This window comes from Triticum aestivum, chromosome 5A (assembly GCF_018294505.1).
Source record: "Triticum aestivum cultivar Chinese Spring chromosome 5A, IWGSC CS RefSeq v2.1, whole genome shotgun sequence".
NCBI classification, from domain to species: domain Eukaryota; kingdom Viridiplantae; phylum Streptophyta; class Magnoliopsida; order Poales; family Poaceae; genus Triticum; species Triticum aestivum.
The window spans coordinates 518,502,504-518,790,861 of NC_057806.1; positions in this window are offsets into that span (position 1 = coordinate 518,502,504).

Below are 288,358 nucleotides of genomic sequence, written 5' to 3' on the forward strand. Positions count from 1 at the left end.
CGACCACATCATCTATGTATGCCTCTATTGTTCTGCCGATCTGTTTCTCCAGACAAGTCTGGATCATGCGCTGATATATTGTGCCGACGTTTTTGAGCCCAAAAGGCATTGTGTTGAAATAGAAGGGGCCGTATGGTGTTATAAATGCTGTTGCGGCCTGGTCGGGCTCCGCCATCTTGATTTGGTGGTAGCCGGAGTATGCATCGAGGAAACACAATGACTCGTGTCCTACGGTAGCATCAATAATTTGATCAATGCGGGGGAGGGGGAAGGGATCCTTTGGGCAAGCCTTGTTGAGGTCCTTGAAATCGACGCATAGGTGCCAGGATTTGTCCTTCTTTGGTACCATCACCAGGTTTCCTAGCCAGTCCGGGTGTTTTATCTCTCTAATGAATCGGGCCTCCAATAACTTGGCTAGTTCCTCTCCCATGGCCTGTCTCTTAGTTTTAGAGAAACGCCGAAGAGCCTGCTTGACCAGCTTGAATCCCTTTAGGATATTGAGACTATGCTGGGCCAGCCTGCGTGGGATTCCTGGCATGTCTGAGGGGTGCCAAGCAAATATGTCCCAATTCTCACGCAGGAAATCTCGTAGTGCGGTGTCCGCGGCGGGGTTTAACCGTGCCCCGATGGAGGCTATTTTTGTAGGGTCTGTTGGGTGGACTTGGAATTTGAATATTTCATCCGCTGGTTTGAAAGAGGTGGACTTGGATCTCTTGTCGAGTATTACGTCGTCCCTGTCCACGGTGGAGCGTAGCGCCGTTAATTCCTCGGCCGAAAGGGCCTCGGATAATGCCTCAAGGGCCAATGCGGCTGTTTTGTTTTCGGCGCGGAGTGCTGTGTCCGGATCACTATCGAGGGTGATGATTCCGTTGGGCCCGGGCATTTTGAGCTTCATGTACCCATAATGGTGTATGGCCCGGAAGATCGTGAACGCCTCCGCCCTAAAAGGGCGTGATATCCACTACTGAAAAGGGCCACTTGGAATGTAATTTCTTCGGACGTATAGTTCTCTGGCGTGTCGAATACCACATCTAGTGTGATTTTCCCAGCACATAGTGCTTCCCGACTAGGGATGATTCCTCTGAAGGTTGTGCTGCTTTGCTCAACGCGGTTCCAGACTATTTCCATTTTTTGAAGAGTTTCCTCATAGATGAGGTTTAATCCACTCCGCCATCCGTGAGTACTTTGGTGAGTCGAAAGCCATCCACAATTGGACTGAGGACTAGTGCAGCTGGTGCTCGGGCAGTTTGGAATTTAGGTTCATCACCGGCATTGAAGGTAATAGCCGTGTCACTTCATGGATTCATTGCTGCCACGTGGCAGATTTTGGCGAGGACGCGGAGTGTTCGCTTGCGCCTATTGTTTGATGCGATGGTTTCGAAAACTGTTAATAGCGTATTTTTATCTACGGGATGGTGCTCTGTGGTATTCGGGATAAGAAGATCCTCACCACTTTTGGCCAACTGCCGGAGTATCCAACATGCTCTAAGGCTGTGTGTTGGAATGGTATCCACTGTACTATGAATTTTTTAGGGTCCGTTAAGCCATCCCTCCAGTACGGTTCCATGCCCTGTAGAGGGTTTTTGTTTCTTTGCAACTAGCTCGGGGTGCACCCTTTTACTTCGGACTGGGTGTATATTCGGAGCCGGATTATCCCAAAATTTCGTTTCGGTTTTCCAGGTGCTTTCCATCGCGCAGTACTTTCGTACTATGGACGCCAAGTCAGCGAAGCGTGATATGTCACGGCGACTTAAGGCGTTAAGGATTCCCTTGTACGTGCAATTATTGCAGAAAAGTGAGATTGCATCTTCCTCGCGACATTCCTTAACCTTGTTCATCACGAGGAATCTGTCCCAATAATGATGTACTGTTTCATGGGGCTCTTGCGTGATGTGGGAAAGATCGTTTATGTCTAGGTGGGTGGGTGGATTTGAGTCCGAACCCCTACCCGATCTGAGACCCAGGGGCCAAGGAGTTTCCAATCTTGGAAGTTCGGGTTCCGGAGTGCTGCCCGATAAGTCTGGCCCGATGCCTGATTCTAGATTTAGGGGTTGGGTGCTGTCCTCCCATAAGCGGGTATCCGGCTCGGAGAGCTCAGGAATCTGTACATAGTTAGTCCTAAAAATAGAGGAAGAATTACCGCATTGTTCCTCCACCACCACAACGTGATGGGTGACCGATGGAGAGTTAATCTCCCTTTGATCGGGTTTAAGCCCAATCCGATCATAGTCCGCAGCGACTCCCAAGGCGGCAATGCGATCCAAGAGTACATTTAGGGAAGAGAGCTCTATTGGATCCATCTGCTCGACGAATTCCAACCCAGAAGTCATCGTCGGTGCAGCGGCCGAACAGGCGGTCATGACGAAACTGCCTAGCCAAAGAGTTTGGCCGACAGCCAGAGCTCCCCTGGCGGTAATGTTGTTTTTAACAACAATATGAGGCATCCTTCCTTACGGTGACGTCACAGAGGAACTCTCAATGAAAGCACCAATGTCGGTGTCAAAACCGGCGGATCTCGGGTAGGGGGTCCCGAACTGTGCGTCTATGGCGGATGGTAATAGGAGGCAGGGGACACGATGTTTTACCCAGGTTCGGGCCCTCTTGATGGAGGTAAAACCCTACGTCCTGCTTGATTTATTCTTGATGATATGAGTATTACAAGAGTTGATCTACCATGAGATCGGAGAGGCTAAACCCTAGAAGCTAGCCTATGGTATGATTGTATGTTGTCCTACGGACTAAAACCCTCCGGTTTATATAGACACCGGAGGGGGCTAGGGTTACACAAGGTCGGTTACAAAGGAGGAGATATCCATATCGGTACTTCCTAGCTTGCCTTCCATGCCAAGTAGTGTCCCATCTGGACACGAGACGAAGTCTTGAATCTTGTATCTTCATAGTCCAACAGTCCGGCCAAAGGATATAGCCCGGCTGTCTGGAGGCCCCCTAATCCAGAACTCCCTCAAGCGGGCTACGAGCCAGAGCTTGATTGCACAGGTTTATCAGTGTTTCAGGGACGGACCCGAGCACAATCGTCGTGCCAGCATGAGTAGACCCGGTTGTGGGATGAGCGAGAGGCCGGTCAGCAACGCGGGGAGCCGCAAAGGGCGTCAGGCAGGTAGGTGATAACATAAATCATCTTATGGGAGAAGGTAAAGCTAGTCTATATAGATGTAAGAACGATACATGCCGCAGGGACAGACCCTACGCGGCCTGGGGATGATGCAGCCTACACAAATTATCAGCTACGGGATTGTCTGCTCCTTTTCTATCAGTAATATGTAAATCAAATACTTGTAGCAAGAGAAACCATCGAATAAGTCTTGATTGAGCATCTTTATTTTACATGAGGTATTTAATAGCAACATGATCAGTGTGAACTATTACTTTTAATCAACAATGTTAGATCTAAATTTATCACAAGCAGACATCACTGCTAGAAATTCTTTTCTAGTAGTAGCATAAATTCTTTGACCATTGTCTAGAGCTTTACTAGCATCATGATTAACATTTACTCACTACTGGAATCAGCAGATTTGCCGTCTGCCCACTCTTTGCCGTCTGCTAGCGGATGGGAAAGGTAGGCTTTCCCATCATCCACCAGAAAAGCGGACGACAAAGGTAGGCTTTGCTATCAGCCAACTCTTCGACGTATGCTAGCAGACGTCAAAGAAGCTTTGTCGTTTGCTAGCGGGCGGCAAAGAGGGGGTTTGGCCCACTGGTTGTCAAACCCTAACAGGCACCCTCTTTGCCGTCTGCTAGTAGATGGCAAAGTGTTCTTTGCACTACTAGAAAAAGGGCTGCTAGTGGCGCACATATTTTTGCTACTAATGGCGCACTACTGGTGCGCCACTAGCATCACGCCATTAGATTTTTTTCTAATGGCGCACCTGTGGTGCGCCATTAGAATCTGGTATTCTAATGGCGCTCCGCTGGTGCGCCATTGGTATGGCCCACGGTGCGCCATTAGTATCTGGTATACTAATGGCGCACCACATAGATGTGCGCCATTAGTAACAATATTTTTAAAAAAAAATCAGATTTTTTTTAATTTTTTTCAAAAAATTTCAATTTTTTTTCGTTTTTTTCTTAATCTCAGGTCATTATGTCTTAATCTCGAGTCAATATGCTTAATCTCAGGTCAAATCGCACTCCATGGTCAAACTTCCCAAAAGGTCACCCATCCTCACACTACTCCAGCCCAAGCACGCTTAACTTTAGAGTTCTATCCAACCCCCTATCCAACCCCAGCAATAGCTCACTTCACAAGCACTTGTTGATATATCTAGCATATCAATCCTATTATACCTTGTTGATGTCTAGGACTTTGTTCATGTTCATGACTATGATGAAATTTTGAAAAATATTTCAAACTTCCCGGTCATATTACGTATCATTTTTTGAAAAAAAAATAAAATAAAAATTCAAAACCTTTTTTTTGAATTTTTTTGCCTCTAGATCTTGAAAGCCCCGTAACTTTTTTTGTGTTAGGTTTTTGGGGATTTTGAAAATGTTTAACTTTTCGAGTAGAAGATTTTTCATATATAAAACTTTTTAATCCGAGTTCGTATGCAAAATTATGCCCATTTTACAAATTTCCAGAGAGATTTTGCAAATAAAGTCGAAATTTATATTTGTAAATTTTCCCAACAACTAGACCACATATCACATGGCAAACTTATTTTCTTTTATTTTTTGACATTTTTATCTTTTTTTATTTTTTTAAACTGAAAAGGCGGTCCACCGGGGGGGTGAATTCAGTGGAAGCCGGGCAAACTAGTAATGGCGCACCGTGGGGTGGTGCGCCATTAGTAGTTAAACTAATAATGGCGCACCACACCCATGGTGCGCCATTACTAGTTTTGAAAAAAAATATAAAAACATTTGAATTTTTTTTGAATTTCTTTTGAAAAAAACTTAGTAATGGCGCACCAGTGGACAGTGCGCCTTTACTAGTTAAAAACTAGTAATGGCGCACTGTCCACTGGTGCGCCATTACTAACAAAATTATTTTTTTTACTTTTTTTTACTTTTTTTTCAAAACTTCTAATGGCGCACCGTGGGTGTGGTGCGCCATTACTATGTCAACTAGTAATGGTGCACCACACCCACGGTGCGCCATTAGTAACAAATTTTGTTTTTAATTTTTTTTTTCAAAACTTCTAATGGCGTACCTGTATGTGGTGCGCCATTGCTATATTATAATGGCGCACCACACATGTGGTGTGCCATTAGTGTCCATTTCATCTATAGCCGTTTTCCTAGTGGTGTTGCCGTCCGCGAGCAGATGACAAAGGAGAGGTGGACGGCAAAGCTTCAAAATTGACTTAACGGGGTCACGCCCCCGCCGTCGCCCTCTTCAAAATTGTCATCGCCACGCCGTCATCGCCCCTCCCCGCCCCGTCGCTACCCCTCCCTGCCTCCCCACCCACCTCCCGAGCCTCCCCGCCACCACCACCCCGCCGCAGCCGTGGGTCGACCGCCCCCTCCCCGCCGCTTCGCCACCCCACCTCGCCATCGCCCCATCGCCGCCACTCACGGTGAGCCCCTACCACCCCTCTCCTATTTTTTTTGTGTTTGTCTTTTCTGTTTAGTTTAGGGTTTTTAGTTTAGTTAGCTTAGGTTTAATTAGTTTAGGTTATTTAGTTTAAATAGTTTAGGTTTTTTAGTTTAGTTTTAGGTTTAATTAGTTTAGGTTTTTTAGTTTAGGTTTTTAAGTTTAGGTTTAGGTTGAGGTTGAGGTTTAATTAGTTTAGAATGAATAGGTGGGATGAATTCATGATGGTCGTTACATGTGTTTCTTAGATTCCTTGGCTATTACATATGTTTCTTGCTATGGTGACAGATTACATATTTGTGGCATGCTAAGTCTAGACTTCTTTTTGAATGAGTCAGCTGATGCTTCTTAACTTTTCCGTAGTTTGTTAACTTTTCGTAGCTTCTTTAGAAATCGTATGGCATGACTTGTGGGTGTAAGACCTTTTTTCATTGAGAGAAATTATATGGAGTAATTTTGATAAGAATAGGGCTGATTTGGTATATTGTTTATTTCCATGTGATGCTAATCTAGCTAGGTTAAATTCACTAAAGAAATTAAACAGCTTGAGTTAAATCAGCATGTATGGATGTATGTATGCTTCTTGGCCATGGTAGGTGATTCTTTATTGGTCTTGTTCGATAATATTGGAAAATAAGAGATACCTACACCCTGCTTGATCTTTTAGTGAGTGAGACGTGTAGTTTGTTTTGCTGGATAAGTTGTGTGATGCTCGACCTATTCCAGTGTGTTATTACTTTAGCGCCAAAGTTGTATTTTTATTTATAATCTATCAAATGGTTTGTTAGGTCATGTTTACTTACTTTAGAGCAAATTCACAGTGCTTTAACTGGAGTTTGGTCTATCTAGCTTGAGTTTCTTCTGGTCTGGTCCTTGTTAAACTAATATAGTACAATCAGTATTCAAACTCAAGTATTTCTCGAAGCCAAACACGTCAAAGTATTTAAAACTAAGGTTTCTAAAAAACAATGGTATTCTCCTACAACTTCAAATATACTAAGCACCCAAATGCAACCTTAGTTTAGTTTAATTAGTTTTGGGTTTTTTCAGTTTTTTAATAATAAACAAGAAAGCTCAAAAAAGAAGTAAAAGAAGAAGAAGAAGATGATGATGATGATGATGAAAAAAGAGCAATAAGTAGAAGAAGAAGGAGAAGAAGAAAGAAGAAGAAAGAAGAAGAAGAAGATGAAAAAAAGTAGAAGAAGACGATAAAAAAAGAAGTAGAAAAAGTAGAAAAAGAGGGTCACCGCTTGTCGAGGGTCGCCCAGGGGTCGAGGGTTGCCGAGTGGTCAAGGGGTCGAGGATCGAGGGGAAAAGGAGTCGAGGGTCTAGGAGTCGAGGATTGATAACCCACAAGTATAGGGGATTGCAACAGTTTTCGAGTGTAGAGTATTCAACCCAAATTTATTGATTCGACACAAGGGGAGCCAAAGAACATTCTCAAGTATTAGCAGCTAAGTTGTCAATTCAACCACACCTGGAAACTGTTGCGATAGTAGTGGTAATGGTGGTAAAAGGTAACTGTAGCAAAAGTATTATTTTTGGTGTTTTGTAGTGATGATAACAATAGCAACGGAAAAGTAAATAAGCGAAGAACAATATATGGAAAGCTCGTAGGCAATGGATCGGTGATAGAGAATTATGCCGGATGCGGTTCATCATGTAACAGTCATAACCTAGGGTGACACAGAACTAGCTCCAGTTCATCAATGTAATGTAGGCATGTATTCCGAATATAGTCATATATCCTTATGGAAAAGAACTTGCATGACATCTTTTGTCCTACCCTCCTGTCGTGGAATTGTCACGGCAGATGTCATAGCGAAAGGACTTAGTCGTAGGGCCATCACAACTCGGAAGCTAAAAGGGGTTAATCGGGACAAAGGACACGAGAGGTTTATACTAGTTCGACCCCTTACGGTGAAGGTTAGGCCTAGTCCAGTTGATGTTGTATTGCTAGGTTTCGATGACCAAGGAGCGAATCCGCTAGCCTGGCTATCGATCTATTGTCTCTTCTCCTAAGCCGCCGCCGGGTCGTCCCCTTATATACACGGGTTGACGCCTGGCGGCCTACAGAGTCCCGACCGGCTCATAAGACGTGTCCGGCTCGGTGACTTCTTTTATATGCCTTTCTTTACAAGTCTTTCTTTACATATGGCGGTTTACAATATTGGGCCTTAAGCCGCCTGTGGGCTTAGGCCTTCTAGAATTCTTAATAAACTATCACCTTGAATATTGTTGTGCTTCTCTTAACAATCCACCATTAGGGTTGACCCGGCCCCTCCTGGGTGGGTCATACCTGAAAGTTATATTCCCGAAATTAGGCCCCAGGTTGATTTGAACCTTGTTCTTGTCAACCTTTAACATTTAGACGAAATCCATCTTACTTTGTGTGTGAAAGTTTTGTAATCCGCCATGACATCATCTTTCGAAAATATGAAAGCCTGCTACGACGTCATCTCCAACAGATCTTTATCCTTAAATGTCTTCCGAGAATCGAGACGTCCATTTAGCTGGGTAATCATTATTTGGGTGTTCCATGATTTTCGTGCCTGCCTGTTCGCTTATCCCTTATAAATAGGCACGAATAGGCCTTTCCTCACTCTTCCCTTTCTTCATCTTCTTCCTCTTGCAACCCTACTGCCGCTCGAGCTCCGCCGCCGTCGCAGAGCACCTCATCTTCCTCGACCTCGGCCGCTACATCAACCTTAATCGATCTAGAGAACGGCGGCGACCCTCCGCAGAAGATCCGTGGTTGTAAGTGTTCACCTTCCTGCTCCTCAGATCCGCATGACGGTTTCTAGGTTTCTGTGTGTTCTTCATAGTTCATCATAGTTTCTTCATAGTTCCTCCTCCACAGCCTCTTCTGATCCAAAAAGGAACATATAACTCGTGCGGTAGTTGTTTTGCGTCCATTTTTGATACTAGTAGATCCCTTTTTCCCATACAGAGGCCTCATTATATCTCACGAACTTACCTAAACTAGATTTTTAGGTCTAGAATATTTTCTTTTCGGAACGGCCATTTGATCCAAAATAATAGTGACAGCTTGGTAAACTTGTTTCAAGCATCCTCCGAATATCTTTAGTCATGGCGGCTTATCACGCCGGCTCACTTTTCCTTTATATGTCATCAGCCCTTATTTTAAGACGCCATTACTTATTTGTACCATCATCATTTAACTTCTAATTTCATCATTGAATTGAACCAGCACATCACATTCTTTTCAGTCTGTCCTTTCATCATGCCGTCCAAAGCGCCAATCGTCTGCAACTGGGTCCCTTCCATAGTTACTGAGGATACCTTGAAGGAATTTTTCACCATAGGATTTTTGCCAGAGAAAAACGTTATATCTTATCGTGCTCCTGACCCGGACGAAGAACGGCCTCAGCCCAAAGACGGTGAAGTTATCATTTTCACTGATCACATGAACCGGGGATTCTCACCACCCGGCTCAAAGTTCTTCCGAGACGTTCTGCATTTTTTCAAGCTTCGCCCGCAAGACATTGGACCCAACTCTATATCTAATATCTGCAATTTTCAAGTTCTTTGTGAGGTATATCTTCAATAAGAACCGACCGTGGAACTCTTCAGAGAATAATTTTATCTGAATCACCAGAACGAATGCACCAACGGCCTTAGTTTGGAGCTTCGTGGAATCTCAATTGAGCACCGACAGGACGCTGTCTTTCCCTTAATAGTCTTATTGAGCCATCCCAAAGATTGGAATCAGACCTGGTTCTACTACCAAGATACGTCACCAGCCAATGCAAAACCACTGTCGGGTTATCGCGTAGATCATCTAGATTCCATGTTTGTGCTCCCTGATAAGCTTACCGCTGCTGAACGCAAGAAGCTTATTCCATCTATTAAAATGATTCAAGCTTTATTGGGGAATGGATTAACTGGAGTTGACCTGATCCTTTGCTGGGTCGCATGGCGGGTCATCCCTCTAAGCCGCTGATCCAAGTTAATGTATGAGTATGGCGGAGGCCCAAATGACTCTCTGCATTATAGCTCTGTTCAATTGACTGAAGAAGACTTTGTTGCAATGTTAACCATCCTTGTGAGTGGCAAATATGAGGACTGCAGTAAGGTTGGGTTAAACCCCTTCTTCAAACTTAACCCGACACCAGAGGTGAAAACCCCTGACCTCTTTCTCTTTTTGTGTTTTCCTTAGTAGTTTAAATACTTGCATGACCTTTTAACCTGTTTATTTGTTTACAGGCCAAATCTGACTTCTGGAAAGCCAAGTATGATCATGAAGCTGCCAAGAAGGATAAAGCTGCTGCCATAGCCGCCAGGAGAACGACCCGGAAGCCTAAGAAGAAGAAGACTGCATCTGACATGTTCCATCTCGATGATGTTTCTGAGTCAGAGGTAGCCCTTGACTCCCTTGGCCAGTTTTTTAACTACCTTATTGACACTGACTATTGCCAGGATGACACGGGGGCCAGCCAGGCTGTGGAAGAGGAGGTAACTGTTTCCTCCGACTCAGCCCCTTTGCCAAGACAGAAACTTCGACCGTTAACCCAAAAAGTAAGGTTTTCGCACCCTTTGGCTTATCTGGACCCTCATTTTCTTTTGAAAAGCAGCAACATGAGAGCCGCCATCAGGCCCGGACTAATGACGACAATGAACCGCCTTCCGATTTAGAACAAACTCCTCGAAAACGCCAGAATGAGGTTTCTTTCATCTTTGTCTTTTGCTTCCATTAATGGATCTATTCCCTTGCCTCACTAACTTTATTTTACCTTTGCAGGAGGTTTCTCGCTTTTCTGGCGACTCGTCACAAACTCAATTTCCGGCTTTCAAGACTTCCCCCGGGTAAGGACAATCATCTTCCTTCTGCATCTTTAAAACTGCATCATTATACTACCTGTCTCATAAAAAATATTTCTTAGTGGTCAAGCGAAGTCCAAGAAAGCTAAGGTGATTAAGCTGGCAGAACACCCAAAAAATCTTGCACCTGAGCCGGCAACATCAACTCCTCCCGCTCAATATGAAGCGCCAGAAGATCTGGCTGTCCATGCTCAATTGGACCCTCCCGAGCCGTTAGCCGACGAAACCATTGGCGATCCATCCACCGTCAGACCATCCGGTTCAGCAAACCCGCCAGCGTCTTCTGACCATGACATTCTGATCACTGGCACTAGATTTATTACACCGGGTAATCCGACTGTACTGGCCAGGCATTCGGCCAAACAGGAGGCCTTGGAAAGGTAGAAAGTACAGTTTGATATCTCTCACTACGCTCACCTGAATGTTAGTAACGTGCTATCTGGCTATCTCAGTCATGTGCATTCCAGCCGTGACTCGGAAATTGAGATGGTTAAGCAATTGCAACTAAAATATGAGGTATGTACGCCGGTTTATATATACTCTGCCTGTCCCCAAGTATTCAGATTATGATGAACCTGGATGATCTGAAGGCTTATGATATAGGTTGATACCTTGCCTTTAGATATTTCCTAAGTCCTACATATTAGTATAAACTTTCACCTGTAGTCCCCAAGGGCCGGCTCAATTTATCAGAAATGGGCCGGTACTTAACTTCATAACTGTCTTAAATCAGTCCAAATAAGTAGTGTGATCCGGCTCAACTTGAAAACTTTCTGAATGTCATGCATTAGCCCCCAAGTGCCAAGCGTTGCTACTTTGTAAAACACTTGGGACTTGAAGCATAGAAGAATCATTTTGCATAAAAATTTCTTTGGCAGACATTAGCCCGCAAGTGCCAAGTGGTATTGCGTTTGCAAAGCACTTGGCACTTCAATCATTATAACTTTGAGTTAAATCTTGACACACCTGTGCATGCTTGTAGACCTCCCTAACTGAATTGGGCTCTCAATTGATGGATGCAATGTCCCGGCTGGCGGATCAGGAAGCAGAGATAAAGACTGCTAATTCCAAACTTCAATTGAGTCTCTCTGAGACTGAAAAATTGAAGACCAGTTTGACTAAGAAGAATAAATCCTGGGCCGATGAGAAGATCTTGCTAATACAACGTGCCGAGACAGTAGAGGCGACTCTTGAGGAGGTTACCACGGAGCTCACCGGCTTAAAGAACCGTGTGTCTCAAATGGTCTCCGCCATCTTCGGTAAGTCATTTGTATTAATCACCTATACTTTATTTTGACCAGGAATATAAGCCGCCTGCTGAGCCTTTGTTAAAAACACTCGGAGGTCCACGAAGTAAAACTCTGAGCCAAGACAATGTGACAAAACTGAAGGCGGTTTATACCTTGGTGGAGCAATTGTAGAATGGCACTCAACGAGCACTTGCTACTATCTCCCCTGCCAACCAAGGACCCAACCATTTGAGTGATGTCTTGAAGAAGTTATTGATCTTACCCGCTAGGTTTCAAGAGGTCGGGTCGATGCTCCGATGGAGTCCCGCGGACCAGTGGCGGAAAAGCCGGCGGCGCCATGACCACGATGCGTTCACCTCTTCCCCATCCGATACCGCGGACACCGGCTCGTCGCGATGTCACGGGCGACGACATCTGCATAGCATCGTCTGACCCATGGACCCATTGTGACCAGTGCCAAGTTCTTCGGGAACGAGCCCATGAAGACGCTCGAGCCACTATCGAGCGTTGGCGCGGAGCGCGCCACCAGTCAGACAGGCGAGCAGGGCCTGCTATGAACCACCCGGCCCCGGAGAGCCCTGGAGGCCTACCTTACAAGGTAGGCTGTCCGGCATTTACCCGTGAGCTGCGGCAGTTCCAGTGGCCCACACACTGCGCCTTCAAACCTGATGTTGGCGAAAAGTACACCGACAAGACTCACCCGTCTGAGTTCCTCAGCATCTACTCCATCGCGATGCAAGCCGCCGGAGCCCGCGAGGATTAGGTGCTTGCGAATTACTTTCCATTGGCTCTTAAACCCAACGCCATGTTGTGGTTGATGCACTTGCCGGTAGACTCTATTTCCTCCTGGTCGGATTTGTGCCATGAGTTTGTGGGCGCCTTTACTGGAGATCACCAAGCCCATAGCCAAGCAAGCGACATGCATGTCATTCCCAGAAGGGAGGCGAGAGTCTGCGCAAGTGTATACGGAGGTTCAGCTGGGTACAGTACTATATCCCTGATGTTCACCCTACCGCCATCATCAGCGTGTTCCATCAGAACATGCGTAACCGCAAGATGCGCGAAGAACTGGCAATGAACAAGGTGAAAGATGTGGCAGAACTCTATGTTCTTGCTGACAGATGTGCCCGAGCTGAAGAGGGAAGGAAGTACCCCGGCGAAGATGCCGGCGTGGAAACCGACTCCTCAGATGAGGATACTGCCGCCCCGGCGAAGAAAGGCCGGCGCCGCAATAGGAAGCGCAAAGGTAAAGATGTGCTTGCCATCGAGGGATCTGACGATGCTGGCTCTGCCAATAAAACCAAGGCAGATGACCCCGGCAAGGAAATTTCCGTATGTGTCGCCTGCCGGGCCTTGGCGGCTGCCGAGAAGCCAGGAAACTCTGACAAGCAATACTGCAAGATCCATCGCACCAAAGGCCATGATCTCCAGAACTGCCGACAGGTTGATCTCCTTGCTGAGAAGCAGAGGGCTGAATATGAGAGGAAAGATAGGGAGAAAGGCCAGGACGGTGCTGAGGGGTCCGACAAGAAGCGTGACGGCCAGGCGGGCCATCGCGGCAAAGATAAACAGCGGGAGAGGCCCGCCCGGGGCCATGACAAAAAGGCAGAAGACGATGATCATGAAGAGGACGATGAGTCTGGTGACCAAGAATTTTAGAAAGCTACAGAGGCCATGTGCGTCAATGGTGGCGCCTCGCTGCATACCTCTCACCGCCAGCTTAAACAGTAGGCGCGTGAGATTACAGCGGCGGAACCGTCGTTTGATGCCCAAAGGCCGCTGAAGTGGTCCAGCACACCTATCATTTTTGACACTGAGGATCACCCTGATCGCACTACTGCAGTCGGGTGCTTGCCATTGTTGCTTTCACCAACAATACGCAACCTCAAGTTGACAAAGATGCTAGTTGATGGCGGGGCTGGTCTAAACTTAATCTCGCCTGCCGTGATCGAGAAATTGCAGATTCTTGATGAAGACCTCGAAGAGACGGGCACGTTTCAGGGGGTCAACCCGGGAAGATGACAACCAAAGGGAAAGGTCACGTTGCACGTGACTTTTGGGAGTGATCTGAACTACAGGACAAAAAGGATTGTGTTCGATGATGCCAAGATCCCCTTGCCTTACAATGGGATCCTTGGCCGCCCAGCGCTGGCCAAGTTCATGGCGGCATCACATTACGCCTACAACACCATGAAGATGCCGGGGCCTGTGACGATCATCACCGTCCCATCAAACAAGAATGATGCGCTAATTTGCGCTGAACAACTCTACCAACAAGCAGTTGCGGCAGCCGCCACTGCTAAGGCGCTTGCTCCTGCCGCTGGAGCCCCGGGAAGGCAAAAGAAGAAGACCGGTGAGACCTCAGGCACCCACTCCAGCAAGCGAACCTCTTCGGAGTGTAGCGCTCTCATCGCGGACGTGCCAGAGAGCTCCGCTGACAGAAAAAGAAGTCCAGGGCCACACCGCCGGGAACGAAGAAGGTTTCTGTCAAGGAGGAAGACACGGGAGGATCTTTTACCATAAGCTCCACCCTTAATGACAAATAGGAAGACGCGCTCATCACCTTCCTGCGGGCGAATGTCGATATGTTTGCATGGCAAGCATCCGACATCCCCGGCGTTCCCAGGGAGGTGATTGAGCACCACCTTGTTGTCTGTCCTCATGTGCGGCCCGTCAAGCAGAAGGTCAGAAAGCAAGCTTTGGAACGACAAGAGTTCATCACAGACGAGAACAGGGAACTGGAAGCAGCGGGTTTGGTAAGAGGAGTGCTCCATCCAACGTGGCTGGCCAATCCGGTGGTAGTGCGCAAGGCAAATGGGAAGTGGAGGATGTGTATTGATTACACAGATATTAATAAGGCTTGTCCCAAAGACCCCTTCCCATTGTCGCGCATCGACCAGATTGTGGACTCCACAGCTGGGTGTGATCTGTTGTCATTCCTCGATGCCTACTCCGGCTACCACCAGATCTTCATGACAAGGGAAGATGAAGAGAAAACGGCATTCATCAACGCATGTGGTATGTATTGCTTTATACGGATGCCTTCGGGTTGAAGAGCTCTGGTTCAACGTTTGCAAGGGCGGTCTAGATTGGTTTTGAACCCCAGCTCCATAGAAATATGGAAGCTTATATGGATGATATAGTGGTCAAAACCAAGAACAGGGCAACCCTCATATCAGATTTACAAGAAACATTTGCAAACCTACACAAGATCAATCTCAAGCTGAACCCTGAGAAGTGCGTCTTCGGCATCTTGTCTGGCAAGCTTCTCGGGTTCTTTGTGTGACAACGTGGGATAGAGGCCAATCCGGACAAGATCAAAGCTATAGAGCAGATTGAAGCGCCCAAGCGAGTCAAGGATGTGTGTCGGCTTGCTGGTTGCGTTGCCGCCATGAGCAGGTTCATTTCCAAGTCCGCCGAGCGCGCCCTTCCCTTTTTCATAATTTTGAAAAAGGCGGGCCCGATGGAGTGGACGCCAGAAGCCGAAGGAGCATTGCAAGATTTGAAGAGGTGCCTCTCCTCCGCGCCAATACTAGTTGCACCTAGGCCACAGGAACCGTTGCTGCTGTACCTGGCGGCAACGAACCAGGTGGTCAGCGCCGCACTAGTGGCGCAAAGAGAAATTGATGATGAGGTAATAGCAGGGACGGAGCCCGATGCCACTGATGCCGTGACGATGCAGCCAATTGAAGTGCCGGCGAAGAAGAAAATGATGTAGCACCGGGTCTACTTTGTTAGTTCCCTCCTGCAGGGGGCTAGATCGAGGTACTCCGGTGTGCAGACACTACTCTTCGGCCTTCTGATGGCCTCGAGGAAGCTACATCACTACTTCCAGGCGCATGAAATCACTATCGTCACTCGCCTCCCTCTGTAATGGATATTGCACAATCCAGACACAACGGGAAGGATCATAGAGTGGGCACTGGAACTGTCCAGCTTTGGCCTCAAGTTTGAGAGTACCTCGACGATTCAAAGCCGAGTCCTGGCGGAGATCGTTGCAGAATGGACCGCGATGCCTGACGAAGAAACCCAAGAGACTGCTCTCCCCGGCAAGGAGGCAAGTTGCGCCTGGATCATGTACTTTGATGGAGCTTTCTCCTTACAGGGCGCCGGGTCTGGCGTACTGCTTGTTGCGCCCATCGGAGAGCACCTCAAGTACGTAATCCAGATGCACTTCCCCAGGGAGGTGTCAACAAACAATACGGCTGAGTACGAAGGGCTGCTTGCCGGTCTTAGGATCACGGCGGACCTCGGAATCAAGAAACTCGTCGTCAGAGGCGACTCACAACTTGTCGTCAAGCAAGTCAACAAGGATTACCAGAGCCCGTTGATGAAGGCCTATGTCGATGAAGTGAGAAAGCTGGAAGAGCATTTCGACGGTATACAGGCAGAATACGTTCCCCGAGCGGAGAATGATATCGCCGATTACCTGTCAAAACGCGCTGCCCTCAAGCTACCTGTGGAACCAGGTACCTTTGTGCTTCCGCTAACTCAGCCATCCGTTGATCCATCAATAGAGTAGAACAAGAGGAGAAAATCAGGGCCCGGCAAGTACTTTCCCACCGAGCTCCCCGAAGCCGCCGGCAAGGATGTTGCCGGATACACTGAGCCCACCACGGGACGACTGGCTCTGACAAAGCATCAAGCTCTTTCCATGGAGACAGCCGCTCCTATAGCGGAGGAAATGCCTTTGGTCCTCACTGTCGAGCCCCAGACTCCAGCGTGGGCACAGCATACCGTCCGATTCCTCCAAACAGGGGAACTTCCTGAGGAGTAGGAAGAAGCGGAAAAAGTAGCCCGTCGCTCTACTATGTACCAGTTCGTCGATGACGTCCTGTATAGAAAGAGGCCGAATGGCGTGAAATTGAAGTGTATTCCTCGAGAGGAAGGACTGGGGCTGTTGGCGGAGATACATCGAGGCATATGTGGATCCCACATCGGGTCAAGGGCGCTTGCCGGCAAAGCGTTTTGGCAAGGTTTCTTCTGGCCCACCGCCCTCCAGGATGCGACAACACTAGTCACCAGGTGTGAAGCGTGTCAGTTCTATTCAAATAAGCTTCATCAGCCAGCTCAAGCCCTTCAAACCATTCCTCTTTCCTGGCCTTTCTCGGTCTGGAGGCTCAACATACTGGACCCTTTCCCCCGCGCTGTTGGGGGCTTTGAGTACTTGTACGTTGCGATCGAAAAGTTCACAAAGTGGCCAGAAGTGGAAGCAGTGAGGAAGGTCACAGCACAGTCAGCCGTCAAGTTCTTCAAAGGACTGGTGTGCCATTTTGGTGTACCCAATAGGGTTATCACCGACAACTGCACACAATTCACAAGCCACACCTTCATGCAATATATTCAAGACCTCGGCAGCAAGGTCTGTTTCGCTTCCGTTGCTCACCCACGAAGCAATGGTCAAGCTGAGAGGGAAAATGTTGAAGTACTACGAGGCCTAAGGACAAAAACCTTTGACAGACTGCACAAGAGTGGAAGGCGCTGGATTGATGAATTGCCGACGGTTCTTTGGTCAATCAGAACGACACCAAATCGAGCCACTGGCCAGACACCCGTTGCCCTGGTATACGGGGCAGAAGCAGTTCTCCCCACGGAACTCATATATGGGTCACCTCGAGTACTCGCTTATGACGAGCTTGAGCAAGAGCAATTGCGGCAAGATGATAAAATGCTCCTTGAGGAAGATCGTCTTCAGGCGGCTGTGAGAGCAGCGCGCTACCAGCAAGCCTTGCGCCGCTACCATAGCCGCAATGTTCATGCCCGAAGCTTTGAGGAAGGCGACCTTGTTCTTCGGCGCGTTCAATCGGCCAAGAATTCCAACGAGTTGACGCCAAAGTGGGAAGGCCCTTATTGGGTAATACGAGTCACCAGGCCCGGCGCAGTCCGCCTGGAGACCGAAGATGCCGTTCCGCTCAGTAACTCATGGAACATTGAGCATCTTCGCAAGGTTTACCCGTGTGGCGCGACTTGCCGGTCCCCCGGCAAGCCACCTTTTGTACGAGCCTTGCCGATGACGCATATAACCCTTTGTACAAAGCCATGCGCAGACCCTAAGCATAAATAAATGAAGGGCTGGCGCCCTAAGTTATAGCATGCATGCTAGGTTGAGTCTCATCCTTAGTTAGGGTTGATAGTGCTTAGCGGCGACTAACCCCTAGCTTAGAGGTCGAGTGTGCGTCTCTTTGTCTTTCTTTTGTCTTCTTTGGTTCGCAGGACACATAGATATCCGTGCCGAACCACTTGGCGAGAAAAAAAAGAGGAACAGACCAGCATCTAGCCCCTGGCAAGCCAGTATTGCCGGGGGCTGCAAGAGCAAAGATTCACCCACGGCGAACCAGGGTTGCCGGGGACTGAAGCTTCAGATAAGTTCTTCATCCCTTATCATGCATTCCATTATGGACTGAGGTATGTGAAACCTCGTTTTCCCCTAAGCTACCGTGTTCCCCTAACTCTAGGCCCTAGGGCTCGTTCCTGGGGCCAAGTTTGGTCGTAGTCGCGGCAGCGAAAGGATGAAACAAGGAGCCTGAACCCGCCGCATCCCTGCCTCCGCCAAAGGCGTGAGGAAGGTCGAGCGAACTGGGGAGACGGCAAGGCCTGTTCCCGGGCGAGGAAATGTTTATCTTGAAGATATCAAGGATTTACTCCTTGTCGTGGGTTCCACCTGCAAACAAATGACCCGGCAAGCATCCCTTTTTCATTAAAAAAACATTCCACTCAGGTACAGTCCATAGGGAATGAAAAACATGAATGATGGGATTACAAGTTTTAAATTCAACAAAGGCCGGAAGGCTTACAAACAAAAAAGAGATAAGGTGCCCGTAATCCCTTTCTTGTCCCTCTCCTCAGGAGGCAGGTCAAGGAGGCGAAAAGCACAAAAGGAGCGCCTAGGCGAGCTACGGGTGGCAGAAGACACCAAGAGAACATCTTGGTGGCCGTCCAAAGGCTGGATGGTGATGGCGGCGCCGGAAGTAGAGCTCGAAGACGAGGTGGCAGGACGTCAGCACGCGTCGAAGGCATCGGTGCCCGCGCACTCCGACTTGACGGCCTTGCCGCCCGCCCTCTTCCTCTTCCGCAGCCTCCCAACGCTAGCCGCCCAAGGAGATGACCCCGAGAAGTTCAGGGAGCCGGTGACACGGATGATGGGGTCGCCGGTGCCGCACGGAGCGGCACGCGACACCTAGTAGGACCCATCATCCTGCCGCCTACTACCCTCGTCGTCGCTGCCGCTGTCCTCCTCGTCACTCCCGCCCGAGGAGGAGTCTTCACTATCAGAAGAGCTCTCCACGCAGCACCTTGCAAGGGTCCCAAAGAGCCCGAAGACCTTGATGGAGAGAAGGCCACCCTCCATCAGCTTAAAATGGAGAGTGAGCCCCTCTGTCAAGCGGTGGATATGAGCAAACGTCTTCCATCCCCGACGAAGATACATCACGTGAGGGCCGGCGTAGCCTGACGAAGAACTCACAAGGGTCATCCCCAACATGGCCATCCATTGGAGGAGGAGCTGCTGGCGGAGGCGAGGCCGGCGCGCCGCCCCGTCCTCCCCTTCCCCGAGCGCCCCGGCCTCGCCCATGGCCTCGCCCCCTGCCCCTTCCCCTCGCAGCTGGCTCTGCCACCGCAGGTGTAGGAGAAGGAGGGACGCATTGTCGAGCGGCGACCCTCGCCGCCACTGTTGAAGGACCGAGATTCCCTCTCTCCATGACGGATAAAAGGGAGGAGCAGAAGCTGAAGGAAGAAGAAGATGAAAGAATGCGATACGCCATCCCCCCTCCCGCTCTTTATAAAGGATCGGGGTTGGGGCTCAGCCGCCCCGCTCGGCCAATCAAGACACGTAAGGCGCAGGGAGCCAGGACCGACCCGCCGCCCCAACCAGCGACGGCCCGGTTTCCCGCCTCCACCGTTTGCCACCCCAGGAGCATGGGAGACACGTGGCGGACGTGCAGAACCGAGGGGACGGGTGAGACGACCACTCCCCAGCCCGTGATCATGGGGAGTGGACGCCTTGAAGACCGAGCCTCCACCCCATTCAGTAAATGGGTCGCGCCTCCACGCCTCCCTCCGTTTATGGGGAAGGCGCGAACCGCCCCTTTACTATGATGTGATGCATGCCTGCGGGAACCAACCCTACGCATGCCGCCCACGTCACACGCGCCTCCTCACGCCGCGCCACGCGTGAGAATCGTGGGAAGCGCAGTACGCGAAGAATCTTACCGCGGTAAAAACCGCCCCGCCTGCCCGCGCACCGTTTTGGGGCCTAGCCCAACAACGCGTTGCGCTTATGTGTGGCCCAGGCCCGGGGGCTCTTGTCGGTGTACAAAAAGAGGGGTACACTTTTTGTACCCCTATAACTGTGCACGGGCAGTCTGAACCGCGGATACCACCACATCAAGCAAGGCAAGGGAGGTGAGCTAGGGTAAGACCAAAGCTCAAGAGAACTAGAACGATGCCAAGGCCAAGACCACGAAGAGCAAAGGGGACGAAGCGGACTCCCACAGCAAGATCCTTGTCGAGAGAGAATTTTAGCAGCCCCGGCAAGACCCTTGCCGCGGCGACTCGTCCCGCGCCTACGGAGCAAATCACCCTTGAGTCCACTACCCCCAAAGGGCAAGGATTCGGGAGACATCCTCGTGGCGGCATGCAGATCTTTGTGAAGACATTCAAGATCACATACGCACTAAGGGGACGACAACCCTTGGTGGGATCCCAGCCGAGGAAGACCACAAGGCCCCCGGCAAGCGCCTTGCCGGGGATGACAGCAGGTGCCTCGGCAAGGCCCTTGCCGGGGCTCCGGCAAGGCCCTTGCCGAGGACACCCGCAGGGCCACCATCAGGACCACGCCGACTAAACCTCCACCACTGCATGCATGCAGATGCCGACCCAACCAGCTGGGCAGGCACCCGCGTGGCGGCATGCAGATCTTCGTGAAAACCCACAATTGTGCCACCTCAGCTGCCTGCCTACATACATGGCATCGCAGGCATCGCTGGCCAGGGCGCGTGTCGACACAAGAAGGAGCGGCGACGGACAAGACAGGTTCCTCCCCCATCCCCGATAAAGCAAGGACACCTAAGCAAGACGCATTAAATGCGCCTTGTCATGTGATGCAAAGGATAACCTCGCAGCACTGTACCCTTTCCACCTCCTGTGTGCCACTGTGGAAACCCCTTTTTTCTATAAAAGGAGGCCCGAGGCGACCAGAGGAAGGATTTGGCCTTTTGGAGCTCCTCACGCCCCATAGCTAGCTCAAGAACACATATATACAATCCACCAAAGCAGGAGTAGGGTTTTACGCATCCTCGCGGCCCGAACCTGGATAAACGAATCGTGTTCTATCTGTTTGATCCGCTCTTCTCACGACCCCACGCCCCGCTAACCACAGTAGGGATTCTTGTGATCCCGTAGGTGTCGTTCCCGCCGACATCATGCAAGTTAGAGTCCAAAACAAGGGCAAAAGTGTTTGTAAAGTAGATACGACAGAGACGTATCTACTCCCCCAAGCTTAAACCTTTCCTTGTCCTCAAGCAATTCAGTTGATAAATTGAATGTGATAAAGAAAAACTTTTACAAACTTTGTTTGCTCTTGTTGTTGTAAATATGCAAAGTCAGCATTCAAGTTTTCAGCAAAGATTATGAACTAACCATATTCACAATAACATTTAGGTCTCATGTTTACTCATATCAATGACATAATCAACTAGCGAGCAATAATAATAAATCTAGGATGACAACACTTTCTCAAAACAATCATGATATGATATAACAAGATGGTATCTCTCTAGCCCTTTCTGAGACCGCAAAACATAAATGCAGAGCACCTTTAAACATCAAGGACTGACTAGACATTGTAATTCATGGTAAAAGAGATGTAGTCAAGTCATACTCAATGCAAATGACAGCGGTGCTCTCCAACTGGTGCTTTTTAATAAGAGGCTGATGGCTCAACATAAAAGTAAATGGATAGGCCCTTCGCAGAGGGAAGCAGGGATTTGTAGAGCCGCCAGAGCTCGGTTTTGAAATAGATATGAATAATATTTTGAGCGGTATACTTTCATTGTCAACATAACAACCAAGAGATGGTTATATCTTCCATGCTACACACAATATAGGCGGTTCCCAAACAGAATGGTAAAGTTTATACTCCCCCTCCACCAACAAGCATCAATTCTTGGCTTGCTCGAAACAATGAGTCCCTCCAACTAACAACAGTCCCGGGGGAGTTTTGTTTGCAATTATTCTGATTTGATTTGCATAAAGCATGGACTGGGCATCCCAGTGACCAGCCATTTTCTCGTGAGTGAGGAGCGGAGTCCACTCCTCTTGAGAATAACCCACCTAACATGGAAGATACGGACAACCCTAGTTGATACATGAGCTATTCGAGCATGCAAAACAAAATGTTTATTTGATGGTTTAGAGTTTGGCACATACAAATTTACTTGGAACGGCAGGTAGATATCGTATATAGGTAGGTATGGTGGACTCATATGGAATAACTTTGGGGTTTATGGAATTGGATTCACAAGCAGTATTCCCGCTTAGTACAAGTGAAGGCTACCAAAAGACTGGGAAGCGGCCAGCTAGAGAGCGACAACAGTCATGAACATGCACTAAAATTAATCAACACCGAATGCAAGCATGAGTAGGATATAATGCACCATGAACATAAATATCGTAGAGGCTTTGTTGATTTTGTTTCAACTACATGCGTGAACATGTGCCAAGTCAAGCCACTCGACTCATTCAAAAGACGATACCACCCTATCATACCACATCATAACCATTCTAATAGCATGTTGGCACGCAAGGTAAACCATTATAAGATTTTCAGGACCCCGATTCCAAGTCACATCAACCTAGCCGGTAACACCTCATATTACTTTGCGGCCTCACGCACAGTAATCCCATGGGTGTCGCCTTACCATGGCCCGAAACCGTTTGCGCCTTTTGGCTCACGTATATGATTGTGTCGCTAGCATCCATATGACAGAGAACCCAGGCCGACATGGCTATTCGTGAACCCAAAGCGGCACTAACCTATGGGGATAGGCATACATGAATCACATCGAGCACGTCTATCCTTAGTGAGTGAATCCGGGCTGTAGCACTGGGCTAACAGGACTCCGGGGAACCCGGGCTGTAGCAGGCTACGCAGGACTGCGGATGTCACCGCGTGACATTTCCCCGAAGGGACAGACATAGGAATGAAGTGAAACACATGCCGGCCAGTCAAGTGTCCTGAGCAGTAGTGCTGGGCTAGCAGGACTCCGGTGAACCTGGGCTGTAGCGGACTACTATGGCTCAAGGGGCACTAGACTACATTTCCCCATAAGAGAGGCTGTCAAGGATAAACAACTGGATTGCCGGATCCCACACATACCAAGCATTTCAATCATATATACAATATGCTCGATATGTGCAAATAGAACATGGCATCACAACATAACTCTACGACTCAAGTATTTATTCATTAGGCTCCGAGGAGCAAGATATCACAAGCATGGTTCTCATGACTCCACAATCATAGCATACAAATCAAAGCACAAGCGGAAGCTTAACATGTCTAAGTACAGACATCGACAAATGAAAAAGGCTAAGAAGCCTGACTATCTACCAGATCCTGCCGAGGGCACAAGATCGTAGCTGAGGTATCAAGCTAAACGTCGAAGTCCACACGGAACTACTAGCAAGACTTACGTCTCTCTGCAAAACATAAATTAAGTAAACGTGAGTACAGAAGTACTGAGCAAGACGTACATCAGAACTAGCTACATATGCATCAGTATCAACAAAGGGGGTGGTGGAGTTTAACTGCTGCAAGCCAGCTTTGACTCAGTGGCTAACCTAAACTATGACTGCAAGTAACTCTTTCGAGGTGGCGCACACGAGTCCACATATTCACCATATCAATACACCACTATGGATCCGCTCCCGTCTCCCTACGAGAACGCCATCCATAGCACTCACGCTTATCTTGCGAGTTTTAGAGTATCCATTTTCGCTTCTCTATGAACTATGCAAGGGGTCCAAGTTTCCATATCCGAGGAATCCGGCTATTCGAATAGGTAATGATGACCCTGGAGGGGTGTACTTCTTCACACACGCTCCCACCACTTACCGTCGTTTACACGACTTGTACTCGGCAACCTTCAAGCGGAAGCCCAACGAGGGTGTCGGCCACGGCCTACCTAAACACTCAAGTCTCTAGTCCAGGTTTATCACCTATCCAGGTTCCATCCGCAGGGAGTCCGGCCGAGGTTTCCACATATGGCCTGGAACGATGTGTACAGGGTTCTGAGACACCAAACAGGCGCCCGGCATGCCCGGCCATAGTGTATCTACCGCAACATAGCCCACCCCTGGGGTCAGCGCTACGCACGGCCGCCAACACATATCCTACAAACACCAGAAACTAGTTGCAACTCCTGGACAGAGGACTAGGGTGATTAAGAAGCCGAGAGGGTCAATTAAGGATCCTAATGAGTGGTAGTAGCTGTTCATGGATCATAGACACAGAACTCAGTTCCTAAGAACGGTTTCAATGAGACAACCCAGCATGTACTCCTACATGGCCTCTCACCGCTACCTTTACCAAATCGTGTTCACACACTTAGCTCAAACAGTAGGACATGTTCACACACCTCCGAATCATTCCCGATGAATCAGACCTGACACAACTCTATGCAATAGCAGGCATGACAAACAAACATGAATGAGTAGGCACATCAGGGCTCGAACAACTCCTACTCATGCTAGTGGGTTTCATCTATTTACTGTGGCAATGACATGTCATGCAGAGGAAAGGGGTTCAGCTACCGGATCATGTAACAGTTGAATGGTTGTTGTCCTAATGCAGTAAAAGAGAGCAGGAGCGAGAGAGTGGGATTGTATCGGAATGAAGAAGGGGGTTTTGCTTGCCTGACACTTCTGAAGATATTATAGCTCTTCATCGATGTCATCGAACTCATCGTCGGAAGCACGTCTATCGAGAGGGGACGAATACCGGCAATAGAGAGGGAGAGCACAATCAATGCTATGCAACAATATGATGCATGATCATGACATGGCAATATGTTGTGATTTGGGCTAATGCAACAGAAAGTCATTTTAATTGAAGGGGAATTCAAAACTATATCAATTCCAACTCCAAACATATTATGAAATTTGCCCAAATCATGTTTCATCCTAAACAGTGAGGTTAACTTGCTCAAACAAGCATGGAAATGGTACAGATGGATTCCTTGAATTTTTCTGATAATTTTTTATATATAATTTATTTCATTTGGTGTTACGGTTGAATTTCTATGATTTTTAGAAGTTTTGGGCATTTTCTGGAATTTCTGAATTATTTTAAATCCAGAAAATGATTAACTGCGTCAACATTGCGTCATGCTGGCGTCAGCAGGTCAACAGGGTTGTCTAGGTCAAACCTAACGGCTGGGCCCCACTAGTCAGTCTCACAGTAAACTATTTGGGTTAACTAGACTAACTAAACAACACTAGGCCCATTGGTCAGTGACTAACTAAACTAACTTAATTAAGTTTAGCTCTAACTAACTGGGTTAGCCGGGCGAGGCCCACATGTCAGTGACTCAAGGCTCAAATAGAGGTCAACCTCGGGTCAAACCCGACGCTAATTGGGCTTTGACCCACTGCGGGGCCCGCTGTCAGTGATTAGCCCAACTATTTTAGTTAGTCCTAATCCTAACTTAATTAGCAGGCGGGTCCCATTTGTCATCGACCTAGAGGGGTCAAACTGGGCCCACCCGGGGTCAACTCGGTTAGCAGGGTCAACCCACCTGCGTTAAGCCGCCGGCGAGGTCAGCGGCCGCCGCGGGCTTCGGAAAAAACTCCATAGAGCTTGGTTTTGGACGCGGTTTGCGGCTACGAAAAGCTGAAAGTCTCGCGCATCTAAAGGAGGCAACGGCTCGCGCCGGAGTGGACTAAATCGACGGCGGCGGCAGCTTTTGTGGCGACCGGAGTTCGGACGTGGAAGGGGTCGACGCTACGATGCACTAGAGGGGAAACCGAAGGGTGCTGCGGGCTCCTGGGAGTGCGGCGAACACGGTGACGTGCTCATGCGCAAGCTGGGGTGGCCCTAGCCATGGCGGTGAGGAACTACGGCGGTGATGAGCTCTCGGGTCCGGTGGTTAGTGCAGCTACGGCACACAAACGAGGAAGAGAGGAGAGGGGAAACGACGAGGTGCTCACGGCGAGGCCGTCGGGGTGCTCAGCAGGCTCTAGGGGAAGTCCGGTGCAGGCGGAACGGCGGTGACGATCTCGGCGGACCAATCTTGAAGAAGACGGCATGGTCGGTGTTTGAGGGCGTTCGGGCTTGCGCTTGTTGAGGGGGAAGCTTCACGGCGTCGAGGCAGACAGCGGGGATAGCACGGAGAGGCGTGGGGACGGCTGTGGCTGCAGTGGCTATCGATGGCGGCGATGGCGCGCTCGGCCGTGAGAGAGAGGGAAATCCAGGGGAAGGGATGGGGACGAGAGAGAGTGAGAGAGAGCCGGAGAGGGTCGCATGGCGCTCGTCCAGACGCGTCGGGGAGGGGCAGGCAGGCAAGCAGGAGGTGGAGGCTCGGGCACGGGCGCGTCGACACGCCTCTGCCAGTAGGCAGAGGTTGAAGACGGCTCTACCCCTGTTGGGCTGGCCGGTGCTGCTGGGCCGACTACAGGTAAGGCCAGGTAGGTTTTCTCCTATGTTTTAATCTTTGCTTTTGTTTTCCTTTTTTCTGCAATTGTTTTGTCTTTATTAAAAATGCCAGAGCATTTCCAAAAATCATGAAAATATTTGTGGGCCGGTACTGTTGAAATTATTCCCCACAGCCCTCAACTAGTTTCAGAATTATTAGAGCATTTACAATATTTATAGGATTCAAATGCCCCAATTCAAGTACAATATGAGTTAATCCAAAAATCCAGAAATGACCTAGAAATATGTCTATCATTTTTGGCAGAGGTTTTCACCTTTATCAAAAATAAAGAACTTTTCTAAAGGGCATTCTGGGTTCATTGAAAATATTTTTATTTTGATCCTAATTGCATTTCATTTAGTGCTAGGGCTTGTCATCCCCATTTCAAATTTCAAACAAATATAGACATGATGCATGGATTCTTATGATACTAATTGCAATCAAATTCTAGGGATGTGACAACTCACACCCACTAGTCAAGAATCTCGTCCTGAGATTCAAGAAGTGAAGTAAGAAGACAGCGGGGGCACAAAACTATCACAATCTTCATGATCCAGATTGCACTTCATAGGAACGTTGACACGATCACCATCTTTGTCTCGATGTCTTGCTCTGACAACTCCATCCAACACGATAACGGAAAGAAAAGAAACTCTCGAAGAATCGATCTTCTCGAAGACCGAGCAACCGACGATCAACTCTAAGAATGAGACATAGCGACATCTGTCGAGATGAGACATGATACACACATCTAGAATGATGGAAACGAACATAGGACAAGGTTTCAATAAGTAGCGGAATTCCCACACCTAGGAGGGATGGAGTGAAATGGATGGCTAAGGTTCACTAGGTAGGCAACAATTCCATACTCGAATAATATGGAGCATGAATTTCAAAGTAGCAAGAAGATATTTGCCATGATTTCGTAACGTGATACCTCGGGGAAAGTGACTCGTAGAATTATTCCCTTAAGTGGCAAAAAGAATTACTTTTGATTCAGAGATCATTGAAACTCTTTATACCAGCCTAAGGCAATCACAATCGATCATTTGAAGGAGTTCAAAAAAATGACATACTTGGACTAGAAAGGATGATGTGGACTCCCTTGTTGAAGACAACACAATGGATGATTTTTCTTATCATCGGAAATGGATGGGACCCATGGTAAGTCCACTTTTGAAGATGATCCTGAACAACAACTACTAAGGTGCAAGCTGGGAACAAAATGCAAATGTTGGGAATGATTCTGGTAACTGGGGAAGAACTCAACAGTCGAGAGTGAGTCCACTGTTTGAAAAGGTTATAACATAACCGAGGAAACTGGAAGCAAATCCCAGTTAACGCCAACAATAAAACCTAGTGCTTGCGCATGCTCTTAAGAACTTGAGCATTTTCATATTCATCAAGGTTCTACCAACATCCAAGTCGAGGATCCTGGGAACACATCTTACTACCTTGACGAATAGTGATGGACAATGCAGATGCATAGAAAGACAACCCTTTCTCAGATTTCACCTTAGCGAGGCCAAGGGAATGAAATCTGGATGATCGACCGAGAGACATTTAGCACTCCGCTTCTAATGTTCTCCTTGATGTACTGGTTACCACTGTCATGCTTTAAAGCATCAACATAGCCATCAAGTAGTGGCCGGACTTCGAAATACAATAGATCCATAAGGAACAACTTCTGTAGTAAATCCTATGAAATCCTTATGGGGCGGTGGCCAACTTCCTCAATCAAGATACTACAATAATAGGTCTTCCGGCTGGGTGTGTTGGCCACGACATCCACTTTACCGATTATAGGGAGACCAATATTATAGTTCTTGGAGTGTGTTCCAACCATCATATCTGCCTAAAATTCAGATCTGGTTGGTGTCAGGATATTCCAGACTCATCAAGTCTAGAAAGAAAAATGAAGTTTTGCAACACAAATCGACGAGATGACGTTGCGAGATTCTCGGGGAATGAACTACGATAGTAAGCTCCAAAACATGAGCTGGTTCTGCTACAAGCATGTGAACACGTTGTCCTAGACAAGCATGGCCACCGGGTAGTCTTATAACGAAACACTATCGAGTTCAGGAGGGAACCATCAACGAGGATATCGAAGTCCTTGCGTAAGTCTAGCTCCTAAGAAGAAACTTCTTCTCCTTGAACAAACCAATTAGTGGCTTGGTGTGCTAGGAACACATATGGAGTGGAGGTAATTAATCTACCAAACCATAGAATACTTCGCACATATGCATGACTGATTTGTGATGATGCCAAGGAAACAAAACAAACCTTTCTCAAATTCATGGCAGCAACTTACACCTAGTGCACGTGAACTTAGAGAAAGTCACTTCTTTTATCCAAGCATAAGCTTCATGAACGGAACACGAAGGCATTTCTTACAAGATTTTCAACACTAGGTTGATATTCAACATGAATCATGGGGAGACAAAATGCTGCTGACGGGCTCAACAATAACTCATCGGAATTTCCATATCACTGGACTTCCACCATCATGTGAACACGGTGATAGCATTGGTCAGACCAAAAGATGTAATGGTGTATTCTCGAGGGATCAACCACGAGTAAGACAACACTATGAACATCGTTGGTTCTGATTTGACTTGACGATAGCCCATAATCAAGTCAAAGTTTTGACAAGACAATAGATCCAACAACTGATCACGAGGACCAATTGGTTAAGATATCATCTTTCTTCAACACACACACAACACAAAGATATCCCTTCAGAAAGAACCAAATTCGGCAAAGCCTTTTATCTTCCAACTCTCCAAGTTGTTGTTTGGATTAACCATCTAGCTCAGGGGTATCCAACACAGATTCTTAGAGAAGGGTTGGTTTAGAGAAAAGCCAACATGATCACGAACTCAACATAGCGATCAGGGAACAACCTGGTAATACTTCCGAGAAGATATTCGGAAAATCACGAACCACCGATATGTTATTAAGCTCGAGAACAATCTTGCTTTTTAGGGCAAGATGATATGATCAAGGAGCAAGGGATTGTCACAATCCTAACTCATTGGTCGATGAGTGCACCCGGAGATATGGACTAGGTAGCATGATCAATCTTATTATGGTAGCTCAAAAACCAACACGCTAGAAATAAGAATATTGTCCATTTACTACAAAGCAACGAGTTGCTCGGAGTATTGATTTCACACATCACAATTCACTTGTTGGCATTCCGGTTACAACAACACGGAACCGAGGAATGAATAATGATGGCAAGAAGTATCACTGTATCAAGAGTTCATAGGAGGTTGTGCAATTCCTATGATATTCCAGACATAAAGAGGGTAATACTTAAGGGTTGAACGGAATAAAAAGCTGGATTGTCACTTTGATTTGCGGAATACAACTGCTTTGACCCAATCCTGGATATGAATGAGCTACTAGAGTTTGTTTCTCCTAGTCATTCCGGAATGGAATGGCTTGACGGATCACATGAATAATAGGCATTGATAACACCAATGCACAACTACTATTGACCAACAATTGATGGACGAGGTTCATAATACAACTAAAGAGGAACGACTCAAAGGAACATACAATTTTTGTGAGTTATGGATGCATGGATTAGCATGTTATTTCTTCCGGATAACCCATGCAGAAAGGTAGGACTAGCAGATTCACAATGCAGAATGGAGAACTCATCAAGAGCACTCTAGTTGTGATCTTTTGATCCAACAAACTTCTGCCATAAGTGGTTCATAGTATTTGGAAGGAGGAAATACCACAGACCTCGAGGACTATCACAAAGGTTACTAATATCCTAAAGTAACTAGCAACACTATCAACATGAGATAAATAGGGGGAATCTCGGGTTCAAGAACCCGTGAATAGAATACCTACCACTACATGGCATCATGGGATGCTTTCGAGAATGGTGGCCAGAATTATCACACCGGGAACACAAAACATGGCTAGATTACCAGGTGACTCCCTAAAACACCTAGGGTCATAATAATAGCTCCAACATATATGTTGAGGCAATAGGGTACCTCAACTGGCCGATTAGTGTGGATAAACTGGCCCAAAGGAATGTCGGTAACAGAAGAAGGAATTTGCAAATGCATCAGACTAGTTAGAAACCTGGGATGACTCGGACAGCATAACGGCTATAAATGCTCAAAGTGATTTGAGACATCCTGCAAAATGGTGGCATAACCACTCAACATCATAATATCAAGGTTCCGAGACCAATTATGAACACACGAAAGTACTGGAAACTGAACTGCGGCATGAATCCATCAATCCTATAAGTCAATGGGTTAGTAACACGTCATCCTGATAGATAGATGAGAAGGCCTAGTTTCTTAACCCCGTAGAAAAGAAGAGGTTGACCAAGATCAGAAGGGCATAAGGTAAAGGAGTAAAAGAGCCTTACGTTCCCTTCCACAATCAATTCCCTTATACAACTAAAGCAGTTCTAGACTCAACTTCGACCAGTTTGGCTTGGTAATCCTACAGGCAGTCAGGCTCTGATACCAACACTGTCAGAACCCCGATTCCAAGTCACATCGACCTAGCCGGTAACCCTCATATCACTTTGCGGCCTCACGCACGGTAATCCCACGGGTGTCGCCTTACCATGGCCCGGAACCGTTTGCGCCTTTTAGCTCACATATATGATAGTGTCGCTAGCACCCATATGACAGAGAACCCGGGCCGACATGGCTAGTCGTGAACCCAAAGCGGCACTAACCTATGGGGACAGGCATACATGAATCACATCCAGCATGTCGGTCATCAGCGAGTGAATCCGGGCTGTAGGACTGGGCTAACAGGACTCCGGGGAACCCGGGCTGTAGCAGGCTAGGCAGTACTCCGGATGTCACCGCGTGACATTTCCCCGAAGGGACCGACATAGGAACAAAGTGAAACACATGCCGGCGAGTCAAGTGTCCTGAGCAGTAGTGCTGGGCTAGCAGGACTCCGGTGAACCCGGGCTGTAGCGGACTACTATGGCTCAAGGGGCACTAGACTACATTTCCCTATAAGAGAGGCTGTCAAGGATAAACAACTAGATTGCCGGATCCCACACATACCGACATTTCAATCATACATACAATATGCTTGATATGTGCAAATACAACATGGCATCACAACATAACTCTACGACTCAAGTATTTATTCATTAGGCTCCAAGGAGCAAGATATTACAAGCATGGGTCTCATGACCCCACAATCATAGCATACAAATCAAAGCACAAGCGGAAGCTTAACATGTCTGAGTATAGACATCTACAAATGAAAAAGGCTAAGAAGCCTGACTATCTACCAGATCCTGCCGAGGGCACAAGATCGTAGCTGAGCTATCAAGCTAAACGTCGAAGTACACACGGAACTACTAGCAAGACTAACATCTCTCTACAAAACATAAATTAAGCAAACATGAGTACACAAGTACTCAGCAAGACTTACATCAGAACTAGCTACATATGCATCAGTATCAACGAAGGGGGTGGTGGAGTTTAACTGCAGCAAGCCAGCTTTGACTCAATGGCTAACCTAAACTATGACTGCAAGTAACTCTTTCGAGGTGGCGCACATGAGTCCACATATTCACCATATCAATACACCACTACGGATCCGCTCCCTTCTCCCTACGAGAACGCCATCCATAGCATTCATGCTTATCTTGCGAGTTTTAGAGTATCCACTTTCGCTTGTCTATGAACTATGCAAGGGGTCCAAGTTTCCATATCCGAGGAATCCGGCTATTCGAATAGGTAATGATAACCCTGCAGGGTTGTACTTCTTCACACACGCTCCCACCACTTACCGTCGTTTACACGACATGTACTCGGCAACCTTCAAGCGGAAGCCCAACGAGGGTGTCGGCCACGGCCTACCTAAACACTCAAGGCTCTAGTCCAGGTTTATCGCCTATCCAGGTTCCATCCGCAAGGAGTCTGGCCGAGGTTTCCACATACGGCCCCGAACGATGTATACAGGGTTCTGAGACACCAAACGGGCGCCCAGCTTGCCCGGCCACGGTGTATCTACCGAAACATAGCCCACCCCTGGGATCAGCGCTACGCACGGCCGCCAACACATATCCTACAAACACCAGAAACTAGTTGCAACTCCTGGACAGAGGACTAGGGTGATTAAGAAGCGGAGAGGGTCAATTAAGGATCCAAACTAGTGGTAGTAGCTGTTCTTGGATCACAGACACAGAACTCAGTTCCTAAGAACGGTTTTAATGAGACAACCCACCATGTACTCCTACATGGCCTCTCACCGCTACCTTTACCAAATCGTGTTCACACATTAGCTCACACAGTAGGACATGTTCACACACCTCTGACTCATTCCTGATGAATCAGACCTGACACAACTCTATGCAATAGCAGGCATGACAAAAAAACATGAATGAGTAGGCACATCAGGGCTCGAACAACTCCTACTCATGCTAGTGGGTTTCATCTATTTACTATGGCAATGATAGGTCATGAAGAGGAAAGGGGTTCAACTACCGCATCATGTAACAGTTGAATCGTTGTTGTCCTAATGCAGTAAAAGAGAGCAGGAGCGAGAGAGTGGGATTGTATCGTAATGAACAAGGGGGTTTTGCTTGCCTGACACTTCTGAAGATAGTATAGCTCTTCATCGATGTCATCGAACTCATCGTTGGAAGCACGTCTATCGAGAGGGGATGAATACCGGCAACAGAGAGGGAGAGCACAATCAATGCTATGCAACAATATGATGCATGATCATGACATGGCAATATGCTGTGATTTGGGCTAATGCAACAGAAAGTCATTTTAATTGAAGGGGAATTCAAAACTATATCAATTCCAACTCCGAACCTATTATGAAATTTGCCCTAATCATGTTTCAGCCTAAACAGTGAGGTTAACTTGCTCAAACATGCATGGAAATTGTGCAGATGGATTCCTTGAATTTTGTTGATAATTTTTCATATATAATTTATTTCATTTGGAGTTACGGTTGAATTTCTATGATTTTTAGAAGTTTTGGGCATTTTCTGGAATTTCTTAATTATTTTAAATCCAGAAAATGATTAACTGGGTCAGCATTGCGTCATGCTGGAGTCAGCAGGTCAACAGGGCTGTCCAGGTCAAACCTGACGGCTGGGCCCCACTAGTCAGTCTCACAGGGAACTATTTGGGTTAACTAGACTAACTAAACAACACTGGGCCCACTAGTAAGTGACTAACTAAACTAACTTAATTAAGTTTAGCTCTAACTAACTGGGTTAGCCAGGCAAGGCCCGCATTTCAGTGAGTCAAGGGTCAAACAGAGGTCAACCTCGGGTCAAACCCGACGCTAACTGGGCTTTGACCCACTGTGGGGCCCGCTGTCAGTGATTAGCCCAACTAATTTAGTTTGTCCTAATCCTAATTTATTTAGCAGGCGGGTCCCATTTGTCATTGACCTAGAGGGGTCAAACTGGGCCCACCCGGGGTCAACTCGGTTAGCGGGGTCAACCCACCGGCGTTAAGCGGCCGGCGAGGTCAGCGGCGGCCGCGGGCTTCGGAAAAAACTCCACAGAGCCCGGTTTTGGACGCGGTTTGCGGCTACGGAAAGCTGAAAGTCTCGTGCATCTAAAGGAGGCAACGACTCGCGCCGGAGTGGACTAAATCGACGGCAGCTTTTGTGGTGGCCGGAGTTCGGACGTGGAAGGGGTCGACGCTACGTTGCACTAGAGGGGAAACCGAAGGGTGCTGCGGGCTCCCGGGAGTGCGGCGAACACGGTGACGCGCTCAGGTGCAAGCTGGGGTGGCCCTGGCCATGGCGGTGAGGAACTACGGCGGTGATGAGCTCTCGGGTCCGGTGGTTAGTGCGGCTACGGCACGCAAACGAGGAAGAGAGGAGAGGGGAAACGACGAGGTGCTCACGGCGAGGCCGTCGGGGTGCTCAGCAGGATCGGGGGGAGGTCCTTTGCAGGCAGAACGGCGGTGACGATCTCGGCGGACCGAGGTTGAAGAAGACGGCGTGGTCGGTGTTTGAGGCCGTTTGGGCTTGCGCTTGTTGAGGGGGAAGCTTCACGGCGTCGAGGCAGACAGTGGGGATAGCACGGAGAGGCGTGGGGACGACTGTGGCCGCGGTGGCTGTTCACGGCGGCGACGGCGCGCTCGGCCGTGAGAGAGAGGGAAATCCAGGGGAAGGGATGGGGACAAGAGAGAGTGAGAGAGAGCCGGGGAGGGTCGCGTGGCGCTCGTCCAGACGCGTCAGGGAGGGGCAGGCAGGCAAGCAGGAGGTGGAGGCTCGGGCACGGGCAGGTCGACACGGCTCTACCAATAGGCAGAGGTTGAAGACGACTCTGCCCCTGGTGGGCTGGGCCACCAGGTGGGCTGGCCGGTGCAGCTGGGCCGACTACAGGTAAGGCCAGGTAGGTTTTCACCTCTGTTTTAATCTTTGGTTCTGTTTTCCTTTTTCTGCAATTGTTTTGTCTTTATTAAAAATGCCAGCGCATTTCCAAAAATCATGAAAATATTTGTGGGCACTGTTGAAATTATTCCCCACAGCCCTCAACTAGTTTCAGAATTATTAGAGCATTTAAAATATTTATAGGATTCAAATGCCCCAATTCAAGTACAATATGAGTTAATCCAAAAATCCAGAAATGACCTAGAAATATGTTTATCATTTTTGGCAGAGGTTTTCACCTTTATCAAAAATAATGAACTTTTCTAAAGGGCATTTTGGCTTCATTGAAAATATTTTTATGTTGATCCTAATTGCATTTCATTTAGTGCTAGGGCTTGTCATCCCCATTTCAAATTTCAAACAAATATAGACATGATGCATGGATGCTTATGATACTAATTGCAATCAAATTCTAGGGCTGTGACAAAGATCCTAACTAATTAAGTATGGCATAAGCAACTACAATCTCTAATTGTCATTGCGAATCATGTTTATTCATAATAGGTTGAATCAGTAACGATGAATGAATCATATTTACAAAAAAAAGAGATCGAGTTCATACCAGCTTTCTTCATCTCAATAAGTTCATCATATAATCATTATTATTGCTTTTCACTTGCACGACCGAATAGTGTGGATATTAATAATAGTGCACGTGCATTGGACTAAGATGGAATATGCAGGCATTCAATTCAAGAGAGAAGACAAGTTAATATGGGCTCTTTGTCAGATCAGCGATAATGCATATAGGAGCCACTTTAAAATTTTAATCATGGTCTTCTCCTCTCGACCCCCAAAGGAAAGAAAAGAAATAAGACTATTTACACGGGAAAGCTCCCAACAAGCAAAAGAAGAACGAGAAATCTTTTTGGGTTTTATTTTTAATTACTACTACAAGAATGGAAATTAAACTAATTAAAAGCTACAACTAAATTTTTTTCTTAAGGTTTATCAAACAAACAAGAAGAAGCATAAAAAGGAAAATAAACTAGCATGGATGATATAATGAAAAAGTATGAGCACCGACAACTAGCAATGAGTGTGTGAACATGAATGAAATGTCGGTGAGAAATACATACTCCCCCATTGAGGGAGTCCTGGATTAGGGGATCTCCGGACAGCCGGACTATATCCTTTCGCCGGACTGTTGGACTATGAAGATACAAGATTGAAGACTTCGTCTCGTGTCCTGATGGGACTCTACTTGGCGTGGAAGGCAAGCTAGGCAATACGGATATGGATATCTCCTCCTTTGTAACCGACCTTGTGTAACCCTAACCCTCTCCGGTGTCTATATAAACCGAAGGGTTTTAGTCCGTAGGACAACAACCACAACATACAATCATACCATAGGCTAGCTTCTAGGGTTTAGCCTCTCTGATCTCGTGGTAGATCTACTCTTGTACTACCCATATCATCAATATAAATCAAGCAGGACGTAGGGTTTTACCTCCTTTAAGACGGCCCGAACCTGGGTAAAACATTATGTCCCCTACCTCCTATTACCATCCAGCCTAGATGCACAGTTCGGGACCCCTTACCCGAGATCCGTCGGTTTTGACACCGACACCCATGCTTAGGCTTTCGGCCTAAGTTAGTCTATGGCCACGGCTGGCCTGGCGGATATCCAAAGTTGTTGCAGGGGTCGTACTGTGATGCAGCAGCTATCGCCTCATGAGCTGCCTCTTGGAGACGGGTCGTCTCCGTCCTCCTCTTATACTCGTCCGCCTCCTCCCTGGTTATAACATATCTCCCTTTTTCCTAAGAGTCAAAGAAAGAAGGAGCAGGGAGAGCGACGTGATAGGTGTGTCGTCTGTCAAAGATTAGTCAGTACTGGAGGGACTGATCGCTCCCCTCAACAAACTGATGACGAACCATGGCCTCATAATATAAATAAACAGGAGGCAACTCAATACCATACCCACGTATGGGTATATCAAGAAAATTAGTTAGACGGGTTGCATAAATTCCACCAAAGAAATCTCCATTAAATCTATTATTATGCAACCTACATGCAACAATGGCTCCCAAATTATAATGTTCATCTCCTAATACAGCACTCCTGAGAACATTGAGGTTAGGGACACACATGTGACATGCTTAATCCTTACCATTAATGCATCTACCTATGAAGAGAGCAAAATAATGTATAGCAGGAATATGGATGTTCCCTATGGTACCTTGTGTTATATCTCTAGATTCCCCCACAGTTATACTAGCAAGAAAATCTCTAAACTCAGATTTGCGAGGCTCACTAGTGCTTCCCCATTGTGGAAGTTTGCAAGAAGTATTAAAATCCTCTAAGTCCATAGTATAAGAATTTTCATAATGATCAAACAGGACAGTTTGAGAATTGCGTGATGATGAAAATTCAAACCGCCTCACAAAGGAATCAGTGAGATAGTGGTACTGGTGGCACTTATCTTCCTCGAAGCTCTCAAGATCGGCATTACGCACATACACGTTAAATTCTTGCTTGATTCATGCTCGATCCATAAAGTCCTCTGAAGGCCATTCACAAGCCCGCACTTGAGCTTCCCTCGGTGGTTCATCGTCGGCATCACGTATTGCGAGCATGGGTCCTTGCTTCCTTGAAGGACCACCTTGGTACATTTTCCTAAACATATTTCTTCCTCTGAAAAATTTCTGAAATTTTAGTAACTTCAAAATAAAAGTGAACTACTCCCACGAGTGCCTAGAGACAATATCATGCATCAAAACTACTTTTGACCATATAAATTTGACATGAAAGCTCAAGAACATGGTCACCTAAGCAGCAAAAATATGCAATGAATAACGCACTAGAACAAAAACTAATTGGACCATTGGAGGAGTCACATGCCAAGGAACAATCCCCCAAAGCAGTTTTTTGAATGGAGCTTTGAGCAAGGAGATCGAAAATGATAGCAAAATGAGCTTGGACTCGGGTTTGAGCTGGTTAGTGATGTTTGTGGGAGGAAGAAGGAGTGTGTGGTAGCTAGAATGAGTGGAGGGGAGCCATCTTGGGCCCACAAGGTAGGGGGGCGCGCCCAGGGGGTAGGGCGTTCCTTCCACCCTCGTGGCCAGGTGCTTGCTCCCCCTGCTGTGTTCTCAATGCCAGATATTCTAAATATTCCAGAAAAAATCATATTTAATTTTCAGGGCATTTGGAGAGCTTTTATTTTCAGGGTATTTTTTATTGCATTGATAATTCAGAAAACAGACAGAAATTACTATTTTTGCTTTATTTAATATAAATAACAGAAAGTAAAAAGAGGGTACAGAGAGTTGTGTTTTCTAAATTCATCCATCTCATCCTCATCAAAAGGAATCCACTAACACGGTTGATCAGGTCTTGTTAACAAACTCATTCCGAATAACATGGAACCAGAGAATTTTCGAATAACACTAGGTTACCTCAACGGGGATATGCATGTCCCCAACAATAAGAATATCATATTTCTTCTTGACAGTAGGAAGAGGAAATTCAAAACCTCCAAAAATAATTGATGGAATTTTTCAATACAGTTTATAATATGAACTTGAGGTTGTTTCCTCGGAAAGTGTACCGTATGCTCATTGCCATTAACATGAAAAGTGACATTGCCTTTGGTGCAATCAATAACAGGCCATGTAGTATTCAAAAAGGGTCTTCCAAGAATAATAGACATACTATCGTCCTCGGGAATATCAAGGATAACAAAGTCCGTTAAAATAGTAACGTTTGCAACCACAACAGGCACATCCTCACAAATACCGACAGGTATAGTAGTTGATTTATCAGCCATTTGCTCATATATTTCAGTAGGTGTCAACTTATTCAAATCAAGTCTATGATATAAATAGAGAGGCATAACACTAACACCGGCTCCTAGATCACATAAAGCAGTTTTAAGATTGTTTCTTTTAGAGCATGGTATAGTTGGTACTCCGGGATCTCCAAGTTTCTTTGGTATTCCACCCTTAAAAGTATAATTAGCAAGCATGGTGGAAATTTCATCTTCCGGTATCTTTCTTTTATTTGTAACAATTTCTTTCATATACTTAGCATAAGGATTCATTTTGATCATATCAGTCAAACGCATACGCAAAAAGATATGTCTAATCATCTCAGCAAATCGCTCAAAAACCTCATCATCCTTTTTCTTGGATGGTTTAAGAGGGAAAGGCATGGGTTTCTGAACCCATGGTTCTCTTTCTTTACTGTGCTTCCTAGCAACAAAGTCTCTCTTATCATATCGTTGATTCTTTGATTGTGGGTTATCAAGATCAACAACAGGTTCAATCTCTAAATCATTATCATTGCTAGGTTGAGCATCAACATGATCATCATCATTAACATTATTACTGGGTTCATGTTCATTACCAAATTGAGTTTCAGCATCAAAAATAGAGATATAATTGGGATTCTCAGGTGTGTCAATAACAGGTTCACTAGAAGCATGCAAAGTCCTATCATTTTTCTTTTTCTTCCTCTTAGAAGGACTAGGTGCAACAATATGATTTCTCTGACAATCTTGCTCAATTCTCTTAGGATGGCCCTCAGGATACAAGGGTTCCTGAGTCATTTTACCACCTCTAGTCATAACTCTAACAGCATTATCATTTTTCTTACTATTTAATTCATTGAGCAAATCATCCTAAGCTTTAAGTACTTGTTCTACTTGAGTGGTAACCATAGAAGCATGTTTACTAATAAGTTTAAGTTCACCTTTAACATTAGCCGTATAATCACCCAAGTGTTCAAGAATATCAACATTGTGTTTTAATTATCTACCAAAATAAGCATTGAAGTCTTCTTGCTTAACCATGAAGTTATCAAACTCATCCAAACATGGGCTAGAAAACTTAGTAAATGGGATTTCAACTTTATCATATCTATAGAGAGAATTAACCTTTACAACATGTGTCGGGTTATCAAGACCATGTATTTCTTCAATAGGTAATGAATTAAGACCGTGTATTTCTTCAACAAGAGGTAATTCTTAACATCTTCAGCTTTAATACCTTTTTCCTTCATAGATTTTGTTGCCTCTTGCATATCTTCAAGATTGAGAAATAGAGCACCCCTTTTCTTCGGAGTTTGCTTAGGAGTTGGTTCAGGAATTAGATCAGGGATTGGATCAGGAAGTGTCCAATTATTTCCATTGGTCAACATATTATTCAATAAAATTTCAGCTTCATCTGTTGTTCTTTGCCTGAAAACACAACCAGCACAACTATCCAAGTGGTCTCTGAAAGCATCGGTTAGTCCATTATAAGATATATCAAGTATTTCATTTTTCTTAAGAGGATGATCAGGCAAAGAATTAAGTAATTGGAGAAGCCCCCCCCCCCCCCCAAAAGCTTGTGGAAGACTATCTTCTTCAATTTGCATAAAATTATATATTTCCCTTAAAGCAGCCTGTTTCTTATGAGCGGGGAAATATTTAGCAGAGAAGTAATAAATCATATCCTGGGGACTACACACACAACCAGGATTGAGAGAATTAAACCATGTCTTAGCATCACCCTTCAATGAGAACGGAAATAATTTAAGGATATAATAATAGTGAGTTTTCTCATCATTAGTGAACAGAGTAGCTATATCATTTAATTTAGTAAGATGCGCCACAACAGTTTCAGATTCATAACCATAAAAAGGATCAGATTCAATAGAGAAATCATAATCCTTATCAGTAACAAAGATAGGTGAAGTAGCATAAGTATGATCATATTTTATTCTAGCATTCAATGTTTTTGTCTGAACTTAGCTAATAATTTCTTAAGATCACTCCTATCATTGCAAGCAAGAAAATCTCTAGCAGTTTCTTCATCCATAACATAGCCCTCGAGCACAACAGGTAATTCATATCTAGGGGGAGAATCTTCATCATCACTTTCATCAATATTATCAGTTTAAACAATTTCATTCTCTCTAGCCCTAGAAAGTTGTTCATCAAGAAATTTACCAAGTGGCACAGTAGTATCAAGCATAGAAGTAGTTTCATCATAAGTATCATGCATAGTAGAAGTGGCATCATCAATAACATGCGACATATTTGTATTAATAGCAGAAGCAGGTTTAGGTGTCACAAGCTTACTCAAAACAGAAGGTGAATCAAGTGAGAGCTAGATGGCAGTTCCTTACCTCCCCTCGCAGTTGAGGGATAAATCTTAGTTCTTGGATCTTTCAAGTTCTTCATAATGATAAGTAAATATAAATCCCAAGTGAATCAAAGAATAGAGCTATGCTCCCCGGCAATGGCGCCAGAAAATAGTCTTGATAACCCACAAGTATAGCGGATCGCAACAGTTTTCGAGGGTAGAGTATTCAACCCAAATTTATTGATTCGACACAAGGGGAGCCAAAGAATATTCTCAAGTATTTGCAGCTAAGTTGTCAATTCAACCACACTTGGAAACTTAATATCTGCAGCAAAGTGTTTAGTAGCAAAGTAATATGATAGTAGTGGTAATGGTGGTAAAAGGTAATGGTAGAAAAAGTAATATTTTTGGTGTGTTGTAGTGATGATAACAATAGCAACGAAACAGTAAATAAGTGAAAAACAATATATGGACAGCTCATAGGCTCGGTGATAGAGAATTATGCCGGATGTGGTTCATCATGTAACAGTCATAACCTAGGGTGACACAGAACTACCTCCAGTTCATCAATGTAATGTAGGCATGTATTCCGAATTTAGTCATATGTGCATATGGAAAAGAACTTGCATGACATATTTTGTCCTACCCTCCCGTGGCAGCGGGGTCCTATTGGAAACTAAGGCATATTGAGGCCTCATTTTAATAGAGTACCGGACCAAAGCATTAACACATAGTGAATACATGAACTCCTCAGACTACGGTCATCACCGGGAGTGGTCCCGATTATTGTCACTTCGGGGTTGCCGTATCATAACACATAATAGGTGACTATAGACTTGCAAGATAGGATCAAGAACTCTCATATATTGATGAAAACATAATAAGTTCAGATCTGAAATCATGGCACTCGGGGCCTTGTGACAAGCACTAAGCATAGCAAAGTCATAGCAACATCAATCTCAGACACATAGTGGATACTAGGGATCAAACCATAACAAAACTAACTCGATTACATGATAAATCTCATCCAACCCATCACCGTCCAGCAAGCCTATGATGGAATTACTCACACTCAGCCATGAGCATCATGAAATTGGTGATGGAGGATGGTTGATGATGACGATGGCGACGGATTCCCCTCTTCGGAGCCCCGAACGGACTCCAGATCAGCCCTCCCGAGATAGTTTAGGGCTTGGCGGTGGCTCGGTATCGTAAAATGCGATGAATCCTTCTCCCTGTTTTTTTCTCCCCGAAAGTGAATATATGGAGTCAGGGTTCAGGTGAGTAGAGCGTCAGGGGGCCCACGAGGCAGGGGGGAGTGCCCCCCACCCTCGTGGATAGGTGGAGCCCCCTTGACATGGATCTTCCTTCCAGTATTTTTTATATATTCCAAAATAATTCTTCGTTGATTTTTAGGTCATTCCGAGAACTTTTATTTCTGCACAAAAATAACACCATGGCAATTCTACTGAAAACAGTGTCAATCCGGGTTAGTTCCATTCAAATCATGCAAGTTAGAGTCCAAAACAAGGGCAAAAGTGTTTGGAAAAGTAGATACGATGGAGACGTATCAAGGATCGAGGTGTCAAGTTGTCGAGGGGTCGAGGGGTCAAGGATTGAGGGGGAAATGAGTCGAGGGTCTAGGGGCCGAGGATCGCTGTGCCGAGGGGTCGACGGTCGTGGGGAAAAGGGGTCGAGGGGTCAAGGATTTGCCATCCCGACCCCGACACCCTGACCGCGCCTACCCCCAGGCACGCCCTCCACCCTCATGGGCCCCCTGTTGCTCCACCGACATACTTCTTCCTCCTATATATACCTACGTACCCCCAAACGATCAAAAACGGAGCCAAAACCCTAATTCCATCGTCTAACTTTCTGTATCCACGAGATCCCATCTTGGGGCCTGTTCGGGAGCTCCGCCGGAGGGGGAATCGATCACGGAGGGCTTCTACATCAACACCATAGCCCTTCCGATGAAGTGTGAGTAGTTTACCTCAGACCTACGGGTCGATAGTTATTAGCTAGATTGCTTATTCTCTCTTTTTGGATCTCAATACAAAGTTCTCCCCCTCTCTTGTGGAGATCTATTCGATGCAATCTTCTTTTGCGGTGTGTTTGTTGAGATGAATGAATTGTGGGTTTATGATCAAGTTTATGTATGAACAATATTTGAATCTTCTCTGAATTCTTTTATGTATGATTGGTTATCTTTGCAAGTCTCTTCGAATTATTAGTTTGGTTTGGCCTACTAGATTGATCTTTATTGCAATGGGAGAAGTGCTTAGCTTTGGGTTCAATCTTGCGGTGTCCTTTCTCAGTGCTAGTAAGGGCAGCAAGGCACGTATTGTATTGTTGCCATCGAGGATAACAATATGGGGTTTTCATCATATCGCATGAGTTTATCTCTCTACATCATGTCATCTTTCTTAAGGCGTTACTCCGTTCTTATGAACTTAATACTCAAGATGCATGCTGGATAGCGGTCGATGTGTGGAGTAATAGTAGTAGATGCAGGTAGGAGTCGGTCTACTTCTCTCGGACGTGATGCCTATATACATGATCATACCTAGATATTCTCATAAGTATGCTCAATTCTGTCAATTGCTCAACAGTAATTTGTTCACCCGCCGTAAAATACATGTGGTCTTGAGAGAAGCCACTAGTGAAACCTATGGCCCCTAGGTCTATCTTCATCATATTAATCTTCCAACACTTAGTTATTTTCATTGCCTTTTAATTTACTTTGCATCTTTATCCTAAAAATACCAAAAATATTATCTTATCATATCTATCAGATCTCACTCTCGTAAGTGACTGTGTAGGGATTGACAACCCCTTATTGCATTGGTTGCGAGGATTTATTTGTTTTGTGAAGGTGTGAGGGACTCGCGCGTAGCCTCCTACTATATTGATACATTGGTTCTCAAAAACTGAGGGAAATACTTACGCTACTTTGCTGCATCACCCTTTCCTCTTCAAGGGAAAACCAACGCAGTGCTCAAGAGGTAGCAGACATCTTTTCTGACGATAATTATAGCGAGGGCGAGCTGGTTGAGGGGGCAAGAAGGTCTACCTGCATGGTGGTATGAAGCTCCCGGTCGTTCCAGCCACCCGCGATCAGAGGTGGTTGATTGAGCCTAACGGGGAGAAGTAAGTGCATTTACTCTTTTTTAACCTTTGTCCTTCATGTTTATTCAATAATATCTAATGTGTTGGCCTTGTCATACTGCAGAGGTAGGAAATATGACGATGGTGTCCGCAGGCCCAACTAGGTCGTTGGTGTGCTTTGCGAGCGCCACTTCTCGTTGTGGGTCACATTACCCAGAGAGGGTCAGGTTCCACAACTAGCACTGAGCTGGTAGCTGTATGTGGCTGCCCTGGCCCTGTCGGAGGAGAGTGTCGATGGTGTCTTCTGCGAGACGGTGGCCGACAATGTGAGGCAACAGTTTTGGGTTATTTATCCTTTATAGAATAAAAATCAATAGTACCTAGTGATTGTACTAATCAGTGTTGTCTTGTTCGATTGCAGACCTTCTACAGGTGTCTTGAGGAACACGAAGCGGAGGCGGCTAGGGTTCTCGAAGCCGAGTGCATGTGCCTACTTCAAAACTACGACACGAGGCTAGGGTGCAGGCTGTTCGATACTACTATGCCTCGACTAACATTAGGAATGCCAAGAAGAAGTGTGTCGTCAAGTATCTGAGTAAGGAGAAGTACTGAAGCTAATTACCTATTCTTAAGGCCTTGTATTTAGTTTCCTTGATTTCATTCGTAGGCGTAGCGCTGAAATTTCTCTTTGCCTAACTTAGGTGCCCCCGAGATGGTGTGTGGATAGGATGGACTATTGGGAGGCATTGGTGGATGAGCGGTGCTCTCCCCAATGGCTTGCCATCCACAACAAGGCCGGGATAAGCATGCCCAAATGCAAGGTGTGCCACACCATCAAAGGAGCTCCAACCTGTTTGAGTACGTGGATCACAGGGTATGTGGTTTGAGCCCTTAATGATTCATGCAATTTCATTCTTCATGCTAGCTTGAGCCCTTAACTAATATGTTGTTCCTCTCTTTTAGGCGAAACACACAGGAAGGATGTGCCACCGTTGTATGACCTCTATGCGATGGCCCATACTGCCCCATACAAGAAGCCCAAGGCATTCTCTGAGGATGACCTCGATCATCCAGAGAGCTTCACCAACATCTATCCTCCCATGAAAAGCTCATGAGGTACAAAGACATTGGGAAGACGAGGAAAGGGGAGGACTTCAACCCAAGCCAGAGTCCTTTTCATCCAGAGATCGTGATGCTATCTGGTGACGGGAGGTACCATGGCTCGGTAGACAATTGGGATGGACTCATACGTTGTCCTAGAACTCTTCGGAAGATCAAGAAGCGCCAGACAAGCTCCAATCCTGATATACCACCTCGTCCACGGCCAATGCAGCTCGCCATCGAGGCTAGGGCCCAGGAGATTCTGGCGGAGGCAAATAGGCAGGCTAAGTAGAGGGAGAGGGAGTTGGAGGAGAGGACGGCTAGTAGGCGAAGAGGAACCGGAACGACACGTCTCACTGGGCCGTATACGAGCTCCTCGTGGTAAGTTTCTCCTGCATATTAGCCAAATCATGCATGTAATGTTCGTTTCATTACCAACTAATATCACTGACTCGTGAAAACAAAATGTGCACTCCGTGTGCGAGAAAAATGGTCAGACCCCTCCACTGATGCCCCAGATTGGTATAGCGGACATGGTGAGTTTCATTTGAATTGTCATTAGTTACTAGTATTCACATTTCAATCGCATCATGCTAACGAGACATTGGAAATGATCTTTGCAGCAGCATGCCTCCCGACACGCATCGACTGATCCTTCTCCGTCTCGCACTGCCCAACCCCGACCCCGATCGGTCCTTCTCCGTCTGGCACTAGCGCAAACCCGACCGGACCTTCATCTCCATGATGATGGTAAGTTTGCCCAAGTATTTTGCATAACAAATGCATATTTAGCTTAAGAAATGACTTACTTAGCTCCAAAGTGACATATTTTACCAAGGATAGCTATAAAATGACCTATACTTAGCATTTTTTCCTCTAAAATGACAAAATATGCTTAGTTAGATAGAAAATGCCACAACTACCTAGGATAGCTCAATAATGATGTATAGCTAGCTTAGCTAGTTCATTTATGACATAATTAGCTCACTTGGGTAAAAAAATGGCATAACTACCTAGGATAGCTCAATAATGATCTATAATTAGCTTAGCTAGTTCATTTATGACATAATTAGCTCCAGTAGGTATAAAAAGGCATAATAACCTTGGTTTAGCTCCAAAATGACCTATACTTAGCTTATTTTCCTCGAAAATGACATAATAACCTTACTTAGCTCCAAATTGACATACTTTACCTAGGATATCTATAAAATGACCTATACGAAGCATTTTTACTCCTAAATGACTTAATATGCTTATTAAGCTAAAAATGGCATAACTACCTAGGATAGCTCAATAATGATCTATACTTAGCTTACCTAGTTCATTTATGACATAATTAGGTTACTTAGGTAAAAATGGCATAATAACCTTGGTTTAGCTGCAAACTATCATATAATTAGTTTATTTTCCTCCAAAATGACAAAATAACCTTACCTACCTCCAAAATGACCGATTTTAACTAGGATAGCTCTAAAATGACCTACACTTACCATTTTCTCCTCCAAAATTAATAAATATGGTTAGTTAGCTAAAAATGGCATAACTACCTAGGTTAGCTCCAAAATGACCTATTTACCTAGCTTAGCTCTAAAATGACCTACACACTTAGCATTTTAACCTAGATTAGCTAAAAATGGCATATTTACCTACCTTAGTTGGAAGAATAAGAAGATAAAGAAGAGGATTGTTGAAAAAGAAAGAGAACATAAATTCTTCTTCTTCTTCTTCATCTTGCTAGTCTTCTTCTTCTAACTTTCATCTTTCCTAATTTCCAGATTTGCTTCAGATTAGGAAGCATGCATTGGTGGATGATACGTCTCCAATGTATCTATAATTTTTGATTGCTCCCTGCTATATTATCTACTATTTTGGACATTATTGGGCTTTGTTATCCACTTTTATATTATTTTTGGGACTAACCTATTAACCGGAGGCCCAGCCCAGAATTGCTGTTTTTTTTGCCTATTTTAGGGTTTCGAAGAAAAGGAATATCAAACGGATTCCAAATAGAATGAAACCTTCAGGAACGTGATTTTCTCACCGAACATGATCCAGGAGACTTGGACCCTACGTCAAGAAACAAAGGAGGAGGCCGCGAGGTAGGGGGCACGCCTACCCCCCTAGGCGCACCCTCCACCCTCATGGGCCCCCTGTTGCTCCATCGACGTACTCCTTCCTCCTACATATACCTACGAACCCCCAAAGGATCAGATACAGTTCCGGAACCCTAATTCCACCGCCGCAACAATCCGCTGGAGGGGGTATCCATCACAGAGGGCTTCTACATCATCACCATAGCCCCTCCAATGAAGTCTGAGTAGTTTACCTCAGACCTATGGGTCCATAGTTGTTAGCTAGATGGCTTCTTCTCTCTTTTTGGATATCAATAGAATGTTCTCCCCCTCTCTTATGGAGATATATTCGATGTAATCTTCTTTTTGCGGCATGTTTGTTGAGATCGATGAATCGTGGGTTTGTGATCAAGTATATCTATGAACAATATTTGAATCTTCTCTGAATTCTTTTATGTATGATTGGTTATCTTTGCAAGTCTCTTCGAATTATCAGTTTGGTTTGGCCCACTAGATTGATCTTTCTTGCAATGGGAGAAGTGCTTAGCTTTGGGTTCAATCTTGCGGTGTCCTTTCCCAGTGACTGTGGGGGCAGCAAGGCACGTATTGTATTGTTGCCAACGAGGATAACAAGATGGGGTTTTCATCATATTGCATGAGTTTACCCCTCTACATCATGTCATCTTGCTTGAGGCGTTACCCTATTTTCATGAATTAGTACTCTAGATGCATGCTGCATAGCGGTCGATGAGTGGAGTAATATTAGTAGATGCAGGCAGGAGTCGGTCTACTTGTCTTGGACGTGATGCCTATATAGATGATCATACCTAGATATTCTCATAACTATGCTCAATTCTGTCAATTGCTCAATAGTAATTCGTTCACCCACCATAAAATACTGATGCTCTTGAGAGAAGCCACTAATGAAACCTATGGCCCACGGTTCTATCTTCATCATATTAATCTACCAATACTTAGTAATATCCTTTTCTTTTTTACTTTGCTTTTACTTTACATTGCATCTTTATTGTAAAATACCAAAAATATTCTCTTATCATATCTATTAGATCTTACTCTCGTAAGTGGCCGTGTAGGGATTGACAACCCCTTATCGCGTTGGTTGCGAGGATTTATTTGTTTTTTCCAGCTGCGAGGGACTCGCACGTAGCCTCCTTGAGGGAGTCCTGGATTAGGGGGTCTCCGGACAGCCGGACTATATTCTTTTGCCGGACTGTTAGACTATGAAGATACAAGATTGAAGACTTCGTCTTGTGTCCAGATGGGACTCTAGTTGGCGTGGAAGGCAAGTTAGGCAATACGATATGCATATCTCCTCCTTAGTAACCGACCTTGTGTAACCCTAGCCCTCTCCGGTGTCTATATAAACCGGAGGGTTTTAGTCCGTAGGACAACACACAATCATACCATAGGCTAGCTTCTAGGGTTTAGCCTCTCTGATCTCGTGGTAGATCTACTCTTGTACTACCCATATCATCAATATTAATCAAGCATGACGTAGGGTTTTACCTCCATCAAGAGGTCCCGGACCTGGGTAAAACTTTGTGTCCCCTGCCTCCTGTTACCATCCGCCTAGACGCACAGTTCGGGACCGCCTACCCGAGATCCGCCGGTTTTGACACCGACATTGGTGCTTTCATTGAGAGTTCCTCTGTGTCATCGCCGATTAGGCTTGATGGCTCCTATGATCATCGATAGCAATGCAGTCCAGGGTGAGACTTTTTTCCCCGGACAGATTTTTGTATTCGGTGGCTTTGCACTGCGGGCCAATTCACTTGGCCATCTGGAGCAGATTGAAAGCTACGCCCCTGGCCATCAGGTCAGGTTTGGAAGCTTAAACTACACGGCCGATATCCGCGGAGAATTGATCTTCGACGGATTCGAGCCCCTGGCTTATGCGTCACGCGGTGATGATGAGTATGATTTAACTCTACCATCAGATGGTGTTCAAGAGATCGCACCGGCAGCCGCTCCGACCCTCAATTCGGAGCCAGTTACGCCGTCCATGGACGGGTGGATGGACCCCACCACGGAGGCCTTACCTTCATCGGCGATCGAGACGAACATCGACCTTACTCCACACGAGAGCCGTGTTGACAAACTACCGGATCTCTCTCCAACCACGGACTCCGAACCGCCTGCGCCCGTTCCTAGCGAATCCGATTGGGTTCCGATCATGGAGTTTACCTGCGGATATTTTTTAGCACTCTCCCTTTGGAGACATACTGAACTCATTAAGGTTTCTCTCCTTGTTAGGAGGATCCTGGCCGAACTATGTCCGACAGGATTGGGATGCGGACGACGAAGAAATTCGCGGCCCGCCCACCACCCACTTAATAGCCACTGTCAATGACTTAACCAACATGCTCGACTTTGACTCCAAAGACATCGACGGTATGGATGACGATGCGGGAGACAAAGATGAACCAGTGCCCACAGGGCACTGGACAACCACCTCATCATACGATATATACATGGTGGATACACCCAAATAAATCAATGGCGACGAGACAGCGGAGGATGACCCCTCCAAGAAGCAACCCAAGCGCCGATGTCAGCGGCGCCGCTCTAAGTCCTGCCAAAGAAAAAGTGGTGATACTGTCACAGGAGATAATAACACTCCAGATAGTGCCGAAGACAACAACAATCCCCTCCAACAAGATTTAGAGCAGGAGGATGGAGGAGCCAGCCCTCGTGAGAGAGCGGCAGATGGAGAAGCGGAGGATGATAATTACATGCCCCCTCCGAAGATGAGGCAAGCCTCGGCGATGACGAATTCGCCGTGCCAGAGGATCCCGTCGAACAAGAGCGCTTCAAGTGCCGGCTTATAGCCACAACAAATAGCCTTAAGAAAAAGTAGCAGCAGCTTCAAGCTGATCAAGATCTGCTGGCTGATAGATGGACTGAAGTCCTCGCGGCCGAAGAATATAAACCCGAGCGCCCCTCCAAGAGTTACCGAAAATGCAGGTTGCTACCCCGACTGGAAGAAGAAGCGTATGACGTGGCTGATCGGCCAACTCGTGGCCGCGATAGAGGGGCATTCTAGCCAAAAACTAGGCCTGCACCCCAACGCCATTCAAATAAAAAGGCATGGGGAAATATGCCAGACCTGCGAGACGTATTGGAGGACAAAGGAAAACATGCAAGATCGATGTACGGATCATGAGGGCGCGCCACTATGCGAGACGATAAACGTCATGCCGGATACAGTAAAAGTTAATCCGGCCAGGCCGAACACAGCGGGCAAGACCCATTCGAACTGCTTCGCGATATAGCCCAATACAGAGGCGCCGCACACCCCCTATGCTTCACAGACTAAGTAATGGATCATCAAATCCCAGAGGGTTTCAAACCCGTAAATATTGAATCATACGACGGCACAACAGATCTTGCGGTATGGATCGAGGATTTCCTCCTCCACATCCACATGGCCCACGACGATGACTTACACGCCACCAAATACCTCCAACTAAAGCTCAAAGGACCAGCACGGCATTGGCTTAACAGCTTGCCAGCAGAGTCCATTAGCTGTTGGGAAGATCTGGAAGCCGCATTCCTCGACAACTTTCAGGGCACTTATGTGCGACCACCAGACGCCGATGACTGGAGCCACATAATTCAGCAGCCAAAAGAATCGGCCAGACAATTCTGGACACGGTTCCTAACAAAGAAAAATCAAATCGTCGACTGTCCGGATGTAGAGGCCCTAGCAGCTTTCAAGCATAACATCCGCGACGAGTGGCTTGCCCGGCACCTTGGACAGGAAAAGCCGAAATCTATGGCAGCCCTCACGACACTCATGACCCGCTTTTGTGCGGGAGAAGACAGCTGGCTGGCTCGCAGTAATAACATATCAAAAAACCATGGTACTTCGGATACTAAGGACGGCAATAGCAGGTCACATCGCAACAAACATAAGCGCCGCATTAACAGCAATAATACGGAGGATACGACAGTCAATGCCAGATTCAAGGGATCTAGACCCGGTTAGCGGAAAAGCCATTTAAAAGAAGCACTCCGAGCCCGTCCAGTTTGGACCACATATTCGATCGCTCGTGTCAAATACACGGTACCCCTGACAAGCCAGCCAACCACACCAACAGGGAATGCTGGGTGTTCAAGCAGGCCAGCAAGTTAATTGCCGAAGACAAAGATAAGGGGTCACACAGCGATGACGAAGAGGAGCCCCGGCAGCCGAACACGGGAGGACAGAAGAGGTTCCCCCCACAAGTGCGGACGATGAACATGATATACGCAACCCACATCCCCAAGAGGGAGCGGAAGCGTGTGCTCAGGGACGAATATGCATTGGAGCCAGTTGCCCCAAAGTTCAACCCATGGTCCTCCTGCCCGATCACCTTCGATCGCAGGGATCACCCCACCAGTATCCGTCATGGAGGATTCGCCGCATTGGTCTTAGACCCAATCATTGACGGATTTCACCTCAATCGAGTCCTTATGGATGGCGGCAGTAGCCTGAACCTGCTTTACCAGGACACAGTGTGCAAAATGGGTATAGACCCCTCAAGGATCAAACCCACAAAAACGACCTTTAAAGGCGTCATTCCAGGTGTAGAAGCCCATTGCACAGGCTCAATTACACTGGAAGTGGTCTTCGGATCCCCGGATAACTTTCGAAGCAAAGAATTAATCTTCGATATAGTCCCGTTCCGCATTGGCTATCATGCACTGCTCGGGGGAACCCCATTTGCGAGATACAATGCGGTACCGCATTATGAACCCCATTTGGTCATCACAGTTAACGGAAACACAGAGCGCTCTCTCCGCACGGAGGAGCACACTGCGGCCCTCGCAGCAGAAGCATAAAGCATCCTCTTAAGGCAATCCACCAATTCGGCGTTTCAAGACCCGGACACCTTCAAACGCACTCAGAGTAATCGGCAACTAGACCGCCTGGCACGGTCTGAGCTCGCATAGCAATGCGGCCCCCACCCCGGCCGAAGCCAAACGGCGAAATTCGTGCCATGTGTACATAATTACGCATTAAAAAGACCATGGGCACATGTGGGGAGGGGGGCACAACTATGGCACGCTCCAAGACGCGGCCTAAACCGCACTAGGGGCTTCCCGCTTTGTTATTTTTCTCTTTCAGGACTTTAATCTCTGGAAATCTTGTCTGGCAGCATAATTGCCAAACACATGATACAGCAACCAAGAGAGGCAGAAAGCTACGTCACACCACGGAACTCCCAGGTGGATTACGATAACGAGTGAAATATTTTCTTCAATACTATTCCTCAGCTTGTCCTTGGAAGGGACATAGTCCTACTTTTTGCTTATCACACTATCTGTATCATTCTGCTTTAACGCACCTCTTTGAATAAACAACGCATAACATTACGACTATTATTGCATTCTTGTTTTATATATATGTGTTCATTAATGACGCCTTGCAACCATACACTTTGGTACGGCCAACACACCAGGGGCTTAAGTAACCCACAGTATGGTGTGAGAAGTTCGAACACTTTCACAAGTGCGGCACCCCGAACTTATAGCATTATATGAATCAGCTCTGATTCATGTCTTTAGTCAAATGTTGGGTTTGCCCAGCTCCTATGTTTTGGTACCTTACGTTCTGCTCTATCGGCTAAGGTAGCGCTAGGAGAACTACTGCGATTGTGCCCCGGTTCTGCTGGGCTAAGCACCTCAGTAGAGAAAGCTAAAACTGACTATCATGATAAGGCGAGAGACTGGTCGCTGTTCGGCGAGGTTTCGAGTCCCTAAAGACTTATGCCGCTTAGAGCGAGGAGCCGGTCCTGTCCGGCTTAACGGCGTGTATCGCGCCCCAAATTCAGCCTTGCCGAAATTTAAAATTATAGAATTCTGTGGCTAAGTGAGAGTGATAAAGCATTATTAGTCCGGTTGCCTTGTTCGCTGTGCTGAGCACCTCCCTCGAACGACCCAAAATGGGAATAAGAGTGCTCATGTTTATCCCGAACACCCCAGCACTCGCGGCATGGGGGCAGAAGCCGAGGACTAGACATCTCTCAGATTGGATAAACAGCCAAACATAAGGTAATATTTTAAATTCAAACAAGCGTTGCATAGCGCATATGAAACAAGTTTTCATCATACGGGATCACACGAGCAAGTTTACTCAAATATTACATCCTTTGAACATTCGTCCGCTACAAGACGGGCACCCTTCAGGACACCCTCATAATAAATTTCGGGGGTGCGATGCTCCTTGCCCTGCAGCGGTCCCTCCTTGATCAGCTTCACGGCATATAGCTTGGCCCATTGCACCTTCACGTGGGCGAAATCACGGCGTGCACCTTTGATGCAGACATACCGCTTGATGACCTCCAGCCGTGGGCAGGCGTCCACAAGCCGCCTCACCAGGCCGAAGTAGCTGTTCCGAAGGGAGCCGTCAGGCCACAGCCGGACTATAAATCCCTTCATGGCCTGTTCGGCGGCTTTGTGTAGCTCGACCAGTTGCTTCAGCTGGTCGCTCATAGGCACCGGGTGTTCGGTCCCAGTATACTGAGACCAGAACAGCTTCTCTATTGAGCTTCCCTCCACGGCCTGGTAAAACTGTGCGGCATCCGACACGCTGCGGGGCAAATCTGCGAATGCTCCTGGAGATCTCCGGATTCGGGTAAGTAATAGGTAATTTACTTTCATATGCTTGCTCTGCATATAGAATGCCTTACCCGCCGCTATTTTCTTCATCGCGTCAATCTCCTGGAGGGCCTTTTGGGCTTCGGCCTTGGCACATTTCGCACGCTTGAGGGCCGTGGCAAGCTCAGACTCTCGCGTGTTCGAGTCAAGCTCCAACGCCTTGTGCTTCGTCACGAGAGCCTAGAGCTCTTGATGCACCTCGCCCACCCGAGCCTCTTGCCTTTCCCGCTTGGTGCGCTCCTTGGCCGCTTTATCTTCAGCCTCGGACAGTGCTTGCCTTAGGGTCGCCACTTCGGTCATGGCCCCTGGCAAATTCATGATCCTGTCATTTTGCAATCACATTCTTTTTATACATATCCGTAAACTAGGTATTACTTACCTTTGTTCTCCTTGAGCTGCCTCTTGGCAAGGACGAGCTTGTCCTTGGACACTTTAAGGTCCTGCTTCAGTGCGGCGACCTCCGCAGTCAGTGCGTCACATGCCAGTAGCGAAGCCTGCATATGCATATTGACATACTTATATTAGACTCCTGCGATGTTGTTTGATCCTTTGTTCGGCTTTTCTTTGTGAACACCGAACAGAGCATCAGGGGCTACTGTCTATGCGGTAATATTTTTTATATTTTAAACACTTACCTCAAAGCCTGTTAGAAGGCTGGCACAGGCTTCAGTCAATCTGCTCTTGGCGGACTGAACCTTCTGGACCACCGCACTCATAATAGTAAGGTGCTCCTTGTCGATGGAAGCGCTGCGAAGAGCTCCCAGCAGATTGTCCGGCGCCTCTGGATGGACAGAGGTCACCGGCACAGGCATCTCACCCCTCTTGGAAGGAGGCCGCCTGCCCGAGTCCGGAACCACTAGAGGTTTCGGCGCGGTGTTCGGCTGAGGGCCGAACTCGGAGCCCTCAAGGGCCTTGTCCCCTCTGCTCCCGGAGTCCGGAAGGTCGCCCTGAGGCGCCTTCAGGGCTGTCTCCCCTTGACCCGGTGCCTCTTGAGACAATACCTCGGCGTCGTCCGCAGGGCAAGGGGAGGTGGTGGTCGGAAGTGGACCGCTATCCATATCCGACGAGCCCAGGGATCCATCCGATGATACATCGATACAGGCTCGTGGCGGCCTGCATAATCATATTCGGCGTTAGGGAAAGTAGTGCGACAAAGGAATGCTATGAGTTACTCTGGTATCTGAATACTTACGACCTCCCCAGGGGCTTGGCCCTGGGCAACCACTCGTCTTCGCCTTCGGCGGCAGCGGTGGAACTGTCCGGAAGGAGAGTCCTTCCCTTCTTGGACCCTTCGGCCCTCCCAGTTGGGCGGCCTTCCTTTTCTTGTCTTCCCTGCCTAGAGGGGGAGCCTCTTCTTCTTCCTCCTCGTCTTTGGGGGAGGAGTGTGCCGCAGAGTCATTGGATGGTGAGTCCAATGACGCCTGGCGTCGGGAACTCTTTCGGGTTCCCTTGGCCTTCTTGGTCTTCTCCAGCACCATGTAAGGAGCCGGAGTCAGCATCTTCGCGAGGAGAACGTCTGCTGGGCCTTCGGCCAAAGGAGCCGGACAGTCGATCTATCCGGCCGTCTCCTACCAGTCATGTCAAAGGTACGGGAGCTTAGATCCCGCATAGAGTCAAACTATGGAAAACAAGTATCATGTGAGAGGTAAAACAGCTTACCACGCTGGCTTGACACTTCGCGCAGAATCCGCGGTCCTCGGTAGTGGGAGGGGGAATCTCGGTACTCTTGAATAGCAACTTCCAGGCTTCTTCGTGAGTTGTGTCGAAGAGCCTGTTCAGAGTTTGGTGCTGGGCTGGGTCGAACTCCCACAAGTTGAAAGCCCGTTGTTGGCACGGGAGGATCCGGCGGATGAGCATGACCTGGACTACGTTGACGAGTTTGAGCTTCTTGTTCACCATGTTTTGAATACATGTTTGGAGTCCGGTCAGCTCTCCTGAACTACCCAAGGACATGCCCTTCTCTTGCCAGGAGGTGAGCCGCGTGGGGAAGCCAAAGATGGCAATACCTAGATCTATCATTTCTTTTAGGCCTAGTTAGGGGCGTTAAACGATAGCGCTAGTTGGGAGGCAACCCAATTTTGTTTTTATTCCTGTTTAGTAATAAATAATTTATCTAGCCTCTGTTTAGGTTGTTTTTTTGTGCTTAATTAGTGTTTGTGCCAAGTAGAACCGGTGGGAAGACTTGGGGGAACTCTTGATATCTTGCTGAAAAAAACAGAAAATTTAGCGCTCACGAGAACTGCTGCCATTTTTATTTGGAAAGTGATATTTAGTTAATTATTTTTTCAGATGATTAATAGATAAATTCCTCACGTGCATAACTTTATTTTATAATTTTTGGGTATCCAGATCTTGCGCTAGCTACAGATTACTACAGACTGTTCTGTTTTCGACAGATTCTGTTTTTCGTGTGTTGTTTGCTTATTTTGATGAATCTATGGCTAGTAAAATAGTTTATAAACCATAGAGAAGTTGGAATACAGTAGATTTAACACCAATATAAATAAATAATGAGTTCATTATAGTACCTTGAAGTGGTCTTTTGTGTTCTTTCGCTAACGGAGCTCACGAGATTTTCTACTTTAAGTTTTGTGTTGTGAAGTTTTCAAGTTTTGGGTAAAGATTTGATGGACTATGAAACAAGGAGTGGCAAGAGCCTAAGCTTTTGGATGCCCATGGCACCCCCAAGATAATCTAAGGACACCTAAAAGCCAAGTTTGGGGATGCCCCGGAAGGCATCCCCTCTTTTCGTCTACTTCTATCGGTAACTTTACTTGGATCTATATTTTTATTCACCACATGATATGTGTTTTGCTTGGAGCGTCTTGTATGATTTGAGTCTTTGCTTTTTAGTTTACCACAATCATCCTTTCTGTACACACCTTTTGAGAGATCCATACAATATTTGGAATTTGTTAGAATACTCTTTGTGCTTCACTTATATCTTTTTGAGTTATATAGTTTTGCTCTAGTACTTCACTTATATCTTTTAGAGCACGGTGGTGGATTTGTTTTATAGAAACTATTGATCTATCATGCTTCACTTAGATTATTTTGAGAGTCTTAAATAGCATGGCAATTTTCTCAAATAATCCAAATATTCTAGGTATTCAAGATTAGTAAAAAAATTCTTATGAGTGTTTTGAATACTAAGAGAAGTTTGATGCTTGATGATTGTTTTGAGAGATGGAGGTAATAATATCAAAGTCGTGCTAGTTGAGTAGTTGTGAATTTTAGAAATGCTTGTGTTCAAGTTTGCAAGTCCCATAGCATGCACGTATGCTAAACGTTATGTAACAAATTTGAAACATGAGGTGTTATTTCATTGTCTTCCTTATGAGTGGCGGTCGGGGACTATGATGGTCTTTTCCTACCAATCTATCCCCCTAGGAGCATGTGCGTAGTGCTTGGTTTTTGATGACTTGTAGATTTTTGCAATAAGTATGTGAGTTCTTTATGACTAATGTTGAGTCCATGGATTATACGCACTCTCACCCTTCTATCATTGCTAGCCTCTTCAGTACCATGCATTGCCCTTCCTCACATTGAGAGTTCATGCAAACTTCGCTGGTGCATCCAAACCCCGTGATATGATACGCTCTTTCACACATAAACCTCCTTATATCTTCCTCAAAACAGCCACCATACCTACCTATTATGGCATTTCCATAGCCATTTCGAGATATATTGCCATGCAACTTTCCACCATTCCGTTTATCATGACACATTCATCATTGTCATATTGCTTAGCCTCATCATGTAGTTGACATAGTATTTGTGGCAAAGCCACCGTTCATAATTCTTTCATACATGTCACTATTGGATTATTGCATATCCCAGTACACCGCCGGAGGCATTCATATAGAGTCATACCTTGTTCTAAGTATTGAGTTGTAATTCTTGAGTTGTAAGTAAATAGAAGTGTGATGACCATCATTCATAGAGCATTGTCCTAAAAAAGAGAGAAAGGCCAAAAAAAGAAAGGCCAAATAAAAAATATAAAGGAGGACAATGCTACTATCGTCCTTTGCCACACTTGTGCTTCAAAGTAGCACCATAATCTTCATGATAGAGTCTTTTGTTTTGTCACTTCCATATACTAGTGGGAAATTTCATTATAGAACTTGGCTTGTATATTCCAACAATGGGCCTCCTCAAGTGCCGTAGGTCTTTGTGAGCAAGCAATTTGGATGCACACCCACTTAGTTTCTTTTGTTGAGCTTTCATACATTTATAGCTCTAGTGCATCCGTTGCATGGCAATCCCTACTCCCTGCATTAACAACAATCGATGGGCATCTCCATAGCCTATTGATTAGCCTCGTTGATGTGAGACTTTCTCCTTTTTTTCTCCACATAAACCCCATCATCATATTCTATTCCACCCATCGTGCTATATACATGGCTTGCGCTCATATATTGCGTGAAAGTTTATAGGTTTGAGATTACTAAAGTATGAAACAATTGCTTGGCTTGTCATCGGGGTTGTGCATGATGAGAGAATTATTGTGTGACGAAAATCGAGCATGACTAAACTATATGATTTTGTAGGGATGAACTTCCTTTGGCCATGTTATTTTGAGAGGACATAATTCCTTAGTTAGCATGCTTGAAGTATTATTATTTTTATGTCAATATGAACTTTTATCTTGAATCTTTCGGATCTGATTATTCATACCAAAATTAAGAAGAATTACATTAAAATTATGCCAAGTAGCACTCCGCATCAAAAATTCTGTTTTTTTATCATTTACCCACTTGAGGACGAGCAGGAATTAAGCTTGGGGATGCTTGATACGTCTCCAACGTATCTATAATTTTTGATTGCTCCATGCTATATTATCTACTGTTTTGGAGATTATTGGGCTTTATTATCCACTTTTATATTATTTTTGGGACTAACCTATTGACCGGAGTCCCAGCCCATAATTGATGTTTTTGCCTATTTTAGGGTTTCGAAGAAAAGGAATATCAAACAGAGTCCAAACAGAATGAAACCTTCGGGAACGTGATTTTCTCACCGAACATGATCCAGGATACTTGGACCTATGTCAAGAAACAAAGGAGGAGGCCACGAGGAAGGGGCGCGCCTACTCCCCCCCCCAGGCGCGCCCTCTACCCTTGTGGGCCCCCTATTGCTCCACTGACGTACTTCTTCCTCGTATATATACCTACATACCCCCAAACGATCAGATATGGAGCCAAAACCCTAATTCCACCGCCTGTTCCAGAGCTCCACCGGAGGGGGTATCCATCACGGAGGGCTTCTACATCATCACCATAGCCCCTCCGATGAAGTGTGAGTAGTTTACCTCAGACCTACGGGTCCATAGTTATTAGCTAGATGGCTTCTTCTCTCTTTTTGGATCTCAATACAATGTTCTCCCCCTCTCTTGTGGAGATCTATTCTATGTAATCTTCTTTTTGCGGTGTGTTTGTTGAGACCGATGAATCGTGGGTTTATGATCAAGTCTATCTATGAACAATATTTGAATCTTCTCTGAATTCTTTTATGTATGATTGGTTATCTTTGCAAGTCTCTTCGGATTATCAGTTTGGTTCAGCCTACTAGATTGATCTTTCTTGCAATGGGAGAAGTGCTTAGCTTTAGGTTCAATCTTGCGGTGTCCTTTCCAAGTGACAGTAGGGGCAGCAAGGCACGTATTGTATTGTTGCCATCGAGGATGACAAGATGGTGTTTTCATCATATTGCATGAGTTTATCCCTCTACATCATGTCATCTTGCTTAAGGCGTTACTCTATTTTCATGAACTTAATACTCTAGATGCATGCTGGATAGCGGTCGATGAGTGGAGTAATAGTAGTAGATGCAGGCAGGAGTCGTCTACTTGTCTTGGACGTGATTCCTATATACATGATCATACCTAGATATTCTCATAACTATGCTCAATTCTGTCAATTGCTCAACAGTAATTCGTTCACCCACCGTAAAATACTTATGCTCTTGAGAGAAGCCACTAGTGAAACCTATGGCCCCGGGGTCTATCTTCATCATATTAATCATCCAATACTTAGTAGTTTCCTTTGCTTTTTACTTTGCTTTTATTTTACTTTGCATCTTTATCGTAGAAATACCAAAAATATTATCTTATCATATCTATCAGATCTCACTCTCGTAAGTAGCCGTGTAGGGATTGACAACCCCTTATCGCGTTGGTTGCCAGGATTTATTTGTTTTGTGCAAGTGCGAGAGACTCGCGCGTAGCCTCCTACTGGATTGATACCTTGGTTCTCAAAAACTGAGGGAAATACTTACGCTACTTTACTACATCATCCCTTCCTCTTCGGGGAAAACCAAAGCAGTTCTCAGGAGGTAGCAGTGGAGTATACTCTTCTCCTTGTGCATCCTTCTGGATATGTTGATATGTTGGATATGTTGTTGGAAATTTGTTTTGGATACGTATGTATGGATATGTTATTGGAAACCATTGTATATGTTGGATATGTTGTTGGAAACTTGTATGTTGGATATGTTGAGTGCAAACTTATTATTGGTATGCTTTTTGAAATTATTTTCAAATGTGTATATATGTCTGTCAAATTCTGTCAAATTGAATGAATTTAAGAAAAAACAGAAAAAATAGGAGCTATACAGGCACTTTGCCATCTACTGGCTGACGGCAAAGGTCTTTGTCATCCTCCAGCAGACGGCAAAGCTGCCACGTGGCAGCTACCTATGCAACCTGGGGTGCACTGGGTTGGCCTATTTGGCAGCTTTGCTGTCTACTGGCACACGGCAAAGATCTTTGCATCTTTGCTGTCATCCGGTAGACGGCATAGCATGCCACGCGGCAGCTACCTGGCCATGCCTACATGGGCACTTTGCCATCTGCTGGCAGACGGCAAGGATGCAAAGGTCTTTGCCATAACGGAGATAAACTGCCACGTGTGCTGTCCAGGCTCTTTGTCGTCTGCCAGCAAACGGCCAAGAGGCCTTTGCCATAGCTTATTCTGCCAGACCTGTTGCCGTCTGCTCGCTGACGACAAAGGCCTTTGCCGTCAGCCATGGTGGACGACAAACTGCCTGATTCCTGTAGTGAGTTTCTTATCAACTCTTTATCCTAGAACAACACTAACAACATAATCACTAGCGTCACACATAATTTCAAAAGGCAAGTTCCAAACAGGTGGTTGAACAACAGTTGCAGAAATTAAGGCTTTCTTGACTGTTTCAACGGCTTCTAAACAACCATCATAAAAACCAAAAGGAACATCCTTTTGCAAAAGATTTGTAAGAGGCCTAGAAATTTATAAAAGTATTTGATAAGTCTCCTATAGAAACCAGCATGACCTAAGAAACTACGAATACCTTTGATATCTTTAGGACATGGCAATTTCTCAATTGCACCAACCTTAGCTTTGTCCACTTCAATACCTCTTTCAGAAATCTTATGACCCAAGAAAATACCTTCATTAACCATAAAGTGGCACTTCTCCCAATTCAAGACAAGATTTGTTTGTTCACATCTCTGCAAAACTTGATCAAGATTGCTTAAACAATCATCAAAAGACTTCCCACAAATAGAGAAATTCAACCATGAAAACCTCAACAATATTTTCACAAAAGTCACAGAATATAGCAGGCATACATCTTTGAAAGGTCGCAGATGCATTGCATAAACCAAAAGGCATACGTCTATAAGCATAAGTTCCAAAGGGACAGGTAAAAGTGGTATTTTCTTGATCAGGTTGGGAAAAAAGTATTTGTGAAAAATCAGAGTATCCATCAAGCAAAAAATGTGTGTGCTTAGATAATCTTTCTAGCATTTGATCAATAAAAGTCAGAGGGTAATGATCTTTTCTAGTTGCGTTGTTTAAATTTCTAAAATCAAGTACTATTCTATAGCCTGTAACAATTCTTTGTGGAATAAGTTCATTCTTATCATTAGGAATAATTGTAATACCTTGTTTCTTAGGGACACAATGAATAGGACTTACCCATGTACTATCAGTTATAGGATAGATTATACCTTCTTGCAGAAGTTTTAATATTTCCGTTCTTACCACTTCTTTCATCTTCGGATTTAACCGATGTTGGTGATCAACAACGGGTTTAGCATCAGGTTCCATATTAATCTAATGCCCTTCAAATCATCGAGCATATATCCAATAGCAGCTCAGTGCTTCCTTAGAACTTTCAATAGTCTTTCTACTTCATGTTCTAAAAGTTTAGCACTAATAATAATTCCTTTTCATCAAGATAAGCATAATAAAAAGTATTTGGAAATTGTTTTAATTCAAACAAAGGATCACCCTTAGGTGGAGGAGAACCTTCTAAAGTTTCAATAGGAAAATTTTATTTAAGCAGAGGATGTTGTTCAAAGAAAATCTTATCTATTTCATTCCTTTCATGCATATGTAAATCATTTTCATTGTCTAGAAATTATTGTTCTAAAGGATCAGTAGGAGGTATGACAGTAGAAGGAAGACCAATTATTTCATCCTTACTACGCAATTATTTTTCATGAATCTTTCTACTAAACTTGGAAAAATTAAACTCATGAGACTCATCACCAATGCTAACACCGACAGTTTGTTTCACACAATTAATTTTAGCATTAACGATGTTCAAGAAAGGACTACCAAAGATAATGGGACAAAATTCATCTTGTGGGGAACCAAGAAGAACAAAATTAGTAGGGTACTTTATTTTCCCACACAGGACTTCAACATCTCTAACAATCCTAATTGGTGATATAGTATCTCTATTAGCAAGTTTAATGGTAACATCAATGTTTTCTATCTCTGTGGGTGCTATGTCATTCATAATTTCTTGATATAAGGTATAGGGAATAGCACTCATGCTAGCACCTATGTCACATAAACCATGATAACAGTGATCTCCTATTTTAACTAAGACAACGATCATGCCAACAACAGGTTTATGATTATCCGTTCTATCGGGTTTGACAATTCTAGTAGTTTCATTACAGAAGTAAATAACATGCACATCTACATTTGCTTCCGAGAGATCCTTAACCATAGCAACACTAGATTCTACTTTTCTTTGTTCATCAGGTTTAGGTGTTCTAATATAACTTTTCTTAAACACAGTTGAAACTTTAGCATGTTCATTTATCCTAACAGGGAAAGGTGGTTTCTCAATGTAAGAAGTAGAAACAACTGGATCAACATTATAAAGTATAGTTTCATCTTTAGCTAGTTCCAGTTCTTTAATTGCTTCTTTAATAGGTGGGTGATATTTAAACCACTTGTCCTTAGGGAGATAAACATGAGTAGAAAATGATTCACAAAAGGAGGCTACTATCTTAGACTCAAGTCCATATATAGTGGTAAACTTTTGAATAGCATCAGTATTCATAAAAGATTTAACACGATCATACTAAAGCTTAATACCCGACTCCTTACCTTCATTGAGTTCCCAATGTTCAGAGTTGCATTTAATTCTTTCCCAAAGATCCCACCGAAATTCAATAGTCTTCTTCATAAAAGAACAAGTACAAGAAGTATCGAGCATGGATTGATCATCACGAGAAAGCCAAGCATAAAAATTCTAAATCATAATTTTTCTTGAGAGCTCATGATTGGGGCATGAATATAAAATTTACTTAAGACTCCCCTAAGCTAGAGTGATACTTTCTCCTTCACGAGGCCAAAAATTATATGTGTAATTCTGATCAGGATGGACTAGATGCATAGGATAATTTTTTTATGGAACTCCAATTCCAAGATCCAATATTATCGCATAGCCTATACCATGCCAATGCTTTTACCTTCAAGGATAAATGGAAAACCTTCTTTTTAACTTCATCTCTGGGTAAACCTACAAGCTTAAACTATCCACAAATTTGTTCCACATATATCAAGTGCATATCAGGATGTTTGGTTCTATCTCTTGCATAAGGATTAGCTAGAAGTTGTTCTATTTATACCAATGGAATTTCATATTCAATATTTTCAGTAGGTGGAGTAGGTTGAGGGGTAGCTAATTGTGGTTCCAGTCGAGGTGAAGATACCCCGAACAAACCCCTCAAAGGATTGTTTTCCATAGTAACAAGTGACAGTAAATTTCAACTAGGGGCTTCTGTCACTCTCGCAACCCATCATCTAATAACTACTCCACAATGCATTCCCTTAGACCCAAATATGGTGAGGTTTCATGTAGTCGATGTTCACATGACACCACTAAGGGAGTCACAACATACATACTATCAAAATATCGAACACATATCAAGTTCACATGATTACTTGCAACATGATTTCTCCCGTGACCTCAAGAACTAAAGTAATTACTCACAAGTTATAAACATGCTCAAGATTAGAGGGGTATTAAATAGCATAATGGATTTGAACATATAATCTTCCACCAAATAAACCATATAGTAATCAACTACAAGATGTAATCAACACTACTAGTCACCCACAAGCACCAATATAGTTCTGGTACAAAGATTGAACACAAGAGATGAACTAGGGTTTTAGATGAGATGGTGTTGTTGAATATGTTGATAGAGATAGCCCTCCCCAAGATGGGAGAGTTGTTGGTGATGATGATGACGATGATTTCCCCCTCCGGGAGGGAAGTTCCCCTGGCGGAATCGCTTCGCTAGAGGGAAAAAGTGCTCCTGCCCAAGTTCCGCCTCGAGACCGCGGCAATCCGTCCTGAAAGTCAACCCCTTCTTTTTTCTAGGTCAAAATGACTTATATATATATTAGAAGATGGGCACCGGAGGTGGGCCTGGGTTAGCACAACCCACCAGGGCACGCATGGGCTCCCTAGCACGCCCAGGTGTGTTGTGCCCACCTGGTAGGCCCCCTCTGGTACTTATTGGCTCCAATATTCCTCATATATTCCATAAAAAATCTCCATAAAGTTTCGTCTTGTTTGGAGTTGTGCAGAATAGGTAGCCTGACGTAGCTTTTCCAGGTCCATATTTCCAGCTATCGGAATTCTCCCTCTTTGTGTGTACCTTGCATATTATGAGAGAAAAGGCATTAGAATTACTCCAAAAAGCATTATTATGCATCAAAAGATCATAAATATCCGTAAGAAAACATGATGCAAAATGGACGTATCACACGGCACCCCCAACCCCGACACCCGACCGCCGACACCTCTTCGGCCTCCTATTGATTGAAAAGGTGGTCTTCGTCCTTCCAGAGGCCGACGGGGTCATATATTTGTGAATTATGAGTTATTTTGTTATAAAAACATCATATTTGTGTTGCTCTGGTGGTTTTAAATGTGCAGTTGTTACATCGTAAATAGAACTTAATAATGCATGTCTGGTACATGTACTCAACACATGACTTGCTGGCGTATGCGCTATTCGTTGGTTGGTGCGTGCATGGAAGGTTCACGTGACCCTCATGCAAGGCAACTCTTGAGTTTCATTAGCTTCAGGCCGGTCGCATGATTTCTTGCTTCGACTTGCATAGACAGTTTGGATCCTCGCCATAAATTCAGGAAAGACAAGAAGAACTTCATCAAAGGTAGAGTTGTCAAAAACCCTGCACCACCTGCGTTAACAGGCCAACAGACCCTGGATTAGTTAAACGCTCTCGAGACAGATCTTGAGCGTTCTAGGTATTTCAAGGGGTATAATTCAAAAATGCCTGGACACACAATACATGCTTGTGGGATCTAGCTGACTTCAAAGACCTCCTTTGCCCACAGAACATTGACGTGATGCACACTGAAAACAATATCGCCGAGGCACTTTTTGGTACATTGTTCAGCATAGAGGGAAGTCAACGGATAATACTAAGGCTAGAGTCGATCAGGAGGCGCTATGTGATAGACCATTACAAATCAGGCAAGAACCGAAAGGAAAGAAGAACTGAACAACGCCAAATGCATGGTTCAATCTTGGAAGGCCAGCTATGAGGGAAATTATCTTGTGGGTGAAAATGCAGTGATGTTCCCTGATGGGTATGCAGCAAATCTAAAGAGGGGAGCAAATCTTGAAAAATTGAAAATATTTGGTCTCAAGAGTCATTATTGGCACATATGCATTGAGCGAGTAATGCCGGTGATGTTGTGTGGCTTCATCCCTGAGGATGAATGGCTAGGACTGGAAGAGCTGAGCTATTTCTTCCGTATTCTTTGTGCGAAAGAACTATCGCCTGGCCTACTAGAAGAAATGGAAGAGTTGGCGTCGAAGTTGATCTGCCAGTTAGAGAAGATCTTTCCATTGGGCTTCTTTAATCCAATGCAGCACTTGATTTTGCATCTCCCAACTGAGGCAAGATTGGGGGCGTGCAAAATCGTTGGTGCTACTCAACTGAGAGGATGTAGAAGACGCTTTGAGAAAAATGTAAAAATAAACATAGAATTCAAGCATCGATAGTCGAGGCATTCATTACTAAGGAGGCGGCAAACTTCGTGACAGCACACTACGAAGCTAAAAATTGTCATTTGCATAATCCGAAGCCTCGGTACAATGCTGGCGAGCCTAAAAGGGTGGATCCAACCTCATCGTTTTCAAATGGAATCTTGCAGAAGTCAGTGCTTCTAATTCCTTATCGTTGGATGTCGAAGAATGGCAGACCATTTCATTGTATATCTTCAACAACCTAACAGAAGTGCAGCCGTACATCGAGTAAGTTCTCGATATATTGTTTTGCAAATTCTAATTCCTTTGAATTTCTCTTATTCCCAGATATTTTATACAGTCAATACGTCGCCAAATTCTCGTATGGAGCGGTGATCCAAAAGTTTTCCGTCGAAGAGTATCAGCTTCTGGCAAAGCCTGGAGGCGGCTATCCCGGTTTCATCTCTTGGTTCAAACAAACGGTAATTTCCATTAGAACATTTCATTTTTATTTTTCTAATTTGCTCCTAATGCAATGATACTTTAGTTTTAAACTTATAGCCTAATTCAGAGTGGATGGACGCCGAATTGAGACAAGTCGCTAATGGTTTTGACTTTAAGGTCTATTCATTTGACAAACACGACATCAATGGGTATCGCTTTCATACATATGGCAAAGAGCTATCTATGGCCGACCGAAAGTCTAGAAATTGTTGTGTCTCTGCTATCGGCGAAGTAGATACCGAGTATTATGGAAGAGTTGAAGCAATTTATTGACATCAATTCTATGGTGTAAACCCACCAAACGCCATAGTCTTCAAATGTTATTGGCTCCAGCCGAAGGAGACTAGAAGGACTCATGAACATATACGGATAGTCGAAATCAAACAAAGCACTCATTTGGATGTTCCCGGTGTCTATATTATGGCTCAACAGGCAACCCAAGTTTTCTATCTACCATTGGCATGTCAAAGTGATCCAAATCTTAATGGTTGGGATGTCGTTTATGAAGTGCCTCCACATGTTAGACCACCTCCCCCAATGAAGAGGATTATGAACCTCACATTAACCCAGACACATATGAAGGAGAATTCTTCCAAGAAACACGTGTTTCCAAAAAATGTTTCAAGAACCACTCTACTTCACTCCAGAACATTGAAGTAGACAGCGACAGTCAATCCGACTTCACCCCTAAGCCGGAACAAGAAGAGGTTACTGTTGCGGATGATAGGTAAATGCTTGACCTATTACGTAAAGGAGGCCTTCCACATGTTGATGCATTTATTGATGATGATGATCACGTCATTTCTCATAGTGATGATGATGATGCATTAATTGATCCCAGAGCATATATAAATGATGAAGAGTAACATTAGTAAGGTCAGGTATTAAATTATTATTATGTACATATATATATATATTAATTAGTTCATGTTATTAGGTATTAATTTTTTTATTATGTTCATGATGATGACACACTTAAATTATATACATATTATTCATGTCAGATATTCAAATTTTTTTATGTTGTACTAATTTCGTTTATTCTTTGTCATTGCAGGTGTTGATAGATGGTGGGCGCGGGTCGAGAGCGCACCGAGCCTCCTTCCTCGGCACCTGCTGGGAGGGGTGCTTCCATTCCACCCCAGCACCTCCGGAGAGCGCAGCTAGACAGTATGCAGACACCACTGGGAGAGGTTGGGTGAGGACGAAGAGGAATGCTAGAGGTGGACGTGGCGGTGAGAGAGGTAGAAGGCTGCTACACCATCCTCGCCGCCACCCCCAGCTGATTCACCCAACCACAGGACTGATCTGTGTGAGGTGAACCCGTCTGACGTGGACACATCTCGAACTCTAGTCCATGAGCCTGGGCCCGACGAGCCTCGAGTCACTGAGCCTTCGCCCCATGAGACTCCATTCCCAGAATCTCTGTCCCACGAGACTCCGGTCCTATACAGTGTTCGTCCCACGAGACTCCGGAGGCTAGTGTCCATGCTGATGGTGGCGCGGACAGCTTTTCTAATGATAGCTATAGCGAGGGTAAGTTGGTTGAGGGGGGCAAGGTCTACCAGGGTGGTGTTACAAAGCTCCCACCCGTGCCGACAACCCACGAGCAGAGGTGGTTGATTGTGCCTAATGGGGAGAAGTAAGTGCATTTACTCTTTTTATCCTTTTCCTTCACATTTTTTCAAATTAATATTAATGTGTTGGCCTTGTCATTTTGCAGGGGTGGGCAACACGCACGTGGTGTTCGCGGGCCCAACTAGGTCTTTGGTGTGCTTTGCCAACAGAACTTCCCGGGGTGGGTCACATTGCTCGGTGAGGGTTAGGTTTCACAGCTAGTGCTGAGCTGGGAGTTGTACTTGGCTACCACGGTGCCACCGGAGGGGAGGGTCGACGATGTCTTGTGCGAGACGGTGGCCGACATTGTGATTCGGACGTTTTGGGTAATTTCTCCTTTACAAAATTAAAAATCAATAGTACCAAGTGATTGTACTAATCAGTGTTGACTTGTTTGATTGCAGACCTTCTACAGGTGTCCTAGGAACAGTGGGAGGCTAAGGCTATGGTTGTCGAAGCCGAGTGCAAGCGCCTCGACTGGTATTAAGACGTACAAGACGAAGTACCGCGGCAAGTTTCTGAGTAAGGAGAAGTACATGAAGGTAATTACCTATTCTTAAGGCTTTGAACTTATTTTCCTTGATTTGATTCATAGGTGTAGTGCTGAAACTCTCTTGACTAACTTAGCTGCCCCTGAGATGGTGTGCAGATAGGATGGATTGTTGGGAGGCGTTGGTGTATGAGTGGTGCTCTCCCCAATGGCTAGCCATCCACAACAAGGCCAAGGATAAGCGTGCCCAAATGCTTGGTGTGCCACACCATCAAGGGAGCTCCAACATGTTTGAGTACGGGGATAACTGGGTATGTGGTTTGCTTCATGATTCATGCAATTTCATTCTTCATGCTAGCTTGAGCCCTTAACTAATATTTTATTCCTCTATTTTAGGCGTAACACAACAAGAAGGAGGTGCCAGGGGTGTTCGACCTCTATGCCATGGCCCATATTGCCCCGTACAAGTAGGCCAAGGCGAGGAAAGGGGAGGACTTTAACCCGGGCTTGAGTCCTTTTTGATCTAGAGCTGGTGATGATATCTAGTGGCAGGTGGTCGCATGGCTCAATAGCCTTTGGGATGGACTCATACGTTGTCCTAGCACTCTCCCGGAGCTCCGATCCTGAGATCCGATCCTGAGATTAGGCCTCGTCTAGGGCCAATGGAGCTCGCCATCGAGGCTAGGGCCCAGGAGCTTCTGGCGGAGGCAAACAGGCAGCCGCCCGAGAGGGAGAGGGACATGGAGGAGAGGACGACTAGGATGTTGGAGGAGGAGAGGAACCAGAATGACGCGTCTCACCGGGCCATATACGAGCTCCTCGTGGTAAGTTTCTCCTGCATATTAGCCAAATCATGCATGTAATGTTCGCTTCATTACTAACTAATATGACTGACTCGTGCAAACCAAATGTGCAGTCCCTGTGCCAAATCAACGGTCAGACCCCTCCGCCGATGCACAGATTGCTCCGGCGACCATGGTGAGTTTCATTTGATTGGTCATTACTTACTAGTATTCATGTTTGAGTTGCATCATGCTATGACATTGCAAATGATCTTTGTTGCAGCATGCCTCCCAACAAGCATCGACCAATCCTTCTCCGTCTGCCACTACCATGACCGGTCCTTCACCTCCGTGGTGATGGTAAGTTTTCCCAAGTGTTTTGCTTCACCAATGCATACTTAGCTTAAGAAATGTCCCATTTAGCTCCAAAATGACCTATACTTAGCTTATTACCTCGAAATGACATAATAACCTTAGTTAGCTCCAAAATGACCTATTTTACCTAGGATAAGCTATAAAATGACATGTACTTAGCATTTCTTCCTCCAAAATGACTTAATATGCTTAGTTAGCTAAAAATGGCATAACTACCTAGGATAGCTCAATAATGACCTATACTTAGCTTAGCTAGTTCATTTATGACATAATTAACTTACTTAGGTAAAAAATGGCATAATAACCTAGATTTAGCTCCAAACTATCATATACTTCGCTTATTTTCCTCGAAAATGACATAATAACCTTACTTAGCTCCAAAATGATCAATTTTAACTAGGATAACTATAAAATGACCTACACCTACCATTTTTCCTGGAAAATGACTTAATATGCATAGTTAGCTCAAAAATGGCCAATTACCTATGTTAGCTCAATAATGACGTATAATTAGCTCATTTAGTTCCTTTATGACATACTTAGCATACTCAAGTCAAAAAAAGCGTATTGGTTACCTCCAAAATGACATATACTTGTCCAAAATGATCTATTTGCCTAGGTTAGCTCTAAAATGACCTACACTTAGCATTTTTCCTCCAAAATGACTTAATATGCTTAGTAAGCTCAAAATGGCATCATTACCTAGGTTACCTTAGTTAGAAGAAGAAGATAAAGAAGAGGAGAAAATTAAAGAGAAGAAAAATTCTTCTTCGTCTTCTTCATCTTCTTCTTATTTTTCTTCTTCTTCTTCTAGTCTTCTTCTTGTAGTCTTCTTCTTCTAACTTTCTTCTTTCCCAATTTCCATATTTGCTTTAAATCACGAAAGCGTGCGTTGATGGAGTCTACTCTTCGCCCTGTCCTTCCTTTTTGTTTTGATTTTGTAGGATGAACAATGTGAAACTTACTACCTATATATGTATGTATGGATGAAACCATTGTATGTTTGTTGTTGGATATTTTGTCTTAATTGTTGGATATGTTGGCTATAAATATGTTGGATATGGACTTTTGATTTGGTATGTATATGTGTTGGATGATCATATCCATATGGCAGGGATATGTATGCTTGTTGAAAGTATTTTAAAATGAATATATATATATATATATATATATATATATATATATATCTGTGAAATTTATTGAATTTAAGAAAAAACATAATTAGCAGGGCAATACATGTACTTTGTCGTCTGCCAGCTGGCGGTAAAGAGGTTTGCCATCCGTTGGGAGACGGCAAAGCTGCCACGTGGCAGCTACCTATGCAACCTGGGGGCACTGGGCTGGCCTATTTGGACACTTTGTCGTCTGCTAGCAGAAGACATAGCAAGCCACATCGTAGCTACCTGGGGGGCAACTGGCTGGCCTATTTGGACACTTTGACATCTACTGGCAGACACCAAAGACCTTTGAACCTTTGCTGTCTCCCAGCAGATGGCAAAGCATGCCGTTAACACCCTAACGGACCTAACCCTACCCCTCTGACGTCCATGTCCTTTGCCGTCTGCTAGCCCTTGGATGGGTGGCGACAAACTTCTTTGGCATCCGCTTTATTAAAGCAAACATCAACGCTGCCCTTTGTCGTAGTTCGTTCAGTCGGACATGGGGCCATCTGCTGGCTAGTAACAAAGGACTATGCTGTCTGCCAGGCATGCCTTTGCTGCCAGTCATGGCAGACGGCAAAGTGCCTAAATCTTGTAGTGACACATCTTGTTAAATTGAATTGTTTCTGTTCTCTTGGCTCAACGCAAACAGTTCATCCAAGTGAACTGTATGCCATATATCGCACACACATTGAATTGGCTGACTGTTTCTTTTGTGTTGCCTAATCATAAACAGTTCATCCAAGTGAACTGTATGTTGTATATCACACACACCTTCATCTAGCTGCCCGTTTATGTTCTTCTGCCTCATCGCAAACAGTTCATTGAACAGAACCGTATGCCCCTCATTGCACACGCAACTAAAATTTGAACCGTGTTTGATGCATTCGTCATCACAAACGTTTTGCGTCTTTTTTACGGGTTTTTTACATCACCGTTTGTGATTATTGCATCACACACAGTTTCGTCGAAGGGTCTCTGACCATAGTGTTGCATTAGCAGCATCCTGAAGTGGTGCTTGTTGTAAGCTAGTATTTTTGGATGAGGAAATAGTATCCATTTCTCTAAAGCGTCTTTGAAAACCTAAATGATTCCATACTGGTTATGACAACCATAATGAAAACCCAGCCATGTTTGGCTATTAAAGATTTGAATAATGTAACCCGGTTTGAAAACTGGCTCCTGTAACATAAACCAGTATATCCATGCATATATGATGCCTGCTATGATGTATGATGCAATGTATGATGATGTATGTGTATGATAATAGAGTATAAAAGACCAGCTTTTGAGGCCTGAGCCTTGTTTCAATGAAGCTTGTCATGATAGCCTTGGTTTATCCTTACTTCTTGTAAGTCGACTCTCACATGACTTGAGCCGCCGTTTTAACCTTGACTATTCAGGGTCATAAAGATTGACTGCCAAGAGTATGGCGGGTCTAATTTTCGGAGTAGCATCAAGCAAACATGTAGGTTTGTCCTTGCTTTCTGTAAATCGTCTCTCGCATGACTTAAGCCATCATTTTAACCTTGACTAGTTCAGGGTCATAAAGATTGACTGTCAAGAGTACGACGGGTCACCTTTTAGGAGTAGCATCTAGCAGAGAGGTAGGTTTAACCAAAATTGTGGCATTTATTTGCCGGGTCAAGACAGTGAGTGTACACCCTCGATGCGACTATATCTCCCACGTGTAGAGGCACGACTTAGAGGCATAATCGCATTGAAGGCATATGTCGCAAGTTAGGCAATCTTCACAACATCCCATGTAATATAGATAATAAAAGTGGGAGATAACATAGTTGGCTTACAGTTGCCACGTCAATCAAGTACATAAATAGCATTACAACATTCAAACACTCATGGCCCGACTACGACAACAAAATAAAAGATAACCCAACATGCGACACGGTCCCGATCACCCCAACTGGGCACCACTACAGATCATCAAGAAAAGAAACATAGTATCGTTGAGAGTCCTCGTCAAACTCCCACTTGAGCTCAAGCACGCCATCTAGAGCGGAATCATCAGGCCCTGCATCTGGTGTAATAGTAATCTGTGAGCCACAGGGACTCAGCAATCTCGCACCCTCGCGATCAAGACTATTTAAGCTTAATAGGTAAGGCAAGGTAAATATGTGGAGCTGCAGCAAGCGACTAGCATATATGGTGGCTAGCCTGTTCGCAAAAGAGAGCGAGAAGAGAAGGCAAAGCGCGAACGCATAACTAAAGAGGGCAATCCTGTGGCAAGCATTACTCCAACATCGTGTCCACTTCCCGGACTCCGCCGAGAAGAGGCCATCACGGTAACTCACACTGTTGATTCATTTTAGTTAAGTTAATGTTCAAGTTATCTACAACCAGACATTAACAAATTCCCATCTACCCATAACCGCGGGCACAACTTTCGAAAGTTCAAATCCCTGCAGGGGAGTCCCAACTTAGCCCATGACAAGCTCTCAGGGTCAACGAAGGAATAGACCTCCTCCCGAGACGTTCCGATCAGACTCGGTACCTCGGTTCTTCAAGACACTTTGACAGGTTGAAGCTAATCCAGCAACACCGCCCGAATGTGCCGACAAATCCCGATAGGAGCTGCACATATCTCCTTCTCAGGGCACACTCAGATGAACACTACGTACAACTAAAACCAACCCTCGAGTTGCCCCGAGGTGGCGCTGCAAGTGGCTTTGTTTGGACCAACACTTAGAGGAGCACTGGCCCGGGGGGGGGGTTTAAACAAGATGACCCTCGGGCTCTAGAAACCCAAGGGAAAAAGAGGCTAGGTGGAAAATGGTAAAACCAAGGTTGGGCATTGCTGGAAAAGCTTTAATCAAGGCGAACTATCAAGGGGTTCCCATTATAACCCAACCGTGTAAGGAACGCAAAATCGGGGAACATAACACCGATATGACGGAAACTAGGGCGGCAAGAGTGGAGCAAAACACTAGGCGAGAGGCCGAGCCTTCCACCCTTTACCAAGTATATAGATGCATTAAGATAACATGGCAATATAATGATATCCCAATAAGTAAATAATGTTCCAACAAGGAACGGTCTGCAATCTTCACCTGCAACTAGCAACGCTATAAGAGGGGCTGAGCAAAGCGGTAACACAGCCAATCAACGGTTTGCTAGGACATGGTGGGTTAGAGGGTTGACATGGCAATTTGGGAGGCTTGAAAGCAAGTGGTAGGCATCGTAGCATTGGCATGGCAAAAGAGCGAGCATCTAGCAAAGCAAAGATAATAGTGATTTCGAGGGTATGATCATCTTGCCTGCAAAGTTGTTAGAGTTGACTGGATCCTCGAAAGCAAACTCAACGGGCTCCTCATTAGCGAACTCATCTCCCGGCTCTACCCAAACAAGACAAACAAGCAACAAGGACACAATCAACCACGTGCAAACTCAAACAGCATGATGCAAAGATGGTATGTTATGCGGGATGCGATATGTGATGCATATGCAAGATTTGACAAGGAAAGCATGACCCTGGCCTCAACTTGGAAAACCAAGTGTGCCACTGCAAAGATGAGATGAAATCACTTGAAAACGATATAAAGATCACCGGAATCAGAGTTACGGTTTGGAAATGGCAAGCGATTCAAATATGACACCGGTCTGCGATTTACAGCAAGTAGCCATTTAATGCAACAAGATGAACATGCTACAGCACCCAAACATGGCATGAAAATACATGGCAGGGATGCATTCAAGATGCTTAACAAAAGTATAGCACTGAGCTACGGCCAATTCATCCATTACCAGGTTCAAACAAGCATGGCAAAAATGCATATGGTAAACAGATTTCAGACTTAAGTGAAATTAACACTTGTCTGGAATATCAGATCAGATAGCACTCTTTGGACCAACAAAACCACATGCTACAGGACCTGAACATGACAAAGTAAAGCATGTTATGGAGCTACTCAAAGAGCTTAACAAAAGTCCCTTAGTGACCTTGAGCCAAAAGGGATCATAAAACACATTCGCAAGCATGTGAACATAGCAAAAGCATGAAAACTGGCACATGTTGAAAACAGATATCAAGTAGGCATGTTTACGAGCTCGATGCACTCACTACGGAGCATGTCATGATAATCTAAGCATACACCCATCAAGAATACACAAAATTCAAGCTAGACATGGAAAGAACAATAACATAGCATGCCCGGATCAACTACAATATCCTCGGCAAAATCGCTAACAAGTAGACAATCTCCCCAGAGTCACGAAGTAGCAAAAGTAGAGCTCGATTGACTCAAGCTAGGTTGCTCCAAAATTGCAAACAAAGACATGGATGGATAGATCACTACAAGATTAACAAAACATCCTTACTGATCATCCTCAAAAGAGGACGGATCACTAGGAAACAAGATGAACATATGGCCATATGAGATAAATAGATCAAGGACTTAGTGGAATTGCTAAGTCCCTGAAATCAGCATTACCAAGTGCCTCACTTTGCAAGCTTGTTCTAGTCACCACACACATCACAAAAATACATGGGTTGCACCTCTGGAAAGATGGCAAAACCCTTAACAGAACATATGTAGAGCTCATGGGCATATCATGCACACAATAATCATGGCAAAAATGACAAATCTCTAAATGGAGTAGCAGATCTGACAATTATCTCAAGTAGCACTCTTCTAACAGCATTTCGGGCATCAAGATGAACTCAAATGAAAATGATGCAATGGAATGAAATGATGTACTCTCTGAGACGAACATTCTGATATGCTATATACTCAAAACGGAGCTATGAATGCAAAGTTATAGCACGATGAACTGGGCAACATGAACTAGGGTTAGGGCAAAAGAGGTTAATCGGATCCGATCCAGATCTGGATCCGGGGCATTGTAGCAATCGACACGCGAACCGAGGTCGGCGGCGCGGGCTCGCCGGAGAAGGGGTTGCGGCCGGAGGACTTGCCGGAGTTGGGGAGGAGCGGCCGGAGCGGTGCTTCATGGTGATGGGCGGGGCGGCTGGTGAGCTTGCGTCGGCGCGGCGACGACCCGCGGCACTGGCCGGCGAGGAGGTTGGCACTAGCGGGGAGCCTGTAGCGGCGGAGCGGCGATGATCGCGGCGGCGTCAGGCGGCGGACGCGGGGAAGGAGGCGACGGGGCGGACGTGCGCGGGCGGCGGTGGTTTCGGGCTTGCGGGGGCCCGACGTGGGCCTGGCGGGCCGGGGGCGCGAGGTGGCGGCGTCTGCCACGTGGCTCACTACGAGTGGCGGCGGCGCTCTGTCCGGCGGACTTCGGACATGTCCGGCGGCACGCGAGGGGTGGATCTAGGGTTTCGGAGGAAGAAGAATGGGAATTTCGGAGGGGGTCTTTATATAGGCATAGGAGGAGCTAGGAGAGTCCAAATGAGGTGCGGTTTTCGGCCACACGATCGTGATCAAACGCTCTAGATGATGGAGAAGGTTTTGGTGGGTTTTGGGCCAAATTGGAGGGGTGTTGGGCTACAACACACACGAGGCCTTTTCGGTCCCTCGGTTAACCGTTGGAGCATCAAACGAAGTCCAAATGGTAGCAAACTTGACAGGCGGATCTACCGGTAGTAAACCAAGGCCGCTTGGCAAGTCTCGGTCCAATCTGGAAATGTTTAATCCCCACACACAAAAGAAAGGTAGAAATGACCACCGGAGGAGAACGAAACACCGGAATGCAAAACGGACAACGGGGAAAATGCTCGAATGCATGAGATGAACATGTATGTAAATGCAATGCACATGATGACATGATATGAGATGCATGACAACGATAACAACACACGGAGACAAAGACCCGAACCCGAGAAAATAAAATAACTTAAGGCCGGAAACAGCAAGAGTTGGATTACATATTGGGTAAATCATATCCGGGGTGTTACAGTGAGATAGCTAAACTCAGTGAGTTGGAAGCACTCAAGCAACCTTATGATCAATTGATAAAAGACTCATTCTTAATATATGAGATGAAACAATAGAAGACCCGAGTTTCGGGGAAGCCGGCTTATTGTGTTGATCATAATATGATAAGCCAATAAGGCAGGATACCCATGTTTGAACCACGTTGTCGGTGTCAAAACCGGCGGATCTCAGGTAGGGGGTCCCAAACTATGCATCTAGGCCGGATGGTAACAGGAGGCAGGGGACACAATGTTTTACCCAGGTTCGAGCCCTCTTGATGGAGGTAAAACCCTACGTCCTGCTTGATTGATATTGATGATATGGGTAGTACAACACTAGTAGAAAAAGGGCCTGTTGTCCCGGTTCGTAAGGGCCTTTTGTCCCGGTTCCTGAACCGGGACTAAAGGGTCGGTACTAATGCCCTGTCCCTTTAGTCCCGGTTCAATCCAGAACCGGGACAGATGGGCCTCCACGTGGCCTATGCATGGAGCCCAGGCAGGAGACGAAGGAATCAGAAGATCGTCAGGAACATATATGCATACAGAGAGAAGTGATATCGACCACCTCTCCTTCTTCGAGAGATTGGTCGAACAACAAGTTCTCGTACATCTATCCGACACTACCGGCTACATATATACAATAATTATCTCTTACGAATATAATCTCCTAACATACGGACTCATGGTCCACATAGTATTCTCCATCTTCAATGATCACGTGGTCAAGAAAGAATGCCGCCAATTCCTCTTGAATTGCTCGCATGCGAGCTGGTGCTAGGAATTCATCCCACTTCCGAAACATCTAATTTGAAGAAGGGGTTCAATACATATATATATATATATATATATATATATATATATATATGAATGAATGAAACTCAACACAAATGATGGTAATAAAATAAAATTGTGAATGTTGTTATTTACGCACTTCATATTGTTCATCAGAGTAGCCCCGCTCACAGGTCGTGTGGCGGATGGACTCGCAAACGTAGTATCCATAGAAATCATTCCCTTGTTCATGCCACAACCACTTTGCAAGAAATAGAGGTCAATCATACTGATAAGCAAGAATGCGAAATGGTATTGATGAAACTAGCGCTTGAATCAATAGGAGATGCGCGTAACATGCTACTATAGTACTTACTTTCGGGTGTCTAAATTGCAGCTTCTTCGGGAGTCCCGGAGCTTTTTTGGTGAATTTTTTCCACACCCTACCAGACAAAGAAAACAATTACTTGATATATCAGGAAATGAACAAAGTTGCTGATATGGTGGATAATGATCGATTTAACTTACTTCTCGAGCATTTGAGTCATGTCCACATAGTCCTGGGATCTTTTCGTCTTGAGTCTAAGACGGTTACTAGTCCCTGCTCAAGCTTAATATCTAGGAGAATATAGTGGAAACTGCACACGCATGCATAACTCATCAATTAAATTACTATAAACTTGACTAATATATAAGGGAAACCGAATACGCACAAGACAGTAACACTCACTTGAAGTTGTAAGGAAAGAGTATTATATCTTTGTTTTCATTTATTACCAACGATCGTAGCAAGTTGGCCTCGGTATCTGCGGCATGAAATTTAACCTGAGTTGCATCTATGATATTTGTGTTAATGAACACAATATCACCAATTTGTCGTTTCTTCAATTTGACAATCTTCAATCTGCATAATATAGTGAGGATAATTATAAATACATGCAATGAAAGAGCTGAGCTATATAGAGAGACTTAATGACCGAAGTAGTACTACTTATAGACAGTAGCAGGTGACCGTTGCTTTATCGAGGGCCAATTGATTGAAAAATTGATAGAACTCCTCAAATGGAATAGGCAACAGATCAATTCCAATGAGTTCATGCTCCTTTTTAACTCTCACATACAAAGTACTCCTCCCCCCAGACTCTCTACAGATTTTCAAGTACCAATCATGCAATCTTCGCATCATCGTTGATAGAGATCTTTCATCTTTGATGAGAGGCTTCCCGTACTCGTATCTTTGTATCTGCACCTCCATGAAATCATAATGTACATCGTCGGGCAGGTAATCTCCAAGATTGCTATAACCGGGCAACATCCTCAGATCATTAGCGACGATGTCGCTAGCCACCTTGAGTGGGGGGCATGATTGCTTCGCTTGTTCGCCGAGCTGTGCAATTTGTTTCCCAGCTCGTCTTTCTTTCAGCCTTTGATCACTGATACTACTTCCCGACCGCTCCGCTTCGGCAAATTCCTTTCCAATAATGCGCTCATAGTTTCCTTTCAGCGGAGACTTGGGTGGTTTTGTTAGGGCAGCCAGAGTGCGCTTCGCTTTCACCGGATCTACCTTCTCCTCCGGAGGTGGATGTTTCTTTGCTTTCACCCCTTCAAAGAAGTTCCTCGCTTCTTCTCGCATGATCTCGGCATTCTCCTCCGGGGACCTCTCGTATGGTAACTTCTCTGGAGTCTTCAGAGAAGGACTGAATATGTATGTCCTCCCGCCTCTGGCTGTACTGCTAGACGTCGGCAGAGCAGACGGAGCGGTTGTCTTCTTATTTGCTTACGAGGCGGAGGAGAAGGACTACAACGTGCCGGAGCAGCCGGAGCGGCGGCAGGTCTCTTCCGCCCTTGCTGACGAGGCGGAGAAGGAGGAGGCTGGCTGCTCGGGCGCGCCGGCGCAGGCGGAGAAGGAGGCGGAGTGCCGCCACGCGCCGGAGAAGGAGCCAGCCGAGTGCCGTGATCGTCACTCGCCGAAGGAGGAGGCGGTGGAGGAGGCGGAGTGCCCTAACTCGCCGGAGGCGGAGTGCCCTAACTCGCCGGAGGAGGAGGCAGAGGCGTCCAGTTCGGAAGGTTGATGAGCTCCTTCCGCCATAGGCATGGAGTCTTCAGAGCAGAACCCAGCCGAGTCTCCCCTTCACCGGTAGGGTGGTCAAGCTGGAGGTCCTCAAATCCCTCTATTATTTCATCCACCATCACCCTAGCATATCCTTCTGGAATCGGCCGACAGTGAAAAGTTGCGCCGGTTTCAGTAGGAAAAATAGAGCCAACAGCCGCCTTGACCTTCATATTAATCCATTGCGTCATAAGGTGGCAATCTTGAGACTTCGTGATAGCATCCACGGGATAGCTGGCAGGAGCCGTCAAGACATACTCCGGTTGAAGCAGCTCGGTGGAAGCCACGCTGCTTCTCCGCTGAGATGGCGGGGTAGCTTCGGGGGAAGCCTCGGCAGTTCGTTTGCTGTGATTTGCTTCTCGTTCCTCTATCGCTTGTACCCTTGCTTGCAGCGCCTGCATTTGGGTCTGCTGCACTTTTTTCCTCCTCTCCTGGCATTTGTAACCGCATGCGTCCGGAAACCCAACCTTCCACGGAATGGAGCCTGGCGTGCCTCGTGTCCGTCCAGGGTGCTCAGGATTCCCGAGGGCCATTGTGAGCTCGTCATTCTCTCTGTCTGGAACGAACGTCCCTTGTTGCGCTGCTTTGATATACTGCTGAAGCTTCTTGATTGGTAAGTCCATTTGATCGTTCGTCCAAATTCACTTCCCTGATACAGGGTCCAAGGTTCCGCCGGCCCCGAAGAACCAAGTCTGGCAATGGTCAGGCCAGTTAATTGTCTCTGGTTCGATCCCTTTATCAGCCAGATCATTCTCAGTCTTGGCCCACTTAGGCCGGGCTACGAGGAAGCCACCTGACCCCGTGCGATGGTGATGCTTCTTCTTCACAGCATTTTGCTTGTTTGTCGCCAACATCTTCTTACTCTTTTCCGATGTATTGTGGGCCACAAATGCGGGCCAGTGATCTCTCATCTTCTCATATCTGCCCTTGAATTCTGGTGTCTCTTTATTTTTGACAAACTTATTCAGCTCTTTCTTCCACCTCCTGAATAGTTCTGCCATCCTCTTAAGAGCAAAAGACTTGATTAATTGCTCTTTAACTGGCTTCTCCGGATCATCCTCTTGCGGTAGGGTGAAATTTGACTTCAGCTCAGTCCAAAGATCATTTTTCTGCATATCATTGACATAAGACACCTCAGGGTCTTCTGTAGCCGGCTTTAACCATTGCTGGATGTTGATCGGGATCTTGTCCCTAACCAAAACCCCGCACTGAGCAACAAATGCGCTCTTTGTCCGGAGGGGTTCAATCGGTTGGCCGTCGGGCGCGATTGCTATGATCTCAAACTTTTCATCCGAGCTCAACTTTTTCTTCGGGCCTTGTCTCTTTACCCAAGTTGTGCTCGATCCGGAGGGCTAGAAAAAAGAACAAAGACTTAATTAATATGTGTACATACCAAAACAATGAATGCATCAATTAGCTAGTCAGCAGAAGCTTAACTAATATATATACCTGGCCGGACTCGGTTCGGTCACCGAAGACGTCATCACCGTCTCCTTCTTGCACCAGCATTGGGTCACCGGAGCCGTCCTCACGGTCAACTTCTTGCACCGGCATTAGGTCACCGGAGCCATCATAATCATAGCCAGCTGCTTCCAGACCATCGGTGTCGTTGAGAAACAACGAGCAGACGGCATCACTTCCTCGTGCGATTATGTCCCCCAACAACTCTTCTTGTACTTCGTCTCGGGCGGTGTCCATAGTTTCTACAAATATTTACAACATGGCAATTATTATTCAAACATGACAGATGGATATATGAGTGACAAACGGAGAACTAATATTAATTAGTGGCCTCGATGCTGCTTCTCTAGGGTTTGGGTGGCCTCGACGCTGCTTCTCTAGGGTTTGGGGTGGCCTCGACAATGCTTCAAGGATAAAAAAACAAGAGGAAGAAGAAGAAAAAAAGAGGAGAAGAAAGAATAGAGGGTCGTCGAGGGTCACCGAGCGGTAGAGGAAACCCTAAATAGCAAGTATCGTGGGTGTGAGATACATGTGGCCGTCGGTGTCGGACACTACATCCACGTCCCGCAAGTGACGTGGGTGTCGAAGCCCGCGTCACTTGTGGGACGTGGATGTAGTGTCCGACACCGACGGCCACATGTATCTCACATCGATGATACTTGCTATTTAGGGTTTCCTCTACCACTCGGCGACCCTGACCCTCGATGACCCTCGTTCCCGATAAAATAAAGAGGATGAACAAGAAAAAAAAAAGAGAAGAAGAAATCTTTCTTCTCCTCTTTTTTTTCTTCTTCTTCCTCTTTTTTTTATCGGAAACGAGGGTCGTCGAGGGTCGCCTTACGGTAGAGGAAACCCTAAATAGCAAGTATCGTCGGTGTCGGACACTACATCCACGTCCCACAAGTGACGTGGGCTTCGACGCCCACGTCACTTGTGGGACGTGGGTGTAGTGTCCGACACCGACGACCACATGTATCTCACACCGATGATACTTGCTATTTAGGGTTTCCTCTACCGCTCGGCGACCCTCGACGACCCTCGTTCCCGATAAAAAAAAGAGGAAGAAGAAGAAAAAAAGAGGAGAAGAAAGAATAGAGGAGAAAAACTGCTCTATTCTTTCTTCTCCTCTTTTTTTTCTTCTTCCTCTTTTTTTATCCTCTTCTTCCTCTCATGTTCGACGACCCTAGACCCCCTCTCGACCCTCGACCCCTCGGCGACCGTCGACCCCCTCTCGACCATCGACCCCTCGGCGACCCTTGACGACCCTCATTCCCGATAAAAAACAGAGGAAGAAGAAGAAAAAAAGAGGAGAAGAAAGAATAGAGGAGAAGAACTCCTCTATTCTTTCTTGTCCTCTTTTTCTTCTTTTTCCGCTTCTTTTTTTATCCTCTTCTTCCTCTCATGTTCGGCGGCCCTCGACGACCGTCGTTCCTGATAAAAAAAAGAAGAAGAAGAAAAAAAAGAGGAGAAGAAAGAATAGAGGAGAAGATCTCCTCTTTTTTTTCTTCTTCCTCTTCTTTTTTTATCCTTTTCTTCCTCTCATGTTCGACGACCCCTCTCGACCCTCATATATAAAACATTTTCTTCCTTCTTCTCCCTTCTATTCCTTCTTCCTAAATATATAAAACTTTTTTTAAAATTATACTAACCTAAAATGCAGTAAATCAGAGAACATATATAGATAAAACTTTTCTAATAAAAAAATCTAACTTTTGCATATATGTATTTTTAAAACATCATTACAATTGAAAAAATACATACATATATACCTATATGAACATACATAAAAAAATATATGAACATACATACAAAATAATATATCTAAAAGATACATACATACATATATATATGAAAATCTAAAAACATGTAAAAAATCATGTATAATTAAAAAAATGCACGGCGGGGGCGGGGGCGGCAGATGCGTGGTGCTCACAGAGGTGGCGACGCGTCGGGGCAGGGGACGGCCGGTGAGGGCGCGGGCGACGAGGGCGTGGGCGAGTGCGCAGGCGACGACGACGACGGGCGCGGGCCAGGGCGCGGGTGACGGCGACGACGGGCGCGGGCGACGACCGGTGAGGGTGCAGGCGACGGCGACGGGCGGCACGGGCAACAGCGACGGTGGGGGCGGGGTGCGGCGTCGGGGCAGCCTGGCGATGTCGAGGAGGTCTTGGTTATATACCAAAGGCATTGGTCACGGTTCGTGGCACAAACCGTGATCAATGCCCCCCTTTAGTCCCAGTTGGTGCCACCAACCGGGACCAAAGGCCTCTTTTTAGCAGCCCAAAGGGCGGGAAGCAGCGGCCTTTGGTCCCGGTTGGTAGCACCAACCGGGACTAAAGGGGGTCATTGGTCACTGTTTGTGCCATGAACCGTGACCAATACCCCCTTTAGTCCCGGTTGCTGGCACCACCCGGGACCAAAGGCCTTGTGTTGCCCCGCGCCAAAACTTTAGTCCAACCTCCTTAGCTGAGATAGCTCGAGAGTGGTTTATAAGCGCTACTGCGCCTTCCCTCTCGAGCTCCTCTCAAATGCAGGCTTTCGGGCCTGAATCCTGGCCCATGGTAGGGTTTCTAGTCGTATTCAAGCCGTGGGGGCCTAGTAGGTGGCACTTTTTTTTCTTTGTTGCTTTATTTATTTTATTTTGTTTCTACTTACAAAAATATACTTATTTTTGCTATTTTTTCCAGTTTTTTTGTTTTGTTTTCTGCATTATTTATTTTCTTTTGTTTTTTGCTTTATATTTTAATTCTTTTTTGCTTTTAGTTTTAGAAAAATTATAAACTTTCTGTTAGTGCCTTTAGTTTTCAAATTTGAAAACACTTTTTTAGTTTTTTTGTTTTCTTTGTTGCTTTATTTTTTTTTCTATTTACAAAAAAATACTTATTGTTGCTATTTTTTGTTTTCCAGATTTTTTGTTTTGTTTTCTACATTATTTATTTTCTTTTGTTTTTTGCTTTATTTTTTATTTCTTTTTGCTTTTAGGTTAGCAAAATTATAAACTTTCTGTTAGTGCCATTAGTTTTAGAAAAATTATAAACTTTCTGTTAGTGCCATTAGTTTTCAAATTTGAATAGTTAAAATTTGAATTCTTTGAAATTTGTGTGAATCACAAGTTTGTGATTAAGTTTACTAAAAGAATGAACATAGATGCACCTATAGAGAAAATTCGGCCTAAATTCATAGTTTTCAAATGAACTCTGAAAAAGTTGGCATAGCTTACTCGTGTGTTACAAAGTTGGCATGGTATCATCATAATAGTTGCGGGAGAAAGTCTTCACTTTTTCTTTGCTTGTGTCAGTTGCTTATTGCGCCGTAACCATGGATAATCTTCATCGTTTATCAGGATGCTTGGGTCAGCCTTGACATTGAATGGAGGAATTTCATGAAACTTTTCATAATCTTCAGACATGTCTGTCTTGCCGTCCACTCCGAGGATGTCCCTTTTTCCTGAAAGAACTATGTGGCGCTTTGGCTCATCGTATGATGTATTCGCTTCCTTATCTTTTCTTTTTCTCGGTTTGGTAGACATGTCCTTCACATAGATAACCTGTGCCACATCACTGGCTAGGACGAACGGTTCGTCAGTGTACCCAAGATTTTTGAGCTCCACTATTGTCATTCCATACTGTGGGTCTACCTATACCCCGCCGCCTGACAGAATGACCCATTTGAACTTAAACAAAGGGACCTTAAAATCATGTTCGTAGTCAACTTCCCATATGTCCACTATGTAACCATAGTATGTGTCCTTTCCGCTCTCGGTTGCTGCATCAAAGCGGACACTGCTGTTTTGGTTGGTGCTCTTTTAATCGAGGGCGATCGTGTAAAATGTATTCCCATTTATCTCATATCCTTTGTAAGTCAATACAGTCAAAGAAGGTACCCTGGACAACAAGTACAACTCATCACAAACAGTGTTGTCACCTCTGAGACGTGTTTCCAACCAACTGCTGAAAGTCCTGATGTGTTCACATGTAATCCAGTCGTCACACTACTCTGGGTGTTTGGAGCGCAGACTATTCTTGTGTTCATCGACATACGGGGTCACCAAGGTAGAGTTCTGTAGAACTGTGTAGTGTGCTTGAGACCAAGAATATCCGTCCCTGCATATTATTGAGTCACTTTCAAGAGTGCCTTTTCCAGCCAGTCTCCCCTCATACCGTGATTTAGCGAGACCTATCTTCTTAAGCCCAGGAATGAAGTCAACACAAAACCCGATACATCCTCTGTTTGATGGCCCAAGGAGATGCTTCCTTCTGGCCTAGCACGGTTACGGACATATTTCTTTAGGACTCCCATGAACCTCTCAAAGGGGAACATATTGTGTAGAAATACGGGCCCCAGGATGACAATCTCGTCGACTAGATGAACTAGGATGTGCGTCATGATATTGAATAAGGATGGTGGGAACACCAGCTCGAAACTGACAAGACATTGCGCCACATCACTCCTTAGCCTTGGTACGATCACCTTCTGAGAGATTGCATTGAGGAATGCACATAGCTTCACAATGGATAATCGGACGTTTTCCGGTAGAAGCCCCCTCAATGCAACCGGAAGCAGTTGCGTCATAATCACATGGCAGTCATGAGACTTTAGGTTCTGAAACTTTTTCTCTAGCATATTTATTATTCCCTTTATATTCGACGAGAAGCCAGTCGTGACCTTCATACTGAGCAGGCATTCAAAGTAGATTTCTTTCTCTTCTTTCGTAAGAGCGTAGCTGGCAGGACCTTTATACTGCTTCAGAGGCATGCTGTCTTTTTCGTTCAAACGTTGCAGGTCCTCCCGTGCCTCAGGTGTATCTTTTGTCTTCCCATATAGGCCCAAGAAGCCTAGCAGATTCACGCAAAGCTTCTTCGTCACGTGCATCACGTTGATTGAAGAGCGGACCTCTAGGTCTTTCCAGTAGCGTAGGTCCCAAAATATAGATTTCTTCTTCCACATGGGTGCGTGTCCCTGAGCGTCATTCAGAACAGCTAGTCCGCCGGGACCCTTTCCAAAGATTACATGTAAATCATTGACCATAGCAAGTACGTGATCACCGGTACGCATGGTGGACTTCTTCCGGTGATCTGCCTCGCCTTTGAAATGCTTGCCTTTCTTTCGACATTGATGGTTGGTTGGAAAAATCAACGATGGCCCAGGTACACATTCTTCCTGCATTTGTCCAGGTATATACTTTCAGTGTCATCTAAACAGTGCGTGCATGCGTGGTATCCTTTGTTTGTCTATCCTGAAAGGTTACTGAGAGCGGGCCAATCATTGATGGTCACGAACAGCAATGCCTTTAGGTTAAATTCCTCCTGTCTGTGCTCATCCCACGTACGTACACCGTTTCCATTACACAACTATAAAAGTTCTTCAACTAATGGCCTTAGGTACACATCAATGTCGTTGCCGGGTTGCATAGGGCCTTGGATGAGAACTGGCATCATAATGAACTTCCACTTCACGAACATCCAAGGAGGAAGGTTATACATACATAGGGCCTTAGGTGTTGCCGGGTTGCTTAGGGCCTTAGGTGTTGTGATTGCTGCTCTGCTCCCCGAAAGGATTAATGCCATCCGCGCTTAAAGCAAACCATACATTCCTTGGGTCCTTTGCAAACTCATCCCAGTACTTTGTCTTGATTTTTCTCCATTGCGACCCGTCAGGGGGTGCTCTCAACTGCCCATCTTTCTTTCGGTTCTCACTGCGCCATCGCATCAACTTGGCATGCTCTTCGTTTCTGAACAGACGTTTAAACCATGGTATTATAGGAGCATACCACATCACCTTCGCAGGAACCCTCTTCCTGGGGGGCTCGCCGTCAACATCACCAGGGTCATCTCGTCTGATCTTATCCTGCAATGCACCGCATACCGGGCATGCATTCAGATCCTTGTATGCACCGCGGTAGAGGATGCAGTCATTAGGCATGCATGTATCTTCTCCACCTCCAATCCTAGAGGGCATACGACCTTCTTTTCTGCGTATGTACTGTCGGGCAATTCGTTATCCTTTGGAAGCTTCTTCTTCAATATTTTCAGTAGCTTCTCAAATCCTTTGTCAGCCACAGCATTCTCTGCCTTCCACTGCAGCAATTCCAGTATGGTACCGAGCTTTGTGTTGCCATCTTCGCAATTGGGGTACAACCCTTTTTTGTGATCCTCTAACATGCGATCGAACTTCAGCTTCTCCTTTTGACTTTCGCATTGCGTCCTTGCATCGACAATGACCCGGCGGAGATCATCATCATCGGGCACATCGTCTGGTTCCTCTTGATCTTCAGCAGCTCACCCGTTGCAGCATCATTGGGCACATCATCTAGTTCCTCTTGATCTTCACCAGCTCCCCCCGTTGCAGCATCACCGTATTCAGGAGGCACATAGTTGTCATCGTACTCTTCTTCTTCGCCATCTTCCATCATAAACCCTTTTTCTCCGTGCCTCGTCCAAACATTATAGTGTGGCATGAAACCCTTGTAAAGCAGGTGGGAGTGAAGGATTTTCCGGTTAGAGTAAGACCTCGTATTGCCACATTCAGTGCATGGACAACACATAAAACCATTATGCTTGTTTGCCTCAGCCGCATCGAGAAACTCATGCACGCCCTTAATGTACTCGGAGGTGTGTCTGTCACCGTACATCCATTGCCGGTTCATCTGCGTGCATTATATATAATTAAGTGTCCAAATTAATAGAAGTTCATCATCACATTAAAACCAAAGTGCATACATAGTTCTCATCTAACAACATATAGCTCTCCAGAGCATCTAATTAACTAAACCATACATTGAAACTATGTAAAACATTTCAATGCGAAAACAAATGCGATCATAATCGCAACCAAGGTAACAATTGTTCCAACGTCATAATGATACCAAGCCTCGGTATGAATGGAATATTTTCTAATATTTCTAATCTTCAAGCGCATTGCATCCATCTTGATCTTGTGATCATCGACGACATCCGCAACATGCAACTCCAATATCATCTTCTCCTCCTCAATTTTTTTTATTTTTTGCTTCAAAAAATTGTTTTCTTCTTCAACTAAATTTAACCTCTCGACAATAGGGTCGGTTGGCATTTCCAATTCACATACATCCTACATAAATAAAATATATGTCACGTTGGTCGGCATAAGTTTCATAAACAATAAATTAACCAATAGTTATAAAGATAATATATATACCACATCCGAATCATAGACAGGACGAGGGCTGACGGGGGCGGATACCAAAACCATCGCACTATATAAGATGCAATAATAAAAGTAAGAAAATAATACAAGTATCTATGTAAACATACAAGTAAGAATATTTTTCCTTTCAGAAGGAAGATAAGAACATGAGGCTCACCACGGCGATGAGCTCGGCGCGGGTGATCGATGATGGTGAAGATGGGGACGGGGCGTGACGGACCGCTAAATCTAGACAAATATTGAGGAAAATGGAGCTTGCCGGTCGAGCTTGGAGTGGAGAAAGCTTAAGTAGTGTGGCTCGGGCATTCCATCGAACACCTTGTGTGCATAGGAGGTGAGCTAGAGCACCACCAAGCCCTCTCCCCCTCAGCTAGAAAAAAACAGAGCAGTGTGCTTTGCTCTTACGCGAGGGGGTATATATAGGCACCTCATTGGTCCCGGTTGGTGGCAGGAACCGGGACTAAAGGGGAGCCTTTGGTCCCGGTTCAAGCCACCAACCGGGACCAATGGTGGTGAGCCAGGAGCGAGACCCATTGGTCCCGGTTCGTCCCACCAATGGTGGTGGGCTCACGAACCGGGTCCAATGCCCCCATTGGTCCCGGTTCTGGACTGAACCGGGACTAATGGGCTGACCCGGCCTGGACAAAAGCCCTGTTTTCTACTAGTGCAAGAGTAGATCTACCACGAGATCAGAGAGGCTAAACCCTAGAAGCTAGCCTATGGTATGATTGTATGTTGTGGTTGTTGTCCTACGGACTAAAACCCTTCGGTTTATATAGACACCGGAGAGGGTTAGGGTTACACAAGGTTGGTTACAAAGGAGGAGATATACATATCGGTATCGCCTAGCTTTCCTTCCACGCCAAGTAGAGTCCCATCCGGACATGAGACGAAGTCTTCAATCGTGTATCTTCATAGTCTAATAGTCCGGCCGAAGGATATAGTCTGGCTGACCGGAGACCCCCTAATCCAGGACTCCCTTAGTAGCCCCCTAACCAGGCTTCAATGACGATGAATCCGGCGTGCAGTATTGTCTTCGGCATTGCAGGGCGGGTTCCTCTCCAAATTCTGTGTACCTGTCGAAATAGTGTCCGGCCTCTTATGAAGGTTGCACTCCTTGGCTTCCATGCCCAATAATGGCCACTTTCCACGTGTCGAGCGAATGTGAAGAGCCGGGGTGTTTTTACATTTACCCCCCTAGCTGTGTGAATGAGCTGCCTATTAAAAAGACGAGGATTCGGATCCAAATCACACCATCCTCCCTTGGCGAGCCTTCGTCGGAGCGCATTCCACGGAGATCCATTCCATCATGGCCAGTCGACGTAGCTCCTCCTCTCGCTCCCCTAGCCCCAAGCTTGGAGATTGGGAGAGATGCTCCGTCCTGCACAGCAAATTAGTGATGCTTCGGACCAAGGGATTTCTTCCCCCAGCGTACATGGTCCCGGTTCAAGCCGGGATTGCCACCTATAATGGCGGAGAGCAAGCGGAGAGCCTTCCCAATCCCTCCAAGGGAGAGCGGGTATGCCTTGTCCCTTATTTGGTAAGAAAGCTTGGATTTCCAATTCATCCGTTTCTCCGAGGCTCCTGGAGTTCTACGGCCTCCAGTTGCACAACCTTACGCCTGCCTCCATGCTGCATATCGCGGGATTTGTAGCCCTTTGTGAGTTGCTTTTGGGCTGTGAGGCTCATTTCGCTCAGTGGAAGAAGCTGTTCTGCCTTGTGCCCCGTTCTCAGAAGGGGTCAATATATCAAGTGGGCGGAGCCGAAGTGTTGCGTATTGCCGGGACTGGATACCTGTCTGGAACCCCAAAGAAGACGTCCGAAGACTGGCCTTCAGAATGGTTTTATATATAAGATGTCCCCCTCACGGATCCTATTAGAATCGGCCTTCTTGAGTTCGACAACGCCCCTTTGAAGAAGCGCCAGAGCTGGCGTCCATGGAGCTCCCTGGAGGAAGATGACAGGGACGTTCTTTACCTGATGAGCCGGATAAGTTTTTTAGCTCGATCCGGATTGACCATGATCGAGGTCATGGCCATATGTATTATGCGGGGGTGCAGCCGCTTCAATATAGAGGCCACCCCATGGGGGATTTCAACGGGGAGGATGACGCCACCCGCCACGGCCGCAAAGGGCCGGGATCGGTTGCTGATCTAATAAAGATCATATCCACTTTGTACAAGGGATAAGAGGAGGAATTCCTTCGTGTCAACCCGCAGGGCGGATTTTCTATGTACAATCCTTCGAGCTGGGTAAGCGGAGACTTTTTCTTGCCCATCCATTTCGTATTCCCGTAGTTAAGTATTCAATCTAGCGATTTCATCGCAGGAGCTGCGACAGGCTGTAAAGGAGATAAACAGCCCCCCTCCACAACCCAAAGACCCTGGACGGTCCCTTGACCCGGCCTCCCAGGAGGTTCCGAACATATCTGTGGAGTTGATCGATGGGGTATTTTACCAATCGAGTAATGACAATGCTTTGGTGGCCATTATAGCCGATTACCCTGGGCTACTTCCAGCCTCACAGGTGACTGAGACCGAAGTCCCAGCACTTTGAAAAGGGATCCGTCCTTCCGTGTTTTTGATTGCCGTATAACAGTCATGTTTTGCAGGGGAGGTCCTCGAGGCGGAAGGCCGAGCCTGCGGTGGGTAGCCAACAAGGGGCCGCAAGGCCAGGCAGGCTGAAAAGATCCGCAGTCCGGATTGAGATACCGGCACAGCGGTACGGCGCGCCGTCTTTATTGCAAGACATTATTCTCAGAGGCATATTAACGCCCATGCCTTCTTTTCAGGAAAAAGAGCGCTCGCCGGACTATACCCGTAGAGGCTACTAATCGCGCCTCCACCAGCCAGGCTGCAAGGACGGATTTGGAGGCGGGAATGAGGGGCGCGCAGGGCGCTCCTCCGACAGAGGATGCGGATAAACTGTCCGCCACCAATTTCGAGGTGGAAAGTGCCATGAACCACAGGCGTCGCCGGACTGTTCTTCGTGAGGCTTGTTTCTCCCAAGAGGCACTGGATGCCTTCAACTCAGGAGATGCGTACCTCCATGCCGCTCAAAATGGTCTAGCCAGAGCCACGAAGAAGTATGTAAAAGACATACGGGTGAGAAAATTTGGTGATTATATATATCAGTAGCCCCTGAGACTTGAAACAGTTAGAATAACTGATTTAAGGATCATTTGTTATGCATGTTCTTACCGAAAAGAATACTCAACTATCCCAGGAGCTGGAAGAGTGTAGAGCCCAACTTCAGGCCTTACTGGCCGCGGCGGGGGAGCCCAAAGAGACCCCCTCTGGTAATATATCCTTCGAATGATAAGTGTCATATAGGATGCGGCGTATATGCAGAAATGATGATAAAATTGCTAATGACGCTTGAGTAAATCCGGATAAGCTACAGCTCCTACGCCAGCTGAAGTCCGGTGAGAACGTGCTTACGATGGTGAGGCAGGAGAAGAATGATCTCCTAGATTCCAACACCAAGCTGGGCGTGGAACTAAAATATGTTCGTGCCCAACTATCAGACTCTATTAAGGAGAATCGGCGGCTTCGACGCAGCATATTTAGTAAGTGCTTGAACGAACTTTGAAAAAGAGTTCGGCGAGGAAGCTGGCTGACAGAGTTATGTCTGTAGGTATGCTAACAGGTCGTCCTGCCAAGGAAATGCCCGGTTCAATGGGTGACCTTCTTCCCGAGCTCTCACAGCTGCACGGACGAGTTTGGCAGGTGATGCAAGGCGTCGCCCAGGCCTTGTGGCCATCCGTCTCCATACCCGAAGGCCTTGGAGAGCTTGCAGAAAAGCTGAAGGGAGCGCGGTGGCACTTCCGATTATGGAAGATATCGGCATGCCGTCAGGGCGCCAGGGAAGCCTGGGCAATGGTGAAGAGACGGTACCCGAAGGCTGACCCGAACCACATGGCCGAAGTCGGACCTGTGGGGCCCGATGGGAAGAAGATCCCTATGAGCTTAGTGTACCGCCAAGTAGAATTGGCCGCAAAGTATTCCCAACAGGACTGTAGACTAGACAGCCTATTGGATGGTATTGAAGAGGAATTCAACCAGTCAAATTGACTATGTAATTTAAAGTGACATGTATAATGCCTTCTAGCCGGATTGTAGATCGTTTGTCGTGGCGGACCTTTTCGCTTCAACCTCGGGACCTGACGGTCCGGAGTGTATCCGAATACCCTCTCAGTTATGTAAGAACCGGGGCATGCATGGAGACCAGGCGTAGGGGTCATTAGTGCTTTATCAGACAAGTGCCCAACTAGTTATGTTATATTACATGGGTAGTAAGAAACATCTTCCAGGGAGAATAGTTCCGTTAAGGGTTCCTTTCCCTAGGAAGCATGCCCTAAAGTGCATGTCCGGACTGCGATAAGAAGCGCAAAAAAAGCATCTGGGGGCAGATATCAATAATAAATAAAAGTCATCTTTTGTTCACCGACCGAATATTCCCTTAAGAACGCTAGCTTTCGGCTTCACCCAGTCTGAGGTACACATCCGGCTGACCCGGTGGTAACAATCGTAGAGGTGCTCCCCTTATGCCCTAGCCGAATTAACGGGAATGTAGGGCATAAATACAAGAGCCAGGCAACCCAGCTTGGCCAAAACTTAAGTCATATCGATGCATATAATGGTGAAAAAAGGTACATGCGGAAGTATAACACATGTGTTGGGCGTGAGGCCCAGGTAAATATCTGTGAAAGAAGCCCCCAGGTATGGAGAGTGCGGCTAGGGCATCTGTAATGTACAAGTGAGGCACAAGGTGACCCTTGAAGGACTAGAGAAATAATAAGAAAAACAAAGAAAGGGAAACAAGACAGATGATGCATATGCAGAAAATGGACAAAGGGAGGGGACTAACATAGAGTCCGGTGCTAGGCGTAGAATCATGGAAGCCTGGCTGTGTTCCATGGGTTCGGCTCGAGTCGACTAGTCGATGCATCCCGCAGTCGGTACGCTCCACCGGCCAGAACTTGGTCGATAATGAAGGGACCTTCCCATTTGGGCTCGAGCTTGTTCTTTTTCTTATCTGGCAGTCATAGAACTAGTTCACCAACGTTATATGTTTTGGCCCATACTTCTCTGCTTTGGTATCTGCGAGCCTGTTGCTGGTAAAATGCGGAACGGGTTTTGGCTACGTCGCGCTCTTCCTCCAAGGTGTACAGACTATCCTGCCGATCGAGCTCGGCTTCTCTTTCTTTGTACATGCGCACTCGAGGTGAGTCATGAATTATGTCACAGGGCAAGACTGCCTCTGCGCCGTACACCATAAAAAACGGTGTATATCTGGTACTACGATTCGGCGTGGTCCGCAGCCCCAGAGTACGGAGTCGAGCTCCTCTACCTAGTGCGTGTCAGACTCCGTTAAGGAACGCACTAATATGGGTTTAATGCCGCTCATTATAAGACCGTTTGCTCATTCGACTTGACCGTTGGTTTGTGGGTGATAGACTGAAGCATAATCGAGCTTGATGCCCATTTTGCTGCACCAGAGTTTTACCTCGTCGTCCGTGAAGTTCGTGCCGTTATCAGTTATGATGCTGTGGGGGATGCTGTAACGGTGTACAACCCCGGATATGAAATCTATCACCGGTCCGGATTCGGCTGTTTTAACCGGTTTAGCCTCTATACATTTGGTGAATTTATCCACCATGACCAATAAGTATTTTTTCTTGTGGGTTCCCCTTTTAAGGGGTCCAACCATGTCAAGCCCCCAGACCACGAAGGGCCATGTAATGGGGATTGTTTGGAGGGCGGTGGGTGGCATGTGGCTTTGATTTGCAAAGAGCTGGCAACCGGCGCAACGTTGGACCAAGTCATGTGCATCTGCTCGGGCCGTTGGCCAATAGAATCCTGTACAGAAGGCCTTGCTTACAAGAGCCCGGGCTGCGGCGTGATGACCGCTGAGTCCGGCGTGAATTTCTGCCAAAAGCTTCCGCCCTTCCTCTTCGGAGATGCACCCTTGAAGGACTCCTGTAGTGCTTTCCTTGTACAATTCTCCCTCATGGACCCTGTAGGCCTTGGATCACCGTACTATGCAGCGTGCCTCATTTTGGTCTTCCGGAAGTTCCTGTCTAGTTAGGTAGGCCAGGAATGGTTCTGTCCATGGGGCAATAATGGCCATTATTTCGTGGGATGAATGTGTTATTTCGGTGGCGGAGCCTCCGATTGTTTTAGAGAGTTCGGTATCGGGTATTTTGGCCGGGTCCGGACTGTTGTTACCGGTGTCCCCTTCCCATGACATGGATGGCTTGAAGAGCCTTTCCAGAAATATATTGGGAGGGACCGCGTTGCGTTTTGCACCGAAGCGGGCGAGGATATCCGCCGCCTGAATGTTTTCCTGAGCCACATGGTGAAATTCGAGCCCCTCAAACCGAGTTGACATTTTTAGGACGGCATTGCGATAAGCTGCCATTTTCGGATCCTTGGCTTCAAAGTCTCCATTTATTAGGGATATCGCAAGGTTCGAATCCCCGCGCACCTCTAGGCGTTGAATGCCCATGGATACTGCCATCCGGAGACCATGTAGAAGGGCCTCATATTCGGCTGCGTTGTTGGAGTCCGTATACATTATCTGTAGTATGTATTGAACCGTATCTCCTGTTGGGGACGTTAAAATGACGCCAGCCCGCAGACCAGCCAACATTTTGGAGCCGTCAAAGTGCATGATCCAGTTTGAATATGTGCCGTACTCCTTAGGGAGTTCGGCTTCCGTCCACTCGGCGATGAAGTCAGCCAAAACTTGCGACTTAATAGCTCGGTGTGTCTTGTAAGTTATATCGAATGGGAGGAGCTCAATGGCCCATTTGGCAATCTGGCCCGTCGCGTCGTGGTTGTTTATAATATTGTTAAGTGGTACTTCCGAGGCTACCGTTATCGAACACTCTTGAAAGTAGTGTCGCAGCTTCCGGGATGCCATAAATACTGCGTACCCTATCTTTTGATAATGCGGGTACTGTGATTTGCATGTAGTAAGGACAGTGGACACAAAGTAAACCGGCTTTCGAAAGGGGAATTTGTGTCCGTCCACTTCTCGCTCGACGACAAGCACTGCGCTTACTACTTGATGAGTTGCCGCAATGTATAGTAGCATTGGTTCGCCAATGTTTGGCGCAGCCAGGACTGGGTTTGTTGCCAATATGGCTTTTATTTCGTTGAGTCCGGCCGTGGCGGCATCCGTCCACTCGAAGTGTTCGGTGCGCCGAAGGAGGCGATAAAGGGGTAATGTCTTTTCTCCGAAGCGGGAGATAAAGCGACTTAGAGCCGCCACGCATCCGGTCAATTTTTGTATTTGTTTGAGGTCTGTTGTGGGAGCCAACTATGACAACGCTCGGATTTTGGCCGGATTAGCTTCAATACCTCTACTGGAGACAATGAATCCTAGGAATTTTCCGGCTGGTACGCCAAAAACGTATTTTTCCGGATTGAGCTTGATGTCATATGTTCGGAGGTTATCAAATGTGAGCCTCAAGTCGTCTACTAGAGATTCGACATGCTTGGTTTTGACGACCACGCCATCTACGTATGCCTCCACCGTTTTGCCGATCTAGTTTGCCAAACATGTTTGAATCATGCGCTAATATGTTGCGCCGGCGTTTTTGAGCCCGAAGGGCATTGTGTTGAAGCAGAATGGGCCGTATGGTGTGACGAATGCTGTTGCGGCTTGGTCTGGCTCTTCCATTTTAATTTGATGGTAGCTGGAGTATGCGTCGAGGAAACACAATAAATCGTGTCCTGCGGTAGCGTCGATGATTTGATCGATGCGGGGGAGGGGGAAGGGATCCTTTGGGAAGGCCTTGTTAAGGTCCTTAAAATCGATGCACAAGTGCCAGGATTTGTCCTTCTTTGGTACCATCACCAGGTTTGCTAGCCAGTCCAGATTTTTTATGTCTCTGATGAATCCGGCCTCCAATAGCTTGGCTAGTTCCTCTCCCATGGCTTGTCTCTTAGGTTCAGAGAAATGCCGAAGAGCCTGCTTGACTGGCTTGAATCCTTTTAGGATATTTAGGCTGTGCTCGGCCAGCCTGCGTGGGATTCCTGGCATGTCTGAAGGGTGCCAGGCGAAAATGTCCCAGTTCTTGCGTAGGAACACTACAAGAAATATGTCAACTAGTGACCTTCTTCCAATTGGTCAAAAGCTTTTCGGGGGGCTCCAAACCCTAAACTACAACGACCATTTTGGTCAGAAAGGTCGTAATTTCCTTACACGAAATGGTCATAAAGCAGATAGCACTGGTCTGCTGCCTTATTTCTAACTGATCATGACCAATATAGATGGTCATAACCTTGTAAATTGTGGTGGGTTGCTATGACTAGGCGCCACCTCATCAGTTTTGCCTATGTGTCATGTCCATGTGGCAGTTTTTGCCCTAGGTTGTGAAACAACCTATATTTCTGTCATTCCCAAAATTCCCAAAAAAATCTCATAAATTCTTTCGGTCATATATCCGTCAAATATGTAAAAAACCTTCCTTGCCTAGTTCAAAAATAATTCAAAAATATTCATTTTCCTATTCTGTTCAGAACAACAGTTTGTGAAGGAAGTACCACTTTGGCATGTCCAAATAGTATCCATTTTCTACAGTGCTTTCCTATGCCCAAATAACCATCCTCCACCAAATGCCAGCTCAATCCATTCATTATTTTGGGCCCAGCTTCAACATTCGTATTTATGTCTAGTGTGGTACTTTGCAAAGCAAGTACCACCTAGGCTCCTCCTTTTGAGCTGAAAATTTGTGAAGACGATCTTCTTAGTAACTCATCATCCTCAAAACACATGCCCATTAGCCATGTACATTTCCCGTACCGCTAATCAAACACTTGGCTGCTAATTCATGTTTGAGCATCAATCGGTCTCCTCGTGAGAATCATATGTTGTAATTTTCTTCCTAGCACCTACCTGGGGAGTTCCCAACCCACTAGACATGCCTAGGGCACCCAGAACACATGGCAACGCCATGGTCACGCGGTGACCATGCGACGGGCATGCGAGCTTACGCGCTCTAGAGTTGGGGCCCTCGGCCACTGCCCGAACCTCGACGTATCGCCACCAAACCATGTATTTCTGATTAAATAGGAACTTATGTAACTAGAAATGATTTTTGGAAAAAATAAATATCAAACTATGAGGCAGCTGCAGTTCATATTTAACCCGCTTTCAACTCAATCGGCGGAAATTTGTCTTTTTCACGAGAGGTGAATTAAAACTTTTTACACCCAACCATTTTGTCAATTGTACATTAAATATATCCTAGTATTTTAGAAAACTTATTTGGTCCAATTTTGAAACAATTATTTTGGAGGTCCTTCACAAAAAAATCTCCTTTTGGGCACTCGAAAAATGGAAAATGGTTTTTTCGTCCAAGGAAAATGAAAACTTCCTTAGGCAACATTGTTTGCCATTCCAATATGCACCCTTCTGCACAATATGAGATCATTTGAACAAACTATGCCATTAATGTGGCCATAAGATTGATCATTTGGCTTGAAATCCATTGATCTCCACACATGATAGCTCGTTTCTGAGAAACCTTTTTAAAAATAATTGCCGTATTACAAGTTTGTTATTTTTCCTGGGAGCTTGGCCACATATGATGACACAATGCGAAGGTTTCCCAATTTTTTGATTTTTTTAATTTTTTATGCCCGTTTCAAAATGCGGTCAAAACGGCGGGAATGACCGTTCCTAGCTAGTGGTTGAATCTTGGATTTTTTTTGTGTTTCTCTCATTAAATAGATACTTATGTACCTAGAAATGATTTTTGAAAAAAATAAAGAGCAAACTATGAGGCAGCTGCATTTCAAATTTGACCCACTTCCAACTGAATCGGCGGAAATTTGTCTTTTTCACCACTAGTGGATAAAATCTTTTTACACCCAACATTTGGTCAATTGTGCATTAAATATGTCCTAGATTTTTATAAAAAAGATTTGGTCCAATTTTGCAATAATTATTTGGTAGGTCCTTCACAAAAAAAACTCATTTTGGGCACTCGAAAAAAATGGAAAATGAATTTTTCGTGCAAAGAAAATGAAAAGTTCCTTAGGAAACATTGTTTGTCATTCCAATATGCACCCTTGTGCAGGATATGAGGTCATTTAAACAAACTATGCCATGAATGTGGCCATAAGATTGATCATTTGGCTTGATAGCCATGAATCTTCACGCATGATACCTCATTTCTGAGAACACTTTTTTAAAAGAATTGTCGTATTACAAGTTTATTATTTTTCCTGGAAACTTGGTCACATATAATGACACAACGCGAAGGTTTTCCAATTTTTTGACTTTTTTTGAATTTTTTATGCCCGTTTGAAAATGCGGTCAAAACGGTGGGCTTGACCGTTCCTAGCTAGTGGTTGAATCTTGGAAAACTTTTGATGTTTCTATGATTAAATAGATACTTATGTACCTAGAAATTATTTTTGGAAAAAATAAAGAGCAAACTATGAGGCGGCTACAGTTCAAATTTGACCCGCTTCCACCTGAATCGGCGGAAATTTGTCTTTTTCACCAGAGGTGGATAAAAACTTTTTACACCCAACCATTTGGTAAATTGTGCATTAAATATGGCCTAGTACTTTATAAAAATGATTTGGTCCAATTTTGCAATAACTATTTGGTAGGTCCTTCACAAAAAAACTCATTTTCGGCACTCGAAAAAATGGAAAATAGCTCTTTTGTGTAATGAAAGTGAAAACTCCCTTAGGCAACATTGTTTGGAATTCCAAGATGCTCCATTGTGAACAATATGAGATCATTTAAACAAAATATGACATGAATGTGGCCAATTTATTGGTCATTTGGCTTGAAACCCATGCAACTTCACATATGGTATCTTATTTCTAAAAGACTTTTTAAGGTATTTACAGTATTGCGAGTTAGTTATTTTTCCTGGACACTAGGTCACATATAGTGGCACAATGCAAAGGCTTTCCATTTTTTTGATTTTTTTAAATTCTTTATGCCAATTTCGAAAAACGGTCAAAACCGCGGGCATCATCGTTCGTACCTACGGATGGAATCTTACTAAACTCATAGTATTTCTCTAATGAAATATATACATGTGTACCCAAAAATTATTTTTGGAAAAAATAATTAGCAAATTATGAAGTAGATGTAGTTCGAATTTGACCCGATTCATCCTAATTTGGTACAAGTTGGTTTAAATGGCTAAAAAAGCTAGAAAGGTCGAAAATGCATACATGGTGGTTATCATCCATAAAATGTGGTATAACTTGAGTGAAAACTTTTGTGGTGCGACTTTGCAAAATATTATTGGTAGTTGCTTCATAAACCCCTTTGTTTTTAGCACTTAGGGACTATTTTAAACGATACATGTCTCCAACCAATCAGGACGTCTCTCCCGGATCAACCTCCTGTAGGCGATCTGAGCCGTCCACACCGTCCTGATCCAACGTCTCCTCACCTGTCCAGCTATCCTACCTCCCTCGACCCCCTTCCCTCCCGTACACCCCGTCTCCTCCCTCGATCCCCTTCCCTCCCAAGAACGCCGCCGGCTCCCCTCGATCCCCTTCCCTCCCGAGAACGACGCCGTCGCCTCTCACACCTCGTCGACCCCCTCCTCCGCTAGCCCCTACCGTCGCCCCCTCCTCCCCCTCCTCTAGCCCCTGCCACCCTCCCGTATGCCACCCGCTCCTGTCCTACAACAGATCTAGGGTTAGTGGTGGCTTTGCCCCACGCTGGCCATGGCACTCCGGCAACCAGGACGGCGACGGCGTCGACGGGATCCGACGGGAGCGTCCTCCTGCGGCCACTAGCGAACCTACCCGCCCTCTAGGGTTTGAGCCACCGCGTCGCCGGCGTGGCTCCGGCATTTTTCCGGTGATCCGGTGACTCAGGTGATTCCCTCCACTCCTCCACGTCGCATCTCTCCCTATCTGCCTCACCTTGTTCCCTCTCCCTCTCAGATCCGTCGTCGCTCACCGGGATGCCATGGACGGGATGGCCATTTCCCCCTGCTCCGACGCCATGGAGGTCGCCTTCTCCTAATCAAACCCGAGCATTCATCCCCTGCCGCAGCGGTGCCGCCAATGGATCCCGCCGAGGCTCCCTAAGGCTGAGGGTAAGATCCCGCCCATGCTCCGTGATTCCCCTCTTTCATTCTGCACATTGCACCACTTACTCTATACATATGTGCTGGTTGCATGAATCAAGGGTGGTTTTCCATGTCTGCAACATTTTAGGTTTTGTAGTGGGAGCAGGTTGGCTAATGTTTGCTGGATTCCTTCAACCTGACGGCTCCTTGGATTGGGCCAGCCCTAGTCCTTGTGTGCAGTGCAGCTTTGGTGCACATTGCCTCTGCCTGAGGCTATAGGGCGTGTGAGGCTGCACAATTTTAATGTGGACATAAAGATGAATGACATATCACCACTTTCAAGCTAATTATTTCACACTATGATTTTTGATGATCTTTCACTGTAGTTATCTCAAGATAATTTGCAACCAGCTGTTTACTTTCTGTACCAAGTTTCATGTTTGAGTTCTAGCATCTTAACCTCGGTACTATGGTGATTTTTGCAGGAGTTGAGTGAGTGCACAAGGATTTGGTGAGGGATCTCATCATGTAGAACTCAAAAACCAGGTAGCTTCCACGTGTTTCTTCCTTGCTTCCTTCCTTTTGTGCATGTGTTTGTTTGCCAAGCACATCTATAGTCCTTCCTACACATGCGTGTGCGTCTCTGAGCCAGTGTCTACCACCTCGGTGGACAGCAGTACCCAAATGATGGCATATCATAGTATGTAATAAATAGGTCTAACGTACTGGGACTAGTGCAGGACAAATAGCCATTTACTTCTGCATAGTGAAATAATATTTACAGATCCTGTGTTGATTAGGCCTTTTCTTTCTTTATTATCTTTGTCAAGCCAATAAGATAGTTGTATGATTTGTATCTATTGGTGGTAGCATATTAGCATCACTGTAAATAACTAAATATACTACCTGTTTTCTATTGCAAGTGAATGATGTCAATTTGGTTTGAAATGAATAACCAAACTGGAACGCAAAGCTGCTGAGCATATATACTAATTAATAGTATGCTCTATTCATCTTTTTATACAAATATACTAGCATTAGATATGTATTTTACACTATGTTTCTTGTCGTTCTGTGTTTAGTAGGAATGTCGTTCTGTGTTCAGTAGGAATTTGATCCAGCACAATATCTTACTTAATTTCTTTACACTACCTTGTTGTTTGACCGCTATTTCTGATCCCTTTTTTTGTTGTACCACAGCGGAGAAGCTGGGGCTTCCCTTCGTGCCTACGTACCTGGAGCAGAGCATGCGCATGGGCGCCGACGGTGTTGGCCTCAAGAGAAGGGAGCTGGCGGGGAGGCCCTGGACGTGGGGCGGGCTCTGGGCAGAGTACTATCTACTAGTCTGTTAATCTGTGAGCGATGGATAGTTTAATCATGAGGGGCTTTGTTAATCCGTGAGTAGTCAACCAGATTATTGAGATATTTGGTTAGAGAATCTAAGTTAACCATCACTGTCCTGTGAGACATGTGCTTGAGGAAATATGTAGGTTTGGACTTGTAATGAGTGGCGATTTTAGTACAAGCGTGCTCTTGCACGGGTGAGTACTGTCCAAAACTAATGGCTGAGAGCCCCTCAAGGCCAAATTGGGCCTTCTTTAGGCCATGTGGTGTGGGTGCATGGTGGTTTTAATTCCTAGATTCAGCTATAAATCTATCTATGAGAACCTGAGAACAATTGCTTATGAGAACCAACTGGACTTCAGATATATCCAAGTAAAGATGTATTGTTACTATGGCAGTGCATTTTATCTATGTGAGATTAGAATTTGAGTGCCATCATTCATCTCATGGTATCTTCTTCTCTGTGATAACTGTTGACATGCAAGATACAATGTTGATTTACTATATATGCCCGCACAGCTTGTTGCATGCCCGCAAGATACAATGTTATGTTCTTCTTTTCAGCCTTGCCTGTGTACAATTTCTTCTTGATATGCTTCAGTTTTAAACTATACAGTACATGGTAAAATGGAATTGGGATGGTTATATCCTGGTTGTCATGAGAATATGTTACTGCTGCTTTTGTTATTTATCGCCTTCCCTGTGTACACTTTATCCCTGGTATGCTTCCCTGTTACTACTATATCATCATGGCAAGGCTAACATCTCATTGTGCTCTTTTTCATTTCAGAAGTCAGCCTCCGGCCATGGCGGATCTGCAGACGCCGCTGGTGCAACCAAAGAGGAAGAAGGTTCTGGTGGACTACCTGCTACGGTTTGCTTCAGCTCGTGCGTATAGGAGGTGGATGCCCACACGGATCCAGCGTCTCCGACCTTGGCATCCACAAGGAGGAGCGGCGACAATTACATACCCAACCATGGGGCAGCAGCAATTCATGGTTGAGCCTCCCTCTACCTCTCTCATGTTCCCTGATTTTGCTGCTGCTCTAAATTCACTTTCACTTGACTGAATCTAGTGCTACTGCTATCAGTCCCTAGTCCCTAGTGCTACTAGTACCTAGTACTACTGCTCTAAATTCACTTGCATGTTTGACTAAATTCACTTGGTATTGCACTGCTTGCCAAATTGAGTTGCTTTCTCGCTGCCAGAAAAAGTCAGTACTCCCTAGTGTTGAATCAGTATTTACATGCTTGCAAATATTGGTCTGAATCTGCGATGCTCCCTAAAGTTGACTAAATCTCATGGAGTAGATTTCATTTTACCAATTGGTCTGAATCTATTTATATGCTTTACTGAATTTTGCTTGGTGCTGTCGCCGTCGGACTCTCATGCTGAATCAGGTGGACAATGCATTCTTTGCCAGTTCATTTTACCAATTCATGTTGAATTGTTGTTTAGTTGTAATTCCTTTTACTGTCCCATGCACAAGTGATATTCATGTCCAGCCAAATGATATCTTGTGCTTTCCAAAGTGATATATACCCAACTGCTTATATACGTATTTTGTTCTTAACTGTAGATTTCCTCTCATAGTAGCTCCATGCAAAAGAAGGTTGAAAGGAGAAGGAGAAGGACTGAAGGAGGTCCATGTTGAAGAAGGTTGACAGAAGCAGTAGAGCTTGTAATACTGTCATTACCATTGTATTTGTGTTGTATGATGTATCCGCGTTTACCGACAAAAAATATATTCACGTTGTAATACTATGATTGCCATTCTGGCTACTGTTTCAAGCAGTGTATTTTGCCAGTGCTGATTTAGATATTTATTACTTATTTACTATGAAATGAAATCTAAAGAACTTGACCCTGACAACTGGGTCCTATTACTAGAAACTGACAATTGGGACCAATCTTCTGAGAAAAAGAAAAACTAAAACTCTTGGGACAAATGTAAAACAGTGGAAAATAAAATGGCAAACAATAAAATATCATACGCTGTAAAAGGCCGCATATAGAAATAAAAAGGCCGAATTGCTGGGCCATCCCATGTAGCTAGCAAAAATTAATAGGAAAAATACATATGAAAAAGGTCGAATTAATGGGCTCGGCCCATATAAACACCGAATTGGACCGGGCTGAATCTTGTGCCACATCAGATTGCCACGCTGGATGCCTACGTGGCCTGGGGAGGTTGCTAGTGACCAAAACGCCATAGTAGACGTATTTTGGTCATAAACGTCTACGACCATTCCAGAAGAAAGGTCGCTATAGTTAGTTTACGACCGCCAGCTTTTGACCTTATGTGTTTGGTCACAAAAAGGTCACAAATTGAAAACAGTGACCATTCGGTGACCAATAGTGCTGGTCACAAGTTGACATATTTCTTGTAGTGGAACTCTCGCAGTGCGGCGTCGACATCAGGGTTTAATTGTGCCACGATGGAAGCTGTTTTTGTAGGGTCCGTTGGATGGACTTGGAATTTGACTATTTCGTCCGCCGGTTTAAAGGAGGTGGACTTGGATCTTTTATCGAGTATCACGTCGTCCCTGTTCATCATGGAGCGCAGCGCAGTTAGTTTCTCGGCCGCTAGAGCTTCGAACAGTGCCTCGAGGGCCAGTGCGGCTGTCTTATTTTCGGCGCGGAGTGCTATGTCTGGATCACTAGCAAGAGTGATGATTCTGTTGGGCCCGGGCATTTTGAGCTTCATGTACCCATAATGGGGTATGGCTTGGAAGATTGTAAACGCCTCCCGCCCTAACAGAGCGTGGTATCCGCTGCTGAATGGGCCCACTTGGAATGTAATTTCTTCGGACCTGCAATTATCCGGCGTGCCGAATACCACATCTAGTGTGATTTTCCCACCACATCGTGTTTCTCGACTAGGGATGATTCCTCTAAAGGTTGTGCTACTTTGCTCAATGCGGCTCCAGTCTATTTCCATCTTTTGAAGAGTTTCCTCACATATGATGTTTAATCCGCTGCCGCCATCCATGAGTACCTTGCTGAGTCGAAAGCCGTCCACGATTGGACTGAGGACCAGTGCAGCTGGTGATCGGGCTGTTCGGAATTTAGGTTCGTCACTGGCATTGAAGGTAATAGCCGTGTCACTCCAGGGAATTATTTCTGCTATGTGGCAGATTTCGGCCATGTTGCGGAGTGTTCGCCTGCATCTATTATTTGACGCGAAGGTCTCAAAGACCGTTAACACCATATTGTTGTCCACGGGATGGTGCTCTGTGGTATTTGGGAGGAGTAGATCCTCACCACTTTTGGCCACCTGCCGGAGTATCCAACATGCTCTAAGGCTGTGCGTTGGTATTGCATCCGCTGTACTTTGAATTTTGCAGGGTCCGTTGAGCCATCCCTCCAGTACGGTTCCTTGCCCTGTAGAGAGCTTTTTCTTTTTGGTAGTTAACCCAGGTGTATTGTGATAATGCACCCTTTTATTTCGGACTGGGTTTGTATTCAGGGCCGGATTATCCCAAAATTTTATTTTGGTTTTCCAGGCGCTTTCCATCGCACAATACTTTTGTACTATGGACACCAAGTCGTAAAGCGTGTAATTTCGCGGTAACTTATGTCGTTGAGGATTCCCTTGTCCGTGCAATTATTGCAGAAGAATGAAATTGCGTCTTCCTCGCGGCAGTCCTTTATCCTGTTCATGACCAGGAGGAATCTGGTCCAGTAATGGTGTACTGTTTCTTCGGGCTCTTGCCTAATTTGGGATAGATCGCTTATGTTTGGGTGGGTGGGTGTAATTGAACCCGAATCCTCACCCAATCTGAGACTCAGGGGCCAAGGAGTTTCTGAACTCGGAGGTTTGGATTCTTGGAGGTTTTCCAATAAATCTAGCCCGCTGCCTGACTCTAGGTTCAGGTCTTGAGTGACGTCCTCCCCTCCGCAGGTATCCGGCTTGGAGGGATCGGGAATCCAGACATAGCTAGTCCTTAAGATAGATAAAGGGTTGCCGCATTGTTCCTCCACCACTGTAATGTGATGGGTGACCTGGGGAGAGTTGATCTCTCTCAGATCGGGTTTAGGCCCAATCTGATCGTAGTCTGTAGCGACTCCCAGGGCGGCGATGCGATCCAAGAGCTCGTTCAGGGAAGAGAGTTCCATTGGATCTAACTGTTCGGCGAGTTACGAGTTGACATGAAGATTACTTTTGATGACCCGAGAAATCATCGTCGGCGCGGCGACCGAATAGGCGGTCATAAGAAAACCACCTAGCCAGAGAGTTTGGCCGATAGCCAAAGCTCCCTCAGCAACAGTGCCATCTTGAAAGACGGGATGAGGCATTCTTCCTGATGGCGACGGCACAGCAGAACTCTCAATGGAAGCACCAATGTCGGTGTCAAAACCGGCGGATCTCGGGTAGGGGGTCCCGAACTGTGCGTCTAGGCCGGATGGTAACAGGAGGTAGGGGACACAATGTTTTACCCAGGTTCGGGCCCTCTTGATGGAGGTAAAACCCTACGTCATGCTTGATTGATATTGATGATATGGGTAGTACAAGAGTAGATCTACCACGAGATCAGAGAGGCTAAACCCTAGAAGCTAGCCTATGGTATGATTGCATGTTGTGGTTGTTGTCCTACGGACTAAAACCTTTAGGTTTATATAGACACCGGAGAGGGTTAGGGTTACACAAGGTCGGTTACAAAGGAGGAGATATACATATCCGTATCCCCTAGCTTGCCTTCCTCACCAAGTAGAGTCCCATACAGACACGAGACGAAGTCTTCAATCTTGTATCTTCATAGTCTAACAGTCCGGCCGAAGGATATAGTCCGGCTGTCCGGAGACCCCCTAATCCAGGACTCCCTCACACACATCTTACCAGCTAGTCGTCTTTGGCAACTTTTAACTTTTCCGCCAATCTGGCATGATACCCATATTTCAATTGCGCATCATGGCAGCAAGTTCTCTTTGGCAACCTTTAATTTTTGGCAGATATAGGAGGATGGCCATGTTTGAACTGCGCATCATGGCAGCAAGTTCTCTTTGACAACCCTTAATTTTTCGCTGATATGGCAGGATACCTAGGTCCGGGTTGTCATCCCTGCAACGACCCGGGGTTCTTGAATTTGTGAAAGCGGCCAAATTTGCCGAGTCTTGTCTGTGTAGCTCCCGAGTCTTAAATCAACTTGAGGAGTCGACTTGAAATTCTTCATACTTTGTCGAGGCATAACCAATGTATAATTGTCAGCTGATAACTGGAATATATTTGAAGCTGGAAGCAATGTGGATAGTTGATGAATTTTGCGATGCTCGTCATATGTCCTTCCGTTCCTTGTGATTCTTACTTGGTTTGGCTCTCGTGGCTTCTCTAGGACCTTTTTTGTTTTCGCGGGCACAAATACTCTATTGCCGATGTTTAAATCGCCGAGTCCTCTAGTTCTTCCAGGGTTGATTTCTCTGGTTCCTGCAGGGTTGTTTTCTTTATATGCTAGCACTTTCCTGGTAGATTCTCGTGATTCTCCATGGTTGGTTCTTCTGGCTCCCCATGTTATGGCCCACACTGACTAAACCACGAGGGTGACAGGCCATATGTATGTCCACCAGGCAACGGCAGGTGTAGATGCTATTATGGCCTCCGATGTATCGTTGTGGACCGTACCACTGGATGATGAGCAACATGTTTGCCAGATAGTGTGATGTATGTTGGCCTCCAGTAGGTTAATATAGAGTGGACCGCCAAGATGATTGGTTGGACGATAGTCTGTTGCGAGGCGCTGTACAGACATATGCCAGCATGGCCTCTATGTGTCGTTGTAGATGAATGGACCGCAGATTTCGTGGCTCGCACACCTGCTGATTGGTAGTGTTGACGTTGATCATTGGATGATGCAAATGGGGAACTCTGTACCCATAGCTTGATGGTCTCTTTTGTATTGAAGAATTATTCTACATCAAAGATATGGCAAGCAAGAGTATCTTTTCTCGAAAGAAATAAAAATGTATTAATAAAAATTTGACAGGATGGATTTCACCTGACATGTTTTATCGGAAATTATCAGTCGCGGGGTTGATGATGACTGTGGTGGAGTTAAAGTAAACCGCGAGTGATTTGAAGATACTCATAATAATTGCTCTGTGTACTCCAATAAATTTTGAGCTGACCGCACCTTTTTTGGTGTCGCTTGCCTTCAATGGTGGCTTTGCACTGGCTGTGTGAGGCATGTAAACCTCTCCAGTGAAAAACATGTGGGTCAAATAACTGAGGTAGTTTGACATTCATATCACCGGCTATATCTTTCTTTTGTAATCAAGCCGTCCATTACTTCTTGAGGTATTTTGTTTTTTAATTTGCTAGCTCAACATACTAACCTTGATCTGTTTGTTTTTTCATCCCGAACTATAGTCCCAAGTCCCCTGTCTTCCCAAGGACCTATATATTGCAGGAGAATTCCAAGTCATCCATTCCCTCTGTCTCAAACTCGAAGGCCCTTCTTCAGCCATTGTCAAGCTCGGAGGAATGTTTTTCCATCCTTATGCGCCTGAAGCCTTCAACGAAGTTGAGACGATATAACACTTGTACATGTATCTGATGTTCAGTGCCATACCCTAGTCTATACACAAGATGCATATACTTGATTCGTGCCATGTCCACCTTTTGTGTACAACTTCTTCTCCTCATCAGTCACCCCACTCTCCGGGTCAGCAACTGCATCCAGCACATGAGTAGAAGCCACACTTGTCCTAGGGACACCGACCATGGTATGGGACGGTTGGATGGGATCAGTGGTTTCAACTGGAAACACCTTGGCCTTGCCCTGTGCAACTGATCTGTTTGCCTTGACAACGGGGACCGCTCGCAGGCGGCTCAGAGATGGCGGCTCGAGGTCGAGTGAGGGGAGGTGTGGCGTGGTGCGGACGGTGGCCTGAGGCGCGGCCACAGCTGCGGCGTGCGGAGACGGTGACTGCGAGTGAGGCCGTCGAGGGCGGCATGAAGCAGTGGCTCAAGGCCACAACCTGATTTAGAGCCGCAATGGTGGTGGAGGGCCGCAACGGCTGCATAGGGGCGGCTCGTACACGGATCGATGAGGTGGAGGTAGGCCGCAACGGCGGCTGAGGCCCCCGGAGAGGCGGGTTGGGGCGGCATCAGGTGACTTGGCCCAAGGCCGTGGGAACGATGCGAGGCGAAAGGCGGACATGGCTGCTCAAGTCCGACGCAGCTTGGCTGTGGCTGCTCGCTGCAACCGAGGCAGAGGCAGCTTAAAGCGGTGGTTGCGGCTGAGGAAAGGGCCAAGGCAAGGCCGGCGAGGTGATGACGGTGACCCGGTGAAGGCAGCTTGGCAGCCGTGGTGGCGACAGTGGTGGAAGCAAGCGGAGGCGAGGCTGTGCCATAGCGGCTTGGAGGCGGCATGCAGAGACGTATAGCGAGGGTGACTCGAAGACAAACTCACTCGGGGACGACTCAGAGCGGAGGCGACTTGACGAAGCGGCCACGGAAGAAGGGGTCTGAGCGGCTCACCTGTGGTGGCATCTCACAGTGGTGGCTCGAAATCAGACATGAGTCCTGGACGGTTGTTCAAACGGCAAGGCGGAGGCAGCAAGGCGCCTTGGCGGCATGACCGGGCCAAGGAGGTGACAGAGGAGGGGCCATGGCGGAAGCTCGGAAACAAGGCTTCTCCGGCGATGTCCTCGAGTTGATGCAAGGGCGACTTAGAGGCAGAGCAGAGGCACCTGAGCGACTGCAGCTTCGACGCGGTAGGTGGACCCGTGGGGTGGCTTGGAGTCAGCTGACAGGGGTGGCTTGGAGGTGGTCGAGGCTGTATGGGCAGAGGCAAGCGGCTGAAGAGGTCCCTGACACGACGGGTTACCGCGGCAAGCATTGATTTGACGCGAGGGCATGGACTTGATATGTCTCAAAGGTATCAATAATTTATGAAGTATTCATGACATTATACAATAATTTTATATGGTTTTGATATGATTTGGATGGAATTAACCCCGACTGACGCTATTTTCAGTAGAATTACCGTGTTCTTGTTTTTTGAGTAGAAATAAAAGTTCTCCAAATGCAGCGAAATTTTTTGATGATTTTTTTGAATTAAAGAGGCACTAGAAGCTTTGTGGGAGGACTAGAAGATCCACGAGGTGGGCACAACCCACCAGGGCACGCCAGCCCCCACAGGCACGTCCTGGTGTCTTGTGGCCCACTCGAGGCAAATTTTTGCGTGAAACCGACGCCAAAAAATCCTATAAATAGATAAACCATCAGAAATAACCCTATATCAAAAGTTCCATCGCCGCAGGCCTCTCTAGCCATGAAAAACTAAGCTGGACCATGTTTCGACACCCTGCCGGAGGGGGTAATAATTACCGAAGGCCATCTTCATCATCCCAGCGGCCACCATGATGAGGAGGGATTAGTCCACCCTCAGGGCTGGGGGTTTGTATCAGTAGCTATGTGTTTCATATCTCTCTTGTGTTCTTGAGATGGCATGATCTGAATGTATCGCGGGCTTTGTTAATATAGTTGGATCATATGCTGTTTAACCCTCTCTATCTTGTTGTGATGAATTGAGTGTTCCCTTTGAGATTTCGTTCTTATAGGATTGAACACTTTTATGGATTTGAGAACACTTGATGTATGTCTTGCTATGAATACCCGTGGTGACAATGAGGTATCATATTGATTCACTTGATATGTGTTTCGACACTCAACTCGCGAATTTTCGAGGTGACATTGGGGTAATCTATGCATAGGGGTTGTTGCACTTCTCATCTTTGTTTCTTTGGTAGAAATCTTGGGGCACTCTTTGAGTTATTTGTGTTGGATTGAGTATTATGAATCTGAATTTGTTGTGGTGTTATTTTAGTATGAACGCTTGATAGATTGATCGCAAAGAATAACTTGGTGTTATTTTTGTACGAGCTCTTGATAGATCGATCGAAAAGAATAACTTGGTGTTATTTTAGTACGAGCTCTTGGATGGATCGATCAGAAAGAATAGCTACAAACAATTTCTTGTTATGTTCTCAGCTAGATAAGAATTTTGGAGTGATTCTTCGTCACACGTTGAGGGATAGTTATATGATCCAATTATATTAGCATTGTTGAGAGATTGCACTAGCGAAAGTACGGACCCTGGGCTGCATTTTCAAGCATTCAAATACCGTTTATTCTCACTTTTGTTACTTATTACCTTACTGTTATTTAGTGTTACTATTGCGAAAATCAGTATCTACTATCATTACTACACTTTTATCAACATCTCTTCGCCGAACTAGTGCACATATACAATTTGCCATTGTATTGAGTGTGTTGGGGACACAAGAGACTCTTTGTTATTTTGTTGCAGGGTTGTTTGAGAGAGACCATCTTCATCCTACGCTTCCCACAGATTGATAAACCTTAGGACATCCACTTGGGGGAAAATTGCTACTGTCCTACAAAACTCTGTGCTTGGAGGCCCAACACGAGTCTACAAAAATAAAGTTGCATAGTAGATATCATGAGTCAGCGAGATCTCAGTCTATGTCGAAATCTGTTTCTCGGTCGCGGTCTTCTTCCTTTTTTTCCTTTGTTCCAACTCTTACTAGCCCTTGACAACTTTGCTGTATTCAAATACTACTTGATGTCCACTTCGTTTTGACTTGGTCTTGGTTGATCAGTGTTGCATGTTCCAATCGGAACATAAGCCGTTGGGTATGTGTTGAACCCGCGGAGAAAATTCTTGTTGCCTTCGCGACAGAAAGCGATCGGAAGAATTGCCTGTGACTGCTGCTGTTTGACTAGTGCATCCGTAATAGAGACCTGCTAGATTAGTGTTGATGATGACGAAAAAACTGTCAGCCTTGGCGATTTGCGCGATTGTGGTGTTGGAATTGACCGAAACCGTACTTTCTCTTGAAATCTAAACCTCAAAGATTGTAAATCTAAACTGATAAACTCAAAGCTGGTGCAGATCCTTCCAAGCCGGCTCCTCTTCATCCGAAGAATTGTGAACTTAGCAATCATTGGGAGAGATCTCTCCAAGAAGTCAACACCATGGTGTGTGGCCCTATGGTGGGCGCCAACTGTCATGGTTTTGTCATGGCAGATGTCCTAGTGTGAGGACTTAGTCGTGAGTCCATCACAACTAGGTAGCAGCTTGAACGGGGTTGATTGGAATCGAGAAGGCGCAAGTTTTTACCTAGGTTCGGCCCCTCACGGTCAAGGTAAAAGCCTACATCCTACTTGATTTATATTGATCATCATGGTCTCGATTACAAGGGCACTATTTTGCTGCCTCTATCTCGAGAGCCCTTAAAACATTTTGTCTCGTGACCTACTGAAAAATCTGTCTCGAGACTGGTCTGTCTAGGACCTATCTATTTTCCCCGGTCCCTCTTGGGGTGCCTTGCCCCTCCTTATATAAGTTGAAGGGGAAACTTACATGTAGAGTCCTAGTAGGATTAGCGTTTAGCCTATTTCTGGCTTCTTATCACGCGCTTCTTAACCCTGAGCTTCTCACCGTGGGCTTCTTATCTCCAGGCGGCTTATATTCAGGGCTCATATCTGAGACTCATCTCCGGGACTCAATGTAGGTGCCAGGTTACAACTTCCGGGTTATCATGCCGGCTTATGATGTCGGGTTACGACTCTAGAGATGACTTAATAGGGCTACTTAAGTCCAGAAATGACTTAACGTCGGGACGACTTAGGCCTAGAAATAACTTAATGTCAGGGCGACTTAATCCCAGAGATGACTTAACATAAGGAGTCGGGTTTAGCCGTGGGTAATTTCCCCGATAGGGTCTCCCTGCTGTAACCCTCGTCGATGATCAATTATGGCGCCCAGTGGACCATACAGGAGGCAGGACGACGAAGATGTCGAGAGCAGGAGTGCAACCCAGTCACGACAACGCGGCAGGAAGCCCAGTTTTTGGAGCAACTCGAATATATATTCCTAGGAGACACTGTCAAGTGCCTTAGCAATAACCAACTTCAGGAGGACTCCTGGAGTCTTGCAGCGATGCAGGGATCTGGCATCATTTTGCATGTGTAGGAAATTGTCATGGATTCACTTTGATCACTGAAACGCAGATTACGCAGGGGAGATGAGCGTGTTGATGACTGAGGCAAGTCTCATTGACAGAACCTTGGCGATCGGTTTTGCTATGGAATGGATGAGGCTGATTGGCCAGAAATCAGCCATGCTTCTTCCTAGCAAGGCGGTCATGGCCGAGTTGAGGTCAGGGAAATTGCCTCTAGCTAAGTTGTATAAGTGTTCGAAGACCGCCATGACATCCTGCTTAATGATGCACCAGCATGATCTGAAGAAGGAACTAGAGAAGTCATCCGGCCCCAGTGCCTTGTCCGCGAAGGAGGCCAGGATCACTGTCCAGACTTCTGGTTCAGTTAAGGGGTTGTCGAGGCCAACATTCCAAACCGATGGCAGTTGGATGGATTCCTAGTTTATGGAGCAGCCACGGGCTTGCCTCGTGCCCAATAGATGTACAAAGTGGATGTGCGCAATAGCGGCCTTATCATCTTGCGTAGTGGCTGTTCCGGCATCCGATTGCAGCCAGTAGATGAAGTTCCTTTGCCTTATGGAATTAATCTTTGCTTGGAAGAAGGCCATCCCGGCGTCGCCAGTGCGAAGCCTTGTGACCCTAGAGGCCTGACATTTGCGCGCGCGCTCGTCACACACAGCTCCACAATCATCTGCTTGAGCTGCTTGCGGAGACTGAAATCTGCGGGCATGAGCAGACGCTTCTCCTGGGTGATGTCCATCCTAAGCACAACCTCAGCAGCCAGATGGAGCTGGACTTTTGCATTTCTAAATAGGAACCATGCCCAAATCTTCAGATCAAAAGCATTCCTCTTCGTTTTGAGCTTGAGCCTTGTGCTATTGCTTGAGCTTGCGTTGGGTTTTCCCTTGAAGAGTAAAGGGTGATACAGCAAAGTAGAGATAAGTATTTCCCTCAGTTAGAGAAACAAGGTATCAATCCAGTAGGAGGGTACAAGCAAGTCCCCAATCTATGCACCTGCACAAACAATCAAACACTTGCACCCAATGTGATAAAGGGGTTGTCAACCCCTTCACTGTCAATTGCAAAGGTGAGATCTTATAGAGATAGATAAAACTAAACAAAAGATAAAATATTTTTGGGTTTTTAGTTTATAGATCTGAAAATAAAAGATTGCAAAATAGTAGATCAGAAACAAATATGATGGAAAATAGACCCAGAGCCCATAGGTTTCATAGATGCTTCTCTCATGAAGGCAAATAATGCGGTGGGTGAACAAATTACTGTCAGAAAAGCGCAAAGTTATGACGATATCCAAGGCAATGATTATGCATATAGGCATCATATCCGTGTCAAGTAGACCGACTCTTGCCTGCATCTACTACTATTACTCCACACATCGACAGACTCCTGCCTGCATCTAGAGTATCAAGTTTAAGAGCACAGAGTAACACATTAAGTAAGATGACATGATGTAGAGGGATAAACTTAAGCAATATGATGGAAACCCCATCTTTTTATCCTTGATGGCAACAATACAAATGTGTACCTCGCTACCCCTACTTTGTCACTGCGTGAGGACACCGCAAGATTGAACCCAAAACTAAGCACCTCTCCCATTGCAAGAAAAACCAATCTAGTTGGCCAAAACAAACCAACAATTTGAAGAGAAATTCAAACATATCAATTCATGCATATAAGAATTCAGAGAAGAGTGAAATAATATTCATAGATAATCTGATCATAAATCCACAATTCATCGGATCTCGGCAAACACACTGGCAAAGAAGATTACATTGGAAAGATCTCCAAGAACATCGAGGACAACATGGTATTGAGAATCAAAGAGAGAGAGAGAAGAAGCCATCTAGCTACTAGCTATGGACTTGTAGGTCTGAGGTAAACTACTCACGCTTCATCGGAAGGGCAACAGGGTTGATGTAGATGCCCTCCGTGATCGAATTGAAGGAAATATGCTCTAGAGGCAATAATAAAGTTGTTATTTATATTTCCTTATATCATGATAAATATTTATTATTCATGCTAGAATTGTATTAACCGGAAACTTGGTACATGTGTGAATACATAGACAAAATAGAGTGTCCCTAGTACGCCACTACTTGACTAGCTCATTAATCGTTAGCCATAGACATGTGTTGTCATTTGGTGAACATGATCACATCATTAGCGAATGATGTGATGGACAAGACCCATCCATTAGCTTAGCATAATGATCGTTAAGTTTTATTGCTATTGCTTTCTTCATAAGTTATACATATTCCTCTGACTATGAGATTATGAAACTACCGAATACCGAAGGAACACCTTGTGTGCTATCAAACATCACAACATCAATGGGTGATTATAAAGATGCTCTATAGGTGTCTCCGAAGGTGTTTGTTGAGTTGGCATAGATCAAGATTAGGATTTGTCACTAAGTGTATTGGAGAGGTATGTCTGGGCCCTCTCGGTAATGCTCATCACTATAAGCCTTGCAAGCAGTGTGACTAATGAGTTCGTTGTGGGATGATGCATTACATAACGAGTAAAGAGACTTGCCAGTAACGAGATTGAACTAGGTATGATGATACCGATGATTGAATCTCGGGCAAGTAACATACCGATGACAAAGGGAATAACGTATGTTGTTATGCGGTTTGACCAACAAATATCTTCATAGAATATGAAGGAGCCAATATGAGCATCCAGGTTCCACTATTGGTTATTGATCGGAGATGTGTCTCGTTCGTGTCTACATAGTTCTCGAACCCATAGGGTCCGCACGCTTAACATTCGATGACGATTTGTATTATGAGTTACTGACGATTTGTATTATGAGTTACCGACGATTTGTACTACGGTGACCGAAGTTTGTTAGGAGTCCTGGATGAGATCACGGACATGATGATGAGTCTCAAAATGGTGGAGACGTAAAGATTGATATATTGGAAGGTAGTATTCGGACACCGGAAGGGTTCTAGAGTGTATCGGGTACATACCGTAGTACCGGAGGGGTTACCGGAACCCCCCCGGGAAATATATGGGCCATATGGGCCATAAGAGGGAGGCTCACCAGCCCACCAGGGGCTGGCACACCCCCCACAAGGGAGGAGGCCGAATTGCATTAGGGAGGGAGCGGCGCCCCCCTTTCCTTCTCCTAATCCCTCTCCTTTCCCCCTTTCCCCCTCCGGAAAAAGGAAAAAGGGAAGGGGCCGAATCCTACTAGGACTGGAGTCCTAGTAGGACTCCCATCTCCTTGGTGCGTCCCTTATGGCCATCCTCCTCCTCCCCTCCTTTATATACGAGGGCAGAGGGCACCCCGTAGTACAACAGTTGTTTCTTAGCCGTGCCCGGTGCCCCCTCCACAGTTTACTACCTCGGTCATATTGTCGTAGTGCTTAGGCGAAGCCCTGCGCACATTCACCAACACTGTCCCCATGCCATCGTGCTGATGGAACTCTCCCTCGACCCTCTACTAGATCAAGAGCTCGAGGGACGTCATCGTGCTGAACGTGTGCTGAACACGAACGTGCCATACGTTCGGTACTTGGATCGGTTGGATCGTGAAGACGTTCAACTACCTCAACCCCGTTGCATAACACTTCCGCTTTCGGTCTACGTGGTAAGTGGAGACACTCTCCCGTCTCGTTGCGATGCATCTCCTAGATAGATCTTGCATGATCATACTAAATTTTTGAATTACTACGTTCCCCAACAGTGGCATCTAAGCCAGGTCTATGCGTAGATGATATGCATGAGTAGAACACAAAGAGTTGTGGGCGATAATAGTCAAACTACTTACCACCAACGTCTTACTTTGATTCAGCGGTATTTTTGGATGAAGCGGCCCGGACCGACATTACATGACCGCGTTCATGAGACTGGTTCTACCGACGTGCTTCGCACACAGGTGGCTAGCGGGTGTCTATTTCTCCAACTTTAGTTGAATCAAGTTTGACTACGGCCGGTCCTTGTTGAAGGTTAAAACATCACACTTGACGAAAAATTGATGTGGTTTTGATGCATAGGTAAGAACGGTTCTTGCTAGAAGCCCGTAGCAGCCACGTAAAACTTGAAACAACAAAGTAGAGGACGTCTAACTTGTTTTTGCAGGGCATATTGTGATGTGATATGGTTGTCGGTGTCAAAACCGGCGGATCTCAGGTAGGGGGTCCCGAACTGTGCGTCTAGGATTGATGGTAACAGGAGACGAGGGACACAATGTTTTACCCAGGTTCGGGCCCTCCCTATGGAGGTAATACCCTACGTCCTCCTTGATTGATCTTGATGAATATGAGTATTGCAAGAGTTGATCTACCACGAGGTCGTAATGACTACCCTCTAAAAGTCTAGTCTGGCTATGATTATGATTGTCCTCCCTCCGGACTAAGTCCTCTAGTTTATATAGACACCGGGGGGATCTAGGGTTACATAAGGTTGGTTACAAAGAAAGGAATCTACTTATTTGATTGCCAAGCTTTCCTTCCACGCTAAGGAGAGTCCCATCCGGACACAGGTGCAGTCTTCAGTCTTCGTATCTTCACATCCCATCAGTCCGGCCCATGGCTAACAGGCCGGACGCCCGAGGACCCCTTAGTCCAGGACTCCCTTAGTAGCCCCCGAACGAGTCTTAAATGACGAGGTGTTCGGCGCATAGATTGTCTTTGGCATTGCAAGGCGGGTTCCTCCACTGATGACTTCCAAGTAGTGTGTTCGGCCTTCCATTTAATGTTGTACCCCTCGGCTTCTGCGCATCGATAACTTCAGTTTCCACGTGTCGAGTGAATGCGAGAGGTCGGGGTATTTTTACATATACCACCCTGACCATACCAGAAAGGTGCCTATTTAAAGAGAATAGATCTCAGATCCCCTCCAAATCTCAGGGAAGAAACCCTCAGAGCTTGTGGAGCAGAACCATCCCAACATGGCTAGCGCTCCCAGCTCTTCCTCTCATCCCGACAACTCCGAAAAGGGGGATTGGAAGATATGTTTAGTTTCCCACAGTCAGCTGGTGAAGCTGCAAACACAGGGCTTTCTTCCCCCGCGGATTTGGTCCTCGTACGAGCAGGGATGACATCCTTCAAGGGCGGGCCTCAAGCGGAGAACTTCCCCAATCCGTCCAAGGGAGAACGAGTATGCTTCGTCTCCTTCTTGTTAACAGGTGTCGGATTTACGATCCATCCCTTCCTCCGAGGTCTGCTGGAGTATTACGGCCTCCAACTGCACAGTCTCACCCCCTCCTCTATCCTTCATATTGCGGGTTATGTCGCTCTATGCGAGCTATTCCTGGTGTGGCACCCCGGCTCAGAGAAAACCGGAACGCCCGTTATTCCAGCCCAGAGCTCAAGGTGAAGTCTTCTGGAATACGACACTGCTTAGCATAGAACAAACCAGCTCTCTATTACAACATGAATAGGATTACAAGGTCTCCGATATTATAATGAATAACATCGGCACGGCGATACTATGCCATCCACAGTTGCTCTATGCAAGCAGCAGAACAACTCGAAGCAACGGAATATCTCTAGCAGCGGAACAACGACGAAGGTGGAGGACTCCAATCCGCAGGGACTCTGGCTGGAATGCTTATCCTAGCTCGCGAACACCAAAACAACACCAAACAAGCAAGTAATCCAGGAACGACCTGTAAGCTGGCATGACATGCTAGGTTAGTACATTGAATGTACTAGCAAGCTCACAATTAACCAGAAGCATTCAAGACAAACAACAGCATGGCGATTACAGGTTAAGCAGGAAATAACATGAGATCCTCATAACAGCATGCCAAGACCAACATGACATCCAAAGTAATACTACAAATTAATACCAAATACCATCATGAAAATAATCATAATAGCCACTAAGAATCCAATGGCATATATGAACCTAATACAGCTAGAACAATATGAGCATGGCATGAAACTAGCATGCAACATGATGACACTATATGCACCAATTATTCTTCTTGGGTTATCTCGTAACCATCACACGCATCACTTACCAACCTCGGACATTACACGATCATCTCAGGATCAAATCAAGCTTGGTATAAACAATACCGTAGTAATCATTAAATGACGACAAGGAGCTTGATCTTTACCCATGATTCTCGCACAACATCACGAATATCCAACAACTCGGTATCCTCGATACCATGGTGATTCCGGCAACCACAACCAAAGTAACTCATGATCCTTACGGCGATCATCACCAAGTAACTCGTGATCCTTACGGCGATCATCACCAAAGTAACTCATGATCCTTACAGCAATCACCACCAACTTATTTCATCACCGAACCGGGGTTGTCATTAATCAAGTTATTATCAATACTATTGACTCATGTTGGGACCGACACGAAGTGGGCCCTTATCCGCAGACGCGGCTATCGATAGATTTAATATACACTCTGCAGAGGTAGCACACTGTACCCATACCACGGAACCCATGGCCTCGCACTCCCATTTGTTAGGACCAACGGCGTTCTGACAAAACCGATCTACTGTCGTGACACTCTCCCGGCCACTCCGACCCACTCCCAACTGGGCTAGCCCTGGGTGGCCCCGTGTCTACCAAAGAAACCCCGACCATCGTCGTGGTCAAAACTCCCTCACGGGGACCGGATCCATAAAACTAAAAACAACGGGCACACAAGATTATGTCCGCCTACCTGATCAGGGTAAGCACGCCCATAACCTTCCCTCGTGGGAGGCACCGGCGAGATGCACGACAATAGACCCAGTTAGGACCTTACCCATACGGTAAGTGTGGTTGCACTGGTCATTTTCGATCTGGCGGCACCATGACTCAGCCAACAATTGTTCAAGTTCAATTAAATTTGGTTAAACTTGAATGCAAAATGTTGAGCCATGATAAAAGTAACATGATGCAACTACAATGCATGAACATGATATTAACATAATCACGGGATGCGACATAACCATCCATCATATCAACTATGAAATAATCTCCAACTAAACATGGCATAATGACGAGCATAAATATTACAAGTGCAACACTACTCATAGTATAACATAACAAGACCATTATCATCAACCATAAATAACGTGCAAGAACTCATCAATAATATTACCGAGTAACACTTAACCAACTAACAGCAATGGAACAACGCATACTAACAGTACTCGATAACCAACGTTAATCATTCACCGAAGAACTTGACCAACCCAACATGTACTACTATCAAGCATGGCAATATGAAAGTAATACTAGCAACTAGCAGGGCATGATAAATATGTGCATAACAACATAGCAAACAAGTAAGCACAATCCTAGAAGCATTTCCGAAACACCGATAACCATATTTTAAACAAGCTATCATGTAATAAATATTCAAGTTGAAAACCATGGCTACTGCATGACTATCATGCAAGTGGGTATTGTGGTTTGCCCGGGGGTGAAGAAGCACCGGGAAGAAGTGCGGTGATGCCGTGAAAAGATTTGCCAGAAACAGTTCTCTCTCGGAGGGGCTATTTACATGCAAGGGCAAAAAGGTCATTTTCATACTGTCAAACCAAAGTGAAAATGAAACCAACAGAACGGGCTCGACGAGATGAAGACGTGGGCTTTGGAATCACCTCATTTGGGATTGTGGTTAAAAAGATATGAAGTGTTTTCTGCCAGGGACCCATCTGTAATGAAAATATTTAGAGAGTGGGCCAAAAAAGAAAAGCTGAAAGCGCATTCCAGGAACTACGTTTTCGGGACAGTGAAGGCATATTTTTGGCCGAAGCCACAGCTGTTTACGTTTTCACTGAAACGAAAGCGTATCCATGAGATTATGCTTCCACTTAACTAACGTGGCAACGCGGGGCCGGGCTTCAGGCGCTGATTGGTGGGGTTCACGGGGAGGGGCCCGTCGACCTGACTGTCTTCAACCTCCCACTCGGGGAGCTCCTGGCCGAGGGGAGAGGAACGCCCCGACGGTGATTGCCGGTGCTACGGGGCATCTCCGGCGAGTCTCCGGCTATGGATGGACTCAGCGCTCAACGGCGCTTCAAAATATCCTATCCACGGCTGGTGGGAGGACCCAAGACGACGACGAGCTTGGCGCCGGCGGATAGGGGCTTCGGCAATTGGAGAACTCCTAGCAAGAGGCCACCGTAGGAGGACTGGAGTGCTGGGTGGATCTAGGGTGTGGATGGGGGCCTCTAGAGGTGGAAGGAGAGGGGGAGCGGCTCGCCACTGCCGAAATCATGGAGGACAGAGACGGTAGCCATGGCGGCCATTGGGGGGCTCGGGAGCTCTTGGAGCCCAAGGGAGGGGTCGGGGAGGACTGAGAGAGTGAGGCGAGGTTGTTGGTGAAGAGAAACGAGCTCGGGGCGGCCTATATATAGCCGGGGCAAGAGGGATGGGCTCTGGTGCCGCCGGGCACGTCCAGCCGAGGCTCTGGCGACGGCGAGCGATCACGGGGAGGCGCGGGATCGTGACAAAGGGGGAGCGGACGAGCTACAGAAGTGCACAGGGACGAGGAGAGCTCGGGGACAAGAGGGGAAACAGCCACGGCGCCATAAATGCCTCGGACGGCCATAGTGCATCGGTGGGCGCGCGTCGACGAGAGCTGCCGAAGGGGAAGAAGGCTCCAGGATAACGGCGACAACGCGGGCTAGCTGCTGGACATGCCCGTGCTCGCTGAGACGCCGAGCAGAGAAGGGGCCCGAGCAAGAAGCCATTCTGGGCGCGGCCATTGCATGCCAAAACGATGGTCACCGCGTGCACTGGTGCTAATAGTGCCACGAGCTAAGCCAAACGTTGTCTGGGGTGGAGTTCTTCCTGGGTGGTTTCAACTGCGGTGGTAGATTGGTTAAAAGTGACACGGTTAAGTGGTAAACCACCTCTGAAGTTTACTGCAGTAAACTTGATCAAGCACTACTGATCCATAGAGACTTTATTGAGGTCAATGGAGTTGTCTGGTATGTTCAGGGTAAGAAGGACTTACATCCTGGTAATTATGAGAAGAATTGGACCACTAATTAATATAGTTGTTTTGCAACTGCCAAAGATGGTCCAGAATCAAGATTAGGATGATGCACTCACATGGAGTGTCAAATTGAGCTCAAATTTGTCAAGGCTTCATTATTTGGTCATAGTAAGATGCTGTAAAAATTTCATACTAAATGGATAAGCCAAAGTGGTACTTGCTTCACAAACACCTTCACTGACCAGAAACTTGCAAAAATTCTAGAGGACAAATTTCCTGATGAAACATGCAGAAAATGGGTGGTGGTGGGTTATATGGATAATAGAAGCCCTAGAAAAATTGGCAACCATAATGGAGCAAGATAGAATATACTTTCTTCACAATCTGAAATTTTGGACATAATCAAATAATTGAAGGTGAGCTCATATGGAGGCCTGACATAAGCTCTACTTTGGTGGAGAGTGATGATATGATGGTATGAGGGATCATGCAAAATGGCAACTCATTTGGTTATGCCTAGCTTGTACTTCCTTCACAACTACTTCCCTCAAACAGGAACTTTGGAAAATCATAATTAAATAATTACTAGGCAAATGAGGTTGCACTTTGGCATGTGGCAATGATATGGACAGGAAAGGGTGTCCAAGTAGTTTGAGGTCAATTGGGAAAAGATAAATGGCACTTGCTTCACATTCTTTGATTTAGGACAGAATAAGAAATGAATTAATTAAGCATGATGATAAACATGCCAAATGAAATATTTTTCCATATTTAATAAAGATATGACCCAAAAAATTTATGAGAATTATTTGGCAATTTTAGGAGTGATGGAAATAAAGGTTGCTTCACAACCTAGGGAAAATTGGGTTATTCCTTTAATAGAAAAGGAATATTCCCAATAAAAATATTGGGATTTGGACTGGGATGATAATGACAGGGTCTAGGGAAGGATTTGGGAATGACAAGCCACTCTGGAAACAAAGCAGAGGGCATCTTCTTTAGTTTCCAGACCACAAAGCCACGGGAAAGGAAAACTCAAGCAAAAACCTCACAAAAACAAAAGAAAAAGAAAGGGCCAAAAGTCAGGCTGTAACAAACCTTACCCCCTTAAAGAAATCTCGTCCTCGAGATTTGGTTGCTCAGGGAACAAGTATGAAAATACTGACTTAAGGAAACCGTTTCCAACTCGGGTGTCCTTTTTCTTATTTTTGTTCCGACTAAATTTTTATCTGACTAGCCCTAGGGTGGTTTGCTTTAATATATCCATATTCTGACAGATCTTACCTTGCTTGTTCATGCTTATACAGACTCCAGTTTCTTTTTAGATATGCTGACTTAACCGACTGTGATGCATTCTCACGACTGAAATATATGTCGGGCTCACAAATCCAAGAGTGATTTCCGCTGGGTGTGTCACCCGGCACTGACAATCTTTCATGAAGTGGTGATCAGATTTTCCTAGTGGACACCCAAGTTTTAACTCCTTGCATTGGGTTTCTCCACTAAATGTAGGTCCTTCGGGTTCCAAACAGTGAATTGAGTCATAACCGCTTTCCTGAGAGATTCTGGCTTATCGCGGAAGTGTCAAGATCATCTTAACTGGTTCCACTGCCTTGAGTATCGAATCCATACCAAATATTTGATTGTTCCCTATCGTGGCTAACATAAGAGTTTGACCTGTAGGATAATATCTGCAGACTTGACTGGCGGCGGCTCTGCACCACGCGGGTCTTGCAACAATTTTCATACCCACATTACTGGTCTTTCTCCTTCATTATTGTTTTCTTGGTCTAGATCCTTGGTTGAAAGAGCTGGCTCATATTGCTTCTTTGTGTTACCATAGGTACGGTTGGTACAATTTTTCGGCAACCATAGCCTATCCTCATTTTTCTGACAAGGTACACCATTTAATTGTAGGTTTAACACCCCTCAAGTTCTGACTGATTCATGCTTCTGACCAAAATGTTGCAGATCTGATTCTTGGGATTTACTACCATATGCTATCAATTTACAGCATACTACCTTGTACCAATGTCTTACTGAGGAAGATTGGCTGGCTTCTGCTTGAAACTTTCATCGAACGGCTTGCCGAAGAAGACTGGGTATCGTGCTTCAGAAGCTTACCCCTTTAAAGACTTTGCTGGGGAAAGACTCAGTACCTTATGCCGGAAGCTTTTCTGGTTACCTACTGAAGAAGATAGAGTACCTTGTGCGGGAAATCATCCATGTATCATACTGAGGAAGATAGATGAATCCTGCCTTGGAAGCTTTTCAGGTATCTTGCGAGGGAAAATTGGGTTGCTTACACCAGAAGATTCTTACTGTGATGTGCGGACCGATTTCCACATATATAACCATCTTACAATTTTTGTTATTGATTTCTTGTATGAAACGGGGTTTTGTAGGACTATCCTCCTTTCTGAGGACATGCCATATTTTTGCTTGCTTCCAGGTACGTCGGGTTCCAAAATCAACCTCAACGAAAAATTAAACTTGTATCTGAGCCATACCTTTGATAATATTCTGTCAACCTTGCACACAATTTATCTTCTTGTTGATTTGATCATTTTTCTTCTATGAGGAGTGCACACTGAGGGAGACTTGACACTCAGTAACATGATCAGATATTCCCCAATCTGAATGCAGTAGGCTAAGAACTCCATATTGTGGTGAGGAGTGCATGTTAATGCAAACTTATACTCACATTCTATCTAGGATTTCTTTTGTATTCAGACGAGCTATTTCCAATTTCACTACAGTCTGCTGATAATTCCATTCTGTTTAGCTGAGTTTCCAAATATGTGCATTTCTTGCTGACTCTTCGGGTCCGGTGTCGGCTGCCGAGCAACTTTAATAGGGGAAAAATTTGTAACACCAAAGGCCCAAAGAAACAAAAGAGATGACTAAAACAAACACACACAACATACTACTAATATAATTAAACAATCATCACATATTACTGCTACCCACACAATAATATGCATGCACACCTAAGCACACAAGTCTCGCAGAAACTCTAGTATTACGGTCTAATATGCTGTGAAAGGTGTGCACGAAAATTATATCCATGTGTGGACGGAGTTGGCGTAACCAAAGCTACATGAAGCACTGGCTGAATAGTGGCTGGATCTGGATAGATACACAGGTGAGAACGGACTTGACGACCAAGTAGTGAGACACAAAAGTCACGACCACCTCTACATCAAGCGTACGAAGGGAATCGAACCCGTCCAAAGAATGAAATGACATGGCAAGATAATAGTGGAAGACTGGGTTTATTGGTATTGCACTTTTCTTGATAACCAAGATCAGTAAGGGTTGCCAAGGCAACGAGATGGATGACAATGGATGATGATGTGATCACATCACACCGAGGAGCAGGCATGCTAAGAAAGATGGTGCAGGCGGTGGACCAAAAACGATGCCACCTACACTCACAATACTAACCGTTAGCGACAAAATAACAATCTATATGCATGCTATGCGTCAAACAAATGCAACAATCAAGTGCAACAAACCAACTGGGGTCTAGACTACCATTTTCTAACGTTCGCGCGGCTAGGGCATCCTACAACCAGACCTGCTCTGATACCAAGCGATGTGGCACCCCATCTCAGAGAAAATCGGAACGCCCCGTATTCCAGCCTAGAGATCAAGGTGAAGTCTTCTGGAATACGGTACTGCTTAGCATAGAACAAACCAGCTCTCTATTACAACACGAATAGGATTACAAGGTCTCCGATATTACAATGAATAACATCGGCACGGTGATACTACGCCATCCTCAGTTGCTCTATGCAAGCAGCAGAACAACTCGAAGCAGCGGAATATCTCTAGAAGCGGAAAAAACTATTGGCAGCGGAACAACGACGAAGGTGGAGGACTCCAATCCGCAGGGACTCTGGCTGGAACGCTTATCCTAGCTTGCGAACACCGGAACAACACCAAACAAGCAAGCAATCCAAGCACGACCTCCAAGCTGGCATGACACGCCAGGTCAGTACATTGAATGTACTTGCAAGCTCACAATTAACCAGAAGGATTCAAGACAAACAACAAGATGGCAATTACAGGTTAACTAGGAATTAAGATAAGATCCTCATAAGAACATGACATGAGCAACATGACATCCAAAGTAATACTCGGAATTAATACCAGATACCATCATGAAAATAATCATAATAGCCACTAAGAATTCAAAGAAATATGAACCTGATACAGCTAGAACAATATGAGCATGGCATGAACATATAAATCTGACGATACTAGCATGCATCATGATGACACTACATGCACCAATTATTCTGCTCGGGTTATCTCATAACCATCACACGCATCACTTACCCACCTCGGACATTACACGATCATCTCAGGATCAAATCAATCTTGGTATAAACAATACTGTAGTACTCATTAAATGACCACAAGGAGCTTCATCTTTACTCATGATTCTCGCACAACATCACGAATATCCAACAAGTTGGTATCCTCGATACCAAGGTGATCATTCCGGCGATCACAACCAAAGTAACTCATGATCCTTACGGCGATTGAGGAAGTCCTGGATTAGGGGGTGTCCGGATAGCCGGACTATACCTTCGGCCGGACTCTTGGACTTTGAAGATACAAGATTGAAGACTTTGTCCCGTGTCCGGAAGGGATTTTCCTTGGCGTGGAAGGCAAGCTTGGCGATACGGATATGTAGATCTCCTACCATTGTAACCAACTCTGTGTAACCCTAGCCCTCTCCGGTGTCTATATAAACCGGAGGGTTTTAGTCCGTAGGACGAAGGACAATCATACCATAGGCTAGCTTCTGGGGTTTAGCCTCCTTGATCTTGGTGTAGATCTACTCTTGTACTACCCATATCATCAATATTAATCAAGCAGGAGTAGGGTTTTACCTCCATCGAGAGGGCCCGAACCTGGGTAAAAACATCGTGTGCCTTGTCTCCTGTTACCATCCGCCTATTCGCACAGTTCGGGACCCCCTACTCGACATCCGCCGGTTTTGACGCCGACATTGGTGCTTTCATTGAGAGTTCCTCTGTGTCGTCACTTTTAGGCCCGATGGCTTCTCCGATCATCAACAGCGATGCGATCCAGGGTGACACCTTTCTCCTCGGACAGATCTTCGTATTCGGCAGCTTTGCACTGCGGGCCAATTCGCTTGGCCATCTGGAGCAAATCGAAAGCTACGCCCCTGGCCATCAGGTCAGATTTGGAAGTTTGAGCTACACGGCAGACCTCTGGGGAGACTTGATCTTCGACGGATTCGAGCTGCAGCCGAGCGCGCTGCACTGTCACGATGGGCATGATCTAGCTCTGCCGTCGAACAGTGCCCTGGAGGCCGCACCCGCATCAGCTCCGACCCTTAATTCGGAGCCAACTGCGCCAATCGAGGATGGGTGGTTGGACATCGCCTCGGGGGGCGGCAATCTCTACGGCGATCGAGCCGAACACCAGCCCTATTCTCCGCAAAGCCTGTGACTCCAAGGAGCCGGACTCCTCTCCAGATTCCTAGCACTCCGCGCCCCTACCGATCGAACCCGATTGGGCGCCGATCATGGAGTTCACCGTCGCGGACATCTTTCAGCACTCGCCCTTCGGCGATATTCTGAATTCACTAAAGTCTCTCTCTTTATGAGGAGTGCCCTGGTCGGACTATGGTCAGCAAGGTTGGGATGCGGATGATGAAGAAATTCAAAGCCCACTAACCACCCACTTCGTAGCCACTGTCGACGATTTAACCGACATGCTCGACTTCGACTCCGAAGACATCGACGGTATGGACGCCGATGCAGGAGACGATCAGGAACCAGCGCCTATAGGGCACTGGAAAGCCACCTCGTCGTATGATATATACATGGTGGACACCCCAAAAGAAGGCAATGGCGATGGAACAGAGGAGGATGACCCCTCCAAGAAGCAGCCTAAGCGCTGGCGTCAGCGGCGCCACTCTAAATCCCGCCAAAGCAAAAACGGTGATTCTGGCACGGGAGATAATAACACCTCGGACAGTGCTGAAGACAACCACCTCCAGCAAGATTCAGCACAGGAGGATGGAGAAGCCAACCCTCATGAGAGAGCGGCAGACAGAGAGGCCGAGGATGATAATTATATGCCTCCCTCTGAAGACAAGGCAAGCCTCGACGACGACGAATTTGTCGTGCTGGAGGATCCCGTCGAACAATTGCATTTCAAACGCAGGCTTATGGCCACGGCGAGCAGCCTCAAGAAAAAACAGCAACAGCTTAGAGCTGATCAAGATTTGCTAGCCGACAGATGAACTGAAGATCTTGCGGCCGAAGAGTATGAACTCGAACGCCCCTCCAAGAGCTACCCAAAGCGCAGGTTGCTACCTCCATTAGAGGAGGAAGCACCTAAACCTACATCACCAGTGCATGATGTGGCCGGTCGGCCACCCCGTGGCCGCGATAGAGAGGCCCCTAGGCCCTCCACTCAAGCCGCACCCCGGCGCCGCTCAAAAAATACCAAGTCACGGGAAAATGCGCCAGACCTGGGAGATATATTGGAGGACAAGTCAAGGCAAACAAGATCGATCAACGGATCGCGTGGGCGCCCCACAGTACGAGACAGTAATCGTCACTCCGGATACAGTCAATCCGGCTGGGCCGAACACAGTAGACAAAGCTCGTTTGAGTTGCGTCGTGATATAGCCCAATACAGAGGCGCCGCACACCCACTATGCTTCACAGATGAAGTAATGGATCATCAAATCCCTGAGGGTTTCAAACCCGTGAACATCGAATCATACGATGGCACAACAGATCCTGCGGTATGGATCGAGGACTATCTCCTTCATATCCACATGGCCCGCGGTGATGACCTACACACCATCAAATACCTCTCACTCAAGCTTAAAGGACCAGATCGGCATTCGCTTAACAGCTTGCCAGCAGAATCAATTGGTTGTTGGGACGACCTGGAAGCCGCATTCCTCGACAATTTCCAGGGCTCTTATGTGCGACCACCAGACGCCGATAACCTAAGCCACAAAATTCAGCAGCCAGAGGAATCGGCCAGACAATTCTGGACACAGTTCCTAACAAAGAAAAATCAAATCGTCGACTGTCCGAACGCAGAGGCCCTAGCAGCCTTCAAGCATAACATCCGCGACGAGTGGCTTGCATGGCACCTAGGACAGGAAAAGCCAAAATCTATGGCAGCCCTCACGACACTTATGACCCGCTTTTGCGCGGGAGAAGACAGCTGGCTAGCTTGCAGAAATAACATGACCAGGAGCCCTGGTAATTCGGATGCCAAGGACAGCAGTGGCAGGTCGCGTCGCAACAAGCAAAAGCGCCGCATTAACAGTGACAATGTTGAGGATACGGCAGTTAATGCTGGATTCAGAGGCTCTAATCCCGGTCAGCGGAAAAAGCCATTCAAAAGAAATACTCCGGGCCCGTCCAGTTTGGACCGAATACTCGACCGCTCATGCCAGATACATGGCACCCCCGAAAAACCAGCCAATCACACCAACAGGGATTGTTGGGTGTTCAAGCAGGCAGGCAAGTTAAATGCCGAAAGCAGAGACAAGGGGCTGCATAGCGATGACGAGGAGGAGCCCCGGCCGCCGAACAACAGTGGACAGAAAGGTTTTCCCCCACAAGTTACGGTGAACATGATATACGCAACCGACGTCCCCAAGAGGGAGCGGAAGCGTGTGCTAAGGGACGCATACGCGATGGAGCCAGTCGCCCCAAAGTTCAACCCATGGTCTTCCTGCCCGATCACTTTTGATCGAAGGGACCACCCCACTAGCATCCGTCATGGCGGATTCGCCGCATTGGTTCTAGACCCAATTATTGACGGATTTCACCTCACTAGAGTCCTTATGGATGGCAGCAGCAGCCTGAACCTGCTTTACCAGGATACAGTGCGGAAAATGGGCATCGATCCCTCGAGGATTAAACCCACTAAAATGACCTTTAAAGGCGTCATACCAGGTGTAGAGGCCAACTGTACAGGCTCAGTTACACTTGAAGTGGTCTTCGGATCTCCGAATAATTTCCGAAGCGAGGAGTTAATCTTCGACATAGTCCCGTTCCGTAGTGGCTATCACACACTGCTCGGGCGAACCGCATTTGCCAAGTTCAATGCGGTGCCGCACAACGCATACCTCAAGCTCAAGATGCCAGGCCCTCGAGGAGTCATCACGGTCAATGGAAACACCGAACGCTCTCTCCGTAGGGAGGAACATACGGTGGCTATCACAGCGGAAGTACAAAGCAGCCTCTCAAGGCAGTTCTCCAGTCTGGCCATTAAACGTCTGGACACCGTCAAGCGCGCCCGGAGTAACCTTCAACAAGACTGCCTGGCACATTCCGAGCAAGCGTAGCAATGCGGCCCTAACCCCAGCCCTCGCGAACTTGTGAAACCAGTGTTGCGCGTAAATAACTACGCTCTAGAAATACCATGGGCCAATGGGGAGGGGCACCGTCACGGCACGCCCGAAACACGGCTTAAACCGCACTAGGGGCTGCCGACTTCTTCATTTTCTCTTACTTTCAGGACTCTACTCTTCGGAAGGCCTGTCCGGCAGTACAATTGCTGCACAAACGATACAACAACCAGGGGAGCAGAAAGCAACGTTGCACTATGGAACTCTAAGGTGGTCTCCATAACGAGCAGTAGACCTGTTTCACATACCATTCCGCAGCCCGCCCCTGGAAAGGACATGTTAAATAGTCCCATCTTTTGCTTATTGCACTATTTGTATCGTTCTGCTTTGATCGCAGCTTTTTTAAATAAACAATGCATAGCTTCCATCTATTATTGCATTACTATTTTTTACGAATATATGTTCATTAATGACATGTTGCACCCGTACACTTTGGTACGGCCAATACGCTAGGGGCTTAAGTACCCCACAATACGGTGTGAGAAGTCCGAACACTTTCACAAGTGCGGCACCCCAAACTTATAGCATTATATGCATCGGCTCTGAATCATGTCTTGGGTCAATAGTTGGGTTTGCCCGGCTAAGGTAGCACTAGGAGAACTACAGCGATTGTGCCCCAGTTGAGCTGGGCTAAGCACCTCAGTAGAGAAAGCTAAAACTGACCGTCATGATGAGGCGAGAGCTGCTCGCTGTTCCAGAGGTTTTTGAGTCCCTAAAGAGTTATGCTGCTTAGAGCGAGGAGTCGGCTTTGTCTGGCCTAGGCATGGATAGCGCCCCAAACTCGGTCTTCCGAACACTAGGGGCTTCGCCGAAATTTAAACTTATAGAATTCTATGGCTAAGTGAGAGTGTTCAAGCATTATAGTCTGATTGCCTTGTTCGTTGTGTTGAGCGCCTCCCTCGAAGGACCCAAGAATGGGAAAAAGAGCGCTCATGTGTATCCCAAACACCCCAGCACTCGTGGCATGGGGGCAGAAGCCGATGACTTGCCATCCCTCAAATTTGATAAACGGCCGCACAGAAGGTAATATTTTAAATTCAAAAGTGTTGCTTAGCGCATATGAACTGGTTTTCAGCGTAGAGGATCACAAATGCGAGTTTACTCAAAAATTACATCTTTGGAGCATTCATATGCTATAAGGCGGGCACCGTTTAGGACACCCTCATAATACGCTTTCGGGACGCGATGCTCCTTGCCCGGCGGCGGCCCATCCTTCACCAGCTTCTCCGCATCCATCTTGCCCCAGTGCACTTTAGCACGGGCAAGCGCCCTACGGGCACCTTCGATGCAGACGGAGCACTTGATTACTACAAGCCATGGACAGACATCCACCAGCCGCCTCACTAGCCCGAAGTAGCTACCTGGCAGAGCCTCTCCAGGCCAAAGCCGAACTATGAGGCCCTTTATGGCCTGTTCGGCCACCTTGTGGAGCTCGACCATTTGCTTCAGCTGGTCGCTCAAAGGCACCACGTGTCCGGCCTCAGCATACTGAGACCAGAAAACCTTCTCCGTCGAGCTCCCCTCCTCGGATCGGTAGTAGGCGGCGGCGTCAGACGCACTGCGGGGCAAATCTGCGAATGCTCCTAGAGAGCTCCGGACTCGGGTAAGTACCAAGTAATTGACTTTCACATTCTTGCTTTGCATAATGAATGCCTTACCCGCTGCTATCTTCTTCATCGCTTCAATTTCTTGGAGGGCTTTCTGGGCTTCGGCCTTGGCAGGCTTTGCGCTTTCGAGGGCTGCCGCAAGCTCGGACGCTTGCGTCTTTGAGTCAAGCTCCAAACTCTCGTGTTTTTCCACGAGAGCATGGAGCTCTTTCTGCACCTCCTCCACCCGCGCCTCCTACTTCCCTTTCTCTGTGCGCTCCGTGGCCGCTCCATTTTCAGCCTCGGACAACGCTTTCTTAAGGGTTGCCACCTAGGACGTGGCCCCTATAATAGCACGTTGATCCTGTCATTTTTTGCAACCACATCTTCTCTATATACTTGCGCAAGGTATTACTTACCTTCCTTCTCCTCGAGTTGCCTCTTGGCATGGCCGAGCCCGTTCTCGGACCGCGTGAGGTTTTGCTTCAACATATCCACCTCCGCAATCAGTACGGCGTAGGCCAGCAGCGAAGCCTGCATACGCATATTGACTTGATTATGTTAGACTCCTGCGAATGTTATTAGATCCTCTATTCGGCTTTTCTTTCCGAACACCGAACAGAGCATCAGGGGCTACTGTCTATGCGGTAATATTTTTACATATTCTTTACTTACCTCAAAGCCTGTTAGAAGGCTGGCACATGCTTCAGTCAGTTCGCTCTTGGCGGACTGAACCTTCTGGATCACCGCACTCATAATAGTGTGGTGCTCCTCATTGATGGAGGCGACGTTAAGCACCTCCAGCAGATTGTCCGGTGCCTCCGGTTGGACGAAGGTCATCGGTTCGGTAGGCTTGCTCCTCTTGGAAGGAGGCTGCCTACCGGAGTCCGGAACCGTTGAAGGTTCCGGCGCGGTGTCCGGCTCAAGGCCGGACTTGGAGCCCTTGGGGGTTCTATCCCCTTTACGCCTGAAGTCCGGGAGGTCGCCTTGCGGCTCCTCCAGGGCCACCTCCTCCTGGCTTGGAACCTGTTGGGACGCCACCTCGGCGTCGTCCGTAGTATGGGGGGAGGTAGCCGTCGAAAGCGAATTCACATCCGACGAATCCAGGGAACCGCTCGATGACACGTCGAGTTGGTCTTTGGGTGGACTTCATAAACATGTTCCACGTAAGGAAAAGCTGTGCAATGGGGGAATACTATGAATCACTCTGGTATCCGGATACTTACGTTCTCTCCAGGGGCTTGGCCCTGTGCGACCACTCCTCTTCACCGTCGTCGGCGTTGGTGGAGTAGTCCAGAGGAGGGGTCTTCCCCTTCTTGGACCCTTCGGCCTCCCCAGCTGGGGCGGCCTTCCTTTTCTTCCCTCCCCCCGCTGGAGGGGGAGAGGTCGCTTCTTCCTCCTCCTCGTCTTCACGGGAGGAGTGCGTCTTGGAGTCGTCGGATGATGAATCCAACACCTCCAGGTGCCGGGCACTCTTTCGAGACCCCGTGGCCTTCTTCTCCGGCACCACATAGGGTGCCGGAACCAGCAGCTTCGCCAAACGAGCATCCACTGGGCCTTCGGGCAAAGGATCCGGATAGTTGATCTGTCCGGACGTCTCCTGCCAATCCTGTCAAAGGTAAGGGAGCTTAGATCCCGCATGGAGTCAAACTATGAAAAACTACACTAGTAGAAAAAGGGCCTTTAGTCCCGGTTCATAAGGGCCTTTAGTCCCGGTTCTGGAACCGGGACTAAAGGGTCGGTACTAAAGCCCCCCCCTTTAGTCCCAGTTCTAACTGGAACCGGGATTAAAGGCCCTCCACATGGCCGCTGCCTGGAGGTCCACCTTTAGCCCCGGTTGGTAACACCAACCGGTACTAAAGGAAATTTTATGATTTTTTTTTTAAATTTTTTCTTGATTTTTTTTTTGAATTTCAAATTTCTAAATTATTTTAACCTCTAATCTCTAATCACCCCTCATCACTGCTCAATTTAACCTTTAATCTCTAATCACCACTCATCATTCCAAATCATCTAACTTCCCGAACGGTCACCCATCCTCTCACAACTCCAGCCTGAGCACGCTTAATTTCTGAGTTCTATTCTCCCTCGTTTCCAAGTCTGCACTTGTTGTTTTCCTGACAATAGTAAGATGTCAATCCTATTAACCCTCAGGAATTTAGCTTGAGCATGAAGTCACACATTTCATTGTTTGAGTTTGAAACTATTATTCTAAAAATCAATAATTATTTAGTAACACTAATATTTCTTGAATAAGTAGTTTGACCACAGTTTGACCATAGTTGACCAAAATTCAAAAAAACTAAAATAATTATTCAGTAACACTAATATTCTTGAATAATTATTTAGTAATACTAATACTTCTTGAATAAGTAGTTTGACCATAGTTTGACCAGATTTAACAAAAATTTAAAAAAACTGAAATTTGAGCGTAACTTTTTTTCCTTTTAGAATTTGAGGATTCTAAAAATTTGCAAACAGGCCATAGGCCGTCTCCATCGGATGCGGATTTTCGTTCCGAACATTTTGATATATTATACGTTTTTTCCGACATCGTATGCAAAAGTTATAGCCGTTTTACATTTTCCCTACACTTTTTGCAAAACATGTCCAAATTTAAGTTTGAAAATTTTCCTAACTAGTAGATGTAGTAACATAACTACATCTCGAAGGATTTTAAATTTTGAGGTTTCTATCATTTTCTTTTGCTTTTTACAAAACTAAAAAGGCGATGCACCAGGGGGTAGGATTTGAAAGTTGCACCATTAGTACCAGTTCGTGGCACGAACCGGTACTAAAGGTCTCAGCCCCATTAGTACCGGTTCGTGGCACGAACCGGTACTAAAGGTCTAACCTTTAGTACCGGTTCGTGCCACGAACCGGTATTAATGCGCATCGCAATCTTTAGTACCGGTTCGTGCCACGAACCGGGACTAAAGGTCCTATTTGAACCGGGAGTAATGCCTGTATGGTACCCTCGCCGCTTGAACTGGGACTACTGCTCACATTAGTCCCAGTTCGTAATGCAACCAGGATTAATGCTCTTTTCTGGCTGGACCAAAGCCCCTTTTTCTACTAGTGCTAATACCCTATAAAGGTAAAAACATCTTACCGCACTAGCGTGACGCTACGAGCTGAATCCACGATCCTCGGTAGCGGATGCGGGGGCCTCGGTGCCCTTGAAAAGCACCTTCCAGGCATCTTCGTACGTCGTGTCGAAGAGCTTGCTCAAAGTTCGGTGCTGCGCCGGGTCGAACTGCCACAGGTTGAAAGCCCGTTGTTGACACGGGAGGATTCGGCGAATGAGCATAACCTGGACTATGTTGACAAGTTTGAGCTTCTTGTCCACCAGGGTTTGGACGCATGTTTGGAGTCCGGTCAGCTCTCCTTTTTTACGCCACGACAGGCCCGTCTCTTTCTAGGAGGTGAGCCGCGCAGGGGGGCCAGATCGGAACTCGGGGATTGCGACCCATTCAGGGTCGCGCGGCTCGGTGATGTAAAACCACCCCGATTGCCACCACTTTAGGGACTCCACGAAGGAGCCCTCGAGCCATAGGACGTTGGGCATCTTGCCCACCATGGCGCCTCCGCACTCCGCCTGGGTGTCGCGCACCACCTTCGGCTTGACATTGAAAGTCTTGAGCCATAGGTCGAAATGGGGGCGGATGCAGAGGAAAGCCTCGCACACGACGATAAACGCCGAGATGTTGTGGACAAACTTCGGGGGCAGATCGTGGAAATCCAGGCCATAGTAGAACATGAGCCCCTGGACAAATGGGTGGAGAGGGAAGCCCAGTCCACGGAGGAAATGGGGGAGGAACACCACCCTCTCATGGGGCCTAGGGGTGGGGATGAGCTGCCCTCTTCGAGAAACCGGTGCGCAATGTCGTTAGACAAGTATCTGGCCTTCCTCAGTTTTTTGATGTGTCCCTCCGTGATGGAGGAGACCATCCACTTGCCTCCCGCTCCGGACATGGCTGGAGAAGGTTGAGGTGGGGTGTGCGCGGAAATGGATAGGCAAAGGAGGAAGAAGACGTGGATGAAAAGGTGGATCCTTATCCCCTTATATGGGTGGACGCGACTATGCGTCCCCACCAGCCTGGTAAAACTCACTTATCTCCCAAGCGTCGTAATCAATGGCGCGGTTGGGTTACCCACACCCGTATTAATGATAATCCCGGAATAAGGGGACACGATCTCTGCTTTGACAAGACGTGCCAAGGAAACCACCTCGCTAAACGCGCTAAGGTGGGACAGTAAAACGATTCGAATAAAGACTTGGCTGTGGTGTGATGTCACGCTACGGAATACGTCAGCAGATTAGATTTGTGTAAATATTATTCTCTCTATGGCAATATGTGGAAACTTATTTTGCAGAGCCGAACACTACCTTTGTGTTCAAAATCTTCTATGAAGTACTTGGAGGAGGAACCCGCCTTGCAATGCCGAAAACAATCTGCACGCCGGACTCGTCGTCATTGAAGCCTGGTTCAGGGGCTACTAAGGGAGTCCTGGATTAGGGGGTGTCCGGATAGCCGGACTATACCTTCGGCCGGACTCATGGACTATGAAGATACAAGATTGAAGACTTCGTCCCGTGTCCGGAAGGGACTTTCCTTGGCGTGGAAGGCAAGCTTGGTGGTACGGATATGTAGATCTCCTACCATTGTAACCGACTCTGTGTAACCCTAGCCCTCTCCGGTGTCTATATAAACCGGAGGGTTTTAGTCCATAGGATGAAGGACAATCATACCATAGGCTAGCTTCTAGGGTTTAGCCTCCTTGATCTCGTGGTAGATCTACTCTTGTACTACCCATATCATCAATATTAATCAAGCAGGAGTAGGGTTTTACCTCCATCGAGAGGGCCCGGACCTGGTAAAAAGATCGTGTCCCTTGTCTCCTGTTACCATCCGCCTAGACGCACAGTTCAGGACACCCTACCCGAGATCCGCCAGTTTTGACACCGACAGCGATCGTCACCAAAGTAACTCATGATCCTTACGACGATCATCACCAAAGTAACTCGTGATCCTTACGGCGATCGCCACCAACTTATTTCATCACCGAACCGGGGTTGTCATTAATCAAGTTATTATTAATATTATTGACTCACGGTGGGACTGACACGAACTGGGCCCTTATCCGCAGGCGCGGCTATCGATAGATTTAATATACACTCTGCAGATGTAGCACAATGTACCCACACCACCGAACCCATGGCCTCGCACTCCCGTTCGGGTGGACCAATGGCGTTCCGACAAAACCGATCTACTACCGTGACGATCTCCCGGCCACTCCGACCCACTCCCAACTGGGCTAGTCCTGGGTGGCCCCGTGTCTACCAAAGACACCCCGACCACCGTCGTGGTCAAAACTCCCTCACGGGGACCGGATCCATAAAACTAAAAACAACGGGCACACAAGATTATGTCCGCCTACCTGATCAGGGTAAGCACGCCCATAACCTTCCCTGGTGGGAGGCACCGGCGAGATGCACTACAATTGACCCAGTTAGGACTTTACCCATATAGTAAGTGCGGTTGCACTGGTCAGTTTCAATCTGGCGGCACCATGACTCAGTCAACAGTTGTTCAAGTTCAATTAAATACGGTTAAACTTGAATGGAAAATGTTGAGCCGTGATAAAAGTAACATGATGCAACTATAATGCATGAACATGATATTAACATAATCATGGGATGCAACATAACTATCCATCATATCAACTATGAAATAATCTCCAACTGAACATGGCATAATGACGAGCATAAATATTACAAGTGCAACACTACTTATAGTATAAAATAACATGACCATTATCATCAACCATAAATAACATGCAAGAACTCATCAATAATATTACCGAGTAACACTTAACCAACAAACAGCAAAGCAACAACACAAATTAACAGTACTCGATAACCAATGTTAATCATGCACCAAAGAACATGACCAACCCAACATGTAGTACTATCAAGCATGGAAATTTGAAAGTAATACTAGCAACTAGCAGGGCATGATAACTAGGTGCATAACAACATAGCAATCAAGTAAGCACAATCCCAGAAGCATTTCCGAAACAACGATAACCATATTTTAAACAAGCAATCATTTAATAAATATTCAAGTTGAAAACCATGGCTACTAAATGACTATCAAGCAAGTGGGTATTGTGGCTTGCCTGGGGGTGAAGAAGGCACCGGGAAGAAGTGCAGTGAAGTCGCGAAAAGATTTGCTGGAAACAGTTTTCTCTCGGAGGGGCTGTTTACGTGCAAGAGCAAAAAGGTCATTTTCACAGTGTCAAACCAAAGTGAAAATGAAACCAACAGAACAGGCTCGACGAGACAAAGACGTGGGCTTTGGAATCACCTCATTTGGAATTGTGGTTAAAAAGATATGAAGTGTTTTCTGCCAGGGACCCATCTGTAATGAAAATATTTACAGACTGGGCCAAAACAGAAAAGCTGAAAGCGCATTCCAGGAACTACGCTTTCGGGACAGTGAAGACATATTTTTGGCAGAAGCCGCAGCTGTTTACGCTTTCACTGAAACAAAAGTGTATCCACGGCATTACGCTTCCACTTAACTGACATGGCAACGAGGGGCCGGTCTTGAGGCGCTGACAGGTGGTGTCCGCGGGGAGGGGCCCGTCGACCTGACTGTATTCAACCACCCACTCGGGGATCTCCTGGCCGAGGGAGGGGCACGCCACGATCATGATTGCCGGCGCTACGGGGCATCTCCGACGAGGCTCCGGCTATGGATGGACTCAGCACTCAACGACGCATCCAAAGATCCTATCCATGGCCGGTGGGAGGACCCGAGACGACGACGATCTTGGCGCCGGCGGACAGGGGCTTCGGCCATCGGAGAACTCCTGGCAAGAGGCCACCGGAGGAGGACTGGTGGTGCTAGGGTGGATCTAGGGTGTGGATGGGGACCTCTAGAGGTGGATGGAGAGGGGGAGCGGCTCGCCACTGCCAAAATCATGGAGGACAGAGTCGGCGGCCATGGCAGCCATTGGGGGCTCGGGAGCTCTTGGAGCCCAAGGGAGGGGTCGGGGAGGACTGAGAGAGTGAGACGAGGCTGCTGGTGAAGAGAAACGCGCTCGGGGCGGCCTATATATAGCCAGGGCAAGAGGGATGGGCTCAGGTGCCACCGGGCATGTCCGGCCGAGGCTTTGGCGATGGCGAGCGATCACGGGGAGGCGTGGGATCGCGACGAAGGGGGAGCGGACGAGCTACAGAAGTGCACAGGGACGAGCAGAGCTCGGGGACAAGAGGGGAAACGGCCACGACGCCATAAATGCTTCGGTCGGCCACAGCGCGTCCGTGGGCACGCGGCGACGAGAGCTGACGGAAGAGCTGACGGGGGGGGGGGGGGGGGCGAGGGGGAAGAAGGCTCTAGGAGAACGGGGACAACGCGGGCTAGCTGCTGGACATGCCCGTGTTCGCTGAGACACCAAGCAGAGAAGGGGCCCGAGCAAGAAGCCATTCTAGGCACGGCCATTGCATGCCAAAACAGTGGTCACCGCGTGCACTGGTTCTCACAGTGCCACGAGCTAAGCCAAACGATGTCTGGGGTGGAGTTCTTCCTTGGGAGGTTGCAACTGCGGTGGTAGATTGGTTAAAAGTGACACGGTTAAGTGGTAAACCACCTCTGAAGTTTACTTCAGTAAAGTTGATCGAGCACTTCTGATCCATAGAGACTTTATTGAGGTCAATGGAGTTGTCTGGTAATTTTGAGAATAATTGGACCACTAATTAATATAGTTGCTTTGCAACTGGCAAAGATGGTCCAGAGTCAGGATTAGGATGATGCACTCACATGGAGTGTCAAATTGAGCTCAAATTTGTCAAGGCTAAATTATTTGGTCATAGTAAGATGTTGTTTTCATACCAAATGGATAAGCTAAAGTGGTACTTGCTTCACAAACACCTTCACTAACCAGAAACTTGCAAAAATTCTAGAGGACAAATGGCTTGATGAAACATGCCAAAAATATGTGGAGGTAGGTTATATGGAAAATAGAAGTCCCAGAAAACTTGGAAGCCATAATGGAGCAAGATATAATATACTTGCTTCACAATCTGAATTTTTTTACAGAATCAAAGAATTGAAGGTGAGCTCATATGGAGGCATGACATGAGCTCTACTTTGGTGGAGAGTGATGATATGATGATATGAGGGATCATGCAAAATGGCAACTCATTTGGATATGCCTAGCTTGTACTTCCTTCACAACCACTTTCCTCAGACAGGAACTTTGGAAAATCTTAATTAAATAATTACTAGGCAAATTAGGTTGCACTTTGGCATGTGGCAATGATATGGACATGAAAATGTGTCCAGGGAGTTTGAGGTCAATTGGGAAAAGATAAATGGCACTTGCTTCAGGACAGAATAGGAAATGAATTAATTGAGCATGAGGATAAACATGACAAATGAAATATTTTGCCATATTTGAGAAAGATATGACCCAAAAAAATTATGAGAATTATTTGGGAATTTTAGGAGTGATGGAAATAAAGGTTGCTTCACAACCTAGGGCAAATTGGGTTATTCCTTTAATAGAAAAGGAATATTCCCAATAAAAAAATATTGGGATTTGGGCTGGGATCAAAATGACAGGGTCTAGGGAAGGATTTGGGAATGACAAGCCACTCTGGAAGCAAAGAAGAGGGCATCTTCTTCAGTTTCCAGACCACAGAGCCACGGGAAAGGAAAACTCAAGCAAAAACCTCAGAAAACAAAAGAAAAAGAAAGGGCCAAAAATCAGGCTGTCCCACCTAAGCTGCGAGGCCCATTTCGATTTATGGAGAAGATTGTTCTTCCTTGTCCCTCATAATCAAGCTGGGTCAATTTTTTAAGTGGGAGGAGCTGAAGTGTGGCGCATCGCCGGGACCGGATACCTGTCCGACACGCCGAAGAAAGCTTCCGAAGAGTGGTGTTCCGAACGGTTCTACATCGAAGACGTCGCTCTACCCGACCCCGTCTGTATGGGCCTCCCCGAGTTTTCAAGTGCTCCCTTGAAGAAATGCCATAGCTGGCATCCTCGGAGCCTCGAGGAAGAGGATAGTACAGAGATCAGCCTGCTGCTTGGCAAGATTAAGATGCTTGCCCAGTCACTCCAATATAGAGGGCTGCCCATGTGGCATTATAATGGGGAAGACGACGCCTCACGCTAAGGGTCCAAAGAACCCCGCCGCCCTGGCCAAAATATTGGCCGAACTGTAGAAAGGGGAGAAGGAGGAATTCGCACGTCTCCAATATCGAGACAGATTTTCCATGTATAATCCTCCCAGCTGGGTAAGCTTTAACTCCACTATTTTACTATTGTCCCTGAATCATTCTTGACAGGCAGTATCTTATCCGCTTATAACAGGACTGGCGAAAGGCTGTTGAGGGGATCCATGACCCTACCCCTCAGCCGGAGAATCGCAACCGGGATCTTGACCCCGAATATGAGTAAGACCCGGAAATATTTGTGGAGCTCGAGGATGGAATATTCAATCAGATGAGATATGACGGTACGGATGTTCCCATCATCGCCGATTACCCCGGTCTCCTTCCCTCTTCTCATGTAAGTCATCCGGAGATACCTTGTCCAAGAGAATTTTCTCATTCTTCCTCACCCACAGCACTGTCCTGTGCTCAAAAGGGGAGGCGTTCTCCACACCAGCCTTCGGAGAGGAAGGCAAACGAAGATAAGGCCGAGCCCTCATCAAAGAGGTATGGATTTGCACATATGCACCTTGGTAGTCACATCCAAATGTGACCTTTCTGTTTATCCTGTATCAGGAAAAAGGTGTGTCGGGCTATATCCGGTGGTCCGGCCGGTCATACTTCCCACGGCCAGGATCCAGATCCTGCCGTAAAGACGGGGGCTGGTGCGGGGGTAATGCCGGACTATCCTCCAGCCGAGGATTCAGATGATGTATCCGTCACTAACTCGGAAGTGGAGAGCGCCATGAATCATCGGTGCTGCAGGGCCATTTTACAAGACCCTAGCTTTTCAAAAGTGGCATTTAACACATTCAGCTGAGCTGATGCATACATCCGAGCTGCTCGAGATGGGCTTAACAGAGCCACAAAGCAGCATCTAAAAGATGTGTGGGTAAGTTTACTTTGTCTGAATATGATAACCATATGAAAGTAGCCCCCGAGACGTGAAGCAGTTGGTACAACTGATTTAAGTATCATTGTAGAACCAGGTTCTTACGGAGTAGAATAACCTACTAGCTCATGAGCTTGAAAAGTGTCAGATGCAGCTAACTGCTGCCCGTGCCAAACTGGAGAAATCCAAGAAGGCGTCTCCTGGTAATGTTTCCCTCCTTCAAGAAAAAATGATTATATGCCAGCTGTGCTGATACTGTTGCTTGTCTCATAACATGGTCGTCGGACCAACTGGAAGAGAAACTGAAGGCCGCTCAAACGGGCGAGAAAGAGGCGAAAGGACTACATGCTACCGGCGAGTGCGTTCTGACCTGAGTCAGAGAGGAGAAAAACAAACTCCAGGATTCCAACATCTTGTTGGGCGAGGAACTGAAAGATGTGCGGGCCCAACTGGCCGACTCCGTGAAGGAGAATAAAAGGCTGTGAGGCGGCATATTCATTATGTGACCAAACTTACCTTATAATAGTTCGGAGATGAAAGGTACTGACAAAGTTTTGTTTGCAGGTATGCTGACAGGCCGTCCCAAAGAGGAGATATCCGGATGGTCGGATGATCTGCTGCAGGGGCTGTCGCAAATGCACGAGCAAGCTCGGCAGGCAATGTGGAGTGTTGCTAAGGCCTTATGGCCATCCGCCTCCCCTCCAAGAAGTATGGAGGAGCTTGTAGAGCTATTTAAGGGAGCGCAGCGACGTATCCGATTATGGAAAATATCGGCCTGCCGGGAGGGTGTGCGAGAGGCCTGGGTCATGGTGAAAACACGGTATACCAAGCTTGATCCGAATCACATGACTCGGGTCGGACCTTTAGGGCCAGATGGGAAAGAAGTTCCCGTTAATTTGGTATATGACCAAGTAGCAGTAGCTGCCAAATATTCCCAACAGGATTGTAAGTTAGATAGCCTGTTGGATGGTATAGAGGAGGAAATTTATGAATCTAAGTGACTATGTACTTTCCTTGACATATGTAAATTCTAGCTGAATTGTAAAACGATTGTCATGGCAGACCTTTTCGCTTCAACCTCGGGACCCGAAGGTGCGGAGTGTTTCCGAATACCCGTGCGGCCGAATAGACCGGGGAATGCATGGAAACCAGGTGTAGGGGTCATAGTTTCTTGAAAAAACAAGTTGTATTCGACTAGTTATGTTATATTACATTAAAGTTATAAGAAACATCTTCCAGAGGGAATAGTTCCGTTAAGGGTTCCTTTCCCTGGGTGTGCATGTGTTATAGTGCATGTCCGAACTGTGATTGGAAAAATTGCAGTATATATATATATATATATATATATATATATATACATATATATATATATATATCTTCTGGGGGTTCACAATGGAGCGAATGAAAGAAACATCTTTAATCCACCGAGCGAATATTCCCTATAGAACCCTAGCTTTCAGCTTCACCCAGTCTGAGGCACATGTCCGGATGACCCGACAGTAACAATTGCAGAGGTGCTCCCTTTATGCCCTAGCTGAACTAACGGAACATAGAGCATAAGCACAGGAGCCAGGCAACCCAGCTTAGCCAAAACTTAAGTCATATCGATGCATATAATGGCGAAGAAAAGGTACATATGGAAAAAACGCATGTAATGGACGTACATCTTTGCAAGCTTCTGTACAAGAAGCCCCCAAGTATAATGGACGTACATCTTTTAAAGCATATGTGTGCATCAGGGGTGCGCGGTCTAACCGCACGAAAGCTTTAAGGCTAAAGAGAAAAACGAAAAGAGAGAGAAAGACTAAAAAAATGTATTATGGAAACAGCAGGGAGAAGGAGACGAACAAAGAGTTCGGCGTTTAGGCATAGAATCTTCGGAGTCTGGCCGCGTTCCATGGGCTCGGCTCGAGGCGATTATCTGATGCATCACGCAGGCGGTATGCTCCTCCAGTGAGAACTTCGTTAATGATGAAGGGACCCTCCCATTGGGCTTGAGTTTGTCCTTTTTCTTCTCCGGCAAGCGTAGCACAAGTTCACCAACGCTATAAGTCTTGGCCCGTACTTCTCTGCTTTGATATTTGCGGGCCTATTGTTGATAAAATGCGGAACGGGCTTTTGCAACATCACGCTCCTCCTCCACGGCATCTAGGATGTCCTGCCGATTGAGCTCGGCCTCTCTCTCTTCGTACATGCGCACCCGAGGTGAGTCATGTATAGTGTCGCATGCTAGCATAGCCTCTACGCCGTACACCATGAAAAAAGGTGTGTATCCGGTAGTGCGATTGGGCGTGGTCCGCATCCCCCAGAGTACGGAGTCAAGCTCCTCAACCCAGTGTGTGTCTGATTCCTTCAAAGACTGCACTAGTCTAGGCTTGGTGCCGCTCATAATAAGACCATTAGCTCGTTCGACTTCACCATTTGTCTGTGGATGATAGAAAGAGGCATAATCAATCTTGATGCCCAGATTAGCGCACCAGGTTTTCACTTTGTCGGCTGTGAAGTTGGAGCCGTTATCAGTCATGATGCTGTGTGGAACACCATAACGGTGTACGACACCGTATATGAATTCTATCACTGGCCCGGACTCGGCCATTTTAACTAGTTTGGCCTCTATCCACTTAGTGAATTTACCCACCATGACCAGCAGATACTTTTTCTTATGGCTTCATCCTTTAAGGGGTCCAACCATATACATTCCCTAGACCACGAAAGGCCAAGTGATCGGGACTGTTTGCAGGGCAGTGGGGGCATATGGCTTTGGTTGGCGAAGAGTTGGCATTCGACGCAATGTTGGACAACGTCCTGTGCATCTGCTCGGGTCGTCGGCCAATAAAACCCTGTACGGAAGGCCTTGGTAACAAGAGCCCGAGCTGTCGCGTGGTGCCCGTCGAGACCGGCATGAATCTCAGCTAGGAGCTACCGCCCTCCTCCTCGGAGATACACCTTTGAAGGACTCCGGTAGCGCTTTTCTTATAGAGCTCTCCGTCGTGAACCTCGTAGGCCTTCAAACGCCGGACAATGCGGTCGGCCTCATTCTGATCCTCAGGACGTTCTTTCCTATTAAGGTAGGCCAAGAAGGGTTCGGTCCATGGGGCAATGAGTGCCATAATGAGATGGGCCGACGATGTTATTTCGATGGCTGAGCCTCCGATGATATCGGTGGGTTCAAAATCTGGGGTTGTGTTCGGATCTGGACTAGTATTGCCGCTTCCCCCTGCCACACCACGGATGGCTTAAAAAGACTTTATAGAAAGATATTAGGTGGTACGGGGTCGCGCTTGGCGCCGATACGAGCAAGAACGTCCACCGCTTGACTACTTTATCGGGCCACGTGATGGAACTTGAGCCCCTCGAACTGAGCCGACAATTTTAGGACGACATTACAATAAGCTGCCATCTTTGGATATTTGGCATCGAAGTCTCCATTTATTTGAGATATTGCAAGTTTGAGTCCCCGCGCACTTCCAGGCGCTGTATGCCCATGGAGACAGCCATCCGGAGACCATGCAACAAGGCCTCATATTCGGCTGCGTTCTTGGAGTATGTGTACAGTATTTGTAGTATGTACTAAACGATGTCTCCAGTGGGGGATGTTAAAACGACGCCCGCTCCAAGCCCTGCCAGCGTTTTGGAGCCATCGAAATACATGATCCAATTGGAATATGTGCCGTACTCTTTAGGGAGTTCGGCCTCTGTCCATTCGGCAACGAAGTTGGCTAGTACTTGGGATTTAATAGCTCGACTTGATTTGTATGTAATATCGACTAGAAGGAGCTCAATGGCCCACTTGGCAATCGAGCCCGTGGCATCGCGGTTTTTTATTATGTCATTGAGTGGTACCTCGGAGGCTACCATGATCGAACACTCCTCCAAGTAGTGCCTTAGCTTTCGGGATGCCATGAAGACTGCGTATGCTATCTTTTGATAATGGGGGTACCGGGATTTGCATGGTGTAAGGATAGTGGATACATTGTATACTGGCTTCTGAAGCGGGTATTTGTGTCCGTCCTGTTTTCGTTCAACGACGAGTACGGCGCTCACCACTTGATGTGTTGCCGATATGTATAGCAACATGGGTTCGCCGATGTTTGGCGCGGCCAAGATTGGGTTGCCGCTAGAAGTGTTTTTATTTCTTCCAGGCCGGCTATTGCAGCGTTCGTCCACTCGAAGTGATCGGTTTGCCATAGAAGGCGATAGAGTGGCAGTGCCTTTTCTCCCAATCTGGAGATAAAGCAACTTAGATCTACCACACAACCCGCGAGTTTTTGGACTTGTTTAAGGTCTGTCGACGTAGCCAATTGTGACAGAGCTCGGATTTTGGCTGGATTTGCTTCAATTCCTCTATTGGAGACGATGAAGCATAGCACCTTTCCTGCGGGGACGCCAAAAGCACACTTTTCCGGAATGAGCTTACTGTCATATGCGCGGAGGTTGTCAAATGTGAGACATAGGTCGACTATTAGTGTTTCGACATGCCTTGTCTTGATTACGTCGTCGTCACATAGGCTTCAACTCTCTTTCGAATCTGTTTCTCCAGGCATGTTTGGATCCTCCGTTGCTAGGTGGCGCTGGCGTTCTTGAGCCCGAAGGGCATGGTGTTCAAGTAGAATGGCCCATATGGGGTGATGAATGCTATTGCAACTTGATCGGACTCCTTCATTTTGATTTGATGGTATCCGGAATATGCATCAAGGAAACACAGTGAGTCGTGTCCCGCGGTAGCGTCAATGATTTGATTAATGTGGGTGTGGGAGTCCTGGATTAGGGGGTGTCCGGACAGCCGGATTATATCCTTTGGCCACACAGTTAGACTATGAAGATACAAGATTGAAGACTTCGTCTCGTGTCCGGATAGGACTCTACTTGACGTGGAAGGCAAGCTAGGCAATACGGATATGGATATATCCTCCTTTGTAACCGACCTTGTGTAACCCTAACCCTCTCTAGTGTCTATATAAACCGGAGGGTTTTCGTCCGTAGGACAACGCACAATCATACCATAGGCTAGCTTCTAGGGTTTAGCCTCTTTGATCCCGTGGTAGATCCACTCTTGTACTACCCATATCATCAATATTAATCAAGTAGGACGTAGGGATTTACCTCCATCAAGGGAGCCCGAACCTGGTTAAAACATTGTGTCCCCTGTCTCCTGTTACGATCCAGCCTAGACGCACAGTTCGGGACTCCCTACCCGAGATCTGTCGGTTTTGACACCGACATTGGTGCTTTCACTGAGAGTTCCTCTGTGTCATCGCCATTTGGCTTGATGGATCCTACTATCATTGATAGCGATGCGGTCCAGGGTGAGACTTTTCTCCCCGGACAGATCTTCGTGCTCGGCGGCTTTGCACTACGGGCCAATTTGCTTGGCCATCTGGAGCAGATGGAAAGTTACGCCCCTGGCCACCAGGTCAGTTTTGGAAGCTTAAACTACCCGGCCGATATCAGTGGAGATTTGATCTTTGACGGATTCGAGCCTCTGCCTTGTGCGCCACACAGTCACGATGAGCATGAGTTAGCTCTCCCATCGGACAGTGTTAAGAAGATCGCACCGACAGCCGCTCCGACCCTCAATTCGGAGCCAGTTGCGCCTTCTATGGACGGGTGGATGGACCCCGCCACGGAGGCCTTAACCTCAGCGGCGATCGAGCCGAACATCGACCTTGCCTTGCACGAGAGTCGTGTTGTTAAACTGTCGGATCCTTCTCCGGCCACGGACTCCGAACCGCCTGCGCCCGTTCCTATCGAATCCGATTGGGCGCCGATCATGGGGTTTACCTCCGCGGATATTTTTCAGCACTTGCCCTTTGGCGAAATACAGAACTCATTAAGGTCTCCCTCCTTGTCAGGAGAATCCTGGCCGAACTATGTCCGGCAAGACTGGGATGCGGACGACGAAGAAATTCGAGGCCCACCCACCACCGACTTGGTAGCTACTGTCGATGACTCAACCGACATGCCCGACTTCGACTCCGAAGACATCGACGGTATGGACGACGATGCGGGAGGGGAAGAGGAACCACCGCCCACAGGGCGCTGGACGTCCACCTCATCATATGACGTATACATGGTGGACACACCTAAAGAAGACGACGACGAGGAACGGAAGGACGCAACGAAGGCTTGTCCCCTCAAGAAGGAGTCAAAGCGGCAGCGTAAGTGCCGCCCCAAATCCCGCCTCGGCAGAAATAACGATCATACAGACCCAGCGTTGGAGCAGGGCGAACCACCGCCGGACCACGGCAATACGGAGAATCAAACCATACAAACCAATTCTGTCAAAGATAATAGTTCGGATGACATAACACCGGACAGGCACCCGGAGTAGCAGAATGCCCGTCAGAGGCTTGTTGCCACCGCGAGGAGTCTGAAAAAGCATAAGCAAAGGCTCAAGGCTGCGCAGGACACACTCCAAATCAGATGGAGTAAAGTACTCAACACAGCAGCGAAGTAAGGTGGTAATCGCCCCACCAAGAGCTACCCGAAGCGGAAGTTGCTACCTGAATTCGATGAGGAGGCCCTAGATCAAAACGGCCACCTAGCCAGATAGACGACCTCACGGCCAACATGGAGAGACAAACAACGCCACTCACAAGCCAATACGCGATCCACACGAGGGCTCGCACCAAAAGGACGGCGCAACCAGATCCATCTATGGACCACGCAAGCGCGCCCTAGCATATGATGTAACACAACAAACATCAGAACAACGCGGTACACCCAGATACAAGGGTGCCGCACACCACCTATGTTTCACCGATGAGGTGCTGGACCATGAGGGATTCAAACCCGTAAACATAGAGGCATACGACGGAACAACAGACCCTGGGGTCTGGATTGAGGACTATATCCTCCATATCCATATGGCTCGAGGATATGTGTCGGGACCCCGATTCTAAGTCACACCGATCTAGCATGTAACACCTCATATCACCTTGCGGCCTCACGCACGGTATTCCCACGGGTGTCGCCCTACCACGGCCCGGGACCGTTTGCGCCTTTTGGCTCACATATATGATAGTATCGCTAGCATCCATATGACAGAGAACCCGGGCCGACATGACTAGTCGTGAACCCTAAGCGGCACTAACCCATGGGGATAGGCAGACATGAATCAGGAACAAAGTGAAACACATGCCGGCCAATCAAGTGACCTGAACAGTAGTGCTGGGCTAGCAGGACTCCGGTGAACCGGGCTGTAGCGGACTACTATGGCTCAAGGAGACACTAGACTACATTTCCCCATAAGAGAGGCTGACAAGGATAAACAACTAGATTGTCCGATCCCACACATAGCAATACACGTTACACGTACGCATAACATGCAAGTATGTGTTGTATAACATGGCATCACAACATAACGCAAACTCATATAGATAAAGGCCCAGAAGAGCCACATAACATATATACAAACAGGGGTCACATGACCCATCATTCAGAGCATACAAGCAACAAGCGGAAGCATTACATGTCTGAGTACAGACAACTACAAAAGAAAAGGCTGTGAGCCTGACTATCTACAACGTCCGATCAAGATCGTAGCTGAGGTACAAGCTACTTGTCGAAGTCCACGTAAACTAGTAAGACCCAAGTCTCCGCTGCAAAAACATAAATAAAGCAACGTGAGTACAAAGGTACTCAGCAAGACTTACATCAGATCCTATCGTACATGCATTTGTATCAAGAAGGTAATGTGGGGTTTAGTTGCAGCAAGCCAGCTTTGACTCAGTGGCTATCCTGTACTACGACTTCTGGTAACTCTTCTGAGGTAGCGCACACGAGTCCACTAATCACCACATCAATACACCACTATGGATTCATTCCCGTCTTACTACGAGAAGGCCATCCATAGCACTCACACTTATCTTGAGCATTTTAGGGTATCCACTTTAAGTTGTCTATGTACCACATAAGCATCCAAGAAGTCCATAACCGAGGACACGACTATTCGAATAGATCATGATAACCCTGCAGGGGTGTACTTCTTCACACACGCTCTCACCACTTATCACCATGTACACGTCATGTATCTCGGCAACCTTCAAGAGGAAGCCTGGCGAGGGTGTCGGCCATGACCTGACTAACCACACAAGACTCTAGTCCAGGTTTATCGCCTATTCGGGTTCCATCCGCAAGGAGATCCAGCCGGGGTTTCGCTCACGGCCCCAAACGATGTGTACAGGGTTCCCGAGCCCACCATCCGGGTGCCACTCGGCACACCGGGCCACGTGTGCCTAGTCTGTCCCAAGCCCACCTGGCCGGGTGCCACTTGGTAGACTACTAACACTACCTACAAACACCAGAAACTATTTGCAACTCCTGGACAGAGATCAAGTTGGTTAATAAGTCGAGAGAGCTTGGAGTGCCTGGAGCCCAATGTGTGGTAGTAGCTAGTCATTGGACAACATACACAGAACTCAGTTCTTAAGGACGGTTCCAGTGAGACAACCCACCATGTACTCCTACATGGCCTCTCACCGCTACCTTTACCAAAACGTGTTCACACGTTCACTCTCAGCACCAGAACATATCGTAACACTCCAATTCATTCCCAATGAATCAGACCTGACACAACTTTAAGCAATAGCAGGCATGGCATGGTAGGAACACAACATGGCTGAATCAACTCCTACACATGCTAGTGGGTTTCAACTATTTACTGTGGCAATGACAGGTCATGCAGACGAATGGGTTCAACTACCGCAGCATAAAGTAGAAGTTGAATCGTTGTTTTCCTAATGCAATAAAAGAGAGCAGGAGCGAGAGAGTGGGATTGTATCGGAATGAACAATGGGTTTTCTTGCCTGGTAGATCAACAGAGGGGGCACTGCTCCATAGATAGATACTCTGGAACACTCTCCAAAGCAGAACCTATCGAGAAGGAACGGTGTCGACAATCAAACACAAGCATATGCAACAATATGATGCATGAATATGGCATGAACATGTGATGTGTTTTGAGCTAATTTATTTAGCATTCAACTGGTTGAAGTCCATTTGAACCAAAGGTTCAAATGCAACTCCAAAATAAGCTCTTATAAATAACATTCATGTGTTTTCACCTATACAGCAGGTATAACTTGGTTTTTCATGCATGAAACTGATACAGATGGATAGATTGAATTTTTCTGATAATTTTTCATATATAAATTATTTCAATCTGAGCTACGGTTGAATTTCTGTGATTTTTTGAAGTTTAGAACATTTTCTAAAATTTCCTGTTTTAAAATAATTCTAGAAAAAGGATAACTGCGTCAGCATGACGTCATGTCTGCATCAGCAGGCCAGCGGCGCTGACTGGGTCAAACCTGATGTGTGGGGTCCACATGTCAGTGTCACAGTTAGTTAACAGGGGGGTTATTTCCAATCTAACTTAGATTAGTGGCGCTAGGGCCCACTGTCAGTGTCTCAAGGTTAACTAAGTGGTGATTTGCTTAAGCTAATCACCTGGCAGGTCGGGCCCACACGTCAGGCCGGCGAGCATAACGCCGACGAACTCTGGACGCGGCGGCATCCGCGTTACAGGCCACGGGGGCGGCAACTAAGGGCACCGGGGCGTAGCCTGGGCTCTCGCGTAGCCAGCGGAGCAGGTAGGGGAAGCTGGGGTGGCCGGAGCTCGCCGGAGTGGAGCTCGCGGTGGCGGCCGGAGCTCGGCTCGAGCGGCGGAGGGGCTAGAGGCGCAGGGAAGCAGAGGAGTAGGAGGGAAACAACGCGGGGCTCACAACGGACTTGCAGGGCTGCTCGTTGTGGCCGGGGACGCCCTGGAGACGACGGAGCGGCGATGGCGATCTACGGTGGCCGGAGGTGAAGACGATGGAAATGGCGGCGCTCCAGGGCTTCCCGCGTCACGTGGCTCGACGGAGAGGTGGACGGCGACATGGCGGAGCTTCTGAGCTGGTCGGAGAAGCGAGGGGGAGGCGGTGGCTACTGAAACGGCGAACGGCGGCGACGGCAGTGATCGGGCGGTCGCGCGGGAGAGAACCAGGGGAGGACGGAGAGCGATGGAGAGGGAGAGAGGTGCGGTGCGTCGTGGCGATGTCCAGGGAGGCCAGAGCGACGAGGAGGGGAAGTAGGATGTGGCGGGGAGACGTGGTCACGGCCGGCTGTGGCGCAGGGCCAGGCCAGGCCAGTTGGGCTGGGCCGGCCTGCTGGCAGTTGGGCTCCTGGCAGTTGGGCTGGGCCGGCCTGCTGGGCCGCAGGGCCAGTCCAGGCTGCACAGGTGAGTTGGCCCAGGTAAGTATTTCCCTTACTTTTGTTTTTCCATTTTCTATTTTCTGACATTTGTTTTGATTTAGTAAAAATACTAAATCATTTTATTTACTTCTGTCAATTTTTGTAGGGACCTAAGGGATTATTCCAAAGCCCCTCACCAAAATTCAGAATTTTTTGGACATATATAAAATATATAACATATATATCCAATGCAAATAAATATTGGATTAATTCCAAATGTCCAAAATAAATACTTATGAGATCCTAAAAATATTGGTTTGATTTTTATCTCTGTCCAATATTTTCAGAGAGCAACATGAACATTTTCTTGGACCTTTTTGGAGGAATTTTTAACTGGGTTATTTTCAGAAATGATTCTGAGGGTTTCACAAATCCCCATTTCAAATTTAAATGGAATTTAACATGATGCACACATGAGTAGCTAGCCTTGAGCATACCTGAACTAGGGATGTGACAACTCGCCCCCACTTGAAAGAATCTCGTCCCGAGATTCAGGGGTCGATGGAAAGAAGGTGGGGTACTCCAGTCGAAGACGATATTCTCGCTCCCAGGTAGCTTCTCTCTTGTAATGATGAGACCACTGAACTTTGAGAAACATGATGTTCTGACGTCGAGTAACACGCTCTGCTTGATCAAGAATGCGAACAGGATACTCTCGGTATGTGAGGTTATCTTGGAGATCAAGCGTTTCGTGGTCCACTCCACGGATGGGATCCGAAAAGCAACGCCTGAGTTGAGAGACGTGGAAGACATCATGAACTCGAGGAAGGTGTGGGGTAGTTCCAACTGGTAGGCAACCTCTCCTCATTTAGCGAGAATGTGAAAAGGACCAATGTAACGAGGAGCCAACTTGCCCTTGATACCGAAACGATGGGTACCCTTAAAAGGGGTAACCCGAAGGTAAGCCTTGTCGCCAACTTCATAAGCCACTTCCTTATGACGACGGTCATACCGGCTCTTTTGACGAGATTGGGTTGTTTTCAAATTCTCACGAATGATGCGAACTTGCTCTTCTGCCTCCTGGATCATGTCCGGTCCAAAGAATTGTCTTTCACCTGTTTTTGACCAGTTCAAAGGTGTTCGACATCTTCGTCCATACAGAATCTCAAAAGGAGCTTTCTTGAGACTGGATTGGTAGCTATTGTTATAAGCAAACTCGGCGAAAGGAAGGCACTTCTCCCAGTCCATACCGAATGAGATAACACAAGCTCTAAGCATCTCTTCGAGAATTTGATTGACCCGTTCCACCTGACCACTCGACTGAGGGTGGAAAGCGGTACTGAAGGAAAGGTGGGTGCCCATGGCAGTTTGGAAACTCTCCCAGAAATGAGAAGTGAAAAGACTACAACGGTCTGAATTGATCTCTAGTGGAACACCATGAAGTGACACTATTCGAGAAATGTAGAAGTCAGCAAGCTGACTAGCAGTGATATTCTCTCGAGCAGGTAGGAAGTGAGCCACTTTGGAAAGACGATCAATGACTACAAATATAGCATTATTCCCTCTCTTGGTCCTGGGAAAACCGGTGATGAAGTCCATACCAAACTTATCCCATTTCCACTCAGGAATAGCTAAAGGCTGAAGGGTGCCAGCAGGCCTTTGATGCTCTGCCTTAACGCGACGACAAACATCACAATTAGCAATGAACTAAGCGATTTGTCTCTTCATCCTAGTCCACCAGAACCTCTTGCGTAGGTCCTGATACATCTTAGTACTACCGGGATGAATTGTGAGAGGAGATTCATGAGCCTCCTTAAGGATCAGTTGTCGTAGATGTTGATTCTTGGGAACCACCAAGCGATTCTCAAAGAAAACAACACCTCGATCACCTATAGAGAAACTACCACCAACTCCCTTGTTAATGTTTCTCTTGATCCGGGAAATTCCCGTATCCTGCTTCTGACCAGAGATGATTTGATCCACAAGAGTAGGTTTCGCCACCAAGGTAGAAAGGAATCTGTGAGGAGCAATGTGAAGATTAAGCTTACAGAATTCCTCATGGAGAAGTGGTTGGCCCTACTACAACATAAGATTGTTGCAATAGGACTTACGACTTAGCGCATCAGCCATGACATTTCCCTTGCCTGGGGTGTAGGTAATCCCTAAGTCGTAATCTGAGATCAACTTCAACCAACGTCTTCGCCTAAGGTTCAAATCTGGTTGGGTGAAGACATACTTGAGACTCTGGTGGTCAGTGTAAATCTCGCAATGTTTACCGAGAAGGTAATGTCGCCATGTCTTAAGTGCATAGACTACGGCTGCAAGCTCTAGATCATGTGTAGGATAATTCTCCTCATGTGGATGCAACTGTCGAGATGCATAGGCAATCACATGACGATCATGCATAAGAATGCAACCTAGTCCCTGTCGTGTGGCGTCGCAGTAGATAACAAAATCTTTAGTGAAATCCGGTGGCACAAGTATGGGAGCAGAAGTCAGGCGTCTTTTCAGTTCCTGAAAATTGTACTCACATTGTGGGGACCACTCAAACTTTTTATCTTTCTTGAGAAGTTCCTTGAGAGGTTTGGCCACTTTGGAGAAGTTCTCAACGAAGCGGCGACAATAACTGGCTAGACCAAGGAAACTCCTAACTTGTTTAACTGTTTCAGGTGGAGTCCAATCAAGAACGGCTTGAACTCTCTCGGGATTGACAGCAATGCCCTTACCAGAGATCACGTGGCCTAGGTAGGTCACTTCTGGCAACCAAAATTCGCACTTGGAGAACTTGGCATAAAGGCGATGCTCTCTGAGTTTTTCTAACACGAGTCTAAGATGTTCGGCATGCTCTTCCTCGTTCTTCGAGTAAATAAGGATATCATCGAGGTAAACCACGACGAACTTATCTAAGTACTCCATGAAGATCGAGTTCATCAAACGGGAGAAGGTAGATGGAGCATTGGTTAGACCAAAGGACATGACGGTGTACTCGTACTGTCCATAACGAGTGACGAAAGCTGTCTTAGGAATGTCCCCATTTCTAATCTTGATTTGGTGGTAGCCTAACCTCAAATCCATCTTGGAAAAGACTGAGGATCCAGCAAGATGATCATACAGGTCGTTGATCCTGGGGAGCAGATACTTGTTCTTTATCGTGACAAAATTAACGGGACGATAATCTACAACCATCCTGTCCGTACCATCCTTCTTCTTGACGAAGAGGACGGGGCAAGCCCAGGGAGAAGAACTAGGATGGATGAAACCCTTTTGCAAGGATTCATCGAGTTGTTTCTTAAGCTCGGCTAGCTCTAAGGGTGCCATCTTGTAAGGTCTCCTAGAAATTGGGGCGGTTCCTGGGATAAGATCTATGACGAACTCTACATCCATGTCAGGTGGAATACCTGGCAGTTCTTTTGGAAAGACATCCGGAAAGTCACGGACTACCGGGATATCCTCAAGGTCTGGAAGAGGGCTGGCATTAAGAGAATAAAGCTGACGCTTTGCAATTCTGGTGGAGACAGTGACTATCTTGCCAGAGGGGTGTGTAAGCTGAACAGACCTAGTGTAACAATCAATCTTGGCATAATGAGCTTTCATCCAGTCCATACCCAAGATGATGTTAATATCTGTAGACTTGAGGGCTATGAGTGACGCAAGGAACACGAATCTGTCGACAAGGATTTCATTACCATGGCTTATTCTGGTAGTTTGCCATCTAGACCCCGGAGTTTGGATTTCAAGTGGAGTTGGCATATCACAAAATGACATGTCGTGCAAACGAGCATAGCCTTCAGAGATGAAGGAGTGAGATGCTCCGGTATCGAATAGAACCGAAGCTGGATGACAGTTGACAAGGAGTGTACCAAGAACAACATCCGGATCATCATGAGCGTCTTTAGCTGAGACGTGATGCACACATCCACGTTCAGTGGGAGCTGACTTGACACTGATCATCTTGCGTGATGGCTTATCACAGCCAACAAACTTCTCGGGCGGGGGTGGAGCATAGCTGGCTTGAGAGCAGTCATGTGCATAGTGTCCTGGCTCTCCGCATGTGAAGCAAGTCCCTGAAGTAGGACGTGGACCCGCATTGACAAGCGGTCTACCAATAATCCTGGGTGGAGCATACTGCTGAACTGGGTGAGGTGCCACACAAGAAGGCCTCAGTGTATAACCGGGTGGAAGAGCGGAGTTCGGAACCCAAATCCGGTGCTTCTGAGAACTAGAACCGGAGGAAGAAACCAAATCACAGGTGTGCTTACGAGACTCCTTGTAGGTGAGCTGAGCTGTCTCCGCATTAATGGCCTTGTTCACAAGAGCCTGGAATGTATTGCAATGGTGCAAGTGGAGATCACGACGCAACTTGGGGTTGAGACGCTTCCGGAACCTAGCCTACTTCTTGGCGTCCGTGGACACTTCTTCTGCAGCATAGCAGGCGAGGTTGTCAAACTCTCTACTGTAAGCATCAACAGCCACCTTACACTGTGTGCAACTACAGAACTCTTCTCTCTTGCGATCGATGAGGGCTTCAGGAATGTGATGCTCGTGAAAAGCCTCAGTGAAATCTCTCCAGGTAGGAATCTGGCCAGTTGGGAGCATACCCTCATAGTTCTGCCACCAAAGACTAGCAGGACCTTCTAGGTGATATGCAGCATAGATGACCTTGTCACCTTCAGCTACGTTCGCAGAACACAGCTTGTGAGTGATACTACGAAGACAGTCGTCTGCATCGAGTGGCTCAATGGAATGATGGAAGGTGGGTGCTTTCAGACCAATGAAATCATGGATGGTCGCTGACTCTTTGCACCGATGTGCGGTGTTCTCCTTGATACGTGCCAACAAGCGGTTAGACTCACGCTTGTTCCTCTCCATCTCTAACATGAACTCTGCCAATGAAGGTTGGTCGGGAGGATCCTCCTCATCCCTACCACCTCCGTGGTTCAGGCAACAAGCAACAGAACTTCGGTTAACTGACGACATCCTGAGAAGCGGAACCAAGGACGATGTCAACAACAACTATAGGATGTAACATGTAGCACAAGGAAATTTAGTATCTCTCAAACTCCTAGGACAATTCCTGCAGCATAACGGCAGTAAAATGCTCAGAATGAGACATTCTGTAAAAGATGGGCTAGCACCATACTCAACATCATCACTCAAGGTTCTGAGATATTACTAAACAGGCTACACCGGAGGTACTCAAACTGGGATATGACTCTGATCAACCAATCCTAAGAGACTACGAAGTAGTAACACGTGATCCTGATAGACAGAAGAGGAAGCCTAGTTCCCTAACCCCGTAGGAAAGATAGGATGACTCAGATCAGAAGGGCATGAGGTAAAAGGAGTAGAAAGAGCCTTATGTTCCCTTCCACAATCAATTCCCTTACATAACTAAAGAATTTCTAGACTCATCTTCGACCAGGTTGGCTTGGAAATCATATAGGCAGTCAGGCTCTGATACCAAAGCTGTCGGGACCCCAATTCTAAGTCACACCGATCTAGCATGTAACACCTCATATCACCTTGCGGCCTCACGCACGGTATTCCCACGGGTGTCGCCCTACCATGGCCCGGGACCGTTTGCGCCTTTTGGCTCACGTATATGATAGTATCGCTAGCATCCATATGACAGAGAACCCAGGCTGACATGACTAGTCGTGAACCCTAAGCGGCACTAACCCATGGGGACAGGCATACATGAATCAACTTCGAGCATGTCGGTCAGCAGCATGTGAATCCGGGCTGTAGCACTAGGCTAACAGGACTCCGGTAACCCGGGCTCTAGCAGGCTAGGCAGGACTCCGGATGTCACCGCGTGACATTTCCCCGAAGGGACAGACACAGGAACAAAGTGAAACACATGCCGGCCAGTCAAGTGTCCTGAACAGTAGTGCTGGGCTAGCAGGACTCTGGTGAACCGGGCTGTAGCGGACTACTATGGCTCAAGGAGACACTAGACTACATTTCCTCATAAGAGAGGCTGACAAGGATAAACAACTAGATTGTCGGATCCCACACATAGCAATACACGTTACACGCACGCATAACATGCAAGTATGTGCTGTACAACATGGCATCACAACATAATGCAAACTCATATAGATAAAGGCCCAGAAGAGCCACATAACATATATACAAACAGGGGTCACATATATACAAGCAACAAGCGGAAGCATTACATGTCTGAGTACAGACAACTACAAAAGAAAAGGCTGTGAGCCTGACTATCAACAACGTACGATCAAGATCGTAGCTGAGGTACAAGCTACTTGTCGAAGTCCACGTAAACTAGTAAGACCCAAGTCTCCACTGCAAAACCATAAATAAAGCAATGTGAGTACAAAGGTACTCAGCAAGACTTACATCAGATCCGATCATACATGCATTTGTATCAAGAAGGTAATGTGGGGTTTAGTTGCAGCAAGCCAGCTTTGACTCAGTGGCTATCCTGTACTACGACTTCTGGTAACTCTTCTGAGGTGGCGCACACGAGTCCACTAATCAGCACATCAACACACCACTATGGATTCATTCCCATCTCACTACGAGAAGGCCATCCATAGCACTCACACTTATCTTGAGCATTTTAGGGTATCCACTTTAAGTTGTCTATGTACCACATAAGCATCCAAGAAGTCCATAACCGAGGACACGGCTATTCGAATAGATCATGATAACCCTGCAGGGGTGTACTTCATCACACACGCTCTCACCACTTATCACCATGTACATGTCATGTATCTCGGCAACCTTCAAGCGGAAGCCTGGCGAGGGTGTCAGCCACGACCTGACTAACCACACAAGACTCTAGTCCAGGTTTATCGCCTATTCGGGTTCCATCCGCAAGGAGATCCGGCCGGGGTTTCGCTCACGGCCCCAAACGATGTGTACAGGGTTCCCGAGCCCACCATCCGGGTGCCACTCGGTACACCAGGCCACGTGTGCCTAGTCTGTCCCAAGCCCACCTGGCCGGGTGCCACTTGGTAGACTACTAACACTACCTACAAACACTAGAAACTATTTGCAACTCCTGGACAGAGATCAAGTTGGTTAATAAGTCGAGAGAGCTTGGAGTGCCCGGAGCCCAATGTGTGGTAGTAGCTAGTCATTGGACAACATACACAGAACTCAGTGCTTAAGGACGGTTCTAGTGAGACAACCCACCATGTACTCCTACATGGCCTCTCACCGCTACCTTTACCAAAATGTGTTCACACGTTCACTCTCAGCACCAGAACATATCGTAACACTCCAATTCATTCCCAATGAATCAGACCTGACACTATTCAAAGGCAGCGATTGTGGTCGTGGCCATGGCCAAGAGCCGGTGTTAAGCATGTGCGTGCACAGACGGGTTGTGCCTATGCCGGCTTGTACAAATTAGTTTAAGGTCCAATTAGTGCTAATTAGTATACTAGTTAAATTAGTTGCTACTCTAAGACATGTGTCCCCCGCCTCCTTTAATTAGGACTAGGGGTTGGGGCGCCACCCGGTGGCGCCTCTTGAGCCGGAGTTGGGCGGTGCCAGGTAGGGTGCGCCCCTTCCTTCTTCAGGTATCTACTTACTAACATATGTGATTGACGTTAAGCAACTAATATTTGAAACAGAGCAGGAAACAGAAATAAACAGAGATAGATAAGAGTCTTAGTGTAGATATAAACAGGTGCAGTTGAAGCTGATAGGTGGCAATCTTAGAGGCTACATAGCAAGAACATATATGCTAGCTGTTCAAAGGCAGTGCATTGCAGTGTCCAAAAGGAGAGGCAAGGTTCAACACCTCGTAAAGGGTACTTGTAGATTCCTAGATTGATGGATTATATTCATACGAAGCTTCTGTTGTTGTTATTGATGCGTCTAGAGGCGATGCACGGCGAGAGCAAGGCAGCGATTTGCAGTGACCTTGAAGCGGAAGGCGTAGATGTCTCCTTGGCAGATGTTTGCATAGTTGCGAAACTTTGACCAGCTGGTGGTGATGGTGGCTCTATTGTCCATTCCCAACATGATGCAACAATTGTCGTGAACCTTGTTGTTGGCAAGCTTGATCTTCAACCTATCATCATCCGATTGAATGTAGTCCTTGAGGTTCTCTTTGTTGTAATGGACCTGAAAATACTACAGGAGAAAGGAAGGAATTGAGAGCAACTCAGCCACATGCTGCTGTGAAATTAAGCAAGTTGGTGTAACTCAGAACAAGTCTCTAACAATGACCACTCGACTTATGTATAAATGATTTGGTACAGAACTTACACACCAGGCAAATTTGTTTTTTTTATCATTTTTTACTTAAGCCATATAAAGCTCTACAGTTAGCTCAAGTAGCATGAAGTTTGAACAAAACAACATACCGTGTTAAGCAACCAAAATAATCTATCTGTCAACACAAGTAAAATATGCAAATCAAGCAAAAGAAAAGGACTCTATTAGGCTCTGTTTTCATATATTAACATTGAACTCTAGTATATGTTACTGCATCACATGTTAGAAAAGCTACATAATAATCCATCATTTGTTCTAAACCACAAGCAAAATTTATGATATAACGACAAGAATTGGGACAAAGTTTATAAATATTGCTCCAGAGAGAAGCAAGAGTCTCCAAAAGCTTTACCTTACCCTTCTAAAAGCTTAGTATGGGATGAAAAGAGCTTTTGGAGAACACCACTACCCAAAACCCAAGAGGAAAACCCCGATACTTAGCTCAATCATCATCATCATATTTTTTTATAGGTATGAACAAGAAAATCGTATGTACCATGTCCAACAAGATTGGTACAAAGGTAGCCACATAATGTGGATGACTGAATAGCAAATGAAAAACTGTTTCCTATTATATTACACAACTCTTGCAAACTCACCTCAAAAGTGCTCTAAAACTACACAAGGGTCTACAGAGTGAATGAATCTCAGCTGAATCTGCTAAAACTATCTGTCTATCTGAATGGAACTATTGTCACCACTCTGATCTCAAGAGGAATAAATGAAAGAAAATGAGTAGGAAAACAAAATTAAAAACCCGATGTGAAACTACTTTTGAGGTGAGCCCAGGCAATGCACATCTGCCATCAACTTCCTAGCTTCTACCAGGAAAAAACACCAAAGCTCAGACAAGGATGCTGGGTGTTGTATTTCACTGGTCACTGGTAAATAGGAAAACTCAATTTGCATAGACGGCACAATTATCTGTCCGGGCCAGTGCATCCCATGCCACTCTGGCCAACACACGCTTTATTCAGGGGGCGGCAACAAGATTGCAAAGCCAGAGTTCTCCCGGATGAGTGGGGGCAGTTCGATGCCAGATATCTCAATCTGCTCCATTGATTTGGATATGTCATCGACGGAGAATGATATGCTGCATTTCAAAGTGCAGACGGGTTAAGTGGGAGGTGTTTGAGATGAGTTGCCATAGTATATGCAACTGATAAGGAATAGAGAGCTAACAACCCTGAGTCATCATACAATACAAATGAATTGCTGAGTGGGTTGTTGGAGTTTTCTTTCATCAATACTCTCATGTTTGATATGATCTAATTTAAAAAAATCATCTGTGATCACTTCTTATCCGGTTAAATGGAGCACAAGTATTATGAATATTGTGTGAAACATACCTCTGGGGACACGCTATGTGTTCCGTGCATGTCATCCCAATTCATAGTACTGATCCTGTATAGCAGTTGTGTACTAAGTACCTGAGTAGGATATTTTTAGAGAATACCAAGGAAATCTAACTTCTCAAACAAAGGGATATAATTGAAGACTTCGGCCATTTCTCCACTTAATGGACATAGGTCATGACTTATTTCATCCAACGTTTTATTTGGCTTTAGATGAATCACCTGAAATGATATATGTGAGAGACATGTGCATTGAATTTGGCAAATGCGCAGTACTACAATTATTTGTATCAATTCTTGTATCTCAAGTGTTGAAGTGCGCAGTATGTCCTCAAAGTCAAATTTCCGGCCAGTGGATTTTTCTCAGTAGGCAAACTTTTAAAGGAAAAAATAACTAAAAGGGTGTCCATCTTTCTAACACAAAATTACTATCATTTTGGTGTGTCGACAAAATTATAGGGGTGTTCCAGTCCAAATTGTGGAGTCATGTTGCAATATTTTCTCTATCTTATCAGCAATAGTCTAGATACTGATTCTACCGAACAAAAATTATGTCGAAGTCATGTTCTAAGAGCACACCAAGAAGTTATACCAGAGAATCAATAGCTTGCCTAATATGTTTAAGCTCATCCGAGGCTGAACCTACATATTGAAAGTACGAAGCAGAAGCGTACAACAAATCCACTATGTCTCCTTGGCTCGTCTTTGTTGTGGTCCCGGGCACCCGTGCTCCTCCTGTCAACCACCAAAGAGGAGAGCCCTGTCTATAGCGCATCTGAGACCGGGCCAAAAAAATGGTGTTGGGATTTCACGGAAACGAGGGAGGCTGGGGATCGAAGAGACGAACCTAGGAGCTCGCGGATGGGGACGGAGGGGCCCTAGTTAGTTCCGGCCTTCCAGAAGCTATGACAGTCGAGGGATCGACCACTGCAGCTAACGCCGGCTGTGCCGCTGGTCATCACCAAGTGACGCAGACGAGGCGCGATGGAGACGAGCAGCATGAGAAAGCGGTGGTTGTTCTCCCCCCTCCTGGTCTGTCGTGGAATTGTCACGGCAGATCTCCTTAGTGTCAGGACTTAGTCGCGAGGCCAACGCATCTATGTGGTAGCTTGAGAGGGGTTGAGCGAGACGAGAGACGCGATGTTTTACCCAGGTTCGGCCCCTCACCGTGGAGGTAAAAGCCTACATCCTTCTTCATTGATATTGATGATGATGATCACGGTTACAAGTGTGCTCTATCTCGAGAGCTATTGTCTAAACCTAACTTGTCCAACTTGTGGAACTTGTCAATCTTCTCCCCTTTTGGGGAGCCCTGCCCCTCCTTATATATGTTGGAGGGGCAGGTTACATGTAGAGTCCTATTAGGATTAGGACTAGTCTATCTCTAATACAAACCGGATACATGTCCAGGTCTTAGCTCCTTGTAAGATAATCATGCCTTTCCTCTTAAACCGGCCCACCTTTAAACGTGAACCGGCCTTCTGGGCTTTGGGCCTTGTCATCCGTCGATCCCGCACGTCGGACTACTAGTGAGTCATAATGACCAGGTGGGTTGCTTGTAAACCGCCAGGTCAGGGCGGGTCACCAATAACTCGCCAAGTGTCAGCGAGGTCTTCAGATAAACCACCAAGTCCGGATGGGTTAACTTCCGGCCGGTTTACACCGCGGGGAGAAAGCGGTGGTTGTTCTCCCCCCCTCCCGCTCGGTTCGATCTTGATGGTGGGAGCGCCGCCTCGCCCAGGCTGCCGCCTCCGTGCAGGTTTCCGATGGAGGGGAGAAGGTGATGGAGGAGAGAAGGGGCGGGGGCGCAGGCTGTGGGGGAGGGCGCAGGTGGCGGCGGCGAAGAGGGAGAGGAAGGGAAACGGGGCTGGGGTTAGGGCTGGGTGATCCATTTTTTTTCGTCAGCGCCTTCCAACTGGTCAGTGGCCCCGCAGCACACCACGACCTGCTCCAACACACGCAATTGGCCAGCGCAAAGCTCTCGCCCGATTGGCCGCCCAGAACAGTACCCGTGAGGATGTGGCTATCGCGAGGAGGCGCCTTTGATGCACACGTTAATGCTTCTCGATTGTTTAATTTATCTGTTTAGGTAAATATAGTCTATGCATGTGGCCCACACATCCTGTTGACCAGTCAAATTGACTGGGTCAACCCAACCCAAGGCCCCACCTGTAATACACACCGGCTAGCATAACCCCATGTGACAGAAGTATTTAGATATTTATTTTAGAATTAATATAATTTCAAAAATTCTAGGAACTTTGGAAAATCATAGAAAAATATTCGTAACTCGAATGGAAAAACTTTATATATGAAGTTGCTCAGAAAAATCCAACGAATCGAAATACGCAGTTTGTTCATCTATCACATGCCCCTAGCACGCTGAACATGGAACTTTTCCCCTCCTTTCCTGTGTTCGGAAAATGCCAAACACCGGAAAACCTCTTCGGATGTTTTCCCTCTCCGTCTGCAACGTGTAGTACCGCGTTAGGTCACCCTAGCATAGCTTACTGTCCTGTCATGCTTTCTGTTTGCTCAGTATTTACTGCTTCTTCCCCCTCTTCTCTCCGGTAGACCCCGAGACTGATGATGCCGCTGTGATCGACTACGTCGACGACGACACTTCTTCCTTTTCAGCAGAGCTTCCAGGCAAGCAACCCCCCCCCCCCTTGAGCATTCCGATATCACCCATTTCTTTCCCTCTCATGCTTGCATTAGAACTACTACTGCTTTATGTATTATCCTACTCTGATGCATAGCCTATTTTTGTTACCTGCTTTCATACCTTACCTGCTTATTCTAAATTGCTTAGTATAGGTTGGTTAGAGATCCACCAGTGACCGCCACCTTGTCCCAGTTGCCTCGCTTTATGTTCAATGACTCGATCAATGTGATCGACGTCCAGGCCCCGACACCGCACATCACCCCCCTAGTTGTACGACACTACAGAGTTACTATCGAGTGCCGAGGGTGAACCTCATACATCACTCCTGATGAGATCTCTGTAGTGTAGCTATTTGGTCGTGATCATCGAGGGTGATTTCATCCTTAACCACTTCCGTTACGGCTCTGTCGTGTAACCCCTCAAGTGTGAACCTCGAGGGTGGATCCTCTTATGTTCACCTTGATGACAACATCAAGTGGAATTCACCGGGGGTGATTCCTCGGGTTTTCCCTTTGGTGTTAGACACACAGTTACTATGGTTACTATGACTTTGCACTGAGCCATGTTACTAAAGACGAGCCGGCCCTGAGGGGTACCCGCGCGAGCTTAATAGCGAATGATGTGGAGTCGGGTTGACCTGGAAGGTGCCCGCGAGATACTTACGAGGCGTGGCCGGGCATTCTTAGCCCTTGCCGCAAGTACTCGAGACGGGGCGATGGGGCACATCGATTGTGAGTCTCTGCTCGTTACCGCGTGCTCCTAATCCACTACGGTTTGGATATTTGATCCGAGGGGCCTCTGGCCTGATAGCACTAACCATCACGTGGGCATGGTATGGGCGTTTTGCATCGTATACATAAGCCGAAGCTTAATAGACGTCAGCGACTGAGCGGCGCGTGCCGGGTTGGACTGCGTAAGCACCTGCCTTTTTAAAGGAGGTAGCTAGGTCTGCTCACCGGCCGCCCACGCAATGTGCAGGAGTTCCCGGGGCGATGGCCCATGACCCCTGGGATCATTCTTTTCTAATTGATTTGCTATTGTGGTGAGAGTGTGAAGCATGATTGCAAATAGCAAAAAGCATCATCTCTGGAGAGCATAGAGCGTTAGATGCAAAAAAAGACCTCAATCAAGAAAAAGAATGACCCACTTAGACCTCCTCAGCTAATAGCCAAGGGAAACATGTATATTATCTCCTCGGCTTGCTTGTGGTCACATTACTGCTTTTGCCACGGACTTGTCCACTTCCAACTTTAGACATAGAAGGAAAGCTTTTTAAGCAATCAACCATGAATCCATGATGGTCATTGGTAAATTCAATCATAAGAACAACAACTCACATGGTTGTGTATGGCTATGAGATACATCGCCCTTGAGCTTGCCCTATGGTGGCTATGAGATATATGCTTGTGTATTTCTAGCTCTATCCATCCAACTCTTGTCCATTCTTGACCAGTTTCACTCAAATAGCCTAACATGCGAAAGAAAGTATACTTTTATTAAGGTAAAAAATCTAGTAACGAAATGCATATCATCTTTACCTATTACACGCAACGAGAAATACAATACGGATAAGGAATGCCATCACACAACAAAATATAATGAACTGGAGCATGTCATTTCAGAATATACAAAAACCAAAATAGCAGTAAGAATGTCATCATCTATATCATAAAAGCATAGCACCAGGTTTGTCCATGCATCGTATTTCACAAAACACAAACAAAGATGCTACTACTTTGGGGCATCAACTAACAACTTAGCCAGGTGGACTAAACAAATGGGCTGAAGACGAAAAAAATAGCTTTCTTTCATCTCATATTCAAATAAACTAGAAACCTCAACTAAACAACTTAGTTAGGTATGCACTTGTTAATCACCATACTTCCCCATCCTTTGATATGAAGGGCTACTAATAGTACTAGTGTTCATCTATGTTTATTTTCAAGTTCCGTTTTCAAACAATGCAAATAACCTCTGAAGGTGTTGGATCGTGGTTTTTTCATCATTATCATATCAAATTAATAAAAAACAATGATTTGTTCTAACTGCTAGAATAGTTAAGTGCTACTGTTCGAGATAACATACATGGGTAGCTGCACATTCAGATGTTAAAAAGAGACAGGAGTTGAAATCTCACCTATGAAGAGGACGCTGGTGAAAGGAAGTACAAGATGCAACTGCCTAGGGAAAGGGTGCTCAGGAGACAGAACCGCTCGTGGGAGGGAGGGCGCTCCACTGCTCGGGGGAGACGACGTAGATGAGGCAGCCCCGCTCGATGCTTCGGAGCAGGCCTACTCGGTGTGGACCAAGCTCGCGGACAAGGAGGGTGGTCGTCGGTGGAGTGGCTCCGCGACGTGGCTGGCCGATGCCGGTGGCGTCGTCCATGTGCTCAGCGGCACTGTAATGTGGGGTCAGCGGGGGCGGTAGTTTGCAGCGGTGGGGTGTGGAGGGCGGAGTCTACAGCAACATCGGACAATGGGTGGGGCCGACGGGGGCGGTGGTGGTGTGGCGGTCAGCGACGGTGTGGGTGTGGCTAGGGTTGGCAGCGGATGCGGTCTGGATCGATTTGGGGATGAAGTGGATTGAAGTCTGTGGGTGGGGGCACGGCGTGTCTATATTTTCAAGCCAAAAATCTAGCACGCTTTTGGTGTTGGAAATATGCCCTAGAGGCAATAATAAAATGGTTATTATTATATTTCCTTGTTCATTATAATTGCATGTTGTTCATGCTTTAATTGTGTTAACCAGAAACCGTAATACATGTGTGAATACATAGATGACAAGATGTCCCTAGTGATCCTCGAGTTGACTAGCTCATTGATCAATAGATGGTTATGGTTTCCTGATGAGGGACATTGGATGTTGTTGATAACGGGATAACATTATTAGGAGAATAATGTGATGGACAAGACCCAGCCCTAAGCATAGCACAAGATCGTGTAGTTCCTTCGCTAGAGATTTTCTAATGTCAAGTATCGTTTCCTTAGACCATGAGATTGTGCAACTCCTGGATACCATAGGAATGCTTTTGGTGTATCAAACATCACAACGTCACTGGGTGACTATAAAGATGCACTATAGGTATCTCCAAAAGTGTCTGTTGGGTTGGCACGAACCGAGACTGGGATTTGTCACTCCGTATGACGGAGAGGTATCTCTGGGCCCACACAGTAATGCATCATCATAATGAGATCAGTTTGACTAAAGAGTTACTCAAGGGATCATGCATTGCGGAACAAGTAAGGAGACTTGCCAGTAACGAGATTGAACAAGGTACAGGGATACCAACGATCGAATCTCAGGCAAGTAACATACCGATAGACAAAGGGAATTGTATACGGGATTGATTGAATCCCCGACATCGTGGTTCATCCGATGAGATCATCGTGGAACATGTGGGAGCCAATATGGGTATCCAGATCCCGCTATTGGTTATTGGCCGGAGACGTGTCTCGGTCATGTCTGCATGGTTCCCGAACCCGTAGGGTCTACACACTTAAGGTTCGGTGACGCTAGAGTTGTAACGGGAATAGTATGTGGTTACCGAAGATAGTACAGAGTCCCGGATGAGATCACAGACGTTACGAGGAGTTCCGGAATGGTCCGGAGGTGAAGATCGATATATTGGACGAAGGGTATTGGAGTCCGGAAGTGTTCCGGGGGTAACAGTCTTTGGCCAGCATGACCGAAAGGTGTTTCAGGGAGCCCCATCAAGTGTTGCAGGGCCTCATGGGCCAAGGGGAGGGGGCCCCCACACCCTTTCCCCATGTTACTTCGGGAGGTGGCGCACCTCCACCTGGCTTCGGAGGCAAGCCTCCACCTACTTGGCTTGGGCGGCAAGTCTCCCTAGGGTTTCCCTAGGGAGATCCAATCTGCCATAGCTGCCGCCCCCTAGGGGAAATCCTAGGGCACCTCCCCCTCTCCCCTTCCCCCTATATATAGTGAGGGGGTGGGAGGGCATCCATACCCTTCCCCTGGCACAGCCCTCCCCCTCTCCAACTCCTCCTCCTCTTCCGTAGTGCTTGGCGAAGCCCTGCCGAAGAACCACGAGCTCTTCCATCACCACGCCATCGTGCTGCTAGAGTTCTTCCTCAACTTCTCCTCTCCCTTTGCTAGATCAAGAAGGAGGAGACGTCCCCAAGCTGTACGTGTGTTAAACGCGGAGGCGCCCTCCATCCGGCGATAGACCGGATCTTCAGCGATTTGAATCGCTGCGAGTATAACTCCAGCAACCGCATTCTTGTAATGCTTCCGCTTAGCGACCTTCAAGGGTATGAAGATGCATTCCCTCTCTCTGTCATTGCTAGCATATCCTAGATTGATCTTGGTGACACATAGGAAAATTATGAATTATTACTATGATCCCCTACAGTGGCATCAGAGCCAGGTCTATGCGTAGATTCTTTGCACGAGTAGAACACAAAGTAGTTTTGGGTGATGATTTGGTCGATTTGCTTACCGTTACTAGTCTTATCTTGATTCGGTGGCCTTGTGGGATGAAGCGGCCCGGACTGAACTTACACGTACGCTTACGTGAGACTGGTTCCACCGACATACATGCACTTGATGCATAAGGTGGCTAGCGGGTGTCTGTCTCTCCCACTTTAGTCGGATCAGATTCGATGAAGATGGTCCTTATGAAGGGTAAATAACAATTGGCATATCACCATTGTGGCTTTTGCGTAGGTAAGAAACGTTCTTGCTAGCAACCCATAGCAGCCACGTACAACATGCAACAACAATTAGAGGACGTCTAACTTGTTTTTGTTGGGTATGCTATGTGATGTGATATGCCCAAAGGATGTGATGAATTATATATATATGTGATGTATGAGATTGATCATGTTCTTGTAATAGGATTCACGACTTGCATGTCGATGATTATGACAATAGGCAGGAGCCATAGGAGTTGTCTTAATTTATTGTCTGACCTGCGAGTCAATGAAAAACGCCATGTAATTACTTTACATTATTGCTAACCGTTAGCCATAGTAGTAGAAGTAATAGTTGGGAGACAACTTCAGGAAGACACAATGATGGAGATCATGCTGTCATGACAGTGACGAAGGTGATCATATCGCGCCTCGAAGATGGAGATCACAAGGCGCAAGATGATATTGGCCATATCATGTCACTTTATGATTTGCATGTGATGTTTATCATGTTTGCATCTTATTTTCTTAGAACGACGGTATAATAAATAACATGATACCCCACAAAATTTCAAGGAAGTGTTTCCCCTAACTGCGCACCGTTGCAAAGGATCGTTGTTTCGAAGCACCACGTGATGATCGGGTGTGATAGATTCTAACGTTCGCATACAACGGGTGTAATCCAGATTTAGACATGCGAAACACTTAGGTTGACTTGACGAGCCTAGCATGTACAGACATGGCCTCGGAACACAAGAGACCAAAAGGTCGAACATGAGTCGTATAGTAGATGCGATCAACATGGACATGTTCACTGTTGATGACTAGTCCGTCTCACGTGATGATCGGACAACGGCCTAGTCGATTTGGATCATGTATCACTTAGATGAATAGAGGGATGGCTATCTAAGCGGGAGTTCATTAATAATTTGATTAGATGAACTTAATTATCATGAACTTAGCCTAAACTTGTCTTTACATTCTATCATGTAGATCCAATGGCCCACGCCAATGTTGCCCTCAACTTCAACGCGTTCCTAGAGAAAACCAAGTTGAAAGACGATGGTAGAAACTATACGGGTTGGGTCCGTAACTTGAGGATCATCCTCATAGCTGCCAAGAAAGCATATGTCCTTGAAGCACCGCTAGGTGAAGCACCCATTTTCCCAGAAACTCAAGACATTATGAATGCCTGGCAGTCACATAGTGATGATTACTCCCTGGTTCTGTGCGGCATGCTTTACATCTTAGAATCGGGGCTCCAAAAGCGTTTTGAGCAGCACGGAGCATATGAGATGTTCCAAGAGCTGAAACTGGTTTTCCAAGTTCATGCCCGAGTCGAGAGATATGAATTCTCTGACATGTTATACAGTTGTAAGATGTAGGAAAACACTTCTGTCAGCGAGCATATACTCAAAATGCCTGGGTTGCACAACCGCTTGTCCTAGCTGGGAGTTAATCTTCCAGATGACTCGATCATTGACAGGATCCTCCACTCGCTTCCACCTAGCTACAAGAGCTTTGTGATGAACTACAATATGCAAGGGATGGAGAAGTCCATTCCTGAGTTATATTCAATGCTGAAATCAGCGGAGGTGGGAATCAAAAAGGAACATCAAGTGTTGATGGTGAATAAGACCACTAGTTTCAAGAAAGGCAAGGGTAAGAAGAAGCCAAAGAATGGACCCAAGCCTGAGACTGAGTCCTTTTATTGCAAGGCAAATGGTCACTAGAAGCGGAACTGCCCCAAGTACTTAGCGAGTAAGAAGGCCGGCAACAACAAAGGTATATATGATATACATGTTATTGATGTGTTCCTTACCAGGACTCGTAGTAGCTCTTGGGTATTTGATACTGGTGCGGTTGCTCATATTTGTAACTCAAAATAGGAGCTGCGGAATAAGAGGATACTAGGAAAGGACGAGGTGATGATGCACATCGGGAATGGTTCCAAGGTCGATGTGATCGCCGTCGCCACGCTGCCTCTACATCTATCTTCGGGATTAGTTTTAAACCTCAATAATTTTTATTTAGTACCAGCTTTGAGCATGAACATTGTATCAGTATCTCGTTTAATGCGAGATGGCTACTCATTTAAATCCGAGAATAATGGTTGTTCTATTTATATGAGAGATATGTTTTATGGTCATGCCCCGCTGGTCAATGGTTTATTTTTATTCAATCTCGGACGTGATGTTACACATATTCATAGTATGAATGCCAAAAGATGTAAGGTTGGCAATGATAGTCTCACATACTTGTGGCACTACCTCCATGGTCACACTGGTGTCAAACACATGAAGAAACTCCTTGCAGATAGAATTTTGGAGTCTCTTGATTATGAATCATTTGACACGTGTGAACCATGCCTCATGGGAAAAATGACCAAGACTCCGTTCTCCGGAACAAAGAAGCGAGCAACCAACTTATTGGAAATCATACATACTGATGTGTGTGGTCCAATGAGCATTGAGGCTCGCGATGGCTATTGTTATGTTCTCACCCTCACTGATGACTTAAGTAGATATGGGTATGTCTACTTATTGAAACACAAGTCTGAGACCTTTGAAAGGTTCAAGGAATTTCAGAGTGAGCTAGAGAATCAACATGTCAGGAAAACAAAGTTCTTACGATCAGATCGTGGAGGGGAATATTTGAGTCACGAGTTTAGCACGTACTTAAGGAAATGTGGAATTGTTTCACAACTCATGCCGCCTGGAACACCTCAGCATAATGGTGTGTCTGAACGTCGTAATGGAACTCTATTGGACATGGTGCAATCTATGATGTCTCTTACCGATCTACCGCTATCGTTTTGGGGTTATGCATTAGAGACTGTTGCATTCACTTTAAATAGGGATCCATCAAAATCCGTTGAGACGACACCGTATGAATTATGGTTTGGAAAGAAACCTAAGCTATCGTTTCTAAAAGTTTGGGGATGCGATGCTTATGTCAAGAAACTTCAACCTGAAAAGCTCGAACCCAACTGGGAAAAATGCGTATTCGTAGGATACTGGGATTTGTCACCCCGTATGATGGAGAGATATCTCTGGGCCCACTCGCGATAATGCATCATCATAATGAGCTCAGTTTGACTAAAGAGTTAGTCACGGGATCATGCATTGTGGAACGAGTAAAGAGACTTGTCAGTAACGAGATTGAACAAGGTATGGGGATACCGACGATTGAATCTCGGGCAAGTAACATACTGATAGACAGAGGGAATTGTATATGGGATTGATTGAATCCCCGACATCGTGGTTCATCCGATGAGATCACCGTGGAACATGTGGGAGCCAATATGGGTATCTAGATCCCACTATTGGTTATTGGCCGGAGAGGTGTCTCGGTCATGTCTGCATGGTTCCCGAACCCGTAGGGTCTACACACTTAAGGTTCGGTGACATTAGAGTTGTAACGGGAATAGTATGTGGTTACCGAAGGTTGTTCGGAGTCCCGGATGAGATCCCGGACGTCACGATGAGTTCTGGAATGGTCTGGAGGTGAAGATAGATATATTGGACGAAGGGTATTGGAGTCCGGAAGTGTTCCGGGGGTACCAGGCTTTGGCCAGCATGACCGAAAGGTGTTTCGGGAGCGCCATCAAGTGTTGCAGGGCCTCATGGGCCAGGGGGAGGGGGCCCCCACACCATTTTCCCATGTTACTTGGAGAGGTGGGGCGCCTCCACCTGGCTTCGGAGGCACGCCTCCACCTACTTGGCTTGGGGGCAAGTCTCCCTAGGGTTTCCCTAGGGAGATCCAATCTGCCCTAGCTGCCGCCCCATAGGGGAAATCCTAGGGCACCTCCCCCTCTCCCCTTCCCCCCATATATAGTGATGGGGTGGGAGGGCATCCATACCGTTCCCCTGGTGCAGCCCTCCCCCTCTCCAACTCCTCCTCCTCTTCCGTAGTGCTTGGCAAAGCCCTGCCGGAGAACCACAAGCTCCTCCATCACCACGCCGTCATGCTGGTAGAGATCTTCCTCAACTTCTCCTCTCCCCTTGCTAGATCAAGAAGGAGGAGACATCCCCGATCTGTACGTGTGTTGAACGCGGAGGCGTCGTCCGTCCAGCGCTAGATCGGATCTTCAGCGATTTGAATCGCTGCAAGTGCGACTCCATCAACCGCGTTCTTGTAATGCTTCCGCTTAGCGATCTTCAAGGGTATGAAGATGCATTCCCTCTCTCTCTCTCTCTCGTTGCTAGCATATCCTAGATTGATCTTGGTGACACATAGGAAAATTTTGAATTATTACTATGATCCCCTACAGTGGCATCAGAGCCTAGTCTATGCGTAGATTGTTTGCACGAGTAGAACACAAAGTAGTTGTGGGCGATGATTTGGTCAATTTGCTTACCGTTACTAGTCTTCTCTTGATTCAGCGGCCTTGTGGGATGAAGCGGCCCGGACTGACCTTACACGTACGCTTACGTGAGACTGGTTCCACCGACAGACATGCACTTGATGCATAAGGTGGCTAGCGGGTGTCTGTCTCTCCCACTTTAGTCGGATCAGATTCGATGAAGAGGGTCCTTATGAAGGGTAAATAACAATTGGCATATCACCATTGTGGCTTTTGCGTAGGTAAGAAACGTTCTTGCTAGAAACCCATAGCAGCCACGTACAACATGCAACAACAATTAGAGGACGTCTAACTTGTTCTTGTAGGGTATGCTATGTGATGTGATATGGCCAAAAGGATGTGATGAATTATATATATGTGATGTATGAGATTGATTATGTTCTTGTAATAGGATTGACGAGTTGCATGTCGATGAGTATGACGACAGGCAGGAGTCATAGGAGTTGTCTTAATTTATTGTATGACCTGTGTGTCAATGAAAAACACCATGTAATTACTTTACTTTAGTGCTAACCGTTAGCCATAGTAGTAGAAGTAATAGTTCGTGAGACAACTTCATGAAGACACGATGATGGAGATCATGGTGTCATGACGGTGACGAAGGTGATCATGTCGCGCCTTGAAGATGGGGATCAAAAGGCGCAAGACGATATTGGCCATATCATGTCACTTTATGATTTGCATGTGATGTTTATCATGTTTGCATCTTATTTGCTTAGAATGATGGTAGCATAAATAACATGATCCCCCACAAAATTTCAAGGAAGTGTTTCCCCTAACTGTGCACCATTGCAAAGGATCGTTGTTTCGAAGCACCACGTGATGATCGCGTGTGATAGATTCTAACGTTCGCATACAACGGGTGTAAGCCAGATTTAGACATGCAAAACACTTAGGTTGACTTGACGAGCCTAGCATGTACAGACATGGCCTCGGAACACAAGAGACCAAAAGGTCGAACATGAGTCGTATAGTAGATGCGATCAACATGGAGATGTTCACTGTTGATGACTAGTCCCTCTCACGTGACGATCGGACACGACCTAGTCGATTTGGATCATGTATCACTTAGATGAATAGAGGGATGTCTATCTAAGTGGGAGTTCATTAATAATTTGATTAGATGAACTTAGTCTAATTTTGTCTTTACATTCTATCCTGTAGATCCAATGGCCCACGCCAATGTTGCCCTCAACTTCAACGCGTTCCTAGAGAAAACCAAGTTGAAATACGATGGTAGCAACTATATGGGTTGGGTCCGTAACTTGAGGATCATCCTCATAGCTGCCAAGAAAGCATATGTCCTTGAAGCACCGCTAGGTGAAGCACCCATTTTGCCAGAAACTCAAGACATTATGAACGCCTGGCAGTCACATAGTGATGATTACTCCCTGGTTCTGTGCGGCATGCTTTACATCTTAGAATCGGGGCTCCAAAAGCGTTTTGAGCAGCACGGAGCATATGAGATGTTCCAAGAGCTGAAAATGGTTTCCAAGCTCATGCCCGAGTCGAGAGATAGGAAGTCTTTGACATGTTCTATAGTTGTAAGATGTAGGAAAACAGTTCTGTCAGCGAGCATATACTCAAAATGCCTGGGTTGCACAACCGCTTGTCCCAGCTGGGAGTTAATCTTCCAGATGACTCGGTCATTGACAGGATCCTCCACTCACTTCCACCTAGCTACAAGAGCTTTGTGATGAACTACAATATGCAAGGGATGGAGAAGTCCATTCCTGAGTTATATTCAATGCTGAAATTAGCGGAGGTGGAAATCAAAAAGGAACATCAAGTGTTGATGGTGAATAAGACCACTAGTTTCAAGAAAGGCAAGGGCAAGAAGAAGCCAAAGAATGGACCCAAGCATGAGACTGAGTCCTTTTATTGCAAGGGAAATGGTCACTAGAAGTGGAACTGCCCCAAGTACTTAGCGAGTAAGAAGGCTGACAACACTAAAGGTATATATGATATACATGTTATTGATGTGTTCCTTACCAGCACACGTATTAGCTCTTGGGTATTTGATACTGGTGTGGTTGCTCATATTTGTAACTCAAAACAGGAGCTACGGAATAAGAGGAGACTGGCAAAGGACGAGGTGATGATGTGCGTCGGGAATGGTTCCAAGGTCGATGTGATCGCCGTCGGCACGCTGCCTCTACATCTATCTTCGGGATTAGTTTTAAACCTCAATAATTATTATTTAGTACCAGCTTTGAGCATGAACATTGTATGAGGATCTCGTTTAATGCGAGATGGCTACTCATTTAATTCTGAGAATAATGGTTGTTCTATTTATATGAGAGATATGTTTTATGGTCATGCCCCGTTGGTCAATGGTTTATTTTTATTGAATCTCGGACGTGATGTTACACATATTCATAGTATGAATACCAAAAGATGTAAGGTTGGTAATGATAGTCCCAGATACTTGTGGCACTGCATCCTTGGTCACACTGGTGTCAAACGCATGAAGAAACTCCATGCAGATGGAATTTTGGAGTCTCTTGATTATGAATCATTTGACACGTGTGAACCATGCATCATGGGCAAAATGACCAAGACTCCGTTCTCCAGAACAATGGAGCGAGCAACCAACTTATTAGAAATCATACATACTGATGTGTGCGGTCCAATGAGCATTGAGGCACGCGGTGGCTATCGTTATGATCTCACCCTCACTGATGACTTAAGTAGATATGGGTATGTCTACTTAATGAAACACAAGCCTGAGACCTTTGAAAGGTTCAAGGAATTTCAGAGTGAGCTAGAGAATCAACGTGTCAGGAAAACAAAGTTCTTACGATCAGATCGTGGAGGGGAATATTTGAGTCACGAGTTTGGCATGTACTTAAGGAAATGTGGAATTGTTTCACAAATCACGCCGCCTGGAACACCTCAGCGTAATGGTGTGTCTGAACGTCGTAATCGCACTCTATTGGATATGGTGTGATCTATGATGTTTCTTACCGGTCTACCGCTATCATTTTGGGGTTATGCTTTAGAGACTGTCGCATTCATTTTAAATAGGGCTCCGTCGAAATCTGTTGAGATGACACCGTATGAATTATTGTTTGTAAAGAAACCTAAGATGCGTTTCTAAAAGTTTGGGGATGCGATTCTTATGTCAAGAAACTTCAACCTGAAAAGCTCAAACCCAAGTGGGAAAATGCGTATTCGTAGGATACTGGGATTTGTCACTCCATATGACGGAGAGATATCTCTGGGCCCACTCACAGTAATGCATCATCATAATGAGCTTAGTTTGACTAAATAATTAGTCATGGGATCATGCATTGCGGAACGAGTAAAGAGACTTGTCGGTAACGAGGTTGAACAAGGCATGGGGATACCTACGATCGAATATCGGGCAAGTAACATACCAATAGACAAAAGTATTTTGTATACGGGATTGATTGAATCCCTGACATCGTGGTTCATCCGATGAGATCATCGTGGAACATGTGGGAGCCAATATGGGTATCCAGATCTCGCTATTGGTTATTGGTCGGAGAGGTGTCTCGTTCATGTCTGCGTGGTTCCTGAACCCGTAGGGTCTACACACTTAAGGTTCGGTGACGCTAGAGTTATAACAGGAATAGTATGTGGTTACCGAAGGTAGTTCGGAGTCCTGGCTGAGATCCCGGATGTCACGAACAGTTCCGGAATGGTCTGGAGGTGAAGATCGATATATTGAACGAAGGGTATTGGAGTCCGAAAGTGTTCCGGGGGTACCAGGCTATGGCCAGCATGACCGAAAGGTGTTTCGAGACCCCCGGCAAGTGTTGCAGGCCCTCGTGACCCAAGGGGAGGGGGCAAACCAGCTCACTAAGGGGTTGTGCGCCCCCACACCCTTTTCCCATGTTACTTGGGGAGGTGGGGCGCCTCCACCTGTCTTGGGAGCCAAGCCTCCACCAGCTTGTCTTGGGGGGCAAGTCTCCCTAAGGTTTCCCTAGGGAGATCCAATCTGCCCTAGCCGCCGCCCCTAGGGGAAACCCTAGGTTGCCTCCCCCTCTCCCCTTCCCCCTATATATAGTGAGGGGGTGGGAGGGCAGCCATACCCTTCCCCTGGCACAGCCCTCCCCCTCTCCAACTCCTCCTCTTCCATAGTGCTTGGTGAAGCCCTGCCGGAGAACCACGAGCTCCTCCATCACCATGCCGTCGTGCTGCTGGAGTTCTTCCTCAACTTCTCCTCTCCCCTTGTTGGATCAAGAAGGAGGAGACGTCCCTGAGTTTTACATGTGTTGAACGCGGAGGCACCTTCTATTCGGCGCTAGATCGGGTCTTCTGTGATTTGAATCGCCGCGAGTACGACTCCATCAACCGTGTTCTTGTAACACTTCCGCTTAGCGATATTCAAGGGTATGAAGACGCACTCCCTCTCTCTATCTCTCTCTCTCGTTGCTAGCATCTCCTAGATTGATCTTGGTGACATGTAGGAAAATTTTGAATTATTACCACGGTCCCCAACATTTGGGCTCTTGTTAGCGCGCTCTTAGGCCCAACTCTATTTTGGTCCCGCGCCATCCCACTTGAAAAAACTAATGGGTCCCGCGCCAAAGACATTCCCCCAGCAGATAGCATGCCGTGTCGTAGTTCTCCCGGCAGATGTTGCGCCCTCATTATTACTGGCAGTTTGGTTGCCCTTGTTTCTTCGGTTCTACCGGCAGTTAAAATGCCCTTAGGTAGTTGTACAGGCAGTACAAATGTCTCGGAAGTTTATTTGACCTTGTTCTGCTATTTCTATCGACAGTTAATTTCCCCCAATTAAGTGTTGTGGTTTAGTGTGTGATGGACAAGACCCATCCGTTAGCTTAGCATAATGATCGTTATGTTTTATTGCTATTGCTTTCTTCATGACTTATACATATTCCTCTAACTATGAGATTATGCAACTCCCAAATACCGGAGGAACACCTTGTGTGATGTCAAACGTCACAACTTAACTGGGTGGTTATAAAGATGCTCTACCGGTGTCTCTGAAGGTGTTTGTTGAGTTGGCATAGATCAACATTAAGATTTGTCACTCCGTGTATCGGAGAGGTATCTCTGGGCCCTCTCGGTAATGCTCATCACTATAAGCTTTGCAATCAATGTGAATAATGAGTTAGTTGTGAGATGATGCATTACATAATGAGTAAAGATACTTGCCGGTAACGAGATTGAACTAGGTATGGTGATACCGACGATCGAATCTTGGGCATGTAACATACCGATGACAAAGGGAATAACGTATATTCTTATGCGGTTTGACCGATAATGATGTTCGTAAAATATGTAGGAGCCAATATGAGCATCCAGGTTCCGCTATTGGTTATTGACTAGAGATGTGTCTCGGTCATGTCTACATAGTTCTCGAACACGTAGGGTCCGCACGCTAAACGTTCGATGACGATTTGTATTATGAATTATGTGTTTTGGTGACCGAAGTTTGTTCGGAATCCCGGATGAGATCACGGACATGACGAGGAATCTCGAAATGGTCGAGAGGTAAAGATTGATATATTGGAAGCTAGTATTCGGACACCGGAAGGGTTCTGAAGTGTCGGGTACATACCGGAGTACCGAAGGGGTTACCGGAACCTCCCAGGGAAAGATATGGGCCATATGGGCCATAGGAGGAAGGCTAACCAGCCCACAAGGGGCTGGCATGCCCCCCACAAGGGAGGAGGCCGAATTGGATTAGGGAAGGGGGCGGCACCCCCCCCCCTTTCCTTCTCCTTCTCCTTCTCCCTCTCCTTTCCCCCTTTCCCCTTCCGGAACAAGGAAAAAAGGGAGGGGGTGAATCTTGCTAGGACTGGCGCGCCCCTTGTTGCCGGCCTCCTCCTCCCCTCCTTTATATATGGGGGCAGGGGGGCACCCCATAGTAAAATAGTTGTTTCTTAGCCGTGTCGGGTGCCCCCTGCACAGTTTATCACCTCTGTCGTGTTGTTGTAGTGCTTAGGCGAAGTCCTGCACGGATCACATCACCAACACCGTTGCCACACCGTCGTGCTGACGGAACTCTCCCTCGACCCTGTACTGGATCAAGAGCTCGAGGGATGTCATCATGTTGAATGTGTGCTGAACACGGAGGTGCCGTACGTTCGGTACTTGGATCGGTTATATCGTGAAGATGTTCGACTACATCAACCGCGCTGCATAACGCTTCCTCTTTCGGTCTACGAGGGTACATGGACACACTCTCCCGTCTCGTTGCTATGCATCTCCTAGATAGATCTTGTGTGATCGTAGAAATTTTTTGAATTACTACATTCCCCAACACGAATCCCCCTCCCGTAGATTGCCGGAAAAGGCCCCAACAACATGGGATCTCACATGTACAAAAGGTTGCGGTAGCGGAAAAGTGGTTTCGCGGGTCCCCCTGAGGGTTTTGGAATATATGTGAATATATAAGATGAAAAGCTAGGTCAGGAGAACTTCGAGGGGCCAACAAGGTAGGAGGCGCCCCCCTAGGGCGCGCCCTCCACCCTTGCCGCAGCCTCGTGGCTCTTCTGGCTTGGACTCCAAGTAGCATGGATGTCTTCTGGTCCAAGAAAAATCATCGCAAAGTTTTATTCCGTTTGGACTCCATTTGATATTCCTTTTCTGCGAAACTCAAAAACAAGGAAAAAAACAGAAACTGGCACTCGGCTTTAGATTAATAAGTTAGTCCCCAAAATAATATAAAATAGCATAATAATGCATATAAAACATCCAAAACAGATAATATAATAGCATGGAACAATCAAAAATTATAGATACGTTGGAGATGTATCACCTTGCAATAGGGTAGTTAGGCGCCACTGGCCGCTGCCAGGCATGCTCCACCGTCTCCTTGAAACACGGGAACCAGGGCCAGAAGAATTCAAATTTGAACAGAGCCTTCCGCGGCGGCGCAGCAGTGTCAGCCGTCAAAAGCGAGCCGTGATCGGTTCAGGCGATCGAGGCAACCATCAGCATGAGGAAGTTGAAGAGGTCGTCCCATTCCAGGTTGCATAGAATCTTGTCAATGCTCATGAACGTCGGATCTGCCCATTCCTTGGACCAGATGAAGCGCTTGTTTTTGCACATGATCTCCTTCAGGCACGCAGTGTCAATCGCCCTTCTAAACATGCCCATGATGCGGCAACTCATGTTGATGTTGCTCTTATTGCTCGCTTCATAGATGATGTTGAAATCACCAGCAATCATCCACGGCTCACCCCGGGGCAGAGTGGTGTGGATCAGATCAGCCAAGAAGGCATCCTTGCACGCGTCATCGACTGGCTCGTACACTATTGTCAGCCAGAACGAGGAGTAGCTCTGGAGGACAGTCACCTTTTCCATGATCGAGAAGCTGCCCACGAAGTGCGTGGTTAGATGGACGCCGCCCTTGTCCCAGAGGATTGTCGTGCGCCCTGGAGTGCCCACGGACAACAGGACCGCGCACCCGTCCTACCTGCTTCCTCTTAGTTCATGAACAATGTTGGGTGTCCAGGATTCCAGCTTCGTCTCTTGCAGACAAAGTATGGGAGTTCTATGGATGCAGCTAGCTCGCTGACCACAACTCTCCTAGTTGGCGAGTTCAAGCCCCTAACATTGTAGGTCATAATGGAGAATGGTGTATCACTCATTGGTCACAATCAAATTCTCCAGCAGCATCACAAATCTATTGATGAAGATGAAATACTGACACAGATCCATTATAGCAAGGGTGTGCGAGAGGGCACCAATAGGGCCCAAGATCCTCTGGCGCGGAAACAAGCCTCTAAACCTGATACTAGGGAAACAGAAGACTAACATAGATCCTAACTCAACTCGGCTTAAGGCCAAGTGTTGCAGGATACTAACACTAGAACTGAGGAAAATACAGTAGATGTCTAACATAGCTAAACTACAGCTTCAGCGGCGGCATCTGGGCCAGACATGCCTCCTCGATGCGCAGCGCCTCCGGGTGGAGGCAAGTGAGCTTGGCGATGATGGGGTCGCCCTTGTCAGAGAAGGGCTCGTCGAAGCACTTGATGAGGGCCTCCGCCGCCTTCGCTATCAAGGCCTCCTTTGGCCCAAGCATGACGAGCTTCTTGACGAGCAGCAGGGAAGTGTACTACACAATAGGCACCTTGGAGCTGTGACCGGCTTGCCGTGCGCTCGGCCTGGTCGGTCCCGAGCTAGCCTGGGTCTTAGGGGGAGGTGCGCTGGGCCAGGGGGGCGTGTACGAGCGGACTGGGTGCATTGATAAAGAGATTGTTCTATCTTGCATGGCCGATGCTGCTGTGGAGCTGGAGTTGCTGGACTTGCTGCATCACCGACGAGGGCATGGGGCGGCAAGCAATAGTCGAGGAACCGATGGTGAACTTGAGCAGGGCAGCAAGCGTCTTGGCGATGGCCTAATCGAGCTGGTGCTGGTTGCTGTCGACTAGGCTGTGCAGGAGGGGCACGCGGTTCGCCGAGTTGAAGAAGTTAGCGACGGGGTACGTCGTCATCCTCCACCTTTGCGGCAGGCGCCACGGCTGCAGCCTGCGCCACGTTCTTGGCTTGGTCTGACATGAGCAGCATTGGCGGAGTCGCTCTAAAGCTGCTACCACCATGGCGGTTGCTTCCGCTATGGCGCCTGATGACTGACGTTATGCTCCGCTGGTGCGAGGGGCCTCCCTGGTCCTTCCTAGGCGGCTACTCCTGCCCTCCCTAGCTGCAGCCCAGTAGTGTGTCCTTCCAGGATCTATGGCCTCCCTATGGCCCATCGAGGTCGTGATGGTCCCGGGGCGCGCCAAGCTATAGCCCATCGCACCCAACGGATGTGACCACGGGTGGGTGGCGCCTGCATCGTCCACGTCCCCGAATAGACCCTTGAGAACGAGTGATCGTCCTCGGACGTAGAGGAGGGCATGCCGCTCTGGCCCAAGTGTGAGGAGCGCTACGACAGCGGTGACCAATCCTGAACGCGATCCACGTGGATGAGCATGATGTCGACCCGGATAGGGGGGTGCACCTCCCTGCTCGGTGGAGAGTAGCAGAGCATGGCCTCGACGCAGCCGGCCTCGCATGCCACCCGCAAGATGGTGTGCTTGGTGGGGATGAAGGCGACATTCACACCCACACCCAACGCGTGAATGTCTGCGTGTGGCTGCGCTCATGCGTGCGGCTGTCTCGCCGAGCACCTTCGCCGCCCCTTTGACAGACCACAAGTGCATGGGCATCTTCTCGATGATGACATGGACATGGAGAAGGAAGTCCTCATGCTCGGCATGGTCATCCTTGTGCCATGGCTTGATGGTGAATATGACGCCATCGACGTTGATGGAGTTAAGGCGAACGACATTGTTCCGGTGCACCTGCAATTCGAAATGGACACGGAAGTCTTCGGGGTCATGGCTAGTGACCTGCAGCATGTGGGCCGGAGTGTGGAACGCGGTGTCAAAGGCACGACCGACGGACATGGGGCTCGTCATGTGCCGCTCGGCCGAGGAAATCAGGAGGACAGCATGGCGGTGCAGGAGGAACATCTAGTGCTCCATCTCTAGTGAATCGATCGCCACCTTGTGGTTGTTCCTCGATCGCTGTATGGGTTGGTGTGGTGGAAGCTATCCATGGCCGGCGTAGGCGGATGCGGCCAGGGGAAGCGGAGGCTGCCGCAGAAAGGACCACACCCAGCAGCAGGCACCGGCACATCGCTGCTACCTCACCGGGCTAGATGGCAGTCTCTAGCAATGTAGCCAAGCAGCTTGCACTCTATGTAGTGGATGGGATCTCTGCAGTCTACATGGCGGTGTTTGGAGCTAAGGCACCGGAAGCAGAGTCCCCGGAAGCTCCTTAAAAAGGCCTCGCGACCGGTGCTGGGCGCGGCCATGCCGTCCTCCTAATCTCCATGGCCGAGCGGCACGCGACGAGGCCCATGTGCGTCGGTTGCGCCTTTGACACTGCGCTCTGCACTTTGGCCCATGGCCAACGCAGGTACAGGCGGCAAGGGGAAGCGGAGGAGGTCGTGGACAATACAGTTTGTTTGGTTTGCTCGTTTGTCGGGCAAACCAAACAACCAATTCCTGGGCCATGATGGTGAAGTGCATATACAGTCACTGTAGCGTGGCTTCGTACATAGGGTAGAGCAACACAACTTCTGCCTTAGAGCATCTCCAGCCGTTTGGCCCGCCAGCGCACCTGGCGAAAGGCTTTGAGTGTTTGCGTGGGCGGTTTTTTCGTCTTTGGGGGGTCGAGTTTCTAGCCGCGCACCCAAGTTTTGGCCCCCAAACGCAACAAAATTCAAAGTTCACTTTCCCGCTACCAAAAAACAACACAAGTTGGAGATCACCATGCCACAGGTCGTCGATCATCATGCCATAGGTCGGCGATTATCATGCCATAGGTCGGCGATCCAACATAGCCAAAGTCCGGCGATGAAAAGGTTAGGAACCATAGACATGGAACTCAAACGGCAGGCTCCTGTGCTATATGGCTAGCCGAGGTAGGTGTCGGCATTGTGGGCGTGGTTGTAGGGGCAATGGTCGGCGCTGGTGTCGACATCTGGTTCAAGATGAGGCTGTGCTCCGCCAGGTACCACGCCTTCACCTGCTCGTAAATTGTCGACATGACTGCCCCCATCAGAAAGGCCAGGTCGGAGTTCTTCTTCTTCGTGGCGATATTGATCCTAAGAAAGTCAGGCTTGACATCCTGATTTGTCATCAATGTCGACCACCACGCATCGGATTTCTCCTTCCTCTTGGCGGCGTTACTCTTGGCATTGGTGATGCACTGTTCGATCGATGATTGCAACTGTTCGGCAGCAGGTGTCGTGTCCATTGCCACCTTGGCTCTTTTGCTGCCATCAGGGCGCCCTTCTGCCTCCACTAAGGCAGACGCGTCCGAGTTGTAGACACCATCCTTGGCCTTGGCGAGAATGAGCCGACACTCTGTCCATTTCTCGCATGACTCGATCCTAGTGAACCTGTCACAATCCTCGCTTAGTCTTGCCTATCCTTACATAACCTCCATGCATCATGTTTACTTTTTCTCAGAAACTTGAAATGGGGATGTTCAAACCCTAGCACCACATGGATTTCAAATAGGCTCAACTAAAGTAATTTTCAATGAACCCAAAAATGCCATTTGAAAATGTTCATGATTTCTGATAAGGGTGAAAACGTCTGCCAAAAATGATGAACATATTTCTAGGTCATTCCTGGATTTTTGAATTAATTCATATTGTATTTGACATTGGGCATTTAAATACTATAAATAATTTAAATGCTCAGATAATGCTGAAATTAGATGTGGGCCACTAGAATAATCTAGAGAGTGTTCACAAATTATTCCAGCATTTTACAAAATGCTTTAGTATTTTTGCTAAAGCCAAAACAGCAGCAAACAAAAACAAGAACAAAAAACAAAAAAAGCCTACCTGGACTTACCTGGCTGGCCCAATGGACAGCCAGCCCACGAGGCCCACGCGCTAGTCACCCCTAACCTCCTGCCAGTAGGCAGGAGGGCGTGTGGCCGCGGCGCGCGCGCACGCGCTCGGCCAGCTCCTGGTTGCCGCTGTTGCTGGGGACGGCTCCGAGCGCCACGACACCCCCTGGAGACCCCTCGCTCCTCTCCCTCACTCTCTGCTCTCTCCCTCACCCCCTAGATCCTCCCCGAGCTCCATCTGAGAGAAACCGCCGGCCACCATCTCGCGTACGTGCAGCCACAGCCGTCCCCTCACCCTCCAGTCGTGCCCCCGAGCTCTGAATCCTCGCGCCGTTTCTCCAAGACGAAGGAACCAAGCCTGGACGGCATGCATCGTCGTTGCCATCGTCTTCTTCCTCCTCTGTCACCGGAGATCGCCACTAACCTCCCGTCGTCACCAACCCCTCCCCGAGCACGCCGAGGCCTTCGTTCAACTCGCTGTGAGCTGCTGCGTCTATCCCCCTCCTCCGTAAGCTCGTTCCTGTCCTCTAGCCGCATCTTCCACCGAAGCCATCAGCTCCTCGCCGCCGGCGATGACGCAAACGCGGCCATGGGCACTGCAGCCCGTGTCCGAGCACACCAGTGTGCTCAGCGCGTCTCCGTGAACCCGTGGCCACCAGTACCTCCCCTCCCATGCTCTCTAGCCCCGAATCCATCGTCACCCGAGCTCCGGCCGCCGCCACGAGCTCTGTTCCGGTGAGCTCCAGCGCCCCCACGGCAACCCCCCTACCTCCCTGGATGCGGGCGAGTCCGGGCTACGCCCCATGCCCTTAGCCACCGCCCCCGTCGCCTTTAGCGCAAGTCCGGCGCGTTGCCACCTCGGGTTTGGTCGCTGCCGGCCAACTCCGGCGACAGCCGACGTGGCGGGGTCATTAGTGCTAATCCCCGCCAGCTGGACCTCACCTAGTCACTGACAGCGGGCCCCGCAGTGGGTCAAAGCCCAGTTAGCGTCGGGTTTGACCCATGGTTGACCTCTGTTTGACCCTTGAGTCACTGACATGCGGGCCTCGCCCGGCTAACCCAGTTAGTTAGAGCTAAAGTTAATTAAGTTAGTTTAGTTAGTCACTGACCAGTGGGCCGAGTGTTGTTTACTTAGTCTAGTTAACCCAAATAGTTAACTGTGAGACTACCTAGTGGGGCCCAGCCGTCAGGTTTGACCTGGACAGCCCTGTTAACCTGCTGACGCCAGCATGATGCAGTGCTGACGCTGTTAATCATTTTCTGGATTTAAAATAATTCAGAAATTACAGAGAATGCCCAAAACTTCTAAAATTCATAGAAATTAAACTGTAACTCCAAATGAAATAAATTATATATGAAAAATTATCAGAAAAATTTAAGGAATCCATCTGTACCATTTTCATGCATGTTTTAGCAAGTTAAACTCACTATTTAGGGTGAAACATGATTAGGGAAAATTTCATAATAGGTTTGGAGTTGGAATTTGATATAGTTTTGAATTCCACTTCAATTAAAATGACTTTTTGTTGCATTAGCCCAAAACACATTCATATTGCCATGTCATAGCATGCATCATATTGTTTCATATCGCCATGTGTTGATTGTGTTCTTTCTCAGTTGCCGGTGTTTGTCCCCCCTGAGTAGACATTGATCCAGCGATGAATTTGGTGACACTGATGAAGACCCAATGATATCTTCAGAAGTGCCCGGCAAGCAAAACCCCCTTGTTCATTCTGATACAAACCCACTCTCGCATTTGCTCTCTTTTACTGCATTAGGACAACAATGATTCATCTGTTACTTGCTGCGGTAGTTGAACCCCTTATCCTCTGCATGACCTGTCATTGCCACAGTAAATAGATGAAACCCATTAGCATGAGTAGGAGTTGTTTGAGCCCTGATGTGCCTACTCATTCATGCTTGTTTGTCATGCCTGCTACTGCTTAGAGTTGAGTCAGGTCTGATTCATCGGGGATGAATTGGAACAGTGATGAACATGTCCTACTGTGTGTGAGCTAAGTGTGCGAACACGATTTGGTAAAGGTAGCGGTGAGAGACCATGTAGGAGTACATGGTGGGTTGTCTCATTGAAACGTCCTCAGGAACTGAGTTCTGTGTTTGTGATCCATGAACAGCTACTACCATGCATTGGGCCTGAAACCAATGGACCCTCTCGACTTATTAACTGCCCTTGCCCTCTGTCCAGGAGTTGCAACTAGTTTCTGGTGTTTGCAGGATATGTGTTGGCGGTCGTGCGTAGCGCTGACCCTAGGGGTGGGCTATGATGCGGTAGATACACCATGGCACGGTGTACCGAGCGCCCGTTTTGGTGTCCCAGGAACCCTGCACACATCGTTTGGGGCTGTGAGCGAAACTCCAGCCGGATCTCCTCGCGGATGGAACCCGAATAGGTGATAAACCTGGACTAGAGACTTGTGTGGTTAGTCAGGTCGTGGCCGACTCCCTCGTCAGGCTTCCGCTTGAAGGTTGCCGAGATACACAACGTGTACATGGTGGTAAGTGGCGAGAGCGTGTGTGAAGAAGTACACCCCTGCAGGGTTATAAATGATCTATTCGAATAGCCGTGTCCATGCTAAAGGACTTCTGGGTTGCCTATAATAGTTCATAGACAAGTGAAAGTGGATACTCTAAAACTCGCAAGATAAGTGTGAGTGCTATGGATGGCCTTCTCGTATGGAGACGGGAGCGGATCCATAGTGGTGTATTGACTGGTGAATATGTGGACTCGTGTGGGCCACCTCAAAAGAGTTGCTTGCAGTCGTAGTTCAGGTTAGCCACTGAGTCAAAGCTGGCTTGCTGCAGTTAAAGTCCACCACCCCCCTTGTTGATACGGATGCATATGTAGCTAGTTCTGATGTATGTCTTGCTGAGTACCTTTGTACTCACATTTGCTTAATTTATGTTTTGCCAAGAGACTTCAGTCTCACTAGTAGTTCCGTGTGGACTTCGGCGTTTAGCTTGATACCTCAGCTACGATCTTGTGCCCTCGGCAGGATCTGGTAGATAATCAGGCTTCTTAGCCTTTTCATTTGTAGATGTCTGTACTCAGACATGTTAAGCTTCCGCATGTGCTTTGAATTGTATGCTATGATTGTTGGGTCATGAGACACATGTTTGTAATATCTCGGTCCTCGGAGCCTAATGAATAAATACTTGAGTTGTAGAGTTATGTTGTGATGCCATGTTGTATTTACACATATCGAGCATATTGTGTGTATGATTGAAATGCTTGGTATGTGTGGGATCCAACAATCTAGTTGTTTATCCTTGGCAGCCTCTCTTATAGGGAAATGTAGTCTAGTGCTTCCATGAGCCATAGTAGTCCGCTACAGCCCGGTTCACCGGAGTCCTGTTAGCCCAGCACTACTGCTCAGGACACTTGACTGGGCGGCATGTGTTTCACTTCGTTCCTGTGTCTGTCCCTTCGGCGAAATGTCACGCGGTGACATCCGGAGTCCTGCCTAGCCTGCTACAGCCCGGGTTCCCGGAGTCCTGTTAGCCCAGTGCTACATCCCGGATTCACACGCTCCAGACCGACATTGTGACGCCCCAATAATTAGGCTACAGTAATCCCACGTTAATGATGCCACGTCACCTTTGTTACTGTTGTTAATCTACCAATGATTCAATCCCGTTCGAATTCAAAATTTAAAATAAAAACAAACAACAAAAGTTTTCAAGCGCAAAAAAAAACTAAAATGTTCACAATATTGCAAAAATTACCAAAATTGTTATAAAAATAAAACCAACACTTTAGAAACTCCAAAAATGCCCCTAGGAATTAAAACAATGGACCAACAACACATCACTTGGCCTTTTCCCTTTCTAAAAATAATTAAACCTTCTCGAAAGACCTTCAGCTTTTGTGGCATTGCTATATAATGCAATGATGTTCATGTGACAAGCTACATGATTTACAAAAGTCCTTTGGTGGTTAAGCAATTAACAAACCAGAGTAAAAGTAAAATAAAAACTATAGAAAAGGAAAGAGAAAATCAAAGACAACCCCCCCCCCCCCGACTGGGCCTTGGCCTAGTTGGCCGAAGGAGCCAGTCGGCCCAGCCGACCCATTCCCGCACCCCTGGCCTACTAGGCCTCCTCCCCTCCCGTGACCTAGCGCCACCCCCACTACTCCCACTCGCCCCACTCCTCTCTCCCCCTCCCCACGACCCCATGCCCCTCTCCCCTTCCCCGATCCAGATCGGGATCGGGGGGACGAACCTCCCCACGGCGCTCGGACCCCGTCGCCTCGTCCTCGCCACCCAGCGGCGCCGAGCACCGCCACCCCCTCGCCTTCTCCTGGACGGACCCCCGCCCGACGCCGCCACCCGTCGCCTCCATCTCGCCCTCGTCCGTCGCCACGCCGCCCCACGCCGCCTGGAATGCCGCTTCGCCGGCCGCCTCCTCATCTCCTCCCCGCCGCCCGATGTGCTCGACGCCGGCCCCGCATCGCCACGCACCGTCGTCGGATCCCGCCGGAATGCCTCCTCAACTCCACCACTCCCCGCCGTCGCGTTCGCCCTGCATCGGGCCTTCCCTGCAACGCGGGTGAGGAACCCCACCGGCCTCCTCCCTCTCTCTGCTCACGGCGTGTCACCGTGCCCCGCCCGCTTCGGCCACCATGGCCCTATCCTGCGTATGCGAGCTCCGCTCGTCGGGTCGCACCAGCTACCGCGTGTGCCCCCATCGCATCCTCCCTAGCGCGCCTCCTTGACCGGCTCCTCCTGCTGGCGGATCCCAGCGAGCCCCCGCGCTCCGGCCACGGCCACTGGCGCACGCCGCGCGCCCGCCCTGGGCGTCACCTCGTTCGGGCGGTTCCACCCGCCCCGTTTGGCCCGCGCCCGTTAGCCCCTGGTGGCTCGGATGAGCCACTGACTAAGGGGCCCCACATCCAAAATGAATTAAATGAAAAAAATAGGAATTAAAAATATATATATATATATATAAATAGATAATAATAATATATAATGAGTAAATAATTAATATTAAAATTAATTAATTAACTAAATAATTAACTTAACTAATCTTGTTTAGTTGAACTAATTAAATTTGATTAACCTAATCACTTAGGTTAGTTAATTAATCTGATAGGTTAATTAGCACTCAATGAAAGGTGGGTCCCACTGGACCCACACGTCAGGTTGACTAGGTCAATGGTCAACATTGACTGCTGACATCACTCTGATGTCATGCTGACGTCATCATTTACTATTCTGGATAATGTTGGATTTAAATAAATAATTAAATAAAATCGGAAAATGATTAAATCTTTAGAAAATCATATCTTTTAATCCGTAACTCGGATTAAAATATTTTCAACATGAAAGTTGCTCAGAACGACGAGACGAATCCGGATACGCAGCCCATTCATCCGCCACACACCCCTAACATATCAAACTCGCAACTTTCCCCCTCCGGCTCCTTTGCCCGAAACCACGGAACACCGGGAATACTTTCCCGGATGTTTTCCCCCTTCGCCGGCATCACCTCATACTGCGTTAGGACACACCTAGCATCGCTCCTTGTCATGTCTTGCGTCGTCTTGCTTATGTTTGCACTGTATTTATTGTTTCTTCCCCCTCTTCTCTTCGGTAGACTACGAGATCGACGCTGCTGCTGCCCAGTTCGACTACGGAGTTGACGACCCCTCTCTCTTGCCAGAGCAACCAGGCAAGCCCCCCCTTTGATCACCAGATATCGCCTATTCTTCTCCATACTGCTTGCATTAGAGTAGTGTAGCATGTTACTGTTCGGTTACTCCTATTCTGTTGCATAGCCTGTCATTGTTGCTACAGTCATTGATACCTTACCCGCAATCCTAAATGCTTAGTATAGGATGCTAGTTTATCATCATTGGCCCTACATTCTTGTCAGTCTGCCTCTCTATACTTTACATACATACATACTATACAGATGGTGACTAAAGTCGGGTCAACTCGATGAGTACCCGCAAGTGATTCTGATGAGGGGGCTGAAAGGACAGGTGGCTCCATCCCGGTAGAGGTGGGCCTAGGTTCCCGACGGCCCCCTACTGTTGCTTTGTGGCGGAGCGACAGGGCAGGTTGAGACCACCTAGGAGACAGGTGGGCCTGGCCCTGTTCGGCGTTCGCGGATACTTAACACGCTTAACGAGATCTTGGTATTTGATCTGAGTCTGGCCATTTGGTCTATACGCACTAACCATCTACGCGGGAGTAGTTATGGGTATCCCGGCGTCGTGGTATCAGCCGAAGCCTTCTAGACGTCAGCAACTGAGCGGCGTGTGCCGGATTGGAACGTAAGCCTGCTCTTGTATTAAGGGGGCTAGTTCTTCTTCCGGCCGCGTACGCAACGTGCAGGTGTGCAATGGGCGATGGGCCCAGACCCCTGCGCGCATAGGATTTAGACCGGCGTGCTGACCTCTCTATTGTGCCTAGGTGGGGCTGCGACGTGTTGATCTTCCGAGGCCGGGCATGACCCAGGAAAGTGTGTCTGGCCAAATGGGATCGAGCGTGTTGGGTTATGTGGTGCACCCCTGCAGGGAAGTTAATCTATTGGAATAGCCGTGATCTTCGGTAACAGGACGACTTGGAGTTGTACCTTGACCTTATGACAACTAGAACCGGATACTTAATAAAACACACCCTTCCAAGTTCCACAGACAACCCGGTGATCGCTTTTCCATAGGGCGACGAGGGGAGGATCGCCGGGTAGGATTATGCTATGCGATGCTACTGGAGATGTTACTTGGAGTTTCTACTTGGAGATGCTACTTGGAGGACTTCAATCTACTCTCTTCTACATGCTGCAAGACAGAGGCTGCCAGAAGCGTAGTCTTCGATAGGACTAGCTATCCCCCTCTTATTCTGGCATTCTGCAGTTCAGTCCACTGATATGGCCTCCTTACACATATACCCATGCATATGTAGCGTAGTTCCTTGCTTGCGAGTACTTTGGATGAGTACTCACGGTTGCTTTCTCCCCCCTTTTTCCCCCTTTCCTTTCTTTTTGGTTGTCGCAACCAGATGCTGGAGTCAAGGAGCCAGACGCCACCGTCGACGACGACCCCTACTACACCGGAGGTGCCTACTACTATGTGCAGCCCGCTGACGACGACCAGGCGTAGTTAGGAGGATCCCAGGCAGGAGGTCTGCGCCTCTTTCGATCTGTATCCCAGTTTGTGCTAGCCTTCTTAAGGCAAACTTGTTTAACTTATGTATGTACTCAGATATTGTTGCTTCCGCTGACTCGTCTATGATCGAGCACTTGTATTCGAGCCCTCGAGGCCCCTGGCTTGTATTATGATGCTTGTATGACTTATTTATGTTTTAGAGTTGTGTTGTGATATCTTCCCGTGAGTCTCTGATCTTGATTGTACACATTCGCGTGCATGATTAGTGTACGATTAAATCGGGGGCGTCGCAGACATGCTCGATGTGATTCATGTATGCCTGTCCCCATAGGTTAGTGCCTCTTTGGGTTAACGACTAGCCATGTCGGCCCGGGTTCTCTGTCATATGGATGCTAGCGACACTACCATATACGTGAGCCAAAAGGCGCAAACGGTCCCGGGCCATGGTAAGGCGACACCCGTTGGAATACCGTGCGTGAGGCCACAAAGTGATATGAGGTGTTACCGGCTAGATCGATGTGACTTGGAATCGGGGTCCTGACAGCACCCATGAAGGAACTTGAAGTCTTGGTCGTTTTTGTCCTGGCGAAACATGTCGAACATCTGAACCATCTGCATGTCGAAGAACGAGTGTTGGCAATGTACATGGCGAAGAACTGGGCCGACGAGTGATGGCCATACGTGACGATCGACATTGGCGCCACTTTCCGGCCAAGCCATGACCTTCTCTTTAATCCCATGCCGCTTATTGCAGGCTTGCTAGATGGTAGCCCAATGGTTCGCCAGCATGGTCTTGTCGACGCGATCCATCACTCGTCGAACGCTGTCTTGATCCTTCTCCATTACGTGTCATCGTTCTGATTCACACCGGTGATCAGGTTGATGCTGATGGTCTTGCATGCTTCAGCGAGGCACTCATCTTCCTTGGCCGTCCACTTGACATGAGGCTCGCTCGGCCTGGCGTTGGGTGCCCGCTTCTTCTTTCTTCCTTGGGTGCTCGCCCGCCGATTATTCCTCCTCCACCTCCTCCTCGGCGTCGTCGTGCTCGTCCTCCATGTTGATGGCGGTGTCCAGTGTTTTGTCTTGCATGCGGAACCCGGGCACGAAGCAGCGGCGACCGATCCGCTCGTGATGATCTCGTCCATGTTGGCGTCGGTGCTGGTGAACTGTGGTGCCAAGCCGTGTGCAAAGGGTAGGGCCCCACGATGCAGAGTCGGCGCAGGCAAGCCTGAGTACGTCAGCGGCAAGTAGCTATACTTGGTGTTGAAGCCAGCGGTGAATGCAGGGGAGGTAGTGCGCCGGTCGGGGTTGAAGACAGGAGGGGACATGCGCGGGTCAGGGTTGAAGACGGGAGACGCGCGCGGTGCCGCGCAATACGAGAAGGTGATGTTGTGGTTGAAGCCGCCATGCGCGTCACCGTCGATGTAGCCAAGCTACGGCGCGTACCCGCACAGTGGCGGCGAGAAGTTGGTCGGCGACGCAACGCTCTGCAGGCTCGCGCATGCGCCTTGTGGGCACTGGTCGGCCTGCTGAGGCGGTAGGTTCACCACCCCGCGCGAGACGTGTCCTCCTACTATGTCGTCGCGTCCCTAGCCTTCTTCATGTTGAGCCTGTACCAAAGATCGGTGGCGACCGCCGTCCGGCGATCAACGTCGGCCTTCCACTGGGCGTTCTTCAAGCCTGGGGGCTTGGCATCGGCGCCATCGGCTTCCTCTGCTTTGGCTGGACGGAATCTGTGGGTAGGCGAGCGGGCGCATACTTCTTCGGAGGCATGGCAGGCGAATCCGGGGAGAATGGCGGGAGCGGCGGGGGAGAAGGGCATCGGCAATGGGAAAATGGAGGGAAAGGGAAAAACGGTGGGAAATCGTCCGGTTTCACGGACAGTGCGGGCACACAGGCCTGTTCGCTTCAGCCGGTGCCCGAGGCGACCCCCGGTATGCTGGGTTCGGCTTGGGTTCACCGGTTGTAATTTTGGTCGAAACCAGCGAAAAACGAGAATATGGAAGCGCGGCTGGGGCGTTTTTTCGACGCTGGCGCTAAAAAAGGCGCCCTGAGGGCCCATTGAGGGGGCGGCTGGAGATGCTCTTACATTTCATCATATGTACTACGGTTAATGGTGGCAAAAACGACAAATTTGACCAGTGGACGAAATAATTCATAAAGTGAACTGTCATTGAAAAAATTTGCTCTGCTGACTCTTTTGTGTAGCGTCCGACAGCTAGTCGTCCCACTACACTATGCAGCGCCTGACAGACAAGGGCTACACGCTTAGCTAGTGTCGCACCCCGGGTGCCTGAAAATTGCTAAGTCAGTGTGCTGAGCCTGGGAGCTAGGCACTGCACTATACAGTGTAGCTCCTAGCGTCTAGGCATTGTACTAATGACCTCTTCAAAATGTAATGCACCCACTAGCGCAACACGCACCTAGCTCTCAGGCGTTACACACTGACTTAGCAATTTTCATGCAGCCTAGGTTGCAACGCTGCACAATATAATATGGCGCCTAGTTATTGAACGCTACACAAAAGAATCAGTTATGTGAAAAAAATTCACCAACAATTCAGTTTGTGAAATACTTTCGTCTCTCGAGGTCAAATGTGTCCATTTTACCTACAATGCCGAAGATACGGGGGCCTCTGTGTCTAATGGGGTGAGACACCATGCCAGGTACACACAATGTTTGACACAGACGCACTGCTTGTCTTGGAGCACTAGGCTAGAGCACGTCAGCACGTGTTCCTCGGCACTTGTCATCGTCAGCTATAGCGTCCAGGCACGGCGTCTGTTTCAGTGAATGACACTCATCCAGTACACGGCAGTTGTTGTTTTGTTCACTGTTCCTTGTGAAGAAACGATGCGATTTTTGTACAAGTCTTGACCAAATGTCTCCGTTACGAGTACTTGTCATTGTCAGTTGTCACCAGATTCCCGTCGATCTTCCGTACCTGCTCCTGTTTCTTGATCATCTATCACCGTTTTTTAAAGGAGATTGAAACCATCCATCTTTATTATATTACTAGGAAACATGGCCGTGCGTTGCAATAGAAGAAAAAAATATCACACTCCCATGCCCAATAAGCATGACTCAATACCCTAGATACATGTCCTCTATTTTCAACATGACTCTACATTTAAAAAATAGTGGCTAGTTCAAAGTTATTCATCAAATACTAACCGGTTAATTCCACTTAAAAGAAATTAATAGGTTAATCCGTTAACCCGTCGAACGGTAATGCTCTCCTTTTGTGATGCTTGGATTAATGGTGAATTTCAGAAACTCACATCATCTCTCCTTCTTCTGAACATATACTTTGTGCTTCACTATGGAGCAAAAGAGGGCAATAACTCCAAGTGTGTCGCAACAATTGCTAATGTTCCTCTCTCGCATTATGTGTCTCGAGAGAATGTAGAACTTTGATATTTTGTACTTCATATGACAGTATGAAAATAAGCTATGCTTTAATTAAGCAAATTTGCTAGTCAGCAACCATTATTGCACACATGATTCAGTTTTATAAAGTACATAGTTTATTTTGCAGACCGCATGAAGGCAACATTCTAGAAACAAAAATATATGTTTCAGCTAAAGTCCAATTGGCATAGAATTTTGAGGTTGCAGCATTTTTAGAATTGTAAGTCAAATCCCAGTAGAAAGACCACCTTATCTTGAAGATAAGCATGTAAACCTGGTCAAATTCATGCCTGTTGATTGCTCACATCTTTCTCCAAGCCATACAATACATATCTACTTCTCCTTCCCTACTTGCAACATATATTGTTTATGTGAGAATGTACGCCCCAAAAAAAGAATAAAAGAAGACCACAATCTTCCAAGGCGATATAAGGCTGGTCGTAATGAGAGTATCATAACTAGTATCATGCATGCCAAGTAGGCAATTTTGATGATGTGTCATAGCATTAAATGAAAAAAGAGATGGTTGAGTATCATATCATGATACCGTAACATAATAAATACAATGCTACTACGTGTCATGCATGACAATAAATAAAGTCATCTATGATACTAGTACATGATACTATGCATTAGGGAGGTAGTATCACACACTAGTATCATATGCATGATATTAACTTATGATACTACCCATTACAAGCAGCCTAAGCTCACTGCCCATGTCTCAAAAAAAAATCTCTTCACTGCCACTGTCAAGTTTGTAAGCATAACCAATTATCGACACAGAAGCGTCAATCCTCGCAAATCCCGCTCCCATTTACTATAAGAATTCATGTCCCATTTATTTATAGTCTCCTGTATTAAATCTCCATCCCATTTAATCAACACAGCAAGCGTGCATGTCCCCTCCTCAATCCGGCCCATTCAATTAGGAAGCCAATCAGGTGCACCCTCGTTCATCCCATTTATTTAGCTTCGGAGTCTTTCGTCTCCCCCAGTCATCCCATTTAATTAGGAAACCAATCAGCATGAGGCGGTAGGTTCACCACCCCGCGCGAGACGCGTCCTCCTACTATGTCGTCGCGTCCCTAGCCTTCTTCATGTTGAGCCTGTACCAAAGATCGGTGGCGACCGCCGTCCGGCGATCAACGTCGGCCTTCCACTGGGCGTTCTTCAAGCCTGGGGGCTTGGCATCGGCGCCCTCGGCTTCCTCTGCTTTGGCTGGACGAAATCTGTGGGTAGGCGAGCGGGCGCATACTTCTTCGGAGGCATGGCAGGCGAATCAGGGGAGAATGGCGGGAGCGGCGGGGGAGAAGGGCGTCGGCAATGGGAAAATGGAGGGAAAGGGAAAAACGGTCGGAAATCGTCCGGTGTCACGGACAGTGCGGGCCCACAGGCCTGTTCGCTTCAGCCGGTGCCCGAGGCGACCCCCGGTATGATGGGTTCGGCTTGGGTTCACCAGTTGTAATTTTGGTCGAAACCAGCGAAAAACGAGAATATGGAAGCGCGGTTGGGGCGTTTTTTCGACGCCGGCGCTAAAAAAGGCGCCCTGGGGGCCCATTGAGGGGGCGGCTGGAGATGCTCTTACATTTCATCATATGTACTACGGTTAATGGTGGCAAAAACGACAAATTTAACCAGTGGACGAAATAATTCATAAAGTGAACTGTCATTGAAAAACTTTGCTCTGCTGACTCTTTTGTGTAGCGTCCGACAGCTAGTCGTTCCACTACACTATGCAGCGCCTGACTGATAAGGGCTACACGCTTAGCTAGTGTCGCACTCCGGGTGCCTGAAAATTGCTAAGTCAGTGTGCTGAGCCTGGGAGCTAGGCACTGCACTGCACAGTGTAGCTCCTAGCGTCTAGGCGTTGTACTAGTGACCTCTTCAAAATGTAATGCACCCACTAGCGCAACACGCACCTAGCTCTCAGGCGTTACACACTGACTTAGCAATTTTCATGCAGCCTAGGTTGCAACGCTACACAATATAATATGGCGCCTAGTTATTGGACGCTACACAAAAGAATCAGTTGTGTGAAAAAAATTCACCAACAATTCAGTTTGTGAAATACTTTCGTCTCTCGAGGTCAAATGTGTCCATTTTACCTACAATGCCGAAGATACGGGGGCCTCTGTGTCTAATGGGGTGAGACATCGTGCCAGGTACACACAATGTTTGACACAGACGCACTGCTTGTCTTGGAGCACTAGGCTAGAGCACGTCAGCACGTGTTCCTCGGCACTTGTCATCGTCAGCTATAGCGTCCAGGCACGGCGTCTGTTTCAGTGAATGACACTCATCCAGTACACGGCAGTTGTTGTTTTGTTCACTGTTCCTTGTGAAGAAACGATGCGATTTTTGTACAAGTCTTGACCAAATGTCTCCGTTACGAGTACTTGTCATTGTCAGTTGTCACCAGATTCCCGTCGATCTTCCGTACCTGCTCCTGTTTCTTGATCATCTATCACCGTTTTTTAAAGGAGATTGAAACCATCCATCTTTATTATATTACTAGGAAACATGGCCGTGCGTTGCAATAGAAGAAAAAAATATCACACTCCCATGCCCAATAAGCATGACTCAATACCCTAGATACATGTCCTCTATTTTCAAGATGACTCTACATTTAAAAAATAGTGGCTAGTTCAAAGTTATTCATCAAATACTAACCGGTTAATTCCACTTAAAAGAAATTAATAGGTTAATCCGTTAACCCGTCGAACGGTAATGCTCTCCTTTTGTGATGCTTGGATTAATGGTGAATTTCAGAAACTCACATCATCTCTCCTTCCTCTGAACATACACTTTGTGCTTCACTATGGAGCAAAAGAGGGCAACAACTCCAAGTGTGTCGCAACAATTGCTAATGTTCCTCTCTTGCATTATGTGTCTCGAGAGAATGTAGAACTTTGATATTTTGTACTTCATATGACAGTATGAAAATAAGCTATGCTTTAATTAAGCAAATTTGCTAGTCAACAACCATTATTGCACACACGATTCAGTTTTATAAAGTACATAGTTTATTTTGCAGACCGCAAGAAGGCAACATTCTAGAAACAAAAATATATGTTTCAGCTAAAGTCCAATTGGCATAGAATTTTGAGGTTGCAGCATTTTTAGAATTGTAAGTCAAATCCCAGTAGAAAGACCACCTTATCTTGAAGATAAGCATGTAAACCTGGTCAAATTCATGCCTGTTGATTGCTCACATCTTTCTCCAAGCCATACAATACATATCTACTTCTCCTTCCCTACCTGCAACATATATTGTTTATGTGAGAATGTACGCCCCAAAAAAAAAGAATAAAAGAAGACCACGATCTTCCAAGGTGATATAAGGCTGGTCGTAATGGGAGTATCATAACTAGTATCATGCATGCCAAGTAGGCAATTTTGATGATGTGTCATAGCATTAAATGAAGAAAGAGATGGTTGAGTATCATATCATGATACCGTATCATAATAAATACAATGCTACTATGTGTCATGCATGACAATAAATAAAGTCATCTATGATACTAGTACATGATACTATGCATTAGGGAGGTAGTATCACACACTAGTATCATATGCATGATATTAACTTATGATACTACCCATTACAAGCAGTCTAATCTCACTGCCCATGTCTCAAAAAAAAATCTCTTCACTGCCACTGTCAAGTTTGTAAGCATAACCAATTATCGACACAGAAGCGTCAATCCTCGCAAATCCCGCTCCCATTTACTATAACAATTCATGTCCCATTTATTTATAGTCTCCTGTATTAAATCTCCATCCCATTTAATCAACACAGCAAGCTTGCATGTCCCCTCCTCAATCCGGCCCATTCAATTAGGAAGCCAATCAGGTGCACCCTCGTTCATCCCATTTATTTAGCTTCGGAGTCTTTCGTCTCCCCCCGTCATCCCATTTAATTAGGAAACCAATCAGCATGAGTGCATATGTCCCTTCATCCCATTTAATTAGCCTCCTTCATCAGTCTTTCTTCTTGATTTTCAATTTTCTTTGTTCTCGGGGTGACTTGTTGATATTCCGGTAGCTTATGAATGTATTTAAATTGGTGGAATTAAGTCTAAAGAACCGTGGTGGGACTAATAGATATGAATCATGTTTCTTAGCAAAATTGATAGCTAGCTCAGATGGCCGTTGCTTCCCTTGAGCTCCCGAGTTCGAACTCAATAGGGTGCAAGAATTTTTCGGCCGGTCATCTTGTGCTTGTTTTATTTTATATACAAGCTATTTGTGAATGATGATGACAGCTTTTATTTATCAGTTGAAGACATGATTAAAGAAAGAAAAGAAGATGGTAATTTGGCAGTGCATGAAGCCGTTAATCATGCACCACAAGGAAACCAAGCCCCTGAATTATATACAGGTATGATGTGAACTATTAATTTATATACTTTCTTTTTTCCACAATGATGCTCAAAACTTGTGTTTTCATATACATCTGTCATATATATCAGATGGGAACTTCATTAGAGAAATAGAACAAGATGGGAATTTTACACCGCATGACGCCCATGGCACTGATTTACCTTCGGGTATTAATCACTTATTCTTCAATTATTATGTTGTCGATCATTATGAATATTGTTGATGATTACAAGTCCACCCACCATATTGATATTGATCTCAAACTTGTAGATGACAATGAGGATAACCCAGATGACGAATTTGGTGACAATGAGGTCAATGCAAAACAATCCAGAAAATTTGTTAGTGCAAGGGAGTACTAGTGCTTCAAGCTGCAAGTCAGGAGGAAGATTTTTAACATCATCTTGTTCGGTCATCGCCTTTTCCAACAGTGGGCTATTGACATGTATATCAAGATTGAAACTATGCGGCTTGATTGGTACTCAAAGCCGGAAAATCAAAAGTTATACGCGCTGACCTCTACCAGGTATTGTTCTTGTGTTTATTTTAATACATCATAATGCAATGACATTATGGACATTCCATGAATTTCTATAACATTCTATGCTATTATAGGGTCTTGTTGACACCGTCGTTGTCGGCGAGTCACGCGGAGATCGAATTGGCAAATGAATTGTGCTTCCACGTACATTTCCTGGTGGTGATCGCGACATGCAACGGAGGTTCTTGGATGCTATGGCAATAGTGCAGCGGTGGGGTAAACCAGATTATTTTATCACGATGACGTGCAACCCATATTGGGAGGAGATAATCGATAAGTTGTTGCCTGGACAACTACCGCAGGACCGTCCAGACCTGGTGGCAAGAGTATACAAGGCTAAACAGCGAGATATGATGGCCTTACTAACTGAGGGTAAGCATTTCTAAGAAGTAGCAGCGTATGTACATGTAACTGAGTTCCAGAAGCGAGGTCTCCCGCATGAGCATATACTTCTAATCATGAAAGCAAAAAGCAAGTTATCGACACCAGATGACTATGATCGAGTGATATGTGCAGAGATACCGGACAAAGAGAAACACCCCGTTCTACATGAACTGGTCGTCAAACACATGCTGCATGGACCATGTGGCGAGTTGAAAAAAAGTTGCCCTTGCATGATTGATGGTCAGTGTCGGTTTCATTACCCGCGAGATTTTTGTGATGCCACACAACAAGGGAAAGACTCATATCCCATCTATAGGCAGAGGAACGATGGGCGTCGAATTAGGATCAGAGGAGCAGATTTGGACAATAGGTGGGTGGTCCCTTACAACCCTTCACTACTTATGCGATACAACTGCCACATTAATGTGGAAACATGCTCGAGCATCAAGGCAGTCAAGTACTTGTTCAAGTACATCTACAAAGGTCATGATCGTACATCCTTTGCATTCGAGCAGGATATCATCAATGATGGTGGAATCATCAATGAAATCCGACAATATAGGGATGCATGATATGTATCTCCTCCAGAGGCTATTTACAGGATTTTTGGTTTTAAAATGTTTGGTGTCAGTCCATCTGTGCTACAACTCCAGCTTCATTTGCCAAATATGCATACAGTTGCATTTAAAGCATGTGAGAATCTTGCAGATGTTGTAGCTCGACCATCTTCTTCAAAGTCCATGCTTACAGAATACTTTGAGATGAACCGGAAGTTTCCAACTGCACGAAAATGGTTGTACAGAGAGTTTCCAGAACATTATAGATGGATACCTGGAAATAAGAAGTGGCAGAATAGAAGAAATAAGAGATCACAGATTGGAAGACTTGTGCATGCACACCCTGCTGAAGGAGAGAGGTACTAGTTGCGTGTGCTCCTAAGTCATGTCCGAGGTGCCACTTCATTCGATGATTTAAAAACAGTAAATGGCAAGCCATGCAGTTCCTTCAGGGAGGCATGTGAGCACTTAGGCCTCATTGAGCACGATAGGACTCTTGATGATTGCATGACGGAGGCAGCCACATTTCAGATGCCTTCTGCCCTAAGACGGTTATTTGCAACTATACTGGTGTTTTGCGAGGCAACAGAAATCCGGCAGCTGTGGGACAAACACCTGGCATCAATGTCTGAGGATTACCGTCATAATCAATCCAATGAGGCAACACTTGAGCAGATGGTCCTCAGAGATATCAGGGATATGTTGCAATCCATGGGAAAAGATATTACAAGCTATGGACTTCCGGATTTGGTTGAGCACGATGGCTCTTCTGACGATGAGTACAAAGAGGTAACAGAGGAGAGGCAAATCAGCATGGACAAAGAACACCTAGATTTATTTAGCAGTTTGAACAATGAGCAGCTGGCTGGTTTCAATGAAATAATGGATCATGTGATGAAACACAAAAGCCAGATATTCTTTGTTGATGGTCCAGGAGGCACCAGCAAGACATACTTGTACAAGGCATTGCTTGCAAAGGTGCGTTCGATGGGCTAGATAGCGATTGCAACTGCTACATCAGGTATAGCGGCGTCGATAATGCCCGGAGGACGGACTGCGCACTCCAGGTTCAAAATTCCAATCAAGCTCACTGACAACATCATGTGTAGTTTCACAAAGCAGAGTGGTACAACGGTGTTGCTTAAACAAGCCTCCTTGATAATTTGGGACGAGGTCGCTATGACAAAACGTCAAGCAGTTGAGACGCTTGATAGATCCCTGCAGTAAATAATGGACTGTTCTTTGCCATTTGGGGGAAAGGTTGTCGTCTTTGGTGGGGATTTCAGGCAGGTCCTCCCCGTTGTGACACGTGGGACAAGAGCACAGATCACGGATGCTACACTTCTAAGATCCTATCTGTGGGAGAAGACCTGGAAGATACGCCTCACGCACAATATGCGAGCACAGGCTGATCCTTGGTTCTCTGAATACCTCCTAGGGATCAGCAATGGAACAGAAGAGACAATTGGCGACGACTATGTGCGTCTCCCTGACGACATTGTGATCGGCTATATCGAGGATGAGAAAGCTATTAACACACTCATCGACAATGTCTTCCCATCGTTGCATGCCAATGCTAGATGGAGAGAGTATATGAGCACACGTGCTATTCTTTCCACCAAGAACGATCATGTCGATGACCTGAATGACAAGATGATCTCCAGGTTTCCAGGCTCAGAAAAGTTATACCATAGCTTCGACTCCATCGAGGATGACTTGCATAATAATTACATGATTGATTTTCTAAACTCGATCACACCAAATGGCTTGCCCCCGCATGTGTTGAGATTAAAGGTTAACTGCCCAGTCATTCTACTCCGAAACCTCGACCCTCATAATGGCCTATGCAATGGGACACGACTTATGATTAGAGCCTTCCAGGATAATGCAATCGACGCAGAGATTGTTCTTGGTCAGCATGCTGGAGAGAGGGTCTTCATACCTAGGATCCCAATGTCGCCCTCGGAGGACATCTCACTTCCTTTCAAACTTAAGAGGAAACAGTTCCCCATTCGCCTGAGTTTTGCAATGACAATTAACAAGGCACAGGGTCAGACTATCCCAAACGTCGGCATTTACCTTCCCGAGCCAGTATTCTCACATGGTCAGCTATATGTTGCATTGTCAAGGGGAGTGTCCAGAGAGACGACGCGGCTTTTGGCCAAGCCAAACAACGAGGTTGATAAATCTGGGAAAAGCACCAAGAACATTGTCTATAGATATGTTTTGGGGAGATGAGGCAGGTGCGCTATTCCGGCATTTATTTTCACCTTGTTATTGTATCTGTAACTACTTGTGGATCTAACATTATTTGTTTTTATTTGCAGGTTTAGTGAAGGAGAATAAGCAGCAGAAGTGGAGGTAAGGTGGACGAACACAAGGGTATCTTCTTCGATCGAGCAAAAGGTGAGAGCTCTGCTTCTCCATCTGACCCCCCCTGATATGTATGTAATGACCAGATGGGGTACGCACATGATATGTAATAATCAGATGGAGTGGGCATACATAATGATAGTGCCTACACCTTTTTTCACATGATAAGAGCAAAATGTATGCTACTGTGTTGTTTTTGAGCTTCCATGCAAAATATTTTTCTATGAGTATAATGTGCTAATGTGCTGATGTATTGCAATATTTCAGGTTTTCAAGTTTGTCAGGTGAGAAACACTACATAGAAAAAAGGTTGAACAGACATTCATGCCAGGAAGAGGCAAAGGACAAATTGAGTGTCGAGGTACTCCGTGAGAAAGAGGATAAAGAAAGGAGTCAGCACATGAAGAGAGGCACCCAAAGTTAAAATGATACAGTCCTAATAACATCAACAATCTATCATAGTTATTAGCTTTTGCTATTCACTTGCTACTTAGCCTATAGTTCAGCATCAGCTAAGATTGTGCTCCACTTTTGGGCCAGCAGATTTCCATGTTCTGATAATTAACCGAATGGGTTCTGTTTTAATGTAACTGATATGGGTATGCAACTGTTGATGCATATAATTCTGAAGAACACACATCATTGCTGTTAATAATATATTGTACAGGACTTGCTTCTTGATAATGTCAAGCATTATTACTACTATATTGAACATACGTCCAGGACAAAAGTTTGTTTTACCAGAAAAAATTAAGCTGGCTGAAATAACTAGCGTGTATCTTCTCATTGCAAAATTTTATTTTACACGTGATCAGCAATAATATAATAATAAAACTTAAGTACGAAACTCACCATAGTGGAAATCTGCTATGTCATCGTTTTATGAGGCTCATATCTCTTGGAACAACTTAAAGCACTTCCCTGGCCCCTCCTGTCCAGCACAGCCACTGAACTAAACCTTCTGTATCTGTATATAAAAAGGTAAGAGAAAACACACACAAAATCAAAGATACGTTTCGATGAGTTGAAACCAATATTTTTGTATTAAAATGTATAACGAAAATAACTCCATTAATTCTATATGCGTGGTGAATAAAAAAAGAAAAAGAAAAGCATTGGGCCTGAGATAAATCAAAGCAAAAAAGGAAAAGCATTGGGCCTCAGATAAATTAAAGGAAAGTGTGGGTCCTGAGATAACGCTCACGATTCCCAATCCTCACGCTATGGAAGTATACTTCCCGTGATTTCCACCTTCCATATCCCAATCCTCACGCTATGGAAGTATACTTCCCGTGATTTCCACCTTCCATATTGCCTACAACAATATATCTCTCGATCAGGAGCAGAAAGAAGCAATGGGTTTTGCATCGTAGGTTTCCTTCCACCTCTCCTTCATCATCTCTCGCAAAGGACTGTCGCATCTCACACCACTCCACCGCGCCGGACTCCTACACCGCAAGTCTCTCCAGCATCTGTCCGTGGTGAACTACCATCGTCCTCCATGTCTGGGTCACAATCCCCGGTGGCCTGTGCGTATCAATCTGCTATCATCACGGTAATGATATCTCTCTGTAATTACATCCTATTCACGATTTCACATCTACAAGGCAACATAGTCACTAGAGGGGATCCAACAAAGTGAATCAACATGCCCTGTGTGACCCCACAAAATTGCCAAGATGCTTTGTGTGACTGTAGAAATTCTTTGGGCAACATCCACCTGATTACTTGAGAGAATATTCACGCAAGTGAATATCAAAAAGTTGATTGAATGAACAATTAGACAAAGAAACAGATACTGAAATTTTGTTGGAAAGAATGTCCTGATGCCACTAAGTTAAAGTAAACATGTCAAAATATGTGCATCCAGTTGTGATGTATTCCCTCCGTCCCAACATATAAGATTGTTTTTCAAGGTAACAGAACTTAGGGGCCTAATGTTAACAGCGTGACAATAATATGTGCTTCGGTTTTCAGGAAAACATCGACGGGGGAGCCAAGAATGAGCATACCACAAAATACGAGGATATGAACACCGACTCAACAAAGGCAATAGAAGAACAAACCATCATCGATGATACAGAAAATATGCAGATTTGTGAGGTCATACCCTAAGACAAGCATGCGAAACCCCAAGTCGAAAAAGGCGGTTTTTATTTTCACATGACACTATTATTTTTATTCTGCCGGGACAAAACAATATGTAATTTGTAGTATAATAATATCATGCCTACATAATATTATATTATTGTGTGTTTCAGTTAGTAAGCGAGGAAGAACCAAATGGAATAGACGACAAAGACGAAGTAGAGAAAAATAATAGCATGCAGACCACTGATTGCGAAGTGATAAAGGCATGCTTTCTTTTCAACTATCCCAAATAGTTCTAATTCCAATTATATTATATCCTGCATAGGAATTATTCTTTGTAATATTTGCTCTCGGGAATTAAACTTCAAGGAAACAAGTGAACAAATGCAGCCACCTCAAGACGATAAATTAGCACAAACATTCAACACCGAAGAGGCAGAAACTATAGGGGACAAGCTGGCAGAATCAAATGAAATAGCCGACAAAGGAGAAGTGGAGAAAAAGAAAAGCACGCAGGGCACTGATTCCGAGGTGATAGACGCATATTCTCTGCCCAACTATGTCTCAAATAGTTTGAATTCTAATTATATTATATCCTGCATACAAAATATTCTTTGTAATGTTGCTCTCAGGAATTAACCTTCGATAAAACAAGTGAACGAATGGGGCTAGCTCAGGATGAGGAATTAGCACAAACATTGGGCACCGAAGGGGCGGAAACTATATGGGACACTCTGGTAGAATCAAATGGAATAGCCAACACAGAAGAAGTGGAGAAAAAGCAGAGCACGCAGTCCACTGATTCCGAACTCTCCGAAGTGATAGAGGCATCTTTTCTTTTTCAACTATGTCCCAATAGTTCTAAATCTAATTATGTTATATCCTGCATACCAATTATTCTTTGTATTGTGGCTTTCAGGAATTATCCTTTGATGAAACAAGTGAACAAATGGTATGAGGACGAAAATTTAGCACAAACGTCCGGCATGAAAAGGCCACAAACAGTGAAGCCTATCCAACTACATAACAAACCCAAGAAAGCACCAGACTATGTGGTGGCTCCAGAAGGCACGTACAAGTCCTTCTATGCCTTGCTTTTGCTACATTTATTTTCTTCGTTGTTAATGAATGTTTTGACTTACATCATGATAGATTATGCTTGCACCGGCGATGATTAGTCCGTGATTGAAAATATCATGACTGAACCAAGTGATAAAAGAAATTTAGTGAGCATCAACGACTCATATCTCAAAAAATTACAATTACTACGCCTTTTAACCGAAGGAGAATTTGTTGGCGACGAAGTAAGTATATGTAGCTTTATGATAAGAGGATGTTATTAACATGAGTTCCTGTTATCTCCTAACCAAGGTGTGCACTTGATATTGTAGATCATAGACGCATACATACATTGCATAAGTGCTAAGCAACATCTACAGATGAGGTCCGGTGGAAGTGTGTTCTTAGAGAATGCATGCATCTCTAAGATGATAAAGGAATTTAGCTCTATACGGGATGACGCACCAAAATGGGTATTACAGAGAGCTAAAACTTATTTGGAACATGATATGGGGAGTCTCAGTTCCATACATATTACTATAAATTCAATAGAGGACAAATGTTTGTATACATGGGACCTAAACTAACAAAAAACCTATTTTCAGATATTCGGTCCAGTTAACATTGAAGAGTTTCATTGGTACCTAGTAGTTATAAATACCGGGAAGCGATGTATCCAGGTGCTCGACTCGGTAGGCCCAGGAATGAATCGCAACGACCTCACTGCTATGGTTAGTTATTAGTCCCACTGCACCTTCTTTTGATAAGACAATTTTCTGTTATTCTTCGATTGTGATGCTAATACTTTGTCATTTATTCATGCAACAGCTGAAAGGACTGGAAAATGTATTCCAATATGCTAAGCTTCAAATGGAACTAAAATCTGATAAGTGGAAAGACTTAAACATCAGTGCATGGCCAAGGGAAGAGTGCATTAAGAAGAGACTGCAGACAGATGGGTATACCTTCTAACTCAAAGCAATCGACATTATGTGTTTTTTGTGTGTCCCCATTAGTTGCATCACAAAACAAATTTCTCCACAATAAGAATAAAAGTATACAAGCTGAAAGGATACAGACTGCAGAATAAAATGAGGCTATGCACTGATTTGACGAGCGATGAGAAGGGAGGGTCCCGAGCAGCAGCACAGCACGCAGAGCTCTTCGTGGTCATCCATGGAAGGAAGGAACTGTAGATAGCGAGCTCCTGCTCCGGACCGAATCGAACAGCCAATTGAAGTTGTTGTCGGAGAGCAAAGCATCTGGATCGAGGGGATAAGAGTTGAAACCGGAACTTGTTGGCGTCCCAAGCAGTGGGGAAGGGAAGTTCATGGCGCGCGGGAGAAGGTGGAGACACTCATCGCGGCGACGGCAAGTGCGTCAGGAGGAGGGAGGGCACCGGCGTCGCCGGCGCGCATGACGAGCTTGAGCGCCTCCTCGAGCACCTCGGCGACCTTATATGAAGAAGGGGTGGGGCAGATCAAGGGCCTGCGCGCCCGCCGACAGTGGTGACGAAGGGGCGGGGCAGTTTAAGGGCCTGCGCGCTCGCCGGCAGTGGTGACGAAGGGCCGGGGCAGATCAAGGAACTGCGCGCCCGCTGGCAGCGGTGACGAAGGGGAGAGGCGGGGCACATCACGGGCCTCCGCACCCGCTGGCAGCGGTGACGAATGTGAGGGGCGGGGCACATCGCGGGCCTCCGCGCCCGCCGGCAGTGGTGACGAAGGGGAGGGGCGGGGCACATCACGGGCCTCCGCGGCCGCCGGCGGTGCTGACGAAGGGAAAGGGCGGGGCGCATCAGGGCCTCCGCGGTGGTCGGCAGTGGTGACGAAGGGAAAGGGCGGGGCGCATCAGGGCCTCCGCGGCGGCTGGCAGTGGTGACGAAGGGGAGGGGCGGCCACCACAGATCGCCGGCTGTGGATGGGGAATCTGGCGTGTGCCAGTGAAGGAGGATAGAGGGAGGGAGGGAAGAATGGGGAATCGGCGTGTGCCTGTGGAGGAGGGAGTGAGGGGGCAGTAGAAGGTTCACTAACTGAGTTTTTTTATTTAATACTACTACTTCACTAATCTCCACTGTTAAGCACGTTTAACCAAACTATATTAACTTCTTACATTATTTTTCATACATTCCAGAGAGGGATTATGAGTGAGCGCAGGATTTTCTTTATCATCACTTCTTTGTTACAGTCATAATCATTTGATGATTTTAAAAGTCTTCTTATATAAATATCTATAAAATTGATAAAAGAAACTATTGAATATATTAAGTTTTGTAATCATACAGGTCATCGTGTGGTTTGTGGATGGTAAATTTTATGGAGTACTTCACAGGAGAAATTTTGTCTGACTCTCCTACACAGGTATTTTTCAATGTGTATCATTATACTTACATTCTATGGTGTATCACTATTTAACTATGAGTTCTGTTTTAATAGGATCATATCACAGATTTTAGAACAAAACTAGCTGTCATTTTAGTGGAATCAGAATTGAATGATGATAATATAAGAAATCGAGATATTGAAGATGACGAAGACAACACAGATCCCACGGATTGTATGATTTTGGAAACACCCCCTGAGAACCTCAAACCATCGAATACATCGTCAGAAGTTGAGCACGAGTCGCAATCATTTATCCTTTCGCCCTCTCTCACTCCAACAAATGATGACTTAATAGATGAACTTTGTTTGTTCATCGGTATGGTTGATGATGTCGCTCTACTAGAGTAAGCCATATATTTTTAGTTCGTTTTGTATTTTAATAAATTAGTATGATTTTATTATAATTTACATAGTTTCAATTTTACAGAAGCGAATGGGTGAAAAGCTCTGATCCTTATCCCATTAGTTTGAATTTGAGACAAATAAAAAACATATTAAATAATGATGAATGCATGGATGTTGATTGCTTCAATATGGCTGTACGGATACTAGCGCGCCACGAAGTCCAGCTTTTCAGAGACATTCCATGTCACTACATGGATCTAAATTTTTGTGTAAGTCATTATAATCATGTATTACATTTTGCCTCATGGAACTAATATTTTGTTTTTCTTATTTTAGTTCATGTCCTATTATGCACGAGACTCACGTCATCGTGGAAATATGGACATTGCTATGTTGAAATGGATGTTTGATAGCTGGCCAGACAGTAATGAGTATCATATTTCACAGTGTCATACAGTAAGTTTTAAAATTTTAATTTGTAACAATGGTTTGTCATGTCTTAACTAATGCTTTAAATTTTTAAATGTATGCATCGTTGCAGATTTTATTGCCTTGGGATATTTGTGAGATATTTCTATTGTTTGTTTTCGATCAAAATAAAAAAGTTGTCTCAATTATGGATCCGATACCAATACCTATTTTGGGAAAAATTGTACTTAAAACTGTGGTCAAACAACCTAAACCGTGCGCTCCAAGTTGCAAACCCTGCATTCAAAGACGACATCTCTAAATGGGAATGGAAAGTTCCTGTTGTTCCAACAAACTCACATGGGTATGAATCTTTTCAATGCATTACAAGATTAATTGATTTATTCAATAGACAATGTAATATTTTATAAATGCAGTGCCTTGTCGGGTAATTTGGTGTTTAATTTCATGCACTCATTGTGCGATGGACAGCTATATTTTCCCATACCCCAGGTTAGTATTTACACCATGCTTATTTGTATACACATTGCACATTATTTTGTTATAACAATGTTGCATAATGCATATGTAGGATGATTTTGAACTGAGAAAACAATTTTTGGTGCATATTTTAAAGTATGAAGAGAATGAAGCTCAAGACAATATCCCATCAATAGATGGACCTTCATTGCTTGAAAAGATGGACCTTCAAGAGATGCATAGTTATTGACTCTAAAATATCTTTTTGTAACAAATTATAATACAATTATTATGTCATCGTGCATATTATGTGAAGACATGTTTCTGATCATGTGTTAGACGCGCGCTCATATCGTTGGCATAAGACAGTTGGCTCGGTAATAAAACTCACTAACATAAAAAATAGATTCACAAAATATGTCACTCTTTTGAAAATATATTTTAATATTATATTATATCAACTCATTTTGTTTGAGACGTGTGTTGCACGTGCATGCTTACTAGTCCCATTTAATTAGCCTCCTTCATCAATCTTTCTTCTTGATTTTCAATTTTCTTTGTTCTCGGAGTGACTTGTTGATATTCCGGTAGCTTATGAATGTATTTAAATTGATGGAATTAAGTCTAAAGAACCGTGGTGGGACTAATAGATATGAATCATGTTTCTTAGCAAAATTGATAGCTAGCTCAGATGGCCGTTGCTTCCCTTGAAGTCCCGAGTTCGAACTCAATAGGGTGCAAGAATTTTTCGGCCGGTCATCTTGTGCTTGTTTTATTTCCCAGGCCAGTGTTAATGTATACAAATAAATTGCAACCCAAGAATATTCACATGAGGGCTCTTGGTCTATTGGTTATGAAGTATCTATGGCGTGCCTGAGGTCTTGAGTTTGACGTCCCATAGATGCCCAATTTTTTTAAAAAAAAATTCGCTTCCTGTGAGCTGGGTCATGAGCCACCAGCGGACGATCAAACAAAATTGGGCACGGGCGAATCGTTATTTTCCGAGACGGACAAAAATCTTATGGGTCCCACCATGTAACCAAAAAAAATGGAGAAACAATCCGTCCTTTAATATTAGGTAAAGGTAAAGATTATTCAAAACGTATAATATGTGCTCGATTCCATATTTTGTATCCTTCGGGTCACCTTTCAAACGACATCTGTTGCTACACATAAAACAAAATGATGTGTTCTGATCTCGCACCAACACACATCATCTAATCCAGTGGTCTCGCCAAGCCGACCCACGACAAGTTGAGATCCGAGAGCACCAATCGGTCTAGCAGATCCTCAGCATACACCACATGCGCATACTCTAGAATCTACCGCCATCATCTTCCATCGTCCTATCTTCATGAGAGATCAATGCATTGATCTTGCCAAGCTCAACTGTCGTTGATGGCATCATGAAGCCAAACATCGCCACCGCCCCGCGCTCATCCATCAAGACGTATTCGTCGCTGAAACTCTGTTGTACCCAAGACCCGCCACCGTCGACACGTAGATGACACACCGCTCCACCCAAGACTCTAGCAAGTATCAGCTTCAAAACGACGCCTTCCAAAAGGATAACGACACCGCAGCTGTTGTATCTACATCCCAAGAAGTACTTTAACGTATACCTGAGTTTAATTAGTTCACCGAGCTACCTATATACACGAGGTCTTTGCATAATGCACGTGCAAAGTTATCCAACATCTTGCTTGTTTTAGCGTGGGCGATTAGCACAGCTAACTCCTGACATGGAAAAAAGGTTAGCAAGTTTTTTTCTTTCTTTTTTGAGAAACTTTCAATCTATTTATTTTTAATCATGGCAGTACAAAGAGCAGCCGAGGTAATAAAAAGTACAAGCATGTCCGTGAACCACCTAGCGACGACTATAAGCACTGAAGCGAGACGAAGAGGCGTCGCCGTCATCGCCCCTTCCTCATCGAGTCGGTCAATCTTTGTTATAGTAGATAGTCGAGAAGTCATCGTGCTAAGGTCCCATAGGACCTTCCTGCAAAAAGAAAAGACGCATAAGACCAATGCATCAGAGTAGCAATCATCACCGAAGAAGAAAATCATAGATCAGAAGGATCCAACATGTAAACACCCAAACGAAGACAAACGGAGACCGGATCCAAAACAAATCCACCGAAGACAAGCACCGATCAAATGCCACGAGATCCGACAAAGACACACCTCCACACACTCTCCGACGATGCTAGACGCATAATCAGGACGAAGATAGAACGTGTGAGATATTATTCCTAATAAGGGACATCCGCTGCCACACAACCCTAATCAAAACGTTGAACCTAAGAAGAACGAGAACGGGGTCCCTCCCATCGGCGGGGCGCCGAGATCCTCTGCACCTCCATGGCTTAGAGGCCATCAGAGATGGGGCAGATCCGCAGTGTAGTGTCCTTTGCCATTCGCTACGAGCCAACACATACTTGTCCTTCTTTGTGTACGTACACATCAGCACCACATATTTCAGTTTACACAAGCAATGGAATCTTGTCGTAGCTAGCTAAGTCGATCAAAACCACAAATTGCGTGGTACACACATTTTGTACCGATGTGGTCAACAAATCGGGAAAAAATATGATAAGGGCAACCCAACGCGGTGATTCAAATAAACGGATTCTGTCAATTTTTTGCATGTTTGAGTTACCGCCTGCCTAGCGGACATGCGCAGCTGGTTGATGTACCCAACACGCAAGCCATGGGGCAGACACGCGAGGCTGCCTGGTGTGAAGGCACAGGATGTTTGGGAGACAGCGCAGGCGCCCCCGCCGACCTTGGCATCGGCATCGGCCATGCGCGGGGATGAGATGCAGCTGTGTCATTTGTGAAGGGTTGCAGAGCAGAAAGGAGGAGGAACGCCATCTGGCTTGTTCTTTAGCTCGGGCAAGTTCTGCCCTAAGAATCTCCACGACGGCCACACCATCTGCGTCAAGCACACACATTGTAAGACACAGGCATCAAACTGTTCTTACCTCATGCCGCCCGAGGAATTGCATACCTTGAGCCTCCTCAAGCCGCTTGTTGACAAGCGTGATATCGGCTTCTGCCACGACCAGTTCCCGCTTTAGTTTGGCAAAATCGTCAGTTCGGCTCGATTCCGGACATCCTGACGCCTACATTCAAAGGCGACATCTTAGACCTGGGATTATGATCCTCCGCGTGCCGTCATTTCTTGACGACGCGCAGAGTCTCAGGGGCTACTATCTACACAGGGCGCATCTTATTCATGCGCAACTGCCAAAAGTATACATTATCTAATGTACCTCGAAACCCGTCAGTAAAACTTTTGACGGCCTCATGCAATCCGCTCTCTGCGGATAAAATCCTTTCAATCACCGTGCCCATCAATGCACGGTGCTCCTCTGAGATACAAGCTCGCCCCATCAGAATCTTTAGCTCCTCCGACCGAGCACCAGACGGTGCCGGGCTCGTCCCATGACCTCTTTCGAAGGCCGGACGCGGAGAACCTCGGGGGGCCACATAGCTATCTTCCGCCCCTGCCGGATTCGGAGAAACCCTCCGCGACGACACCCCAAGATCGCCCGCCTCGCTAGGCGGCACGGCAGGGGGAGGCGTCCCGCTCTCCATCATCTCCGGAAGAAGATCCCCCGAAGACGAGCTCTGCTGAGAAGGGCTGAGGTCCGAGCTACAAGGTAAAAGTTTGGTTAATCTTCTCAGACATAAATCAAGGATTTCCCTCATCCCTCAAAAGAAAAATCTTTCTCTACTTACGGCTCGCTGGAGGGCTGATCCCCTTGAGGGCGTAGTCCGGCCGAGGAAGTCCCCGGCGTCGGACCCTCTGACGAGGATTTTCTTCCCCGCTTCGCGGCCATGGTTTCCGGGTCGTCAGAGGTGGCTCTCTTCTTCCCCTTAGGAGAGGAATTTTCGGTTCCTCCCTTCAGAGCAGCCTCCTTCGAGGAGGCCATAGTTTCCTTGTCCTCCCCTTTGCTTCCCTCCAAAGGCATTATCTCCAACATCCTGACCAGCACGGGATCCGGCCTAGTTTCGGGAGGGGAGCCGGACACCTGATCAGCTTTGCCTTCGCTATCCACTCTTGTTTAAAAGGACGACTCTTTTAGGGGCAAGTTTATGACAATTATACGGATAGAAGGTCCGGGCACAAGGTTGCTTACTTGAGTATCCGGGCAATTGCGGTTTAGGCCTGCGTCCTCGGTTAAATCCGGACACATCTCTTGTGATCCGAAGAACAGTTTATACATCTCCACGGCGTTGCACCCATGAAGTTCTGGAGAGCTCGCGGTCCCTCTGGATTAAACTCCCATAGGCGAAGGGGGCGACATTTGCCGGGCAATATTCGGCGAATCAGCATAACCTGCGTCACCTTGACCAGGCTGAGGTCTACTTCCAAGAGATCCTTGATTCGGCCCTGTAACAAGGGCACGTCTTTGGGCAAACCCCAATCTAACCCTCTATTAACCCATGACGCTAGCCATGGTGGGGGACCCGAGCGAAAGGCAGGAGGCGCCACCCATTTGGTGCTCCGGGGAGCAGTGATATAAAACCACTCTCGTTGCCACAAGCCTAGCTCCTCTTGAAAAGAGCCCTCGAGCCATGGAGCATCATCATTTTTGCTTATAACAGCGCCTCCGCACTCTGCGTGTCGTCCCTCGATCATCTTCGGCTCCACTTTGAAGGTCTTGAGCCATAGTCCGAAGTGAGGGGTAACACGGAGGAACGCTTCGCACACAACGATAAACGAGGAGATATGGAGGATGGACTCCGGAGCTAAGTCATGGAATTCCAGCCCGTAATAAAACAGCAATCCCCTCACAAAGGGATCCATTGGGAAGCCCAACCCCCGAAGGAAGTGAGACATGAACACCACGCTCTCACCGGTCAGGAACTTAGCCTCTCTCAACTTTAGCACGTCCTCCTCCGTGACGGAGGAGGGCATCCATCGGCCTTGAAGGTCGGAACCGGACATTGTCGAAGGTCCGAGGCGCCCGGAATCTGGAGCCTAGGGTGTTGGAACTCGAGGCGACGGGCGAACTTGTTTTGGGATAGGGGAAAAGGATAACACCCTGATCTCTTTATAAGAGGTTGAATACCAGGAGCCCTCCCCGTAACCATTTGGGACTCGCCTTTAATCGATAAAACATGCTAACGGGCACGATTGAGTTACCCACGTCCGTATTGATGAGAATCCCGTAATAGGGGGGTACACGATCTCTGCTTTGACAAGACGTGCCAAGGAAACCGCCTCGCAAAACACGCTGAGGTGGAAAAGTAAAAACAATTCGAGTAAAGGACTTGGCCGTAGTGTGATGACGCACTGCGGAATACACCAGCAGATTTGATTTGTGTTAATATTATTCTCTCTATGGCAACATGTGGAAGCTTATTTTGTAGAGCCGGACAGTACTCTTGGTGTTTACAATCTTCTATGAAGGACTTGGAGGAGGAACCCGCCTTGCAATGCCGAAGACAATTTGCATGCCGGACTTGTCGTCATTGAAGCCTGGTTCAGGGGCTACTGAGGGAGTCCTGGATTAGGGGCAGTTCAGGTAGTCGGACTATACCTTCAGCAGGACTCCTGGACTATGAAGATACAAGATTGAAGACTTCGTCCCGTGTCCGGATGGGACTTTCCTTGGCGTGGAAGGCAAGCTTGGCGATGCGGATATTCAAGATCTCCTACCATTGTAACCGACTCTATGTAACCCTAACCCTATCCGGTGTCTATATAAACCAGAGGGTTCTAGTCCGTAGGACAACATCATCATACAACAATCATACCATAGGCTAGCTTCTAGGGTTTAGCCTCCTCGATCTCGTGGTAGATCTACTCTTGTACTACCCATATCATCAATATTAATCAAGCAGGACGTAGGGTTTTACCTCCATCGAGAGGGCCCGGACCTGGGTAAAACATCGTGTTCCCTGCCTCCTGTTACCATCCGGCCTAGACACACAGTTCGGGCCCCCTACCCGAGATCCGCCGGTTTTGACACCGACAATGATGGAGACGGATTCCCCTCTCCGGAGCCCCGAACGGACTCCAGATCAGCCCTCTCGAGAGAGTTTAGGGCTTGCCGGCGGCTCCGTATCGTAAAACACGATCGATCCTTCTCTCTGGTTTTTTTCTCCCTGAAAGTGAATGTATGGAGTCAAGGTTGAGGTCGGTGGAGCGTCAGGGGGCCCACGAGGCAGGGGGGCACTCCCCCCACCCTCGTGGACAGGTGGAGGCCCCCCTGACATGGATCTTCCTTCCAATATTTATTATAGATTCCAAAATAATTAATTCTCCGTTGATTTTCAGGTCATTCTGTGAACTTTTATTTCTGCACAAAAATAACACCATGGCAATTCTGCCGAAAACAACGTCAGTCCAGGTTAGTTCCATTCAAATCATGCTCCCCCAAGCTTAAACGTTTGCTTGTCCTCAAGCAATTCAGTTGATAAACTGAAAGTGATAAAGAAAAACTTTTACAAACTCTGTTTGCTCTTGTTGTTGTAAATATGTAAAGCCAGCATTCAAGTTTCAGCAAAGATTATGAACTAACCATATTCACAATAACATTTAGCTCTCATGTTTACTCATATCAATGGCACAATCAACTAGCGAGCAATAATAATAAATCTCAGATGACAACACTTTCTCAAAACAATCATGATATGATATAACAAGATGGTATCTCGCTAGGCCTTTCTGAGACCGCAAAACAAAAATGCAGAGCACCTTTAAAGATCAAGGACTGACTAGACATTGTAATTCATGGTAAAAGAGATCCAATCAAGTCATACTCAATGTAAACTAATAGTAAAGGATGCAAATGACAGTGGTGCTCTCCAACTGGTGCTTTTTAATAAGAGGATGATGACTCAACATAAAAGTAAATAGATAGGCCCTTCGCTGAGGGAAGCAGGGATTTGTAGAGGTGCCACAGCTCGGTTTTGAAATAGATATGAATAATATTTTGAGCCGTATACTTTCATTGTCAACATAACAACCAAGAGATGGCGGTTCCGAAACAGAATGGTAAAGTTTATACTCCCCCTCCACCAACAAGCATCAATCCATGGCTTGCTCGAAACAACGAGTGCCTCCAACTAACAACAATCCCGGGGGAGTTTTTTTGCAATTATTTTGATTTGATTTGCGTAAAGCATGGGACTGGGCATCCCGGTGACCAGCCATTTTCTCGTGAGTGAGGAGCGGAGTCCACTCCTCTTGAGAATAACCCACCTAACATGGAAGATACGGACAACCCTAGTTGATACATGAGCTATTCGAGCATACAAAACAGAATGTTTATTTGAAGGTTTAGAGTTGGGCACATACAAATTTACTTGGAACAGCAGGTAGATACCATATATAGGTAGGTATGGTGGACTCATATGGAATAACTTATTTGGGGTTTATGGAATTGGATGCACAAGCAGTATTCCCGCTTAGTACGAGTGAAGGCTAGCAAAAGACTGGGAAGCGACCAGCTAGAGAGCGACAACAGTCATGAACATGCATTAAAATTAATCAACACTGAATGCAAGCATGAGTAGGATATAATACACCATGAACATAAATATCGTAGAGGCTATGTTGATTTTGTTTCAACTACATGCGTGAACATGTGCCAAGTCAATCCACTCGAATCATTCAAAAGAGAATACCACCCTATCATACCACATCACAACCATTTTAATAGCATGTTGGCATGCATGGTAAACCATTATAAGCTCCTATCTAATTAAGCATGGCATAAGCAACTATAATCTCTAATTGTCATTGCAAACATGTTTATTCATAATAAGCTGAATTAGGAACGATGAACTAATCATATTTACAAAAACAAGAGAGGTGGAGTTCATACCATCTTTTCTCATCTCAATAAGTGCATCATATAATCATCATTATTGCCTTTCACTTGCACGACCGACTGATGTGAATAATTATAATAGTGCACGTGCATTGGACTATGCTGGAATCTGCAAGCATTCATTTCAAGAGAGAAGACAAGGTAATATGGGCTCTTTGTCAGATCAATCAATAATGCATATAAGAGCCACTTTAACATTTTAATTATGGTCTTCTCCCATCGACCCCCAAAGAAAAGAAATAAAACTATTTACACGGGAAAGCTCCCAACAAGCAAAAGAAGAACGAGAAATCTTTTTCGGTTTTCTTTTTAATTACTACTACAAGCATGGAAAGTAAACTAATTAAAGGCTACAACTAGTTTTTTTGTTTTTTATTAAGGTTTATTTAACACACAAGAAGGAAGCATAAAAAGGAAATTAAACTAGCATGGATGATATAATGAAAAAATATGAGCACCGACAACTAGCAATGAGTGTGTGAACATGAATGTAATGTCGGTGAGAAATACGTACTCCCCCAAGCTTAGGCTTTTGGCCTAAGTTGTTCTATGGCCATGACTGGCCTGGCGGATATTCAAAGTTATAGTTGGGGTCATACTGTGAAGAAGCCTCGAATTGCCACTGGTTGGCAATCACCTCGGGATCCCACTGGTAATCAGACTGTCGTGGAGGATCAAATTGTGGTTCCGGCTCTGGCTCTATAGCTGATGTAGGGTTCCGGTAGGCATGAATGGCCTCCAACGGAACAAGGTACTTGCCTGCAGATAAATCAAACAAGGAAGGAGCAGGCAAGGTAATAGTCTCAGGATGATTTTTACCAAATATTAATTTGTACTTAAGCGCCTTTTCCCTATTCTTAACAATAAAACCATGTGCTACCATACTCTTATAATCTAGATAAACAGGAGGCAGCAATTTTTCTTCTTTCTCATAATGCCTAATAGGTATGTTAAAATGTGCAGCGAGCCACAAGGCGAAGATGCCTCCAAGGACAGGGCCCATAGTACGGTTAAGATTTAACCGTTTTGCAACTATAACGCCCATACTAAATGTGTCATCACGAAATAAGGCATGGCACAAATAACAATATCAGGGGCACTCAGGTTTCCATAGTTTCCACGCCCAATTAAGCATCTACTAGAAAATATAGCAAAGTAACGTAGAACGGGAAAGTGTATGCTAGTAATTCGTGCATCGGAAACCTTCCTCGTTTCTCCTACAGCAATGGTATCAATAAACCCATCCACATTGTCACGATGTGGTTCCTCTACACTGCCCTCAAAAGGGATCAAACAAACCAGACAAAAATCACGAAGTGACATCTCCTTATGCTCATCATATGAATAAAATTCCACCGTAGGTGGTGAGCTCCTAGCATGGAAATGAAAGTTTTGCACAAATTTATTGGTGAGTAAGAGATACTGTTCGCGTTGGTCATGGAGGAAGGCGGCTAGGCCTGCATTCTCAGCCAATTCATAGAAATCATCATAAATTCTGGCTGCTCTCAAGAAATTATCACAAGCCCATTCACACGGTCGGACCTCCGTGGTGCGAGGGAGATTATACTTGGGCCTATTATCCTCCTCACTTTGCTTATCCTTCTAGCTTCGGCTCGAAGAGCCCCTAAAAAATCTCTTCATATTTTTTCTGAAAATTTCTGAAATTTTAGTAACTTCAAAATAAAAGTGAACCAAACTCAACAAAATCGATAGCAACTACTCCCACAAGTGCCTAGAGACTATATCATGCATTAACACTACTTTTGACCATATAAATTTGACATGCAAGCTCAAGAACAGGGTCACCTAAGCAGCAAAAATATGCAATGAATAAAGCACTAGAACAAAAACTAATTGGACCATTGGAGGAGTCACATACCAAGGAACAATCCCCCAAAGCAATTTTGTGAGAGGTGCTTTGAACAAGGAGATCAAAAATGGCAGCAAAATGAGCTTGGACTCGGGTTTGAGCTCGTTAGTGATGTTTGTGAGAGGAAGAAGGAGTGTGTGGTAGCTAGAATAAGTGGAGGGGAGCCACTGTGGGCCCATGAGGCAGGGGGGCATGCCCTCCACCCTCGTGGCCAGGTGCTTGCTCCCCCTGCTGTGTTTTCAGTGCCAGATATTCTCAAATATTTCAGAAAAAATCATATTTAATTTTCAGGGCATTTGGAGAACTTTTATTTTTGGGGTATTTTTTATTGCAAGGATAATTCAGAAAACAAACAGAATTACTATTTTTTCTTTATTTAATATAAATAACAGAAAGTAAAAAAGAGAGGGTACAGAGAGTTTTGTTTTCTAAATTCATCCATCTCATGCTCATCAAAAGGAATCCACTAACAAGGTTGATCAGGTCTTGTTAACAAACTCATTCCGAATAACATGGAACCGGAGAATTTCCGAATAACACTAGGTTACCTCAACGGGGATACGCACATCCCCAACAATGAGAATATCATATTTCTTCTTGACAGTAGGAAGGGGAAATTCAAAACCTCGAAAAAAAATCGATGGAATTTTTCCAATAGAATTGATACTGGGGACTTGAGGTTGTTTCCTCGGAAAGTGTACCTATGCTCATTACCATTAACATGAAAGGTGACATTGCCTTTGGTGCAATCAATAACAGCCCCTGCAGTATTCAAAAAGGGTCTTCCAAGAATAATAGACATATTATCGTCCTCGGGAATATCAAGAATAACAAAGTCCGTTAAAATAGTAACGTTTGCAACCACAACAGGCACATCCTCACAAATACCAGCAGCTATTGCAGTTGATTTATCGTCCATTTGCAAAGATATTTCAGTAGGTGTCAACTTATTCAAATCGAGTCTACGATATAAAGAGAGAGGCATAACACTAACACCGGCTCCAAGATCACATAAAGCAGTTTTAACATAGTTTCTTTTAATGGAGCATGGAATAGTTTGTACTTCGGGATCTCCGAGTTTTTTAGGCATCGCACCTTTAAAAGTATAATTAGAAAGCATGGTGGAAATTTCAGCTTCCGGTATCTTTCTTTTATTTGTAACAATTTATTTCATATACTTAGCATAAGGATTCATTTTGAGCATATCAATCAAACGCATACGCAAGAAGATAGGTCTAATCATTTCAGCAAAGCGCTCAAAATCCTCATCATCCTTTTTCTTGGATGGTTTAGGAGGGAAAGGCATGGGTTTCTGAACCCATGGTTCTCTTTCTTTACCGTGCTTCCTAGCAACAAAGTCTCTCTTATCATAACATTGATTCTTTGGTTGTGGGTTATCAAGATCAATAGCAGGTTCAGTTTCTACATCATTATCATTCCTAGGTTGAGCATCACATGAACATCATCATTAACATTACCACTAGGTTCATCTTCATTACCAGATTGTGTTTCAGCATCAGAAATAGAAATATCATTGGGATTCTCAGGTGTGTCAACAACAGGTTCACTAGAAGCATGCAAAGTCCTATCATTTTTCTTTTTCTTCCTTTTAGAAGGACTAGGTGCATCAATATTATCTCTCTGAGAATATTGCTGAATTCTCTTAGGATGGCCCTCAGGATACAAAGGTTCCTGAGTCATTTAACCACCTCTAGTCATAACTCTAACAGCATTATCATTTTTCTTACTATTTAATTCATTGAGCAAATCATTCTGACCTTTAAATACTTGTTCTACTTGAGTGGTAACCATAGAAGCATGTTTACTAATAAGTTTTAGTTCACCTTTAACACTAGCCATACAATCACTCAAGTGTTCAATCATATAAGCATTATGTTTTAATTCTCAACCAAAATAAGCATTGAAATCTTCTTGCTTAACCATAAAGTTATAAAACTCATCTAAGCATTGGCTAGCAAACTTAGTAAGAGGGATTTCAGCTTTATCATATCTATAGACAGAATTTACCTTTACTACCTATGTCGGGTTATCAAGACCATGAGTTTCTTCAATTGGTGATGGATTAAAACCATGTATTTCTTCAACAGGCGGTAAATTAAGACCTTGTATTTCTTCAATAGGAGGTAAATTCTTAATATCATCAGCTTTTATACCTTTTTCCTTCATAGATTTCTTTTCCTCTTGCATATCTTCAGGACTGAGAAAATAGAATACCCCTTTTCTTCGGAGTTGGCTTAGGGATCGAATCAGGGATTGGATCAGGAAGTGTCCAATTATTTTCATGAGTCAACATATTGTTTAATAAAATTTCAGCTTCATCTGGTGTTCTTTCCCTAAAAACACACAACAAGCACAACTATCCAGGTGGTCTTTGGAAGCATCGGTTAGTCCATTATAAAAGATATCAAGTATTTCATTTTTCTTAGGAGGATGATCAGGCAAAGCATTAAGAAATTGGAGAAGCCTCCCCCAAGCTTGTGGGAGACTCTCTTCTTCAATTTGCACAAAATTATATATTTTCCCTTAAAGCAGCTTGTTTCTTATGAGCAGGGAAATATTTAGCAAAGAAGTAATAAATCATATCCTGGGGACTACGCACACAACCAGGATCAAGATAATTAAACCATATCTTAGCATCACCCTTTAATGAGAACGGAAATATCTTAAGGATATAATAGTAACGAGTTTTCTCATCATTAGTGAACAGGGTGGCTATATCATTTAATTTAGTAAGATGTGCCAGAACAGTTTCAGATTCATAGCCATAGAAAGGATCAGATTCCACTAAAGTAATTATCTCAGGATCAACAGAGAAATCATAATACTTATCAGTAACAATGATAGGTGAAGTATCAAAAGCAGGATTATATTTCTTTCTAGCATTCAGAGTTGTTTGTTTCAGCTTAGCTAATAATTTATTAAGATCACTCCTATCATTGCAAGCAAGAAAATCTCTAGTAGTTTCTTCATCCATAACATAGCCCTCAGGCACAATAGGTAATTCATATCTAGGGGGAGAATCTTCATCATCACTTTCATCAATATTATCAGTCTCAATAATTTCATTCTCTCTAGCCCTAGCAAGTTGTTCATCAAGAAATTCACCAAGTGGCATAGTAGTATCAAGCATAGAAATAGTTTCATCATAAGTATCATGCATAGCAGAAGTGGCATCATCAATAACATGCAACATATCAGAATTAATAGCAGAAGCAGGTCTAGGTGTCGCAAGCTTACTCAAAACAGAAGGTGAATCAAGTGTAGAGCTAGATGGCAGTTCCTTACCTCCCCTCATAGTTGAGGGATAAATCTAGGTTCTTGGATCTTTCAAGTTCTTCATAATGATAATCAGATATAAATCCCAAGTGACTCAAAGAATAGAGCTATGATCCCCGGCAACGGCGCCAGAAAATAGTCTTGATAACCCACAAGTATATGGGATCGCAATAGTTTCGATGGTAGAGTATTCAACCCAAATTTATTGATTCAACACAAGGGGAGCCAAAGAATATTCTCAAGTATTAGCAGCTGAGTTGTCAATTCAACCACACATGGAAACTTAATATCTGCAGCAAAGTGTTTAGTAGCAAAGTAATATGATAGTAGTGGTAACGGTAGAAAAAGGTAACGGTAGCAAAACTAATATTTTTGACATTTTATAGTGATGATAACAGTAGCAACGGAAAAGTAAATAAGCGAAGAACAATATATGGAAAGCTCATAGGCAATGGATCAGTGATAGAGAATTATGCCGGATGCGATCGATCATGTAACAGTCATAACCTAGGGTGACGCAGAACTAGCTCCAGTTCATCAATGTAATGTAGGCATGTATTCCAAATATAGTCCTACGTGCTTATGGAAAATAACTTGCATGGCATCTTTTGTCCTACCCTCCCGTAGCAGCGGGGTCCTATTGGAAACTAAGGGATATTAAGGCCTCCTTTTAATAGAGTACCAGACCAAAGCATTAACACATAGTGAATACATGAACTCCTCAAACTACGGTCATCACCGATAAGTATCCCAATTATTCTCACTTCGGGGTTAATGGATCATAACACATAATAGGTGACTATAGACTTGCAAGATAGGATCATGAACTCTCATATATTGATGAAAACATAATAGGTTCAGATCTGAAATCATGGCACTCGGGCCCTAGTGACAAGCATTAAGCATAGCAAAGTCATAGCAACATCAATCTCAGAACATAGTAGATACTAGGGATCAAACCCTAACAAAACTAACTCGATTACATGATAAATCTCATCCAACCCATCACCGTCCAGCAAGCCTGCGATGGAATTACTCACGCACGGTGGTGAGCATCATGAAATTGGTGATGGAGGATGGTTGATGATGACGATGGCCACGGATTCCCCTCTTCGGAGCCCCGAACGGACTCCAGATCAGCCCTCCCGAGAGAGTTTAGGGCTTGGCGGCGGCTCTGTATCGTAAAACGCGATTAATCTTTCTCTCTGGGTTTTTTCTCCCTGAAAGTGAATATATGGAGTCAAGGTTGAGGTCGGTGGAGCGTCCGGGGGCCCACGGGGTTGGGGGGTGCGTCCCCATCCTCGTGGATAGGTGGAGGCCCCCCCTGACGTGGATCTTCCTTCCAGTATTTATTATATATTCCACAATAATTCTCTGTTGATTTTTAGGTCATTCCGAGAACTTTTATTTCTGCACAAAGATAACACCATGGCAATTCTGGTAAAAATAGCGTCAGTCCGAGTTAGTTCCATTCAAATCATGCAAGTTAGAGTCCAAAACAAGGGCAAAATTGTTTTGAAAAATAGATACGATGGAGACGTATCAGGGCCACCCTAAGAGAATTGAGAAAGATTCTCAGAGAACTAATGTTGATGCACCTAATTCTTCTAAGAAGAAGAAAAAAAAAATGATAGGACTTTACATGCTTCTAGTGAGCCTGTTGTTGACACACCTGGAAATCCCAATGATATTTCTATTTCTGATGCTGAAACACAATCTGGTAATGAACATGAACGTAGTGATAATGTTAACGAAGATGTTCTTGTTGATGCTGAACATAGCAATAACAATGATGTAGAGATTGAAATTGCTGTTGATCTTGATAACCCACAATCAAAGAATAAACATTATGATAAGAGAGAATTCGTTGCTAGGAAGCACGGTATAGAAAGAGAACCATGGGTTCAGAAACCCATGTCTTTTCCTCCTAAACCATCCAAGAAAAAGGATGATGAGGATTTTGAGCACTTTGCTGAAATGATTAGACCTATCTTTTTGCGTATGCGTTGGACTGATGTGCTTAAAATGAATCCTTATGCTAAGTATATGAAAGTATTGTGAAAAATAAGAGAAAGATACCGGAAGCTGAAATTTCCACCATGCTTGCTAATTATACTTTTAAAGGTGGTATACCAAAGAAACTAGGAGATCCAGGAGTACCAACTATACCATGCTCCATTAAAAGAAACTATGTTAAAACTGCTTTATGTGATCTTGGAGCCGGTGTTAGTGTTATGCCTCTCTCTTTATATCGTAGACTTGATTTGAATAAGTTGACACCTACTGAAATATCTTTGCAAATGGCTGATAGATCAACTGCTATACATGTCGGTATTTGTGAGGATGTGCCTGTTGTGGTTGCAAACGTTACTATTTCAACGGACTTTGTTATTCTTGATATTCCCGAGGACGATAGTATGTCCATTATTCTTGGTAGACCGTTTTAGAATACTGCAGGGGCTGTTATTGATTGCAACAAAGGTAATGTCACTTTTCATGTTAATGGTAATGAGCCTACGGTACACTTTCCGAGGAAACAATCTCAAGTCCACAGTATCAATTCCATTGGAAAATTCCAACGATTACTATTGGAGGTGTTGAATTTCCTCTTCCTATTGTCAAGAATAAATATGATATTCCTATTGTTGGGGACATGCATATCCCCGTTGAGGTAACCTAGTGTAATTCCAAAATTCTCTAGTTTCATGTTATTCGAAAAGAGTTTGCTAACAAGACTTGATCAACCTTGTTAGTGGATTCCTTTTGACGAGCATGAGATGGATGAAGTTAGAAAGCACAACTCTCTGTACCCTCTTTTTACTTTCTGTTATTTAGATTAAATAAAGCAAAAATAATATTTTCTGTCGGTTTTCTGAATTATGCTTGCATTAAAAAATACCCGAAAAATAAAAGTTCTCCAAATGTCCTAAAAATTTTACATGATATTTTCTAGAATATTTAAGAATTATTGGCACTGAGAACACACCACGGGGACCCACCACCTGGCCACGAGGGTCCAGGGCGCGCCCACCCCCTGGGGCACGCCCCCTGCCTCGTGGACCCCACGTGGGCCCCCTCCACTTATTCTTGCACCCACCCACTTCGTCTTCCTCCAGAAAAATCCTCCACCAGCTCAAACCCGAGTTCTAGATCAGCTTGCTACCATTTCCGATCTCCTTGCTCAAAGCTCCATTCACAAAACAGCTTTGGGGGATTATTCTTCGGTATGTGACTCCTCCAATGGTCCAATTAGTTTTTGTTCTAGTGCTTTATTTATTGCAATTTTTTGCTGCTTAGGTGACCCCGTTCTTGACCTTGCATGTCAAATTTATGTGGTCAAAAGTAGTTTTAATGCATGATATGGCCTCTAGGCACTTGTAGAAGTAGTTGCTATCAATCTTATTGAGTTTGGTTCACTTTTATTTCGAGTTACTAAAAATTTCAGAAATTTTTTAGAGGAAGAAATATGTTTAGGAAAATGTACCAAGGCGGGTCCTCAAGGAAGCAGGCACCTAGGCTCGCGATACGTGATCCGGACTATGAACTACCAAGAGAAGCTCAAGTGCGGCCTTGTGAATGGCCGTCAGAAGATTTTATGGTCCGGGCAGGCATCAAGGATGAATTTGACGCATATGTGTGTAACGCTGATATTGAGAGCTTCGTGACAGATAAGTGCCAGCAATACCTCTATCTAACTGATTCATTTGTGAGAAGTTTTAAATTTACATCCTCGTGCAATTCTCACAATGCTTTACTTGATCTTTATGATAAATCATATACCATGGACCTAGAAGATTTTAATACTGCTTGTAAAATCCCGCACTGGGGCAATGTTAGTGAACCTCACAAATCTGAATATAAAGACTTTCTTGCTAGTATTACTATGGGGGAATCTAGGGAAATTACACAAGCTACCATAGGGAGCATTCATTTTCCTTCCATACATTATTTTGCTCTTTTCTTGGGTAGATGCATTAACGGTAAAGATGAGGCTTGTCACATGTGAGTTGTAGATCTTAGTGTCCTTAGGAGTGCGGTATTAGGTGATAAACAATATAACTTGGGGGCTATTTTTGCATGTAGGTTGCATCTTAATAGTTTAAGTGGAGACTTGTTTGGTGGAATTTATGCAACTCGTGTAGCTAATTTTTCTTGAGATACCCATACATGAGAATGATATTGAATTGCCTCCTGCTTATCTAGATTATAATGCTATGGTTCATCATCAGTTTCTTGAGAGGAATGAACAGTTCCTCCAATACTGACTAATCTTTGACAGACATCGCACTATCCATGTTGCTCTCCATGCTCCTGCTTTCTTTGACTTTCAGACAAAAGGGAGATATGTTATTTTGCCGAGCTTGTTGTTGTTGATCCGTGCATGCTATGTTGCTGTTCTTGCCATGTCTAGCTTCTATGCCATGTCCTCTTGATGGGTGTATGCTTAGTTTGTCATGCCATGCTCTGTAGTGAGTGCATCTAGCTCGTAAACATGCCTACTCATTAACTGTTCTGCATGCTCCAGTTTTTCACTAAGTCTGAATCTGTTTATGTTTTTGCTATGTTCACATGCTTGCAATTGTATTTTCTGATCCCTTTTGGCTCAAGGTCACTAAGGGACTTTTGTTATATGCTTAGAGTAGCTTCATGCCATGCCTTGCTTTGCCAGGACGTGTTCCTGTAGCATGTAATTTTCATGCTCTAAAGATTGCTTCCTGATGATAAATTCCTGATATGCTGTTAATTTCACTAAGTCTGAAACCTGTTATCATTTGCACTTTTTCCATGCTTGTTTGAACCTGTTAATGAGTGAATTATCCGTAGCTCAGTGTTCATCTTTTGTCGAGCTTCATGAGTGGATCCTTGCCATGTAGTTTGTTGTCATGTTTGAGTGTTGTAGCATATATTTATCTTGATGCATTTAGATGGCCACTTGCTGTTAATCGCAGACCGGTGCCATATTTGTTTTGCTTGCCATTTCCAAACCGTGCATCCGATTCCGGTGATCTTTATATCGATTTTGACCGAAATCACCTCACCTTTCCAGTGGAACTCCTGGATTTCCAAGTTGAGGCCAGGTTCAATCATTCCTTTCCAAATCATGCATATGCACCGCATATCGCATCCCGCATATCATGCCATGTTCATGTGTTGGTTGTTTACTATGTTGTGTGCTTCTTTCTGGTGTTGCTTCTTCGGGTTGGTTTCGATAACATTGCCTTTGTGAGGACCCAATCGTCTACGTCCGTTTGTCTTCTTCATGGACTCGTTCTTCTTCCTTGCGGGATTTCAGGCAAGATGACCATACCCTCGAAATCACTTCTATCTTTGCTTGCTAGATGCTCGCTCTTTTGCTATGCCTATGATGCGATACCTACCACTTGCTTATCATGCCTCCCATATTGTTAAACCAAGCCTCTAACCCACATTGTCCTCGCAAACCATTGTTTGGCTATGTTACCGCTTTGCTCAGCCCCTCTTATGGTGTTGCTAGTTGCAGGTGAAGATTGGAGCTTGTTCCATGTTTGGAACATGGTTATTTTGTTGGGATATCACAATATCTCTTATTTAATTAATGCATCTATATACTTGGTAAAGGGTGGAAGGCTCGGCCTTATGCCTGGTGTTTTATTCCACTCTTGCCTCCCTAGTTTCCGTCATATCGGTGTTATGTTCCCGGATTTTGGGTTCCTTACACGGTTGGGTTATAATGGGAACCCCTTGACAGTTTGCCTTGAATAAAACTCCTCCAGCAATGCCCAACATTGGTTTTACCATTCGCCACCTAGCCTCTTTTTCCCTTGTGAGTCGCGCTCCTGAGGGTCATCATTATTTTAACCCCCTCGGGCCAATGCTCCTCCGAGTGTTGGTCCAACCTGTCAGCCGCCGGTGGCCACCAGGGGAAACTCTGGGCTGGCCTACCGGAAGTTTGGACAATCTGAGTGTGCCCTGAGAACGAGATATGTGCAGCTCCTATTGGGATTTGTCAGCACATTCGGGCGGTGTTGCTAGACTTGTTTTACCATTGTCAAGGATGTCTTGTAACCGGGATGCCGAGCCTGATCGGCTTGTCTTGGGAGAAGGAATATCCTTCGTTGACCGCGAGAGCTTGTGATGGGCTAAGTTGGGACACCCCTGCAGGGATTTGAACTTTCGAAAGCTGTGCCTGTGGTTATGGGAAGATGGGAATTTTTTAATGTCCGGTTGTAGAAAACCTGAAGTTTATCTTAATTAAAATACATCAACCGTGTGTGTTACCGTGATGGTCTCTTCTCGGATGGTCCGGGAAGTGAACACGGTGTTGGAGTTATGCTTGACGTAGGTTGTTCTAGGATCACTTTTTGATCATAGTTTCTCGACCGTGCTTTGCCTCCTCTTCCCGCTCTCATTTGCGTAAGGTAGCCATCATATATGCTAGTCGCTTGTTGTAGCTCCACCTCATACCTTTTACCCTTCCTATAAGCTTAAATAGTCTTGATCGCGAGGGTGTGAGATTGCTGAGTCCCCGTGACTCACAGATACTTCAAAACCAGTTTGCAGGTGCCGATGTTACCAAGTAGGTGACGCAACCAAGCTCAAGGAGGAGCTCGACGAAGATCTTGTCCTTTGTGTTGTTTCGTTCCAGTTGATCAGTAGTGGAGCCCAGTCGGGATGATCAGGGATCTGTGTAGCCTTTGGGGTAGTCTTCTTTCATTTTGGTTCCGTAGTTGGACCCTGATTGTATCTGATTGATGTAATGCTTTATTCATGTAATTGTGTGAAGTGGCGATTGTAAGCCAACTATGTATCTCTTTCCCTTTATGTATTACATGGGTTGTTCGCAAAGATTACCTCACTTGCGACATTGCTTTCAATGCGGTTATGCCTCTAAGTCGTGCTTCGACACGTGGGAGATATAGCCGCATCGAGGGCATTACATAAGTTGACGGGGACGGAGGGCTTTGTCAACTTAGTCAATATGCACGATTCTAGCTTCAGTGACCGTACGATGTCCATCCAACGGCCATAGTGCTTCTTCAACCTCTGGTCTTCTTGCTCCAGCTGCCCAAACCAGCGCCGGTCGTGCCTCATGCTCCTGCCTCCCGTGGCCGGCTGCGATGCGGTGGAGGCCTCACCGCCCCCTACTACTCCCACCGCTGGCCAGGCCATCCCTCTACTCACCCACACCCCCTGTTATTCTGCGGCGACGGCAGCCTCACACCGCAGCAAACCAGTGAACCCTCGTACTCCTCTACGCGTGGACATCCACTGCCGCATCTTCCCCGGCTCCGCGTCGTCCCCTTCCTAGGCCTCGCCGTCGTCCACCGCTCTGGTGCTCTCGGCGCGACGTGGTCAACGTGGTCAAGGAACGACTTCCATCGTACGTGGAGAGGCTGACAGCTGGGTCCACGGCCGCAGCAAGGAAGTGCCTCCTGATTACGTTCAAAATAATTATTCCTCCACCTGACAACAGGACCCACCAGACAGGCCACCGTATTTCGTGAAAAAACATTTCCCCCTGACTGCTGGGACCCACCAGCTACATCTTCACACGCAAGGAAGTGCGTCCGGGCAAAAAAAAACGATTCGCCCCTTCACTGCTGGGACTCACCAGCTACATCTTCCCAGGCAAGGAAGTGCCTGACAGTCGGGACCCACCTGGTCGAAGCGTACGTAGAGTTGTCATTCTGGTCGTGAACGTGTACGTACATACTGATCGATGTAGAGGCGCGCACGTGTCATAGTAGAGGCGCGCACATGTCGTAGTAGAGGCGTGCACGTAGCATTTACACGTACGTACATCGGCCAGGGTTCGTGTACATGGCTGGGTCGAAACGGAGAAACAACATCGTCGTCGTGTTCATGGGGAGGCAACGGAATGTGTCGTGTTCATGGGGAGGCAACGGAATGCGTCATGTTTATGGGGAGGCAACGGAATGCGTCGTGTTCGTCGGGAGGGCTTGGATGGAACAGGCGATGGAAACGAGGCCTGGCGTACCGCAGAATGAAGGAAACGGCCTTGTGTTTGACCGGCCACGTTCGAAACGGGATCCTATTCATCGGGAGGGGTCTGGCGTAGCACAAAATGGAGGAAACGGACCTCCTACGGTCGAAACGGGGGTCCTGTTGATCGGGAGGGGTGTGGCGTACCGCAAAACGGACAAAACGGACTTGTGTTGGAGTGCTACGATCAAAACGGGGGTCCTGTTCATCGGGAGGGGTGTGGCGTACCGCAAAACAGGACTCCACGGGATACTGTTCATCTCCACCATCGACCTCCTCCAACCTCCACGGGCTCCTGTTCATCCAGCCTCCACGGGCTCCTGTTCATCCAGCCTCCACCGCGCGCTACTCCACCAGCTACTGTTCAACCACCCCTCCATCGTCTACTGTTCATCCAGCCCTCCACACCACGGGGTCTTGTTCAACCACCCCTCCACAGGCACCCCTCCACCGTCTACTGTTCATCCAGCCCTCCACACGACGGGGTCCTGTTCAACCACCCCTCCACCGTCTACTGTTCATCCAGCCCTCCACACCACGGGGTCCTGTTCATCCACCTCTCCACGGGCACCCCTCCACCGTCTACTGTTTATCCAGCCCTCCACCACACCACGGGGTCCTGTTCATCCAGAGGCAATGGCACCGCTCACTGTTCATCCAACCCCCCCCCCCCGCAACACTCACTGTTCATCCCATCGATCGGCTTTAGTTACCAGCAGTAGCGAAGGAATCGCTCGATCGGGTTCAGTTAACAGCCATCGATCGATCACTCGGGTTCAGTAACGAGTAGCCTGCAGTGCAATCGCTCGGGTTCAGTTAGATCCCAACGCCTCGCTCGGGTTCAGTTAGAGCCAACGCCTTGCACACACGCGTGTACGTGTACGAGAGAAACGCACATCGCTCGGCCCCCGACCTCCCACCGTAACCGAGAACTCCCCGAAATTTTCCTTGCCCTCGCTTCTACCATGGTTTTTTTCGTCATGGACGGCCCAAAGAATGTCATGCAGCTGCGTCTCCAGCCCGCCCAGGACGAAAATCCCATTTTCTGTCATGATTTTTTGTCATAGAAGTAGGAGCCCACCACATCTATGATGATACCGGGTTTTGTCACAATGATCGTCATAGAAGTGTCATATGTATGACAGAAAAAAAATTTGTTCGGCCGAAAATGTCACGGATGTGTCTTTTTTGTAGTGTTTGTCCTACCCTCCCGTGGCAGCGGGGTCCTTACGGAAACTAAGGGATATTAAGGCATCCTTTTAATAGAGTACTGGAACAAAACATTAACACATAGTGAATACATGAACTCCTCAAACTACGGTAATCCCCGGTAAGTATCCCGATTATTGTCACTTCGGGGTTAACGGATCATAACACATAATAGGTGACTATAGACTTGCAAGATAGGATCAAGAACACTCATATATTGATGAGAACATAATAGGTTCAGATCTGAAATCATGACACTTGGGCCCTAGTGACAAGCATTAAGCATAGAAAAGTCATAGCAACATCAATCTTAGAACATAGTGGATATTAGGGATCAAACCCTAACAAAACTAACTTGATTACATGATAGATCCCATCCAACCCATCACCGTCCAGCAAGCCTACGATGGAATTACTCACGCACGGCGGTGAGCATCATGAAATTGGTGATGGAGGATGGTTGATGATGACGATGGCGACGGATTCCCCTCTCCGGAGCCCCGAACAGACTCCAGATCAGCCCTCCCGAGAGGTCTTAGGGCTTGGCGGCGGCTCTGTATCGTAAAACGCGATGAATTCTTCTCTCTGATTTTTCTCTCCCCAAAACACAATATATAGAGTTGGAGTTGGAGTCGGAGAGGCACTAGGGGGCCCATGAGGAGGGGCGCGCCCTAGGGGGGTAGGGGCGCCCCCACCCTCGTGGACAGGTGGTTGGCCCCCTGGCCTTCATCTTTTGCAGGTATTTTTTATATTTTCCAAAAAGTTGCTCCGTGAAGTTTCAGGTTATTCCGAGAACGTTTGTTTCTGCACATAAATAACACCATGGTAATTCTGCTGAAAACAACGTCAGTCCGGGTTAGTTCCTTTCAAATCATGCAAGTTATAGTCCAAAACAAGGGCAAAAGTGTTTGGAAAAGTAGATACGACGGAGACGTATCAACTTCCCCAAGCTTAAACTTTTGCTTGTCCTCAAGCAATTCAATTGACAAACTAAAGTGATAAAGAAAAACTTTTACAAACTCGGTTTGCTCTTGTTGTTGTAAATATGTAAAGCCAGCATTCAAGTTTTCAACAAAGATTATAACTAACCACATTCACAATAACGCTTAGGTCTCAAATTTAGTCATATCAATGGCATAATCAACTAGTGAGCAATAATAATAAATCTCGGAGGACAACACTTTCTCAAAACAATCATAATATGATATAACAAGATGGTATCTCGCTAGCCCTTTCTGAGACCGCAAAACATAAATGTAGAGCACCTTTAAAGACCAAGGACTGACTAGACATTGTAATTCATGGTAAAAGAGATCCAGTCAAGTCATACTCAATGTAAACTAACAGTAATGAATGAAAATGACAGCGGTGCTCTCCAACTGGTGCTTTTTTTAATAAGAAGATGATGACTCAGCATAAAAGTAAATAGATAGGCCCTTCGTAGAGGGAAGCAGGGATTTATAGAGGTGCCAGAGCTCGGTTTTGAAACAGAGGTGAATAATATTTTGAGCGGTATGCTTTCATTGTCAACATAACAACCAAGAGATGGCGATATCTTCCATGCTACACACATTATAGGCGGTTCCCAAATAGAATGGTAAAATTTATACTCCCCCTTCCACCAACAAGCATCAATCCATGGCTTGCTCGAAACAACGAGTGCCTCCAACTAACAAGAGTCCCAGAGGGAGTTTTGTTTGCAATTATTTTGATTTAGTTTGCATAAAGCATGGGACTGGACATCTTGGTGACCAGCCATTTATCTCGTGAGTGAGGAGCGGAGTCCAGTCCTCTTGAGAATAACCCGCCTAACATGGAAGATACAGACAACCCTAGTTGATACATGAGCTATTCAAGCATACAAAACAGGATATTTATTTGAAGGTTTAGAGTTTGGCACATACAAATTTACTTGGAAAGGCTGATAGATACCGCATATAGGTAGGTATAATGGACTCATGTGGAATAACTTTGGGGTTTAAGGGATTGGATGCCCAAGCAGTATTCCCGCTTAGTACAAGTGAAGGCTAGCAGAAGACTGGGAAGCGACCAACTAGAGAGCGATAACAGTCATGAACATGCATTAAAATATCATGAACATAAATGCAAGCATGAGTAGGATATAATCCACCATGAACATAAATATCGTGAACGCTATGTTGATTTTGTTTCAACTACATGCGTGAACATGTGCGAAGTTAAGTCACTTGAATCATTCAGAGGAGGATACCACCCTATCATACCACATCATAATTAACCATCTCAATAGCATGTTGGCACGCAAGGTAAACCATTATAACTCATAGCTAATCAAGCATGGCACAAGAACTATGATCTCTAGTTGTCATTGCAAACATGTTTATTCATAATAGGCTGAATCAGGAATGATGAACTAATCATATTTACAAAAACAAAAGAGGTCGAGTTCATACCAGCTTTTCTCATCTGAGTCAATCCATCATATATCATCATAATTGTCTTTCACTTGCACGACCGAACGATGTGAATAACAATAATAGTGCGCGTGCATTGGACTAAGCTCGAATCTGCAAGCATTCAATAAATAGGAGAAGACAAGGCAATATGGGCTCTTTTGTCAGATCAACATTTATGCATATAAGAGCCAATTCAATGATTTAATCATGGTCTTCTCCTATCGACCCCCAAAGAAAAGAAATAAAACTATTTACACAGGAAAGCTCCCAACAAGCAAAAGAAGAACAAGAAGTCTTTTGGGTTTTCTTTTTAATTACTACTACAAGCATGGGAAGTAAACTAGTTAAAAGTTACAACTAATATTTTTTTGTTTTTCTTAAGGTATATTAAACACACAAGAAGAAAGCATAAAAAAGTAAATAAACTAGCATGGATGATACAATGAAAAAGTATGAGCACCGACATCTAGCAATGAGTGTGTGAACATAAATGTAATGTCAGTGAGAAATATGTACTCCCACAAGCTTAGGCTTTTGGCCTAAGTTGGTCTATGGCCATGGCTGTCCTGGCGGATATCCATAATAGTAGCTGGGGTCGTACTGTGATGCAGCGGCTATCGCCTGCTAAGCTGCAATGTGGCGATGAGCGGCCTCCGCTCTCCTCTCATACTCATCTGCCTCCTCTCTGGTAATAGTATATCTTCCTTTTGCCTGATGATCAAAGAAGGCAGGAGCATGGAGAGTAATATGGACAGCACGACGTCTGTCAAAGATTAGTCGGTACTAGAGAGGTGATTCATTCCTCTCGACAAACTAGTGGTGAACCATAGCATTAAAGTCTAGGTAAGCAGGAGGTAATTCAACATCATCTTCGCGTATGGCTATACCCAGAAAATTAGCTATGCGGGTTGCATAAATTCCTCCAAAGAATTCTCCATTAAATATATTAAGATGCAACCTACGTGCAACAATGGCTCCCAAATTATAAGATTTATCTCCTAACACAGCACTCCTAAGAATACTGAGGTCAGGGACACACATGTGACATGCCTCTTCTTTACCATTAATGCATCTACCTATGAAAAGAGCAAAATAATGTATAGCAGGAAAGTGAATACTCCCTATGGTGGCTTGTGTTATATCTCTAGATTCTCCCACAGTTATGCTAGCAAGAAAACCTCTAAATTCAGATTTGCGAGTATCCCTTATACTACCCCATTGCGGAAATTTGCAAGCAGTGGTAAAATCCTCTAAGTCCATATTATAAGAATTTTCATAAAGATCAAACAGGACAGTTGGAGAATTACGTGAAGATGAAAATTCAAACCTCCTCACAAAGGTACTAGTGAGATTGTGATACTGACTGCACTTCTCTGCCTCGAAGCTCACAAGATTGGCGTTACGCAAATATGCGTTGAATTCTTCCTGCTCGATCCATAAAATTTTCAGAAGGCCACTCACAAGGACGCAAAGGAGCGTATCTTGGTGTCTCTTCATCAGCATCACGCATTGCAAGCCTGTGTCCTTGCTTCCTTGAGGAACCACGTTGGAACATTTTCTTAAGCATTTTTCTTCCTCTGAAATTTTTTGAAATTTTTAGTAACTTCAAAATAAAAGTAAACCAATAGCAATAATATTGATAGCAACTACTCCTACAAGTGCCTAGGGCCTATATCATGCATCAAAACTACTTTTGACCATATAATTTTGACATGCAAGCTCAAGAACAGGGTCACCTTAGTAGCAAAAATTTGCAATGAATAAATCACTAGAACAAAAACTAATTGGACCAATGGAGGAGTCACATACCAAGGAACAATCTCCCCAAGCAGTTTTGTGAGAGGTGCTTTGAGCAAGGAGATTGAAAATGGTAGCAAGATGAGCTAGAACTCATGCTTAAGCTGGATATTCATGTTTGTGGGAGGAAGAAGAAGTGTGTGGGTGCAGGAATAAGTGGAGGAGGGCCACCGTGGGCCCACGAGGCAGGGGCGCGCCCTCCACCCTCGTGGGCAGGTGGTTGACCCCCCCTGTTGTGTTCTCAGTGCCAAATATTCTCAAATATTCTAGCAAAAAACATATTTAAATTTCAGGGCATTTGGAGAACTTCTATTTTCGAGGTATTTTTATATTGCAGGGATAATCAGATAACATACAGAAAAATATTTATTTTTATTTTATTTAATATAAATAACAGAAAGTAAAAGTGGGGTGCGGAAGATTGTTCTTTCTAGTTTCATCCATCTCATGCTCCTCAAAAGGAATCCAATAACAAGGTTGATCAAGTCTTGTTAACGAACTCATTCCGAATAACATGGAACCGGAGAAATTTTGAATAACACTATGTTACCTCAACGTGGATATGCACATCCCCAATAATAAGAATATCATATTTCTTCTTGATAGTAGGAAGAGGAAATTCAAAACCTCCAAATAGAATCGATGGAATTTTTCCAATAGAGTTGATACTATGAACTTGAGGTTGTTTCCTCGGAAAGTGTACTGTATGCTCATTACCATTAACATGAAAAGTGACATTGCCTTTAGTGCAATCAATAACAGCCCCTGCAGTATTCAAAAAGGGTCTTCCAAGAATAATAGACATACTATCATTCTTGGTAATATCAAGAATAACAAAGTCCGTTAAAATAGTAACATTTGCAACTACAACTGGCACATCCTCACAAATACCGACAGGTATAGCAGTTGATTTATCAGCCATTTTCAAAGATATTTCAGTAGGTGTCAACTTATTCAAATCAAGTCTATGATATAAAGAGAGAGGCATAACACTAACACCGGCTCCAAGATCACATAAAGCAGTTTTAACATAGTTTCTTTTAATAGAGCATGGTATAGTGGGTACACCGAGATCTCCAAGTTTCTTAGGTATTCCACCCTTAAAAGTATAATTAGCAAGCATGGTGGAAATTTCAGCTTCCGGTATCTTTCTTTTATTTGTAACAATTTCTTTCATATACTTAGCATAAGGATTCATTTTGAGCATATCAGTTAATCGCATACACAAAAAGAAAGGTCTAATCATTTCAGCAAAGCGCTCAAAATCCTCATCATCCTTTTTCTTGGATGGTTTGGGAGGAAAAGGCATGGGTTTCTGAACCCATGGTTCTCTTTCTTTACCATGTTTCCTAGCAACAAAGTCTTTCTTATCATAACGTTGATTCTTTGATGGTGGTTTATCAAGATCAACAACAGGTTCAATTTCTACATCATTATCATTACTAGGTTGAGCATCATCATGAACATTATCATTAACATTATTACTAGTTTCAGGTTCATTACTAGATTGAGTTTCAGCATCAGAAATAGAAATATCATTTGGATTCTCAGGTGTTTCAGTAACAGGTTCACTGGAAGCATGCAAAGTCCTATCATTTTTCTTTTTCTTCCTTTTAGAAGGACTAGGTGCATCTATATTATTTCTCTGAGAATATTGCTCAATTCTCTTAGGGTGGCCTTCATGATACAAAGGTTCCTGAGTCATTCTACCACCTCTAGTCATAACTCTAACAGCATTATCATTATTTTTGCTATTCAATTCATTGAGCACATCATTTTGAGCCTTAAGTACTTGTTTTACTTGAGTGGTAACCATAGAAGCATGTTTACTAATAAGTTTAAGTTCACCTTTGACATTAGCCATATAATCACCCAAGTGTTCAAGCATATTTGAATTGTATTTCAATTGTCTACCAAAATAAGCATTAAAGTCTTCTTGCTTAGCCATAAATTTATCAAACTCATCTAAGCATGGGCTAGCAAACTTAGTAAATGGGATTTCAGCTTTATCATATCTATAGAGAGTATTTACCTTTACTACCTGTGTTGGGTAATCAAGACCATGAGTTTCTTTAATAGGTGATGGATCAAGATCATATGTTTCTTCAACACGCAGTAAATTAAGACCGTGTATTTCTTCAATAGGAGGTAAATTCTTAACATCTTCAGCTTTAATACCCTTTTCTTTCATAGATTTCTTTGCCTCTTGCATATCTTCAGGACTGAGAAATAGAATACCCCTTTTTTCAGAGTTGGTTTAGGAATTGCCTCCGGAGGTGTCCAATTATTTTCATTTGTCAACATATTATTCAATAGAATTTTATCTTCATACGGTGTTCTTTTCCTGAAAACAGAACCAGCACAACTATCTAGGTCATCTCTGGAAGCATCGGTTAGTCCATTATAAAAGATATCAAGTATTTCATTTTTCTTAAGAGGATGATTAGGCAAAGTATTAAGTAATTGGAGAAGCCTCCCCCAAGCTTGTGGGAGACTCTCTTCTTTAATTTGCACAAAATTATATATATCCCTTAAAGCATCTTTTTTCTTATGAGCAGGGAAATATTTAGCAGAGAAGTAATAAATTATATCCCGGGGACTACGCACACAACCAGGATCAAGAGAATTAAACCATATCTTAGCATCACCCTTTAATGCGAACGGAAATATTTTAAGTATATAAAAGTAACGAGTTCTCTAATCAGTAGTGATCAGGGTGGCTATATCATTTAATTTAGTAAGATGTGCCATAACAGTTTCAGATTCATAGCCATGAAAAGGATCAGATTCAACCAAAGTAATTATATCAGGATCAAGAGAGAATTCATAATCCTTATCGGTAACACAGATAGGTGAAGTAGCAAAAGCAGGGTCAGGTTTCATTGTAGCATTTAGAGATTGCTTGCTCCATTTAGCTAATAACCTCTTAAGTTCGTATCTATCTTTGCAAGCTAAAATAGCTAAAGAGGCTTCTTGATCAAAAACATAACCCTCAGGAATAACAACTGATTCTTCATCATCACTTTCATCAGTATTATCAGATTCAATATTTTCAATCTCTCTAGCCCTACCAAGTTGTGCATCAAGGAATTCACCAAGTGGCACAGTAGTATCAAGCATAGAAATAGTTTCATCATAAGTATCATGTATAGCAGAAGTAGCATCATCAATAACATGCGACATATCAGAACGAATAGCAGAAGCAGTTTTAGGCGTCGCAAGCTTACTCAAAACAGAAGGTGAATCAAGTGTAGAGCTAGATGGCAGTTCCTCACCTCCCATCGTAGTCGAGGGATAAATCTTGGTCCTTGGATCTTTCAAGTTCTTCGTAATGATAAGTAGATATAAATCCCAAGTGACTCAAAGAATAGAGCTATGCTCCCCGGCAACGGCGCTAGAAAATAGTCTTGATAACCCACAAGTATAGGGAATCACAACAGTTTTCGAGGGTAAAGTATTCAACCCAAATTTATTGATTCGACACAAGGGGAGCCAAAGAATACTCTCAAGTATTAGCAGCGGAGTTGTCAATTCAACCACACCTGGAAACTTAGTATCTACAGAAAAGTATTTAGTAGCAAAGTAATATGATAGTAGTGATAACGGTAGCAAAAGGTAACAGTAGTAGAAGTAATGTTTTTGGTATTTTGTAGTGATGATAGCAATAGCAACGGAAAAGTAAGTAAGCGAAGAACAATATATGGAAAGCTCGTAGGCAATGGATCAATGATGGAGAATTATGCCGGATGCGGTTCATCTTGTAACAGTCATAACCTAGGGTGACACAGAACTAGCTCTAGTTCATTAATGTAATGTAGGCATGTATTCTGAATATAGTCATACGTGCTTATGGAAAAGAACTTGCATGACATATTTTGTCCTACCATCCCGTGGCAGCGGGGTCCTTATGGAAACTAAGGGATATTAAGGCCTCCTTTTAATAGAGTACCGGAACAAAGCATTAACACATAGTGAATACATGAACTCCTCAAACTACGGTCATCACCGGTAAGTATCCCGATTATTGTCACTTCGGGGTTAATGGATCATAACACATAATAGGTGACTATAGACTTGTAAGATAGGATCAAGAACACTCATATATTCATGAAAACATAATAGGTTCATATCTGAAATCATGGCACTCGGGCCCTAGTGACATGCATTAAGCATAGCAAAGTCCTAGCAACATCAATCTCAAAACATAGTGGATACTAGGGATCAAACCCTAACAAAACTAACTCGATTACATGATAGATACCATCCAACCCATCACTGTCCAGCAAGCCTATGATGGAATTACTCACGCACGGTGGGGAGCATCATGAAATTGGTGATGGAGGATGGTTGATGATGACGATGGCGACAGATTCCCCTCTCAGGAGCCCCGAACGGACTCCAGATCAGCCATTCCGAGAGGTTTTACGGCTTGGCGGCGTCTCCGTATCGTAAAACATGATGAATTGTTCTCTTTGATTTTTCTCTCCCCAAAACACAATATATAGAGTTGGAGTTGGAGTCGGAGAGGCACCAGGGGGCCCACGAGGTAGGGGGGTGCGCCCGAGGGGGGCAGGCGCGCCACCCACCCTCGTGGGCAGGTGGTTGGCCCCTGGCCTTCATCTTTTGCAGGTATTTCTTATATTTTCCAAAAAGTTGCTCCGTGAAGTTTCAGGTCATTCTGAGAACATTTGTTACTGCACATAAATAACACCATGGTAATTCTGCTGAAAACATCGTCAGTCCGGGTTAGTTCCATTTAAATCATGAAAGTTAGAGTCCAAAACAAGGGTAAACGTGTTTGGAAAAGTAGATACGATGGAGACGTATCACTCCTGAACCTACTGAACCTACTAAAAATGAAAATGTCTGCTTTGAAATTCCTTCGGGTATGATAGAAAAACGGCTAGCTAATCCTTTTGCACAAGATGGAAAAAAGCATCCTAATGAGCACCTAATATATGTGGATGAAGTTTGTGGATTATTTAAGCTTGCAGGTGTGCCCGGAGATGTTATTAAGAAGAAGGTCTTCCCTTTATCTTTGACGGGATATGCATTGACATGGTATATGCTATGTGATGATACATGGTGATGGAACTACAAACGATTGAAATTGGAATTTCATCCGAAGTTTTATCCTATGCATCTTGTTCATCGTGATCACAATTATATATATAATTTCTGGCCTTGCGAAGGAGAAAGCATCCCTCAAGCTTGGGGGAGGCTTAAATCAATGTTATATTCATGCCCCAATCATGATCTCTCAAGAGAAATGATTATTCAAAATTTATATGCTCGGCTTTCTGATAACAATCGCACCATGCTCGATACTTCTTGTGCTGGCTCTTTTATGATGAAGACTATTGAATTCAAATGTGATTTAATGGAAAGAATTAAACGCAACTCTGAAGATTGGGACCTCGACAAAGGTAAGGAGTCAGGTATGACACCTAAGTATGATTGTGTTAAATCTTTTATGCATACCGATGTTTTTGGTAAATTTAGCACTAAATATGGACTTGACCCTGAGATAGTAGCTTCTTTCTGTGAATCTTTTGCTACTCATGTTGATCTCCATAGGGAGAAGTGGTTTAAATATCATCCTCCCATAGAAGTAAAAGTAGCTGCACCTATTAAAGTTGAAGAAAAGACTATCACTTATAATGATCCTATTGTTCCCACTTCTTATGTTGAGAAACCACATTTCCCTACTAGGATAAAAGATCATGCTAAAGCTTCAACTGTGGTTCGTAAAATCAATATTAGAACTTATAAACCTCCTAAACAAGTTAAAGTTGAACCTAATATTGCTATTGTTAAAGATCTCTTGTCTAATAATATTGATGGGCATGTTATTTATTTCTTTGATGAAACTACTAGAATTGCTAAACCTTGTGCTAAAGATAAACCTAGACCTGTGGTAGGCATGCGTGTTATTTCTGTTAAAGTAGTAGATCATTGTTATCATGGATTAGGTGATATGGGTGCCAGTGCTAGTGCTATACCTCATGACTTATACAAAGAAATTATGCATGGTATTGCACCTTCTGAGATAGAAGATATTGATGTCACAATTAAACTTGCCAATAGAGACACTATTTCACCAATTGGAATAGTTAGAGATGTTGAAGTCTTGTGTGGGAAAACTAAATATCCTGCTGATTTTCTTGTTCTTGGTTCCCCACAAGATAGCTTTTGACCATTATATTTGGTAGACCCTTCTTGAACACTGTTAATGCTAATATAGATTGCAAAAGGATATTGTTACTATTGGTTTAGGTGATATGTCTCATGAATTTAATTTCTCTAAATTTCGTAGACAACACCGGGAAGAGGAATTGCCTAGTAAAGATGAAATTATTGGTCTTGCTTCTATTGCCGTACCTCCTAGTGATCCTTTAGAACAATATTTGCTAGACCATGAAAATGATATGTTTATGAATGAAAGAAGGGAAATAGATGACATATTCAGGAACCCATCCTGAAACACAAATTGCCTGTTGAAATCCTAGGGGATCCTCCTCCTCCACCCAAGGGTGATGCCGTGTTTGAGCTTAAACCGTTACCTGATACTCTTAAATATGTTTATCTTGATGAGAAAAAAGATATACCATGTTATTGTTAGTGCTAACCTTTCAGAGCATGAAGAAGAGAGATTATTGAAAACTCTAAAGAAGCACCGTGCTGCTATTGGATATACTCTTGATGATCTTAGGGGCATTAGTACCACTCTGTGTCAACACAAAATAAATTTCGAGGAAGATGCCAAACCAGTTCGTCATCATCAACGACGGTTGAATCCTAAGATGAAGGAAGTGGTAAGAAAGGAAATATGAAAGCTTCTTGAGGCACATATAATTTATTCCGTTGCTGATAGTCAGTGGGTAAGTCCTGTCCATTGTGTCCCTAAGAAGGGAGGTATTACTATTGTTCCTAATGATAAAGATGAGTTGATCCTGCAAAGAATTATTATAGGTTATAGGATGGTATCGATTTCCGCAAATTAAATAAAGCTACTAAAAAGATCATTACCCCTTACCCTTTATTGATCAAATGCTAGAAATATTATCCAAACATACACATTTTTGCTTTCTAGATGGTTATTCTGGTTTCTCTCAAATACCTGTGTCAGCCAATGATCAATCAAAGACTAGTTTTACTTGCCCTTTTGGTACTTTTTCTTATAGACATATGCCTTTTGGTTTATGTAATGCACCTGCTACCTTTCAAAGATGCATGATGGCTATATTCTTTGACTTTTTTGAAAAGATTTGTGAGGTCTTCATGGACGACTTTTCTGTCTATGGATCCTCTATTGATGATTTCTTAAGCAACCTTGGCCGAGTTTTGCAGAGATGTGAAGAAACTAACCTTGTCTTGAATTGGGAGAAGTGCCACTTTATGGTTAATGAAGGCATTGTCTTGGGGCATAAAGTTTCTGAAAGAGGTATTGAAGTTGATAAAGCTAAAGTTGATGCTATTGAAAAGATGCCTTGTTCCAAGGACATCAAAGGTATAAGAAGTTTCCTTGGTCACGCCGGTTTTTATAGGAGGTTCATTAAGGACTTCTCAAAAATTTCTCGGCCTCTGACTAATTTATTACAAAAGATATACCATTTTGTTTTTTATGATGATTGTGTAGAAGCATTTGAAATACTTAAGAAAGCATTGATCTCTGCACCGATTGTTCAGCCACCTGATTGGAATTTACCTTTTGAAATTATGTGTGATGCTAGTGATTATGCTGTAGGTGCTATTCTAGGGCAAAGAGTTGATAAGAAATTAAATGGTATTCAATATGCTAGTAAAACTCTAGACAATGTTTAGAGAAATTATGCTAATATAGAAAAAGAATTCGTAGCAGTTGTATTTGCCTATGATAAGTTCAGACCTTATATTGTTGATTCTAAAGTAACTATTCACACTGATCATGCTGCTATTAAATACCTTATGGAAAATAAATATGCTAAACCTAGACTTACTAGATGGGTTCTCCTGCTACAAGAATTTGATTTGCATATTGTTGATAGAAAGGGAGCTGAGAACCCCGTTGCAGACAACTTGTCTAGGTTAGAAAATGTTCTTGATGACCCACTACCTATTGATGATAGCTTTCCTGATGAACAATTAAATGTCATAAATGCTTCTCGTACTGCTCCATGGTATGCTGATTATGCTAATTATATTGTTGCTAAATTTATACCACCTAGTTTCACATACCAGAAAAAGAAAAAGTTCTTCTTTGATTTGAGGCATTACTTTTGGGATAACCCACACCTTTATAAAGAAGGAGTAGATGGTGTTATTAGACGTTGTGTACCTGAGCATGAACAGGAATAGATCCTATGCAAGTGTCACACTGAGGCTTATGGAGGACACCACGCTGGAGATACAACTGCACACAAGGTATTGCAATCCGGATTTTATTGGCCTACTCTCCTCAAGGATGCCCGTAAGTTTGTCTTGTCTTGTGATGAATGTCAAATAATTGGTAATATTAGTAGACGTCAAGAAATGCCTATGAATTATTCACTTGTTATTGAACCATTTGATGTTTGGGGCTTTGATTATATGGGACCTTTTCCTCCCTCTAATGGTTATACACATATTTTAGTTGCTGTTGATTACGTTACTAAGTGGGTAGAAGCTATTATAACTAGTAGTACTGATCATAACACTTCTATTAAAATGCTTAAAGAAGTTATTTTTCCAAGGTTTGGAGTCCCTAGATATTTAATGACTAATGGTGGTTCACATTTTATTCATGGTGCTTTCCGTAAAATGCTTGCTAAATATGATGTTAATCATAGAATTGCATCTCCTTATCACCCACAGTCTAGTGGTCAAGTAGAATTGAGTAATAGAGAGCTCAGATTAATTTTGCAAAAGACTGTTAATAGATCTAGAAAGAATTGGTCCAAGAAACTTGATGCATTATGGGCCTATAGAGCTGCATATAAAAATCCTATGGGTATGTCTCCGTATAAAATGGTCTATGGAAAAGCATGTCACTTACCTCTCGAACTAGAATATAAGGCTTATTGAGATATTAAAGAACTCAATTATGATTTCAAACTTGCCGGTGAGAAGAGGTTATTTGACATTAGCTCACTTGATGAATGGAGAACCCAAGCCTACGAAAATGCCGAGTTGTTTAAAGGGAAAGTTAAAACATGGCATGGCAAAAGAATACAAAAGCATGAGTTTAATGTAGGTGATTATGTATTGCTATACAACTCTCATTTAAGATTTTTTGCAGGAAAACTTCTCTCTAAATGGGATGGTCCTTACGTTATCAACAAGGTCTATTTTTCCGGTGCCATAAAAATCAACAACTTCAAAGGCACAAATCCGAAGGTGGCGAATGGTCAAAGAATTAAACATTATATCTTAGGTAATCCTATAAATTTTGAAACCAATGTTATTGAAACCGTAACCCCGGAGGAACACATAAGGGACACTTTCTGGAATGTTTTAGACTCCGAAAAGGAATAGGTATGTGGTATGGTAAGTAAACTGACTCCAAAACAGTTCTAATGGCAATATTTCCCCGCTTTGGAATATTTAGAAAAATAGAAAAATAAGATGTTGGGGAATGTAGTAATTTCAAAAATATTCCTACGCACACGCAAGATCATGGTGATGCATAGCAACAAGAGGGGAGAGTGTTGTCCACGTACCCTCATAGACCGAAAGCGGAAGCGTTAGCACAACACGGTTGATGTAGTCGAACGTCTTCACGATCCAACCAATCCAAGTACCGAACGCACGGCACCTCCGAGTTCAGCACACGTTCAGCTCGATGACATCCCGCGAACTCTGATCCAGCAGAGTTTCACGGGAGATTTCCATCAGCACGACGGCATGGTGACAGTGATGATGTTGCTACCGACGCAGGGCTTCGCCTAAGCACCTCTACGATTTGACTGAGGTGGAATATTGTGGAGGGGGGAACCGCACACGGCTGGGAGAGATCAACTGATCAACTTGTGTGTCTAGAGGTGCCCCCTGCCCCTGTATATAAAGGAGCAAGGGGGAAGGCCGGCCGGCCCTCTATGGGCGCGCCAGGAGGAGGAGTCCTCCTCCTAGTAGGAGTAGGACTCCGTCCTACTCCTACTAGGAGGAGGAAAGGAAGGAGGAGAAGGAGAAGGAAGGAGAAGGAGGAAAAAGAGGAAAGGGGCCGGCCCCCTAGTGTGATTCGGTTTGGGCTAGGGGGGCCGCGCGCCCTGCCTCCTGTCTTCCACCACTTGGCCCATGAGGCCCATTACTTCTTCCTCGTATTCCCGTAACTCCCCGGTACCCCCGAAAATACCCGAATCACTCAGAACCTTTACGATGTCTGAACATAGTCGTCCAATATATCGATCCTTACGTCTCGACCATTTCGAGACTCCTCATCATGTCCCCGATCTCATCCGGGACTCCGAACTACCTTCGGTACATCAAATCACATAAACTCATAATACAATCGTCACCGAAACTTCAAGTGTGCGGACCCTACGGGTTCGAGAACTATGTAGACATGACCGAGACATGTCTCCGGTCAATAACCAATAGCGGAACCTGGATGCTCATATTGGCTCCCACATATTCTACGAAGATCTTTATCGGTCAGACCGCAGAACAACATACATTGTTCCCTTTGTCATCGGTATGTTACTTGCCTGAGATTCGATCGTCGGTATCTCAATACGTAGTTCAATCTCATTACCGGCAAGTCTCTTTACTCGTTCCGTAATACATCATCCCACAACTAACTTATTAGTTGCAATGCTTGCAAGTCTTAGGTGATGTGCATTACCGAGAGGGCCCAGAGATACCTCTCCGACAATCGGAGTGACAAATCCTAATCTCGAAATACGCCAGCCCAACAAGTACCTTCGGAGACACATGTAGATCACCTTTATAATCACCCAGTTACGATGTGGCATTTGGTAGCACACAAAGTGTTCCTCCGGTAAACGGGAGTTGCATAATCTCATAGTCATAGGAACATGTATATGTCATGAAGAAAGCAATAGCAATAAACTAAATGATCAAGTGATATGCTAACGGAATGGGTCAAGTCAATCACTTCATTCTCTAATGATGTGACCCCGTTAATCAAATGACAACTCTTTGCCTATGGCTAGGAAACATAATCATCTTTGATCTACGAGCTAGTCAAGTAGAGGCATACTAGTGACACTGTTTGTCTATGCATTCACACATGTATCATGTTTCCGGTTAATACAATTCTAGCATGAATAATAAACATTTATCATGATATAAGGAAATAAATAATAACTTTATTATTGCCTCTAGGGCATATTTCCTTCAGTCTCCCACTTGCACTAGAGTCAATAATCTAGTTCACATCGCCATGTGATTTAACACCAATAGTTCACATCACCATGTGATTAACACCCATAGTTCACATCGTCATGTGACCAACACCCAAAGGGTTTACTAGAGTCAATAATCTAGTACACATCGCTATGTGATTAACACCCGAAGAGTACTAAGGTGTGATCATGTTTTGCTTGTGGGAGAAGTTTAGTCAACAGGTCTGCCACATTCAGATCCGTAAGTATTTTGCAAATTTCTATGTCAACAATGCTCTGCACGGAGCTACTCTAGGTAATTGCTCCCACTTTCAATATGTATCCAGATTAAGACTTTGAGTCATCTAGATCAGTGTCAAAACTTGCATCGATGTAACCCTTTACGACGAACCTTTTGTCACCTCCATAATCGGGAAACACATCCTTATTCCACTAAGGATAATTTTGACCAATGTCCAGTGATCTACTCCTAGATCACTATTGTACTCCCTTGCCAAACTCAGGGTAGGGTATACAATAGGTCTGGTACACAGCATGGCATACTTTATAGAACCTATGGCTGAGGCATAGGGAATGACTTTCATTCTCTCTCTATCTTCTGCCGTGGTCGGGTTTTGAGTCTTACTCAACTTCACACCTTGTAACACAGGCAAGAACTCCTTCTTTGACTGTTCCATTTTGAACTACTTCAAAATCTTGTCAAGGTATATACTCATTGAAAAACTTCTCAAGCGTCTTGATCTATCTCTATAGATCTTGATGCTCAATATGTAAGCAGCTTCACCGAGGTCTTTATTTGAAAAACTCCTTTCATACATTCCTTTATGCTTTGCCGAATAATTCTACATTATCTCCGATCAACAATATGTTATTCACATATACTTATCAGAAATGTTGTAGTGCTCCCACTCACTTTCTTGTAAATACAGGCTTCACCGCAAGTCTATATAAAACTATATGCTTTGATCAACATATCAAAGCGTATATTCCAACTCCGAGATGCTTGCACCAGTCCATAGATGGATAGCTGGAGCTTGCATATTTTGTTAGTACCTTTAGGATTGACAAAACCTTCTAGTTGCATCATATACAACTCTTCTTTAATAAATCCATTAAGGAATGTAGTTTTGTTTATCCATTTGCCAGATTACATAAAATGCGGCAATTTCTAACATGATTCGGACAGACTTAAGCATAGATACGAGTGAGAAACTCTCATCGTAGTCAACACCTTAAACTTGTCAAAAACCTTTTTGCAACAATTCTAGCTTTGTAGATAGTAACACTACTATCAGCGTCCGTCTTGCTCTTGAAGATCCATTTAATCTCAATTGCTCGCCGATCAATGGGCAAGTCAATCAAAGTCCATACTTTGTTCTCATACATGGATCTCATCTCAGACTTCATTTCCTCAAGCCATTTCGCAGAATCTGGGCTCATCATTGCTTCCTCATCGTTCGTAGGCTCGTCATGGTCAAGTAACATGACCTCCAGAATAGGATTACCGTACCACTCTGGTGCGAATCTCACTCTGGTTTACCTACGATGTTCGGTAGCAACTTGATCTGAAGTTACATGGTCATCATCATTAGCTTCCTCACTAATTGGTGTAGTAGTCACATGAACATATTTCTGTGATGAACTACTTTCCAATAAGGGAGCAGGTACAGTTACCTCATCAAGTTCTACTTCCTCCCACTCACTTCTTTCGAGAGAAACTCCTTTTCTAGAAAGGATCCATTCTCAGCAACGAATATCTTGCCTTTGGATCTATGATAGAAGGAGTACCCAACATTTTCTTTTGGGTACCCTATGAAGACGCACTTCTCCGATTTGTGTTTGAGCTTATCAGGGTGACACTTTTTCACATAAGCATTGCAACCTCAAACTTTAAGAAACGACAGCTTAGGTTTCTTGCCAAACCATAGTTCATACGGTGTCGTCTCAACGGATTTAGATGGTGCCCTATTTAATGTGAATGCAGCTGTCTCTAATGCATAACCCCAAAACGATAGTGGTAAATCGGTAAGAGACATCATAGATCACACCATATCTAATAAAGTACGGTTATGACGTTTGTACACACCATTACACTGTGGTGTTCCAGGTGGCGTGAGTAGTGAAACTATTTCACATTGTTTTAACTGAATGCCAAACTCGTAACTCAAATATTTTACTTCTGTGATCATATCGTAGAAACTTTTATTTTTGTTACGATGATTCTCCACCTCACTCTGAAATTCTTTGAACTTTTCAAATGTTTCAGACTTGTGTTTCATCAAGTAGATATACTCATATCTGCTCAAATCATCTGTGAAGATCAGAAAATAATGATATCTGCCGTGAGCCTCAATATTCATCGGACCACATACATTAGTATGTATGATTTCCAACAAATCTGTTGCTCGCTCCATTGTTCCGGAGAATGTAGTCTTAGTCATCTTGCCCATGAGGCATGGTTCTCAAGCATCATCTGATTCATAATCAAATGATTCCAAAAGCCCATCAGCATGGATTTTCTTCATGCGCTTTACACCAATATGACCTAAACGGCAGTGCCACAAATAAGCTGCACTATCATTATTAACTTTGCATCTTTTGGCTTCAATATTATAAAAATGTGTATCACCATGATCGAGATCCAACAAACCATTTTCATTGGGTGTATGACCATAGAAGGTTTTATTCATGTAAACAGAACAACATTATTCTCTAACTTACATGAATAACCGTATTGCAATAAACATGATCCAATCATATTTATGCTCAACGCAAACACTAAATAACATTTATTTTAGGTTGAACACTAATCCCGAAAGTATAAGGAGTGTGTGATGATGATCATATCAATCTTGGAACCATTTCCATTACACATCGTCACTTCACCCTTAACTAGTCTCTGTTCATTCTGCAACTCCCGTTTCGAGTTACTATTCTTAGCAACTGAACCAGTATCACATACCGAGGGGTTGCTACAAACACTAGTAAAATACACATCAATAATCTGTATATCAAATATACCTTTGTTCACTTTGCCATCCTTTCTTATCCGCCAAATACTTGGGGCAGTTCCGCTTGCAGTGACCAGTCCCTTTGCAGTAGAAGCACTTAGTCTCAGGCTTAGGTATAGACTTGGTCTTCTTCAATTGAGTAGCAACTTGCTTTCCATTCTTCTTGAAGTTCCCCTTCTTCCCTTTGCCCTTTTCTTGAAACTAGTGGTCTTGTCAACCATCACCACTTGATGTTTTTCTTGATTTCTACCTTCGTCGATTTCATCATCATGAAAAGCTCGGGAATCGTTTTTGTCATCCCTTGCATACTATAGTTCATCACGAAGTTCTACTAACTTGGTGATGGTGACTAGAGAATTCTATCAATCACTATTTTATCTGGAAGATTAACTCCCACTTGATTCAAGCGATTATAGTACCCAGACAATCTGAGCACATGCCCACTGCTTGAGCTATTCTCCTCCATCTTTTAGCTATAGAACTTGTTGGAGACTTCATATCTTTCAACTCGGGTATTTGCTTGAAATATTGACTTCAACACCTAGAACATCTCATATGGTCCATGACATTCAAAACGTCTTTGAAGTCCTAATTCTAAGCCGTTTAAGCATGGTGAACTAAACTATCAAGTAGTCATCATATTGAGCTAGCCAAATGTTCATAACATCTGCATCTGCTCCTACAATAGGTTTGTCACCTAGCGGGGCATCAAGGACATAATTCTTCTGTGCAACAATGAGGATAATCCTCGGATCACAGATCCAATCCGCATCATTGCTACAAACATTTTTCAACTTAGTTTTCTCTAGGAACATATCAAAAATAAAATAGGGGAGCTAAACATGAGCTATTGATCTACAACATGGATATGCTAATACTACCAGGACTAAGTTCATGATAAATTTAAGTTCAATTAATCATATTACTTCAGAACTCCCACTTAGACAGACATCCCTCTAATCTTCTAAGTGATCACGTGATCCATATCAACTAAACCGTGTCCGATCATCACGTGAGATGGAGTAGTTTCAATGGTGAACATCACTATGTTGATCATATCTACTATATGATTCACGCTTGACCTTTCGGTCTCCGTATTTCCGAGGCCATATCTGTTATATGCTAGGCTCGTCAAGTTTAACCTGAGTATTCCGCGTGTGCAACTGTTTTGCACCTGTTGTATTTGAACGTAGAGCCTATCACACCCGATCATCACGTGGTGTCCCAGCACAAAGAACTTTCGCAACGGTGCATACTCAGGGAGAACACTTATACCTTGATAATTTAGTGAGAGATTATCTTATAAAGCTACCGCCAAACTAAGCAAAATAAGATGTATATAAGATAAACATCACATGCAATCATAACATGTGACATGATATGGCCATCATCATCTTGTGCCTTTGATCTCCATCTCCAAAGCATCGTCATGATCTCCATCATCACCGGCATGACACCATGATCTCCATCATCTTGACCTATATCAATGTGTCATCACATGGTTGTCTCGCCAACAATTGCTCTTGCAACTATTGCTATCGCATAGCGATAAAGTAAAGCAATTATTTGGTGCTTGCATCTTATGCAGTAGAGAGATAACCATAAGGCTTTTGCCTGTTGCCGATAACTTCAACAAAACATGATCATCTCATACAACAACTTATATCTCATCATGTCTTGACCATATCACATCACAACATGCCCTGCAAAAACAAGTTAGACATCCTCTACTTTGTTGTTGCAAGTTTTGCGTGGCTGCTACGGGCTGAGCAAGAACCGTTCTTACCTACGCTTCAAAACCACAATGATAGTTTGTCAAGTTGGTGCTGTTTTAACCTTCGCAAGGACCGGGTGTAGCCACACTCGGTTCAACTAAAGTTGGAGAAACTGACACCCGCTAGTCACCTGTGTGCATAGCACGGCGGTAAAACCAGTCTCGCGTAAGCGTACGCATAATGTCGGTCCGGGCCGCTTCATCCAACAATACCGCGGAACCAAAGTATGACATGCTGGTAAGCAGTATGACTTATATCGCCCACAACTCACTTGTCTTCTAGTCGTGCATATTACATCAACGCATAAAACCTGGCTCGGATGCCACTGTTGGGGAACGTAGTAATTTCAAAAAAAATTCCTACGCACACGCAAGATCATGGTGATGCATAGCAACGAGAGGGCAGAGTGTTTTCCACGTACCCTCGTAGACCAAAAGCGGAAGCGTTAGCACAACACGGTTGATGTAGTCGAACGTCTTCACGATCCAACCGATCCAAGTACCGAACGCACGGCACCTCCGAGTTCAGCACACGTTCAGCTCGATGACGTCCCGCGAACTCCGATCCAGCAGAGCTTCATGAGAGAGTTCCGTCAGCACGACGGTGTGGTGACAGTGATGATGTTGCTACCGACGCAGGGCTTCACTTAAGCACCACTACGATATGACCGAGGTGGAATATGGTGGAGGGGGGCACCTCACACGGCTATGAGAGATCAACTGATCAACTTGTGTGTCTAGAGGTGCCCCCTGCCCCTGTATATGAAGGAGCAAGGGGGAGGCCGGCCGGCCCTCTATGGGCGCGCCAGGAGGAGTCCTCCTCCTCCTAGTAGGAGTAGGAAGAGAAGGAGAAGGAAGGAGAAGGAGGAAAAAGAGGAAAGGGGGCTGGCCCCCTAGTCCAATTCGGTTTGGGCTAGGGGGCCGCGTGCCCTGCATCCTCTCTTCCACCACTTGGCCCATGAGGCCCATTACTTCTTCCTCGTATTCCCGTAACTCCTCGGTACCCCCGAAAATACCCGAATCACTCGGAACCTTTCCGATGTCCGAATATAGTTGTCCGATATATCGATCTTTACGTCTCGACCATTTCGAGATTCCTCGTCATGTCCCCGATCTCATCCGGGACTCCGAACTACCTTCGGTACATCAAATCACATAAACTCATAATACAATCGTCACCGAAACTTATATTGGCTCCCACATATTCTATGAAGATCTTTATTGAGAACTATGTAGACATGACCGAGACATGTCTCTGGTCAATAACCAATAGCGGAACCTGGATGCTCATATTGGCTCCCACATATTCTACGAAGATCTTTATCGGTCAGACTGCATAACAACATACGTTGTTCCCTTTGTCATCGGTATGTTACTTGCCCGAGATTCGATTGTCGGTATCTCAATACGTAGTTCAATCTTGTTACCAGCAAGTCTCTTTACTCGTTCCGTAATACATCATCCTGCAACTAACTTATTAGTTGCAATGCTTGCAAGGCTTAAGTGATGTGCATTACCGAGAGAGCCCAGAGATACCTCTCCGACAATCGGAGTGACAAATCCTAATATCGAAATACGCCAACCCAACAAGTACCTTCGGAGACACCTGTAGAGCACCTTTATAATCACCCAGTTACGGTGTGATGTTTGGTAGCACACAAAGTGTTCCGCCGGTAAACGGGAGTTGCATAATCTCATAGTCATAGGAAAATGTATAAGTCATGAAGAAAGCAATATCAATAAACTAAACGATCAAGTGCTATGCTAACGGAATGGGTCAAGTCAATCACATCATTCTCTAATGATGTGACCCCGTTATAAAATGACAACTCTTTGCCTATGGCTAGGAAACATAACCATCTTTGATCAACGAGCTAGTCAAGTAGAGGCATACTAGTGACACTCTGTTTGTCTATGTATTCACACATGTATCATGTTTCCGGTTAATACAATTCTAGCATGAATAATAAACATTTATCATGATATAAGGAAATAAATAATAACTTTATTATTGCCCCTAGGGCATATTTCCTTCATAAGAAGCAGTCCGGGAAGTACACGAGGCCTCCACGAGGGTGGAGGGTGCGCCCTACCCCCTGGGCGCGCCCCCTACCTCGTGGGCACCTCGTGTGCTCTCTGGAATCCGTTTTCTTACACGTTACATATTTTGGTCGGTAAAAATCATTATATAATCTCCTGGAGGTTTTGACCACCGTATCACGCAAAAATCCTCTGTTCTTGTTTCGAGCTGTTTTCTGCCAGGGTTGTCAATACCAAGCATCATGTCGTCTCCCTCCTCCTCCAACAATGAGGGCAACGATGCTTGGCTAATGAAGATAGAGCTGAAGAGAGAAGAACCCATGGAGACCAACAAGGAAGAAGGGATCAAGAAGGCCACGGGGGACCAAGTTCGGGCAACAAAAGACATCCTTCAACTTGATCACAACCTTCTTACCCCAACTGAGATCGAAGGTTTCAAGATGATTGAGTTAGCTCGTATACAAAACAAATATCTCACCCGTGATAATATTTTGTTGAAGGAGCATATCATTGCACTCAAGGGCATTATCCACAAGTTGGAAGACCTCTTACGCTCGATGTGCGACTATCCATCATCACCAACAACTCCTTCACCGACAAAAGAGATATAATCACATGGGTATGGGCACTCTCCTTGGCACCTGCCAAGCTTGGGGGAGTGCTCCGACAACATAATGGGTTATGTTTTCTTACATTTGAGATAAATTATATTGTCATGGATCATCCAACATGATTGAGCTTGCCTTTCCCCCTCATGCTAGCCAGATTCTTTGCCCCAAGTAGAGATACTACTTGTTCTTCCAAACACCCTTAAACCAGTTTTGCCATGAGAGTCCACCATACCTACCTATGGATTGAGTAAGATCCTCCAAGTAAGTTATCATTGGTGCAAGCAATAAAAATTGCTCTCTAAATATGTATGACTTATTAGTGTGGGAGAAAATAAGCTTTATATGATAGTGTGATATGGAAGAAATAAAAGCGACAGACTGCATAATAAAGGTCCATATCACGAGTGGCAATATAAAGTGACGTTCTTTCACATTAAGATTTTGTGCATCCAACCATAAAAGCGCATGACAACCTCTGCTTCCCTCTACGAAGGGCCTATATTTTACCTTTATCTCCTACCTTACATAAGAGTCATGGTGATCTTCACCTTTCCTTTTTACATTTTATCTTTTGGCAAGCACAACATGTTGGAAAGATCCTTGTATATATGGCTAATTGGATGTGAGTTTTCATGAACTATTATTGTTGACATTAGCCTTGAGGTAAAACATTGGGAGGCAAAATTATAAGGCTCTATATTTCTCTGTGTCCGATTAAAACTCCATACCCAGAAGTATTGTGTGAGTGTTAGCAATTGTGAAAGACTATATGATAGTGAGTATGTGGACTTGCTGAAAAGCTCTCATATATTGACTCTTTCCTATGTTATGATAAATTGCAATTGCTCCAATGATTGAGATTATAGTTTGTTAGTTTTCAATGAAGTTTATGATTCATACTTGAAATTGTGCTTGAATTGTTACCCTGCGTAAGAGATCATATGACAAGAATTATATAAGTTGATGTTCTAAGAATGATCATGATGCCCTCATGTCCGTATTTTATTTTTATCGACACCTCTATCTCTAGACATGTGGACATATTTTTTGATTTCGGCTTTCGCTTGAGGACAAGCGTGGTCTAAGCTTGGGGGAGTTGATACGTCCATTTTGCATCATGCTTTTATATCGATATTTATTGCATTATGGGATGTTATTACACATTATGTCACAATACTTATGCCTATTCTCTCTTATTTTACAAGGTTTACATAAAGAGGGAGAATGCCGACAGCTGGGATTCTGGGCTGGAAAAGGAGCAAATATTAGAGACCTATTCTGCATAGCTCCAAAAGTCCTGAAACTTCACGGAAGTCATTTTCGGAATATATATAAAAAATAATGAGCGCAAGAAGTTCCAGAGGGGGGCCACCCCCTGCCCACGAGGGTGGGGGGCGTGCCCCCTACCTCGTGGGCCCCCTGGTGGCCCTCCGATGCCCATATTCTGCTATATGGAGTTTTTCGTGGAGAAAAAAAATCATAAGCCATCTTTCCGGACGAGACTCCGCCACCACAAGGCAGAACCTTGGCGGAACCAATCTAGGGCTCTGGCGGAGCTATTCTGTCGGGAAAACTTCCCTCCGGGAGGGGGAAATCATCGCCATCGTCATCGCCAATGATCCTCTCATCGGGAGGGGGTCAATCTCCATCAACATCTTCACTAGCACCATCTCATCTCAAACCCTTGTTCATCTCTTGTATCAAATTCTTGTCTCTAAGCCCGGGATTGGTACCTGTGGGTTGCTAGTAGTGTTAATTACTCCTTGTAGTTGATGCTAGTTGGTTTATTTGGTGGAAGATCATATGTTCAGATCCTTTATGCATATTAATACCCCTCTGATTATGAACATGAATATGCTTTGTGAGTAGTTACGTTTGTTCCTGAGGACATGGGAGAAGTCTTGCTATTAGTAGTCATGTGAATTTGGTATTCGTTCGATATTTTGATGAGATGTATGTTGTCTCTCCTCTAGTGGTGTTATGTGAACGTCGAATACATGACACTTCACCATTATTTGGGCCTAGAGGAAGGCATTGGGAAGTAATAACTAGATGATGGGTTACTAGAGTGACAGAACCTTAAACCCTAGTTTATGTGTTGCTTCGTAAGGGGCTGATTTGGATCCATATGTTTCATGCTATGGTTAGGTTTACCTTAATGATTTTGTTGTAGTTATGGATGCTTACAATAGAGGTTAATCATAAGTGGGATGATTGTCCAAGTAAGGGCAGTACCCAAGCACCGGTCCACCCACATACCAAAGTACCGAACGCGAATCATATGACCGTGATGAAACCTAGCTTGACGATATGCCCATGTGTCCTCGGGAGGCTTTTCTCTATATAAGAACTTGTCCAAGCTTGTCCTTTGCAACAAAAAGGATTCGGCCACCTTGCTGCACTTTATTTACTTTTGTTACTTGTTGATCGTTACCAATCATCTTATCACAAAACTATTTGTTACCTATAATTTCAGTGCTTGCAGAGAGTACCTTGCTGAAAACCTCTTATCGTTTCCTTTTGTTCCTCGTTGGGTTAGGCACTCTTACTTATCGAAAAGGACTATGATAGATCCCCTATACTTGTGGATCATCACCTGTCATAGCGTGTTCCTCAATATAACCGGTGCCTCTGGGTCTCCGGAGGCTGCTATAGGAGTACGTCCTCCGTTTGAAGGGATCCGTTCATTCGTATCTGCCTATAGACCGGATTGTTCGGGGCCTTCATTGTTAGTCCCCGGACCCTGGGCCACCGAGGTGTCACCTTCGGGTAATATCTTCATCATCCCGTGCACCACTTGTTGGTCTGGGGAGACCCTCCGTGACGACACCTCGAAGTCGTCCGCCCTATTGGGCGGGGAGGCCGGTGGAGGCGTCTCGCTTTCCATCATTTCTGGGAGAAGGTCCCCCCAAAGAAGAGGATTGTTGAAGAAGGCTGGATGGCGAACTGCAAAAAAATATATATGCCAGGCATTTCAAGAAAAGAACGGGACATGTTTAAAACATACATGTTCACTTACGATTTGGCCTGAGGCTTGTCCTCCTCATGAGACTGTGCTTCGCCGTCCTCCAAACCCAAGCCACCTGACAGAGGCATCTTGCCTCGCTTAGGAGCCTGTTCCTCCCAGTCTTCGGAGGCGGCCCTTTTCTTCCCATGAGGGGAGGAGACAGTGCCCCCCTTCACCTTTTTCTTCGGATGAGGGAATTTTGATTCCTCCGGACACAATGTCTGGTGTACCCTTGGAATAAGGGCCATCTTTGGTCTTTCCACTCTTCGCCTTGCTCTCCTTCACAGGCATCTGGTATGGTGCCAGGGCGAGCATCCTTGTCAAAACATGATTCGCGGGGCCTTCGGGCAGAGGGGCCGAACACATAATTAGTCCCGCCTTCTTTATCCAGCCCTGGAGGTAGATTGCATGCTTAGTACCATATTACGGTATGTGTAATTACAAAGTGTTCGGAAGACAAGTTCTTACCGGGGTATCCAGATGGTTGCAGTTAAGGCTAGTGTCCTCGGTGGTGTCCGGCCAATGTTTTCGCTTCCCAAAAAACAACTTCCACATCCCTTCGTGCGTAGTGCCGAAGAAGTGTTGGAGGGTTCGTGGTCCTTCTGGATTGAGCTCCCACATACGGCGAGGCCTGCGTTGGCAGGGCAGGATTCGGCGAACAAGTATCACTTGAATCATGTTGACAAGATCGATGTTTCTCTCAAGCAGGGTTCGGATGGGGCTCTATAGAGTCTGCACTTCATCAACTGATCCCCAGTCCAGCCCCTTGTTAATCCATGATGCAAGATGTGGCAGAGGGACGGAACGGAACGCAGGTATATCTGCCCACTTAGTGCTACGGGGTTCCGTGACATAAAACCATTCTCGCTGCCATTGGTGGGAGGTTTCGGTGAAAAATCATTTTGGCCAGAGAGTGTTGGTAAGCTTGCTCACTACGGCACCACCGCACTCCGCCTGTTCCCCGTCAACTACCTTCGGCTTCACACTGAAGGTCTTGAGCCATAAGCCGAAGTGTGGGGGGATTCAGAGGAAGGCCTCGCATGTAATGATAAACACCGTGACATGGAGGATATAGTCTGGGGCTAGATCATGAAAATCTAGTCCGTAATAAAACATTAGCCCCCGGACGAAGGGGTGAAGAGCGAACCCTATCCCCCGGAGGAAGTGGGAGATGAATACGACCCTCTCGCCTGATCTGGGGGTCGGAATAACCTGTCCTTGAGCAGGAAGCCTGTGGTGGACCTCTGCAGTCAAATACCTCCCCGCCCGAAGCTTTGCGATATCCTCCTTTGTAACGGAGGAAGCAACCCATCGGCCTTGAGAGCTGGGTCGGACATGATGGGGAGGCTTGAAGCAATGAAGTCGAACCTTCCGTGCTAGAACTCGAGGTTGGGAAGGTTGAGGAGAGGTTTGGAATAAAAAGACGGCTCTTGGTTCCTTTATAAAGGCAGCGGGTATTGAACGCCTTCTCCTAAGCCTAAGAACCTGCCTATTCCTAAGGAATATTTTCCGCAGGACGGTTGGGTTACCCAGACTCGTATTGCTGAAAATCACGCGATAAGGGGACACGATCTCTGCTTCGACAAGACATGCCAATAAAAACCACGCCCCGTGCTACCTCTTGAGCACTTGCGTTGGTATTCCCTTGAAGAGGAAAGGGTGGTGCAGCAAAGTAGCATCAGTATTTCCCTCTGTTTTTGAGAAGCAAGGTATAAATCCAGTTGGAGGCCATGCACGATACCCTCATACCTACACAAACAAATAAATCCTCGTAACCAACGCGATAAGGGGTTGTCAATCCCTACACGGTCACTTACGAGAGTGAGATCTGATAGATTTGATAAGATAATATTTTTGGTATTTTTATGATAAAGATGCAAAGTAAAATAAAAGGCAACAAAAATAACTAAGTATTGGAAGATTAATATGATGGAAGATAGACCCGGGGGCCATAGGTTTCACTAGTGGCTTCTCTCGAGAGCATAAGTATTCACGGCGGGTAAACAAATTACTGTTGAGCAATTGACAGAATTGAGCATAATTATGAGAATATCTAGGTATTATCATGTATCTAGGCATCATGTCCGAGACAAGTAGACCGACTCCTGCCTGCATCTACTACTATTACTCCACACATCGACCGCTATCCAGCATGCATCTAGAGTATTAAGCTCAAGAGAACAAAGTAACACTTTAAGCAAGATGACACAATGTAGAGGGATAAACTCATGCAATATGAAATAAACCCCATCTTGCTATCCTCGATGGAAACAATACAATACGTGCCTTGCTGCCCCTACTGTCACTGGGAAAGGACACTGCAAGATTGAACCCAAAGCTAAGCACTTCTCCCAATGCAAGAAAGATCAATCTAGTAGGCTAAACCAAAATGATAATTCAAAGAGACTTGCAAAAATAACCAATCATACATAAAAGAATTTAGAGAAGATTCAAATATTGTTCATAGATAAACTTGATCGTAAACCCACAATTCATCGGTCTCAACAAACACACCACAAAAGAAGATTACATCGAATAGATCTCCACAAGAGAGGGGGAGAACTTTGTATTGAGATCCAAAAAGAGAGAAGAAGCCATCTAGCTAATAACTATGGACCCGTAGGTCTGAGGTAAACTCCTCACACTTCATTGGAAGGGCTATGGTGTTGATGTAGAAGCCCTCCATGATCGATGCCCCCTCTGGCGGAGCTCCGAAATAGGCCCCAAGATGGGATCTCATGGATACAGAAAGTTACGGCGGTGGAATTAGGGTTTTGGCTCCGTATCTGGTAGTTTGGGGGTACGTAGGTATATATAGCATGAAGGTGTACATCGGTTGAGCAACAGGGGGTCCACGAGGGTGGAGGGCGCACCCAGGGGGGTAGGCGCGCCCCTACCTCATGGCCTCCTGGTTGATGTCTTGACGTAGGGTCCAAGTCCTCTGGATCATGTTCGTTCCGAAACTCACGTTCCCGAAGGTTTCATTCCATTTGGACTCCGTTTGATATTATTTTTCTACGAAACCCTAAAATAGGCAAAAAAACAACAATTCTGGGCTGGGCCTCCGATTAATAGGTTAGTCCCAAAAGTAATATAAAAGTGTATAATAGAGCCCAATAATGTCCAAAATAGAATATAATATAGCATGGAACAATAAAAAATTATAGATAAGTTAGAGACGTATCAAGCATCCCCAAGCTTAATTCCTGCTCGTCCTCGAATAGGTAAATGATAAAAACAGAATTTTTGATGTGGAATGCTACTTGGCATAATTTCAATGTAATTCTCTTAATTGTGGTATGAATATTAAGATCGGAAAGATTCAAGACAGAAGTTTAATATTGACATAGAAATAATAATACTGCAATCATACTAACTAAGAAATTATGTCTCTTCAAAATAGCATGGCCAAAGAAAGTTATCCCTACAAAATCATAGAGTCTGGCTATGCTCCATCTTCACCACACAAAGTATTCAAATATTGCACAACCCCGATGACAAGCCAAGCAATTGTTTCATACTTTTAATGTTCTCAAAGTTTTTCAATCTTCACGCAATACATGAGAGTGAGCCATGGACATAGCACTATAGGTGAAATAGAATGGTGGTTGTGGAGAAGATAAAAAGGGAGAAGATAGTCTCACATCAACTAGGCGTATCAACGGGCTATGGAGATGCCCATCAATAGATATCAATGTGAGTGAGTAGGGATTGCCATGCAACGGATGCACTAGAGCTATAAATATATGAAAACTCAACAAAAAGAAACTAAGTGGGTGTGCATCCAACATTCTTGCTCACGAAGACCTAGGGCATTTTGAGGAAGCCCATCGTTGGAATATACAAGCCAAGTTCTATAATGAAAAATTCCCACTAGTATATGAAAGTGATAACATAGGAGACTCTTTATTATGAAGATCATGGTGCTACTTTGAAGCACAAGTGTGTAAAAAAGGATGGTAGTATTGCCCCTTTATATATACATATATATATATATATATTTGGGCCTCCCTTTTTTTCTCTTTGGCCTTTCTCTATTTTCTCTCTCTTTTTTTATTTGGGACAATACTCTATGAATGATGATCATCACACTTCTATTTATTTACAACTCAATGATTACAACTCGAGACTAGAACAAAGTATGACTCTATATGAATGCCTCCAGTGGTGTACCGGTATAGCAATGATGCATTAGTGACTTATATGAAAGAATTATGAACGGTGGCTTGGCCACAACTAAAATGTCAACTACATGATCATGCAAAGAAATATGACAAATGATGGAGCGTGTCATGATAAACGGAAAGGTGGAAAGTTGCATGGAAATATATCTCGGAATGGCTATGGAAATGCCATGATAGGTAGGTATGGTGGCTGCTTTGAGGAAGGTATATGGTGGGTGTATGATACCGGCGAAAGGTGCGCGGTATTAGAGAGGCTAGCAATGGAGGAAGGGTGAGAGTGCGTATAATCCATGGACTCAACATTAGTCATAAAGAACTCACATACTTATTGCAAAATTCTATTAGTTATCGAAGCAAAGTACTACGCGCGTGCATGCTCCTAGGGGGATAGATTGGTGGGAAAAGACCATCGCTCGTCCCCGACCGCCACTCATAAGGAGGACAATAAATAAATACATCATGCTCCAACTTCTTAACATAACGTTTCACCATACGTGCATGCTACGGGAATCACGAACTTCAACACAAGCATTTCTCAAATTCACAACCACTCAACTAGCACGACTCTGATATCGCCATCTCCATATCTCAAAACAATTATCAAGTTTCAAACTTCTCATTGTATTCAACACACTCATAAGAAAATTTTATTTATTTAATCTTGAATGCCTCAAATAATTAAAGAAAATTACCATGCTGTTTTGTAGGACTCTCAAAATAATCTAAGTGAAGCATGAGAGAACAATGGTTTCTATAAAACAAATCCACCGACGTGCTCTAAAAGATATAAGTGAAGCACTAGAGCAAAAACTATATAACTCAAAAGATATAAGTGAAGCACATAGAGTATTCTAATAATTTTCGAATCATGTGTGTCTCTCTCAAAAAGGTGTGTGCAGCAACTATGATTGTGGAAAACTAACAAATAAAGACTCAAATCATACAAGACGCTCCAAGCAAAACACATATCATGTGGTAAATAAAAATATAGCTCCAAGTAAAGTTACCGATAGAAGTAGACGAAAGAGGGGATGCCTTCCAGGGCATCCCCAAGATTTGGATTTTAGGTGTCCTTAGATTATCTTGGGTGTGCCATGGACATCCCCAAGCTTAGGCTCTTGCCACTCCTTGTTCCATAATCCATCAAATGTTTACCCAAAACTTGAAAACTTCGCAACACAAAACTTAAAGTACAAAATCTCGTGAGCTCCGTTAGTGAAAGAAAACAAAACACCACTTCAAGGTAGTTTAATGAACTCATTATTTATTTATATTGGTGTTAAACCTAATGTATTACAACTTCTCTATGGTTTATAATCTATTTTACTAGCCATAGATTCATCAAAATAAGCAAACAATACACGAAAAAACACAATCTGTCAAAAACAGAACAGTCTGAAGTAATCTGTAGCTAACGCAAGATCTGTAACCCCAAGAATTCTAAAATAAATTTCTGGACGTGAGGAATTTATCTGTTAATCATCTTCAAAAAGAATTAACTAAATATAACTTTCCAAATAAAAATGGCAGCAGTTCTCGTGAGCGCTAAAGCTTCTGTTTTTTACAGCAAGTTTAACAAGACTTTCCCCATGTCTTCCCAGCGGTTCTACTTGGCACAAACACTAATTAAACACAAAAAACACAACCAAAACAAAGGATAGATAAATTATTTATTACTGAACAGGAGCAAAAACCAAGGAATAAAAATAAAATTGGGTTGCCTCCCAACAAGCGCTATCGTTTAACGCCCCTAGCTAGGCATAAAAAGCAAGGATAGATCTAGGTTTTGCCATCTTTAGTTGGTAGTTCTTTAATAAGACATCTATCACCTTTAGGAGTTTCTTCCCTTTTATCAATAATCAAACTTCTAGGCACAAGATGAAAAAAATCATTAGTAGCAAATGGTTCCTTAATGATAGCAAAAAGATTAGGATGAATACTTATAGATATGAGATCCGCGGTTTCCTTGCTAGAGGATTCACCCTTATTTTTAGGAACATACATAAGCTTGGCACTTTTAGTTGGAGGACTTGGAATATTCTTTATGGAAGAAAAAGCGGTTCCCAAGTTTGTAATAATACTCTCAAGTTTATCGATTCTAGTGGAATCATGATTTATTCTTTCATTAACTATATGTTCCTTCTCTTTCATATTTTTTCAAAGTTACTCCTACTTTAGATCCATATTGGGTAATTTGGTTATGGATCTTTTTATCGAAAGTTTCAATTAACTCAACGGTAGCAACTTTATTTTCAATAATTTCAAGTTTTTGCATTACATGCTCCAAAGTTAACATAGTTCCATTAATCCTAAGAGGGGGTGAGCCAAACAAATCTATCATAGCAATATAAGAATCAAAAGTATGGCTACCCAAGAAATTCCCTCTAGTAATGGTATCAAGGATATATCTGTACCAAGGAGTAGTGCCTACGTAAAAATTGCGGAGAAGAACAGAAGTGGATTGCTACTTGGTAGATCTATTTTGAGCATTGCAAATCCTATGCCAAGCGTCTTTTAAATTTTCTCCTTCCCTTTGTTTAAAATTAAGAACTTCATTTTTGGGAGATAACGGAGAAGATAAGGGACTAGCCATAACGACAAGCAAGCAATCCGACACATGAGCTGACAAGGAACGGGCAAAAAGAGGCAAATAGAGAAAGAGAGGGAGGATAGAGAGAGAGAGGGCGAATAAAACGGCAAGGGTGAAGTGGGGGAGAGAAAAACGAGAGGCAAATGGCAAATAATGTAATGCGGGAGATAAGGGTTGTGATGGGTACTTGGTATGTTCACTTTTGCGTAGACCTCCCCGGCAACGGCGCCAGAAATCCATCTTGCTACCTCTTGATCACTTGCGTTGGTTTTCCCTTGAAGAGGAAAGGGAGGTGCAACAAAGTAGCGTAAGTATTTGCCTCAGTTTTTCAGAACCAAGGTATCAATCCAGTAGGAGGACACGCACGAGTCCCTCGTACCTACACAAACAAATAAATCCTCGCAACCAACGCGAGAAGGGTTGTCAATCCCTACACCGTCACTTACGAGAGTGAGATCTGATAGATATGATAAGATAATATTTTTGGTATTTTCATGATAAAGATGCAAAGTAAAACAAAAGGCAATAAAAATAACTAAGTATTGGAAGATTAATATGATGGAAGATAGACCCGGGGGGCATAGGTTTCACTAGTGGCTTCTATCGAGAGCATAAGTATTCATGGTGGGTAAACAAATCACTGTTGAGCAATTAACAGAATTGAGCATAATTATGAGAATATCTAGGTATTATCATGTATAGAGGCATCACGTCCGAGACAAGTAGACCGACTCCTGCCTGCATCTACTACTATTACTCCACACATCGACCGCTATCCAGCATGCATCTAGAGTATTAACTTCAAGAGAACAGAGTAACGCTTTAAGCAAGATGACATGATGTAGAGGGATAAACTCATGCAATATGAAATAAACCCCATCTTGTTATCCTCAATGGCAACAATACAATACATGCCTTGCTGCCCCTACTGTCACTGGGAAAGGACACCGCAAGATTGAACTCGAAGCTAAGCACTTCTCCCATTGCAAGAAAGATCAATCTAATAGGCCAAACCAAACTGATAATTCGAAGGGACCTGCAAAGATAACCAATCATACATAAAAGAATTCAGAGAAGATTTAAATATTGTTCATAGATAAACTTGATCATAAACCCACAATTCATAGGTCTCAACAAACACACCGCAAAAGAAGATTACATCGAATAGATCTCCACAAGAGAGGGGGAGAACTTTGTACTGAGATCAAAAAAGAGAGAAGAAGCCATCTAGCTAATAACTATGGACCCGTAGGTTTGAGGTAAACTGCTCACACTTCATCGGAAGGGCTATGGTGTTGATGTAGAAGCCCTTCGTGATCGATGCCCCCTCCAGCGGAGCTCTGAAACATGCCCCAAGATGGGATATTGTGGATACAGAAAGTTATGGCGGTGGAATTAGGGTTTTGGCTCCATATTTGGTTGTTTGGGGGTACGTAGGTATATATAGGAGGAAGGAGTACGTTTGTGGAGCAACAGGGGGCCCACGAGGGAGGAGGGCGCGCCCGGGGGGGGGGGGGGGGTAGGCGCGCCCCCTACCTTGTGGCCAAGTCTTGACGTAGGGTCCAAGTCCCCTGGATCATGTTCGTTCCGAAAATCATGTTCCCGAAGGTTTCATTCCATTTGGACTCCGTTTGATATTCTTTTTCTGCGAAACCCTAAAATAGGCAAAAAAATAGCAATTTTGGGCTGGGGCTCCGGTTAATTGGTTAGTCCCAAAAATAATATAAAAGTATATAATAAAGCCCAATAATGTCCAAAACAGAATATAATATAGCATGGAACAATAAAAAATTATAGATACGTTGGAGACGTATCATCCCAAAACGTGGAACGGTGGGATAGGAAACGGTTCGAAATAATGACCGGGAAGCGTGACGTCACATTACTAAAGTTGTCAGCAGACTGGATTCATGGAATAATATACTCTCTACGGCTGTGTGTTGCAGATCCGAACACATTTGTTTCTCCGAAGACTGTTTTGGAGTTCGGAAGGAGGAACCCACCTTGCAATGCCGAAGACAGAAGAGGCAGGTTCAGGGGCTACTGAGGCAGTCCTGGACTAAGGGGTCCTCGGGCATCCGGCCTGTTAGACATGGGCCGGACTGATGGGTTGTGAATATACGTAGACCAAAGACTGTACCCGTGTCCGCATAGGACTCCCCTTGGCGTGGAAGGCACGCTTGGCGACCAAATATGTAGATTCCTTTCTTTGTAACCGACCTTATGTAACCCTAGATCCTCCCGGTGTCTATATAAACCGGAGGACTTAGTCTAGAGGGGGAAAATTTATCATCATAGCCATACAAGGTAGACCTCTAGGGTTTAGCTATTACGATCTTGAGGTATATCAACTCTTGTAATACTCGTATTCATCAATATCAATGAAGCAGGACATAGGGTATTACCTTCATAGAGAGGGCCCAAACCTGGGTAAACATCGTGTCCCTTGTCTCCTGTTGCCATCGACCTAAGACACATAGTTCGGGACCCCCTACCCGAGATCCTCCGGTTTTGACACCGACAGGGGGCCCCTCTCCCCCTCTCTCCCGATGTCGCTGGAACGCCGCTGGGGCCATCATCGTGTAACGGCGATCTACACCAACACCTCCGTCATCTTCACCAACATCTTCATCACCTTCCCCCATCTATCTACAATAGTCCACTCTCGGGCAACCCGCTATAACCTCTACTTGAACATGGTGCTTTATGCTTCATATTATTATCAAATGATGTGTTGCCATCCTATGATGTCTGAGTAGATTTTTGTTGTCCTATCGGTAATTGGTGAATTGCTATGATTGGTTTAATTTGCTTGTGGTTATGTTGTTGTCCTTTGGTGTCCATCATATGAGCACGCACGTGCATCACACCATAGGGTTAGTTGTATGTTGATATGACTATGTGTTGGAGGGCATCAGTGACAGAAGCTTCAACCTAGCATAGAAATTGATGCATACCGGATTGAAGGGGGACCAATATATCTTAATGCTATGGCTGGGTCTTACCTTAATGAACATTAGTAGTTGTGGATGCTTGCTAATAGTTCCAATCATAAGTGCATATAATTCCAAGTCAGGGATGACATGCTAGCAGTGGCTCTCCTACATAAAACTTGCTATCGGTATAGTAAAGTAGTGAATTACTAAGGGACAATTTTGCAACTCCTACCACCACTTTTCCACACTCGCTATACTAACTTTATTGCTTATTTACCTAAAACAGCCCCTAGTTTTTATTTACATGCTCTTTATATTCTTGCAAACCTTTCCCGTTACACCTACAATGTACTTCTAGCTTCATACATGTTGTAGGTAAATCGAACGTTAAGTGTGCGTAGAGTTGTATTGGTGGTCGATAGAACTTGAGGGAATATTTATTATACCTTTAGCTCCTCGTTGGGTTCGACACTCTTATTTATCGAAAGAGGCTACAATTGATCCCCTATAGTTGTGGGTTATCAAGACCATTTTCTAGCGCCGTTGCCGGGGAGTTATAGCGTGGGGTGAATATTCTCATGTGTGCTTGTTTGCTTTATCACTAAGTAATTTTTATTTTATGTTCTAAGTTGTTCTCTATCTTTAGTTATGGATATGGAACACGAAATACCAAATAATTTAGGTTTACATGCTACTCATGCAGATGGGGAACCTCCTAAAACCCTCGGTGCTCATTATGTGAAAGATATTATGCACTATTTTAATAATCCTGAGAAAACCCCATTCAATTATATAATAGGAGACACGTTGTATTGACATGAATACTTTAGGAATTATTGCTTGACTCAAAAAGGGAAATTATTATGGGATCAAATTTATATGTTGCATTGGTATGCTCGGCAACTATGCTTGAGATATGATTATACTTGTTGCTCTAGGATGAAGGCTCCACACATTCCCTTTTCATGCAATTTTAATGATAATGAGACCTTAGATTCTTATGCTAATTGTATATATGATTACTATGATGTGGAACGAATAGAAGAATTTGTTTCTTTTAAGGGTGCTTGTGAAATTGAATCTTTGTTTAAAGAGTTTGAATATTTTGATGATTCAGTTTATAGACCTAAAAATTTAGCTATCCTTAAATAGTGCTATGAGAATTATAAATACAATTATTATATTTATGAATTTATTCAGAAAGTCTCCGCTGTCCGAGAAGAGACTAATATTTTGCAGGAGTCTATGGAAGAAGAAATTGATGAAACTGGGGGCTCATTGGATGAAAAAGATGATGAGGAGAGCGAATAACAAAAGGAGGAATTGCGGATTAGCTACCCGTGCCCACCTTCTAATGAGAGTAACTCTTCAACTCATACATTGTTTAATTTCCCTTCGTGCTTACCGAATGATGACTGCTACGATGATCACTATGATCCCGTTGATTCGTTTGAAATATACCTTTTTGATGAACTTGATGCTTGCTATTCTTGTGGCCAAGATGCCAATATGAATTATTCTTATGGAGATGAACTTGCTATATTTCCTTATATTAAACATGAAATTGTTGCTATTGCACCCATGCATGATAGTCGTATTATCTTTTTGAATTCTCCCGACTACAGTATATCGGAGAAGTTTGCCCTTATTTAGGATTATATTGATGGGTTGCATTTTACTGTTGCACATGATGATTTTGATAGATAGAATATGCATGTGCTTGCTTCTCCTACTTGCAATTATTATGAGAGAGGAACTACATCTCCGCCTCTCCATGTTTCCAATATGATGAAATTGCAAGAAAGTGTTTATACTATGCATTGGCCTTTACTATGTGTGCATGAATTGTTCTTTTATGACATGTGGATGCATAGGAAGAGAGTTAGACTTCATTATTGCATGATATATGTTGCTTTGTGCTGACCACTAAATCACAAATCATTGTTAATTAAAATTGTCTTTGATATACCTTGGGATCTTGGTGGATCCATTACTTGAGCACTATATGCCTAGCTTAATGGCTTTAAAGAAAGCGCTGCCAGGGAGACAACCCGGAAGTTTAGAGAGTCATTTATTTTTGTTGTGCACTTTTGTAAAGTTTAAAAATAAAATAATTTGCTAAGATTTTCCTTTAGGGTGTTTACATTGCTTGTTGGTTTGTGCACTGCAAAACAGAAACTTTGGCTGTAGTGTGCGATTTTACATTTTTTACTGGAATGTCAAAAGGTTCAGCAACTTTTCGCACTGTCTTTCTACACAAATTCTTTATTTTTCCTAAATTTTTCAGAATTTTTGGAGTATCAGAAGTATGGTGAATGATCGGATGACTACAGACTGTCCTCTTTAAGACATATTCTCTTTTTGATGAATACTTTGCTTGTTTTGCTGAAACTATCGATTTCTATCTGTGGATTAAGGCATGGAAAAGTTATATTACAGTAGCTACAATGCAAAAACGAAATATTAATTTGTTTGCAATAGTACTTAGAGTAGTGATTTGCTTTATTATACTAACGGATCTTACCGACCTTTCTGTTGAGTTTTGTGTGGATGAAGTGTTTGAAAATCGAGGAGGTCTCGATGTGAGCAGAAGGAGGAGAGGCAAGAGCTCAAGCTTGGGGATTCCCAAGGCACCCCAAGTAAATATTCAAGGACACTGAAGCGTCTAATCTTGGGGATGCCCCGGAAGGCATCCCATCTTTCTTCAACAAGTATCGACATGTTTTCAGATTCGTTTCTTTCATGGGATATGTGCAAATCTTGGAGTGTCTTTTGCATTTAGATTTCACTTTCCTTTGATGAACCATGCTGGTATGAGTTATTCCATGGTTGATTTATATAATGCTCATTGCACTTCAGTTATATGTTTTGAGTATGGCTTTATAGAACGCTACATGTGCTTCACTTATATCATTTGAAGTTTGGATTGCCTGTTTCTCTTCACAAAGAAAACCGCCATTTGTAGAATGCTCATTTGCTTCACTTATATTTGTTAGAGCATGGGCATATATTTTGTAGAAAGAATTAAACTCTCTTGCTTCACTTATATCTATTTAGAGAGATGACAGGAATTGGTCATTCACATGGTTAGTCATAAAATCCTACATAAAACTTGTAGATCACTGAATATGATATGTTTGATTCCTTGCAATAGTTTTGCAATATAAAGTTGGTGATATTAGAGTCATCCTAGTGGGTAGTTGTGGATTGTAGAAATACTTGTGTTGAAGTTTGTGATTCCCGTAGCATGCACGTATGGTGAACCATTGTGTGACAAATTTGAAGCATGAGGTATTTGGTGATTGTCTTCCTTATGAGTGGCGGCCGGGATGAGCCATGGTCTTTTCCTACCAATCTATCCCCCTAGGAGCATGCGTGTAGTGCTTGGTTTTGATGACTTGTAGTTTTTTGCAATAAGTATGTGAGTTCTTTATGACTAATGTTGAGTCCTTGGATTATACGCACTCTCACCCTTCCATCATTGCTAGCCTCTATGGTACCATGCATTGCCCTTTCTCACCTTGACAGTTGGTGCAAACTTCGCCGGTGCATCCAAACCCCGTGATATGATACGCCCTATCACACATAAGCCTCCTTATATCTTCCTCAAAACAACCACCATACCTACCTATTATGGCATATCCATAGCCATTCCGAGATATATTGCCATGCAACTTCCATCATCATCATATACATGACTTGAGCATTCATTGTCATATTGCTTTGCATGAACGTAAGATAGCTAGCATGATGCTTTCATGGCTTGTCCGTTTTTTGATGTCATTGCTATGCTAGATCATTACACATCCCGGTACACCACCGGAGGCATTCATATAGGGTCATACTTTGTTCTAGACATCGAGTTGTAATATTGAGTTGTAAGTAAATAAAAGTGTGATGATCATCATTATTAGAGCATTGCCCTAGTGAGGAAAGGATGATGGATACTATGATTCCGCCACAAGTCGGGATGACACTCTGGACCTAAAAATAAATAAAAGAGGCCAAAGGAGCCCAAATAAAGAAGATAGAGGCCAAAGAAGCCCACCAAAAAAACACAAAAAATTTGAGAGCAAAAGAGAGAAGGGGCAATGCTACTATCCTTTTACCACACTTGTGCTTCAGAGTAGCACCATGTTCTTCATACAGAGAGTCTCTTGAGTTATCACTTTCATATACTAGTGGGAATTTTCATTATAGAATTTGGCTTGTATATTCTGATGATTGGCTTCCTCAAATTCTCGAGGTCTTCATGAGCAAGCAAATTGGATGCACACCCACTTAGTTTGTAGTTTGAGCTTTCATACATATACAACTCCTAGTGCATCCGTTGCATGGCAATCCCTACTCCTCGCATTAACATCAATTGATGGGCATCTCCATTGCCCGTTGATTAGCCGCATCGATGTGAGACTTCCTCCTTTTTTGTCTTCTCCACACAACCTCCATCATCATATTCTATTCCACCTATAGTGCTATGTCCATTGCTCGCGCTCATGTATTGTGTGAAGGTCGAAAAAGTTTGAAAATACTAAAGTATGAAACAATTACTTGGCTTGTCATCGGGGTTGTGCATGATGGGAGAAGTTTGTGTGATGAAGATGAAGCATAGCCAAACTATATGATTTTGTAGGGATGGGCTTTCTTTGGCTATGTTATTTTGAGAAGACATAATTGCTTGGTTGGTATGCTTGAAGTATTATTGTCTTAATGTCAAATGATAGACTATTGCTTTGAATCACTTGTGTCTTAATATTCATGCCATGATTAGATTACATGATCAAGATTATGCTAGGTAGCATTCCACATCAAAAATTATCTTTTTTATCATTTACCTACTCGAGGACGAGTAGGAATTAAGCTTGGGGATGCTGATACGTCTCCGTAATATCTATAATTTTTGATTGTTCCATGCCAATATTATACAACTTTTATATACTGTTGGCAACTTTTTATACTATTTTTGGGACTAATATATTGATCCAGTGCCCATTGCCAGTTCCTGTTTGTCGCATGTTTTTTGTTTCGAAGAAAATCCATATCAAACGGTGTCCAAACGGGATAAAAACTAACGGAGAATTTTTTTGGAATATGTGATTTTTGGTAAGAAGAATCAACGCGAGATGATGCCCAAGGGGCCCATGAGGCAGGGGGCGCGCCCAGAGGGTCAGGCGTGCCCTGGGCTCTCGTGGCTACCCTGTAATGCAGTTGGTGCCCTTCTTTCGTCGCAAGAAAGCCAATATCCGGATAGAAATCGTGTTAAAATTTCAGCCCAATCGGAGTTACGGATCTCCGGGAATATAAAAAACGGTGAAAGGCCAGAATCCAAAAAAGCAGAAATAGAGAGAGATAGAGAGACAGATCCAATCTCGGAGGGGCTCTCGCCTCTCTGCCGCCATGGAAGCTATGGACGAGAGGGGAAACCTTTCTCCCATCTAGGGAGAAGGTCAAGGAAGAAAAAGAATAAGGGGGCCCTCTCCCCCTCTCTCCTGGACGCGCGGGAACGCCGCCGGGGCCATCATTGTGTGACGGCAATCTACACCAACACCTCCGACATCTTCACCTACATCTTCATCACCTTCCCCCATCTATCTACAACGGTCCACCCTCCCGCAACCCACTGTACCCTCTCCTTTAACATGGTGCTGTATGCTTCATATTATTATCCAATGATGTCTTTCCATCCTATGATATCTGATTAGATTTTCGTTGTCCTACCGGTAATTGATGGATTGCTATGATTGGTTTAATTTGCTTGTGGTTATGTTGCTGTCCTTTGGTGCCCATCATATGAGCGCATGCGTGGATCACACCATAGGGTTAGTTGTTGATACGTCTCCATCGTATCTATAATTTTTGATTGTTCCATGCCAATATTCTACAACTTTCATACACTTTTGGCAACTTTTTATACTATTTTTGGGAATAACATATTGATCAGCGCCCAGTGCCAGTTCCTGTTTGATGCATGTTTTTTGCTTCGCAGTAAACCCATATCAAACGGAATCCAAATGAGATAAAAACGGACGGAGAATATTTTTGTAATATTTGGATAATATGGGAAGAAAATCAACGCGAGACGGTGCCCGAGGGAGCCAGGAGGTAGGGGGGCGCGCCCCACCCCCCTCACCAACAACTTCACCGCCTTCTTCACCAACTCTCCCCCCCTCTAAGCAGCGGTGTAACCCCTCTTTTACCCGCTGTAATCTCTACTTAAACATGGTGCTCAATGCTATATATTATTTGCCAATAATGTATGGCTATCCTATGATGTTTGAGTAGATCCATTTTGTCCTATGGGTTAACTGATGATCGTGGTTGGTTTGAGTTGCATGTTTTATTATTGGTTCTGTCCTATGGTGCTCTCCGTGTCGCGCAAGCGTGAGGGATTCCCGCTGTAGGGTTTTCAATATGTTCATGATTTGCTAATGGTGGGTGGCGTGAGTGACAGAAGCACAGACCCAAGTAAGTAGGTTGTTTGCGTATGGGATAAAGAGGACTTGATACTTTAATGCTATGGTTGGGTTTTACCTTAATGACCTTTAGTAGTTGTGGATGCTTGCTAGAGTTAAAATCATAAGTGCATATGATCCAAGTAGAGAAAGTATGTTAGCAAATGCCTCTCCCTCAAATAAAATTGCAATAAGGATTACCGGTCTAGTTATCGATTACCAAGGGACAAAAAACTTTATTGTAACAAAAAGATCTTTACTAAAACTAACTTAGTTGTGTCTTTATCTAAACAGCCCCTACTTATTATTTACATGCTCTTTATTACCTTGCAAACCTATCCAACAACACCTACAAAATACTTCTAGTTTCATACTTGTTCTAGGTAAAGCGAACGTTAATTAAGCATGCGTAGAGTTGTATCCGTGGTCGATAGAACTTGAGGGAATATTTGTTCTACCTTTAGATCCTCGATGTGTTCGACAGTCTTACTTATCGAAAGAGGCTACAATTGATCCCCTATACTTGTGGGTTATCAGTTGTATCTTGATAGGACTATGTATTGGAGGGCAAGAGTGACAGAAGCTTCAACCTAGCATATAAATTGATGCATACGGGATTGAAGGGGGACTAATATATCTTAATGCTATGGTTGGGTTTTACCTTAATGAATGTCAGTACTTGCGGACGCTTTCTAATAGTTCCAATCATAAGTGCCAAGAATTCCAAGTCAGGGATGACAAGCTAGTAGTGGCCTCTCCCACATAAAACTTGCTATCGGTCTAGTAAAGTAGCCAATTGCTTAGGGACAATTTCGCAACTCCAACCACCACTTTTCCAGACTCGCTATACTAACTTTATTGCTTATTTACGTAAAACAGCCCCGAGTTTTTATTTACGTGCTCTTTATATTCTTGCAAACCTATCCCGTTACACCTACAAAGTACTTTTTCTCGGTAAAGCGAACGTTATGCGTGCATAGAGTTGTATCGGTGGTTGATAGAACTTGAGGGAATATTTATTCTACCTTTAGCTCCTCATTGGGTTCGACACTCTTACTTATCGAAAGAGGCTACAATTGATCCCCTATACTTGTGGGTTATCAATAGCCTTCTTTCTTGGGTGCTCACTCAGTGACCGCAAGAAGTCCGAGCACACCATGGAAGTGTGCTCGAACGTCAGCAACATCGATGACATGCAATAGGAGGTCGGTGCTGTGATGAACAAGGCTAGGCCGGATGAGCTGAAGACACTGGTTCTGGACCCAGCCAAGGGCGCAATGTCAGTAGACATCCTGCACCGGGCCATGAATCAGGCAAACTCAAACGATGCTCGATGGGCCAAGTATAGCTTGTACAAGGCGCCCGAAGGCCAGCGTGTCGCGGTGTACTAGAGTAGTACGTTCGAGTCGCCGGAGTCCGATAACGATGAGGTGCAGATGGAGGCCAGGGTGCCCACAACAGGCGACCGTGCAAGACCCATCGTTGTTTGACGAAGACGACGAGGACAAAGCTGATGAGGAAGAAAAGAAGATGACTATGCTCCCCCCGCCGCTCGATGTGACTCCAGGGTCCCTGCGGCTAGACAATTCAATCCCCTCCCCTGATGTAATAAAAAAATAACCTACGAGCCGTAGATGCAAAATCGATTGATGTCAATCCTTCCCCCCGATGTGTTCAATCCCCTCCCTAACTCTTCAATCGCGTGCTCTAATCGAATCTAGCCCGAGTTGAAAGCAGTGAATGTATAGAGAGGACGAGGTCTCACCACCATGGTCGATGTGCTTCGGTGTAGGTCTGCAGTCACTCCAGTGGCTGTCGCCGCCGTCTTGGATCGATTCGCAGTAGAGCTCAGTGCTCGCCGCTGCTGGTGTGAGTGGGGAAGAGGGAAGAGAGCGGTGAGGAGGGGGATGTGAGGTCTCGGGACTGTACCCACACATGCAACCGCCCACGCCCACGTGCCTAGGGTTGCATCGCGCGGGCTTGGCTGAGGAAAAATGGTCGATTTGAGCGTTCCCTGGGATGCATGCCCAGAGGTGCTTTAATGTTCGTTCTATGTAGGCCCAACAGTGAATGCGGGTAACCAGATGGGCCTTTTTCTTCCCGCGCAGGCCTGGCTGAGGTAGATGTGTGCAACCAAACGTGTCCATGGCTACTGTGAGGCCAACTCCAACCTCCAACTGTCAACCCCAAATAGAAGTCCATTTTGTCCGCTTGTGAGAAAAAAGCAAACAACAGGCGGACATGACCTCTGCATCCAACAACGCTGCCCTATTTGGTGAGTTGTCTGCCCTGTCATTTCCTTGAACAGCTAGCTAGCACTTAGTAGGCATGGGCGCCGCCACCGGTGTCAATGACGAGCATGCTTTCCGAGCGCGAGGGAGAGCGACCTGCTATAGACGCGGCACCCAGGACCAGTGACAAATGTGACAGTAGTGGGGCATCGGTGGCCGTGCATTGTCGCCACACCCACACTCTCGGTGGTGTTCCTCTTGGACCAGATGCACCCGCCACATGGCCATGCACCCGCCCCCTACTTGCCGCGTGCACCTCCTAGCCCCGTCCTACCCGCCCGTGTACCTGCTGCCACGCTCTGCCCGCCTTCGCGTGCCAGCGCCGCCTCACGCACTACCCGCCTGCGCGCGCTTGCGCCACCTCATCGCTCGCCCTGCCACGCCCGCCATGCGCGAGTACGGGAAGGAGCAACGAGTGCAGTGGCGGCTTGGCCGCGTGGACCGGCTACTATGAGTCGTTGTTGTTGTTGTTGCGAGCTCCAGCGCGACATGATGTTGTTGTTGCGGGTGAGCGCGGAGACAAGGCATGAGGCATGCGGCTAGATCTGGCGCTGATGGTGCAGGTGGAGCTAGGTGGGTGGGAGGGTGGGGAGGAAGAGAGGTGAGTGTGCGTATGCCACGTGGGGTAGGCGGGTGTGGTAGCGGGAGAAGGCAGACAGTGGGGCATGGTAATCATCTGTTTTCTGTCTGCTTTGGACGCAAATCCAAAGCAATTTTGGTCTGGAAATGGAGTATAACGAACATGGACCAGACAAAAAATGTATGCTCCCACATGTTAGGTCGTTGCATCTGTCCGTTTACACCGAAACAAATGTTGACAGATGATTTGCGGTCATGCCTTGGAGTTGGCCTAAGTCCTAGGAGTGTTTGGTTGCCTACAGGTGTTGGACCAGGCTGTATGAGGAAAATGAGATAGACTAAGCAGGCCTCGCTGAAGAAAAACAACGTAAAAAAGGGCATAGTCATGTTGTTTGGTTGCTTGCATGGTGGTTGGTGATGGGGAACGTTGCATCAAAATTAAAAAAATTCCTACGAAACACCCAAGATCTAATCTAGGAGATATATAGCAACAAGATGGGAGTGTCTCTACATACCCATATAGACCGAAAGCGTTAGCGTCGTAACACGGTTGATGTACTCGTACTCTTCACGATCCAATCCGCTCTAGTACCGCACAGGCGACACCTCCGAGTTTAGCACACGTACGGCTCATCGGCGTCCTATCATTCTTGATCCAGCAAGTGAGGAAGAGGAGGTAGACACTACAGGAATCAGGCACTTGGCCGTCAGCCATTGCTGACAGCAAAGGCATGCCCTGGCGGATGACAAAGAACTTTGTTGTCTGCCAGCAGACGGCAATAGGTCCGGCTGAATAAGCTACGGCAAAGGGTTCGGCGAACGACAAAGATGAAATGGTCTTTGCCGTCCTCCAGCAGATGGCAAAGAGCCTGGACGACACACTTGACAGGTTAGGTTCATTAGGGGGTTAATGGCGTGCTTTGCCGTCAGCTGGCTAACAGCAAAGACCTTTGCATCTTTGTCGTCTGCCAGCGGACGGCAAAGTGCCCATGTAGACCTGCCCAGGTAGCTCCCATGTGGCATGCTATGCCGTCCGCTGGCAGACGGCCAAGATGCAAAGGTCTTTGTCGTGAGCCAGCAGATGGCAAAGCAACCGCCATATATGCCAGCCCAGTGCGCCCAGGTTGCACAGGTAGCTGCCACGTGGCAGATTTTCCGTCTGCTGGCAGAGAGCAAAGTACTTGTATAGCCCTTTTTCCGTTTTTTCTTAAATTCATTCAATCTGACAAAATTTCAGAGATATATATATACACACATTTGAAAATATTTTCAACAAGCGTACCAACACTACGTTTGCACTGAACATATCCAACATACAAGTTTCCAACAACATATTCATACATACATATCCAAAACATGTTTCTCATATCCAACATATCCAAAAGGAAGCACAAGGAGAAGAGTACACTCCATCAATGCAAGCTTCCTCATCTAAAGCAAATCTGCGAATTTGGAAAGATGAAAGTTAGAAGAAGAAGAAGGCTAGCTAGAAGAAAAAGAAGAAGAAAAAGAAGAAGAATTTATCTTCTCTTTCTTTTTCTCCTCTCTTATCTTCTTCTACTAACTGAGGAAGAAGACTAGCTAGAAGAAAAATAAGAAAAGAAGAAAAAGAATTTTTCTTCTCTTTGTGTTTCTCCACTCCTCTTCTTTATCTTCTTCTTCTTCTAACTAAGGGAGAAGACTAGCTAGAAAAAAAGAAGAAGAAAAAGAAGATGAAGAATTTATCTTCTCTTTCTTAGTCTCCTATCCTCTTCTTCATCTTGTTCTTCTTCTACTAACTAAAGTAGGAAAAACTGCCATTTTTTTAGCTAAGCTAGGTAAAAATGCTAAGTGTGTAGGTCATTTTAGAGCTAAGCTAGGTAAATAGGTCATTTTGGAGCTAACCTAGGTAAAATGGATCATATTGGAGCTAACCTAGGTAAACTTGGTCATTTTGGGGCTAACCTAGCTAATTATGCCAATTTTGAGTTAAGTAAGCATATTATGCCATTTTTGACATAAGTAAGCTAATTATAGGTCTTTATTGACCTTACCCAGGTAACTGAGAATATTAGAGCTAACTAGCAAAAATGCCCGTGCATTGCAACGGGATAAAAAGTTAACACACCATCTAGCCTCAATAAGCATTGCTAAGACCACCTCCCCCCTCCCCACACATACACATGTCAATGTCCTATATTTTAACCCCCACCCGTGTGGCCGCCTATATTTCTTCCCACCATGATCGCGACAGATATATGTTAATAAATTTGTATGAAAATATATTCTTGTACTCTATGCTTATTTGTATTAAAAAAATTGACATCTAAATGAATGGTAAAAGTATGCTGAAAAGGTCTATATCTTGGGACAACTACTTCTCAATTATCCCGAAGGTGTAAGTTGTGCCATCTATGATCATATCACTAAGGAAAATAATGGAATATTCTTATCAATGATTTATGCTCAGACATGATACACTTCTTTGACATTTATTATGAGTACACGGTATAGTAAATCTTTGTGATGTAGCACCTGTTAGCATATGAGTTGACCTTGAGGCTTATTGTGTCTCTACGTCAGTTGTCTTAAATCCACCATCTGAAACTACAATTGTGACATCATTGTGCAACTTATAAGTAAAAATTTATTTAATAACTTATTATATGTGTCTCCAAGCTAAGCATGGAATTAAACTCCGTTGGTACATGCTAATGATCATAAAGGATGCCAGTAAGCCATTAATTTACTCAAACAACCATGACCCGAAAACAAACCATGAGCAAGATGCAGACTCATCATATTCACACACGTTTGAGCCATAAACCACCCCAAACAAGAGATCAAGGTACTGTACAGGGGATAGAGATCGCCAACAAAGGCAGGGATCACATGGATGCCGACGCCGCGGTTCGAAGGGCCTGAAACACTTCACCCACCATTACCACATCCGGGGAGGATCCCAACGGGGCGGAGATTTTCACCTCACCACAGCTGACCTATAAATTGTACAAGCAGGAAAAAAACAGCAGAGCATGGAGAAATCCACCTATGGTTTTGATCTAGGGTTGATGTTAGCCAACAATATGAACTCACGTGTTTTCAGCAACCATCCTCTGCATCGCCGGCATCGCGTACGCCCCATCTGGTCCTAAACCAAGAATCGATGGCGCCATGCCAGGAGCCGCCTCGGCTGGTTGGGGACAACCGTACCCCTCGGCACTGGCCATGAAGGCCGACGCGGTGCGCTGTTGCTCGTGGGAGCTGTAGCCGGTCAGGATGCACGCGCGCCTTGACTTACGTACTCCCACCGGCTCACCACGCAGGTGCTCAGCTCCTGCAGCTCCTCCACCAGTGCCCTGCACCTCGCGTCGTCGGCCACCGCCGGCACCAGCGCCTCCCGCATGCACTCCAGTATCCTCGCAGCCTCCGCGTACTCACTGCGCTACGCGGCCGCGCGTGCCGCCGCGATGTCCTCCGTCGGCTCCACACGGAATGTCTCCCGCGCCACGTCCATGGACGGCTGCTGGTCCTTGGCCAGCTCCACTGGCCAGTGCACCGCCACGTCCTCGCCGGCCACGTCCAGGACTAGTTCGATCGCCGTGTCGCGATAGGTGCAGGTCACTTTCACGAGTTGCGTCAGGTCATCCGCGTTGCCGGCCCTCGGCACGTCCACCAGGAGCAGGAAGCGCCTTTCCTCGTCCGTGTAGAGCTCTCCACGTCCATCGAGGTGGAGTGCCCGTACGCGTCGATGCTGGTGTTGTAGCGGCCGGACTTGACTGCGCCCGACGTGCACCGGGTGCACGCACTTGATCGTGATCAGCGCCTCCTGCACGACCATGGAGAGGAGCCCGCCGATGTCGTATGCTGGTCGAAAACGGATCGAGCGGGACCGAGCGATAGCCGTATGCTGGTTGAGATAGACCGGGTTTTTTTGGAACAGATTGGGTTGATATGTGCGATATACGAACCAGGTCGGACGGAAGAACATGCTATTAGTACCACCTTGTTTATATTATGATTTTGTCCATACAAATTGTAAAAGCGTATTATAACATGAGAAGAAAGCGTATTGTGACGGTAAACCCAACAAAGTCAATCCGTGCTTTATTATCAGGGAGAGATTTGGCATTTTAGAGCTAACTTAGGTCATTATGGAGCTAACTTAGGTTAAATTGATCATTTTGTAGCTAATTTGGCTTATTATGTCTTTTTCAAGGAAAATAAGCTAACTATATGAAATATATGATGTTACCAAGATTGTTATGCCATTTCAAACCTAAGTAAGCTAATTATGCCATTTTTTACATATGTAAGCTGAGTGTATGTCATTATTGAGCAAACCTAGGTAACTAAGCATATTAGAGCTAACTTAGGTCATTTCGGAGGAAGCAAAGCTAAGTATAGATCATTTTGGATCTAAGTAAGCTAATTATGTCATTTTGGAGGAAGATTAGTTAAGTCTAGGTAATTATGGTAAGCATTTTGTAGGAAATAAAGCTAAGTCTAGGTCTTTTTGCATTTGGTAAGCAAAACACTAGAGAGAACTTACCGTCATCACGAAGGTGAAGGACTGGTCGGCTTTGCGCCAGTGCCAAACGAAGAAGGACCGGTCGGGGTCAGGGTTGCGCCGGTGCGAGACGGAGAAGGATCGGTAGATGCTTGTCGGGAGGCATGTTGCACCAAAGATCATTTGCAATGTCTCGCTAGCATGATGCAACAGAAATGTGAATACTAGTAACTAATGACCATTCAAATGAAACTCACGGTGTCCACTATAGCAATCTGTGGCATCAGCGGAGGGGTCTGACCGCTTTTCTCGCACATGGACTGCACATTTTGTTTTCACGAGTTAGTCATATTTCTTAGTAATGAAACAAACATTATGTGCATGATTTGGGTAATATGTAAGAGAAACTTACCACGAGGAGCTCGTATAGGGCCCGGTGAGATGCGTCGTTCCGGTTTCTCTCTGCCTCCAACAGACTAACCGTCCTCCCCTCCAACTCCCTCTCCCTCTGTGCCGCCTTCCTATTTGCCTACGCCAGAAGCTCCTGGGCCCTAGCCTCGATGGTGAGCTCCATTGGCCATGGTCGAGGCGGTATCTCAGGAAGTGACCTTGCCTGGCGCTTGTCGATCTCTGGGAGACATCTAGGACAACACATTAGTCCATCCCCATTGTCTACCAAGCCATGTTTCCTCCCCTCACCAAGCTGGCTTGGGTTGGGTTGAAGTCATCGCCTTTCACCGCCTTCCCCAAGTCACCGTACCTCACGGGCTTGATGTGGGAGGAGATGTTGGTGAAGCTCTCTGGATGATCGAGGTCATCCTCATAGAATGCCCTGGCCTTCTTGAATGGGGCAGTAAGGGCCATGGCATAGAGGTTGTACAGTGGTGGCACATCCTTATTGTGTTTTGCCTAAAAGAGAGGAATAACAAATTAGTTAAGGGCTCAAGCTAGCATGAAGAATGAAATTGCATCAATCGTTAAGGGCTCAAACCACATACCCAGTGATCCTCATACTCAAACAGGTTGGAGCCCCCTTGATGCTGTGGCACACCTTGCATTTGGGCACGCTTATCCATGGCCTTGTTGTGCTAGCAATGGGGGAGACAACCACTTATCCACCAATGCCTCCCAATAATCCATCCTATCCGCACACCATCTCGGGGGTACCTAAGTTAGGCGAAGAGAAATTTCAGCGCTACACCTACGAATGAAATCAAGGAAACTTAGTACAAGGCCTTAAGACTACGTAATTACCTTCATGTACTTCTCCTTACTCACATACTTGGCACGACACTTCTTCTTGGCCCTCCTAATTTTAGTCGAGGCGTAGTACTCTCGAACAGCCTGCACCATAGCCTCGTGCCGTAAGTTCTCAAGTTGGCGCTTGCTCTCGGCTTCGTGAAACCTAGCCGCCTCCTCGTCATGTTCCTCAGTACACCTGTAGAAGGTCTGCAATCGAACAAGACAACATTGATTAGTACAATCACTAGGTACTATTGATTTTTAATTCTGTAAAGGAGAAATTACCCAAAACTGCTGCCTCACAATATCGGCCACCGTCTCGCACAAGACACCGTCGACCCTCTCCTCCGATGGGGCCGGGGCAGCCACCTACAGCTCCCAGCTCAGTGCTAGCTATGGAACCTGACCCTCACCGGGCAATGTGACCCACCCCGGGAAGTGGTGCGGCAAAGCACACCAAGGACCTGGTTGGGCCTGCAGACACCATTGCCGTATTTTCAACCCCTAAAGTATGACAAGGCCAACACATTAGATATTAATTTGAAGAAACATGAAGGATAAAGGTTAATAAAGAGTAAATGCACTTACTTCTCCCCGTTAGGCTCAATCATCCACCTCTGATAGCGGGTCGCCAGCATGGTCGGGAGCTTCGTACCACCACACTGGTAGACCTTCTTGCCCTGCTCAACCAGCTCGCCATCACTAAAACCATCGTCAGACTAGGTCTCCTCGCCATCATCATAGAATAAAAGGCAAAGGAAATAAATAAGTATTGGAACATTAATATGATAGAAGATAGACCCGGGGGCCATAGGTTTCACTAGTGGCTTCTCTTGAGAGCATAAGTGTTCATGGTGGGTAGAAAAATTACTGTTGAGCAATTGACAGAATTGAGCATAGTTATGAGAATATCTAGGTATGATCATGTATATCGGCATCAGGTCAGAGACAAGTAGACCGACTCCAGCCTGCATCTACTACTATTACTCCACACATCGACCGCTATCCAGCGTGCGTCTAGAATATTAAGTTCAAGAGAATAGAGTAACGCTTTAAGCAAGATGACATGATGTAGAGGGATAAACTCATGCAATATGATGAAAACCCCATCTTGTTATCCTTGATTGCAACAATACAATGCGTGCCTTGCTGCCCCTACTGTCACTAGGAAAGGACACCGCAAGATTGAACCCAAAGCTAAGCACTTCTCCCAGTGCTAGAAAGATCAATCTAGTAGGCCAAACCAAACTGATAATTTGAAGAGACTTGCAAAGATAACAAATCATACATAAAATAATTCACAGAAGATTCAAATATTGTTCATAGATAAACTTGATCATAAACCCACAATTCATCGGTCTCAACAAACACACCGCAAAAGAAGATTACATGGAATAGTTCTCCAGAAGAGAGGGGGAGAACTTTGTATTGAGATCCAAAAAGAGAGAAGAAGCCATCTAGCTAATAACTATGTACACGTAGGTCTGAGATAAACTACTCACACTTCATCGGAGGCGCTATGGTGTTGATGTAGAAGCCCTCTGTGATCGATGCCCCCTTCGGCGGAGCTCCGGAACAGGCCCCGAGATGGGTTCTCATGGATGCAGAAAGTTACGACGGTGGAATTAGGGTTTTGGCTCTGTATCTGGTAGTTTGGGGGTACGTAGATATATATAGGAGGAAGGAGTACGTCGGTGGAGCAACAGGAGGCCCACGAGGGTGGATAGCGTGCTTGGGGGGGGGGAGGCGCGCCCCCCGACCTCGTGGCCTCCTGGTTGATGTCTTGACGTAGGGTCCAAGTCCTCTGGATCATGTTCGTTCCAAAAATCATGTTCCTGAAGGTTTCATTCCGTTTGGACTCCGTTTGATATTCTTTTTCTGCGAAACCCTAAAATAGGCAAAAAAACAGCAATTCTGGGTTGAGCCTCCGGTTAGTAGGTTAGTCCAAAAAATAATATAAAAGTGTATAATAAAGCCCAATAATGTCCAAAACAGAATATAATATAACATGGAACAATAAAAAATTATAGATACGTTGGAGATGTATCAAGCATCCCCATGCTTAATTCCTGCTCGTCCTCGAGTAGGTAAATGATAAAAACAGAATTTTTGATGTGGAATGCTACTTGGCATATTTTCAATGTAATTCTTCATAATTGTGGTATGAATATTCAGATCTGAAAGATTCAAGATAAAAGTTCAATATTGACATAAAAATAATAATACTTCAAGCATACTAACTAAGCAATTATGTCCTCTCAAAATAACATGGCCAAAGAAAGTTCATCCCCACAAAATCATATAGTTTAGTCATGCTTCATTTCCGTCACACAAGAATGCTCTCATCATGCACAACCCCGATGAAAAGCCAAGCAATTGTTTCATACTTTAGTAATCTCAAACTTTTTCAACCTTCACGCAATATATGAGCGTGAGCCATGGATATCGCACTATGGGTGGAATAAAATAATGACGGGGGTTATGTGGAGAAGATAAAAGGGAGAAAGTCTCACATCAACAAGGCTAATCAATGAGCTATGGAGATGCCCACCAATTGATGTTAATGCAAGGAGTAGGGATTGCCATGCAACGGATGCACTAGAGCTAGGAATATATGAAAGCTCAACAAAAGAAACTAAGTGGGTGTGCATCCAACTTGCATGCTCACGAACACTACCGGGAAAAGGGCTATAGATGATATGGCCACTAATGGCGCACCAGACATGTGGTGCGCCACTCCTATATAGCAGTGGCGCAGCATGTGTTGGTGTGCCATTAGTGTGATAGACACTAATGGCGCACCAGACCCTCGGTGCGCCACTAGTAACAATTTTTTTTCAAAAAATACTAATGGCGCACCAGGGCACAGTGTGCCATTACTAGTTTTAACTAGTAATGGCACACCTACCACATAGTGCGCCAGTACTATTTTTTTTTTTTGCAAAACTACTAATGGCGCACCACAAGCACCCCCCGCACCCTCCCCCGCTCCGCCGCCACCGAGCACGCCCAGCACCCCCCGCACCCTCCTCCGCTCCACCGCCGCCGAGGACCCCCTGCCCCCCGCACCCTCCCTCGCTCCACCGCCGCCGACGACCCACCGCACCCTCCCCCGCTCCACCGCCGCCGACGACCCAACGCACCCCTCCCCCGCTCCACCGCTGCCGAGGACCCCCCGCACCCTCCCCCGCTCCACCATCACAAATGAATGCAACTAAAAATCGAAAAAAAATTGATTATATTTTCAAATAACAAATTTGATGATATTTTCAAATAACAAATTTGATGATATTTTTTTATATTCATAAATATTTTCAAATAACAAATTTGATGATATTTTTTAAAAACTTATTACTGTTTTTATAAAAAATTATTACTGTTTCATATTCATATTCATTTTCTAAAAAAATATTAGATGCAACAAAAAATAATAATAATAAAAATTACTTATGGCGCACCGCTAGCTAGTGCGCCATTGCTATCTAAAAAAAGATTACTTATGGTGCAACGCTCGGGGGTGTGCCATTGCTATCAAAAAAACATACTAAATGGCGCACCGCCAGGGAGGTGCGCCATTAGTAATCTTCCCCCTAGCTAATTCCCCCGATTCATTCGTCCCTCCCTCACCAGATCCACTTCTCCCTCGCTCCACACCCGCTTCGACGACCCCCGCGCCCCGCCTCGCCGTCTCGGTCCTCGCCATCGATGGCCTGCCGCCACGACTGCCAGCCCCCGGAGCACTAGGAGGAGGAGGCCCGCGTCCACCAGGAGAGGAGGCCCGAGCACTTCTTCTTCCTCCGCTCACCATCGCCACCGCGGTGAGCTCCTCCCTTGCCCCCTTTCCCCCTTCGAGTTTGATGACGTAGGACGCCGAGTCCATCGTGCCCAAACCCTACTGCTGCTGCGCGGCATATGGGCTCGCCGCGCGCCGGGCTTCCTTCTGCTGCCCCGTCCTGCTGCACACGCGCCGCGCCCGGCCGCGCATCTGAAGTCCCTGGCCGTGAGCCCCGCCTCACCTGGCCAGTAGCCTTGCGCCCATGCCCGCCTTCCCCTGACCCCCAGGCCATCCTGGCCGCCCTCTGCCTCACGCCCGCTCGTCCACACCGAGTGTTGTTGCTGCTGCTGCTTGTCGAAGCTGCTTCTGCCTGCGCCTGCGGCCGTTCGGGCTGCCCTGCTGCTCCCTGATCCCGCTCTCCTCTACTACTAAATGCTGCTGCATTTCAGTGATTGAGATTTTCTTCTAATTTAGTTAGTTAGTCTAATTAGTTAGTTTAGTTTAGGCACTAGTTTAGTTAGTTAGTCTAGTTAGTTAGTTAGTTAGTTAGTCTAATTAGTTAGTCTAGTTAGTTAGTTAGTTAATTAGGTAGTTTAGGCTCCTTGTTTAGGGACTAGTTTAGTTAGTTAGTCTAATTAGTTAGTTTAGTTTAGGCACTAGTTTTCTTGCCCTGTGTGTCCATTTCAGTGACTGAGATTTTCTTCTAGTTCCCAGGAGAAAAGAATTTGTAAATGCACCATTTACCTGATTAAATGGCCTCCTCCTCTGCTCTGTTGTTTACCCAAATACATGTGCATGGAGAAGTGGTACCTTGAGCAGCGGAGTGTTAAAGGCTTCTTGTATTTTTCTGCTGTGTATTTCTACATATGCTCCTTTCCTTTAAACCTCCTCTGCTGCTTGCTGAAATAGTCATTAAGGAGTTATGTTAGTTTTGTTTTGTAACTAGAAGACCAAAGTGTGTTACTCACCTGGGATCTTAACTGTTAATTTTGTAATATTCCTTATATTGAAATCGAACATGATGGTGCTACTTGATATTTTTGAGACATGGCATCTCCCATGACTGAATCAGCAACAAGGGGAGTTGATTCCATTTCTTGGTTTCTGTAAGAATTTAATGGACCTGGGCCTAGTTAAGTATAGGCTTGGGGTTGTGGTTGAATGCTACCGTTGTCCTAGCCATGTATTTTCAGAATTGAGCTAAAGATTAGGGGTAGTATTTCTGATTTTAGATCACCTTTGCTGGATGTATTTTACAGCAACTGCTGGAATCAAAACAATGCTTGTGGGTTGTCCTGTTAAGTTGAGTGAGTCATTAGAGGGCAGATAGAGTCACCCACACCAATTAATGTTTATGAAGAAGAAGAATAAACCTG